Source organism: Rhamphochromis sp. 'chilingali', assembly GCF_963969265.1.
Source record: "Rhamphochromis sp. 'chilingali' genome assembly, chromosome: 3".
NCBI lineage: Eukaryota > Metazoa > Chordata > Actinopteri > Cichliformes > Cichlidae > Rhamphochromis > Rhamphochromis sp. 'chilingali'.
Window position 1 is genome coordinate 15777689 of NC_137931.1, and position 288358 is coordinate 16066046.

Below are 288358 nucleotides of genomic sequence, written 5' to 3' on the forward strand. Positions count from 1 at the left end.
GCTTTGTCCAGCCACTGGTAGGATTTCTGGATATCAGCCACCTCTTCTATCTGCCGGTGGTACATACCGTGCAGGGGCCTGTCCTTCCATGATGGTTCCTCGTCTCCCTCCTCTTTCTTGGGTTTCTGCTGCCTGAGGTATTCACTGAGCACTCGGTCAGTTGGGGCCATCTTCCCAATGTATTCTTGGATGTTCCTTGTCTCATCCTGGACTGTGGTGCTGACACTCACCAGTCCCCGGCCCCCTTCCTTCCGCTTAGCGTACAGCCTCAGGGTGCTGGACTTGGGGTGAAACCCTCCATGCATGGTAAGGAGCTTTCTTGTCTTTATGTCAGTGGCTTCTATCTCCTCCTTTGGCCAGCCTATTACCCCAGCAGGGTACCTGATCACGGGCAGGGCGTACGTGTTGATGGCCCGGATCTTGTTCTTACCATTCAGCTGACTCCTCAGGACTTGCCTGACCCTCTGCAGGTACTTGGTGGTTGCAGCCTTTCTAGCGGCCTCTTCATGGTTCCCATTTGCCTGCGGGATCCCCAGGTACTTGTAACTGTCCTCTATGTCTGCAATGTTGCCTTCTGGTAGTTCAATCCCCTCAGTTCTGACTACCTTCCCTCTCTTTGTTACCATCCGACTACACTTCTCCAGTCCGAACGACATTCCAATGTCATTGCTGTATAGCCTGGTAGTGTGGATCAGTGAATCGATGTCTCGTTCACTCTTGGCATACAGCTTGATGTCATCCATGTACAGGAGGTGGCTGACAACTGCTCCGTTCCGTAGTCGGTATCCGTAGCCAGTCTTGTTAATGATCTCACTGAGGGGGTTCAGGCCTATATATAGATATATATATATCTATATATATATATATATATCTCTATATATATATATATATATCTATATATATATATATCTATATCTATATCTATATATATATACATATATATATAACTAGACTTTATGTATATTATGTAAGGTGTGGATATATAAATATATGTACAACGACTGACAAGAAGTAATATTACATATGAGAAATACTGCACATAAAAACTACCATGGTGTATTGTAGGCTGCAGGTACTTTGTTGTTGAGTCTGACAACGATTGGAAGGAAAGACCTTCTCCTGGTTCTCTCCTGTCTCCTGAATCTCTCCTGGTTGGGGGAGAGTGTGTTTTTTTTGCACAACAAAAGCAGGAGAACAATGGAGCTGAAGGCCTCTCAGCGGGGTGCTAGGAGGTGTTAGGTTCAGGGGAATTTACGCAAATTTTCGCAGGGTTAGTAAATCTAGTAGTAGGGACTTGCACCAGGAAAAAAAAGGGTCAGTAATTCTATTAGAGTACTAATCAGGTGGAACTAGATAATCTTCAATGGCACACCTATGTGCTGCGGCACAGTGGTTGGGAAACACTGCTCTAGTAAATAAGTAGTATACAGTATTTTATTATTTACTCCCAGGAGAGAGTCATTTTTTGCAATTTTTTTGCAATGTAACCACTTGTCATATAACTTGTCATATAACTGTCCTAATGAGGACACACATACAATTTTTCCTTTAGTATTTCGGCATGAACACAAAGCTGAAAACACAAAGAAAGTTGAAAACTAGCCCACAGCAAGTGAATCTCAGGTTAATTAATTAAAATTAAATAAGTATAATATAAATAAAATAAGTATAAGACAACACAGAAAATATAAACAGTCCTGCAGTTTAATATCTTTATTTACTCTCTCTCTCTCTCTCATTCTCATTAAACGATTGAAGAATGAACTGATTGTTTATACAGGTGACTTAAATTATCTAACAGAAAGTGCACAACTATTACTACCAATTTTAAGGCAGAATTCCACACAGAAGTGGTCAAAGTATTTGATACAGTTATTATTTTTGACCCATTATTAGTTTCTCTAATCAAATCATCTAAGAACCATCAGTTAGACAATGGGAAAATAACATCTACAAGAAAAACTTCAATCGAACACTGACTTAATGCTAGTAATATATAAGTAACATTTTACATGAATAAAATATTCTATGTATTATACATTGTTAAGACTCTTTACTGTTATTACATGTTGCCCTTCCCAGAAAAAAAAGGTATTATTGCATTTCTAGAACCATAGTCCTGCAGCAAGACAGTCAGTGTTTCACCAGCATGCAGGTGTTTGTTTGTTTTTTAAAGAAATAATTAGCTTCAGATATTAACACACTGAGGGTCATTTGGAGAGGAGATTACATGTCCATGGATGACACTTACTGACAAGATGACGAAGAGAATGCAAGTGGAAAACATGGTGCTTTACTGTACAGTTGCTCAAGAGTTCATCATTGTCCAATTTGAGGGAAAAAAGTCGATACATACCAAAATTTCCCAATCTATGTTACCATGCTAAATCTAATTTCCCAAAAGGTTCCCCTCCCACCCTACCCCCAAAAATAATAATCTCACCAAAATAAATCAGAAAATACTTTATTTGTTTAATTTAATTGCTTTGTTTCTGAGAGTCAGATTAAATGATAGATATGTCTATTCCAGTGAGTGATTAATATGGCGCAATCACTAGCAAGTAATAGTGACACCAATCAAAAATGTTATTTTTACACTTCATATTGTAAAGGACTGGATTACAAGTTAGTTTGATGTGTAATCGGTGTTATTGCCACTCAGTTATGGCATAGTTGTTACACACCTGCAGCCATGTGATTACTGATTGTCCTTGAAGGTTTAATAGTCTAGAGCATAGGTGTCAAACTCTGGCCCGCGGGCCAAATTTGGCCCACAGCCTAATTACATTTGGCCCGCGAAGCCATACCAAATTACTATTAGAGCTGGCCTACTGGTATTATACAGCTAATATATATATTGTTTAGTATAAAGCTTTGCTTGTTCCATATTCAGTTTTCCAGCAAAACGTGTTTGAGTCCATAAGAAAAGATTCATTCTTATATCTGGAGGAAGATTTTTTTTTTCAATAAATATTAATGTTAGCCCGCGACTTTGTTCCAGTTTTGAATTTTGGCCCACTGTGTATTTGAGTTTGACACCCCTGGTCTAGAGGCTGTTAAGCCTGTCAATTATATCAGCTACCTATGACAGAGTCTGTAAGAGAACTGGCTGAGAGTGTTTGGGGGGTGGGAGTTAGACAGTGTGTGTTGTGTGTATGCGGAAGAAAGGAGCGCAAGTTCGGCAGGAGAGCCCAGGGTTTTTTGTTTTGATTCTAGAGAGAGCGTTTTCCCTGCTTTTTTGGCGTTGGCTACGGCCCACAGTAGCCTGTGTTACTGTTCTTAATAAACAGCCGGTAAACGGAATACCGATCATCTCTGTCTTCTGTCGGAGGGACGCTGCAATAAGGGAATTAAGAAGTAAAATATAAAGTGCCTGTTTGCAATTGTTTTCTTGGTTACTTTTAAACAAAGCAATGGAAGCTATTTCACCATTTACGCTGTCTATGCTAAGCTAAGTTAACTAGCTGCTGGATTTAGCTTCATATTTAGCAATCTCTTTAGGTCAGTCACTTCATGTGACTCTCAGAAACAAATTTCAAATTTCAAGTCAAATTTCTGGGCAGTTTCTTGGGAAATGCTTCATACTAGAGGAGAAGGAGACATTTATACCTGATAGGAATGGAAAAGACTGGGAAATGATGAGTGGTCACTGTCACAAAAACATTTAGATATATTTAATATATAAAATGTATATTTAATGTGTCCAAAAAATTACTAGATTTGCTATATAGCCAACTCTTTTAGATATCAGTACTACAGATTTATATTGGCAAATATCTACTTTTTTTCAGTCTATTATGAGGCGCTAAATACAACAGCGGCATTAAATGCTCCACGGAGAATGTCGTGGAGTAAACAATGTTCCACATAGACTCAATTCTTTAGTGGTTCGCTGTAACCTTGTTAAAAGGATAACTTGTAGTTGTTGGAAAAATATAAAAACATACAAAATACAAATAAAATAAATTTTAAAAATTCTTTAAAATTTTTCCGGAATTGGCCCATAGACACAGCAGTTACTGCAGGTGTCATAATTCTGGCATCCTTCGGTTGCTGGTATCACTAAACACTGATATACACAGAAAAAGAAAAAAACAGATGTGTCTCAGTTTCCTCTCATTAATACAGTTTCTAATAAATTTTCTTTGTTTCACCCGACTTGCACATAGACTTACGTGACGAAAAAACACAGTGTAGCACAGTACAAAGGTGGCTGAGTGTGGCACGGTATACTTGTTGATTTACTGGTTGACAGCACAGTGGCTTTGCCAGTATGTGTCATCACAAACTTGTCTCCCTGTCCAAGCTCTTGTCATGCCTTCGCCGTTTGTGACGCTTTTCGTTGCTTTTGGAACTGCATGGGGGAAAAAAGAAAATGTAAACCCAACAAAAATGATACAAAAAGAGAATTTCGGTGGCATGCATGCATGCAAATTTATCTCAAAAAGGTTCAGCAGTCTTTCCTTAAAACACAGATTATAGTGACTAGTAAATTAGACCCAGTGCTATTAACTATTTGTAATTAGCATGCCAAGGTCACATTTGACATCAAGAAAACATGAATGAATAACATCCACAAACATCTTCCATCACCCAAATCATAATTAGCAGCACATGTTCATCATGCAATAACACTTAGGATGAGACTCTCCATGCTGAAGGGGTCACCTCTGAACTGCTTACCTTTGGGATATCAGCTTCTGAGAGGTTAGGAAGGGGAGCTTAGGGGTGGGATGAAATGAGAAAGGCAGGCAGGAAATTCTATGTTAGTCTGCTCAGTGGGAAATCTACAAGGGCAGGACTGCTCCTAAACAAACATACTAGCTTGTCAGCTTCTTGGAAAAAGTCAGTATTCCTGAATAATAAACACCTGTGCTTGCTGCTTTCACAACCTTAAGATCAGAAGCCTACTTATGATCTGGATCAACATCCAGTATTATCTCTCTGTTGTATGGGAGATCTGGAAGTCTTAATAATGCAAATATGTGGCTAACCTTTTAGCACTTTGTTCCTTTTTAGCACTCTCAGCAGGGTTCACACTCTTCCACACATTCCCAAAGGACCCTTTGGACATCTCATCAGTGATGTTTACTGTGGCTGGGTCACTCCTTCAAACAAGCAGAGAAAAGGACATTATTTCATTGGTTTTCACTAAAGTAGCACAAGCACTTAAACCACACATACGTCTGAGCTAGAGCTAAGAATGAACTCACAAATATCCGCATGTGTGAGTTTTGGTTGACAGACAAAACAGCTTAGGTAAAACACAAAACACAGAATAGAATTAAATATCCGAAAGACTTACTTGTAGTGTCCCTCAAGTGGCACTTGTACAATGCCTTCCTCCTCTGCAATAATGCTGTGTTCCTCCTGTGGGAAGAGAAAAATCTATTGCAGTGGCAGAAATTTGAAGATCATCCAAGTCCTCTAAATAGTGCTCTCATACTGCACCTCTTGTGCAGCATCTTCTAGTTTCTTCTTCTTCCACTCTGGCATCAGGTCATCCAGCCAGCTCAGCTCTCTCTTGGTGAAAATGAAGTCCAGCAATTTACGAATAAACACTAGGGCCAAGACCTGGAACAAGAGAAACAGACTGACGTCAAGCCATCATATTCATTAGGTGCACAAACACTCGTGCATATACAAGCACACTTGGGTTACCATCATGGGGAAAACAATGGCAGCTTTAGAGGTCTTGATGACCCAGAGGAGGACCAAGCAGCTTAGCTGGATGATAGTAAAAAGGTGGACCTTCCTCAAAGGGACGTGACGAAGGTAGATGAAGTCTGGCTGATGTTTGGCAGGCATGCCAAACAGCTTCAGACGGTCAAAGAACTGCAGAGATACAAAGAAAAAATTAGAATTTTCCTTCAAAGCTTTTCTGGATTATTTCTTCCAACAGAAAATACCATGGTCACCTCACCTGAATACCTCTGAGTGAGGAAGCCCCCATGTAAAGAAAGACGCCATATAACACAGGCATGGGAATAAACTGCGTAGAGACAGAAAAGCATTTCCAGTATGAGTAAAAACTTAGAACTGTTAAAGTCTTTCCTGTTAGATGGTGAACTTATTCATCCATGTCAGCAGTTACAGAAAACATTTCTCCTGTTTTGTTTGCTAGACATTATTATCTGTAGTTTAGAAGGTAGAGCAGCTCATCAACTAATCAGAAGGTTGGTGGTTTGATCCCTGGCTGCTCCAGTCTGATATTTTTTTGTACTTTGCAACTGTGGCTACATTTCTATAAGAGCATGCTAGAGAAATGTAACCATGCAATCATATGGTTGTAATTCCTTACCAAGTATGATGTGATTTCATTCTAACTTAACCATTGTTTTGTAGACATAACTTGTGTCACTCTAAACACAACTGTTCACATAAGTGATTGGATAAATGCCCTTTTTTTGATAATAAAGCAAACACTGAGTTGAGCTAAATGCCCCCTTGCCAAGGTTGGCTGTCCACTCAGTCTGATATGAAAGTAACCACTGATTAATAATCAGATATGAAAGTAACCACTGATTCTGTCATGGTCTGCGTAGTACACAGATCATACAGTATATTGAGGAATGTGATGACTCAAACACAGACCCACAGAGGCAAGCTGGAGTAAACAAAAACAAAAGCAAGCAATTTATTTAGCCTGGTGGTCAAAGCACAAAATAAAGGTAAGACATAAAATACAAAAGGAAACCAAAAACTCTTGCTAAGAGAAAGCTAGGCGACCCAAGGGGAAGTTGACTGATGCTCTGACAATACACAAAGGGAGACTGAGACAACATATACACAAGCAGGTGATTAGAAAAAGTAGAGACAACACAAAAAATAAACATGGAGAGATGACAAACTTAAAGGAGATAAAAAAAGGACAATACACGGAGAGATGACTAAAGTGAACAGAAAGGGATTGTTAAGGACACGAGTTTCAGACGCTATTTACTTGAAGTAGGTAGTTTGTTTTAGGCTGGTCACTGTCCACTTGTCTAATTTCCTCAAATATTTTTTTATGGACACACTAGAGATGCAACTAGTTTTCTTCTAAAATATTTTTGGGAGTCCCTTTGTTAATGCAAACAAATAGTCAAATGGTGAAATGTTTCATAGGCTCAACAAAATTATACAACATTATGCGTTCTTGTAACAGGTTGCTAGTAGCAAAGTGCCTAAAAATATTATTTAAAATAGGTCCTTTGATAAATTATCTGTTATTTTTTTATATATATTGTTAAGAGTATTAAGAACTGAAGAAATAAAAAGTCTTTTTGAGATCCAGAAATCTCTGATAAGTATAGGTATAAGTATAGGTGTTTATCCCCTACCTTCAGCACGGAGGTCATGAAGACGGAACAACCCATCAGAGTAAAGATCATGAGGCCAGTGAAGCGCTGCTCTCGGATTCCCAAGAACTTGGGCTGCTCTCCAGGGGCCGAGCACTCTGACTCCAGCTTCAGGCTATTCACGTGGGAGATGGAGAGCACAGTGGCAGCCACGAACCATGGCAAGCCCATTACTGAGCACACACCAAGCATCACCCCCACCACAAACAGGTCCAGGTGATAGCCACAGCCTTTCTGTAGGGTTGGATCAAGGAAAGTGTGATTTAGATATTTAGATTTAGCTTACTTACCCACTTCAGGAAAAGCAAAGATTTGAAAACTAAAAAACAGCACACTGGGGCTTGTAGGAATTAATTGTATTGACCACATTTAAAATCACTTTCACACACCAATGTGAACATATCCAATGAAATACCTTTAGTTTGTGTTCCTTCCTGTTGATGATGACGGCTGTGATCTGCTGGTCCATAAAGATGAGAATGGTGCAGAGCAGAGCAGGGATGGAGGTGATAATTGTGGTCCACCAGGGGTTGGGCCCCACAGGGTTGATAATCCAGCCACGATCATCCCTGGTTGGCTAAGGGTAATGGCAAAAAGAACATTTAAAAATAATAATAATCATGAAGAATTTGAAATGTTTTAATAAATCAAAATACATATTTCCTCTTTATTTCTAAATTTCTCTTCTAAGTCATTATTATTAGACTATTATTACATTTAATTAGGAAGCTTTGATGTTCACTGCTAATATAAATTAGATATTTTCTGCATGTTTTTACACTAGTTTCCTATTTGGCCAGGATCGGTGTCATTATTGGTAACATACCGGATCCTACACAGGTTTCACAGGTAGTCCAATCCCTCGGATGGCACACCAATACCAATTGTCGGAAGGTTTATTGTATCTCCCAGCACAGTCTCAAGAGAATGGATGAGATTCCAGGAGACTGGAGTTAGTCTAGGAGAGCTGGACAGGGCTGTAGAATTGGAGGTGCTCCTTTTTGCAAGGAGGAATAGGAACAGGTGTATGTCCTCATATCTGCCCCTCATATTTGAGGTCCCTCAGGAGACAATCCTCGTACCAATTCTGATTTCACTTTTTATCTTATGTTACCCCTGGGTCATCTACTGAACAGTTTCAAGGACATCTTGTACCTTTGCTATGCTAATGATGCACAGCTGTACTTTTCCATTCAGCCCGCTAACATAGCTGTCGAATCTAAATCTAAACATTCTTATACTGTTTTATACATGTTTTCCTGTGTCTTTACTCCTCAGCCACACTGAAGCTAATGGGGGATCAGTGCTCTCTGTATCTCTGCAAGATTTGCGCAAAAATTGCATGCTTAAATGTTATGAAACACAGAAAAAATGTCCAATACAATGTCCAATTTTGATGTAAACAGCAGCTTGTGTGAGATTCATGTGGACTTACTTTGAACTTGTTGGGAACCTGTAACTTAGGTGAGGGGATACCCAGGGCATAATCTACTAACACCATAGTGAGGATGGTAATGAAGACTGCAAAGTCACTGATGATGGCCCGCACCTAAAGGAAACAAGACACACAATCTTTAGACAGAAGTATGTTACAAAAACTAAGATCTGCATACAGTACAACATACTGTGCTAACTAGATGCTGTTTATGCTGTTTTTGGAACATGTGGTCTCTATCGCTTTATCTAGAATGAGAAACATTACTTCTTGTCTATATATTTTAAAGGGTCTCATTATAATGGCTCAAGTTCTGTTTTGACAGTCAGTAAGGCTTGTTTTCTTACATTAAATTAATTAATTAACTCCATCACTACAGAGTTCAGATCTTTCATCTAATTTTTGACCTCAATCCACATGAAGTTGCAACGCGCGTTTGTGTACATAAGATTTTCTGGAGGAGGACAGACTCTTAAAGATGTTGAAGAAGCAAGCTCCTTTAAGCAATTACTTTGGTGTTCCTCCACCTCCAAAGAAATGTCAGAAGGAGTCCGAACCACAAAAGAAGTGCAGGAGGTGAGCTGGCTTCAAACAAATGATGAACGCACAGAGATGTGGTGCAGAATATGCATATGTAAAAATCCCACTCTAGCAGACAAAAACAGTGCCTTTTATATGTACGCGAACGAGCGTTGCAACTTCTTATCTGGTGCGCGTCTTTTATTTTGACAGCAAATGCGCACCTGCGGGCCACTTATGTGCACCCCTGTCTATCCAGACTACAGTGCAGCACTTATCACCACAAGGTGGCGCCAGGACAGTACAGATGAGTGTGGCAGCATCAGGCCACACATGCACATCATCGCATTGATGAATCATAGAAACTGAACATAGGTTCTCCACAAATACTGTGTCCTAACACAACCAACTGATGTCAGCATAAGTTACCAAATACAGACATTTAAAATAAATTGGATAAAACATATGTACCTTGGTTGGAAAGTACCGGCTTGTCTTGAACTCCTTGAGAAAAGCAGACATAAGGACAGTGGAGAAGAACAGGACCACACACCAGAACAGGACGTCAGGGATGTACGGGCCATGGGGACCACAGGCGCTCCCCTCAAACTCCCCATGTAACATCTCGCACTCCTACTGACCCCAGAGGACACAGTGATGATGATGATGATGATGATGATGATGGCGGTGATGGTGAGAAACAGGGTGTGAGCAGGAGAAGGAGGAAAGCAGGGATAATGATGCCAATAAAAAATGATTAGAGTTACAGTGGGGATAATGGCAATGATGGATGTCAGTGTCATTAATGAATTAGAAAATTCTGACTACCAAAAGTCAGACACATTCACTGCTCATTTTCTTTACTATCCCTGTAGTGCATGATTCATCACTTGCATACAGCAGAGGCCTCACCTGACTGCCACATCTAACATGTGTAGGAGTGGTGCAGCGCGCTGCCACCAGCGTGATCGATAAGTGACATCATCCCTTACACTGCATCTGCACCCTCATTTTGCACAGCTAGATACCATAAAATACTGCCCACATGATCCTAATCCCTGCCTAGTCTTATTATGTTTATGTAACAAAGTAAGGGCTGAGTACAACACAACATGTGTGGTGTTATGTTTCATTGCTGAATGAACAGTTTCTTTCTAGGTCCGGCCTTTCTTCTCCTCTGCATCAGGCATTATTTTAGACATATACATATATATGTATGTATGCAAGTGTTTTGCTATAATTTTTATTCTTACCGTGACCTCCAGCATGGTCCAGTTGACCTGCGAAGCAGTGATGTTTCTCTCGTCCCAGAAGTGCAGAGTCTCATTGCTGGGGTCCCTAGGTTCCACACAAGAACATCTATAGGAGGAGGATAAATAGATTCAATTTTCTTGAGTAAACACAACAGGCCAAGATAAATATACTCTATCTGCAGTTCATTAGCGGTGGCTGTGTATTTTGTGTATTTGTATTTAATATGTTCTGGCGCCACCTAGCAGAGAAGGCCATGATTTCTTCTTAAAGAAAAAAAGAGCCTTTCTAGACCTTAAAGTCAACTAAAGGATTGAATGAAATTAATCTTTAGTCGCTTTTATATGACGTAGCAAAGCAAATGTAGAATACGACATTAATATCAATGTACAGCTTAAAATGGCTGAGATGTAACTGTACACATCCAAGCATACACAAATTATCTCCTATTGCCCAGCCCTCCACCACTGACCCTTTGACCTAATATAAAACGCATCAAACCCGTTGAATTTTTTAAGTAAATGTGGTCATAAGTTACAAAATGAATATCATTCTCTATTAAAAGACCTGAAACTAGAAACCAGGAAAAGTGTTTACAGGTATCATAAATTCATTTAGAATTAGATGTTTTCTTTGTACAGACTTCTACATATCTTAATGACCTTGTAGTACCATATCACCCCATTAGAGCACTTCACTCTCACACTGCAGGCTTACTTGTTGTTCCTAGAGTATTTAAAAGTAGAATGGGAGGCAGAGCCTTCAGTTTTCAGGCCCCTCTTCTGTGGAACCAGCTTCCAGTTTGGATTCGGGAGACAGACACTATCTCTACTTTCAAGATTAGGCTTCAAACTTTCCTTTTTGCTAAAGCATATAGTTAGGGCTGGACCAGGTGACCCTGAATCCTCCCTTAGTTATGCTGCAATAGGTGTAGGCTGCTGGGGGATTCCCATGATGCATTGAGTATTTCTTCTTCAGTCACATTTCTCACTCACTATGTGTTAATAGACGTCTCTGCACCAAATCATACTTGTCATTAATCTCTGTCTCTCTTCCACAGCATGTCTTTATCATGTCTTCCTTCTCTCACCCCAACCGATTACAGCAGATGGCTGCCCCTCCCTGAGCCTGGTTCTGCTGGAGGTTTCTTCCTGTTAAAAGGGAGTTTTAACAGAAAAAGTGCTTGCTCATGATTGTTGGGTTTTTCTCTATATGTATTATTGTAGGATCTACCTTACAATCTGAAGTTACTTGAGGTGACCGTTGTTGTGATTTAGGGCTGTATAAATAAAATAAAACTGAAACTGAAAAGTGAAGCCATTTCAATTTCAAATGAAATTGAAATGGCTTCACTTTTCATACCTGGATCCTGGTTCATCTTTTAAATGATTCATCACATTAAATAAACTGTCTTCTAAGTCTAAAACTTGGTGAGATTGGTTCCTTGGATTTGTTATTTTTTTGTGATTGTTAGTGTTACACTAGAGTTTCTCAAAGTTAAAATGCTTAAGCCTCACTGAATGCTTGTTTCACTCATAATATGTCGTAAAAACACTGTGTGGAGTTGTTGGTAACATTTTTCTGAGCTTAACTCATTCTGCTGGCATTTATCGAAACTAAATGTCAGCCTACCCTGCTGTCCACTACACCAGAATAGAAACTCACAGAAGGAGCTTTTGGCTTGACATAGCCACTAGCCAGCTTAAAGCACGATGATCCATCCTGACACACACTCAACATGGGATTATTCATCATAAAGCACAATCCATGTCTGAAAAAAATGAACAGCATGCCCGATACAGTGCTGTACCATCTGCCGTTTCTTGACACAGCAAAAGACTTGAGCACATGTGCTGAGTTAAGCATACCGTGCATGAGCTGTAACTAAAATGTACGTACGAGTACAACGTGAGTTTCTGAAGGTTGTTGTTCTTGTTGATGGGGTAATGCACCCCCAGGTGAAGTAGCTTCTCCAGGGCCTCATAGATGAAGATAATGCAGATCAGTGCAGCAAAAGCTTCCTCGGTGAAGCGTGTGATGTAACAGACAAGCGAGCTGGCATCCGTGGCTACCAGCAGCAGACAGAAGAAGGCTGTCCACAGGCCAATACAGGTCCTCAGGGAGAGGTAGGAGAGGCCGTATTCCCTGACGGACACAAAAAACACAGAAAAACATAGCAGTGGCAGAAAAGCAGGATACATAATTCAATATGACATTTCAACTGAAGCATAAAACACACACACCTATCAAATAAACAGAAACATTAGTGTATAAAAGAAGCACAAAGGTGTAGTGAATAGCCTACTTGCAGAACTTAAAGAGGATCTTCTCAAAGACAAGAACAGGCCCTGTGCTGCCCAGGATGGTGAGAGGCTGCCCAGCAAAAAGAGAGTAGGCTATTCCAGTCATGGAAGCCCCGAATAAGGATTCAATAGCACTCTGGAAACACACGCAATAATGCTCTGATTCATTTAGTCAAACACATGTTGTATTTGGAGTATTCTAGTTTAAATCAGCATTTACTATCATATAAGCTATAACGCTAACTTTATCCTGTTCACACATGCAAGGAGCCAACAGGAAGTCAGACAACATAAGTGAGGCTTGCCTGGGGAAAAAAAGCCAAAGAGCTTTGTCAGTGCCTGTGTCCAATAAAAACCTTTGCTACACAGAAGCATCAGTAAAGTCATCTTTAGAAACTGTTTTGAAACTGCTTTGGATATGTGTTAAAAATACATCTCACTGCATATAAAGAACATCTGTAGCTGTGCGCTTTTGGCCGGAAGCACCAATAAACTGGTCATTTATCCAATCTGACTATGGGCTACCAGCACATAGCTGGAGATGCATGAATGTGATCTGGAGGATCCAACTGTCTCTCAAAGTAATATCATTTTTGTCATAAAACTAAATAAAGGAGGACATGTGAGCTTTGACCTGGTGATGGTGCTTAAAGAAAATTTTTGATGAGATCAAATCCTTCAATTTCCTTCATTCATCTACTGGTTTCAAAGGCTTTGAGTTTGATGCGGTGTGCAGATGATTGTGTATATTCTTCTTGAATGTAAAGAGATGCTTTTGGGGCGTGTTTATTAAGGCTTGAGGAAAAAAATAACAATGATCTTACCACACGCCCCTCTGTAGCCTCACCCAAGAGTCCTCCAAAGGTGATCACAGGGGACATGCAGGCGCAGTAGAGGAAGAGAAATGAGGCTAGACACTGCAGACTGACAGCGTCTGTGTAGTCAGAAAGGTAGTGAGGAGCCTTTCTTTTGACATCCAAGATCAACCCACCACAAAACCTGTGGAGAAAAAGGGATTTTATGAAAGAGCTGCACATACGCATAAAGGTAACAAAGAGCAACTTATCTTACATCTTATTGTAAGATATTGTAAGATTCATAAGAACATCAACATGCCTTTAAACAAGTTATTTTCAGGGCACCAACACTAAAATTACTGTACCTCCGTGCATCCATATGAGTGATTGTGTTGACTCATGGCTCTATCTTTGTATACTTTCAATCACAATGAGCAGGCTCTACTGCTGCTGTGGACTGGGATGGTGGGGAACAATCTGGAAGTGGTTGGTGTGGCAAGCGCGCAAGTTGGTGGGCTGTTGTTCTTATTTCAGGCTAAGCAGCCAGATAGCTGAGCCTGGGTTTCCAGCCAATCTTAGTTGGCATAAGAGTCTGTACCGCAGTATACCGCAGCTAAGCAGACGTACATCACTCACTCTTCTGCCGCTAAACCCTTCCTGGGTGCTGCACTCTCACTTTATTCTTTCAAGCTTGGGTTAAAAAAAATTCCTGATGGCAATAAATTGAATCATTTGTTACCATCAGGGATTTTTTCTGGGGCGATAACAAGATGATATTCTTCATTTTTAATCCCTTCTTTAAATCTCATCTAATCTCAAAAACAGTTTTGAAGGCATATGAAAGTAAAAACGAAATTTATATTTTGAGATCTCATGCTTATATTATTAGGTGTTCATTGCTGAGACTTCAGAGAGCATTAAAAAACTATTAATAAAATAAGGTAAATAAATAAAGCATGGGGCCCTTGGCGGCTTGATTGCTGAAACTGGCTTTAGTTAGATGAAACATCATCCCTCTGGTGAGGAAGGAGTCCAAGGTATTGGCTACGTACAGTCGGCCTCTCCAGGATTCAGTGTCTATATGTTAGTCTTATCCCCAGGGGATGAGAGGTATGCTTCCCTGAATTCTTGCATCAGTGCTTATACGTCAAACGACTGTACAGATGGAAGGTGTCCCATCTGATTTGACCTACAAGGATGTGACTGGGAGGATTGGCCTGCCCAACCTGAACCCAAATGGCCTTTTGTTGTTGGATTTCTACTAAACATAAGGGTTTCCAAAAGTGCACCAACACACTCTAAGACAAAATTGTAAGATGGTCACATCCAGAAAGGACTACAGAAAGATGGACACATCTAGGAAGGACTGCAGAAAGATGGACACATCCAGGAATAATTACAGAAAGATGGACACATCCAGGACGGAGTGCAGAAAGGTGCAGGAAGCTTCCAATCTTCTTAAACAGCAGATGAAGATTTTTCTTTTGGTGGTGGTGGTCAAAGTCACAGCACACTATTTGTATGAGCTGATAATGAATTAGAACCTAAACAAAAGGTCTCAGTGTGGAATTGATGTATGAGGAATAATAGGCAAGTAGGGCACTGCCTCTTAAGAGAACTAAATTTACAGTTTGAGGGCTGGAAGGAGGCTCACAGGCAACAGGAAGGTTCCAGGCACAAAAAGGAGTTTTGAGAGATCAGGGCTCTCAAAACACAGCAAATCATGATCTTTCTCTCTGACACTTACTTCCCAGTGCGCTGGAGCTCTGGGCCACCATGCCCTCCGTGCTCCCCAGACTCTCCAAGATCTGTCACTCCGTTGGGAACTGGGGGAATCTTCCGCTTTTCCTGTGTGTTTAAGATCACTGTCAGTCAGCTGTCTGCTGCCCACATCACTATAACTCTTAGTTGGAATCAAATCTCCACCAAATAGCCTGCATTTGGTACAATATAATTTTAAAAAGTCAAATAATTAAATTTTTATGGATCATATTCTGAGCTCATCAGTATAACAATCTAATTGCTCAGTGGTCTGTCATTAATCCACTGCAGGAGCCTAATGATAAAAGAGAAATGGAAAACAATACCTGAAACAACATCTGTATTTTTTCAAAATGTTTCTTCTGTATGACTAAAAATTTCCCTTCAAGATTGCCTCTCTCTTTTCAGAGTAGACCAGAATAACTAATGGAGGGAAATAACTAATGCTTTGGAGAGGATTGAGAACAGAACCCTGGGGAGTCGCATCAAAGCACAGAGTACAACGCAGTAGAGATTAGAGGAGAACACAGATGTTTAAAAATTCTTGTCAGGCAGTAGGTCACAGAAGGGACTCACGGATATTTGTGAAAAAAAAATCATTATGTGTACACAGACTTTAAAACTCTGCATAGGTGCTCGGATTAAAGTCCCAAAAAACTGTCATTTTTACTCACTGTTTACCTGGGAGGGCACATTTTTAGGGGGCTCTATTCTGATGGAGGGGTCCCACTCTCCTGGGGGTAACACTGTCACCTGATCCAGAAACTCGTCAATGCCTGCCACCAAGTCATTCCTGTCTTTGGCCTTGTAAGCAACATCATGGAAAATCTGCGGAGAGGCAGATTAAATATAACCTAATGAAATGTAAACTCATATAGCATACCAGCCATACAGTCAGCAAATTATTATTTATAACCTAACTTCATTCACAACAACAGCATCCAAAGTGAATCTACAGAGGAATAAGACACATTCATGCTCCAATTTCTGTTGTCTAATGTTTATTTTTTTATCCAAAGAATATATGAAAAACAGTATCATTCTTGCTTGCACTGGCACGAAAGCAAATCATAGTGACACATTCAATCCATTTCCATATATGATGTAGGTTAACATCTCTGCCTTCTGTTTTCATGCATCCCAAAGGACTGCTGCCAACAGAGAAGGGGAAAAAAAGAGATAACATCTGGCTCAGATGATGGCATGTAACATTAGCTCATAGCTATACTGTGGGAAATCTCCTGTCAAGGTTTTCATGTCATACTTTACTGATTCCCAAAGGCTTTTTGTTGTTGATGTTTTTCCTTGCTTTTTTGACATAAGTCAAAGGTCAGGCTCAGATATAGAAAAGCAACCCTGAAGTGGGTAGTTGGGCTTTATTTATTGAAGCTTCTCAACTCCCCAAGCTACACTAATATCACGTATAAGAACAGAAAGCAAATCTCACATTGATTTTTCTAGGTTCAGGATACAAATGTGAGTATTTGACCCAGAATAACTAAGAAACCACCCAAGGATCATGGTATGTGTTAAGGCAGATTTGGAAAAAGACACTTACTCCATTACTGAGAACAACTTTAAGATGCTTTAGTTAACACTTTCCATTCCAATGACTTTAATCTTGACATCTTAAACTTGCAATGCATGATTTTCTAGAATGGATGGATGGATGGATGGATGGATGGATGGATGGATGGATGGATGGATGGATGGATGGATGGATGGATGGATGGATGGATGGATGGATGGATGGATGGATGCTTTTGTAAAATTATCCATGTAAAAAGCTTCTTCTACAGAGTGGTGAGCCTCAGCCCATCAAATATGTGATTCCTTGACTTAAAAGGCATGACAGTATGACAGCTAAAAACAAAAGACAAATGTGTGTATTATAAACATATTTGTAAAATGTTACAAAAAATGTTTGGAATAAAGCTTCCCACAAAATGCTCACAATGCAGTTTAGACGAATTGAAGTTTTAGAACACACAGCCATTTTTCCTCAGTCTGGCTGAACTTACACATTTTTAATGTACATCAGACTCTTCAAAGAATTGTCTGAGACCTGAACCATTATAACCAGACGCTTTTCTTTCCAAGCTCCTTTGACTACGATGACCTGGATGACTGAGAACCTGTTTGATTTGAGAAATTGTTTATATCAATCAAAAATGAGCTAATGTTTTTCATTAGAGAGTAAGATGTTAAAATGTTGTAGTTTATGCAATTTTTGTTTTCTATTTTTTAACTGTAAAAAATAAAAATTGGTTCATGAGATTTGTAAACCATTTCATTCTGTTTTTATTCGCATTTTACATAATATTCCAACTTTTTAGAATTGGAACTATCCTGATTGCAGTTTGCGTTCCTATTCCTACTCTACTGTATTTGATCAACTAAGGAGATAATGTTTATGATAATTAAATTAAACATTACTTCACATATACAAGCAATTCCACTTTAATAGTAAAAACCTATAATCTAGAAAGCTTTTTTGCGTTTTATCTCACTGTGCCTAGAATCACTGCAAGAGTTAAAATATCCTAAAACACAGCATTAAACACCTGCTACTTTCTTCAGATTCTTGCCTCACCTCATCAGTCATCAGTGTAGCAATAGACCGGCCAATTTCATGATACTGTGGACCTTTCCCCAGAGGGCCAAGCAAGATGAAAAGAAACCTGCACAAGACAAAGAACAAAAGGTTTTTGGTAAAAGTCAAATCCTTTTTTAATGAGAAATTCAAAGGTTAACCGGCTCATCTATCCAGCCTTCGCACAGAATAAAGGAAGAAGGAGACAGAGGCAAGTTAAGGGCTTTGCCAACAATTTGTTTATTACCTGGTGGTGATGGGAACTTCAGCCAGGCCATTAAGCAGTACAGCAGGAGCTAGGCGGACAAAGGCCACCACAGGGCGCTCTAGGAATTCCAGCTCCCCTACCAGCACATTGGATGCCTCAGCACCAGGTGGGATTTTCTTCATGAAGTGGAGGTCAATCTGTAAAAGAAAAAGAAAACCACTACATTATTATAAAGTAAAAATGTTTATTGGTCTGCTTTAAAAACACACTGATGTAGATGCAGTCGTACTGAATGTCTTATAAATGAGAATCAACAACACAGCAAGAATCAGGCTTTGAGAAGAAAGAAGTACTCCTGTTAAATTCCACTCAGTTTCCCAGGGTAAGAAGGTTGTGATTTCATATGTAACCCAGGCTTGGTTAAATATACAGCACTACTTATGTGTCCAGCTATCAATGCCCGTAGATAAACAGCAGGATCAGTGGTGGGTCTGGTAGCTAACCTTGCTGAAGTCAACAGTGCTGTTTTCTCGGCTGACGTCCTGTTTGCCCTCATTGTTGGCTGGCTGGGACTGAGGTGAGACTGTTTGCCCTGTCAGGTAGAGCAGGAAACCAACATCAGTTTTCACAGGGGCTCATCCTATCCCAATACCTCTTTCCCACACAAAGACAGAGATTTCCAGGGAGTGACTACAGGGTACAGTTACATTCTCTGAAAAAGGGTTACAGCACTGGTCCCTTTTGTTGTAGGTGCTGAGTCTTTATTGAGGACAAAAGCTTTAGCCCCAGTGATGAAACAAATAATATTGTACCCATTTTCAGAGTGTACCCGGTGAGTTAAAGCGCAATATATAAATTGTTGCTAGACCGTTTAAAGAGAGTTTAAAATAAGGTGCAATCTTTAACTTCCAGTTCAGATTTATGTGCATCAGTTAACCAGTGCTCATTTAAAGCACCTTATTCATTTTGTTTTATTTAAGTCAAAGATTTCACCTTGCAACTGTGGGCGTTAATGAAAACAGTTAAAGAAAAAAGCTAAAAATATGCCTTGCTCAGAATGTCAACTCTTTAAGTGAGTGTGCTATGGTGCTGCTTTTAAAGGAGTTCCAGCAATGAAATGTATATCTGTTCGATACGACACTATAGCTAAGAAACTGTAGCTTTAATATGGAAACTAGTGTGGCTTACAGCTGGCTCCTGGCCTACAACACTCCCATCACCACATTTTGATAAAGCCCACCGATTAATGCGCTATACATTATTTATTTAATCTACAATTAACATATTAATTTGTAACATTTATAATCCAAGTTGTTTCACTGTTTCCAGCCTTTCCGACAAGGGAAGATAACAGCCTGTGGGCTTTGGACTCATTTTTAACAGACAGAAGTAACAATGATATTATGCTGAACTCCTCCTTTAAAGGAATCATTTTAGCATATCATTTATTCAAAAGCAGTGTCCGTGTTTTATTCAGTTGCCAAAAAGGAGCACAAGTGTATTTCCCAGCTTTTATAAAGAAATGTTCAAAGATTTCTTTATAAAAGCTGATCCCCAAAAGCAGCAAAATAAAGACTAGTGAGCATTTACTGCAGTTAGTCATTACTGACTATTTTTTAGAGTTGCTCTACAAGTTCTTATGGTTTCTGTTTAACAAACATATTGATGACAGTGACAAGGAGGGGAGAGTATTATAGAAACTTTTGTGATTCTTCAGTTCAATTAAGTCTATTCCCAGATGTGGAAAAACTCACAAAACCGCAACAACATAAACATTTCAACTCTTTATATTGCTTCACTTTGAAGCCTCAACAGTAGAAAAGCTGGAAGAACATTTTGACAGTGAGCCTTGGACAGGGAGAAAACTGCTTGAACTGAAGAATGCTGAGCTTTTCTTTTCTTTTTTGTCATGATTATTAACCAGCCATATCCAACCAATCACAATGTTACTCTCCTATCCTTAGCACGTTCTTTTTATACTACTACTGTCTACAGACTTTCTAATCAGCCTACAGGATATCTTGTTGCCCGTGCAGATTTTCTGATCTGTGTCTTCCAGTGAGATGGGGCAGTAGCCTTGTGCAACTGCCTAAAGGACACTAAGACATGTGGTTTTGTTTTCACCAAAGACCATGTCTGGAGTCATGTGATCAAAGCCCCTGCAGGAACTCAAAGGTGAAGAAGGAGTGGACAAGCATAACACACAAGAAACACGCTGCCTACAAGCCCTATAAGAAAAGGCCTTTCTGGGTGAAGTGCTCGTCAGGAGTGTTTTTTCAGGTGAACATTTAGGAGATTTTAAAGTGTGATAACAGAGGCCATTTACTGGGTAAGTTAAATATACGCATGCACACATGCATGCAAAATACAGCAGACAGGAAGAAAGACATACACAAACATGGAGAAACACAAACAAGAGGAGAAAATGAGATATCAAACAGCAGTAAAACAGCATGTCGAGATGGATAATTATTGGATCGTCATGCAAAGGATAATAGCATTAAACAGAAACATACTGCATATATTTGTTTACAACATCAACACGTGAGTAGCTGAGGACATTACAGAGTACAGAAAAGCTTGCAGTCTCATCTACAGACAGGTGTATGTGTGGGTGTCCTGTACATGTTCTGTGCTCACCATTCTTGTCCATGGAGTGAGGCTCAGACTGCTTCTTGCCAATATCAGCAAAGGAGCGTACAATAGGGATGCGGTTGGCCAGTTTTTTGTGGTTTTGGTGATGGTGTTGTTTGAGAAGAGCCTCACGGATCTTTCTCCTGGCATCTTCACCTACAGGGCCAGATGCCTCATACTGATCCAGAACCATGTCTAGGGAAGAAAACACACACACAAACGCCATTGTGTTTAACGCAATACCACTTAAAATGGTTGAATTCACAAAGGCTGCTGGTGTCCAGTGCTGTGTGGCAGCCAGCAATACTAAGCTGATTATTCCAACAAAAAATGACCTGATTTAATCGCACCAAACCAGGTTACATACAATAGATTTGTGCAGCAGAACAGTTTTTACCACAATCAGATAAAGCATTCAGTTTGAAGACCTCTAAATCTAAAACGCAGTTTGAAGCAGATCAAATGGTCCTCTGTATTGTCCTTGTGGATGAACTTCTTCTGGCATATTATGGTGCATGCTAACCTGGACTCCACCCCAATAAAACCCATTAAATCAGTGATTTTAATAATTAAGAGACCCTAACCTTAATATACAAAAACAGGAAATGATGCAAAGATCACAAATTAATAAGCAGTTGCAAAATAAAATGTATAAAAGCCAATGGCAAATAGAAATTAAAATTATTTGCTTGAGTATAGGTTTAGAACTGAGAGTTGGATCAGTAAGCAGACTACAGTGAGGAGTTGTACCATGAAGGCCTGCTAAAAAAGAGTGTAATTGCTACACAACAACTTAAACTCAATTGGAGGTCATATCATGGTTATACAGCAACCTGTCATCTGGTTGGTTAAAAAGATGACAATCCATTTCCTAATCTTATCAATGTAGGAAAAATCCTAAAATTCCATTCAGTTTTATTTATACAGCGTCAATTCACAACGACAACAGCACTTTGTTGTTGTGGTAGACCCCACAATAATACATACATTAAGCCAACAATAATATGACCCCCTATGAGCAAGCACTTTGGCAACAGTAGGAAGGAAAAACTCCCTAATAAAAAGAAACCTCCGGCAGAACCAGGCTCAGGGAGGGGCGGCCATCTGCCAGGACCAAAACAGAGTAGTGCTGCTGGTATAAATATCCCAAAGAGAATGAGATCAACAGATCATCAAAACGTCAAACCACTGAATGAACATTATATTACAACATATGGCATCTACAGCAGTATAAGCTACAATTAAAATTAAGGAAAGTTTCTTCATCCTTCATCCTGAGTAACCTCTGAACTGTGATGTGTTTGGTTACTGTAGATTTAAAGGTGCTGGTCAATGTGAAATGGAACGTGCCAGCTAGTCAAGTATTGTACAGTATAAATACTTCTTCATTCTGTTTGCGCACAATGTGGGTAAACTGTTAGAGTGAGGATCAAGTCAAGCAGGCGGTTTCTATTGAGATGATTTAATGAATTTGCAGCTCAGTGCACCGCTCTCTCTGTTGATATGAATCAATGGAGCTCACTCAATAGTCTCTTTCTTGGTTTCATTTTTTTTTTTAAACAATCATTCAAAGAAGACAATATTTATTTAATTACACTTTGGATCTCTCTGCTTTAGCAAATGAACAGACTACACTGGTGTTCACAATTAACAGCTAAAATAAAAAAAATACATGTGATATGCTGTGAACAGTTGGGTTATGATCTTAGATTTAAATTATGTAATAGAGTTTCGCTAGCAGAGGTAAAATGGTAGTAAGTTTCAGAGAGGTGTGGAGCAACAAAAGCTTTGGCACACAATTCTGAAACAAGGGACAGTCAGAAGAGCAAGTGAGGCTAAGCCTAGAGCATGTGGAGCATCTGGATCAGGAAAGGGTGGATTTGGTACTTAATCATGGATAGTGGCAGTGGCTGACATCAAGACATTCTATTGGTGGATGGAAAAGGCTAGCATGAAGCACAGCACAGAAGCAGAAGTCTGTGCAGGCATAGTAGCAGGAAGTAATATGCAAGCTGGGACAGCATATACTGAGAGGCATAACCAAGTCACTGGGATATTGTACAGGAACATCTTTGCTGCATATGGATTAGAAATCCCCATGTCCCAATGGGACATGCCATCAAAAGTGGCTGAGAACACCAGCACAAAGTTCCTGTGGGACTTCTAGTTCCAGACAGGAACCAGCAACCAGACACAGAGGTGGCTGTCAAGGAGCAGAAGAGGGCAACTGTGTGGAAATCCCAACTGACAAGCAACATCAGAAAGAAGGAACATGAGAAAACTGTTGTACCAGAGACTGACAAAGTGTGGTCCAAAAATAGAGCTTGACACTGGGAGAGTGGCTCGATTATATTAAGTACTTGAGCAAAGAAGCTTTCAAGAGAAACACCACGAAGAGCTTCACAACAAAAGCCAACATAAAAACAAAAAGTTAACCAAACACGAGTCTAAAGATGAGGTTTTAGCTGGGGGTTGTTTTTTTTTATTATGTAGATTTTGAACAAATGTGCCTGCTGCATGTTTTTGTGCCATGAAGGTCGCATAAACCCTTTTAAAAATCACTTCATCTAGTGTTTACCTGCAATCTCTTCCAGTGAGTTTGCCCTCATATCCAGCATCACAGTGCCATTCATGATGCAGCTGCGAAGTTCAAAGAGACTGTGTAGAGACAGAGTGGCTACATAGGGTTTACTCCACCGCTCACCACCATCCTCAACGTCTTCCTCAAACTTAAGCCACCTGCAACCAAAAGAAAACACACAAAAAAATTCCTCGATTTTTCCTTGTATTTTCCTTTTAGTTTTGATGTGTACATTATGTTTTATCACATTGCTAACTCATAGTCCTCTGGCCACATCAATTTAATAAGCTTTTATTTAGATAGAAACAATTCAAAGTCTCAAGCACAACAGGGGAGAAAAAATACAAAGGCATACCTTGCTGTCTCCTTCCATTCAGCATCCTCACCCTCCCTGAGGCAGATTTCGTCCAGCTCAGTGAACAGGGCGTGGGGGATGTGTTCCTCATCGCCATCCTCAGTCCCCAACAGAAACTGCACCCTCTGAGCTGGTGTGTCTGCTGCAGCAAGTTTGATAGGTGGAAGACAAGCACAGAAAAGAAGAAAAAAGCCAAAGAAATTAAGAATTTGAATACCACTGGAAGACATGGATTAGAAGCACATAACCCAGGTTCTGTAAAAATGTGTAATCTAAATCAGCATTTTAGAACCAAAACCTACTGTGTGATGGGGATTCTCTTCCATCCTCAGCTGTGGAATCCCTCTCTTTGGACCTCTTCCTGTGTCTGTGTCCATGGTGACGATGTCGTCGGTGCGACCTCCTGCCTAGAGGAACGTGAACCCCAATGTATAGAGTGCGGTGACCTAGAGAAAAGATGGAAAAAGATGAAGATTAGCTGTGTCATTGATCTAAAATTTTACAGACCTAATCGGTGAGTCACTCACCAGTGACTCATACGCAGGAATACTGCCAATGTGGGATGTGGCAAGATTAAGAAGTAGCTCAGTAAAAGCCCAAAATGTCACAAGTTTAATTCTTAGAGACAAACTTTTATTTATCAGGAAATGTCCTGATTATTTCAGTGAATGTTTTTAATTATTCATGTAAAATCTGTTATCTTTTCAAAATCAAAATGCAAAATAAAACAGCTGGGTTGCATTGTGCAGTCTTACATTACTCTATAACTGCCTAACCAAACACTTTTACCATCTGGGTAAACTAATTATTATATATTATATATTATATTATATTTAAACGTGGCAGAAATTTTATTAATGTTGTTAGATCCCTGGCACAACTGGGGGTACGTACATCCTGTGGAAATAAAGCTAAGTATCATTAGCATGATAACTGTGACAGAGGTCACCCATACAGATAAATAAAACAAAAGACCTGGTGTAGAATACAAAGAAAATGGGACTGAGCAACAATCCTTGTGGTACTCCAGTGAAAAGAAAACATCCTTTAGCCTTTAGCCACCGTATTTTGAGTCATTTGCTGTAAACTTTGTGGAAAACTTGTAAATATTATTTTACCTAAACCTTTTTCTACAGGTGAACACGTTGCTACATGTGTTAGGACAGCAGCTGAATGAGTACATTGGTTAAATATACCAATGCACATCATCTAATTCAACTTATAGACCTTTCATTCCCAAGTAGAAGTAAATCACATATAGAATTGCAGTGTTGAGTTTAGACTTTAGCCTATTTTTATGCATATAAAAAGAACCCATACTGGCATATTTTTAACTGTCACAAATGCTGGTTTAATAAAGAAAATTATATTATTATATCATATTTCAAAAACGGGTCTAGAAAAAAATAATAAAAACAAGCTATCATAGCTTGTAGCTTGTACATAAATAAAAATAACAATGCTCAACTTGCCCAGTAATATAGAGAAGTAAATGCCATTGTCTGTTAGGTTAAAAACCACAAAGACATTATTTAACGAACTACTACCTCTAGGGTCTTTGGTCATCTTTGCACAAGTTGAAATGATTTTGACATTATAATATCTTTGTAATTACTTACTTTCATCAAATAAATACAGAACAGATAATGAAAGGGAGATTGTGAAAGGATATTGTACAATGTAGCACAAAGGCCTTTTTCTAATGTCCATGTGTATGTACGCGCGCATCCGCAGGGTCAGTGAGAAGATAATGCGAGCTGACTTTCTCCTCTTTTATTGCAATCGAGCTGCCTGGCCACTGCTGCCTTCCTGCCGGCTCTCAGCTCTGTGTCCGGACACAGACAATACTTCTACACACGCTGTTCTCTTTATTTGGCTTCACCACCGTATGAGGCGCCACATTGTCCGGCATAATGTGACACCACATGGATATACCCCATGAAATTTGATGCTAGGGAGCCACAAAATAGGGTGCGTCAAAGGAGCATCACTTTAAGTCATTTTTTTCTCACCAGAAAGATGACACAAGGGAAAGTGGTTGGTTATACTGTTTTCATCAACCCATCAAAGGCACTAGCACTTTTGTACAAATTTACATGTCTACTTTACTGAAAAAACAACACTCTTGCTGGCATTCACCTTTAGAGGAAAAGATCAAACCCATTTTGCATACCACTGTAAAAAAGGTTATTTCATTCATAAATAATTTATCATTAGCAACCATTAAATATATCACTTTGTTTGTAACAGTATACATGCTGAATTAAAGTGAAAGTATGCATTTGAAATTAGTGTTCATGTGAAAACTGTGTGCATTTCAACACAACATTTCAACTGTACAAGTACAAGTATTTTAAATCCTCAGGATATGTGTATTTTTTAATATAGGAGGAAAGATTATTTATTATTATATTTGCAATGTACAGTTGAAGTGTGAATACACTTCCTATACATATCTGATTGATTATCAGAAAAACTCGGTACTGTATATTTTCGGTACTGTATATTGTATATTTTGTCAGATAAAAATATCCCAGTGATTGCCTTGAATTGTTTTCACTTGCTTGGATACATGCCTAATCTCATCACAGCATACTAATCAGATTTAAGCAATGAAAAGACAAAAGATGAATCATCTAGGAGCACAGTAACATCAGATCATTTCAGAGTACACACCCTGCACCAATAGGAATCCAGAGAAAAAATTAGATCTCAGAGGATGCAATGAGAAAATGAACGACAGGTCAGAATAGATTTGTAGTTTGGAGGCTATCTTCTTAACAGAGCATGTACCGTTGCCGATGCAAACTGTTCTCAGCATTGACTGAATTATGCATGTCAGAAGCCGAGGAGAGAATGACTGTGCATATGCAGGAAATTTCATATATGAACAGACAGGACCTAGGCAGCTGAGGAACACATAACAGGAAAGCAAGAGAGCTTTAGAGTTCATGAGCAAGTCTCACAAGTGAAGGACTTTACAAAAATAGCACTTGTCCTCCAGGCCTAAACTACTGCTGATGTCATAGGATGTTTCTTTTCCTTTTCTTCTGTTGCCACATCTCACTGGCTTTCAGTCAGCCTCAGCCTGAATTCACTCAGCTGTGTGACATGCTGTGTTTTAGCGTCCACATCCTCAAGTCCATGGGTGTGTATTCATGTATGTGTAGGATTACGTGACTACTGACAAAAGTAATTCTGATTGGCTTTTGCTGGGTTTTGCAGTCTTATCATACAACTGCCTTGGCCTCTGAAGAAGCAGTACAGTTTATGTTCTCAGTTTATTCATGTCATGTGTGGCAACCTCTTGTACTTGTTGACATTGCAAAGTTTTCTTTGATTAGAGATAGTCTTTATATATATCTCAGTTTTTGATGCCAACTGGAGACTATTTAAAATAGCTAAAATAGCTGATTATTTCAAATATATTCATATTCAAAATTCTGTAAAATATACATTTACAGAATATATTCCTAATGTCAGTAACTTCCTAAAGCAGCTGCTTGCTATAATTTCATATCAAATGTTAATCAAACATGAAACAAGTATTTCTGGGAACTCCTTTCAGTGTTGCTCCAAATATTATGCAATATAGAATATTGCAGAGTAAAGTCAACAAGACTAAAGTCAGCATGCAGCTAATAATAGTAAACATGCTAAGTGTGACAAGGGTGCGGTAACATCAATGCAATAAAACCTAAATCATGTGTGTGGGGTTGCCCAGCTAGCAGTTGTATGGATGTCCCCAACAGAAACACTCTTAAAAAAGGTGCGTGACCTAGCCTTTGGTATTCTCCTGGTGTAATGTGCATGCAGGTACACAGGAGGCTGCAGTCCCTGGCACTCCAGTGTGGCAACCACTGGAGGGACACATGATTCCTTCTGTAAGAAGGATCCCAGGAAGGAGTTTGTTGCTTTTCCTAAACCCTTTAGTTCTGGTTACATTTTTAAGCTCAGACACTGCAAAGTGAAGCCACGTCTGGCTCTCATCAGCAAAAAACAGGAGATGAAAAGTTAAAAGCTCCAGTGTGGGACAGCTATAGGTAGACTCCCTATCCTTAAACACGAAGGCAGGCATAGGATACAGAAACATCGGATTTTATCTAGACAGCAATAGGAGTGTTTCGAGTGAAAGTTCCTTTAAGTAAAGACATTCTAAAGGCTCAAAAGGCAGCTCTAAAAGTGCCTCTAAAACTGTCAGTAAATCGCACAAGGGAAAAACAGGCTTGGCAGGAGGCCTCAGCTAGTGGCCTCCCTTCATAAACCTCCTTATCTGAGAATTCTGACCAATTGGTGCAGAACCAAAGCCAACATGACAGGCTGAAATTGCAGCCAAATACATTTTAATACATGTTATCTAGCAAATCCTGAAGGAAGCATAACAGCTTTGGAACTGAGCACTATCTGAACACCATATCTAAGATACACACCATAAAGTGAACATGTGGAAAGAGCTGTTGCACTCTGAATGGTCTCAATGACCCACAGAAGAAGAACAGACTCATTCAAATTCAAGTTTTCACATGCCAGGCCCTGAGAACTAACTGCATTGGATGTGGTTGAAAAAGCTGCCTATGTCTCTGTGACGCTAAGTCCCTCAACCCTCTTGGGATTGAGTCACAAAGGCAGTGGCCACTGCTGGTTGTGGAGCAGACAGGCTCATTGCTTCTCATTGACCCAACAGGCCATGGATGGTCATCCATGACCTGTTGGGTCAATGAGAAGCAATTAAAATCAGAGACAGTCACTGCTCCCTGAGGTTGAAAGGGAGAAACACATGTAGCAGCACATTCAGCCATGGGTGAGGTGAGATTTTGTGTCCTCGCCCTCGTTTCTTATAGAAAATAATTCATTGCATGATGCAAACAGATTTACGGACGCCTTACCAAACTTGTCCCACAGCTGGTAAACTATTTTGGGATTGAGTCACCACTCCCTGTAGAGTAGAGAACCTCTGGAGAGCAAATCCGCTCCAGTGTTCAACACACCAGGAACATGCGTCACACTTAATGAGAGGAGTTGTTTGCTGCTCTACATAATCAGGCTGTGAGCCAACTTGTGTAATGTCACCGAGAGAAAGCCTCCCTGACAGTTTATATACACCACTGCTGTTGCATTGACGTCCTTAACAAGACATTACAATTTTCAGAAGCAGCAAGAAATAGCTCAAAGCCAGAAAAACTGTCCTCCACATATTTGTTTGAAGGAGCAACTTCAAACAAGTGCCATTATGGTCCTTCTCTTGAAAATACCCCCCTACCCAGTCAATGAAGCACCTGTTGTCAGAGTTTTCCTCATAACAACCACATCCAAGTGGTCACCAACAGCGAACACTTCTGGGTCTCCCCACTCACAGAGACCTATCAGGCATACATCTGAGAAGACATCTCACATCCAGCTGCAGGTGAGATACCCAGTGCTGAAAGTCCTCCATCCTCAACAGCTCCTGAGCGATGACAGAGATTACTGAGGACATCAGCTTATCAAAAGACCATGTTTCCCTTGTGAAAAAGGGGAAGGTGGTGGTGAAATTTCTCCTTGACTTTGAACAGTTATATCATCCTGATTTTGAATTTAATGTCAGCAAACATGTCTCAAAAATGTTGGGACCGGGCAACAAAAGATTACAAAAAGTAAGCGGTGATAAAGAAATAACCGGAGGAACATTTTGCACCTAATTAAGTTAACTGAGCTTCTCTTAAGTAAAAGTGGAAGAGATTTACCACTCTATAAAAATCTAGAGCTTTCAGAATAATGCTCATTAACAGCAAAGGCTGTGACTATGTCACCATATAGAGCATATCATATACTCAAGAGATTCTGAGACTCTAGAGAAGTCTCTGTGTGTAAGGGACACTAATAAGTCAATATTGAATGCTCATGATCTTCTCAACCTAAAGCGGCACTGCATTAAACCCAGCCATGATTATGTCATGGAAATATCTACATAGACTCAAGATCACTTCTAGAAATTGCTGTTCATGAAAACAGTCCACCATGTTATCCACAAGCTTTGTTATCCAAAGAAGAAGTAACATGTGAACAGAAACGTCACCGCTCTTCTCTGGTGTAGTCAAGATCTTTTTCAGGAAAGGCCTCACATATTTCAGAGGGATAATGCTAAACCGCACGCTGTACCTTTTACAACAGCGTAGCTTCATTGTTGAAGAGCCCAGGATTTGAATTGCCTGCCTGCAGTCCGGACCTTTCAAAAATATGACAGAAGACCCACGACTGTTGAGCAGCTAGAGTCCTAGAATGTCAGACAGGAATGAGATAACATTCCTCCTCAAAAGGTCCAACTGATGATCTCTTTAGTTCCCAAATGTTTACGACTCTTGTTGAAAGAATATTTTTGTAACATGTTGCTGCAAACAAATTCAAATTTAAATTCAAAACAAGCTCATATTATTCTTTTCATATTTTCATATTTTTTTTATTTACATTTCACACAACATTCCAATTTTTTAGAATAGGGGTCATACTTAACACATTAAGGGAATACTTTCTATTGAGATATTGTTCAATTTTGTATTTGAATTGGATCTATTAACAGTGATGTAATACACATAATTAACTCTCCTAGAACTAATCTAGTAGGAGGAGTTATGCAGTGACATAACTTCAGAGGATCTTCTTTTCCTGCTTTTTGAAGAGTCTGTGTTACCACAGCAACAGACAAGAATAAAGTAATTATGGAAACCATCATCCAGAGATGCGGGTCCTTGAGATGAAAGTACTGCCTCACTGACAGAGTGTCAGAATAAAAGACTGACATTTCTGCCAGCTACCTAGATCCACGTTGCCTGGTAACAAAAATTCTGTGGATGCTGACGGGGAACCAATTCTGCTTCAGTAATAACTCATCTTTTGAGTGTACCAAAGCTTTCTATTGTTTGACTATTGCACAGAAAACTCTTTAATGCTCTCGGTATGAATGTACATTTATTTTCACCATTTGCCTCCTAACAGGCCTTTGTCTTGTATGCTGCTTTCTAAAATTATTTCATGTACCCACATTATTTTGCCTATTTTCACCTAGTTTAGATTGTCTTTGGTCATCTTACTAAACATGTAAATACATCAGGGTTGTTTTGGGTTTTTTTTTATTACACTTGTATTGCAAAATTACAGGTTTAGCACGTTAGTATGAGTAATGTTCACTACCTTTAATCAATCAAGGCTTTATTCGCCACGTGCAGGTTGGCCTGCAGTGAAATAGGACCCCCCCCCCCCAACCTTACACACACGACACAGACATCACATGGGGATACAGGTCGGAGATTGGTAGCGTTACAGAAAAAAAAAACACTGAAATATACACTACAATGGGAAAGTACAAGAGGAAAAAAAAGAGACCTCTACTCATGCTGGGCTCCTGGGAGGACAGCATGAGAACAGGAAACAAAAAAAACAGCCGGTTCCGCTTTCTTAATTCTTCGATAAGTCAGGGCCAAGCCAGCTCCGATCAGCCAGAACCCTGTTACCATGGTTCCGAATAGGTAGATATCTTCAGCACTCAGGTTCACCCAAGCCCAAACTTCTCGTTGAGAAAGGGGTGTCCATTGCATTTAGGGACCAATTGATCAAATCCATAATTCCTCTTTTAGGTTTTAGAGAACAGACTGTGAGAGAGTGTTCCAGGGAAAAGTAATACAAAAAAACACGAGACTAGACAAGGACATAAGAGGCTAAGCAGGGAAGCTAAGGGAAAGGCGGAGAGGAGAAAAGTGCGACCGCCTTCGTCAAGAGCAAGAGCAGAAGAAAAATGTCAAATAATAAAGGTAATAAATTCAAAAATAGATATGGGGACAGTTGTATTACTAAAACTGGTGAGTCAACATTCAATTCTCTCATTGTTGTTAACATAGTCAGGTTAGTCTTTGTCTTAACATGCGATGCTACTTAGCACTATAAAGTTAATGACTTTTAAACATATCATAACAGAGAGCCTGTTCCAGATCCTCTTGGACTAAACCCAAGGTTTGGTCTGCTTACATTATATGATTGTCATGGAGTACTGATCTTTTTGCATTTTTAAGATGTTTTCTTATTTGCTGATATTTCCCTGTGGATTTATTAAGGTTTTTCTTTTTAAACAAAAATTAAGTCCACTTTTACAAAAAGGAAACCCTTTTGTAACCCTTTGAACTTTGTTGTCTATTCAGGATGCTGTTTGGTGCAGAAATTGCACCTCTGTCTCTTTTATGTCATCTGAAATGCTGATGCAAGCAGATGTGCAGAGAAAAGACCTTGTGCTCTTTGATGCAGCAGCACTCACATCAAAATCCAACATCCATTTGCAATGACTTAGACAGGTGGACTGATATTATATACGGCTTTTCTGGTGTTCCTAGGCTCTGCTATGATTAACACTGCTATGTTGTAGCTTTTATATATTACATTGATATTATATAACACATGAAAATGATAGATAGTGTTATGGAAAATGTTGGTGTGAGCAGTTGTTGAGTCACCTGGGAATAAACATTTGAATATTTTGGCCTCTGTTGTATCAAGCAAATGTTCAGTATCACTTAGTGATGTTACCTTCTAGTTCTTCCTTCTCAAAATTGGTGGTGAGCATGGAGCGTGTGCCCCCGCGGTCCACTATTGCCTCTTCATCAGTTCTCTACAGGAGACACACAGAGGCAAAGGTGATTACTCAGCATTAAAAAAATAAGAACCAACAATTTGTATGTAGCATGCACATTTTTAATATTATCTTCCTACAAATTCACAGGTGTAGCACTTCCCTGTTGCCCTAAATGCAACAATTCTCTGCCTCCCCTGCTATCAGCCTAGTGAGACGATGTGTCTTGAAATAAACACACAGGAAAACTCAGCATTAAGGCTGACATCCAGTCACTGTTACCATGGCAACAACAGACAGCCAATTGCAATTTAGAAGGAGCACATTCATCTATGGAATGCCAGAGTACACCATTTTCAGTTACACCTTTAAGAAGATCGCCTTATTGTGTGTACGCTTTAAATCATGTAAACGCTAACCCACCCACACCTTCCCCAAGCCCAGTTTCTTGGGAACTGGAGCAAGAGCACACACTCAGTGTAGAGTGGAAGAAACAAGGCCTGGTGATAATGGACACAGAGTAGTGCTTTTCTGGTAACACCCTTCTATAAATAGCTCTGACCTTGACAAATAAAAAAACACACTTTTGAGTGTTCACTGTGCTTTTAATATTCACTGAAAACACTGAAATATGAATGTGGTGTTTTTAACATATGCTCTGGAGACAGAAAAAAAGGAGACAACTTCTGTGGCTTCTAGTAGTAGAAAAGTGGTCGTAGCGATAAATTCTCTATCTCCTTGTCACTTTCTCTTATACCTCTGACTCTGCGTCTTATCACTCTCTCTCTTTTTATTAGGAGTCTTGTCTTTAGCTCCTAGATCATATGTGTTTTACTAGATGTTCCCTATGAATGTGCAAATCATCGAATTATTCAGTATCAACAAGCATTTTGGTAGTCTTCACACAATAGTATTTGACCAAAAAAATAAACTTAGCACAAAAAGTAGAGAAATTTGTGTTCGGTCTATTTTTCTTTGTTAGGGCCCTCAGGCTGTTGTGGCTTCTGCATGCCACTGACGCCCCTGTTTGCTAAATAAATAAACGGCCAATATACCTTGTTGCTTCAGACTTCAATCATCTAATTCAATACACTACACCAAAAAAAAGGACAATAGCATGATTTGTACAGTTTGTACAGGGCTAAAAATTCATCTGTTCTCATGTCTTTCATTGATGCCTCTAAGGCTTTTGATCGAGTGAACCACAGAAAACTTTTTGATAAAATGAAGAGACGGGGAGTTCCTCAGTACATCGTGAGGATTCTCTCTTACTGGTACGCTCATCAGAACATGCAGGTTAAATGGGGAAGCAGTATTTCTGCCCCCTTTGGTGTCAGCAATGGTGTTAGACAGGGTGGGATTTTGTCTCCAATTTTATTTAATTTGTATGTTGATGATTTGTCCATACAACTGAGAGCCTGTAACACTGGGTGTATATTAGGTAAAGCACTGATAAATCATCTTATGTATGCAGATGACCTGGTTGTTTTTAGTCCAAGCAGTGCTGGGTTACAGGATCTTCTTAATGTCTGTACTGAATATGGTGTGCAATATGACATTGAGTACAATGCTGCTAAAAGTGCTGTTTTGATATGTAGAACCAAGCAGGATAAACAGCTAAATTTCCCTTTGTTTAAACTGGCACAAAAAACTCTTGAAGTTCACAAAAAGGTGAAATACCTCGGTCACTTTATTACTGAGCAAATGAATGATGATGATGACATATACAGACAACGGTGTAAGCTCTATGTGCAGGCAAATACTATTGCACGCAAATTCAGCTTTTGTTCACTTCCAGTTAAAGTGGCTTTGTTTAAAGCGTATTGCACACCGCTATATACTGCCCCCTTGTGGTCATCCTACAAACAATGTAGCATGCAGAAGCTGCATGTTGCATATAATGATGCGATGAGAATCCTTTGCAGGATACCTAGAAGTGGTAGTGCCAGCCAGATGTTTGTAGCTGTGGGTGTTTGGACTTTTAAAGCACTTTTAAGGAAGCTAATGTTCAATTTTAGAGAACGACTGGATGGTTCGAGTAACAGTATAATTTTAGCACTCACAGATCCGACACTGAGTGGTTCCCGTTACTCATCCAGTCTCAGAAAGCACTGGTTAAAGTGTTTGTGTATTTATTGATTTATTTTAAGTAATTGTGTTTTATGTATATTATGGTTTTATATTTTTTTACAAATGTTTTAGATACTTATTTATATACATATATATATTTAATGGTTTATACCTTGTGTTGGGGGGGGAGTGTTGTGTGTGTGTGTGTTTTTTGTCTTGTTTTTATGGACATGAAGTCTGCCAATAAAGATTGAATTGAATAAGTTGTTGACAGAGAAAATTTGAAGTTTTTCATGGACATTTCAAAATGGCAGCAATGCTGCCCATTGGCTCCAAAATATCTCACCATGTTGACCATTATATGGTTAGAATATCTTTGCAGACTGTGACGCAGGAAGGCAGTTTTTACACCCTGTTTAAGGTCAAGGAAAAACTTTTAATGAATTAGACATGGAAAAAACTATGAATATGTGAAGCATATATTTGAAGTTACTGAACTGGAGACAGGGCTGGAGAGTTAAGTTAATCATTTAGACTAAGACAGTTACTTTTTGTCATTTTAAGTCTGAAATTTCATGTTAACTTATATATGCAAAGGAGGCGCTTTGAGACCCTCAAAGCGCCTTACAATTCTACTTTATAATTCCCCTCTGGCCATCACCAGTAGGTGGTAGGTGAAGTGTCTTGCCCAAGGACAAAATGGCCGAGAGTGTCCAAGCTGGGGCTCGAAATGGCAACCTTCTGATTACAAGGCGAACTGCCAACTCTTGAGCCACCATCGCTCTAAATAACAATAATAATTATTATTATTTGGTGTAAAAAAAAAAAGTTTATACAAATCATTTTATAGATTTTTCCATAGCATTACGTTTGAATTTAACAGTTCAATCTTTCAAATAACGGACAAATATTTGTGAAATTATGATACATTTGTGAATGTATTTTAACAATCTAAATATGCATATGTACAGACAGATACATTTAAAAAAAACAAGAAAATTATGTTTTATTACATTTACAGTGATTTTACGTTGATTTACATTTGAAATGTTAAATCACAGTCTATTTATGTGAATTTAATGATATTCTAGAAGAACAGTACAAAACTGTAAAATACACAGTAAAATACTTTTATATTACAATTTTTTTTACAGTGTGGCAGATGGTAAATGATAATCTGACATTTCCTCAGTGTCTCCATTTTGTCACTATTTATACCTATGCATCCAGAATCAACCCTCTACAGACTCCATGTACTGCACCTCAATCTACAGTCACACATATGAGTCACTCAAGACAAAGTGTGTATATGTCAAGGAGCGAAAAAGTACAGAAACACTAATAAACTGATATAATCCCTGTCCTTTTCTTTCTTGGTAGAAGCTGCAGTGAAGATCTGAATGTTTGTAACAGTTCTGGTGTCATGCTTTGCCAAAAGGTGGATCCAAAGAGCAAACCCAGGCAACACTTGGCAAGTTTAAAGAAGTCATAGTTAAGAAGTGAATGGTTTACTGATAGAGAGCAGTTGGCAGGGAGATTTAGCAGCACTACAGGTTTGCATATGGGAGCCCTGTCAAAGAAGAGATAAAGAATTACCAGGAGTCGAAGAGGAGAATATGGTCCACCCGTGATAGTCATTAGTTTTATTAGTTATTAGTATAGTTAAGAGTGAATGGAAACTTAGAGATTGTTTGTGGGCAGTTGGTGGATATCCAAGTTTGGTTAATTATGGAATTAATAATGACGACCATGATCTGTCAGAGAAATCTTGCAAACTCAGGCCATGTATACTCCATATTTGATTACTAGACAGGTGTACGGAGAGCTTCTTCAATGGAGAAACTCCACTCAGGATGGACTCAGAGGAGCCAGAACAACTACTCTACATGACACTTAATAGCAAAGAATATTAAGAAAAACAAGATCTTTCTCGACTCTTCCTCACAGTAAATCTGTAGTACTGCAAAGGTCACTTAACTGGTTTATTTGACAGGGTGACTCCAAAACTTTGTTCTGGGTTTGTGCACCCTAATTTAAAGTAGAGATGGACCGATCCGATATTACGTATCGGTATCGGTCCGATACTGACCTAAATTACTGGATCGGATATCGGAGAAAAATAAAAAATGTAATCCGATCCATTAAATATCACGAAAGCACCTCACAAAACTTGCAACACGCCGTAACTCACCTCAGAACGTTAGCACTTCGGAGCAGTATGCATCACGTGATAGAGCGGCTGTGGCATGCGGGACCTGTCGGTGGTCTGGATAGCATTTGGAGCTTCGCTAGCAACCCGGCATTTCATCTCCGACAAAGTTATCCCGAGAGAAGTAAAGCAAGTGTGTAAGTCCATCTCTGAATGTTTGTAAAGCATTCCTGCGTTAAGCTTAACAAACGACTGCCTCTTCTTGCTGCTACTTCAATCATGAAACTGCTTAATGATCAGCTGATCAGCTTTTCTGTCGCGAGTCCGTCTCTCTTGTTTGTTTTTGGCCCACTTTGCACCAGAAAGAGGAAACCAGTGGATAAACAACAGCAGCACGTTTAAGCTTGATAAGCTGTTGTTAGAATTTATTTAATATTACTTTCTACTCGAGGATCTTTTTCTACTGTAGTTGACGGCTGGTAACTGTGCAGGGGCGGATCTAGCAAAGTTTAGCCAGGGGGGCCGATAGGACATTAACAGGGAAAAGGGGGCACAAAGACATACTTTTCTTTCTTATTCTCATTTAAAATGTCTAGCTTTTAATAAATAATTATCTGACACCCAAAGTTTTAATTTGATGTAAAATGAATAGAAGTCAATTACTGTATATAGTGACTATTAAGTCTAATATATATACCCTAGTAAGCTATAGTATTTTTTCCTTTGGGAAGGTACCATCTGTGCAGTCTGCAATTTTGTTGAAGAAAGATGTTGAAGCTATTTAATATTTCTTGAAAAAGAATTGATTTCTGTGCATTTTTTTTCACACTGCATCAAATTAAGGTTGATTACGTCGATTAAGCATCATGAGGTGGAGCGTGAAGGGTGGTTCCCTATTTTTTATTTATTTATTTTTGTTGTTGCTGGGAGTTGGAACCCTATTAGTTAGGTTGCTTAATATTTACGCTAAGTACTCTTTAAAATACCAGAATAGGGAGGATGGTGTAGGTTTAAGTTTATTAGATTGATCAGTATTGCTGAACTATGAAATATTTTTTTTTGCATACAGGTATAACAGAATAGCTTTAGTGTAGTTGTTGTTTTAAACTTGAGTATGAACTTATACAAAATGCAGCAAGATATTAAAAAAAAAACAGTTTTGTTGATTAAAAAACACTATATCGGATTCATATCGGTATCGGCAGATATCCAAATTTATGATATCGGTATCGGTATCGGACATAAAAAAGTGGTATCGTGCCATCTCTAATTTAAAGTCATTTGACAGATTCACCACAAGATCAGCCTGCAATTAGGCATGTTAAGTGTTAAAGACAGTGCAATTAGAAAAAGACTAAATAATTATCCGGTTGTTCAGTGATGACGCGACGAATCCTACTTCCGGGTCTAAAGTAGTCTGCGTTTAATATGGCTTTTGTGTTGTTAACATGTTTAATGTTATGTATTTTCTTCTATTTGATCTCAAAAAGCTCCTAAAACAGTCAGTGATCACTGTTGACCTCCCTCGGCTTTTATTACCGCTAATCATTTATTTAAGCTCAGTTTTTAAAACCTTACGATGTAACTACAGCCCAGCCCATGCAGCAGTATATGAATGACTAACCTCGTATTGTGGATGGATTATCTCAGTTGTTCTCCTGGCTGAAGTTTGGTCCTTTTACAGCATCCTGCCATGCGATTACATTTGTTCCTGACCACCGAGAACACTCACATTAACTTTTATCGAGTGGAAAAAAAGTTAGCTTGTTTATATTATGCTAACATAGCTGTGTCGCTAGCGGTCACGTAGCACATCATTATATACCAGCTAGCCCAACTTCAGTAACCCTACAAACGTCACTGCTGTTTAGTTTTCTGTCTTCATTTATGCTGGAAGTGATAGCAGAGCTGTACGTTTTAATTTGTTTCCAAAACCCCACAGTCAGGACATGCTATATTGTATTTAGATAGAAGCTAGCGAGCTAACTCCCTGCTAACTTCTAACTCCATTAAATGTCATAAATTCCGTTTTCATGGATGCCTGGATGTTAAACTCAATTGTTACACCTGGTAGAGCAGAACGCTGATCATTTTATTAAAGATGAAAGACTTTAGACAGTTTTTCAACTCTCAGTAATCCCATAGTGATCGTTTGATATATGGACCTGCAGCGGAGTTTAGACCCAGACACGGCTAGTGACGTCAGACTGAACAACCGGATAGCTCGTTTCGAAAGGTTACCATGAGAAAGCCCCTCCTCTCTAAAAATGGCATGGCTTAAAATTGTAAAGGTGTGCCTGGACAAACCTTCTGACTGATTTTTGGAATAATGCCCTTTGGAAAGATCACCTTTCACTAACTGAGTTGAACTTGAGCTCACCGTAAACTAAAGTATTATAGAGGCAAAATGTCAATTTTTTTTCTGGCGCATGTATTTTGTTGGAGTATGTTTATTTACTTCTTTTCTCCCATTCCTCTGAACTGTTTTGTTTTTCAACACAGGAAGCGTTGAGGAGTTTGTGCATCTATATTAATTACCTATTACTGAAAACCAGAGAGAAATATAATAACTAGAAACAATGAGTTCCACCCTACTGTCCTGACTGCTTCACTCCTGTATTTTCTCTCATTTCCACACAGAATAAATGATGTAATAAACAATATCAAATGAGGACTTTTGTTTTTTTCTGTCCCAAACAAAGCTTTACTCTGTTTAATATAACAGCTGAGCCAGAATCTCCTGCCTGCAGGTCCCTGCTTCTATTTTTGGACAACGGTATTTCTGGCGTATGTTACTGACCCCAGACCAGCACACACAGCTACATCCCAGCTCACCAATCTGGGTTGAGATTAATCTGCCAGCAGGATAAAGCCTTGTCTTTGACCATGGGATCAGTGATTGAGGGCCCTGCACTGTGGGTAGAATTAAATCAGCTGGTTCTCAGTTAATGCGCTGGTCAGTGACAGAGGCTTCAGGGGGAACAGGGGCAGGACTCACGTGATCAAGACTCTAGAAGAGATGGAGGAGGGGTAGATATGGTATGATGAACAGAGACACTTGAATTTAACCTGAACAGATAGTATATCTATAGCTGTTCACCTTGTAGCTTTTTTTCCCTTTACAGCTTATTAGTTTTATTGTAGTTTTAGATGCACTAGTTATTATATGTGAAAGAAATAGTATGAACAAATTGTACTGGATATGCGGCACATATGCACAAAGCAGTGTTAAAATAGGAAGAAACAGCAGCACACAGGAGGAAAGATGAAAAAACCATCAGGCCTGGACACAAAGAGAGCATGAGAGGGGGTTTTGATGCCTCACAGTGTGAAGTCTTCATGTGCAAGCATGTGCGCAGTGATGTTAAGCCAAGCGTTACAACCTTCAGGAGGAAGGTTTGACATTGTACTTCATCTGTTTTGATTCAATCTACAGTATGTTCTGTAGATGTACAGCAAAAAAAAAACCCTCATTCCCTCACAAGCATAGATGTTCTTGTCCAAAAATATTCTTTCTCAGTTATGTTTGTGGTTTAGTTTCTCATGCTGTGATATATTTATCTTTATTTTTGTTCTATATTAAGGCCGGAGGTTGCTAGAACGTCTATGTTCAACTACAATATGTAGATATCTATGCTATGCTCAAAACATGCATTCACAATAAAAGCTTCATTAAGAAATGAAGAAATGTCTTCTTTTAGTACATCAGGACTTCATTAGTCAAAAGATATAGACCAAAAACAAATATCCATTACAGAGGACATAAATGAATAGGCTGGTTCTCAGGAGGTTATAGTATATCAAGTGGACAACTAGTAGAAAGTCAGGGTCTGCAGCACCAAATCATTAATGGTACGATCACACTATGGAAAACAGTGTTTGAAGACCCACGGCACAATGGGGTCTTCAAACGCTTCAAACAATGGGGGTCTTATTGCCACTTTGTTCAATAAACTTGTGATCTTGTAGCCTTTGAAATGGTTTATTTATGGTGGGAAGAAGGTGTGTGACCAACTCTGATGCAGAAGCACAGTGATCAAATTACAATAAGACAGTCTACTATCAGTGTTCATTAATTTACGATTGATCCACGTCAATTTGGCAATTATATGCAATGTGTGATAAATCCATGAAAACCACAAATCTGTTACTGTCTACATTCAGTGCCCAGCCAGAACCTCATAGATTTGACCCAGAAATTGAGAAATTCCTCCACAAATAGTGGCATAGTTGATGTAGGATGGAAATCTAATAGTAAAATGGCTCTGCAACCTTGCAACTGATGAGTTGAACTCCAGACTAACTCGGGTTGATATCAATGTGTTGGCCATCTGTTTGCATTAGACAGCAGTTCCCCAGTCTGTCTGAAATTGACTGCAGTCGGTCTGAGTTGCATTGCAATTGTTTGGATAGAAGCTTGTTTCCCCCACCAAGTGACCTGTACAACTTTAATGGAGAGAGAATCAGATTATCAGCAAAAACTAATTACATAATTGTTATAAATTGATTTGCATGACACTGAATGAAATAAGTATTTGATCCCCAAGCGAAAAATCACTTAGCACTTGGTGGAGAAACTATTGGTGGCAAGCACAGCAGTAAAACGTTTCTTATAGTTGGTCAACAGGTTTGCTCACGTCTCAGGAGGGATTTTGGTCCACTTCTCTGTAAAGAAGAGCAGGCCAAAATCGCCAAAATCCAGAGGTAATTAAAACACACAGAAACACTACATTGCTCTTGCTGTTGTCTTGTAACTGATACTTGTGGCCAGGATTCGTTAGGGGGGGTCGGATGGGTTTCCCTCTCTCCGGTCAACACGTTCCTGCCTCTGCTAAATGTTTATTCCCAGTGGGGATAAAAGTTTATGCAAGTTTATTATCTGGAAACAGTGTACAGTTTCACAAATTATATCCTGCTTGTGGCCACAGTAGATTGTGGTTTAGAAAAAAACATTATAAAGTTGCACTTTAATACATAAATAGGCAGCTTATTTTAGCGGACACTGTGTAAAATATCAGTAAAGACAGATGACGGATGATACAATGATATGAAAATCTCATAAATCTGTGTTTTATTTACAACAGAAAACAGAAAAGTGAATGGTTATACAGAAAATGAATCTTTTAAAGCATTAGCTCCTTCTTGAATTTAATGGCAGCAATATGTCTCAAAACAAATTAGGACAGAGTCATGTCCTAATGTAATGTAAATTAGTACAAACCTGTGAGTGTGCACGCAAGAATGTTTGTGTTCCCAGAACCTTTGCTCATTCAATTGGGTTGAAGACAAGTTTCATCCTTGGATTTATGTCTTTATTTTTAATTTTTTTTTTTTCTCTGGGATTAGGACCCAATCTAATGCTAGCAATGGAGCTAGCACATAACTAGCTCATTTGGCAGATTGACAAAGAGAGAGAGAGACCACAAATTTGAGCTGTAGAATTTGAGGAGAGTACATGAATTTATTTTATTCTGGGAGCTATGAAGAATAAAGACTTTCTAACATATTGCTGGTTAAAAGTGTTTGTTTAGAGACGTTGATGGGTGCTACTACCTCCCATTATACTTTGGATAATGGGAGGTAGCAGCACCCTTTAGGAACCATAGCCTGCAGTCAGAGAGTGAAGCGCTCTGTTAGGATTATAAGGTGATAAAGCATGAGGTTAGAGCTGGATCACATGACCCTGAATCCTCCCTTAGTTATGCTGCAAAAGGTCTAGGTTGCTGGGGGATTCCCATGATGCACTGAGTGTTTATGTGTTTCTACACCACTCTGTATTTAATTTTAATTTTAAGTTTGTCCTGTCTTCTTCCCCCAGTCGGCGGTAGCAGATGGCCGCCTTTACCTGAGTCTGGTTCTGCCAGAGGATTTTTCCTGTTAAAATTGAGTTCTTCCTTCCCACTGTTGCCAAAGTGCTTGCTCAAAGGAGGTCATCTGACTGTTGGGAGATTTTCTATGTTTTCTCTGTAGTATTGTCTTTACCTTATAATATAAAGCACCCTGAGTCAACTGTTGTTGTGATCTAGCGTTACAAAAATAAAACTGCATTGAATTGAAGGTAGTATGAGGGTCTTTAAGATTAGGTTGGACCTGATTACAACAGGGAGCCAGAGAAGAAAAGCTAATAAGGGTTTCAGTCCCATTTAGTACTCTCGCTGCAACGTTCTGGATCAGCTGAAGGCGTATTAGATCGTTTTTAGCAAGAAATTCGAGGTCATCCAGGCCTATAGTCTGTCATGTCTTTTAGATGTGCCTGTAGTTTAGTTGATTTGTATCATCCTGTTTCATTGATGAATAAAGTTGGGTGTCAGCAATGAAAATGTAGGCATTGATTTTTTAATAATAGTATAACTAAGAGAAGTATGAATAATGTGAAAGTATTGGTCCCAACACATAACTCTGTTTGCCTAAATCTTGTGTGTGGAAAAAGGTTTCCATTTACATGCACAAATTGAAATCAGTCAGATAGATAAGAATCAGACTACTGCAACAAACATCCTTGAAATACTAACAGTGTGTTTTACTCTCTCAGCTACATCGAATGCTGCACTGAGGTCTAGCGGGATAAGCACAGAAGATGATTAATAACCTTTACTAATACTGTTTCTGTGCTATGGTGCACTCTAAATCCTGACTAAAACTCTTCAAGTAAACCATTTCTTCGCAAAAAAATGGAATCTTTTAAGAATTTTTGAAATAAGTCCTAGCATAAAGTCAAACAAACAAAACAATATTCCTTTCACATTCACCTACTGAGTGATACCAACTAAAACTTCAGCTTTAATCGTCAATAAGGCATTTAGTGTTTGTGTATCTTTGCTATGAGTCTAAAAGATAACCCAGCCAACACTAAAATGTGACCTGTTTGAACTCAAAGGATGCTAACTGAACATCCTGCTTCAAAAACACAACTCTTACAATTGTGCTTTCCCACATTTTACTGTTTCAGCTAAACATTTCCTCTTACCCATTTTTGGTGTAATACGTTCAAAAGTAAGACATAATCACATTGCAGTTAGAGTTATGCCATACCTGCGAAACAAAGTTTCTTAAGTTATCTGCACAACAGGTGGCTAGCGGATTTTTCTCTTAGCAGCTAATCTACAAACAGCTGATTAAAGTTCTTGTGCAGGAAGGAGGAAAATATCAGAGTTTAGGTTTGGACATTTCATTTCATTTTCATTCCATAAAAGAAGAAGAGTGCAAACTACATCCAGAAACAACTGCATTATAGTGCTAACACAACATTGGCTCTTTGTAAGCATCTGAACAGACGGCATGCTAACACAAGGCTAGCAAAAAACCCAGAGTGATGTTAAAGCAGAGTAAATGGTAATGTCACCCAACAGCCAAAAGCCTGACCTCCAATAGGCAGTAATCAGGCTTATAGCATTGTAACTTCCATTTCTACATGTGCATGTTTCTAAAGTAGAATAACTGTATCAATCGTCAACTCTCCTAGTTGGTTTTCAATTTTGCTTTTTGTTGTCAGTTTTGTGTTCATACGTAACACTAAAAGAAGGAACATATGTGTCCTCATTACGACAGGCATTAGTTTCAGTGTGTGAGACTATAGCTATAATATGAATCAGTGCTCTTAATTGATAACGTTGTGATTTTAATTATTTTATAGATGAATACTAATTTTATTTGAATCATAAACCCTGGACTTGTGTTATCTCAAATGTGTTTCTCTGCACAAATTCGATGAAAATGCAATCACCTTTTTATATATAAAGAAGTTAAGCTGGGATGTGGCTAACATTTTTCAATGTTGAAATTCAGCCATGTTTTTATTGAAGCCACTTTTAAAAGAAAAGTCAATTGTGAAAGCTACAGCAAAAAAAAAAAAAAATCCTCAGGATGACAAGCATCTAATTTCACCACACTGGAAAGATGAAAATTACTTTCAAGGAAATCCTTTAAATGTTCACAATACAGTACCTCCTGCATTTAGAATTTTAACAGTTTGCTTAATTAAAATAAAAGCAAATTTTTTCATCCTCACATTGTAAACTGTGTACCAGCACACAGAAATGAAAATATAGAGTGAAACAGGAATAAAATCATCAAATGCAACATAGCTGATACTCCAATCACAATATCTTTGAGGGTTTAACTAGTTACAAAACAACAAAGAAGATATCTTTAAATGTCAGTGTTAGATATGTCTGGGAGCTTATATTCCACATTCTTGGCCAGAATAAATCAGATCCTATTGATTCTCACAAGCTCATTTCCAGGAATCTGTGTACACTACCACATCACTCTCTGGAAAGTAGTATGTGACCTCATTACTGAATTCTTCAGGGATCTTTCCTGATATGTTCACAACAGTAGAGATGATTTACATTAATTTACCTTATGATCTAGGACAAGAGGAGTACTAAAAATCATATTAGCCAGCTGGGAGCACGAACTGGCTGTTAATGTAAATCTGCTTTAGTCGACTTTCCACATGTGTTGTGAAATAGAGTGATTGTATAGGTGGTAGCTAGCCAAGACAGATTATCAGTGGCTGCACAAGCACTGCGATTGGCCAACAGCTTCTGTTGTCATGGTTTTCATCCCTACAGATGGCCATAGTTACTGTGGCAATGACAGCAGGCTCAGCATCAGCAGCCTTCCTTGGAAAAATATGCAAGGAATACTTGGAACATTCCTGCTTTCTAGCTTGCTGTAAACACAGGGGTTCCAGGGGCATTAGGTGTGGATGAGGCTGAGACTTAAGCTGTTTGGATTTGAGCTAGCAGTGGTAAAAGCATTCAGCATTCTGTAAACACACACACAAAGACAGAGGCAACTCTATATATCTGACATAGTACTCCAGCTAAAACAAATCCAGCATTCCTGGCTTTTGTTCACCCATTTCTCTATCAGAGATTACTAGGGTCAGTACAGCAGGTTTAAGCTCCTGTCTTTCCCCTGAATGGCAGCCACATCTGTCAGCCTCCTCAGGACCTTTTGCGTGCACATCAGCACAACCGGTCCTTTCTGCACCACAGGAACCAAACATGCTATTAACTATACATGCAGTAGGAAAAATACAAACCTTAGTCCAGCTATTGTTTTTAAGTTACTGGTTATCTTCAATATTATAACAACAGGGTATACAAATCAAAAGTCAACTAACTCAGTGAGAGCTAACTGCTTGAATTGCAAGTAATGCTTTGAATAAACTCAGAAACAACATCAAAGAAGCCTACCTGATAAATAAATCCTTTATTGAGGTCCACTGAGAGCATGATGCACCTCTTGAAACGTTGGGGCAGGATGCCCGCTAACTCTCCTTGTGCTTGCGGCAATAGTAAGATAAGAGGCTAAGGCTAAGGGCCTGAGCCCCACTCAGCTCAGGATGACTATGACTGTTGTAAGAGGACTCAGAGAGAATAACAGAGGCAGACAGCTTGTTTGTCTGTGCATCTCAGTCAAACCCTCGCCTCTCTTCTCAGCCACTCTTTTCAGCTGCTCTTCCCATGCTTTAAAAAGGCAGCAACCTTATTCCAAAAAGCTCAGCGAACACAACTTAAAAACAAAAGCAGAGACTTCAGCACCGCGCCAGCTCTCCCTGTGCCTCTTCCACTGCCTCCAACGCCTTTCATCCAGGGTAACATCAAATGTTTCTGACAAGCGTCCATCCGCCAATCCCCCCAGAGAGATTAGCGCTCTGACATCACCAGTGCTGTGCTGTGCAGAGTTCTACTGCTGAGCATCCAAGCTCTGTTGTTCTATTACCTAAATCATAGGTCGCAAGGGCTCTAAAAACACTATCCTCAGAAAGGAGCTTCACACAGTTACGGGTCAACACATACATCTAGCAGAGGACGTAAGAGGCAGGGTGGAGCGTTGCAGTTTCATTATGCACAGTAGTGTATGTATGACCTACCTGAGGCAAAGAAGCTGCTCTCTGGCTCTAGTGCATTGTCAGCAAAACTGTGATCTGCTAAAAGCAGATCCTAAAGGAACAAGCAAATATTCCTGCTGCGCTGCCGGAGACCACTGTGAAATTACAGTAGTGCTGCCTTTGTGGTTTGTGTCAGCTGATACTTCTGAAGGATTTCATTAACAGAAAAAGCACTTATCATTGAAACATTTATAAGTGAAGATCAGACAGCCATATTACAATTATAGTATGCAATCTAATTTTCCATAAGCCTGCCTCTCCTCATCCATCCATCTGTCTCTCATCTTGCTTTGATGTAGTTACTTATCTAAGGTGGAAAAAAAAATTTCTTGTTTGTTTGTTTGTTTTGTTTTTGCTTTGTTTTATTATTTGCTTCGAGCCCTGTGTACAGGAGCTGCATGCAAAGAGATCTTTTGTTAAAAGGGTTGGCGTAATAAGCAAATGCTTCAGCCAATACCTTTTGATTAGCCTTGTCTCATGCTTTCTTGCTTTGTGGTAGATCTTTGTTCTGTCTTCACTGAGATATTTGAATGCTAATCAATAAAATCAAAATCAAATCAAAATCATCTTCTCCAACCAGCTCTGCATCCTCTTCTTCTGCCTACCTCCATGCTCTCATCATCCTCCTCTCCACTGACACTGCTATAATTAACCATGGAAAGGAGTGCAGCCAGTCTGGGCTGCTAGCTGAGGTGGGGAGGCTTCCTCCCTGCCTGCCAGTTTTGCACAGTTAGATCACTAAGTCGAGCACAGATTTCACACAGATAACAACATTCTCAATAGAACAAACCCCGGCAACTCCAGCAAGCTTCCTCCATCTGTTCTCACTGATCTTCTCCAGCTTAAACTGGACAAATTGGCAGAAAGCCTGCTGTTATGTCAGGGTTGTACAGCAATTAGAGCTGTGCAGTCAAGTTCACATCCAAAACAAAATAATGGTCATTTGAATTGGAGTCAAGTTGATAATAGGTAAAGGAAAATAAATATATTTATCTATAAAGAAACAGATAAATGTGCAAAGACAACAACAATGATACATCTCTGCTTTACAATACTGTCAACCAGTACTGGCCAATCACAGATACCATCTCGTTTTTTATTTAACAATTAAGCCAAATAAAGAAGCAGTGTGTGAAAACTTCAGCAGACACAGTTGCAACATTCAATGAATTTCATTCACTTCTAATCCCCACTTGGTTTAAATACCTGGAACTCTCCACCTTTTGGTTTTACGACTGAAGTCTCTTGGATGCGAGGTAATATGTCCTCGAAAAAAACTTAAAGAAGTCCAGTCACCTTCTTGTCAAGCTTTTACGAATACGGGACGAATATGGGACCTGGATTATTAAAAACCTACATAGACAATCTGGGTGGTTGTACTTTAGGAGGTAGAGCAGCTCAATTACTAAATGGAAGTTTGGTGGTTTGAAAAAGGTGCATGTATAAATGAATGAATCAAGCAAGTTGGAGTGCTCAAGTACAGCAGAAAGGTGCTATATAAGAACCAGTCCATTTACCATTCAGTCATCTCTTCACCACTGGGCTTGACAACTGGTATAAGGAGTTTGTGCTGATGTTTTGTGTTTGGCACTGTTTATTATAGCCAAATATCTCCACTTTGGCCTTCACTGTCCAAAAAATATTGTTTGGGCTGAAGTCGCATGTCTTGTGATGTGTTCAGATAGAGCTTTGCGCACCGAAGATGCGGTCACGCACTTTTTCTAAATCTTTTTCTAACTGTACCGTTGTGAACATTTCATATGTGAGTCCCCAACTGAGGCCTTTAAATTCTGAGATGTAGCTTTTGGGTTTTTTGCCAATCGCTGAGGATTCGATGGTATGACATGAATTCGCTAGGCTGTCCACGCCTGGGAGTATAAGCAAGTGTACTGCATGTTTTCCAGTTGTGCATAACCTTTCTCACTGTAGACTGATTGCCCTTGAATTGTTTGGAAATGACCATATAATTATTTCTATATCATTACATTGTTTCTCTGTCAATGTGGTTCAAAGTCCTTAGCACTGTCTGCCACACATGTAGCAGTGTACTGTCATGGTCCAGCCTCCGTGTCTGCATCCTCGTCTGATCCAGCCTCCATGTCTGCATCCTCGTCTGATCCAGCCTCCGTGTCTGCATCCTCGTCTGGTCCAGCCTCCGGGTCATCATCCTCACCTGCAGCAGCAGCCTCATCATCATCCCCGCCTGCAGCAGCAGCCTCGTCAGCATCAGCATCGTCCGTGCCTGCAGCGTCAGCCTCATCCGCGCCTGCAGCGTCAGCATCAGCTTTGTCCAGGCCTGGGCTAGCTTCAGCTTCATTGGCTTCCGCAGCTGCCACGCTTCCGCCCGGTCCTGCCTCGCCCGGTCCTGCCTCACCCGGTCCTGCCTCGCCCGGTCCTGCCTCGCCCAGTCCTGCCTCTGTGTCTTCATCCGCACCCGCAGCAGCAGTTTCATCCTCATACTCGCCTGCAGCAGCAGCTTCAGCTTCACCCGCTTCGCTTGGTCCAGCCTCTGCTTCAGCTTCACCCGCTTAGCCTGGTCCAGCCTCTGCTTCAGATTCACCCATTTCACCTGGTCCAGCCTCTGCTTCAGCTTCACCAGCTTCGCCTGGTCCAGCCTCTGCTTCAGCTTCACCCGCTTCGCCTGGTCCAGCCTCTGCTTCAGCTTCATCCGCTTCGCTTGGTCCAGCTTCAGCTTCGCCTGGTCCAGCTTCGGCTTCACCTCCGCCTGGTCCAGCTTCCGCTTCAGCTTCAACTTCGCCTTCGGCCTCCGGCCTGCCTTCATCTGCCTCGCCGCCGTTGCCGTCCGCACGGTCGACCCCCTGAACTGTTTGCCCCTTGCCACCATTGCCGTCCGCACGGTCGGCCCCCTTAATTATTGATGGACTCTACGCACGTTTTGTTTTTGGACTCGGTCCCTCCGTCCTGGACCTCCCACCGCCCACCCTGGTTCGGTGGTCTGTTTATGTTTTGGGGCTGTCGGGAGCCAGCCCTTGAGGGGGGGGGGGTACTGTCATGGTCCTGGGTTGGTGACCCAGCGCTTTAAGTTTATTATTATCATTTTCTAGTTTATTCTGATTTTATATTAGTTCTTTGGGTTTGTTCGTCGTGTTTATTATCCCTACCTGTGTCTTCCCTCTGTGCTCTGTTCGGATCCCCGCGTTTGTGTTGTAAAATAGTCTGTGTGTTTCCTGTTTTACTTTGTAGGTCTGTGTCTCATTATGTCCATGAGTCCAAGCTGTGTGCCTACCTGTTCCTCGTTTCCTAATGTGCCTGCCAGTGTATTTTAGTCCTTGTCAGTTAGTTCTTGTTGTCGCGTCGTTAACGGCGGTTCCCCTCTCGTGCTGTGTTTTCTCTCGTGAGTTATATTCTTGGATTTCCGAGTTTAGTTTGTTATTGTTTTGTATTCCTTCCAAGCCTGCATTAAAGCAGAGTTTTTGAGTTCACGTTTTTCCTCTAAGTCCTGCATTTTGGGTCCAATTCCTGCCTGCCACACTGCATTCTTGCACCATATAGAAATAGAATATTGACAACATTGTTACATTTGGCTATGGTAAATATAATAGCTGAAGCTATTTAGATTAGCTTAGGTTAGCTTAGCATAAAATCAGATATTGTCTTCAAAACCAGAAATATTAGCACATTACTGTTCTTACACACTGGCTTTTATACATATTAAAGGTAATGTTTTAATTAGTCGGATATAGCATTATGCTAGCACTTTGGTCATTTACAAGGCTTAATGTTAAACTAAGCTAACTATACATTGAGCTATCCATCCATTTTTTTTTTACTTTTGTTTTTTTTTTTTAATTGGGGTCACAGACTTAACTAACAATTATGTATTGATTCAGGTAAAAAAAAAAACATTTAAAAGTATTTCTAGTTGCCCTTTTGGTTTATTGAAGCTGGCTACAAAGAAAGTTTCAATTTTTATATTCTAAGTTAGGCTAAACACATTCTGCTCAATTTAATTTCCAGACACTAGAGTTAGATATTCTCATATCTAAGTGTCATTAGGAATGCTTCTGCTAAACTAAAACTAAAGAAACTAAACTAAAGGAATTAAACTGAAACTATTATCTTTTTGAAATTCCTAAAAGATACGCAAAGTGTTTGAGCCACCCTGATGCCACACCAAAGACTACTTAAAAGGCCAAGTTATGCCAACAACAGTTTATAGCGGCCATCTGCTGGTCGCAGCAGATGGCCGCCGCTCCATGAGCCTGGTTCTGCAAGAGGTTTCTTCCTGTTAAAGAGTTTTTCCTTCCCACCGTTGCCAAAGTGCTTACTGTTGGGTTTTTCTCTGTATGTATCATTGTAGGGTCTACCTTAGAATATAAAATGCCTTAAGGCGACTGTTTTGGTGATTTGTCGCTGTGTAAATAAAATTGAACTGAACGGAATTAAAGATGACTGATGCCTCCTGTCAAAAGCAGCATTGTATATAAGGACATTATTAGTTAAAGAATTTTTAAAATAGCCTCTATGATTTAATAAATTTGCTCTGAAATTAAGTTTTGAGTTATTCAAACACTAAGATTTGAGCTTTATCTATTTCTAATGTTACCAAAGTTTTACTTTCCATGTGAAATTATTGTATATACGTGTGAATGATAAATTTGATTTATCTTCCATTCTATCGCAGAGTTTAATTTAGTTACTGTTGTCATTACTTAATAAAACAGGGTTCTAATATTTGTATTTATTCACAATATCTTGTAATGTGAAAGTCATCAAAGTGCCCCTGTCAGTTTAGACAGGGGCACTTTGTACTTAGTCTTGTCCTCAGTTTGGCTCTTGGCCCACAGTTGCATAAACAATATTTTGTCAGAGCAAATAGCATGCACATATCAACCTATCCTCCATGGTTTTTCTTCTCATACTCCTATATTTGGCTCATACTCTCAAAGGCATTTCACAGATATAAAGCCTTCACATAGATTATCTGTTATTATTTATTTTTGTTAACCTATTGTAGATGCCAAATGCAGGTGACGTGTGATTATTGCAACCTAAAATAGTCAACATCTGTTTAGCAAGCAATCTAATTGAAGATCTGAACCAAATACAGCTGCTATATTATTGCAGATTAACAGCTTTTTAACAGCAAAGAATGTGAGAACACCATCTGAGGCATCAGTAAATCTATCTGATCATTTACTTTTAATTACTTCCTATTGTTCTGAGAAGCACAATAGTACCAGTAAAGCAATGCAGGCCTGCATTCAATTTTATAATATCTACTCATTCATTCATTCTGCCTTAGTAAGACAGATTCGTTTGCAGTGTTGAGCTATTTTTTTTACAGTTTCTTATGCAGATGAGGGCTTCCCTCCACCCCCACAAAAAACACAATATTTGCGGTCTCTAACATTTGTTTTTTGTGAAGCTTTAGATTTCCTATAATTTTCAGTCTTAAGTTGGAAGTCTACTCAACACTTTGCACTGTCACCTCATGGCAAGAACAACACAGTTTGGATGATCTCCCCGAGCATGTGCGGGTTTTCTCTAGTTTTCTTCTCACCGTTGCTTGTGGTGTAGATGTGAGATCAATACAGGACTTAAAATACAGAGAATAGAGTGGTGTATGCATGTATGCATAACAGTGGCTTATAGTATATAGGGTTTAAAATCTTTTTCTAAAACTCTTTACCATTTATTTCAACTGCAAACTCTACACATACACCAAACACAAAATCAACATTAGTACACCCAGCTAACGTTTTGGTGTTGATTGATCATCACTATCCATTCAAGATAGCTGAAATAAAAAATAACAGTGAAACTTGTGCAGATATCCAGCATGTTACCTGGCCACCTGCTTGATGTCATTCAATAACTTTTTAGTACTAGGAGGCTTTTTTATCCAAATTTTTGCATGTGATTATTTTTTCATTAAGACTAAAACAAAGCAAACAAGAAATACTTACAAAGGGGGAAACAATATATTAGACAGTTGTGTAAATCTATTCCCTGCAAGCTAGAATTGTACCCAGCAGTTTTTTCGCTGCTAACACTACTACTACTTTTTCCTACTGAGCTATACAGCCATCCCACACCAGACTGACTCTATAACCTTACAGTACCTGCCTCTTATCAGAAACCAACTGATGACTGAGGGGTTGGAGCAGTCCACTGACCATGCAAAACAATAAGAAAGTCATATAGTTTGCATTATTCTGTGTTACTCACCACTTCTTTAGTTTCTTGGGAACTTTGTTCCTGCAATTAAAAAATATATATCAGGAAATCACTTAATGGGACAAAAGCAAGACACGCAAGAACATTACTGTCAGCCAAAATGGTCTGTGAAAAACATACCTTAGCACGTAAACTTTGAGTGTAACAACTCAAAGGCAGCAGACATTGAAAACCAATAATGCATTTGAATGCAGCGCTTGCTGTTGTAAATTAAACATACTCCCATGCATGACCCTGGAAACCTGGTAACACAGTAGAACGGTACACAATTGCACTGGTTTTTTATAGCCACGTCGTTTGCTGAGAAGTCCCTGAGATTCTCACTATATTAACACCTCACATACTCATACACATCCTGATGAAACCATGACAACACTTGCTATGAGCTATGTAGGAGGAGGGATGGGGAAACAGCAATGAGCTACAATGACAGGGAAACGACTCCACTGCAATGGCACTGCGGGGAAACGGAACATCCCATCCCATACCACATCAGCCCCATCAGGCTTCACTGTACACCATAAGCTGCGGAAAACTAAGTCCTCATGTAACACAGCTACAAATAGAACAAACAATGAGAGTATTGATTTGCCTCTATTTGGTGCTTTTTTTTAAATGGTGAGCACAAAGCAGCATATTTCATATCTCCTCTGGCACTGACAGTGCTTCCAAGGCAGCTGACATTTTTTTTCTCCACACAGTCTCACCTGAATGCTAATGAGGAGAGGCTGACCGCAGAACCAGGCTGTGCCTTCAAGTGTCTCAGTGTGTTGCATGTGTTTGTTTGTGTGTAACTCTGCCATTGGGTTTGTTAATTTGCTATACTACAGATGCATGTATTCCTCAGTCAATTTTTTTTGTGCTGCATCTCTCTGTCTATAACTGTATTGACAGTAACACCTACACATGAGATAGAATATGATTACTGCACATAAATTCCTGCATGATACAGTCAATTTGCCGAATATGATATTTTCAAGTCATAAAAATCCAGTCTCTCCTGTCTCTGTCTCCTCACTGCTAGGATCAAACACTTTATGCTCATCTCACTGTATCATCTTGAGATGATGTGTACTTAAAGCAACAGCTTGGCAGTAGATTTTCATATAGATAAGAAAACTGGGTCGAGGGGGTAGCCAGCCCATATGATTTCTACACAAGAAGCAAAGAACCCATGAAATACAACTAGCCTCATCACAAATGCCTCCTGTGTGAAGGCGTTTGGATATGAAGGATGTGAACATCTTCTACTCGGATATACATGCAGTGCACAAGGGAACTGCATCCCCTATATATGATGCGCAACATCCATGTTAGTCGTGATATAGTCATGCGTCATATAGCCGGCAAAGCGTCCGAATATTGGTCATTTTGAAGCACGATTATAATGAAAATGAATCATTCATTTATCACGTGCTTGCGCCTGTCTTATTCCAAAGGGGTAAACACTGAGCACCAACAGTACATTATGATTTCAACAAGATTATCAGTTAAATTTTAAAGAACTGAACACAAATACTGCAAGTACGTGAATATTTAGCCTTACCGTTGGCAAGAGCGGCTCCATTTGAGCTCCTTGATCCGTGATGTCCATCTTTTCTTCTCCTTGGCTTCACAACAGGCAAGTCGTGATGCGCTACTCCGCTTCTGTCAAATGCGTCTCGAAAACGAGGATGGCTTTTTGTTGTAGCTGATTTGATGTCTCTTTTCTCCCTCGTATTCACCGGGTGGGTTTGATCAAATGGAGGTAGCAAAGCATTGCCGTCCTGCCCTACATAATTTACGCACGAAAGAGGGAGGTAGTGCTTCCCATTACACGCGCTCACCCCGGGACGCGGCGGTGATGAGCACACAGGCGAGTGAGCATACAGGGATTCATTTGTGAATACATATTTATAGTCATTTGTAGTCGTTAAGACACGCATAACTATGTTCGGCCAAACAGTCTATTGTTTCAATTGGATCTGTGAAAAAAACATTCAATGTATTTCAGTAGGGTGCAGTTTAAATACTGTACTGTACTGCGTGCGTTATTAATATCTAGTTTAACCGCGACAGCAATCAATACAGCAATGGAGCAATGTCTGCTTGTTTGGTGTTACCCATGTGGATTTTCTCAACCACTGCGCCATACACAGGCCCCCTCCACACTGAAAACAGCCGCAGCCATTGTCATTATTTTCTTCTCATTTCAGATATAAACATATAAAGCATAATATTACGTCAAATGCCCATTACCACTATCCAGAACGTCTTACACACCGGCTACAGAAATGCTCCGGTCATTCCATCATTATTTCTAGCTGCAGCACGCCATGCTGTGCCTGTGCCGGAGTTCACGTTTGACCAGGATGCCGCTGCAGTGAAGTTTATACCGGGGTGCCCTCCTCTGGTGGCCATAGAAAACCGTTGCAATTAGATTTAGCCTATATTCATAATGCAACTGTTTAATCTCACTTAAGAGTAACACAAGACAATAGCATGAACGTCAGTACTTAAGTACTTACCTAAGTAATCAATATTTAAGTTGATGGTGGCATTTAATGATGATCAGGCTACAGTGAACTGCTTTCTAAGGCCAAACCCATCAACTCTTGGATTCCTTGTCAAACTTTTGCTTGAAGCAGGGGGGAAATTGCCCCCGCCTTTTTATTTTAAGTTTTGCAACTCTTTGAACTACAAGTAAGCAAGCCTGCAGTCTGAGACTGAAATCTATTATTTGGGATATTATGAGTTCTTTAGGCTATGATGGAGTTTGATCATGCATAAATATGGCAGAAAATGAAATAAATTCTATAGGCTGATATAGGTTGAATAAGGAATATGTGGAACTCTCTTCCCCCAGATATAATAAACAGCGGTTCTGTCCAAGTCTGCATATTCACTGTAAACTGATTGTTTGTTTATTTTATCTTCTACTATGTTTTTAATTCTACTAAGCGTCCTTGGGTGTCTTGAAAGGTGGTTTTAAATAAACTGTATTAATATGGAAAACTTTGAGTTTCATCGTAAAAGGTCAGGTCTACCAAGCTGGTTTTGTTTATAGTAAATGATTAAATAAAAATAATAATTTAAGAAGAAAAAAAACAATGAAAGAAAGACGACATATTCATTTTTTTCTCGTATTCAATGATCCTTCCAAATAAGGGGCATATTACTTTTATCTTACCGTTATCTTAACATATGATCGCGTGATGAATAAATAGTAATAGTGAATAGTGAGTATATTTGTCATTACACAGATTATGCATTCAATGCCGAAAAAACTTATTAGGACTTAACATGTCTGAATTTTGACATAACGCCTTAATGGGAACATTAAAATAAGTATGTTTGCACTTTAAGGCATTTTAAGACAAGGTACTGCTATTTGGTCTTTTTTAAAAACGCTACGTTTATGAATTATTGACAGTTTTTGTTCTTTGCCGTAAAGCGGTGTTACCAGAACAGGCCAAACAGAACTTCTTAGATGAGATTCTGTGGTTTAAATATGGATCCTTTTTATTAGTATTAAACTCGCACTCAGTCATTCAAAAAAGAAAAGACAAATAAAGTCTGGGAGCCCAGGATCAATCCAGCTGCCATCAACACCTGCTAGGTGGGAGAGAAGTAAAGATGCTGCTGCTGATTCGGATCCGGATCCGCCCAGTCAGGCGTCACGGCACCGACAAGATGGCCGAGAGTACGGGACGAAAATGAGGGAGGAAACAAAAACACTGGTGACACTATCCTTGCTGTGGATGCCAGACCTGTAGAGCAGCGGGTGACGAGTTAGTGCAAAGATATAAGCTGGGTTGCTTAGAGTTTCTGTTCTGTGGGTGACATTTGCCGTATGCAGACGAATTGTAGTCCAAGCTGAGGGAACGTTTGGCAGGTCGTCTGCGTTGGCCAGGGAGCTAACCCGCTAATCATGTTAGCTAGCTGACGACACCGTTAGCTAGAGAATACGCTTTGAGAAAGTGACATCAGGTTAAATTTGAAATACACAGTCGTCGCTGCTACTTTATTACAGATATCATTTTTTCGCAAACGGTATTACTTCTACGAGTGAGAAAATTAATTTAACACACTAGCCTTCTGGTTAGTAAGCTAACATTGCGGATTTCTTCAGAGTTAGCGTTAGCAAACGTTGGTTAGCGTGCTCAGCTGTTTTGGGTGTCTTAGGTTGTTCGGATACAGAAAAAGTGCATTAGTTCGTGTGCAGGAAGGACATTTTATTGTCCTGTTTGAGAGTAACCGGGGGTATTCTGAGCAGATCTGGGTAGCTAGGTGTGCTGCAGGAGCGCTGTGGGGCATTAACGGCACCACAGCCGGGACTGTAAACACAAGTGAAACCGATCAGACCTCAGCCCTGCACTACAGAACCAGTCAGCATCACCATGGCCCATTCTCCCGTTCAGGGTAACCTGCCGGGGATGCAGGTAAGTTAAATGTCTGTGGAGTCTGTCCGCAATACGTAGTCGAGATGACTGTCAGAACAGAATTTAAATCGTTTGCCTCCCTGCTGTGAGTTTGTACTCCCACTCGGCTCAGTGAAGTGAAGCGTTTAAGTAGTCTGGTACATCGCGTCAATTCGCCTCATGCTCTGGGCAGAATAAATCGGAGGTACATATTCTCTAAAAGCTACCAAAACACATAGACTTGCGTGTGCCGAGGGTAAGTTAATTAACCTTTCTGCTCCATGTGTTTTCATTGTTAGTATCACTGACAACAAGTCTACTATTTAATGACACATATTTTGAATTGCAAGAGGTAAAATTCGGATATTTCAGTCATGACTTGAAGGAAATATTGAGCTCTCACGTGCCGTTGTGCAGAGACGTGCAAGCTGGAACTTTGTTCCTGCATCTCACGTATCCTTACTGCGCCTGTAGAGCTTGTGTTGGGCAGATGACTAGAGCAGATAACTGTTCCTAATGTAAACTGCCTCACGCACCAGATTATGCTGTCTTTGCAGGCTTGTTAGTAAACACAAGATGCATATCAGAAGTAGAGAAGCTTTTGGGATTAGCCAACGGCTACCTCAGTTAATACATAGTAACTCATACTGAAAGTATACAAAGGTTAGGTTTATGTTATATGAGTCTGCACAACACTAAAGCACGCTAAATCATCGTTGTTGCCTGCCAGTCCACAATTTGGAGAAATTGTAACACATTTTACTCGCAGAGTCAATGGTTTTTTCCTTGGAAAATTGGATTTAAAGGCACCCTTTGACAGAAGGGTTCCTCCTTGTTTAAACCAGTGGCTTCATTTTTTAGTAATCTCAAAATGGACACATTGACCCTGCCTTTGCTCAGAGAGGTCAAAAAAAGAAGTTGTTTTTGTTGGTGCCTAGTCCTGTGTTTCCCACATAACAGCCTCTTGAGAATTCAGTAATTTTAGTTCACTTCCTGTGGTGTTAAAGGTTTTTTCATACCCCACTCAGATACACTCAGTGTTACTATCCACCGGCCCCACCGATACAGTTTTCAGTGAATTCACTAAGCACACTTTCAGTTTTTCCATCATAAGCACTCCAGAGTGTTAAGCTTTTCTGTGTGACTGCTCAAACGATTTAAAATCAGGCAAAAGCAGTTACTCAGTGTTAAACAGGCAGCATGTAAAACTTGTCAAAGGAAATAAGACGTACAAGAGCTGTGTATGATATCACAAAAATACCTGTACAAATTTTTACATGAGATAAATATGTCATATGGTGATATCATTAATATAGTAATGCTATGCGTTTACATTCCCTACTGTGGTCTTGTCTGAGAACCATGTGTCAGTCTCTGACAGCGGGTTAGTACCTAAAAAGGAGCTACTTAAACTGTCTCTAACAAAGCACAGCACTTTGTAAAATATGTAAGAACAGTGTTACCACAAAAGCTGGAAATGACAAATGTGTTTCACCACGTGAGGCAGAAACAGTGTTAAGTGCGACCAGGCTATGAAGGAGGAGATGCTAGCAGGACTTTAAGTATTTAAGATACAACATTCTAGATAGAAAGTATTTTTAAAGTATTACAAAAATTTTCTTGTATCATGAGCTATATCACACCCTCTACCACCTACACATACAACTGCTTGAGCTGCTCAATCATGGCAACCCATGTCAAGAAGCTCCCAATGCACATTTTTTGTGCTGATGTTGAACTTACTGAGTCAGCAGAGTGTTAGTAACTAAGCCTCAGCACTTGGCGACCCTGCTGTGCAATATTACATGCTCTGTCACTTTGTCAATCCGTTGCTGTGGTTCCTAAAGGCTTACATCTTTTAATATTAGCTCTTAGAAATTTCTTCGTGCCTAGATATTTCACTGTAACTAATGTGTTAATCACACTCAAATTCATTGAGCTCTTTAGAACAGCCCATTCTCTCACAACCGTTTGTAAAGGCAGGCTGCTTGGCTAGGTGCTTGATTTGTATACACCCGTGCATATGTGACTGAAAACATTTGAATTCAGAATGGTGTGGCCCAATACTTTTGTCTGTATAGTGTATGTATCTGTATGCTTATATACTGTATATGATATATGAGTAATGACATGAATGTATGATTCATGTTAAGTAGCCCTGATCTCCAAGTCCCCTTGAAAGCCTCATACGGGTTGATTGACTTAATCTTAGATGTTTTTACTGCAGTCAGACTTAAGTCCTCAGCGTATTAAGATTTTTAATGTGTGTTTATACATGCTGCCTCAGGCCTAGAGAGTCCAAAGCAGAGCTACAACGTTTCATTTACTAATAATCATGAGAACAGTAACTCAGCCTTTTTGAAAGTTTAATTTGGTCATTGTTTTTCTCTTCTATATGTTGTTTTTTTTTTTTTTTTTTTTGGGGGGGGGGGGGGGGGGGGGTGTCTTTTGTTTGTTTGCTTGTTTTGTTTCAAAAAAATTAATGAAGAAAATGATGAGCGCACAGTAAACCCCAAAGGGGTAGCTCGACTAAAATGTTGCCTTCCGTTTACATTTTGGGTTTTTGTTTTTTGTTTGTTTGTTTGTTTGTTTGTTTGTTTGTTTTTAATGCTTTCTTAACCTGCATGCTGTCCAATTTTTACACTTTTCCCTTTCATTCTCCTGTGTCTTTCTTTTTGTGTACACAAACAAAAGGTGTTGCAATGAGTGAATTAATGTGTCCTGTAAGAATGGCACCCTGCTGGTGTTTCCTGTTTGTTCCCCAAGGCTGATTTCTTTTTAAACATTCCTTTCTTTTATGTTTTTTTGTTTGTTTGTTTTGTGTTTTGCTTTTTCAATCCATCTTCCCTTTCCGCCTTTGTTTTGTTTCCCCTGCCTGTCAAACATCAGAATGCTAGAGTGGACCCAGAGGAGCTGTTCACCAAGCTTGAGCGCATTGGCAAGGGTTCATTTGGTGAGGTATTCAAAGGCATCGACAACCGTACACAGAAGGTCGTGGCGATCAAGATCATAGATCTAGAGGAAGCAGAGGACGAGATCGAAGACATCCAGCAAGAGATCACTGTGCTGAGCCAGTGCGACAGCCCCTTTATCACCAAGTACTATGGCTCATACCTGAAGGTGATGTTTGTTTCTCACACAAAAGCAAGGTTGCAATCAGCAGCATACTTTCAGGTTCATACGTATTTATAAACATTTGGTCTAATTTTGGCTCTTTACACCACCGCAGTGGATTTGACATCAAACAGTCAAGATCTGATTTAATTGTAGACTTAGCTTTAGTATTCTGTTTTCAGAGAATCAAAGATGACTGTGCATGCTGGCAAAACATTTAATATTTGTATACAATTATGGTAAGAAGTGTACATATGCTTGTCACAGGCATAAATGTCATGATATTTTGTGGGGGGGTTTATTTCTTTTTGTGGGTTTTGCCAGGGTGGAATGATTATACAACATACAGCTTTAATGTGCACAAGTCAAATCTAAATCCATTTTGGATTTTCTCATCACTTGGCGTCAAAACTGTACATGGAGGTTTATACTTACACTCTCTTTAATCATTTAATTCAGTGATTTAAAACCAGTTTAATTAATGGTCCTGAAGGTTTTATAGTGTATTTTAACTTGATATGGTCAAGGCCTGTTGACGTCTTGTTAGTGAAAATGATTGACTACTGGTAATTTGTCTTTGCCAGCATCAAAAGGATTTGTTTGACAACACTCATTAGATTGACCAGTTCTGATAAGAAAAAATGTCTTGAAAAATTCAAGGAACTCTGTGAGGATCTTAATAAGAAGGATAATTGTAGATTTACACAAGTTGGGAGGTCTCTTGGAGCCATTTCTAAACAACTGCAGATTCAGAAACCATCAGCTGAAACTACACAAGTACAAGTTATTCAGATGTTTTCACCAGTTTGATCTTGAGGAATACTCAAAAAGTCAGCTCCAGATGAGAGGAAATTGGTTAGCATGTTCAGGGATGACATAAAGACCAAGTCTGTTAAGAAAACTCCTGGAACACCAGCCTCACTGCCCACAGTGAAGCGAGTTTGACACCGCCATGGTCTGAGAGGTTGCAGATCAAGAAAAAAGGCCCTGCTCCAAAATCGACATCTTTTGGTTTGACTGAAATTTAGTCGTCCACATGGACAAACAATTACCTTCCGGAGATATGTTTTTTGTGTTCGTCTCAGACAAGAAAAAGATTGAGCTGCTTGTCTACAATGAAAAGAGGTATAATTAGAGGAGTGGAGATGAGGCTTTCAAACCTAAAGCCTCTGTACCAGCTGTCAAGCATGGTAACAGTACCATCGTGCTAAGGCTGTTTTGCTGCCAGTTCTGCTGGTACATCGCACAAGATGGATTAAATAATGAAGCATGAAGACATCAAAGCTTTTCTGCGAAAGCATCTAGTTGAGGTGCAGCTTGCTAAGAGACATTTAACCAAATATTAGCAGGGTATAGCACCAGTTATTAAAAGTGGTTTTAAATGATTTTAAGAGAGTGTATATACCGTTGAGCCTTCATGTGTACTTTTGACCCTGCTTTGGTCGTCTTGTTTCTTTTAAAGCCATTAAATCTGTATGCTGTACAATCAGTCCAGCCTGGGAAAAGAACGATACAAACAAATCATTAAAAGCCCCAAATTACAGCGATATTTATTCCCGTGCTTGGTGTCAGAGGTGTGGACTCGAGTCATTAATTTTATGACTTTAGACTTGACTTGAAAAAATGTTCTAAGACTTGTGACTTGACTTGGACTTTTACACCAATGACCTGGGACTTGAATTGGACTTGAACCGGTTTACTTGAAGAGACTTGATATTTCACCCCAAATATAAAATGTAACACGCATATTATATAGAAAGTGTGCACCATTAATTCAATTCATTTATTCAAACCACACTCCGTACGTATATGTGCGTGAGCTGTAGCACAGCCAATCAAATTAACCAGATTTTTTTTTTTTTTTTTAAAGAAAAAAAAACCCTCGAAAATGCTGCAAGGAGTTATTTTTTTCAGGTACATAAACTATAAAGTAGTCAACAAAAAACCGAAATGCAATATGCAAAACATCCAAGCAGAGAATCACAGACAGAGATGGAACAACTTCCAACTTTGTCCAACAGTTGAAGTTGCATAAAGAACAGTAGGTGGTCCTTCTCTTTTGCTATGATGAGATAGCTGACTTCATCTAACTAGCAAATGTTGTCCAGGCTCCATTGGTGATACAGTTTTTTTTAATGTGTATGATATTTTTGTCATGCGATTTTAAAGCCGGCCCTACAAGTGCATCCAAGAATAACATGCAGCTTATCTCAGAACTGTCGTTGAAAATTATTATTGGAGCTAAGTTTAATTGAGCTGCATTTTAAAGAGATGCAATTTCACAATTTGTGTATATTTTCTAAGTTCACTATTTTGTCATGTGTTGAGAAAAACACAGATTTAAAAATCACATGGTCTAATATTTACATTTAGCATATAACTGCAACATGCTTTTTTTTTTAAGACTCGAAAGGACTTGAAATTCAAAGTTTCAGACTTGTGACTTTACTCGGACTTTTACACCAGTGACTTGAGACTCGACTCTGACTTGCCTGACATTACTTGAGACTTGACTTGTGACTTGAGGATAAAGACTTGAGACTTACTTGAGACTTGCAAAACAATGACTTGGTCCCACATAAGCATTTGACCACCATTATTACTGGAATGAGAATTCTGGAATCTGGAACACATGAGATGCTCTGCCAGGCCTTTACTGAGGTCGACTTTAGTTACTTCTTACATGTGTGTCTGTGCAACTTAAGTACCTGATTACATGTATTCCAAGTTACTCCTGCATTAACACAAGATGTTTAGTCGAACTTGACATTGAGCAAATTTGATGAGATATACAATGAACTTCCTTCTGCTGCCCACGTTTCCAACAAATAATCCAAAATTTAATGGGGATTAGCCTAAAAATGACTCAAGACACCCACCAGAGATGTGTTTTTAGTTGCATTTGTATGTGTGCGCATGACAACGGGGATTCTAAGGCTACATCAACACGTACTCAGGTATTTTTGAAAACGCAGATTTTTCTATGCGTTTGCACCTTTCGTCCACATGTAAACTGCGTTTTCGGTCACTGAAAACAGATTTTTAAAAACTCCTGCCAGCGTGGATATTTTCTAAAACTCAATTTTTGCATTTACGTGTGGACGAGGAAAACAGAGAAAACACAGCGTCAAAGGTGTGCGCCTTTTTTCACGTCACACTGTGTGCCACGTTATTGTTTTGGTGAAATTAATTTATACATTGGCGGACTTTAGACAAAATACTGTTACTGTTAATTTTACTCACTGCAGTGTTTAAATGCTTACATATACACACACAGTTACTGTTCCTCCATACATAGGACTCAGTTCTATGCACCATCTTTGTTTACTCTTTCCCACCCAGGCTTCTAGACTTCTGATTGGCCAACATTTCTACACTGTTAGGAATATATCACCATGGCGTGTTCCTAGCAGTGTTTTCCTTCTTTTTTGCGTTTACGTGTGGACGGGATTTTTTTCTCTGTTCTCAAAAATACCCGTATGTGTGGAGTATCACATTATGGTCCGAATCTAAATATCACTGCAAACTAGCTGAAGCTATAAATGCAGTGGTGTGTTCTCTGGATCCTGTAACATACTTGTCACTATGCAAAAAGTAAACTAAACTTAAAAAAGCAACTGTATATCTTTCACCCACAAATATGCCAAAGTACTCAATGTCTTCTCTTTTCATTCTTCCTGTTTACCATTCCAGGACACAAAGCTATGGATCATTATGGAATATTTAGGTGGCGGTTCAGCATTAGATTTGGTAAGTGGTTCTCTCAACCCAGTACAATAGTTGTCAAAAGAAAACCTCTGACACTCTTTCCTTTATATAGTATTGACAGTGTTTGTTCACATCTCAAGCCCAATGTGTATATGGGTCAAAATGTTGTATGTTGTCCATAGAAAATTTCTGTAAATTTGTGTTAATGAGACTGAACAACATTTTATCAGCGCTTCGAGCTTAGAAGCAGTAAAATGAGTCTGTCCTTTTTACAGGAACTGCTGGGATTGATGGCACACTACATAATTCAAAATGTACATCTACTGAAACAGCATTGTATTGCAATAGTAGTAAACAACACAAGTGTCACTATCACTGTTTATCACTGTACACAAAACCTGTATTGTCTTCACTTTTAGGACCATTTGGTATCCCCCAGGTCACACTGACTGAGGATGTATTTGGGGTTTTAAAACCTAGTCTGACATAGAACTATTAACAGTTATTGTCTTCATCTCAGTTTCAAACAGTAGAGAAAACATGTATGTTTACTGATTGCAATTAGTCTCTGTTCGAATACAATTAACAAATATGAACTCTAAAGTCCTCTGACAGCTAAAACTTTTGGTCATGTTGAGGGTGAAAGACTTCCCTGTGCTCAGATTATAATAATGTAACCATAATTGTGTGTTTGTATCTGTGACATGTCTGTATAGACACGTCAACCTGACCCAAGACCATGTAAAGGATATAAATGTACTGGCTATAGTAGTATGTGTGCTCAGTCGTTATTTCTGGTTTTTACATGTTTCTCACAGAAAATGAGCAGTCATCTCCGTGAAGACAACTCTGCTGAAACCCACAGCTCATAGTTTTTGTTTGCTTGTTTGGTTTTTTTTCCAAAGATGGAGCCTGGAGCTCTGGATGAGACCCAGATCGCCACGATCCTAAGAGAGATCCTCAAGGGCCTGGAGTACCTGCACTCTGAGAAAAAGATCCACAGGGATATCAAAGGTAGCCAACTGACTTTGAGTGCTATAATTAGAGGACACATGTTTCAGCTGTTTAGGCTTCAGGGAGTGAACACAAATATCATGGTTTTGACACCCACTTAGTTTCTTTCATTATGATGTTGTTCACTTGAGATGAACATTGCAGCAGTTCTCTGAAAGCTATCTGACCGTTCCCTCTTTATTATAGAAATTGGTGATGTAGATAAATGGCATTAAGAGAATTGTCTGAAACAGTAGCAAGGCTGGATCACATCAGCTATCCTTCTTGTTCCTTTTGCAGCTGCCAACGTTCTGCTGTCTGAGCAAGGAGAAGTAAAGTTGGCTGATTTTGGTGTTGCCGGGCAGCTCACAGACACCCAGATCAAACGCAACACTTTTGTGGGCACCCCCTTTTGGATGGCCCCTGAGGTCATCAAACAGTCGGCCTATGATTCCAAGGTGAGTTCAGAGCCAGTTACATAGTGTACACAGCTACGTTGACTTACATTCCTCTGGCAATCTTTCAGGCTACACTCTGCTGTAAATGTAAACTTCAAAGTTTTCACGATGCTAAAATGACACAAAAAAGAAAACTGTGAATAACTTGTACATAGAGCTGTCTAAAAGCTTTCCTCGACAGCAATTGAAAACATGGTCAGTATAAATCCATTACATATATTTTTTAACAGACGCTATGAAAGACCGGTGACAATGAAAATAGCATCTTTACCAGTCATGTGGTTGTAATAGTGTTAGAGTTATGTCAGCTTAGGCTGATGCACACAGCGTAGGAAGAGCAGCCTGCAGCAGCACATGTGCTTTCAGCTGCTTTCAAAGTGACAGCTACCATGTCGAACTGGTGCCCACTTCATTGAGATTGTGCTGCATTTCATGTCCACTTTCTGCAGCAGGTGAACAGTATCTGAAAGTCATCTCCTTAAGAAATGGAATAACAGTCCTGCAAACTGGTCCTTCGTTTCATCCATTAACTGTTTGTGGAAATGGGTGTTAAGTAATTAATTATTATTGTTGTTGGTTGACTGCTCTGTGCATTTCTTAAAAGGATGGTAAATGCCACATAGAACAGGAGTAACTTTCTGAAGTGGGCGCTGGCTCCCTATGAGCAGCAGAGGAAAGATGTGAGTTACCAGAGTGACTTGTGACCAAAAGGACATCAGTAATGGTTCGTCCAGCCGGCACATATAAACTCGCAAGAAGAGTCTTGGTTGTCTGTAATTAGTCTTTTAGTGGATAACAAAGTACATGTGTGGCCTTAAAATGAACTTTTTTTAGTTGTTTTTTTCTTTTTTCTTTTTTTTCGCTTTTTTTTTTTTTCTTTTTTTTTTCTTTTTTTACCATTGTACCATATAGGTCATTGTTATCCTTAATGAGAAACTTGTTTTACATGGAAATGCTTCCATCAGCATCTGCATCATTTTAAAATCATTTGGTACATTTGGGTTAAATCTTAGCCTGGTGCGACTCTGTCAAGCACTGTGGTCGACTATCCACTGAGCTTTAACCTCCTAAGACCCGAACTCTTCCATAGCATGCATTTTTTATTTCTCTTTGCTATTTGGGCTGATTGGGACCTGATGATGGTAAAATTGAAGAATTGTCTTTTTTTTTTTTTAAACCAGATTTTTGTTTCTTTTTTTTTTTTTTCCTCGCCTGTCCCATTTGGTTCTTTAGCCATCAGAATTGTTGTCTGAAGACCAACAAGGATACCCAATGGATTTACTTTGCCAAATGGATCATCGTGGCATTGCCGTATTGGTCCATTTGGTCGATCTTTGTTTTTATTATTTATTATATTTTATTTTCAGATGTTACAAACGGGACAGACATGAGTGAGAGATAGGAAAGGGAGAAAGAAAGAGGAAGGAAAGGAAAAACAGAAGGGGAGAGGGACAGTGAGAAAGGGGGGGAGAAAAAAAATAAAAATCTCCTGGATCACCTGTTGAGAGAAGAATAGAAAACAAGCAAAAAAAGACAAAAAAAAAAACAAAGCAACATACTAAACACAACACCATCGCATTAATCTAGCTAAGTGTAAACAGCAGTAAATACTAAATATTCAATGTTGTTGTGCAGCACGCAGGACAGATGTGCTTCGAAGTAGCAGCCAAGAAAGGTGTAATTTGGGTCTACGAGCAGTGAACACCCGTGTGCATACCTGTGTGGATCAGCGCGCTTGTATTCCAAAGGTTTCTCCATGTAACGATCTGCTAGGGAGTGTGGGGGGGCCACAGCCCCGTCCTCCAGGGTGTGAAGCAGGTATGGAGGAGATCAAAACTCCAGACATCCAGAGGCCCCCAGAACACAAGAGACCATGGAAGACCAACAGAGGGGCAGCCGCGCCACTGTTCCAGTAAGAGCTGAGGAGAGTCCCAGATGAGGGCTCGCCCAGCAGCCGCGGAGCAGAAGCCAGGGGGAGTTGCAGTGACGCGCCCGTGAGCTCCGCCGGCCGCCAGCTGTGCCTGAGTGACCGAGCCCCAGGCCGAGAGGCCGGGGGCACCCCACCCCCGAAGGGGCCCGAGCGAGCCCCAGGCTCCAGGCCCCGATAAGCGGCCGCCAAGGAGTGAGCCGGTGTGTACCTGGACGCCCACCCCCAGACACAAAGAACCACCAACGCACCGACACCTGAGGGAGTCCGCCACCGGCAGGGGAAGTGGTGGTAGGTGGAGATAGGCCTCCAAACCTTGGAGGGCCTGAGGTGTCCCCAGAGAGGTGGCGTCTGATACCCAGCCTGACATATAGACACAGACATACAGGCACACACAGACACAAACATCCATTCCCCCCCTCATGCTCTCATATGCACTCACTCCACACTCAACCAACGTGGAGACAGACATAAAGAGACGCTGTACACACGATCACACTCCCCAAGCGTACTCTACAAACCGGGTCTAGGTACCCTTGCCCCTGGAGGGGGGAACTGCACCCAGATTTAGTTGTTATTTTCACTACTTGACCACAAATGATCTTTTTCTTTATCTAGCTTTGTGGAATTTAGTTATTTTTAGTTGTTTTTAGCTTCTTTGTCACAAAGTAAAGGATGTCCACAGCTCCACAGTCATCGGTCAGTCACTCCAAGGTATAACGAGAACTCTTACATTTAGTTTATCTTATATTTATCTTCTGTGTGTTCCAGGCTGATATCTGGTCTCTGGGCATCACTGCTATTGAGTTGGCAAAGGGTGAGCCGCCCCATTCAGATCTCCATCCAATGAAGGTTTTATTCCTCATCCCAAAGAACAATCCGCCCACACTGGAGGGCAACTACAGTAAACCACTCAAGGAATTTGTCGAGGCCTGCCTCAACAAAGAGCCTAGTTTTGTAAGTAATATTAAGTTTTGTTTTGCTGTCTGTACAGAGTTTTCAGACTGCATCACATGCTCATCTCAAAGCTTTGTTTTTACAGAGACCAACTGCCAAAGAGCTGCTGAAGCATAAGCTGATCGTCCGTCATGCGAAGAAGACGTCCTACCTGACCGAACTGGTGGACAAGTACAAAAGGTGGAAGGCAGAGCAGTCTAGAACCACAGAATCCAGTTCCGACGAGTCCGACTCGTAAGTCCAAAATGTCTTTAACTGTGAAGTGAATTTTCATTAACGAAAAAATGCATTCATCTCTGTGCTGCTTTGTTCTGATGAGCTGGAAGCACTTAACATGCATGACTTTATCACTCATCCTGATAAATGTCCAAAATCCTCTTTAATATCTGTCCAATCAGAGAGCAGGATGGCCAGGCCTCAGGTGGGAACGACTTTGGTAGTGATGATTGGATCTTCACCATCCGAGAGAAGGACCCCAAGAAGCTGCAGAATGGGGATGGCCAGTCAGGAACAACAGATCAGGTCAGCCATGAATGGATTTTTGTTTAGTTTTTAAAATTTTTTAATTTGACACTTTATCCATCTGGCTCCTTAGCCAGCTCCATTTTCCTACTTTGACGTAGTGTATCTGCAGCTTATGCGCACTTTACTGTGATAAAAAGTTGTGATGTTATTTGGGGAAATTGAGAATTTTTTGTTTTTTAATCCCCTGTAAGTGCACTTCTTTATTTTCTTTTAACACAGAAAAAAGACATTCCAAAGAGGCCTTATTCACAGAGCCTGGCCACTGTTATCTCTCCTGCATTATCTGAGGTAAGCAGCTTCATGTGGACGATCAGCTGAGTAGTTGTTCTCCTCCACAGCCATCACTTCTCACTTGGTCTGACTCGTGTAGCTGTGGTGGATTTCTGCAAACTATAGACGAGACTTGTTTTTCACACTGAATATTTTGGGAACTGTAATTTGTGTGTGACTCATTCTTTCGCTCACATAGTTTTTGGTGTTGTCCAAATGAACTTTGCTGCGTTTCCATGGTTTTCAAGCAGGGCTTCCATTGAGTAATTTCCCTTTGTCTGTTTCACTCATCTAAACATTCAAATTAATTGACTAAACTCAATCAAACAAGCAGTTTTATTTTGTTTTTACATTTTGAGTGACTGCGTTTTCAGAACATATGTGGTATATAAAGATAAACAACATGTCACCACTTCTTCCTGTTGTGCAAAATTAATGCTCAACCGTTTCTAGCTCCTTAGATGTGTAGTTTTGTATTGTGTCTTTGTGTCATTAGATTAACAAAGTGTGTGGCTCCTTCCCTGTGTTCTACCTCCCAGCTGAAGGCACGACAGGAACAGGTGAACGGGAACCCCTTGGTCCTGGATGAGCTGAAAGAGGCTATCCTGCTGGCTGAGGAGGCCTACCCTGGCATCTCTGATTCATTGGTTGCTCACATGGTGCACAGGCTCCAGAGGTAACAGCTTCCCTCAGATTTAGTGCTCAGAAGTCAGTAACTATACAAAGCAGAAGATGCCATTAATCTGTTTTATACTTGTCTCTTCTTTCTTCCAGTTTCTCCACAAGCAAGACATCCACTTCCTCCACTTAGTGATTGGTTCTGTCCCAGCCCTGCTCTCCCAAGCCCCTACCCCCCCATCCAACACCGCAGCCAGATCAGAGGGTTCAAAGTCAGGGGTGATGTCATTCAATACCAGCTGACCACATGTGACCTCTTTGTGTAGGGCGGGGTGCTAACCTGGCCTATAAAAATGACTGAACTCCAAATCAGAGGAAAAGAAGGAACCTCTGGAGAGCTTCTTTTATTCAGTAATAAGGAGAAGTTAAGGGAGCAGCAAGACCTGCTGGAAAGGCTTTGATGGGACAAACTCAGTCAGAGTGATGTCAGCGATGCTGGGCTCTGTGTACAGGAGACTTCTCCAGCCTCACACAGCAGAGTCCACAAGGAGCCAAAAAAATCTCCCCAAAATCCACAACAAGACTTCAGCCGCCCTACCCCTCCCCCACTCCCAAAGTAGGAATCATATCCTCCCCAAACCTCTGAAAGCATGCTTGATGAACCTGCAGGGTTATTATCTTAGTGTGCAAGCTGTGCGTGCGTGCGCGTGTACCTGTGACTGCGTGTTCATGTGTTCTCTCACGCAAGTAAGACTCCCTGCTTAGGCAAATTGCAGCATTCATAAGGAAACCTCAGGTAAAGTGCTTTAAGTGGAATTTGTCCTCCAATGGCGCGGGGGGTGGGGGGCCATGCTGTACATGAATACAAGTTGTCATTGCGGGAATTGAATCACTGTGTACAAAATGGTCATGCGCATTTTGTAGATACTGATAATGTTTAAAAGCAGATATTTAAAGTTACTCCAACAGTAAGAACAGAAAATGCCTTGCCTTTACAGATACACACAAATCTGTGTTCTGGCATTACATCAGTTTTCTTTGACTTATCAGTGAGTGAGATTCATCAGTGTTTTGGGGTTTTTGGGGTTTTTTTTCCAAAGTGACTTGGTTTCAATCTCACATTTCAATCACCTGCTGAATCAAACTAACTTTGTTACTAAGCTGACTTTGTTTAGTGGCAGAAGAATTTCCTTTGTTTCTTTAGTCAGGAGGAAAACTGCTACCTGTACTTACGTTTAGACAATTAAAGTCAGTTTTGAAATTTTGTAGGTCAAGATGAAGTTAGGACAATTACAAAGAGGAACCTTTAGGGGTGATCGAATGCTGATATGTGAAGTATTATTATTCCTCGGCTTGTAATTTCTCCTTAGCAGTGTTTAGAAACTCATCGTGGAGATGAGGAAAAAATGGCAAGGCCCCAAGAAGGCAATCAATCCACAAAAAACTTTGCTCATGGCCAAATTAAACTATTGATCAGCACAAGCCAAGCTGCAGAATCCAATGCCATCTTTATTATCCTCACACATTTCTGTTCTCACCTCCACACCGTGCTATAGAAGTGCCATGTCTTCTTTTATGCTTTCACCAGATCTTTGTAGTATGATTTGCACCTTTTTTTTTTCTAGTTTTCAGATCAGTTTTTTTGCACTTTGAAAGTGTGTCAAGTATTTAAAGAAACCTGTAAAAAAAAAAACAAAAATTTGCTAATAGCCATGTTTTACTATATATGTTTACTTAAGAGTTCCAGAATTTACTACTGTGCTAATGCAGCAATAATGTTGGTGAGTTGCATCAAGACGCACTTGTCAACACAGGGACTGAAAGAAATTAAGAAATATGTGATATTTTTATAACTGCAAAGAGTTAAGTATGGAAATATGGAATGCTTTATGGATATCAGCACCTGCCTCTGGCAACAACAAAAAAAATATGCTACGAAAATAACAAAATGTGTACATTTGGTCTCCTTTATCATAGCTGACAGTTTATAATACTGTATATAATCTTTGCTTGTGTCATTTGAGAATCCCCAAGTTAAATTTAAGCTCCTTATAAGCTTTCAAAGTGACATGAGAAATAAAGATCTAATCTAACTGAGAACATAATGGCCACATTTACTTTTCAGGAGTTGTGTTTGTAGACTGGAAACTCCTTCAACACCATTCAGGAATTTAGTTACTCCACTTCCCCTACCATTGTGCCACATTCACAAGTGTTTCTAAAGGACGCTAAAGCAATTCCCCAGCATGGTAAAGTATACATTTGCTTGTTGTTTGTTTTTAGGTAGGAAAGAAAAAGTCCTGTTCTTATTCAAAATTCCCAGAACACAGAAGGGGAGCTTCTGGCAGTTTAGGATAGTAACTGCCTCAAAGTCACAGTGACTGGAGCACATTGGTCGACAGCTACAGTGAAAGATAATTAAAACTGCAGTAGAGACACTACACAACATGAACCTGTTAATACAACATGAACCTGTTAATGCAACAATAGGTTTGTTCTTGATCACCAGATCTGGCAAGTGCATCTACTAGGAGGCTGAGGCAGTATTTTATTTACTGACATTAAATGTCAGTGAGACCAGAGAAATGGCAAACTGAGCTATATTTACTACAGTCAGTGTCCTCTTTTTAAAGCTAAATAATTAGCACCAAGTAATTACCCAGATATGATATAAACCATTTCTAATATATAGTTCATGAGTATGATTTATTGTAATCACAATAACTTGTATGTTTTTTTGTGGTAAGTACTTTGGGCAAGAATGGTGAATACTACCTTCTTGCACTGAAAGACAAATCCACCCAGTCATCAAACTAGCTGCAATCATTTGTATTTGAAGGCATATTCAGTTACAGAATTGTAAGAACGTAGACACTGATTTTAAATGATGTCATTGCATATGTGGAAGAAACCACCGCTGACATAGATGTTTAGTGTCAGAGCATTGGAGCATTGAATAGCCATAACATGACAGTGTTCTTCAAGCCCAAAATTAATTCAGACTTTCAATAACGAAGATTTCTTACTGAGGAAGCTGTGTGTGGTGCCAGATTATCTCCTGTTAATATCGTTTATGTATAAAATACCAACAGCATATTACAATACATACATCACTGCACTTTGAAATAAATACAAATATTGGGATGATTTCTTTGTAATTATGCATGTGTAAAAACATGAAAGACAAAATTAGTTGAAGATAATAAAGCTCAGTGCAAAAGAAATCATGTCAAATTTACAACAGTTCAACTATAGATGACAAACCTATGAATGGTTTTTAATTATATGAGCTGATATGTGGATAATCAGCTTCTGTGCTATTCAGTGCCATTTCACTCGGGTCACTCTAGCTGCTACGTCCATGTCCAACTGTGAGCTGATTTCTCTGACAAATTGACCAAAATGGCACAGGCACTCTGAGACATGAAAGACAAAATCCAGCAGAAGAAAGGGGAAAGCCATAGTGAGGGAGTTGCTTTAGATCTTTGTCTGTTTGGTGCACTCGTCATCAGAGCTGGAATCAGAACTCCTCCTGTCCTCTTTGTGGCTCTCAGCTGAGCCTTTCCTGGGCATGTCGAAGTTTTTCCTCTTCTCCTTCTCTTCAGGCTCCATTTCATCAAACTGGGCCTCTATCTTGGTTGGGTCAGTGTAAGTGTAAAAATAGGCCATGATGGCAAAGATGATACACACCAACACCAGCAAGGAGGCGAAGAGAATGTACTCGGCCCACTGGTGAAGAGAAACACAAAAAAGTGTTCATTTGGAGCTTGGTATAAAGGGTGAGAGACTGCATCACCAGTCATAGGTTGTTCTGAAATTCTTCACTGCACTTCTGGTGTACCTTATTGAACTCAACCTGTGTTGTTCTTGTCCATGAAACGCAAGTACAGCAACTTACAGACACTCACCTGATCATTTAGCGTTGCAGCCTCAGCAACAATAAGCACAATGATGTTACCTACGGCAACGGTTAACAGCCAGCCAGCCTGCAGCACAGACTTCATGTTGCTGGGTGCCTGGATAGCAAAAAGCAGTATCCCAAATTATAAGTAACATCAAGAATGACATCATCAGTCCTCAGGTTACATGTTGCATTCTCTAGGCAGCTGGCACAGACCTTATTATCAAATGAGAAAAGTTAAGGAGAGCACCCTCTACCTGTGAGTAGGAGAACTCGAGGCCTGTCACAGAGAAGACGACCTCTCCTGTAGTCATGAGGAAATACTGAATGATCTGCCAGGCCATGTGCACAGAGTTAGGCTTCATGTCCATCACTGCCTTGATGTTCTCTGAGCACTGGAGCATACAGAGAGGTATGCATGTCTTAGCTGCTTCCAACAAACACTGAAACCATGATGTGACTCAGGGTGGATTTACATGTTACCATTTCTCCAAATGTGAAAGTGGATGGGATGATCAATGTATAAGAGCTGCCAAAGCCCAGCTCCTGAGTGTAGACGCAGCTTTCTCTATTATCCTTGATCATGAACTCAGCTCTGCCATATTAAAGAAAACCACCAGTCAAAACAGTATAGTATAGTATAACCATATAGAACTTTCATATGAATGAGAACTCAGTCTTACTTTCCATGTGAAACACTGAGATATTCTGACATGTTGCTGGTAAAGTTGAACACCTTGTCACGCACGGTTACATTCAAATCTGAGCCAAAACCATTCAGAACTCTGCGGAAGGACAGTTCAAAAACAGAAAAGATCCAATTATAAACAAAAGAATTTAATACCAAGGCCTAACTCATCATACACGATAAAACAGTGGGAATGAAAACTCTGTTTTAACAGGAAGAAACCTCCGGCAGTAATGTAAAATGTATGAGTAACTTTAAAAAAACAAAAAGAACAAAACACTTGCCTTATAGCATTTTCACCCTTTTCTGGCTTTGAAGTCATGTCATCGAACTGGAGAAAAAGAATATTTTAGCATCTCACATGCACTGTATCGTTTTCATCTCAGCTGTCTCAACGTACATGTAAGTTTTTACAAATATGTTATTCTTCCATCAACAAAATGCTTCATTCCTCCATGCTTTTACCTTGAAAGTCTACATGTTAAGTAAAGGCTGCAAGAGTTTTAATCTGAAAAATCTTTAGGAATTATACCAAGGAGATTGGAGAGAAAAAAGGCCAAGTTCATGCTCCCAATATTAAGAATTTTACAGTAAAAATTTCCCAGCTTTGCTTCAGAGTTGGCCAGGTGTTTTTACATGTTTTTACCTTTTCAAACCCAAGCTTGGATCCCTGAATGATAGCAATGGTATTCCGAGTGCCATTAGCCAAATTGATGGTATTTTGTTGCCCAGACTCCAGAACCAGTGTAAACTGGTTATGAAAGGTCAGATAATCCTCATTAGCCTGTAGGTGAAAACAATTGCCAATATCAGAAAATTTTTCAAACTTGCATCTGACCAAAGTGTCTGGGAATAGTTTCTTGTGTTGGCTAGTATACCCCAAGACCTTTCAAGGAAATCGTTTTGTTATCAGCTTGAATCTGTAGATCCCTGTTAACCATGTTGATGAACTTCACTTGGCTTTCAGTACTTGATGGGAAGTCAGGCAGGGTTTTCTAAAAGAACAATGGAATTTTGCATCATACGATGCATGTTTAATAAGTTGCCAAAAGTGTGCTTGGGGGTTTTTTTTTGTGTTACACTCACATCAATCTGTATCTGGAGCAGGGCAGCAGCCACAAACGCGAGAGCAGCTAGGAACATCCCCACTGTTATCCTCCTTAAAGGACTGCAGAACACACACACACACACACACACACACACACACACACACACACACACACACACACACACACACACACACACACACACACACACACACACACACTTGAAATCCTCTTTATATCACTATCCTATATTCAGCCACATGGAACAGTGTTTACAGGATGTCATTTTATAGGAGGCATTTACTTTATTCTATTTGTCTTTTTGAAGGCTTAAAGTAATTGCTTATTTAAAGATTTCTACAGTTTGAACACATTTTATAATTTGGTGATGTGATTTGTTTACAGTCATGTAATCTTCTACAGACCGTTTATGCAACTAATTAAACATTAGTTGTTTTTGTTAGTTTGCTTTGTTTTCTTTTATTACAAAAAAATAAATTATAATTAAATAAAGATAACAAGCTACGATGTAGTACATTAATTAGTTGCTATGTGAACCAATTATTTAAAAGGTTACTGTAAAGAAATAAAGACCCTAAAATATATACATTAACAAAAAATATTAATTGTGCTAATTCATCAAACAACTATTTTCTTACACAGTATAACAATATACATTAACAGAAATTATGAGATGACTAATAGATAGTAAATATGAATTTTGTTTTCATTCTTGAATGTAAAATGGTATCGATTCAACAAAATGAAGACGGAACAAAACACTCACGTGAAGTTAAAGCACTTGGCAATCAGAGGGTAGATCAAAGTGTCCATGACTGGCACCAGAATCAGGATCAAGATAGGATTGACAGTCTGGTGGGAAGAGAGTGATGCTTAAGCCATGTTCACACACACAGTGTGGTTTTGAGCATCGCTTTATATCACAATCATGCATTCAGGACATTATGCTAAACCAGCACCATCATCTAAACCACTGGCTGATTCTGACAGGGATTTGTTGACAATCCCAGACTCTCCCAATGCTGTCAGCTCTTCATGCATGAAAAATACTTAATTTAATCAGGTCAGATGTAATCAAGCCCAGTATCTCACCTGCATCTGATCAGGCTGGATTGTAATCGCTCCCTATTGGGAAAAGAAGAGAAACAGTCTCATTAATATCATCCATTTCTGTGGTTTGAGGTCACAAGGTGTTATACCTGTATTTAACTGTTTTTTTTGCATCAAAACATTAAAACATAACACTTGCAAAGTTGCCGTTCATTGTGGTCGCCTGGAAGGTCCATCTTGAACCCTGTGAAACAAACACAGTTGTCATTTTTTTTCCTGTCACCGGATTTTGCTTCAATCTTTCATTTCAGTTTTACAGCCATCTCAAGGCCATATACCGTATTTTTCAGACCATAAGGCGCACTGTCGATTTTTGAGAAAATTAAAGGGTTTTAAGTCTGCCTTATAGTTCGGAAAATACGGTAAATGTGGGATTTACCTATATTATAAGGTAAAAGTAACTCTTTCACTCAAGACAGTATGTTCCTAACACTGGATTCAGGTGCTAGTTATTCATAGTCTCACGTATGCACACATACCTGCTGGTCAAAGAGAGCCCAGAACATAGGCAGAGGGATGTAGAGGAACAGCACCTTCAATGCCATCTTCACCTGAGCAATCAGGAGTTTCTATGCCAAAAATAAGAAAATGATAAGAAATCTATGGCCATGCTGTTTGTATTTGCATGTGCCTGTGCTCCACTTACATCATATTTCTCCTCAGCCCAGTCCATCCAGTGGTCTCTCTTGGGATACTGAGAAGAACGATGCCTGAAACGGTTTTTGACGGCAAACTACAAACAGCAGAAAGACAATTGCAAAATAATTACTCTAACTGTACAGCAGGAGATTCAAATGGGATTCACTTTTAAGCTAGAAAGACACTGGAACCACCTACCCCGATGCACTTGCAAACTTTCACAATGATGTTGCCCTGCGGGGGGTTCCTAATGTACATGGGACTTCCAACAATGAACACAACTGCAAACACACACACGACACATACAGGAGTTACAAAAGTAACAGGAAATTATAAATGACAATATTGTTTCACCAGTTATCTCTTTTTGGTGCAACTTTCTTAGAAAACACAGTTTATGGTGACTACTAGGTTTTTTTTAGCGGCTTGGTTAGAATTTCTGTAACAAGCACTCAACTACTTAGCTACAATTTGTCAACACTTAATGAAGGATACGCCATCAAAAAGAAGCATTAATTTGCTTATTACAGCAAACAAGAATTTTTTATAATAAAATCCTTACTCAGAGCTACCACCATGAGCGCAGCAGGGACACCGAAGGCCAGCGGATAGCACTCTTGCTGGATGTGAATACCACATGTCTGAGCTGAAGATGTAAGGACACAAAAATCAGTTTGTGACCCAGTGGTATATTTTATTTTCTGTGATCAGTTTGAGTGTTGTGGCTCTACCTCTGAGAATGGGAGTAATCAGAGTGGAGATGAGACTTCCAGCATTAATGGACAGGTAAAAGATGGAGAAAAAGGTGCTTCTCTGTTTCTCCTGTGGGGCACAGCATTATATTGCACACTTATTTCCTTAGATAATTTAGCCATGTCATTAACATTATGGATTAATCTTTGTCCCTGGCCTTGAAGGGTGTAATAAAATTACAGGGGCACTTGTGCTTGCGATCAAGTAGTTAATAAAAAGCTAGCAGGAACAAAAAAACAGATAAACAAAGTGCTGACCGAGTACAGCTGATAACTTTGATAACTGTGTAGCTTTAACTGCTGTGTGCAAAGGGCAGTCAGTGTATGTTGTCATGTATATATTTGGTGTGTGTATAATTACATGTAAAAGTACATCTCTTTGTTGCTGCATTAATTTGTGTGTGGTTTTGGTTGTCGTGTTGTTTTATAATAACATATATGGTCACAGATGTCGAGACTGAGATTCACGTCAAGGTGGCTATGTCCATCTTTTATATACAGTCTGTAATGAATGTGTAAAACTCTTGGACTCTTTGAAAAAAGAGGTGTTTCTGGCGAGTTCCACTCTCTGCAGTAACACATATGCTTGAGCACCGTCTGACCTGATGATCTTCAAACTGGTCCCCTCCAAAAGCAGCCACACAGGGTTTGATGCCTCCTGTTCCCAAGGCAATAAGGAAGAGACCCAGCATGGACAAAGCTCTGGGGGCAAAACAAAGTACAGACAGATGTTCATTTGTCTGACAGTGTGGATCCAGTGCATTTCTATTATGCCAGTCAACTCTGGGTGTGTTTAGCTCACACGTGTAAGGTCATGTTGTCAGGGGTGCCATCCTTGTTAGTATCTGTGATGTCCTGGATAGCACTTATAGCCATGACGACCTGTCCCACTGTATAAACAATGGACAGGTAGACAATCGTCCTACACAGAGGAAAGAGGACAAGGGATGTGTGAGGCACTGAGCAGATGTACAGCATGTACAGATAAAGGTAAGATAGACAAGGATCAAAACTCCAAGGTTAAACACTTTAACCATTTAAACTGAGTCTTCATGCAAATACTGAAACTGAATACAAGCAAATTATAGGTTGGTGTCTTTTCATGTATTGATTTGATTTTATTGAGAAGCTCACTTGAACTTCCCGAGCCATGAGTCTGCCACAATAGCTCCCAGGATGGGCGTTAGGTAGCAAAGAGCCACAAATGTGTGGTAGATGGTGGTGGCAAAGTCTTCGTCCCACTTAAGGAAGTACTTGAAGTACAACACCAGCACGGCTGCAGACAGCAAGAAGAGAGGAAGGCAGGGGGGCACAAAGGAAAAAGTTTATTGAGTTGAAGCTTACTCTATATTCTAAAAAATTCATTAAGTAAAAAAAAAAAATAAATAAAGTAACTATAAGTGTCAAAAATCTAGTGGAAAGTTATACATGCACAGTAGCATAAAAACATCCTTAAACAGCATACAGTAAATACTTGATTAAATCAACTTTCAGGTGAAGAAAAATAACATCAGAACCCAATGAAGCCACTTACCTCGCATCCCATAATAGGAAAATCGCTCACAGAACTCATTAACTACGATGAAAAAGATGCTCAGTGGGTAGCCGAAGATTGTGGCCTGTTAAAGGGGAAAGGAGAAGGTCTGCAGCGTTTAATCTTCACGGATATTGCAAGATCAAAGCACTGTGTATTGTCAGTACAAAAGATGAACTGCGGTGCAACTTGAACTTACACTTCTTTTCTTGGGCTTCTTTATCTTTTCAACTGCAGAAAGAAGTTAACATAAGTCCCATATAACTTATATACTTATGGAAACAAAGTAGAAACCGAATAATCTGTGTGTGTCAGGAAATATTTCTTAAAAAAAAAATAAAGAAATCCCGCTCACATAGCTCTATACTCCAGATTGAGACTCACCTGCCATGGCTGCTGTGCTCTGTGTCGACCTTAGGTCCCAAATTCTCTGACTGAATCTTTGAACAAAAGACAGAGAGAGACTAGTGACTCCTGTCTAGATCCTCGACACTAAGACTAAGTCAACATGACCAGGTCCTTATGTAACCTCCTATCAACGATTCTGCGACGCCCACTGATGCTAGACTGTGAAACCAAGTACCATCTCCCAATTTGCCCTTCTCAGCATCATTGTTATCACAAGTGACTGTGTCAACCCCTAATTATCTGATGACTCAAAGAACTCAGGTGCAATAAGACGCACGGTTAGAACAGCTGATAACAGGGACAATACTGTACAGTGTTTTTCCTTTTTGCTTTCAGGTTCCATTATCACTACTAGTGCTTAGAAACTGCACATTCGGGCATTGCATTCTCGTAAAACCTCATTAGCCCTGTTTAGCTTCACATCAATCAACCACAACATTAAAACAGGCAGGTAAAGTGAATACAGGTGGAGCAAATAACAAGCGATTGTGTCATTATGATGCAGTGACCTGCTGGGAAAGCGTCGTCCAGGCATTCACCCAGCTACACATTTTTGCAGACCAAAGACAACCTGTCAATGTCTGATTGATAATGTGTACAGGTTTTCATCACGATTTCTAAACTGGTGATGGTGTTTGCCACCTAGAGAGGAAATACAGTTGAAAGGTTTCAATCTGCAACAGGTAGACTCTTTGAAGACTCCTTTTTCCTGGGATGGACAGGATTAGAAATGAATAAGAGGCACAGCTTAGGTTTGGAGGATTTGGAGATGAATGAAAGAGCTGCAGAGGACAGATAGTGGTATATCAGGAGATGGATGTTGCAGACTAAGCTGCCAAGAGGAAAAGAAGAAAATCAAAGAGAAAGTTAATAGATACAGTAGAAGAGGGCATGTAGCTTGGTTTGATGTACTGTACAAGAGGATAGAGTAAGATGGAGGCCCAAAAACTGCTGTGGCAGTCCTACACGTTACGTCACCGGGTTAGTTGCAGGTCATAGCTTTAAATTAGTTTATGTTAGCTAACTAGAGACTGAATCAATAACTCAAAGGAAAATAACGACACTAAAACAGAAGATCAGTTTGAGGGAATCACTTATTGGGCTATATTAGCCATACTCTCCACTTTACTGTCTTTAGCAATAAGTAGCTGTAGGTTGTTTGGATAGCAGCCATGGGCAGTGATCCCCTCAAACTATTTAGTTTTACTGTTATTTCTCTCCGAGTTCTCTTGTGTCACCAGTCTATTATAGCCGCAACCAACCACATGAGGTCATTTTAAAACTGAAAACACTTATTTCTTAAATCCATCTTCACAGACAGAGTTACATATAGGTCAGGGATATAAATTAACCTTTGTATGTGTAGAACAGTAAAATTATCAGATAAATAAGATACTGTCATGAATGTTATTCATTCTGTGAATTCTCTTTGGGCTGATGAAGTATCTTAATAATGATTGGATTCTACTGCCATTACATTAGGCACTTGACTTCCTGCTATTTCTTTAAACTAGTTTGCTTTAATGTTGTTTTGTGGGGGAAATCACAGATCCCTGGTTTGTATCTAGCGTCCTTCTGGTAGGTATTTGGTTGCCATTGAGATGCGTGACCTCAGGTCTTCAGTACATGGATGGGCCGGGTGTGCTAGAGCTTACATGTGGAAAGATTGGAGATTCTAAACCTCATTATCCTGCATGTTTTGTGGCAAAAACTCAGACACTTTCGCTCTCTTCGCACACAGCAATTTTTGTCATCATGTGTCTCATTGTTTTTCAGTGCACTTTATTACAGATGCAAAAGTTGGATAGTTTTGTCTTCTCCTGTCAGCTCCAGTATTGTTCAACCACATATACTAATGTGAACAATAGAATAACACTAAAATAAACGTAATAAAAAGGACTAAAAAGTGGACCCTATAAGGAGTCATTAACACGCCTCTTGGCAAAGCAAATGTTTGGTACAGCAAAGCATTCAGACCATGATTCTGCTAGCTAAAACTGCAGGACAGCACGTTTTGTTATATTACAAACCTGCTAAACAATAAATTAGAAGCACAAAGTTACCATTTCTGTATAAAAGTAAAAACAACAAAAAGCATATAGAAAGGACAAAGCCTATAGAAGTATGAATTCCTGCACTTCATTAAAGCAATCACACACAGCATGAAACATTAGCAGGACTCACAGCAGACACATGATGCTCAGCTGCCCAAATCTCTGAATGACACCATGAGGAGTTTGTTCAGCAAACAAATGAGAGGTTGTTTTTGTGGGGGACTTTTTTTTTTGGTGTGGTGGTAGTGTTGTTGAGGGGATGGGGGATAATAGTGATTACAGGTAGGATTAGTTGGCCTTTTACAGGGCAGTGTGGATTTTACCAGAGTCGCATCCTAAATTCACTATGAACTCTTCAATGAGCGTGCCACCAACGGCAGCACAGGCCTCCATTCACTTTCACACTGAAAAACCTGGAAGAAAATTTAAAGGGTGAAGGCATGAAAATAAGAAGTGTCAGTTTCATTGTGTAAGTAATGACCCTATGAAATTCAATTATATTTTATTAGTACCATACTACAACACTTACTTCCACTGCTGTAACAAAATAATTTCACAAATATGGTTAATATATAGTGTTTTCTTATCTAGCCAAAATACAACGGAGTAGAAAAACAGTAGTTTCTCTACAGTAGTAGAGCGATGTTACGTCCCCAAGATAGAAGTATAGGGGTGGGTCTGGAAAGCAACACTGAATAAAGAAACTTTATTCTAAACACAAAGATGGCAACACCGCTATAATATATATATATATATATATATATACACACACACACACATACATACATATATATATATATATATATATCGGTTCGGTACGCATATGTATCGAACAATACAAAATTTTTAATTTATTTTATCAACTTTCCTTCTGACGATGCTGTCTGTGTTGAGCGCTCAGTGGATCTGTGCTCGACAGTGCAGCCTAGGCGGAGTAGTCGAACGCAGATTCACTGAGCGCAGGGCAAGCTAGCGAGACAGAAGTTAAGCTCTCCTTGCAACTGATAAAAATAAACCTGAAAATCAGTTCAAAACAGCGTACTATGTTGCAAAGAGTGAACTACCACTGGCAAAAATTTAGCAGTCTTTGCAAACTTCAAAAAGCAAACGGCCTCGATCTTGGACTGATTCATGTCCTACACAGTTCTTACAAGTTCATAGAAATTTCTGTTCAATTAGACCCAAGTATTTGAGTTGATGATTGTAATTTTTATACAATGTTATAATCTGTTTTTCAACAATTTTTTGATTAATGTTTTGTTTCCGTTACAATATTATACTTTAATGTATAATATTGTAGAGGAAACAAAACGGGAAACAAAACATCAATCAAAAAATTGCTCTCTTTTTTATTCGGGCTACTTAAACTTATTTTGGGCTACAAAAAACTGAAGAGTCCCTGCCCGAAGGGCTACCAGGAATTTTGAAATTTTGCGAGCCCTGATATTTATAATTTTAATAAATGACAAATTAAAAAGGCATGAACATTTTTTTTATCGAAAAAATATCGAACCGTGACACCAAAGTATCGAACCGAACCGAACCGTGAATTTTGTGTATCGTTGCACCCCTAATATATACACACATATATATACATATATATCTTTGTGTCTAGAATAAAGTTGAACCATTGTTGCATTTTTTGCTTCTTTATTCAGTAATAGTCATGATAGGACAAATCACAAGTTGTGACAGCCTTAACATCTTGTTGGCAAATATCTCAGATGTGACCTTTGCAATCAGACAGCAAAAGAGTTCCAGCAACACTGGTGCTAAGTCATGCTCACATCAGATACAGATGGAATTATTTAGGTAATTATTTTCTTAACAGCTGTAAACTTTGATGAAATTTGATATGCTGCAGATACAGGAGTGTGGTATTTCAGCACTGATCTGTTTTTCATACAATAAAAAAAAAAATTAAAGGCAAAGCAAGGAAGTAGGCATTATTATTATTATTATTACATGTTTTATTTATTTGTCTTAAACATATGAATGAATGGATGAATCATAATCTAGTAAAAGTCTTGTGTTTCTTCTTAAATTTGAATTCACAGATAATAAAAAGCGTCATGACAAAGAAACAAAGGGGTAGCTTACAAATTGTTACACTCTTGGCTTGCATTGCATTGTCTTTTTCTCTCATGTCTTTGGCAAGAGGGGATAGACTTGGTAACTGTAAAAAAAAAATATTGCACATAATGTTGTTACAGAAAATAGGTTAAAACATTTTGGTTCATCTGGCTTTATAAATAGTTTCTATAAATGCCCAATGGCCTAAAATAGAGTGAATAATTCTTTGAAAAGATCAAAGATAAACTCTGATGCTTCTGCACTTTACAAAAAAAGCTCCTGCTGTAGCTAGACATGGGGGAAAATGAAGAAAGAATACTGTGCACCATAGGAATGTATGAATGGTTACAGCGGCACTGATGTCTCACTGTCTTAAACACTCTTTTACAAACACACTATGTGAATGAGATCCCCAGAGTTAAAAACAGATCAAGTAGTCAAATGCAAAAACACTTAACTTCCTTGTCTGTAGTTTTAACCCCATGATAGTATCCTTTGGGTTGGGCTCTGGACAGAAGAACAAGATAAGACCATGTTGTAAACTGAAGTACTAATACATGCTTGTTAAGTTACATGTGGTTTAACCCTCTTAGAACACAGAAAATAATAAACAACACATGAAAATGTAGACAGATGATGATATTACAATTGTTGTAAAGGTTTGAAAACCATCTGTATTTAATGGAGTCTCCATAGGAAACAAGAATAATGGGGGGCACACGTGACTTCACTTTACTGGTTGCGGCAGGTGGGTGCCCCTCCCTGAGCTTGGTTTTGTCAGAGGTTTTTCCTTCCCACTGTTTGCTCAGTGGGGTTGGGTTTTTCCTCTGTATTATTTTATGGTCTCTGCTTTACAATATAAAGCACCTTGTAGTGATTTGGCGCTATATAAATAAAACAGAATAACACTGAATTGATTTTTCAGGTTATGACCTGGAAAATTTTGAAATCAGATAAAATAGGAGAAAAAACGGCAACAAATTATGTTTTTAGGTAGTGTTACATTCTTTGAAGGTTTTCAGCTGATCCTTCAGGTAGTTTGAACAGTCATTAGTAGTGATGGAGCAGCAATTTTGATGTCAAACATCTCTGTCAGAATATGGTGGTCGAGCCATGTACTGTAGGTTGGCACTGGTTGGTGTGCCAGTGATGGTGTTGAAGATGCCCATAGAAGCAGACAGATTGCTCCTTGGACCATCGTCCACTGGGTTTATCTGGAAGAAATGGACTGTTAGAAAGCTTAAAATATACTGTTTGGTTTGTTTTATGTTTAAAAGGGGGTGGGGGGTGGAATTAGTGAGGAATGGTCTTTTAAAATTTTCCTTAATCCGTGGACAATCATAAATAAGAGGCTACACATGAAGCTGATTCAAGAGGGCATTACATTTCATCTTTTGGAAGGCAGATTTGGATGTAGATACTATGTCCATGAAGCTGTTAGTCAGTTGCTGTCTATAAATCTTTTACAGTGTAAATAGTTACTTTATTCAATGACACAATCATTATTACCATCCAAGCTGCTCATGACAGCATAAATAAAGGAGATAGGAAACATGGTTAGTAAAGGTTAGAGTAAAAGAACTGCAGCACAGGACAGCACTTTTTGTCATGCAATTAAATATAAAATTACACATTGACAAACACCCTCATAACAAAATATATGTGTAGATAAGTGTAGATGAAGCATGCAGATGTGAATACAAATAAAATCTGACAGACCAGGTGCAACTTGATTCTTCACACGGAACAAAACTTTATAAATAAAATATTTAGTATTTATGAGCCATCACATCTCAGAGCCATCACATGCTGTGATCATTCATCATTCTTCAGTGTTTCCACCTGTTCGTGCATGATGTTCGACAGCTCCCTCGTCAGATTCCTGTAGTTGGCCTTCATCTCATCATGATACTCTTGCTGGTCTTCTTTAATCAGCCGCTCATTAACGCTAAGCGCTTGACCGCAGGCGTCCACAAACTTCCTGAAAAGAGAGGCATGAAAAAACTCAAAGCAAAGCAACAAGCGCAAAATAGTAATATGCAATACAGAAAGACAAGCATCCAACCTCTGTAGCCAAGCTCACTAAGGCACAATGTAATCATAGTAATATTGGGTATGTTATAGTGTGTGGGAAGAAGGTTTTCTGTCAGTACCTAAAGACCTCTTTGAGCTGTTTGACTTTGTTGTCTGGATATTTCTTGGCACTGCTGCTGTCTAGGAAGGCTCTGGCATAAGCAAGAGGACCAGCATTTACCTGGAAAATCAAAATCAAAGACTGTTAATTCTAGATTAAAGGAATAAAATAATTATTGATAAAGTAAAAATGATTATAACCTTATGATTTTGACTCTACCTGAACACTGATGCTGCCTTGGAGCTTGAGCTGCAGGCGTATCATGTCCACTTCAGAGGCCGAGCACAGCTGTCGCAACTCATTCACCTTGGCACTCATCTCATCTATGGCCACTTCTATGGGGCTCAGGTCGGTTTGGTGTTGGTACATGACTGCTATACGCTTCTTTACGTATGGGAAACAGTGGGTGGCTGAGTGAACACAGGATTGGAAGAGAAAAAATATCTGTTGTTAGCAGCAACATAAAAATGTCCTTTGAACACAGAAACAGTAGATTCCACAGTAATGCTGATAACCAGGATACTAAACACTGTAAATGGCCACAGCGGAGTCTCCACTATAGCCAAATCGGTTAGCATAATTATTAATAAGGCACCGTAAGAGCTGAACTTACTGGTACACTAATGAAACAGAACTAAATTCATCTACATAATTTTTTAAGTGATTTGCACTAAAGTGAGACACAGGCAATTGTAATCAACAATAACAGCTGACAATCAGGAAGATATAATTAAACTTTGGTTAATCTACTCTACATTTACAAATAGTTTCCATGATTGTATGACATACTGGTGAGAACAGTCCGCCGTTTACATTGCTCTTCCACCCCGCCCTGCTTTTTGCCTGACATTGTGAACGGTGTTTCAAACACAAAGCGCCAGATGTTGTGACTCTTCTCAAAGTCTGTCCTCCTGTCCTCCAGCTCCTTTTCGTCGAGGTAGGGCGTGACGTGAGTTACCTGGATATAGGCGTACTTTGAGTCCAGATCTTTCGGATTCACCTGTGGATGCAGAAGAAGTTTTTCAACATATTTTATTTGTGTTCAATCCATAATATTTATATAAGCTTACATGAAAATAAATTAGTGTGTTAACCAACCAGTAACGGTATTTCCCAATAGCAGTTGACATATAAAAGGTATATATTAAATTTGATTTCTTCCCAACTGGCTTTGTATGCTCTCATGTTAACATTTTAACAAAGGTATTGGCAGCTACACAACTTCATTTTTTTTTTTGAGGTTACAGGTTATACTGGCAAAAAAAATAACATTCACAAGTCAAGTTAGTGCAAGCTGAAAATAAATCAAAAGGTTAACTTTAAAAAATTGAGATTTTTTTTAGAATTCATATAATTCTTAAGCAAGATGGGTCTAGTCATTTCAGCACTTCAAAAGTAACCCTCAGCATGTGGTATGTGACCCAAAATCAGATTGAGGCTCATCAACAGTTGTCATAGTTATGGGCTTTCAATACAAACATTCACAGTGGTGGAGAGGGGAGGGGGGGTTGCCTTTGGGGCTTAGGTTACCAGGAGATATAGCATAAACAGCAACAAAGTACATTGTAGTGGATGAATAGGTGAAAATGTATTCATGCAGGAGAACGAGGTTTGTCTCCTATGTGAAGCCAAAAATTCAAAAACACATTTAAAAGACTTCATATATCCGGTTGTTAAGTGATGACGCAACGAATCCTACTTCCGGGTCTAAAGTAGTCTGCGTTTAATATGGCTTTTGTGTTGTTAACATGTTTAATGTTATGTATTTTCTTCTATTTGATCTCAAAAAGCTCCTAAAACAGTCAGTGATCACTGTTGACCTCCCTCGGCTTTTATTACCGCTAATCATTTATTTAAGCTCAGTTTTTAACACCTTAGGATGTAACTACAGCCCAGCCCATGCAGCAGTATATGAATGACTAACCTCGTATTATGGATGGATTATCTCAGTTGTTCTCCTGGCTGAAGTTTGGTCCTTTTATAGCATCCTGCCATGCGATTACATTTGTTCGTGACCACCGAGAACACTCACGTTAACTTTTATCGAGTGGAAAAAAGGTTAGCTTGTTTATATTATGCTAACATAGCTGTGTCGCTAGCGGTCACGTAGCACATCATTATATACCAGCTAGCCCAACTTCAGTAACCCTACAAACGTCACTGCTTTTTAGTTTTCTGTCTTCATTTATGCTGGAAGTGATAACAGAGCTGTACGTTTTAATTTGTTTCCCAAACCCCACAGTCAGGACATGCTATATTGTATTTAGATAGAAGCTAGCAAGCTAACTCCCTGCTAACTTCTAACTCCGTTAAATGTCATAAATTCCGTTTTCATGGATGCCTGGATATTTAACTCAGTTGTTACACCTGGTAGAGCAGAACGCTGATCATTTTATTACAGATGAAAGACTTTAGACAGTTTTTCAACTCTCAGTAATGCCACAGTGATCGTTTGATATATGGACCTGCAGCGGAGTTTAGGTCCAGACACGGCTAGTGACGTCAGACTGAACAACCGGATTCATTGTGAATTCTCTGAATGCAATGTGTACGTCAAACCTACAATAACGTTTTCTCAAGATTATTGCACAGTTACTAAGGTCTATCATACTGTCATCCAAACATACAAGAATGTGATCACACCTTGCCAGAGTCCTGAATAATCTTGACATTTTCTTGGCCAAATTTGTCAGAGTATAGCTTCAGGAGCCTCTGGGAAATTTCAGACAGTGGAGTGAACTTTGGCTCCTTGTAGATGTATTCTTTTCCATCCTCATCCTCAAAGAACCCCTGCAAAACGGAAAGATCAAAACTGAAATAAGATGGTTAAAGAAAATATCTGTGCACTAAAGTGGACCTATTGTGCTCATTTCAAGCTCCACATTGTTAGTATTGCACTGTCTCCTTATTGTATGACTTGATGGTGGATTTATTCTTTCAATTACAAGATGTATGAAGCAGTCTGTATTTGTTTAAAGGTGTTAATAATGACATACGTAAATTGAGCACTCAAAGCCAGTGACACAAACATTCATACAGCCCTTTATGTATACATAAACACTGTTTAGCATTGTCATGCTAAATGACGTGCCAATGGACACATTCGGAGAAACTCAGGATTGTAACCAAGGCCCGAGATTGATCCACCAAGCTTCCAGTTGGTAGATGACCTGTCAACCACCTGAGCCACACCAATTCAATTCAGTTTTATTTATACAGCGCCAAATCACAACAACATTCACCTCAAGGCGCTTTGTATTGTAAGGTAGATCCTACAATAATACATACAGAGAAAAACCCAACAATCATATGACCCCCTATGAGCAAGCACTTTGGCGACAGTGGAAAGGAAAAACTCCCTTTTAACAGGAAGAAATCTCCAGCAGAACCAGGCTCTGGGAGGGGCGGGCATAAACACACACACACACACACACACACACACACACACACACATACATACATACAACTAGGGCTGCTCGATTATGGCAAAAATGATAATCACGATTATTTTCACTGAAATTGAGATCACGATTATTTGACGATATTTATTTCGTCCGCCAGAGCTTATATTATTTTTTTACATGCTGTAGTGCCATTTGTGGGAGCATTTCAAGTTGCTATACATCAATACAACTGTTATAGCCCATATTTTAAAAATGTGTATGCATTAAGTCCATAGTAACTACATTAATTGCAAAAAAGTGCAATAAACTACAAAAAAATTGAAAATCGTTTTTGTTTTTACATATATTTCTACTTGGAGAAATTTAAGAGGTTTATCCCTCAAAACTTTAAATACAAAAAAGTTGCAAAAAATAGTTTACAACAACAGGAAATTTATTTTGAGTGTCTTCATAGTTTTATTTTTGGAGATACAGCAATTTTTATATACTGCAGGAAAAACAAAAAAACAATCCTATGATGCAAATTTGCAAAGAATGTGCATGTGCATCAAAATAAACTATTTCCAGCAGTGCAATTCGAGTTCTAAGGCCTACAAGTAAAAAACTACATTTTCCGCAAAAACGACGTCACTTGCGATAGTTCACGTTGACGTCTTTTTCAATGTGGGAAGTGTTAAGAACAGCTGATCGGATCGGCAAAGCGTGTTTCTGGAATATTATGTTTTTGTTCCTGCAAGCTCTTTTTATGCAATTTTTGCAAAGCTTTATGTGGAAGGAAACCGTGACCGAGGACAAGCTGATGGCATAAGAAGTAAGTACAACTCCTCTGGTTTCATATGGAAAAAAATTTATTGTGCTAGCTTAGCGTTCAGGTTCTACAGGGATTTAAAAATAGTTACACAAAACGAGCATGCTGCTCTGACCGGCTTTAAAGGTTTAACAATAACAATGTATTGAATAATGACTTTAAAAAATAATATAAAATAGTGTGCAAATACTGATAACAGTGCAAATGTTTGCAATATAAGAAATAAATGAAAAATGTGAACTTTGCAGTGTTGCTCTGTGGTGCAGCTACGACACCATAGCAAAGTTTACACACTGTGTCTACTTGATCCACGTCTGACTCCGCGAACCCATAATGTTTCCACACCACTGAAGTTTTTTTTACCTCTCTTTTCAACCAACGGCAGTCCACTCCTCTCCAAATAACTTCTGCTTAGCTTTCCGAGCTTCCCTCGGGTCCTCTTAATTGTTGTGACGCGTGTTCGAAATGCAGAGCAGTGCGCTTGATTTGCCACATGGAGCAGCGCGAGAGTAAAGCATGAGGGAGGGGCTAATAATCGGCTCAGTCATTTTTAATGATCGTTGAAAGCCCAGATCGTAATCGTGATTAAAATTCGATTAATTGAGCAGCCCTACATACAACCATCATGGAAGGACAGGCCCCTGCACAGTATGTACCACTGGCAGATAGAGGAGGTGGCTGATACCCAGAAATCCTACCAGTGGCTGGACAAAGCTGGACTGAAAGACAGCACAGAGGCACTAATCATGGCAGCATAGGAACAAGCACTGAGCACAAGATCCATAGAAGCTGGGGTCTATCACACCAGGCAAGACCCCAGGTGCAGGCTGTGTAAAGATGCCCCAGAGACAATCCAGCACATAACAGCAGGGTGCAAGATGCTAGCAGGCAAGGCATACATGGCACAGATGTTCCTGTACACTATATCGGCCACTTGGTTATGACGTTCCGAGTATAACCTGGAAGTCCCGAGGTCAAAATGGGAGATGCCCCCAAGGGTGGTGGAGAATGACCGAGCTAAGATCCTGTGGGACTTCCAGATACAGACGGACATAATGGTGGTGGCTAACCAACCGGACATAGTGGTGGTAGACAAACAGAAGAAGACGGCCGTAGTGATCGATGTAGCGGTTCCGAATGACAGCAATATCAGGAAGAAGGAACACGAGAAGCTTGAGAAATACCAAGGGCTCAGAGAAGAGCTCGAGAAGATGTGGAGGGTGAAGGTAACGGTGGTCCCAGTGGTAATTGGAGCACTAGGTGCAGTGACTCCCAAGCTAGGCGAGTGGCTCCAGCAGAGCCCGGGAACAACATCGGAGATCTCTGTCCAGAAGAGCGCAGTCCTGGGAACAGCTAAGATACTGTGCAGGACCCTCAAGCTCCCAGGCCTCTGGTAGAGGACCGGAGCTTGAAGGATTAACCGCCCATATATATATACATATATACATATGAGCAATAGGTCCACTTTAAGTGATTGTCATTATATACAGAAAGTTATCAAACACAGCAAACATTAGCTGATCACTACCGAGTCAAACAGATACAATCTATTTAATTTAATATATTCATACATGCGTAACAGTTACACTGTGGTTTATTTGTATAAAAGTAATAGTTGGAAAGGCTTCATCAATTAATCAAAAGAAACTTTCAGGGGAAAAATCACAATGGGATCACATATGACTGAAAAAAGGATGAGTTTCTGGATTTGCAAATGAAACAGAAAAGAGATAAAATGATATAAAAGTCACACAACAGCTATTGTTTTGTGACTAAGTAACCATGTTTTATCCACTACTGGTCAAAAAAAATCATGAAGCAACAAAAGCTTAAAAATCTACAGATACTTGATAGTAATTTTACAAATACTCATTAGCCCTTAAACAACGTAAAAAGGCACTGACATAGAGGAGGACTCCTCTATTCACTTACCGCAGCCTTAAAAGGAAAGGGAAAAGAAGAGAAATCTCAATTTAAAAAATAGTAGCGTTCCACTTAGATTCAAAGGTTCAGCTGTATCAGAGAGTGTATGTGTGTATGTGGTACTGTACTGCAAAAAACAATAAGATAAACACCATGCTTTTATGAAAACTGTGGACTGAGTCAAATTTAAGCTGAACTGAAAATTTTAATTATTATCATATTTATTTACTTTTTATTTTGTAAACTTACCTGTCCAAAAAAGGCCACTCTGAAGTATGTGCCAAGCAGTCTCTTGCCAGAATGCATTACTTCCATCACTTTAGTATACGCACGGTGGAGTGTATCATACAGGTGTGCCAGTTTCTGTTTGACAAATTCAAAAACAAATTGCAATAACTGTCACGCAGATGTTTTTATTTACAAACTGTTGTTGTGAATTGGCATTATATAAACAGAACAGAACAATTCACACTTTGTCTATAACTTGTGCTCAGTGTGCAGCTCACCTCAAAGTCTCTGCGCTGTTCATAAATGGGAATGATGAGCCTATAGACATCAGCAATGAGCTCATAACGCTCTGCCTTCCAGAGGCCATCAGCACACTCCTCCAAAAGCTCCATCAGCACCTCCTGAACACAAACAATTATCTTATCTTTAGAAAAGACACTGAGAAGTGGGACTAATGTTACTGCCAAAAAATATTCCTGAAGCCAATGACTAATTTTAAAAGGACATTCTATAGGCTGACATTCAGAAAAGATCGAAACAAAGTCTGACCTCACTGAAGTGAACATCCTGCATCCCAACATCCTCCATCATGGCTGCTTCCTCGTCAATGTTCGGAGTGATGACACGGAAAGCTGAGCAGCCCTGCCTGAACATGCCTGGCATAAAAAAGGTACACAGAGAGGTCCAGTAGAACCATACACTGATCAAGCATAAAACTATCACCACTGACATGTCAACCCTGTCATAGAAATTATATTCCCGGTTGGCTATGGCCATGGATAATGTGCCCTGCCATGATGCAAAAATAGTTCAGGAATGGTTTGAGGTTGGCAAGATCTCAGTCCAAGCGGATCTTGTGGGATGTGCTGGACAAACAAGTCTGATCCATGGAGACCCCACAACTTACAGGATTTTAGAGATTTAACATGCTGTTATGTGCTAGACTGTCTCAGGGGCATCTTTGCACAGCCTGCGCCTGGGGTCTTGCCTGGTGTAATAGGCCGGGCCTCTATGAATCTTGTGCTCAGAGCTTGTTCCCGTGCTGCCATGATTTGTTGTCAACACTCTGTGTTGTCTTTCAGTCCAGCTTTTAGGATTTGGTAGGATTTGTTAGTATCAGCCAGTGGTACATGCCATGCAGGGGCCTGCCCTTCCCTGATGGTTCCTCTCTCCTTCCTGCTCTTCTTTGTTGGGCTTCTGCTGCCCGAGGTATTCACTAAGCACACTATCAGTTGCAGATAAATTCCTGATGTACTCGTGGACCTTTGTTTGTTCTTTCATCCTGGTTGTGACACTCACTAATTATCAGCCACGTTTCTTCCACTTTTGTGTGTGTAGTAAGAGAGAGAGAGACGTGAAGGGTGAAGGCAACAGTAGTCCCAGTGGTAACTAAAGCACTTCCCAGGAACAACATCTGAGTTCTCTGTCAAGAAGAGGGCAGCAAAAACACGGCACAGGACCATAAACTTGAAGGATAACGATGAAGGAATATGACTCACACTGTTTATTTTTTACAATTATTGATGGTTTTAGAGTTGGAGGAATTTGCAGTGTATACAATTTACAATTTCGATTGCAGACATCCCCAGCTCTGACATATAGCTTTTTATCACGTTCCATAAATCTTTCATCTGAAAACAACAAGAGAGTTGATAGGCTTTATTGAGTTTATCAATCAATCTCTCCAGGATAATGTTCCTCTACTGCTGTAATGTTTATCAGAGATTCATTTTATGGCTTCTGTAAATGAGGATCATAAAAACATGTTGGAGTTCAAATAGTTAACTGCCAGGAGACCTTACATTATATCCTCAACTTACCTTTCCTCCAGAGATACTCAGCCACCAGAGCGGCAACATGCACGTAACACATAGCTGCCTGCAGGTGAAAAGCACAGACACAGTCACGAGTCAGAGGCTAACACAACAATGCCTTACTGCAGAAAAAAAGTCAAGGTATTCAATGTGACGTAAAATACCTCTGAAAGATCCCCATTTTTGTTGTGGATGCGAGCCATACTGTCCAACCAGGTTTTACGGAGCTCAGGGGTGCTGGTGTAGGACTTGGCTAAGCTGTATTGGAGATCTACCAGCATTTCCGGGTCATTTTCGTGCTCTTTCATTTGCTCTGTGGCCATCAACACTGTCCTGATGCGTTTTGTTAGGTCCTTCACATCTGAAGGAAACGCCGTGTGCTGCCCAAGCACAACAACAAAGTGAATGTTCAGGATTACATAAAGCAAGAAGCGGGTACTGAAATGTGTTTGCCCCAAAACAGGAGAAAGGCTGAAATGTATCTATTTAGCCACCTAGTAATAGATAGTATTGCTACATGTATGATCTGACCAAGTGTTAATCAACCAGTTTGGGACAGAAATAACTAAAATTATTCAACAGTTCTCCTGGTAATTTATTTTGCCTACCAAACTCTCATTCCTCACCTTGATGGTCTTGTCACTGTTGGCATAGTTGTTGATGATGGAGAGAGACTGCTGGAAGCGCATACCCCCTATGCCGATGACGTCAGCAATCAGCTTACTGACAGCAATTACCACCTGGGTGAATATCAACAAGTAAAGAGAACCTTACATTTAAGACTTCCTGTATAATACAGAGATACATCATTAACATGGTTAGCAGATACATCATAGATATTGTATGTAGATAAGAGACTAGAAAAGATAACTAAACATATAAAATGTCAAATTTAGACAGACACAAATGAAACGCTTACCTGCAGATGTGTTCGTACAAAGGATTTACGACCTGTGTAGTCGAAATTGCTTTTCATAAGAAAGTAGAGAAGGTGGGCAGCATCGCTACGGATGGAGCTCAGCTTGGAGTTACAGCACTTGAGAATTTCGTAGCAGAGAGAGGCACACATGTCGGCCCGGCCATCAAAGAAGGTGCAAGGGAACTAGAGGACATGGAAATGCAGCTGTGGGGTCATTTCAAGTCGATTTGTGGATATCAAAAAATCACAACCACATGGGTTACAACCCAATTCAGTCCCACCATGTTAAGTCAATAAACATGGAGCCAGATATTTCACCTTGTAAATGAAAGTCCTGAGTGAGGTGAAGACCTGTTTGAGAGCAGCCTCAGACTGAGGTATCTGCAGAAAACACAAGTGCACCTGGAAAACCTTCTTCATCAGGGGATTGTGACCGAGATCTGAATTCAGCTGGGTCTGAAAACAGGGAAGGTGAGTTTATTGGCTGAGCAAGATAATAAAGGGTGTCATGTTGGCTGTCTCTGTTAATACCTTGAACCCCATGATGAAAGTGTTGAGTGTGTCCAGCACAGTGAGACAGACCTCTGTAGACACACTGGCCTCTAGAAGGCACTGGCTGCTCACATCTGCTTCCGTACAGGAGTACGCTGCACAGAAAGCACATAAGCTACGTCTCCGATAGGGATAATGTTTTATTAGAGCCATAAAAAAAAGTGCATACCGTTGATTGCTTTATTGATTTAAATCTAAGACCAATAACGATTTGCCATGTGCTTGTATGGCAGACCTGTTGTTGATTTTGTCACCATTACCAACTCCACGAAGGAGTCAGTAAAAGACAAATCCGTTGCCGCCAAGAGCTCGGGAAAGCATGGCTACATTAATTCAGATAAACACAATATTATTTAGGTCCAAAAAATAAATAAAAATAATAATATCCTACTTTAACTACAGCAACATCTGCTTCATGACCACATTTTAGCACAGTACAACTCACCCCAGCTACACACAAAGTACTTTAAGTATACTCTTAAGCAGAGATGGGCATTACTGCGTTACAACGCAGTAATGCAGTAACGCGTTACGAGTAAAGTAAGGGATTACTATTGCAAAAACGGTAATTAGATTACCGTTACTTTACCGTAGGAACGCTGCGTTACTGCATTACTAAAACCGTGATTGTTTTTGCGAGAATGTCTCATGACCATGATGTATGCGAGTGCGACGTTCCTGACAACAGCTGTGTGCAGATCAACAATGGATAATATATCGAGTGCGGAGAGAGTATGAGCGTGCAGTGTTTAAAGCGTGGAAGTACTGACCTTACTTTAAGTTTGATTCCATAAAAAGTGACAAAAACATTAGTGTCCGTTGTGCGTGGGAAGAAAACGTCTTTTTACAGCGAAAAAAAACCCCTAAACTTCCGAGCAAGCACAGAGTGCGCTATGATGTAATGGGAAATTCACAGAGAAACTCGCGGATTCTTCAACTGACCGCTGTGGCACACCTGCACCAGGGTAAACCTCCGCCTACCCTACTCCTGCTTCACAGGTGAAAATAGAGCAAAAGGACCGCTAGTCTTTGATTTTATTTATTTTCTGCTGTGTTTTACTTCCATCTATTTGAAAGAGTGAGTGTAAACACAAAAAATATATATATTTTATGTGCTGGAATGTGCAGAAATTTTTTGCTTGATGCATAAAGTTAAAAGACTAAAACAAGTTTTAAAAAGGGACTTTTCCATTTGATTACATTTTGTATGATGGATTATGTAGAAAAAGTAGAATTGGGCTGAAAGATCTATCGCTTTATCACCTCTTCAGGTTGTAAATCGTGTTTTTAAAAAGTAACTAAGTAATTAATTACTTTTGAAAATAAGTAGAGTAACGGGATTACTTTTTTGGGGAAGTAATCAGTAATTAGTTACTGATTACTTTTTTCAAGTAACTTGACCAACACTGCTCTTAAGTATGTTGAAATTCAACCTGAAAGAAGGAAATAACATTTCATACATACTCTAAGTATATACAGTACATTCTTGCCCAAATGATTACAAATAAAACATCAAAGTGCGCTATTACAAATGACTAGATAAAAATAATACAAATGTGTATATTTTCAGTTGTGTCATTATTACTGAAATTAAATGACGTAAGAAGTTTTAGTTTAATAGTCTTGGTTGTAACCCAGTTAACTCTTAATAAATCAATTTTTTGAAGGTTAGGGGTGTTTTTCTACAAGAACAGTTGTAGTTCGTGTACTTAAAAAGTATAGCCTCATATGCATCATCATGCTATCTCAAAATCTGTTATGTGTGCTTTGCCTTCATACTGATTCTGTCTCGTTAATGATTTACTTTTATATGCTGGTAACCCTACATGTAGGTTTCACCTGAGTATTGGAACATCAAACACTTTGTTTCCGGCATTCCGGCATTATGCCATTCTTCAAATGTTTTTAGAGAATAAAAGCGTTACCTAATGATTCAACAAAATAAAACGACTTCCTCATCTTTTTTGAAGATGGAAAGTTCTTAGAGTTCTGTGTCGTTTGTTTTGGTGAATAATTATCACATCAGTGATCATTTCATTTGTTACCTGTAATACTTTAAATGTATGTGTAGTTTCTGCTCATGTTCAAAACATTTAAGACAGATGTGGGATGATTTTTAGGAATCGTGTACATCTGTACTTGGAAAAAATTCTGACTGAAAACACAAAAAGAACACAAAACATTGCCTTAAGATTAGTTATCAAATTAGCAAACAAGACCTCTAAACTCAAAAAACGTCGATCACAAATTCTTCCTTTTGGTTTTGCCAAATGGTGGGACAGAATTCCAAGACAGATGGAAAAAACCAGATCATTAGTGACATATCTTATCCAGCACCGATTGCAATTCATAGATTATTGTCTATAAAACAAAAAAAGAGAGACGTTGAGCTTGACCTTGACAGTTTAGGTGAAGAGCCATTAGGTGATCATCATGTGCAAGTTTTGCTAAACCAGTACTGTACAAAGTAAATTGTGGCCGGGCAACTAGATGGCTAAGTCGGATAAACTAACAAATATTACTACATTACCAAATTTAGACTAAATTATTGGGTATTTTTATTTATATGTTTATTTGTTTTTTGTTGACATGTGGAAAGCATCCATTTAATCATCCATTTCAGGTGGGCAGGCCTACTGTTGCTAAAGGTGTGAGCATTCTCCAGAGATCCCAGCTGCTGCAGACGGGCGTGGAGGATCCCAGCTCTGTTACGAGACACAGGGAGAGTCAGTGATTTCCTGTCAGGACCTACAGGCCCCGCCTCCTCATGGATCCTGTTGGAAAACGGAGAAGTACTATTAACTTCAAGCTTGAATGACTTACTTACAGCTAAGTCAGAATAAAGACACACAAAAGGGTATAATACTGTTATTTTAAAGCATCACTTACGGAGGGTGTTAATGGTTGTACAAAATAAACCATGGACACATGAAATAAATAAATGTCTAATATGTAATGTGGTTTTAAACTGACAGAGGCAAAAAGAATGTCATGCATTTTGTTAAGCAACCAGCGAATGTAAGATCGCAATCTTACCCAGGGAGGGGCCATAAAACAACTTGCCAGCAATGTTAAAGATCAAAGAACAAATCAAAATCCAACAGTTAAAAGAGTTACAGAAGATTCGCTAAAAGTCTCTGTTTAGATATGAATCACTAATTGCATGGAATGCCGGCAAAATTAGTTTAAGTTCAAGAATTCAGAAATCAGCAGACAGAACAATATTGACTCTACCTGGCGATGAATCTCTTCCCCATGTATCTGAACTGATAAAGGCAGACTCTGCAGGAAAAACACAGGTTTTATTATTCACAAGTTATTACTTCTAGTACCCATTTGACCCCTGCAGAGCTGGATCTGTATCGGAATCTTCAAACAACCCTTGGATTTGTTGCTGCAAACTCGAGATGTTACACCAAATGTCTTAAGAATATGATAAAGGCAGACAGAGTTTGGGTATGGTCTTATTCCCTCTTCAATCCAGGAAAGTTCTTTGTGGTCAAGCTAACTAGCAGATGGCAAAGTCCAGCAGGCTGGTGCAAACAAACATGATCAATTATGGCTCTAAACAAAAAAATCCCAAATGGCAACAAATGAAATTCTAAACTCAAGGCAGAACAGTAGTCCACAAACTGGCGCAAGCATCCCTTTGTCAATATCTTTTAGTGACGCTAGCGAAGTCAATGTTCATTAATTTGCGTACTATGACATCTAAGGCTTGCTAATACAATCTATCTTGTTTATGTTATCTAGAAAAAATATTATTTAGAAAATGTTCAGTCACTCTTACATGTATGTAATAATAAAAAGGTTCTTTCTCTACTTACTGTATCAGTGTGAAGAAGTCCATTAGCTCTGAGGAAGCAGCTTTACTCCAGTAAGTAAATAGGGCCTCTGAGTATGATGAAATTACATGAAATTAGATTATTAGACCATAGCACGTGTCAAAATCACATATGAATCGCATGGTTCCTACCCTCTGACATGTTCTTTAGGATATGCAGAAAACACATAAGCAGGTTTTTGATTTCATCCTGGTCCAGTTTGTCAGAGCGCAGCACAGTGCTGCCCAGGGCTGATGCACACGGATTCTGATGCACAGGAACAAAGTAGAGAAAACTTTTACTTATCAATCTTTGGAGTACTGAAAAAAATCAACCTTTTAAGAGATATAACCCATCACTCAAACAAACCAAACTTTAAAGATGAAAAATGTCAAATACTTTCTTTAAAAACCTGTCTACTACTGCAGACAGTAACAACAACTCCAGGTTTAAAAAGCATAGAAGAAAAGAAGTGAAAAAGCAACAAGGTCTGCCAATCTTACAAATCCCAAATTTGCAAGACTCTGTAATATGAAAAACACTCTGAAGGGGTCACACATGTCAAACAGAATACTTGTAAAGTTAAGTTTTCCTCATGATTTGCATCCACCCTCTGGGCTGGAGCTGCCTTGTTATAATCACTGTCATTGTCCTGCAGTAGGTCAAGCAGGGGAACAGTGAGGAGAGAGAAGTCCACGGTGACCCGCTTGGTTGCATGATTAAGATGAGGTGCGACTTGGTGTTCGGGTTCAAAAGAGAAAGGGAGCACATTGATAGAATGCCTCCTGGTAGATCTCTCCTTTTGGTGGAGTTGGGATGTGATGGAGCACTGGTGGGAGGAGGGTGTGGGTATGAAAATAATAGAAAATAAAGACACATCTCAAGAGACCTTGAAGCTTACAGATGCTGCTTTTGCTTTGTTACTATTATGACTCCAACAGAGTAATGTAGTCTGTGTCGTGAAACAAGGCTTTTATTTCCCCGTCTCTGGATATTTCTGGGAGGTGGGGCAATTTTTATATTATATGTCCAGGTTTAGGACATATAATATAAGGATAAGGATAAGCGGAAGTGAATGGATGGATGGATGGATGTCCAGGTTTAATCTAGTCTACCTGAGTAGTTCTCAAATAGTTATGTTTTTGTTAACCTTGAGAAATGTTTTCTATGTTGCAGACTATATCTTTTTCAAAGTTCAAATAAGGCCAGAATTTCCACTACCAGTAAATATTTTATTCTCCTTATTAATCAACCCTTATTATCAATCCCGATCCTAATCAGGTTAGTCTGACTTTTTAAGAGTGATGTTAACATTCCTCTATGCCACTGACTCATCTTTATTTCATCAAGAAGAAACAACAACAAATGTGCCTAAGGAACTGCCATGTCACAAGTGGTGACCTACCTTTTCCAGAGAGTTGGTCCTGTCACTGCTCTTGCCCAGCAGGCTGTTCCCAGAGTCGGTAGAGACCAGAGAGCCTCTGGAGTCTGCATGGTGAACTGAGCTGGCATTGGTAGTGGAACTTTGAGGAGAGGCTGCAAAGGGACCGTAAAAAAAAAAAAAAGTTTTTCACCAAAAGTAAAACCACAAAAACACATTTTTCATTTGTGATCATGGTGCAAGATCAGTAAACTATGATTAAAGATACAGTTTATTCATTTTAAATGATATTGGAAAATTATTTACAATTTTTATTTTATTTTATTTATTTGAAATTATTTAAATTCGACACATTTTTATTACTCAGTAATGTCCTTATAAGAAGGGAAACACCTGTTCCAGAGATGACCCCAAACACATCTTTGTGGAGAGCATTCTCTATGCAGCTGCCAGGTTTCTGAGGAGTCACCATAGAGGTCTGTACCGGAGAGTCCTCTCGTGGGTTCTGGGACAGAAACTAAAATTACTATTGTGAAGTGCTCTAGTTCTCACTTAAAAACAATAAAGAGAGAAACTGCAGAACTGAGGCATGCATTACAGATGCAAGCTACCATTCAGTTTACAACCACTAGGTGTCAGGCTTACATTTACATTACGATTGTCGAGAGGCAACGACTCTTTGATGTCAAGCCTATAAACATTTTCCTGAAGCAGGCCAAACAGAGGGAGGTAGAGAGTGGCAAGTCTGGCCTGCTGGCTCTGCAACAACAAACCTTGAGTTAAATTATTTAAAGCTGTCAAATTGAAAAATTATTGTGTCACTGGTTAAACTACATCTAACATGTACTTTTATGGAAATGCAGCAGATGGCCAAAGAGAAATATAATGGCCAAGAGCTGCAGAACTTACTTTGGAAGCATAGCGGTCATCAAACGTGTGTTTGATCATCAGTCCCTTGAGCACCTGGATGGCAATCTGACGAATCTCTCTGGACTCCTGAAGTGCACTACTCACCTCCCTGAGCAGCAGTCCCACCAGGAAGTGGTTTCGACAGAAGTCATCAGTCAGCAAGTAGTCCAGCTGGAGATCTGTAGCAGGCATTTATTAGCAGGACAAGGCAAGAGCAAAAAAAGATGCAATGTACAGATGAAGTCAGTGCAAATTGTGGGTTTTTTCTTACCCTGGAACCTCTGTATTCTCCCTTTCCAAAAAGGCATGGGCAGATTTAAAGGTACATAGTGCTCGTGGTTGCAGACCTCCCGCAGGAACTCAAACTTGAATTCATATAAGGTCTATAAGAACCATAAGAGAATGTACATTTTAGGGTTTTATATTAACTTCAACAACCTGTATCAAATCTTTAGAGACATTATGCCTGCTAACCTTGGGGTCTCCAGGAACAAAGCAGTTCAAGTAGTTGTTGATCTGCTTAAATACAAAGCCTCTGTTCATGAAGGTGAAGCAGCGCTGTGTGGAAAAGGGAACAAATATAATGAGCGAAGATTCATAAAAAAAAAAGTCCACTTAGTTTTCTGAAGTTGAATTAACTTATCATTTCAGTCTTTTATAAACAATAAGTAGTAAACAATAAGTAGTAAAAATGTTTTAATGTTTAACCTCAAAACAAAGAAAATTTGAGATATATTTCTACATAAATATAATATATAAACTAAAATAATCAGCTGGTGGCAACCTTAATGAAAATTGCCAGGCTGTGGTTGGCATTGCGAGCTGCATCGAGATTGTCCTTATATTTCTGGGTGATGTGTGGCATGAGCATATTGACCAGAGTCTCTACTGCATGGTAGTAGGATGCAGAAAAGCGCTGGTTCCTGGAGACCTGGACATAGGATGGGAAAAGAAGAAAAAGATTTGGAGGAGTCACGTTTGTAAGAAAATGGCTTAAGGACAAAAGGTTTTAACAACAGATCTACCTTAACCTTCCCGTGCTCTATCAGATAATGAGCCATGGATTTCACCAGACCTTCAAAGAAGTACCAGGAGTGCTGCAACCCAGAACACAGTGTCAGTGAAAGAAAGAAATACGATGAATGTACAAAATGTGAATTATTTTGAAAGTGAATGTTGCATGGAACTAGAAAATGACATCATAAATATGTCAACAAGAATTTATTCATTTATTTTCTCAAATTTCAGTAACAGATGTAAATTTTGGAGAACTCATAGCAACAGAATATAATGTTTGTAGATCTACTATCATGTATTACCTATTTATGTTGTTTAATTTAATTTTAATTTATTTTTTTTACAGGTAAATTGAAAAAAATAATCATTTTACAAAGATTTGTGGATTAGTTTAAAAATATTATTTTCTTTTTCTTTATAAGTCTCCTTTAATTAGCTTCTGCTGATTGCCTTTTGACAGATGAATTACCTTTAGAAGCTTGTTGCTAGTCAGAAAGTCTGTTGATGGTTTGAGAATGGCTGTCATGGCTTTTGCCAGCTCCTCATGAACAGTTTTTACATTGGTGAAAGAATAGGGTTCTGGCTTCAACACAAACTGGGTGCAGAGAAGGGGGCGGGGAGTGTCAGATTCTGAAACAGTGAATATCATCATTGTGATAAAATTCATAAGACAATAAGCACCTTGACATACGATCTCAGGTAATGCTCAAGTCCCTCTTCATGGCACTGTGCTACCACATGAACCATCACCCTACAAAGATAATGAAATAAAAGCAAAACACAGTTCAAAAGTGGCGCTGAAAGGCAGACGTTCTATGTATTTGGGTGTGTGTGTGTGTGTGTGTGTGTGTGTGTGTGTGTGTGTGTGTGTGTGTGTGTGTGTGTCTTGCCTGGTCACATTTACAGCCACATCCTCATGTGTGGTTCTGGTCAGGACACAGAATAGCTGGTTGAGAATGGTGGGCAGAAAGTTTACCATCACGTGACCTTCCATTGCATGGAGACTCTTTAAGAGGGAAGTAAGAAGAAAAAAGTCAATAACTGTGGACTCTTCCTGTCATGATCCCTTAAATGCTAGATGAAAAGATTGTTCAACAGTGTGTGTTCCATTTTCCTCAGGGTATTAGAAGTAAATGGAGCTCTGAATACCTTCAGGTATTTAACAAGCTCTCCCTCCGAAGCTTGTTCTGACATCTCCATGCTTTCGCAGTGGTGAAAGAAGTTATGCAAGTGCTGATCCTAATAGAAACATGTCATATCGATGTTTAGATTTTTTTTATTCTATAAAACCGTTGTGAGTAGGCAGCTAACATTAACTGCATGGATATATGTGCTATTTGTGTACACACCTGAGTGTTAACTGTGGATACAAGATGAGTTGAGACTTTGAAAAGGGGTTTTCCTCCATCCACCCATTTGATCTCCAACCCAGAGTGCTGCAACAAGTACACAACTATTAACTGCACTAGATATTAAGTATAAACTGCAGTACAACAAATAAACACAGTGATGTTCTTTTTGCATATACTGATTTATAATATAATAACGTTTATCACAGATTAATTGACAATAAGCCTTAATTATTATTGTTCCTCCATGGCAAGTACCCATGCTATCAATATACATATATCATATATCAATACATATATCAATCTACATCAATATCTATCTCAAGCAAGATGGATAGCTACTGTATAACCTCTGATTGCAGATGTTTGGGTTTCAACTTGCTAAATTCATCACTTTATTATTCTGAATAGAAGCCTGGGTTTCCCACATTGTCCTTTCACCATTTCCCAGCAGGTTAATTCCTGTCTACATATGCTGCTTGATTTACGGCCTTACCTTGCTAGAGGTAAATAACACTTAGTTGTCAAATAAGGATATGTTTAACAGATCTGTCTTGGTTGTCTTGGTTGATACTAAAATTAGCTTTAGGAAAATACAAACAAAATATATAAAATTAAACAAGACACCAGAAATGAAAGGATGATAGGATGCCACGCTGTTTGATGGAAATGAGACTTGTCAACCTACAGAGTGCTGAATCAAAGAATTATGAAAGAATTATGTGGCAGGCTAGTCCACTACCTATCTATAGTCTACACCATACTACCTACAAAAAAATAAAAGTTCATTTTTGTTGTTGTTGTCTTTTACCTTGTTCACACCATCCTGGGAGCTGAGGTACCCAGCAGGTAGATTGGCAGCCACAGAAAGTTGTTGTTCATTCGTGATAACTCTGCCATCCTTTAGTAGAGGCAGCCATACTTGGCCAACTGAGGGTTAAAAAAAAAAACCCAGCACCATTAACATAGCACCAGTACTGGAATAGAGGCAGCATAAGAATTAAGATTTGAATATTAAATCACTGTGTATCTGAATCAAACTGCTACACACACAAACAGCTTCGTATTCACTGAGGGTTGATGTGACTTAAACTGATGGCCCACCTGGAGTTTCCACCACGTCTTTCTTCTTGCTGTTGCTGTCACAGCTCACATGATAGAAGGTGAAGAGAAGGTGATGCTTCTCATGCAGTTGAGTAGGCAGCTCTATCTTTATCTAGAGAGAGCACAACAACATAGTTTGCTAATACCGAAGAAGCTTTGCAGTTGTAGAGTTCAAATTTGCTCAAGCAACATGAGAGGCAATGAGAAGTATTTTGTTATTTCAAAAACAAAAAGGTTTGAAAAAAAAATTGCTTAATCGTGCAACATATCTGACTCTCTGCTGGTAGTTTGTAGCTATTTTTAATCCATCCATTTACTCTCTTCCACTTATCCATATCAGGGTCGTGGGAGGGACTGAACTCTATCCCAGCTACCACAGGGTAGGTCACCAGTTTGTCACAGGACAACAGATACAGACAGACAATCATTCACACTCACATCCACACCTATGGGCAACAGTATCACCAATTCACCAAACCCTACTAATTGCATGTCTTTGGACTGTAGAAGGAAGCCGGAGTACCCAGGAACCAAATTCCACTCTGATGGTGGAGGCAAACTCAGGACCCTCTTGATATGACATGCAGCCCTATTAAGCCATTGTATCTATTAAACTCTGATTGTGAATAACATGAGCAGAGAAATACCTCGTCATAAAACTCAGGGTTCTGCTGATGGTGGAGGACTGCTGCATATGCCTGCTTAGTAAATAGAGGCCCTCCAGGACAGCCATAGATGCACTGCAGTAGATTCAAAAAGTAGGAGCAAGAAATCATGTGAGGACAGGCGGATATCTTGTCATGCTCATCGTGTGGTTTAATATGTTGTGGTCGTTGGTTTATCAGCTAGTTTGAGCTGTCAAGATGAACAATCCAAAGTCAAGATTGCAAAGCCCTAAGATTAATTCTAAGTCAAGGCAAAGAAACCCAAGTCAAAACAAACTAGTCTGTAGTCAATACAAAGCAGATTTAAGTTAAGACCTAACATTCAACACCAAGTCAAAGAATAAAGGCTTCAAAGCCATACTATTATTAATTATTATGATTAAGATGATGATAATGATGATTATTACATAAGTGTTGCAAGAGAACATTTTGAGATCTGCTTAGTAATTGTTTAAATAGCCAAATGTGATAATATCTGTGCAAGGCTTGTGCATTGTAATTAGCTAATATCTATTTTAGGAAAAGTACCCTCTCTTGGAGAGGACATCAATTAGTCTAAAGTGCACCCGTGAACCCTTGAGTGTTGATGTCTTTTGTCTTCTTGTTTAGAGCTTGCCGGGTGTCTAAATAAAGTGACCTAAGTATATGCCTCTATTACATCTCGTAGTTTTATGTTCTGCCTTGGAAGTATGCTATATAGCATATAAATGCACCTTCAGCGGCTGGGCTTCATCCTCATCAGAATCCTTAAATTCAATGCAAACAGCAATATTTCTTGCCTGAAGAGGGAAGAAACAGATAGAACATAAGAGAAAAGTAAGACACATTTCCACGATATCCCAGGTCACATAGAAGCAATTTACCAGCAAATACTTTTCCTACTTTGCCTCTCTGAGTCTATTTCAGACTGTGAAATAGACTTACCCGCTTGTTACAATAAAAGGAGGGAGAAATCTGTAAAGATCTGAGAGCTCACAATAAATTGAAAGAGAGTAAGAAGGCGCAAGGGAAATAAGATCGGTCGGTTTCCTGTTTGGAGCTGACTTAGTGAAAGTAAATGTAACAATCTTGTATTGATGCACTAATCAGAAGCAGCTGCTGTGCATTATGATAACTATCCAGCTCTGCAGCTTGACTGGAAGAGCTTGAAAGAGATCCCAGTTAGTTTCATAGGCTAAACAGAATATCTGCCAAACAAAACCATTTATTTCCTAAAATGATTTGTCTTAGAAGTTTCTCTTTAAAAGATGAAGCAGTGTTTGTGAGGGTCATGCATCGACCAACAGCTCAAAATCAAAGGTATCTTGTATTATTAGTTATTTTGATGTAGCCTTGTTGTGAGTACCTTAGCAAAGCATTTCTGCCCATCGTACTTGAGGTGTTTTGGATAGACATAAAGGTGGTTTTTATAGATGGTGAATGGTTGGGAACACTTAGCAATACAGGGCACAAACTCCTCCACTTCCAGAAGAGCACTGCTTTGCCCGTTTCCTTCAAAGTTCCCCACAGGGATGTAGGAGGCAGTGACACAATCTACAGGAAGGAATGATAGTCAGAATCCTTGTGGATACAATTTGATAACTGTAAATAGATACTCAGAAGTTATGTTATAAATTTGAAGATTTTACTGGTTAGATCTGGGGGCACACTGTCAACTGTTACATCCAAGTTCCCTAAGAGCACAGGGAGCTTAGCCATTTTCTCTGGTCTGTTGGGAACAAAGAAACAAATAATTTTTTGCAAAACTGTATCAAAACATGTTACAGAGAAACAAGTGACTAGATAAGAGAAAGAACGTACTTTCTGAAGTCGGTAAGCAGTTTGAACATGTCCTCATCTGACAGCTTGCTGCTGTCCTGTCTGTAAAGAGCTGAGAATCGTGCACTTTTGTCTAAAGTGCCTGATGCATCTTTAAACACAGGCCTGGGGAGATAGACACACCCAAAAAATAAAAATAAGTGAAATTACTGATGAGCACATCTAAGTTCCACAATACTGGTTTAATAACGTGTGTTCCTATAGAAAGTCTTTCCTTTAGTCACACTTTTCACCTGGTTTGGTTGCTGTATTTCAACTATAACTCCCTATTTTCCTCAACTACAACAACATTAGAAACAGGAACAGCGTTATACTAGCAAGTCAAGCCAAAGTTAACAAAATCCACAAATCCTCAAAGCAAAAACAAAACAACCCTCCACCTACCATTAATATTGTACATAAAATATGTATAAACTCATAGCTGGATTACATTTTTTAAAGAAACCAGACTACTTATCGTCTCCTATTTCCAACCCATGAAGGCATAGCACGAGAGGTGAGCAGTTGTTTGTTATAAGCCCTCTCTCATCACACATTTAGATCAGCACCAGGGACTGTCTTTGATGGTATTATATACACCAGCATCTCACTGAGCGACGGCTTCTGCAACCTGAGATCAAGACTATCATCTAACACTGAATTGAATAGGTAAATTGATGGTTTAAGTATAAGGTGGCTTTATACCTTGCAGCCCAGCCAAATGGCATCCTGTACTGGCCCAGTCGGCCGCAAGCTGTCTTGGCATTCTTTAGCACCTTTTGAGCCATCTACACAAGAAAACAGGGGATTTATTTTGGCAATTACCAGCATAAGACAAGAAAAATACACTTCATATCCTCATCTTCATATAAATGTACCTTAGCAGAGTCAGAGCTCTTCATGTAGGGTTCAGTGCAATGGGCGATCCCTCCCTGTAGGACCTTCTCAATCCTGGCCACTAGGAAGATTTCTGGATGGGGGCAGGTGACTGAGAATATACCCTGTTTGGGATACCGGACAGCCCCCTCTGGGAGCCCACTAGCTAACCTGTGTTCCAAAACACTATCATTACTGCTGCCACTGATTTGCTGGTTGGATCCACTACCATGACTGGATGTCATCTGTCGAACCAAAGGGTGGTTGAGATCCACATGGAAGTTGGCCGAGATCTTTCTGTTGTTCTGGACGTCAAAGAGGGACAGGATCACATAGAACGGCTCCACCTTTGACGATAGAGGACAGGAGGGAAAATGTTTTGAGACAGAGATGCAGTGTAAGAAAAAAGTAAAAAGAAAGCTGCAATTTAACCCTGGAGAACCCATGGGGTCAAATTTGAACCCATGGCTTCCCTAGTAAACCAATGGGGTCGGATCTGACCCCATGGGTTCTCCAGGGTTAAGGGATAGTCATTCTCCTAATGCACTTCTGATTTTCCATTAAGACTAAATGTACCATTGAGGTAATTTATCTTCCCTTTCACTCTTTCCACCAAGCTTTTCCATTACACAACACCATTTGTGTGTGTGTGCATGCATTCAGAGCAGCTCAAGAGCTAATGGCTGTATTGTCCCAGCTGAGCGTTGAGTGTTAGAGTCAGAGACAGAGACCTTGGAGTGACGACAGGAAACCAGCCTCAGACTGGTGCTAATGCATGGTAGGAGGCCAAAGCTGGTTTCCATGGTAGAGAACACTGCGGGGTTTTGATGGGGGCCAGCCAAGTGGGTCATCTGAATTGTCTGTGATCTTCTTAAGTGATTTAAACCTCACCATCATTTGCCAAAGGATATTTGTCTGTTAAGCTGAAAGTTTGTGTGCAAATACAGACACATCCAGCAGCTGCATTTGACTGCTGGGTTTTCACTGATACATACATTAGTTGTTGGCCTTTCATCATTCTCAGCAACACAGCCCTGCAGGTTAAACAACAGGTCATGACAGCTGACCAGGACTCTTTTCCCAAACTTCTCTTCAAACTGTTGCACATTAGGCTCAATGGCAGAAAAGTCTAGTTTCTGTGGAAATAAGAGTTGCTGTCAGAAGGCTTAAATTATCTGCTGCCACAACAAAAATATCAGTCACAGCGATGCTACTGAGAAATCAGACAATACCTGAGTGTCAGGGTCCAGAGTGAACAGCTTGAGGCGAGCTTCACTTCTCATCTTAGATTCAATATCTCTGGCAGTCTGTGAAAAACAAAGCAAAATAAGAATGCATTTCCAATTATAAAGTAGTAACAAACAAATTATGTTGTCCATTTTAGACATCTGGAGATCTTGAAGATGTGGCATCAGTTGAGTATTCTCTTGATACTGTATGTCTTTTCTCTTTTGCTTCACTCCCAAGCTTGCCTTGGGTCCAGTTTTGGATCTTCCTTCTTACTATTACCAAGTGCTTTCTCATAGAGGGTTGTTGTGGTTTTCTCACCAATATTGCAGACTCTTAGTGAAATATCACTAAATGCACAGTGTAGCAATGTTCTGCATCTACTTCCCCATTATATCGTCTTTTGAAACCCCAACCGGTCGCAGCAGATGGCCGCCCCTCCCTGAGCCTGGTTCTGCCGGAGGTTTCTTCCTGTTAAAAGGGAGTTTTTCCTTCCCACTGTTGCCAAAGTGCTTGCTCATAGGGGGTCATATGATTGTTGGGTTTTTCTCTGTATCTATGAAGCGCCTTGAGGCGACTTATGTTGTGATTTGGCGCTATATAAATAAAATTGAATTGAATTGAATTGAATTGAAAACTATCATCGTAACGAATATCATACCTAATTCCTTAGTGATTATTAAAGTATTCCGATTCTGATCATTTATCCTTCCAAAAGATTTTTAATTTAACTGACATTGGCTAAATACATTTTATACAGCATATACAGTACCTAACAACACAGTGCTTTTAAATTAGGGGCAATGCAAAAACCTGTAAAGGCAATGCTAAGACATTACTTAATGTAAAACTGCTTTGCCTTCTGTGTTAGCAAACCATTAGGATTTATTTGAAGTTGTGTTTCAGGGTATCTCCATCTGAATCGGGAATCACAATGAGGTCTGGGTAGCTCCCACTATGTTGTTGTTCACATAAAACTAAGGCAAAGAAATCCCCACAGATCTCAGAATTCTGAGATTAAAGTCAGCCCAGAAACACCAAGTGGCTACAACCAACAGCGAAGATCAAAAAGCAGTAAACACCTGCGTACCGATCCCCAAACATTCAGGAAGATCTCCATCAATGCCCAGGGCCCCCACCGTGACTCAACAAAAGGGCAGGCAGCACCGGCAGCCATAAAGAGGAGCTCATAGCATATGCTATAGTGTCACAAGTGCTAGAGTCTCAAGTGTGATCCCAGACTACTAAATCCCATTTTTAGAGATCTAGCACATTATATTGGATGTTTCCTTGGTAAGCACAAAGAGGAAAATGTGGAGGCCTGGATCCTTGAAACAGCTGGCCTAATGGTCAGGCCATAGTTACAATACAGACAGGCTCCAAGTGATCTCTCAAACATCAAAAATTCAGTATACATCCACAGTATGAGGACTGGTACTGTACATGCCAACCATTAATATTATTTCTGATGGACTAACAAGATACCTGAAAGGTTTCTTGAAAATCTCCAGTGGAAAGTTCTGTTTTTCCATGTTCCTCATCTGCTGGAGAGATCAACATAAGGTCTGTTAGCTGTGGCTGCTGCATAAAACATAGTAATGCATTGGTCTCTTGTATTCAGAAGGATAACTGAAAGGAAGTAAAAACATGGGTTATAAAGTTAAAGAAGTACATTTCAGCAAATCGAAGAATCCCACAGGTGCAGCAAGCTTCAAAAAATATAATCAGATGAAAACAAATGCAATTACAAACACAAGGCAGGCAGACAATAAAACATATAAATAATTCCGACAAAGTGTTAAAAAATACATACCATCATTCAGATCGCCATTTTTTTTCTCCTGCATGGCCTGTTCAAAGCTGCTGTGGAGAATCTTGTTGAGGGTAGTGATCCACTCCTCCATCTCTGCTTCACTGTCTGCAGCCAGCAGAAATGTGCTCTTATCCTGCATCTTCAACTCAAAGGCAAATCGACGCACTTTACTGTTCTAAAAGAGAAGAAACACAAACACAGCTTCTGTAAAAGTGGTTTTAATCTTTTTGTTTCCAGTGGACAGCTAACAGAATGCTAACTTTCCTTTTGCTGCATTCAGTTTAACCACCATCACTACCACCACCACAGCTCACCATTACCTGAACAACTCCCATGCATGAGTCAAGGAAGATGGTTCCTTTGGGATCTTTGGAGGTGTTCTCATCCTTGTAGAAGTTGAGGTTGTAAGACCCATCCCCCAGCTGAGCCAGATGGAAGTACCTCCTCTTGAAGGACTATGATGACAATAAAGAATGTTAACATTCCTAATGGACTAATTTTCTCTAAAAAATACTAAAGAACGGAGAGAGAGCATGGGAAAGCTTGTGGGTAAACTGAAAAAGTAAGCAAAGTTTTGAGCTATCACACACAAAGACTAATCTGAGTTCCATATGTTCACAGGAGAAAAAAGGATGCAGGGAAAAGTAGTTCGGTAGGGTTACTGAACCGTCATTATGCACTGAGTATTTTTTTCTTCAGTCGCTTTTCTCACGCACTGCGTGACTATACACCTCTCTGTATTGGATCATCACTTATTATTCATCTCTGGCTCTCTTCCACAACATGTCTTTGTCCTGTCTTGCCCCCCCGGACCCCAACTGGTCGCTGCAGATAGCTGTCCCTTGCTGAGCCTGCTGGACGTTTCTTCCTGTTAAAAGGGAGTTTTTGCTTCCCACTGTCGCCAAAGCGCTTGCTCAGAGGGGCTCATATGATTGTTGGGGTTTTCTCTGTTATATTTGTATTTTGTAGGGTCTTCCTTACAATTTAAAGTGCTTTGATATATATAAAATGTGATTTTTTTATATACAAAAACATCATGGCTGGATCTTAAGACAAAATGTTTTTTGATCTTCCACTTGACGTTTTTGTTCCTTAACCCTCAGAATCATTTAAGAAATTCCAAATGACCGTTTTACTGCGTCCCACCTCAACCTGGTTTTCAATAAATTGCATGCTCAAAAATGTTTTGTCTCACTTCCATTTCTTCTTGTTGCACGTTGAAGCTCTACTATATCCAACCATTCAAAATATAAATTTTTGTCATTTTTCAAGTGGTCTTAAACTTCTAATCCGGACTGTATATATAAACAAAGAAAATGTAAATTTCTGTCATTTTCAGTCTGCTGTACTCACCCGCATTGTAACAGTGATTGCACCGTTGACGTTGCCTTTAAAAAGCCAGCCATGCTTAGACACTCCTCCTTTCTGAGATCTCAGAGAGGCTGTGTCCTGGAGGAGGAGATTAAGGGGAAAATAAAAAAATTGTCTGGTGTTGCTATCCTTGTGGGGATATCTCATTGACATAACCATCAAAAATGTATGCCTAACTCTAACCCTTACCCTAATCCTAACCATAACCCAATCGTAACCCTGACACTAAAACCACATTTTGTCATGGTCCTGAGTCTGATGACTCAGTGTTTTGTGTTTCCTTATATTATTCTATGTTCTTGTTTATTCTGGTTATGTCTTTTGTTAAGGTTTGCCATTTGCTAGGTTTCTGTTCTGTGCCTACCTGCTCCCACTTCTCTGTGTTCCCTCTGTCTATCCATGGTGTCACAGTGTCTGCTCGTGAATCTGTCTGTTAAGTTCAGTGTCTTGTCTGGTTCTGTGTCTGTCAGTTTCCTGTTTTATTCTGAAGGTCTCTGTCTCATGTGAGTGTTCTCAGCTTTACATCTGTGTCTAGCCGTGATTTCTCCCAGGTGTGTTCCCCTCCTGTCTTCTATCCCATGATAACTCCTGAGAGTATTTAAGCCCTGTGTGTTCTGCTGCCTGTTGCTGGTTTGTCTGTGTTGCTTTCCCGAGTCTCCAGGTGTCTTTGTTCTGGGTTCAGGTTAGTTTTCCCAGTTTAAGTGCTCTTAGGTTTTGTTTTGTGCCTGCTACATTCTGGTTTGTGTGTCCATCCTTATTAATAAAGCTCACTCGCATCTGAAGCTGCCTGCATCTTGGGTCCTCTATTAAAACTCACACGGCTTGCCCTGCTAGCCGTGACAGCACAAACCAGCCAACATGGACCCAGCGGCATTCAACCAGAAGACCTTTGCCGTGACATTATTTACTCCGTGGAGAAACTCTTTCAACTGTGGCTCAATCATGAGGGAAAGGAGTTTCATCACGCTGTGGAAACAAGGCTACAGCGATTCATTTCCAGGATCCCCTGACTACTGGATGCGCTTCACCCGCTCGTACGGAATTTCATCATCAATACGCTAAACCTTCACCCAGCCACAACTGCTTCGCTGCCCGGCCCACCGGAGGATGTTCTGCCCGGCTCAGCAGCAGCCGCTAGCTCAGTCTCCAGTGTCACCTGCTCAGCAGCTGTGCCTGCTGGTTCTGATCAGTCTCTGCACCTGTTGGTTCTGTGTTGGCCACCGCTGAGGGTCCGAGGCGCCCGTTCAGCAGTCTACCTCTGCAGGAGGGTCCAAGGCGCCTGTCGGGCAGTCCGTCTCCGCAGGAGGGTCCGAGGGGCCCGTTGGACAGTCTGTCTCCGCAGGAGGGTCCGAGGAGCCCGTTCGGCCGTCCGTCATCGCTAGAGGGCCCGAGGAGCCGCTTCAGCCGTCCGCCATCGCTGAAGGGTCAGAGGAATTGCTTCAGCACCTTGTGTCCGCTGACGGCTCTGCTGTGCGGTCAGCCCCCTGAACTGCTCGTCCTCCGGGTCGGCCTCCTGAACTGTTTATGAACTTCTCCCTGTGCTCCAGTGTTTTTGTGGATGTTTTGTTTTTGGACTGATGCCTTCAACCCCGTGGGGACCTGAATTTTAGTCCCCACAAGGGCTGTTGGTCCCCACCAGTATAGTAAGAACCTGTACACACATTAAGATAAACAGTGCTGTTGTGCGCCTATTAAGGTCCAAAGTTGAAATCGTTGTTAAAGTGTCATAATTATTGGGAAGAGATGTGCCTTTGAATGCTACAAACAGTGTGGATCTAGAGCAGTAAAGACATTTAGCTTGTAAAAGAGTACTGAAACTAAACAAATACAATGTTTAGTAATAAATTAAAAGCTAAGTGCGCTCTGTTACACTTCCTTGTATTTGAGTTTCTTTGAAGAGCGTTTGGTCAGTCCTAAAGGAAGAATGCAAAGTCACACTTATAAGCTCTGTATCTTACAGGAGCAGAAGTGGATCACAAAGAAACTATGGGAACAAGCAGCTGAAGACGAGTCTGGAATTAGTCATCTTACCTCATCTTTTTCCACATCTTCATCCACCTCAAACACATGAGCCACCAGTTTTTCAGGTCTCAATACCTTACTGAAAAGTTTGGGAAAAGATAATTCAGCCTTGGCTCACTTAATTCAATTTCATGTTAAACCATCTCACAAACATATGTAAGAACTCTTACATATGTTTGGGGCAAATTCTTGGACCGGCGCAAGACGGACGAAAGCGAAAGCATTTGCCAAGAATGTTTTCATTAATCAAGGGCAGGGATAGCTCAGTAGGTAGAGTGGTGGCCCCATGATCGGAAGGTCGGGGGTTCGACTCCACTGAACGGCTACCCTGAGGTACCCCTGAGCAAGGTGCCGTTCCCTACACACTGCTCCCCGGGCGCTGCACTGGTGGCTGCCCACTGCTTCACTGGGTGAATGGGTTAAATGCAGAGGAACTATTTCCCTATGGGGACTAACACGCACACTTTACACTTTACTTTACTTTACAACTCTGAGACTATTAAGTTTGAAGTTAAACACTCAATGAATGTTTAACTCTTTAGTTTAACTGAACTATACTAACCTTTATCCCCACAGCACATTGATAACCTCACCACCACTTCAGCCACATCTTGTAAGGTAATTCTTCTAGCAAGATGTTGATGAAATCGGCAGCTGTTTCTCTACTCTAGCTCAAACACCAGTGGCTCTGGGGAACTAGAACTATAAACAGTGCCAAAACCAGCTTGCTGTTACTCTGCAATGTCTTAACCATGACATACATCTGTAATACTCATTTCTTTTGTGAAGTAAAGGTTCATCCAAGGGCACATATGCATTGTGGTATTTTCTTTTTGTTATGATGCCATTGGGCAACAGCTATCCAAGAATAGTTCTACTTTTCCTTGGTAGGAAAACATCGAAAGTGTTCTATTTTTACTGTGCAGCTTAGAACCACCAAAAGAGAATCCAGCGTTTGATTGAAATAGCCATTCCCAAATCTCATAGGGCCACCCAATCTTAAATCTTCACTCTAACCAAAATACAAGAAAGAAATGTATATCCTAAATATTTTATTCAACCTCGACCGGTTGCAGGTATTTCCCATTTTATTTAAATATAAATAAATGATTTTTTTTTTTTATAAATATGTAACTTCAATTTCAAACTGAAATTCTGTTATTACAGAATAATGTAATGTGCCACCAGGAGGCACCAGTTCACACTTTGGGACTTGTACACAAAGGGCAGTGCCACTGAACACAGTGAGATTTACAATATGTTGTGGAGGCTTTTAGAACCATAGGGCAAGCAGTACAGTAAGAATATATATGCAAATCAAATCAAATCAAATCACTTTTATTGTCACATCACATGTGCAGGCACACTGGCACAGCACATGCGAGTGAAATTCTTGTGTGCGAGCCCCACAAGCAACAGAGATGTGCAAACACAACAACACAAACGAGCAAAATACAAGAATGGCCAACCTGAAACTAATAAATATATGTACAATATATAATAGTGTATTCATTTCTGGATGTGTATACTAAATATTTTCCTACGTGTGTGTGTGTGTGTGTGTGTGTGTGTGTGTGTGTGTGTGTGTATACACATTTTTACAAATTAAATAGTAAATAGTAAAAAAAAAATAATAATAATAATAATAATAATAATAATAAAATATATAAAATATACAGAGTTGAATATGTGCAAAACAAGTGGCACACACACACAAAGTGTGATGAGCTAAACAAATTTTGCTAATCTGCTATTTGTATATAGATGATTTGTTCTAACAGCAGTGTGCTTAAGACAAATCAGACTTATAAAGGCAACATGCTTTTACAAGACTTGCTGAGAATGATAAAAACAGATGTGGTGGAGTGCCCTTCTACCAGCAACACTTACATACTGTCTTTATTAATTTCACTGTAGTGTTTGAAACAGAGTCAGTAACACTATCATTGGCTACATGAATGCAGCATTGATAGACTGTTGAGAGCGTGCAGTCTGATGGACCTGTTAGCAGAAGCCTTCCAGCATACTCACTTCGGAAGCTGGCGGAAGTCTCCAGCATACTCCTCATACTTGTAGTTGACCACGTGCCAGTCAGACTTGTAGGTCGTGATACACTGCAGGTACATGAAGTAAAGAGGTGGTGAGGGGTCTCTTTAACAAAGCATATACAGATGTGTAATTAGATTTATTAAAAAAATAATCTAGGAAAAGTATGGAGATGTTTAACAACATTACAAAAATTATTTTTAATTGGGAATAGATGGCCCTGTTGATGCAGGAGCGTCAGCAGATGCACGCTTTGTTCACTCTTCTGTTATTTACTAACTAAATATTATCTCTAGTTTACTAAATGTCTTACTTTACTATTTATAAATGGAATATCTTTGATTTTGGGCCATTCAATGATTAAAAGGAGTCAGTATAGTAATCACCTGGTTCCTCTCCCCTCATCACTTCTTGTGTATCTTCCTTTGTCCTGTCTTGGGTCGTCTGTATTGCTACGTGTTCTTGTAGCAAAGTATTACTTGTATTGTTATTCCAATGATTTCCGAACTTGGACTTGCTGGTTTGTCCTCATTTTATTCCTGGACTTTGTACACCCATTGCTAATCAGCATTAAAAGTTTATTTATGACTGCCTATGAGTCCTACATTTGGATCCTCAAAACTAATTCACCCCTACCTCTGGCTACATTTATGAAACAATACTGAGATATGGTATTTCTAAATATCACATTATAGTTTGCATCCAAATAACATCTGACCTCTGTTTACTGCATTACAAACTTTTAAAGTACAGCTATTCCCCTAAAAGTAACCCAGCGAGGTATCTGCCTTGGTGGAAGAAGATCCCTCCTTTATACTTTAACACAGATTACAACCAATCAGTCACACAACAAGTGTTGTGTGACTGATTGGTTGTAATCTGTGTTCCACAGCCAATCTGTGGCTGGGTTGTGGGGAATTAAATACTTATTTCACTCAACGACATTTTGTTTCTTTTCAAATGAGCAAACCTAGAATTTTAGCAGAGAATCAAATCATTCAAAGTAAACTTAAAGAATGAATCCTTTCAGAGCACTTGAATGTTTTAATTAAAACACTGTTATACAAGTTTATAGTTAATATGCAGAAAAAGAACATGATTCAATAAAAAAAACAGCTATTCAAGATAACAAAGCATAAAAGAACATGTTTTTGAGGTAAAGAGCAGTTTAAACATAGCTTTATTATTTCAATGTGTGCTCATCAGTTCTGTGTTCACAAAATGTGAGGGAAAAGGGGGTCATTAAAATGTAGAATAACAAATTATGAAACAAAACATCCCATGTGTAAGGAGCACAGCTGCTCCAGATGTACTTATGATTTCACTCTTGGCTGCAGCTGTGGGGGAATATCACCTATCAGGCTCTATCAGGCTGCACCCAAACCAATCTCAACACACAGCTCTTCTGAAACTACATGAACCACCAATGAACTATAGGCTCCATCTGTGGCCAATCTACTGGACTGTTAGCAAGCATGTAAGGGCGGGGAACATGAATGGAAGTTCATCTGAAGGGGAGCAGAAAAAAATTCCAGCACACATGGTATGACTTGTTTCTAGTGGTCAGATAACATTTGTCTTTTTCACTTAGATTTGACTGAAATATAATTAGCTCTCTCGTTGCCAACCTGCCACAAACAAATCAGAGTATGTCCCTGCATGGATTTGTATCTGAAAATACAAGCCCCCTTTGATGAGTCTTCAAAGAGTGAAATCCAGATACACAATCTGGATGCCTACTTTTGGCTGAAAGGTGAAATCATGGTGGTGCGGTTGAGTGATAAATAACGGACAAAGCAGGCTTGCATCCAGATATGTATTAGTTTTACCTCTTGGACAAACAGTGAGTGAGCTTCTTTCTCTGCAGTCTCTGGCACAGTGGAAAACAGAGTCCGGCCCTGGCGCTGCAGGGTGGAGATCTGAGGGGAGACACAGAAGGCAGGCCTGAAAATGAGGTTGGCACAGCATATCTAGGTTTAGGTTTTTATAAGACCAAAAATTCACTTTACTCTTGTTTGAACTATTGAACTATTGATCCCTATTGGGGGCTTCTCTTTGTACTCTTTTTCAAAAGAAGGTAGGCAACATTCCGGCCTCCTTAGAGCCAAGAAGGTTCACTGCTGTGCTCAGTTACCCTACAGCATAGTGGCAGCTACTTCCTATGCCTCTGTGATTTTTTTATTTCATATGGATGATCGTATTATACTTCATTGTGGCTCCACTGTGTATTGGTTTACACATTTCCCTAACAAGTGAGCATCCCCGGTTTGATCCACAGAGGAGACACAAATCCCTCAGGTTGATCTGATATCCTTGTGTTGGTGTTGTTCCCAGATCATCATACTAAATGCTGTTCCAGGATCAACATTGCAAGTGACCAATCAGAATTTTGTGACGTCATAGTTTTGCGACTTCGGGAAAAACTGGCGTAAAACAAAAAACTGTACTTAAGCTGCGTGAAACCGCCTCTGTCCGCCGATCAACAGACCCTGACCCTAACCCTAACCGTAACCCTTTAATAAACAGTAAGCAGAATTGATATTGTCCTTGCAACATTGGAATTTCATAAATGCACGAATGGCTTGGAATAACGTCACAACAATGTGATTGGTCACTTGCAATGTTGAACCTGGAACAACATTTTCATGATGGTCTGGGAACAACACCAACACGAGGATATCAGATCATCCAATCCCTCAGGGGGGCTGTGTCAGGAAGGGCATCCGGTGTAAAAGAGTGCCAAATGAAATGTGCTGAGCTAGCCATTATGCTGACCCCTTGTGAATAAGGGAGCAGCTGAAAGTAGCTTGGTAAACTTGGACAATATTAAAAATGCATTTTAATAATGAAGTGAAAGGAATCATAATGATTACTCAGAGAAATCCTCTGCTACAGAGGATTTATGGCAGCCAAACGTTACTCCAACCTAATTCATCTTTGCCAGCCTTATTAGAGTGAGACATCCAGACACAGATGACGAGTGATAATCCAAAGCAAAGGAGCAAAAAGCACCTCAGGCCAGAAAAAGACTGGCAAGACTTTCAAGCTACTGGAGGTTGTGCTACCACTTAGTCTTCTGTTTTTCTGCTCAAACCACAAAGATGAGTATGCAGCTGTGGCACAATGACCTAGTTTCTTCATTCCTCCATTAGCAAGCATGTCTGACCAGCTCACGTTCACATCAGCCATCAAATGTATGCCAATAGATAAACTGGGCTCACTTGAATCTTCCTGTGTGTAATCCTGCATAAAGGTCCAATATAGTTCTTATATTTATAATGTGGAAAATTCAGATTATTCAGACTGATATTTCAACTGTTCAGCTTCATTTCCTCTATGACTCTACTCTCTCTCTATGGATTTATTAATGGATTATATATGATTTGGAAAGACAATACAGTATATTAATACAGAGAAATATTATAAATATAGTTCCCAAAATATCCATCTGCTGCTGTAACATCCATAATGTATAGACAAGCATAAAGGACAAGTTGCTCTTTAAAGGTGGCTAAATTTACATTTTTGACTGTGAGCAGGAACTGCTGGCAGCCAGTTAACATCATTCCTTTCACAGTCATTAAAACAGGGCTTTGATGACTTCCACCAGACCAAAGGAGTGTGTTCCCACAGCACTAATGCAGGAGGACAGACAAAATTTAAATACTTATAGGGCATAGAGATCACAGAGGCCAGAGTGGTAAAGGGTAAGAAGAGAGTCTCCTGAGGTCAACCTTCTTCTTTGGAAACTGAAGGTACCAGTAAGGTGACAGTTGGAGATCTGCAAAACTGCCCATGAAAGTACCATTTTCACGTAATCCCATTTAATTTTGTTGTTTTTAAAATACAGGCATTACCGTATTCTGCTCGTATGTGCATGCAGAGATACAGACCAGCATTCTTAGCAGGCTGATAAATGTGAACGTGGGCGTGTGCTCATATGTGTTAATCTGTGCAGCACGTGCCCATGCTACACCCACATGTCTGGCTAGCTCCCTCCCTTCTCTATGGGCCCAGTGATGTAAAACATATGGCAGGTTAGATGGACATACTGGGCGAGACCATGAAAACACACACACACACACATTCACTAATCACTATACACCAGAGGTGGGACCAAGTCATTGTCTTGCAAGTCTCAAGTAAGTCTCAAGTCTTTATCCTCAAGTCTCAAGTCAAGTCTCAAGTAATGTCAGGCAAGTCAGAGTCGAGTCTCAAGTCACTGGTGTAAAAGTCCGAGTCAAGTCACAAGTCTGAAACTTTGAATTTCAAGTCCTTTCGAGTCTTTAAAAAAAAAAACGAAAAAATAATGTTGCAGTTATGCTAAATGTAAATATTAGACCATGTAATTTTAAAATCTGTGTTTTTCTCAACACATGACAAAATAGTGAACTTAGAAAATATACACAAATTGTGAAATTGCACCTCTTTAAAATGCAGCTCAATTAAACCTAGCTCCAAGAATAATTTTCACCGACAGTTCTGAGATACGCTGCATGTTATTCTTGGATGCGGTTGTAGGACCGGCTTTAAAATCGCATGACAAAAATATCATACACATTAAAAAAAACTGTATCACCAACGTAGCCTGGACAACATTTGCTAGTTAGATGAAGTCAGCTATCTCATCTTAGCATATTTATTTCAATTCAATTCAATCTTTTTTTTTTTTTTATAAATTTTATTTTCAGTCACAGCAGCATGTTAACAACAAAACATTGAACATACAGTAGTTTGCTGTTCAGTATTTACAATACCCCAAAAGATAACAGAAATAGAGAAGGAAAAAACAAACAAACAAACCAAAGAAACCCCTACAAAACAACAAAAAACAAACAAACAACAACAAACAAATAGAAAAATAAAATGTATAAGGGACATTCAGTGTACAGTTAGCTATGATAGCGATATAGAGATATGGTATCTGGTCATGATAAGGTGGTCATTTTAAATGTTTCCATGTACATCAAGAATGGCTGCCATGCCCTAAGAAATTTGGTGGTTGAACCTGCCAGTGTATATCTCATCTTTTCTAAATGTAAAAACCTCATGAGCTCCGCAAGCCACTGTTCATGTGTGGGAGGAGCTTCCTGCTTCCATCTTAAAAGTATAAGGCGCCTTGCGATAAGTGAAGCAAAGGCAATAGAATTCGAATAGCATTTTGGCAAAGTGATGTCTTGAGGTATCACCCCAAAGATAGCCGTTAGAGCAGAAGGCTCATATTTAACGTTATACATCTCTGACAGAGTGTTAAATATAGACACCCAATAGGTATGAAGATTGGGGCATGTCCAAAAGGTATGAAGGAGCGAACCTGTTTCTGCTTTACATCTGTTACACAGAGGGTCAGCTCCTGGATAGAACTTGGCTAACTTTTCCTTGGAGATATGTAATCGGTGTAGGACCTTAAATTGAAGGAGCCCATGCCTGGCACATATCGAAGAAGAGTGTACCCTCTGGAGAAAAGATTGCCAGAGCTCATCTGTTATAGTCATCCCAAGGTCTTTCTCCCACTGTGCTTTAAGGATGAAGAGAGAAGGAGATTGAAAATCTAATAGTATAGCATAGATTTCTTTAATCGCCCCTCTCTTATGAACGTTTATATTAATAATTTTATCCAAAGAAGTTTCCTCAGGTAGTTCCGGAAATGAAGGAAATCGACTCTTTACAAAGTGACGAATTTGTAAATAGCGGAAAAAATGTTGCCGAGGAACATTAAACTGCTTCAGGAGCTGCGTGAATGAGGCAAAAATCCCATCTACAAAAAGGTCTTTGATATTTCTAAGGCCATTACTTTCCCATATTTTAAAGGCAGAGTCCATCATGGAGGGTGGGAACATATGGTTTGAGCAGATAGGTGCTTTAATTGACATTAAGTGTAACCCCAACCTTTTCCTACATTGCACCCAGATTCTGAGCGAGTCATACAACAAAGGGTTACGTTTATAGGTGTATAGTTCTAATGGGAGAGCTGAACTCAACAAAGCTGATAAGCAAATTTTGCCACAATTGGATGACTCAATTTGGAGCCAAGCTGGAGTCTCTGTAGTAACATTACTCATCCAGTACAGCATATTACGAATATTTGCTGCCCAATAATAAGACTGAAAGTTTGGCAAGGCTAATCCACCCATTGGCCTAGTCCTCTGCATGAAATCTTTACGAATTCGTGGACTTTTGCCATTCCAAATAAATGCAGAGATATGCTTATTCAGTGTTATAAAATACTTATTGGGTAAGTAGCATGGGATACATTGAAATAAGTAAAGGAACTTGGGAAGTATGTTCATTTTGATAGAATTGACGCGGCCAATTAATGACAGTGGTAAATTGTTCCACCTCTGAAGATCTGTCTCAGTATTTTTAAGCAGCGGGACAAAGTTTCTTTCATAAAGATCTTTGTATGAGTGGGTAACCTTAACCCCCAGATAGGTCACATACCCTGATTTAACGCTAAATTGAAAACCTGAAAATGAAATCTTTCTGGCTATAGAGTTGACACAGAGAAGTTCACTTTTATGCAGACTTAACTTGTAACCTGAAATATTACCAAAACATTAAAAAATGGCAAGAGCACGGGGAAGAGAGCATAAAGGCTCTGACATATACAGCAGGAGGTCGTCAGCATATAAGGATATTTTGTGCTCCTGGTCACCTCTGAAGATGCCCTTAATGCAACTGTCAGCTCGCAGTTTAATCGCCAGTGGTTCAATTGATAATGCAAAAAGAAGAGGGGATAAGGGACAACCTTGTCTCGTACCACGGAGAAGTGGGAAATAAGAAGAGAATAACGAATTTGTTCTAACACGTGCCATAGGTGAGGAGTAAAGTAACTGAATCCATGAAATGAAATTAGGGCCAAATCCAAATTTATGCAGAGTATAAAACAGATAATCCCACTCCACCCGGTCAAATGCCTTCTCAGCATCGAGTAATAAGGCAATTTCAGGGGTTGTAGTTGACTTGGTGTGTAATATGTTCAAAAACCTGCGCAGGTTGAAAAAACCATGCCTACCCTTCACGAAACCTGTCTGATCTGGAGAAATTAACAATGGTAGATGTTGCTCTAGCCTGAGAGCAAGTGTTTTTGACAGTATTTTTAAATCTACATTTAAGAGTGATATAGGACGATATGATGAACACTCTAATGGATCTTTATAATTCAATTCAATCTTAATTGGCAGACTTCATGTCCATAAAAACAAGACAAAAACAAAACAAAACAAAAAAAAAACACACACACACAACACTCCCCCCCCCCCCCCCCCCCCAACACAAGGTATACACCATTAAATATATATATGTATATAAATAAGTATCTAAAACATTTGTAAAAACATAAAACCATAATATACATAAAACACAATTACTTAAAATAAATCAATAAATACACAAACACTTTAACCAGTGCTTTCTGAGACTGGATGAGTAACGGGAACCACTCACTGTCGGATCTGTGAGTGCTAAAATTATACTGTTACTCGAACCATCCAGTCGTTCTCTAAAATTGAACATTAGCTTCCTTAAAAGTGCTTTAAAAGTCCAAACACCCACAGCTACAAACATCTGGCTGGCACTACCACTTCTAGGTATCCTGCAAAGGATTCTCATCGCATCATTATATGCAACATGCAGCTTCTGCATGCTACATTGTTTGTAGGATGACCACAAGGGGGCAGTATATAGCGGTGTGCAATACGCTTTAAACAAAGCCACTTTAACTGGAAGTGAACAAAAGCTGAATTTGCGTGCAATAGTATTTGCCTGCACATAGAGCTTACACCGTTGTCTGTATATGTCATCATCATCATTCATTTGCTCAGTAATAAAGTGACCGAGGTATTTCACCTTTTTGTGAACTTCAAGAGTTTTTTGTGCCAGTTTAAACAAAGGGAAATTTAGCTGTTTATCCTGCTTGGTTCTACATATCAAAACAGCACTTTTAGCAGCATTGTACTCAATGTCATATTGCACACCATATTCAGTACAGACATTAAGAAGATCCTGTAACCCAGCACTGCTTGGACTAAAAACAACCAGGTCATCTGCATACATGAGATGATTTATCTGCTTTACCTAATATACACCCAGTGTTACAGGCTCTCAGTTGTATGGACAAATCATCAACATACAAATTAAATAAAATTGGAGACAAAATCCCACCCCGTCTAACACCATTGCTGACACCAAAGGGGGCAGAAATACTGCTTCCCCATTTAACCTGCATGTTCTGATGAGCGTACCAGTAAGAGAGAATCCTCACGATGTACTGAGGAACTCCCCATCTCTTCATTTTATCAAAAAGTTTTCTGTGGTTCACTCGATCAAAAGCCTTAGAGGCATCAATGAAAGACATGAGAACAGATGAATTTTTAGCCCTGTACAAACTGACTATTTCCTTGAGTGCATATATGCACATGTCAGTGCCGTGCTTTGAAGCCAAACTGATTATCCAGAGAAGAGATGAACACACTAACTCTGTCAAACAAGATTCTTTCTAACACCTTAGATAAAATACTGGCTAGTGCAATTGGCCTGTAATTATCCAAGCAGCTCACTTTTGCAGCTTTGTCCTTCATAACTGGTACCAGTAAAATACACAGCATTGAGTCTGGTAATATGCCATGAATCATAAACCCAGTGAAACAGAGTGCTAAAAGAGGAGCTAGCCTTACACTAGCATGTTTTAAATGTTCTGCAGTGATGTGATCCAAACCAGAGGATTTATTATCAGACAACCTATGAATGGCTTCATATACTTCATGTGTCCTTACACTTATTGTGTCATTACTCATGTCAAGATTGTCCTCATATGGTTCACTTTTTATACAGTTAAACAACGCACTGTAATGCTGTCTCCATAACGCTGCAATGTTATCTGCCCCAGAAACACCTTCAACAGTTGATGGTAGAGATGGTTTACAGTTATTAAGAGCTTTCACCTCTTTCCAAAAATCTGCCGTATTATTACACAGCATTTTCCTGGCCAAAGAATCTGCTCTTAGCATTTGCTCATTTTTAGTTATAAAGCGAACAGCGTACTTATATCTGGCATTCGCACATTTTTTCTGTTCAAATTCTGGGCCTTGTTTAGGTCTTCCAGCCATGGCCCAACATTTATAAGCTATGCGAGCTTCATCATGGTACATGGATACATGTTCTTTCCAGCCAGGTCTGATGTTAGGTTTCTTATGCTTATATTGTTTATCAAGCAGTGTGCCACTTTTATACAGAGCAGTCACTATATCATCATACATGGAGCAGAGTAAATGTTTATGCACAGCATTCTTACAGTTGACATCTTTGCACAAAATAGCTTCTTTATTTATATGCATATTAATAATCATACGGTTCTTGGAGTGAGTGCATACACTCATGAAGTTTAGTAACTTCCGGTCACTGCAACAAGTCCAGGTACAGTTTACCGACGGATGGGTGCAGGACCTTGAAATGCACCGTGTAGAACGAAAGACCATCGTACGTATCATAAGTTTACCAATCTCACAAATCGTCGTCATAAATACACATTCCTTAACCGTTTATTAATATAACCTTTGAGCTCAACGGTAATTAATTAGTAGTGGAAATAATTTCTGGTTCATCACAGAAATGTAGCAGTGACAACAATACTGTATGCTGTAATCGCACTGGACAATTAGTGATACAAAACAACTGTTTTATCCTGTGAATAAACGTATATGTTTTTGTCAATGTACCATAATAACATAAGCGAAACGCAATATTGTGTCAGGACAATTCACTATTTATGCACAATAAATAAAGGAGCATAGCGCCACAATTTCTGTTCAGCGCCAGACTTGCTTGTAACCTATATCACCAATTATGTTATGAAAATGACGTATTAACTACTAAAAAACACTGACCTTCGTGTAAATGCTTGGAGCAGACTAACCTGTGAGCTGGAGTGTTCTGGGACGTTATATTTGATCTTTGAATGGCTGCAATCCAGGCCATCCGTCGCGTCTTTGTTACTTCGGAAACATGGCTCGAACAATTTCTCTTCAACGACGTAATCCGATAACAACCGATCTCTTTACCCGTCGGCTTCCCGTGGCTGTCATGCGACCGGCTATTGCAGTTAATAATACAACAGCTTCTTGACATTTTTGTGTTTCTTTTTATCGCTGTATAACTGATTTTAATTGAAAGCCTGCGTGCGCTAGTACCGCTTGCCACGAGTTCCCAGAATCCTTTGCGGTTCTACCCGTGAATGACGTCACATTTTCAATCTCTATATAATATGCATGTTAAATTTTATATTTGGGGTAAAATATCAAGTCTTTTCAAGTAAACCGGTTCAAGTCCAATTCAAGTCCCAAGTCATTGGTGTAAAAGTCCAAGTCAAGTCACAAGTCTTAGAACATTTTTTCAAGTCAAGTCTAAAGTCATAAAATTAATGACTCGAGTCTGACTCGAGTCCAAGTCATGTGACTCGAGTCCACACCTCTGCTATACACTGCAGACGGCCTTGTAATGAAACCCACCCATCATCTACTGATTACGAAAGAGTCCAGAGGGGAGTTGTAGACTGTAGATTTCCCACCACATACTATTGTTGCTATGAATTTTTAATTAATTTATATTTTTTTACTGTATGTGGCATTGACATGAGACAGTGAGCCTGTACAAAACTGCTCATAAAATGTCTTTTTCATGTAATTAATTACTATACATTTTACCCAAATTTATTCAAATAGGAAGAAATGGTGTCTCTGTTAGAGATTCATTTTAGCCATGGATTAAGCCACATTAATCCAGCAGGAGAGTATATGTGGGTTTGAGTCCAGCACAGTAGTGTGCCCCATGGTTGTGTTTGTTTTCATCTCTTCTTTGTTGGTTTGGTGTTTTTGTCAAATTTATTGTGCAGTAAGAAAAGAATAAAGTTTGGTTTATTGCCAAGGAGACTGATTGACAAGTGGCAATTATTTGAGCATGACTTGTTCCAAAAGTGGGAACAGGCCAATCTAACATCAATCTCAGCACTACTGTGATGTCATGTTGATGCATTCTTTAAGCTCTTTTGAATGGAAGCAGCAGATGTAGATGCTGTACAGACAGTGTACACAATACAGTAAAAATCCAATGTATGACACATACTTGTTTATACATACTTACTATACTTCTTTGTACTTGGTTTACCAGCTCACAGTTATGGATTCTCTACATTTCCCTAAAAGGTAGTGCAGCATGGCTTTCAGAACTCTCACTTTTCTTACCTGGAAGTCGTCTGTGGGGAACTGCAGCATGTCTCTGAGAACATCACTGATGATCTCAGTTTTCCTCTGTAGGAGCACATTCTCATAATCCAGAGGCTCAATGATCTTTGGCTTTACCTGAAGGAACAGATGACTGAATTAATCCAGCTCTTCACATTTTTGTCGTAGTCATTTACAGCATAAGCGCACAACCTTAATGGCAGTCTTTTACTGTAGAGTTGTCAAGGGTATTATTATTGCACGGGTTGTGAGATAAGTTACAAAAGGAAATCTGTCACAGTGCATGGACAACAAGTTGCCATTGTCCTTTCACAGCATTACTGATTGAAAGCTACAGATGTAGAAACAGAAACAGAGATGGCAGTGAATGTGGGTTACGGTAGGAGACACTGGTGTGTGTGTGTGTGTGTGTGTGTGTGTGTGTGTGTGTGTGTGTGTGTGTGTGTGTGTGTGTGTGTGTGTGTGTGTGTGTGTGTGTGTGTGTGTGTGTGTGTGTCACTGTACCAGTCACAGTGGGCTGAGCTCAGATTTAAAACCTCAACAGGAGGAAGATACACCCTGACCAGGAGTTTTAACTTAGAAGTAGACCATGCTGTATTGTCACTGCAGACATCAGCTGTAACATACCACAGAAAAGACCCAAGGGGTTCCCCCCCACATGTCCTCCCTCACAAAGTCTGATGTTCACCAGTGATACACGCCATCTCTGTGGATGTGGATATTAGACTAAACCAAGACACAGTTCTGTGTTTACAGAACCAGTTAATTACAAGGAAATAGCTGTTCTGAACAGCTACATTTCTCTACACATTAAGGCCAAAAATGTATTTGAGTGCCCTTTTGCAGTTTCAGCCCTTGTAGCTAGATTAAGTAGCTATACTATGTTTTCTGTGTGGGAACTGAAGCTTAAAACTATAGGTTTGCCTTTGTTTTTAAACTCCATTTTACTAGGATACCTGCCAAGTATTGTGAAGTAAAACATGAGAATGAAGAAAAGAAGGGGTTTTCCAAGCAAAGTCACTAACAGACACCTCAGTGAAAAAAAGTTATGCCTTGTGTGCAAAAAAGAAGAAAAGGCTAAGTTTGCAGATTTAACACAAATTCTAACATCAATGTATGAACATACTCACTGTAATAAAGCTAAAGTGCTGATGTTTCGCATATGCAGAGTATTTACTACTTTGCCACCTCCATCAAACCACACTTCAGTCTTTTAAACCTGCTCTTTCACTCTTGTTGCTATCCTTAATGTCACAGATCACACACCAACACTCATCTCCACCCACTCCACCCTTGCCGCACTCTCTCCTTCACCTCTGTTCTTAATGGTCATAATTCAGTTCAGCACAATGTTATTTAAATAGCACCAAGTAACAGCACCTAGTTTTTTTGGATTTACTTAAAAAAAGATGTTAAGTAGATCCACCCAACTGTGTTAGCTCCAAAATCACTGATAAAGTTATCAACCTGACCATCAACCAGACCAACGCAAGTCACACACAGCCTTTGTGACCGAAGCCATTGGCCTCTTGCCATCTGGGCCCCAACAATAAGACCTCTATCAAGAGTTTTCCTCTTACCCTCTTGACACAAAATTAGACACAACTGTCTGCTCAGAGCACGACTGGATGTTAAGTGCTAAATTGTAAAATGCAGTTTACCAGTGTGGAAGGATCTGCATTTGTCATTTTTCGACTGATTCATTCAGAATTTTTTTTATCCATCCGTATTTGACAAAAACACTGACTGCCCAGCATAGCTATGCACCTGCTTTAGTATGGATTAAACTAGTATTGACAGTAGTTAGGAACTGATTCAACATCATTTCAGTTCCTAAACTGCTCAGTTGAGTGTTGACCTGTCACTAATAGCTGTAAAACTAAACTGAGATTTCTGGTTTCAAAGTGACCACTAGAAGTACACATGATTCAAACTATTTGGATAAGCCTCTGAATCCAGTGAATACATTAGAAAAATAAACAAATGTCTGCTCACAGAATTACATTTACATTCATCCAACCAATACTTTTGATGATACAGTGCAAATAGCTCTTAGTCCCTTGGATCTATAAGAGCATGACAAGCAAAAAAACTTCAGTTCAAATTTCCAACTGAATGTTTGCCAGTGAGATCGAAGATAACAGCAAGCGGCTGTGAACTGTGTGACTTTCAAGTAATTCATTCCCAGGCTATGGTGCTTTTTACTATTTTCTTCAACAAATGAGCTCTCTATCAACTCTGCATTTAACTTCTCAAACTCACTAAGGCACAGGAACAGTTCATGAAAAAAAGGACTCACAAGTGCTTCATATCCTAAAAAAGATTGACATTCAACCCTCTGGAGAGGTGTGACCTACTATTTCCAATTTCCTTCAAATGCCTTTAAAAAGATCTTCAAAGTAGCTGTTAAAAAGAATCTATGCACTAAAAGGTAACAATCACATCTCTTCCATTTAGCAAGAAATTTCCAGATTTAAAAAAAACAACTTGTGATTTATTTCTGAAATATGGCATAAGTACAACTCACCGTTGCCCCCTGTGACCCTGCCTCCACCTCTGCCTCAATCTCAGCCAGGCTCTTGTACTGCTGTGGAGACTCTATCACCATCTCCTTTCTGGGTGTTTTTCCTGCCCGTCCCTGCATGGCGATCAGTCTTGTCTGTGCCTATAGCCAGATGGACGATTCTGTCACTGGGCTACTGCCTTTAGTCTGTGAGAGTGTTGCCAGGGTCCAGTGACATTCCCTCTATACTCAGTCGCAACCGTCAAGCTTCTCTCTCCCGTTCTCTATTCCAGTCTGTGAGGGTGGGAGGGGCTCACAGCTGTGTGTGTATGCGTGTGTGTGTGTGTGCATTTGTATGTACAGTATGTGATTTGTGTGAGTAGGAGGGGAATATAATCACATCCCCATTAAACATTCGGAAGAGGCACAAATACTCGCCGGCCCCACCTACTACTAAGCTGAAAACTGAACCCACCTAAAAAGGTAGGAAAAAAGATGCAATAACTCAGATATACTATACTTACTTTCATTTCGAACACACTTAAAAGGCTAACTCTTTAAAATAAGGTGTAGTAAATACCTAAACACTCATCTCAAAAGACAATGCTATCAAAATGCATTGTACAGCAAACCATTACTTTATAGACCTTACCATTTACTCTAAATTGTTTGTCCTTCTTATACTGTAGTGCACTTCAATAATACTGAGGTCATTGAGGTTCATATTTGAAATGCCAGAAAATAAAGTTGGCTTGTCATTTGTTTGGTTGATCAACACCTCAAAGGAGGCATCTGAATTACTTTGTTCATGATGTGAACACATAAAAGCTACAAGCTTTAGTTTTACAGATGGATCCTACATTGGTTCCAAAACACTAAAGCTACTGTTGATATGAAAACATGGCCAATGGTCACAGTTACAGTATTTCAACAGTCTGCATTGAGAAAGTTCTACTCCCCGTTGCTGTTTTGCTCTGCTTTGAACTGTTCTTGTGCTGTATCCACTGCAGCAGGCACCCACAGCAGGGTCTACTAAAAACACACTTCCCCCTTATCCGGGTCTCAGATACAGCACACGCTCTCCTGCTGCTTCAGGAACACTTTGAGTTGCCTCTTGCTTATCCATACAGTCATCACTCTCTCTGAGGACAACCACTTGCCTTTAATCTTTAAGCAACAGAGGCGCCTCAGCTCAGCTCCGTTTTCCATCGAAGGCTGTGTTTCAGAAAGATGACATTTAAAGTTTTCAGTGAGGAATTACTTGTGCTAAATTTATGCAAATCCTTTATTTTGGAGGCTTTCTTTTCTCCATTAAGCTATAATTCACACAACTCCAAAACACACTGCCGTTTATGAGCCATGGAGTCTTACTGAGTCACACACACACAGTTAATAACTCATCCAATTATCTCCATGAGGTGTAAATTTATGGCTCCCTAGTGCACACAGACTGTAAGAGGGGGAGGTGGGACATCACAGCGTGGAGATGACATGCTATGGGTCAGAATGACTTCAAAGGCCATCATTGCTCCACTGCAGTTTCAGATCCATCGCTCCTAATAAAATGTAGCACACAGGCAGGCAAGCGTGTGTGAGTTGTGTGAGCGTGTGAGACTTTTTTGTGCCGCAGTTTCCTTTGATCATTTGCACAACTTCTTTTAACTGTACAAGCTTCAAAGAGACTTGCTGAAATGTAGCATGCAGAGAAATTATTTCCTCTAAAAACAACGGAAAAGTGCACCATTTATTATTCAATAAGGTGTGGTGCAGAAGAGCTTCATTATGGTCCAGCAAAACCATCAGTAAAAGAGCAAGTAACTGCTGGAAGGATTTTAGTCAAATGTGGTTCATACACTGGTTTATATCAATTAGGGTGGTTGTGCAGAAATATAGGGAGGGTAACTTTCAATTCAATTTTATGTATACAGCGCCACATCACAAAAACAGTCGCCTCAAGGTGCTTCATAGATACAGAGAAAAACCCAACAATCATATGACCCCTTATGAGCAAGCACTTTGGCAACAGTGGGAAGGAAAAACTCCCTTTTAACAGGAAGAAACCTCCGGCAGAACCAGGCTCAGGGAGGGGTGGCCATCTGTTGCGACCGGTTGGGGAGAGAGAAGGAAGACAGGATAAAAGACATGCTGTGGAAGAGAGACAGAGATTAATAACAAGTATGACTCAATGCAGAGAGGTCTATTAACACATAGTGAGTGAGAAAGGTGACTGAAGAAGAAATACTCAATGCATCATAGGAATCCCCCAGCAGCCTACACCTACTGCAGCATAACTAAGGGAGGATTCAGGGTCACCTGATCCAGCCCTAACTATAAGCTTTAGCGAAAAGGAAAGTGTGAAACCTAATCTTAAAAGCAGAGATAGTGTCTGTCTCCCGAATCCAAACCGGAAGCTGGTTCCACAGAAGAGGGGCCTGAAAACTGAAGGCTCTGCCTCCCATTCTACTTTTAAATACACTACGAACAACTTGGGCTGTAAAGAGTTTTTCTAAACTTTTATTACACCTGCCAGACAGCTTTCAATGAATCCTGTCGTTAAGTCTGACGTCACTAGCTGTGTCTGGGCCTAAACTCCGCTGCAGGTCCATATATCAAACGATCACTATGGCATTTCTGAGAGTTGAAAAACTGTCTTTCATCTTTAATAATGATCAGTGTTCTGCTCTACCAGGTGTAACAATTGAGTTTAACATCCAGGCATCCATGAAAACGGAATTTATGACATTTAACGGCGTTAGAAGTTAGCAGGAAGTTAGCTCGCTAGCTTCTATCTAAACACAATATAGCATGCCCTGACTGCGGAGTTTTGGAAACAAATTAAAACGTACAGCTCTGTTATCACTTCCAACATAAATGAAGACAGAAAACAGCAGTGACGTTTGCAGGGTTACTGAAGTTGGACTAGCTGGTATATAATGATGTGCTACGTGATCGCTAGCGACACAGCTATGTTAGCATAATATAAACAAGCTAACTTTTTTTCCACTCGATAAAAGTTAACGTGAGTATTCTCGTGGTCAGGTACAAATGTAATCGCATGGCAGGATGCTGTAAAAGGACCAAACTTCAGCCAGGAGAACAACTGAGATAATCCATCCACAATACGAGGTTAGTCATTCATATACTGCTGCATGGGCTGGGCTGTAGTTACATCCTAAGGTTTTAAAAACTGATCTTAAATAAATGATTAGCGGTAATAAAAGCCGAGGGAGGTCAACAGTGATCACTGACTGTTTTAGGAGCTTTTTGAGATTAAATAGAAGAAAATACAAAACATTAAACATGTTAACAACACAAAAGCCATATTAAACACAGACTACTTTAGGCCCAGAAGTAGGATTTGTCACGTCATCACTTAACGACCGGATACACCAATTTTTGCACACGTAGTAATTTTCCCCAATACCACCAGGGAGAAGACTGGTGACATTCTGGTATGACGCTGCTAAGCTAGCTGCATTGTTTCTTGTGAGGCTGCTCCTGTAAGTTTATGGGAACCGTATGTTTGAAGTCACTTGCACTCCCACTGAAGAAATGCTAAGAATATTTAACATCTACTTTACCGTAACTCAAAAAGATGTGAACAAGGGTCTGGTTAACGGCTGGTTTGTTGTAAGCAAGCATTGAGCTGCCTCAAATCCTAAAAACTTACCACCATAAATTGGACACATTTATAATACTAAACTTGAATATTTGAGTTTATTTATAAACTACTGATATTTCTATTACCAAATGCTAGCATGTCAACACTCTAAACAAGGACTTGGCAAGCTTGACTATGAAAACAGAAACTTTATGAACTGAGTGGGAACAAAACTTTTGGCTTACAATGCTTTGCAAGTTATTTTCATTCACGTATGAAGACACAATGAAATATCTATGAAGACAGACAAACAGAAAGACAGTCGCAGTGGAAAGTAGGTAGGTTCCTACCACAAAAGCTGCAGAAACTGTAATATAGAGTGACCTGAAAGCCCACCTAGCAGGCGACTTTTTAAAAAGCAGCTGTACTGATAACAAAAAGACAAAAAGAGGTAGCAAAACAGGCAATGCATGTGAAAGCCTTTAAAATAAACAATATATTGAAAACACTGGATTCTGATGTTTCCCTTTAAACCTCAAAGCTTAGGTGAAGTAAAATGGGCAAAACAACTGTCTTCAACAGGAGAGTTTGAGGTAAAACATTTACTGTACACTGAATCTAATGCATGTTAGAGACTTGGCTGTCCTTTGGTCTTATGCACTGCTGACTGCTGTGTCCCTGTCATCCTACGGAGGCTGCAGTGACGGTGACGCCAGCTCAGTATAATAATCAGCCCCTTGTCAATAGACTGGCTGCACTGAGGTCATTCTGCTTCATTCACCCACATCTCTGGAGCACTCTCATACACTTCCACAGGGTATCACGGATACCATAACAGTCACACCACAAGTGACTTTGGCTCTGAATGTGTGTTTGAAGGGATTGCAAATCAGTTTATAGGCCCATCTCCGTAAGAGCCTGTAAAAAAAAAAAAAAAATCATAGAAAAAGCAGAGGAGGAGGAAGTGGAGTGGGATAGTCTCCACTTGCTTTTATTCAGCTTGAACCAATTACGACATGTGAGCCTTTCACAAAGTTCCTGAGGGGAATATATATACACGCACACACATGTGCATGTGCACACACACAAACATATACATATAAAGACACAGCACATCACAAGAGTCTGTGGAGTATTGCATAAGGCCAGATTGACATAATGTTTGAGAGCTACAGTTAGCCTGGGGAGTCAAAGTGTGAGGGTGTTGACTGAAAAGAAGTGAAACTTCCCCTTCAGACTGATCTTATATGTCATACACAGATTTAAAACACATTTTGCCACTGTCTATAACAGTCAACAACAATTCAGAATGAGGTTAAATTAAACTAGTAGCTGAGTTTCATTCAGTCTTCAATCTGTAACCTAATAAGATAAGTGGGTAATAATAAGATGCTGGGTATTCTGCATCACACGAAAACTAAAGCTGGGCTTAATGTGACTCAATGTTTGTGCAGTTATGTTTTGTTTGCTTTTCTTTAAGTGGCACTGTGCATTATTGGTCTTGTCTGTCCAGAGGACATTGTGCAAACTTGCAAAACTATTTCAGGTCCTAGGTCTGGGACCCAGTGTTCTGAGTTTTTTGGAATTTGAATTCTCTTTTACTATAAGGTATTCTCTGTTTGGTTTTTAGTTATTTTTTATATTTTGATTCTATTATTTATATATATTAGATTTCCTTTGTATTTTGAGTCTTCAGTTCTTAGTTCCAGCTTCTGTTTGTATTTATTGATTTTTTTATTGAGTCGTCTTCTAATTGAACATAAATATTGACTATACTAATTGAGTTAGCATGATAAATGAGTCTGAGATGTAGCTCTTAGGTGTCCTTTCAGTCAATTCACTTGTTACAACACATAGTATGGCATATAATGCCTCCGCATGTTGTGGCTGAAGACAAATCTGTTCAAGCTTGTAATGCAGATGATCTGCAATGACTAACCAGAGTTCGTCTGCTAGTCAAACCTCAGATACAGGAGGAACAATGCGGTTTTCGTCCTAGTCGCGAAACACTGGACCAGCTCTTTATCCTCTCAAGGATACTTGAGGGCACATGGGAGTTTGCCCAACCAGTCTACATGTGTTTTGTGGACTTGGAGAAGGCATTCAACCGTGTCCCTTGGGGTGTCCTGTGGGAAATGCTACGGGAGTATGGGGTGTCTGGCCCATTGCTACGGGCCATTCAATCCCTATACAACCGTTGCAAGAGCTTGGTTCGCATTGCCAGCAATAAGTCGGACTCGTTCCCGGTGGGTGATGGGCTCTGCCAGGGCTGCTCTTTGTCACCAATTCTGTTCATAATTTTTATGGACAGGATTTCTAGGCGCAGCCAAGTGGCGGAGGGCTATGACTTCAGTGGCCTCAGAAACTGATCTCTGCTTTTCGCGGATGATGTGGTTCTGTTGGCTTCATCGGGTGATGGCCTCCAGCTCACACTGGAACGGTTCACAGCTGAGTATGAAGTAGCGGGAATGAGGATCAGCACCTCCAAATCTGAGGCCATGGTTCTCAGCCGGAAAAGGGTGGAGTGTCCACTCCGGGTCGGGGATGAGTTCCTGCCACAAGTGGAGGAGTTCAAGTATCTCGGGGTCTTGTTCGCAAGTGATGGGAGAAGGGAGTCGGAGATCGACAGATGGATTGGTTCTGCGGCCGCAGTGATGCAGACCCTGCACCGGTCCGTCATGGTGAAGAGAGAGCTGAGTGTAAAAGCGAAGCTCTCAATTTACCGGTCGATCTACGTCCCTACCCTCACCTATGGCCACGAGCTGTGGGTAGTGACCGAAAGAACGAGATTGCGGACATAAGCGGCAGAAATGAGCTTCCTCCGAAGGGTGGCTGGCCTCTCCCTTAGAGATAGGGTGAGAAGTTCAGCAATCCGGGAGGTTTAGAGTAGAGCCGCTGCTCCTCCACATCGAAAGGAGCCAGCTGAGGTGGTTCGGGCATCTGACAAGGATGCCTCCTGGGCACCTTCTGGGTGAGGTGTTCCGAGCATGTCCCACCGGGAGGAGGCCCCGGGGCAGATCCAGGACACGCTGGAGAGATTATATCTCTCGGCTGGCCTGGGAACACCTTGGTGTTCCCCTGGATAAGCTAGAGGAGGTGGCTAGGGAGACAGAGGTCTGGGCTTCTCTGCTTAGGCTGCTGCCCCCGCGACCCGGCCTCGGATAAAGCGGAAGAAAATGGATGGATGGATGGATGGATGGATCTGCAATGACACCTGGGACCTGCCTGCACATATACACCCCTGTCATCACAGTCATCTGTCAGTTCTTGCCCTCTTAAAACACCTCTGCCAAGTTGAACTAGATAGTTCTGTTGTCTGCTGACTTGAAGTTAGGCTAACACCAACTTCGGGGCGGTTAAGCTATGCTCAGTATGTAGGCTACCCCAGCTTTATCCAAGTCCCAAGGACAGAAGTATTCAGTCAATGCTCCTGCAACTAGCTGGGGTGATCACATGAAGATCCGTGGTTTTCAAAGGATACACTGGAGAGCCTGGCTACCAGTGTTGGTCAAGTTACTTGAAAAAAGTAATCAGTAACTAATTACTGTTACTTTACTGATTACTTATTTTCAAAAGTAATTAATTACTTAGTTACTTAGTTACTTTTTAAAAACACGATTTACAACCTGAAGAGGTGATAAAGTGATAGATCTTTCAGCCCAATTCTACTTTTTCTACATAATCCATCATACAAAATGTAATCAAATGGAAAAGTCTCTTTTTTTTAAACTTGTTTTATCAGTTTTAATCTTTTAACTTTATACATCAAGCAAAAATTTTATTATATGCAACATTCTCTGACTTGAATAAATTAGTTTAACATTTAAACCTATTTTCTGCACATTCCAGCACATAAAATAAAATATTTTTTGTGTTTACACTCACTCTTTCAAATAGATGCAAGTAAAACACAGCAGAAAATAAATAAAGTCAAAGACTCAGCAGTGCTGTTGCTCTATTTTCACCTGTAAAGCAGGACTACAGTAGGCGGAGGTTTACCCTGGTGCAGGTGTGCCGCGGTCAGTTGAAGAATCCGCGACTTTCTCTGTGAGTTTCCCATTACGTCATGGCGCACCCGGTGCTTGCTTGGAAGTTTAGGGGTTTTTTTCGCTGTAAAAAGAAGTTTTCTTCCCACGCACAATGGACGCTAATGTTTTTGTCACTTTTTATGGAATCAAACTCAAAGTAAGGTCAGTACTTCCACGCTTTAAACGCTGCACGCTCATACTCTCTCCCACAATCGATATGTGATCCATTGTTGATCTGCAGACAGCTGTTGTCACTAACGGCGCACTCGCTTACGTCACTGTCGTGAGACATTCTCGCAAAAAATCACGGTTTTAGTAACGCAGCGTTCCTACGGGAAAGTAACGGTAATCTAATTACCGTTTTTGCAATAGTAAACCCTTACTTTACTCGTTACTTGAAAAAAGTAATCAGATTACAGTAACGCGCCCATCTTTGCTGGCTACCACAGCATTCTGCAGCACCACGCAATGGTGGTCCCTCTGGTATGCGCTTAGTTGGTCAGGGGTTCATCCTACAGCAAAACAATAACCCAAAACATAAGTCTGAGCTATGCCAGAATTACCTCAGGAAAAAAGAACAAGATGGTAAGCTTAAAAACAGTCTCCAGACTTAAACCCCATCGAGATGGTTTGGAATGAACTGGACAGAAGAGTAAAAGCAAAGCAACCTACAAGTGCCACACATTTATGGGAACCTCTGCAACACATACGGGAAGAACTTTCTGGAGAATATTTGACTTCTGTTATAGAAAGACTGCATTGGTGGTATGTTTTGGGTCATTATCATGCTGGACGACACATCAATGACCCATCTTCAGTGTCCTAGTTGAGGAACGGAAGTTCTCGCCCAAGATTTCACAGTAAATGGCCGCATCCACTGGCCTCTCAATGCAGTGATGTCGTCCTTAATCCTTAGTACCGGTACTTAGTAATGTTATAGTTTTGGGCTAATGCACCACCTTTCTCATGATCATCAAATGATGGCTATTTTGATTCCATTCCCATTTTCAAATAATTGCACCAACAGCTGTGTTCTTTTCATCACACTTTTTTTCTGATGGTCTTGTAGCCAAATTCCAGAATTCCAGCCTTGTGCTTGTCTATAATCTTGTCCCTGACATCCTTTGAGAGCTCTTTGGTAATGTGAGTTTTTTTTTCAGGGTTTTGGTTGATATTCTGTTCCTGTCCAATAAAATGAAACTATCATAAAAAATAGACTGCTTATTCCTTTGTAAGTGAGCAAACTTAAAATTCAGCAGATCAAACATTTTTCACCCAACTACACTGGACAGATTATTTACTGGCCAGTTATTAACCAGTTAGTAAACATTAATTATTGTGTTGTTATTAGTTACTGATAAATAAGTATTAAGTGCAGTTAATGATCAATTTGCTTTTTATTTGATGATGGTTAATATGCTGACTGTGTTACTGACTTCTTGGAAAATATACCTAAACACAAGACTAATATTTAGTGGTAGTTACCAGTGTGCTGGTGGGAATCCACAGTTGAGATCCCCTTAGACTTGATGTTTCCACTTGCTCCTCCAGAACCACCAGCTCCACCTCCCCCTTGATGTAGCCACAATTTCTCTCAAGGATGGAACGCAGCACCTCCAAGAGAACCACGCTGGTGGTGCATCCCATGGTGCTCCCAGATGCTCACAGGTACCATGCAGGAAAAGCTGAATTTTTGCGAGACACAGATACAGCAGCCCCAACTTTGTCTGTCAAACTTGACCTCTTTCCCACAAAGTCCTGTTGCAGATGAACTGACAGGTATCAGATGATCCCCTGTAGCTTACAAGGATTCCCAATCATTCCATTTGAAACACATTCACCATTTTGAAAAGCAAATCCAGCAAATCTCAGCCTAAGGGTCAGGCTGCTGAGTGGCATCCTTCTGTTTGCTGCTCAGTGGGGATGAACGGCATGAGGCTGCTGAGCTGCTCTTTCAGTCAGAGCAGGGCGTTGACTAACAGCCTCCTCTTCCTTCTGCTGGGGGATGAGGATGCTCAGTTGCTCTTTCCTTCTCCCTCTCTCTCCCCTTTCTCTTTCCCCCTTTTGTCAACCTCGTATCTCACTCATTCTTGTCACTACCCCGCCCCACCCACTCCTTCTCGCTCTCTCAGCAGCCCCCCACCCCCAACCTACAGTCATGCAGCTTAGTCATTTATCTGACTCTGCATGCTTTGTCAACAGTACAAGCAGACTACTACTAACAAAAATGCAAACACAGACTCACCCACACATAAATCACCTCCTGCAAACAACGTTTTACTCTTCCTCTTTCCCCCTCTCGCTTGATATTCTTTTCCCCACTGACACTGGAATTACAGCAGATGCAGTAATCTTTGATGTCATTTAGTCTTAAAAGGAATGACTTAACTTCCCTTGATCTTGTGTGGCAGTCACATGGTCACTAACACAAGCCTGGTATTACTTTTACTGTTATTTACTGGTCGCTGTCCTACTGCGTCATAGAAAAAGCTATAAAATATACAGGTGTGTTTATTTACAGCAATTTAAATGTATATTCTTCATCTTCTCTGTGGTTGCTGGTATAAATATTTGATCAGTGATTGACATACTCACCTACTTTTAAGTGGATGATGTAGCACAATGGGTAACACCTGGGTAACGCATCTGATTCTGATAGGAGATATACATAATTGTCAGGATGTCACAGTCTCCTGTGGAGACATGGGTTCGAATCCCACTTCTGACACAAATTATTTATGGCAGCTGGATAGTGTAGTAGTAAGAGTACACACCTTTGAAGCGGGAGTCACAAGTTTGAATTCTGCCCAGTATCTAGTAAGATACTGAATGAAGTTATTTAAATAAGTTCACGTGTACTGCAATCATTTTTTTTTCTATTAAACTAGTGTATGCATGAGGATAATTGTAAAAATACACACATACAGTTAAGACTTTTCAGAGAATCTCATATAGTAATGTCAGTTACTGGAACCTCAACTTTATTCCTACAAAAGGAGTTTCTAGGTCTACTGTACACCTTGGAAATCTTAGGATCTCACAAGCCAGCGTTGTCCTGGTAATGATCTACCTTCAAGTAAAGGTAAAGGCTAATTTATACCATTGAGGCCTCATCTCAAAAACTGACATAGAAGTAACTCTGTCTGTGAAGCTGGATTTAAGAAATAAGTACTTAAAGTTTTAAAAACGTGTTTAGCACCATCTTCTGTCAGTATGGAACCTTACGTCACCGATTGGTTGGTCACTGTCAATAGACTTAAACTAGCAACAGAACCAATAACTCAGGGGAATATAAAGAGAGTAAACTAAAAAAATCTGTTTAAGGGGACCACTTTTGTGCTGCAACAATAACTTTTATGTTAAAATCAAGGCTATACTGTCTACTTTCTGAAGCAGTAAGTGGTTGTACGTTGTTTAGCTAACTGCACTGACACAAGAAAATCCACCTGTTAGCCATAATGTTTGTGTTTGTAAAGCACTTTAAAAATAAGGGCTATGTGGAGAAGAGTCTGTTTGAGTCAGGTGAAAGCTGGTTCAACCCACTGTTACAGCCAGAGGCAGCACAAATGTGACCCCCTTAAACTGATTTTTAGTTTTAGTGTCCCTTTTTTCCCTAAATAAATAACTGCTGTAACAGCAGTTATTGTAGTTATTGGTTGTCTTATTAGTAAGATTTCCATTAGTTTATGTTAGTTATGTCAGTTTTTGAGAGCCGGCCTCAATGGTGTAATCAGCCTTTATACATTTACTGTTTCATTTCTACTTCAAGCACAGTGAGGGGATCGTTGTTCCACTGCTTTATAATCCTGCTATATAAATACATTCAGACTGAATTGAAAACTGTCAGCTGTGGTGGAAAATAACATCTATGAGCATGAAATTCTATAAAGCTATAGAGCAAAAACTAAACAAAATAATGAACTGAAAAACGATAAAATGGTCTTTAGACCTGCACAGCAGAGCTCCACAGTTGACATTAATTCTCTATTCTGCAGGATATTTTTGCTACTAAATTCTCAAATCACTTGCAACAGGCATTCTGTTTTCACTTTTGAAAGCTCCCTTTAGAAGTAAGGACAATAACCTGCATGTATATATTCATTTGAGTTTCCCTTTCAATAAATACAAATACTTTTTGATCTTTTTCCATGTGTTGTAAAGCAGACTGCAAAACAAAAATAGGAAAATCGCCCTCAGTCAGCAAAGCAAACATTATGCTTTTCTCATGTGCACATCCTTGAATAAGTCTTTATTCTAAAGTAACTTGAAACCTGTAATGCCAGGAGACATGGACCAATGCTGCCTCCCAGAGGCTGATACTAACAGTGCAACAACCCCGATAACTTGCTGGAAAAAGCCAGGAGACACTTCTAACCTGAATATATTCTGAAAAAGCTTTCTATGAAACAAAACAAAACAACAAAAAAGCTCCAGATATATGGTCACTAAAAGCTTTGCCCAAACACTGTAACACTGCCCAGTGTGAGCAAGCAAACGAATGGTTTCACTAATGTGGTTTGATTTGATTTAATCAGTTCAATTACACACAGCATCTCTTAACCATCTAGGATGAAAAGAGGAATGGAATTTTTCCATTTTAATGGGGTAAGACTATAGGCTGACAGGCAAAATCAGGAAGATAATATGGTAAATACGGTACAAAATAATAAGGATATTATATGATTATCCATCCATGATATGGCTCTTGTTAAATGAATACAAACAATAAAACACAGGTACTTTTAAGTTAGTTGAGGTTATGGGGAGAGGGACCCTATAGGGGTCCAAGCAGGGCTGGACTGGGACAAAAAAATCAGCCTAGGCATTTTGACTACAGACCGGCCCACCAGGTATTATAGGAAAAACCATAAAGCTCTTTGCTTAGGCTGCTGCCCCCGCGACCCAGCCTCGGATAAAGCGGATGAAGATGGATGGATGGATGGATGGATGGACCATAAAGCCTTTGAATGAAAACAAACGTCGTTGTGACAGTGATGTACACTGTCTTGTTGGTATATATGTATCACTCTAAAACTTAAACCTACACTCCCTATTCTGGTATTCTAAACAGTACTTAGCCAAAACCCAAAGACTGCTTGGTCGAGTTAACCTCCTAAACTATCTACAACACATGGTGGAAACCTGACATTAAGACAGAGAAGACTAGAGGTAAAACATGACCATTACTGAATATTAAAAATAATAAATGACAGATTTAGTGATGTTTTCATGAACTATTTATTTACCACATCAATTAACATCATGGCAGGGCAAAATATTTTTTCTAACAAAAAAACTAACTAACAAAATAACTAAAAACTGATATTTGCTAGACGTTTTAAATGAGAATAAGAAAGAAAAGTATTTCTTTGTGCCCCCTTTCCCTGTTAATGCCCTACCTGCCGTCCTGGCAAAACTTTGCTAGAGCCGCCCCTACACAGTTACCAGATGTCAGCTAAGTAAAAAAGGATACTGGTGTTATTTGTCTCTCAAACAGTTCATAACTTCCCTTCAACTAATTCATGTCACCTAAAAGGTAAACCTGTTTCTCCATCACCTGTTCAGCTCTGATGATTCAGTAAGGACATCTCCTGGTTTCATCTTCATGTTTCCCAGATATCCAAACCGATATCAAGACCAGCAGCTTTTACAGCTGTGGCTCCAGCAAACATCAGCTGATACTAGAAAGTAATATTAAATCAATTCTAACAACAGCTGATCAAGCTTAAACGTGCTGCTGCCACTGGTTTCCTCTTTCTGGTGCAAAGTGGGCGATAAACAAACAAGACAGACGGGACTTGTGACAGAAAAGCCAATCAGCTGATCATTGATCAGTTTCGTGATTGAAGTAGCAGCAGCTGCCTCCCCTTTCCCTCATCCACCTGCTGGCCTCCACCACTTTCTAATTTTACTGAATCTGTGGAAGCTCCGCCATAGCCACCACCAAACAATTGAGTTATTTTTACACATCTGCCAGCATCTGGCCAATCCGCCACCTTTCATTGTTTACACCGTTACGGGGAAAAAACAGAACAACAAAAAAAATCAGCGCATAAAAACGAAAAATTACCATCGGCCCACCAGACAGATTCCCAGTATGCCCAATGACCAGTCCAGCTATGGGTCCAAGGACAGTCTCATTGAAATGTGAAGGGCTCAGATCATGTTCCCATTGTTCTTTGAGTGTTACTGTGCTTCCTCTCTTCATCTCAGGCACAGAGGCCATAAGTTTCATCATGGACCTAAATTTAGGCTAAAAGTAATGAATGCACTCCACTGTGATTTGGGTATTGAGTGCCTGCAGGTATTGACAGAGTGAAACAGGGTCCACATGAACCCTGCAGAAGAACGTTTTTATTTCAAAAAAAAAAAAAAACCAAACATGTTCGGATAGACTTTTAGTAGCTTTAAAATTAGCACACTGTTGCTGTTTTTTGTTTCAATCTAAGTAGGCTTCAAGTTTTCTAATTGTATCGCTTTTTGTCCAACTTTCACATGTCAGGATCCTCAAGCAACCAAAGAGGCCATGAATGTTGTCCACACCAAAAACCTATTTTTGCACATGCTCCACAGAACTGGATATGCAATTGTGTCATCTGGGTCAGATAAAATATTTTCTGGTCACTGCCCATTTTTTGCAGACACAAGTGACTACACAGCTGATTGAAATAGCCACTGGGTTTTTTTTTCATGATGGTTATTTGAAAGTATTTATAGACAGTGGAATACCGAGAGTGTAGCCTGATGTGTTTCACCGAATCATGGCTGCACCAGGACATTCCCGATGAGAATGCTTCCGTGGAAGGCTTCCACACTGTTCGGGCGGACAGGGACAGCATCGCTAGCGGTAAGCGTAAAGGAGGTGGGCTTGCTGTTTTAGTTAACAACCGGTGGTGTAACCCTGCCAACATAACAATCAAAGAAAGGATTTGTTGCCCGGACACTGAACTGTGTGCTGTTGGACTCAGGCCGTATTATTTACCCAGGGAATTCTCTCACGTCATCTTGGTGGCTGTCTATGTTCCCCCCTCTGCTAACCCCACAGCTGCATGTGACACTATCCACTCTGCCATAGCTCGGCTACAGACTCAGCACCCGAGTGCCTTTATTGTGATCTCGGGTGACTTCAACCATGTATCACTGGACAATACACTACCAACATTCAAACAATATGTGGACTGTCCCACCAGGGGAGAGAAAACTTTAGACTTACTGTATGCTAACGTCAAGGATGCATACAGCTCCTCCTCCCTCCCCCCACTTGGTAGGTCAGATCATAACCTGATTCACCTCACCCCCCGCTATGTGCCAATTGTGAGGAGGGAACCTGTGACCACCAGGACTGTTAGGAGGTGGTCAGAGGAGGCAATAGCGGAACTACAGGGCTGTTTCGAGGTGACCGACTGGGAAACACTCTGTGAGCCTCACGCCGAGGACATCAATGGGCTTACTGAGTGTATCACAGGCTACATAACTTTCTGCACCGACTCCATTGTTCCAGCTCAGACTGTTCATTGTTACCCAAATAACAAGCCGTGGGTGACTAAGGACATCAAAGCCCTCCTCAACAACAAGAAGAGGGCTTTCAGAGGGGGCAACAAAGAGGAGGTGAGGAAGATCCAGGTGTTACTAAAGGACAAGATCAGAGAGGCTAAGGACAATTACAGGAGGAAGCTGGAGTGGAAACTCCAGCAGAACAGCATGAGAGAGGTGTGGAGGGGCATGAAGACCATCACTGGATTCAGGCCAACCAACAGCAGGGGAGCTGAGGGAGGTGAGAATAGAGCCGACGAGTTGAATCTGTTTTTCAATAGATTCGACACCACAGTGTCTGCTCCCACCCCCACAACCTCACCTGCAGTCAGCCTGGAATCCAGAGCCACACCACTGTGCCAGCCTCTCTCTTCACATGTTGCCTCCTGTGAGATTCCTGACACCCCTCCCCCACCCATCACCTTCACTCAATACCAGGTTGAGATGCAAATGAGGAGACTTCACTCAGGCAAGTCTGCTGGACCAGACGGAGTGAGTCCCCTTGTCCTCAAGACCTGTGCCCCCCAGCTGTGTGGAGTCTTTCATAAACTGTTTATGCTGAGTCTGAGTCTGCAGAGGGTCCCGGTGATGTGGAAGACATCATGCCTCGTCCCTGTACCAAAGACGCCTCGTCCCAGTGGCCCCCAGGATTACAGGCCCGTGGCACTGACCTCCCACATCATGAAGACCCTGGAAAGGCTCATCCTGGACCAGCTGCGACCCATAGTAAGACCACATCTGGATCCCCTTCAGTTCGCTTATCAGCCTCGTCTCGGAACAGAGGACGCCATCATCTACCTGCTCAATCGTGTCTACACCCATCTGGACCAGCCGGCGAGCACTGTGAGGGTCATGTTTTTTGACTTTTCCAGTGCTTTCAACACCATCAGGCCGACCCTCCTGGGTGATAAGTTAGCAGCGATGCAGGTGGATGCTTCTCTGGTGTCCTGGATTGTTGATTACCTGACAGGAAGACCACAATATGTACGTCTCCCACAGTGTGTGTCTGACAAGGTGATTAGCAACACAGGGGCACCACAGGGGACTGTCCTCTCCCCCTTCCTCTTCACCCTCTACACCACAGACTTCAGCCACTGCACAGAGACCTGCCATCTTCAGAAGTTTTCTGATGACTCTGCGGTGGTTGGATGCATCAGCAGGGATGATGAGACAGAGTACCGGGCTGTGGTCGACTCCTTTGTCACGTGGTGTGAGCAGAATCATCTGCAGCTCAACGTGGCAAAGACCAAGGAACTGATCGTGGACTTCAGGAAGACCAGGAAACACTTGACCCCTGTTTCAATCCAGGGGGTCAGTGTTGACATTGTGGAGGACTATAAATACCTTGGAGTACACATTGACAATAAACTGGACTGGGCTAAAAACACCACAGCACTTTACAGGAAGGGCCAGAGTCGTCTCTATTTTTTGAGGCGACTGAGGTCCTTCAACATCTGCCAGAAAATGCTGAGGATTTTCTATGAGTCTGTTGTGGCCAGTGCGATCCTCTATGCTGTTGCATGCTGGGGGAGCAGGCTGAGGGTCGCAGATGCCAACAGACTTAATAAACTGATCCGTAAGGCCAGCAATGTTGTGGGGATGGAGCTGGACTCCCTCAAGGTGGTGTCGGAGAGGCGGATGCTGTCCAAGATAAAGACAATGTTGGATAACACCTCCCACCCACTCCATGACATGTTGGTCAGTCACAGGAGCTCGTTCAGTGAGAGACTGAGATTACCGAAAAGCACCACTGAACGACACAGGAAATCATTCCTGCCTGTGGCCATCTCCCTGTACAACGCATCCACTTAACACACTGTTTGCTGCTACAGCTACACATGTTTCTTTTCCAACTATTTATTTATAAGTGACTTATGTATGTATGTATGTATATATATGTATATATTGTACTATTCTTAGTTAGCGTATTGTCTGTCTTGTCTTAATGTTGGTTTAAAATGGAGCACTGTAACAAAAAATAATTTCCCCCAGGGATCAATAAAGTATTCTGATTCTGATTCTGATTAATGAACATCAGTGTCAGTATGCCAGAGTTAGCCAAAAGTCTACGTGTCACGCTTGACCTGGCAGGTCAGACAAAAACAATAAATAAGAAATTTAACAACAACATCAAACAATTTATAACGATCCAGTTCAGACAACAAATACATAAAATTACATGAAATATCATACTTATAAAGTGTAACTATTTACAATTTTACATATAAAAGATAAAACTATACATGAGTAATTATCATGTTTAGCTCTACAATGTGTTTTATGGCTTTGCCAATCACGATGGCAGGAAAATCTGGCTAAACAAAGAAGAAATCTTAATTTGGGATTATCTTAGTCTTGTTTCATTTGTTCACAGAATAATTAAGATTTGTTGAGCTCTGCAAAAGACTCTTCAGTTGAAATGCAATAAATGCTTCCTGCAAAATCTGAGGCAAAAAAACCTCCAATGAACAAAACAGCAACGTCAAAACACACAAAACATTTTGCAACAAGTTGAAGCCTCTCCTATACACTCACTTAAATTACAGCTGCAGGCTATGCAGCAGAAATAAAAACACGGCAAAAACATGCAGAGACAATCCAAAAAACATGACGTGGCGTTCAAACAAGAAGCAGCTTCTTCATTTGTGAGCCTGCGGGCATTAAAAGGATCAGTGGCCTGTCTGGTTTGGTTTGGTTGGCAAAATGTCAAAATCATGTCATGATGTTGGAATTTCAGATTACAGTGATGTTGACTTTTGTTGTTTTCTTACAACGAATAAAAAAGAAATAATGTTTCTCCTGCAGTCTCCTCTACACCAGACTGACCACGGTGTTTACTTCACTGTAAGGGTGGTAATGACACAGAGCATGAGGCAGCCTAAATAAAGAAAGCATGGAAACCACATGGTTTGAAAAGGCTTAGGCTCAGCGATCAGTCATAGCAACTCAGGACCACAAAAACCAGCAGACAACCAAACGGCCGGCACCATCACAGCCCCTGTATCATGTCACAGATATAGGTCAGCAGTGCTAAAGCATCTGCAAATCTGCAGCTTATCTCTGCCAGTTTTTTAATGCTCTAATCAGACCAAATCCTCTGGAGTGGAATTGACTCTTAAGTGGTTCCACGGTTCCACCGAAAATGGGAGGTGATATTAAGGTATCAGGATGCACATTATATGGTTAGTGTCTCTCACTTTCACACATTTACAGGGGCCACGAGGTTATTCAGGCTCATTAACAAAGAACCTAAAATATTAAAAGAAAAAGACAGAATTTAACTGGGCATGAGTATGAAGAAGTGGGTAAAGGCAAGGCAGGGAAATGGCAGAATGATGTATAAAATGTCTAAGTAAACATTTCCCACAGTTGGAAGTCATTATTAAAATGCCATAGGCTGTCCTTAGCTCCTTAGCTCTACTGCTTGGCCTCCACTTTGTTTACACTACAGCGTGTGTACGAGCACTTGTTCCAAGAACTGGCCTCACTCTTGAATTTAGACGATTTATTGCATCTGCGGGTATTCATAATTGATGACCCCGCGGGTGCTTAATGTGACACCACATTACGGAAGAGAAAGAGGGCAAGTTTAAAAATAGCCATCATCTCATCCATTATTAAACACAACCCAGAGATTTGATTCAGTATCCATTATGCCACTCCACACACTGGCCTAAGACAGAATTAATAGTCTACTGTGACATAACAGAAATGAAGACTAACACTACATAATGGATTGTTTTATGTAAGTTGAAGAGCTGTATGTACAGCAGCCCATGCCCATCTACCAAACACTTCCTGTGTTTTTCTCAATCCTGTATCCTTGTTGATTAAACCACCAAGCAACCACAGTCCAACACCAGCCAACCTCATTTTTGCTGGACCAGAGTTTTTAACTTAAATTAACAACTGAAAAGATATCTTTCAGGCTTCTGCTAACTATTTTCACTAATCCTATTTTTACCTGTGAAAAATCGTAGAAGGATATTACTAAATTTAGATATATACATGTATGTAGTTATTCATCTTAACTTTTATTTAATATTTCAATTTGCAAAGAGAGAAACAGAAAACAAGATATAAGGGCTTGACAGAAGTCTAAATGATAAGTCAGTTAGCTTAATATAATAAATTAAAGCAAGGGGGAGGTAAAGGTAGTAAACTCAGCCTACCAATATCTTTGAAGCTTAACATTTAAAATATGACAAAAATAAATATGACTTAAATATTAATCTAATCCGTGCTTTAAAAACAAAAGATTATATGGCTTAAGGGGTTATGTGTTGGACAGTCCTTGATTGGATGCACTGTTTTCTGAGTCTGACGATGACAAGAATTTATGACATGACAGTCATGCAACAATTTGTGAGCTTTACAGGCACCGGTGGATCACATTACTCTTAAACAGAGCTGTTTTATTTCTCCTTGTTTCCACTCTTTACATAGACATAGTTGCATGTGAAAACCCCACTGCAGTATTTTTAACTATCCTGATGAGCTGGTCAGGAATGATACATTTTTTATTTGTTTGTTTTACTATTACATGTGCCACAGAGCACACAAGTGCAGAATAATCTTCCTTCATACTGTAAATATGAGAGTGGAGAGAGTGGACAGCTTCAAATACCTCGGAGTTCACATCACGCAGGACCTGTCATGGTCCTGTCACATCAACACCGTGGTGAAAAAGGCCCGTCAGCGTCTCTACCACCTCAGACGCTTGAGAGACTTCCAACTGCCCTCCAAGGTGCTCAGGAACTTTTACTCCTGCACCATAGAGAGCATCCTGACGGGAAACATCTTAACCTGGTTCGGGAACAGCACCATGCAGGACAGACGAGCTCTACAGAGGGTTGTGTGGTCAGCTGAGCGCACCATCCGCTCCGAGCTCCCTGACCTGCACTCAATCTACAGCAGGCGGTGCTGGACCAAGGCCAGGAAGATCGTGAAGGACCTCAGCCATCCCAACAACAGACTGTTCTCTCTGTTGAGGTCAGGAAAGCGATTCCGCTCCCTGAAGACCAACACAGAGAGACTGAGGAGGAGCTTCTTCCCGCAGGCGATACGGTCTCTCAATCACACCACCACACAGTACTGACCCACACATACAGTTCTTACACACACACTGGACATTCTGGACATTGTTTTCACTTCATCACTTAAATCACTTTAAGCATATTTGCACTGCACAAGACATAATGTGGATTGCACAACACTGGACACTACATTCTTCATTTCCAGTTAATACTTGTACAGCTGCTGTTATTGTGTATAGATTTATTTATATTTCTTCATACATTCTTATATAGTTCTATATTGTGTATTTTGTTGTACAGTTATTTTATTTTCAACTTTAATTTATATATTTTATCTTATTCTTTCCCAATTAAATTTACCCTTCATTAGGGCTGCTCAATTAATCGAATTTTAATCACGATTACGATCTGGGCTTTCAACGATCATTAAAAATGACAGAGCCGATTATTAGCCCCTCCCTAATTTATCCGCGACACCTTAAAGGCCGGTCCGTGAAAATATTGTCGGGCATAAACCGGTCCGTGGCGCAAAAAAGGTTGGAGACCGCTGATTAAGAGGACCCGAGGGAAGCTCGGAAAGCTAAGCAGAAGTTATTTGGAGAGGAGAGTGACTGCTGTTGGTTGAAAAGAGAGGTAAAAAAAAAAAAAACTTCAGTGGTGTTGCACACTATTTTATATTAGTTTCTAAAGTCATTGTTAACCCTTTAAATCCGGTCAGAGCAGCATGCTCCGTTTTGTGTAACTATTTTTAAATCCCTGTAGAACCCGTAAGCTAGCGCAATAATTTGTTTTGCATATGAAACCGGAGGAGTTGTACTTACATCTTATGCCATCAGCTTGTCCTCGGTCACGGTTTCGTTCCACATAAAGCTTTGCAAAAATTGCATAAAAAGCGCTTGCAGGAACAAAAACATAATATTCCAGAAACACGCTTTGCTGATCCGATCAGCTGTTCGTAACACTTCCCACAGTGAAACAGACGTCAGCCGAACGATCGCATGTCCGCCATTTCCTGCCCGAAACCGGAAGTGACGTCATTTTCGCGGAAAATGTAGTTTTTTACTTGTAGGCCTTAAAAGCCTATACTGGTCATGTTTAACTTTTCTGAATAGTTTCTGGGATGCTTAGAACTCAAATTGCACTGCTGGAAATAGTTTATTTTGATGCACATGCTGTTTTCTTTGCAAATTTGCATCATAGGATTGTTTTTTTTGTTTTTCCTGCAATATATAAAAATTGGTGTATCTCCAAAATAAAACTATGAAGACACTCAAACTAAATTTCCTGTTGTTGTAAACTATTTTTTGCAACTTTTTTGTATTTAAAGTTTTGAGGGATAAGCCTCTTAAATTTCTCCAAGTAGAAATATATGTAAAAAAACGATATAAATTTTTTTGTAGTTTATTGCACTTTTTTGCAATTAATGTAGTTACTATGGACTTAATGCATACATATTATTAAAATATGGGCTATAACAGTTATTTAGCAACTTGAAATGCTCCCACAAATGGCACTACAACATGTAAAAAAAATAATATAAGCTCTGGCGGACTTGGTTCTATAGTAGGTCTTAAAGGGTTAAATAAATATCGTCAAATAATCGCGATCTCAATTTCAGTGAAAATAATCGTGATTATCATTTTTGCCATAATCGAGCAGCCCTACCCTTCATTCTAATTTGTGTTGTACAGTTATTTCATTTTTAACCTTAATTTATATTTTATTCCTTCCTAGTTAAATTTACCCTTTTTAATTTTTCATATTTATTTCCTATCTTATTCATAGCCTTTTCCTTTTTGGTTTTCTTTAGGTCACGAGCAGTTGTCCAAGCATTTCACTACATATCCATATCGTACTGTGTATGACTGTGTACGTGACAAATAACAATTTGAATTTGAATTTGAAATAAGACAGGCATATTTTGTTACCTTTGTCATTGTGTGGCCGTTTGGTCATTGTCTAGTTAAAAGATGAAACTGTGCGGGTCAGATGACAGAATGTGTATGGATGGGTGTGTTTAGCCTTCATTATGTTAGAGCTGGTGTATATTTCAGTTACCTGGCAACCTCTTCGGGAAAACAGTAGGTCGTGGCGAGTGTAAAGTATATGCACCAGAAATTGGCAGTTTGAACATAATGTTTTTGATACAGTAAAACACGCCATTCTTTAGAAGTACTGCCTTTGAGCAAGGCACTGAACTTTGCACCAAACAAATTCTCCTCTGTAGCAAGAACGAAGCAAACTACTCCAAAGGTACACTGCATGATACACAGTGGGTCAAATATGTTCATTCACTTGCCTTGGTAAGAGCCTTTCTCTTACCATCAACACTGACGTCCTGACAGCCTCGGAGACGCTCTGCCTCAGCTCTGCGGCGGTTCCCGGTTTGTTGAGACCCCGGGTAAACTTCCTCGCCTCCAGTGGCGCAGCAGCCATAGTATAGCCCACCTTTCATCAGACAGACAGGTCCCGCGACGAGCACACGGTGTGCGAGGTTGTTTACAAGCTGTCGCTGCAAAACGTAGATACTCTGCGCTCCGGGATGTCCGACTTGCCTAAGCGCAGAATCGTGCAGTTTTATTCTGTCGTCATGCTTTTCGTAAACTTAACGCTAGCGGACAGTGTAGCCCAGGATACCTGGCGACTGCGTCCCCAGTCAACAGCGACCAGAGAGCAACATCCAAAATCCTGCGGCGTCTCGTCCCGGCAGCCGAGGTCCCTTTCGCAAACAGACACGCCTCCTTTAGTCATTAGGACAGAGCTTTTTCAGCCATCATGTGCCTATCTGGCCAAGTTCTGTGACTCCATAGTGTAATTGTTTCCTCATACGATAGTGAAAGCTGCTGTCAGGTGGTTCGATTCCAGTGGGAAATACATATGGCCTGTGGACTTGAGTCAGGAAGGAAATTTGTAAAACTACAAAATTAAACACGACGAGCTACCCGCTGTGAAAAGGGAGCCTCGGAAATCAGAGCCCTTGAGTTGAGCTGTGGCCCATATTAACTACCCTTGAAACGGGAAACGTTCTAATGTTTTTCCGTGGTATAGATGATGTGAGGTTTAAGTGTGTTCTGTCTCTTTCCAATATTAAAAGCTTCAGTGTTTTCCATTGCAATTAGGGTTATTTGTTTTATATATTCATAAAAGGACTATATAGGAAAATATATATAGGAAAACTTGATTTTTGAGATTAGATGAGGGAAAACCACACACCGGTTAGTCATAGGCACGGGCTAACGTTGCCACCTGCTGGAATAATTACAGTGTACTTTAACACTTATAATGTTTTATTCACTACACAGAGGCAGTAAAGTAACACTAATGATTGAATAACAAACGATGCCTTAAATGACAATTGGAAAATTCTAAGTATAAGTAGGTAAATGCAGGAATAGTACATTATATATTAACGCTCGATCAATGACTAATAAAACGTTCTTGCTGAACGATTTTATTCTTTCCAAGAAACTGGACTTCTTATTTCTAATTGAAACCTGGCAGCGCGATGGTGACTTTTCATCCTTCATCGAACTTTCCCCGAGTGGGTACTCCTTCATCAGCCAGCCTCGGACGTTGGGTCGAGGAGGAGGTGTCGCTGCGGTGTTTGTCGGACATTTGTCATCCTTTGAACTACAGCTGGTTAGAATTGGAAATAAAGATCCGTTTTACTGCGCTGTAGTGTGTGGCCTAAACAGTATGTTTTAAAGGAGTTCAGTGACTTTTTATCCTCGACTTTGAAGCATAGTCGGGGATTTTAATATATACTCTGACCTCTTTGCCAGAGGTTTCCTTAGCGTCATGGATTCTTTTCATTTTACTCAGGATGTGTCTGGTCCCACACACACCAAAGGACACACACTGGACCTTGTTTTTACTTTAGGTTTAAACATTGATTTTATTTGTACTGAGGACATTTTTATTTCGGACCATCGTTGTATTCTTTTTAACCTGTCTTTTCATCTGTCTCTCTCTCCTATTCGACATGTGGTTAGCTCTCGCATCTTAAATTCCTCCACTGCTGTTAAATTTTCCGATGCCTTTAATTTAGTTTTATCTCCTTATAACGATGTTCATTTTGTAACAAATCTTTTTAATAATCATTGTCTTTCTATTTTAGACGTGGTTTGTCCTGTCAAAACTAGACTAGCTCAGGTTTCAAAATCGTCTCCCTGGATTAATGACAGCATTCGCTCCTTGAAGCGTTGCTGCCGTAAGGTTGAGCGTTTATGGAGGAAAACGCTTTTGCATGTCAAGCTCCTTCATTTAAAGATAAGATAAGATAAGATAAGATAACCTTTATTAGTCCCACACGTGGGAAATTTGTTTTGTCACAGCAGGAAGTGGACAGTGCAAAAGTTATGAGGCAAAAATTAGAATACAATAAGAATAAATACAGTACACAACTGTACAGAATAGAATAAAATAAAATACTATATACAGTAGAATAAAATAAAATAAATATACAATAAGATAAAAATAGAATACAAATACAAATACTATATACAACTGAGTAAAAATACAACGATGACAGAAAGGATTATTGCACTTAGTATTATTGCATATGTATGGATGTGTGTGCTTGATCAGTTAAAGTCTTTATTATGGAGTCTGACAGCAGTGGGGAGGAAAGACCTGCGAAATCTCTCCGTCCCACACCGTGGGTGCCGCAGTCTCCCACTGAAGGAGCTGCTCAGTGCTGTCACAGTCTGCTGCATGGGGTGGGAGATGTTGTCCATCAGGGATGACAGCTTAGCCGCCTTTTAGTCTCTTTTAGACCTTTTAGTCTCTTTTAACACTTCAGTTCGAGATGCGAGGGCTGCCTATTTCTCAGACTTAGTGTCTAAGAGCAGGTAACCCCAAGGTACTATTCAACACCATTAGTGATATTGTTGCTCCTGCTCCACCTGCTGTCCCAATTATATCAAATGAAGATTGTGAAAAATTTCTTTCTTTCTTCGTTGAAAAAGTCAGTAACGTGAGGAACAATATCTCTCCTTCTGTGTCTCTCTTGTCTGCTCCAACTCAAGCTAGGCCTGTAATTTTAGAAAGATTTTTACCTGTGTCCTTACCAGAGCTGGTCAAGTTAGTTAATTCGTCCTGCTCTCTTGATATTTTACCTAGATCTTTGTTTAAAAATGTCTTTCAGTCTATTGGTCCCTGTGTGCTCACAATTATCAATACCTCACTGGTTTCTGGTCAGGTCCCTGTTTATTGTAAGAATGCTGTTATTCACCCACTGTTAAAAAAAAACTAAGCTTCTCTTCTTAGTAGCTACAGACCAATTTCAAAATTACCGTTCATTGCTAAGATTTTAGAAAAGGTTGTGGCTAAGCAGCTTATAGCTGTTCTAGATGAATACAGCATTCTGGATAAATTCCAATCTGGCTTTCGTAGAGGTCACTCTACTTAAACTACACTTCTTAGAGTCTCCAACGACATTTTGATGAGATGTGATGCAGGAGAATGCTCCGTTCTGTTGATGTTGGACCTGACTTCTACCTTTGATACTGTGGAACATCATATTCTGCTAGATAGGCTGAGACACTGGGTGGGTATATCAGGGGCTGCTTTGGACTGGTTTGAATCCTATTTGCATGAATGATCCTTTTCTGTGGCTACCTGTAAGTACAGTTCCTCTTCTACTTTTCTTGCCTATGGTGTGCCGCAAGGTTCAGTTTTGGGGCCTTTATTGTTCTTGCTGTATTTACTTCCTCTTCAACACTTATTGAGATTTCGTATCACTGCTATGCAGATGATATTCAGTTATATATCTCCTTTAAGCCCCATGATGTTTCCAAGCTACAGATTTTGCATAAGTGCATTAGAGGTTGGATGGCTGGAAACTGTCTTCAACTAAATGAGGAGAAGACTGAAGTCCTTGTTTGTGCTCCTAAAAATTTTGTACCTAGTGTTATGGAAAACTTGGGTCCAACTTGCTACATTTGCCAAACCGTCTATCAGGAACCTTGGTGTTATTATTGACTCAGCTCTGACTTTGGATGCCCATGTAAAATCTCTGGTTCGCTCCTGTTTTTATCACTTGAGAAACATTGCTAAGCTGAGTCCCATTGTATCGCGCTCCGAATTGGAAGTTGCCATTCATGCATTTGTTTCATCTCGTCTGGATTATTGTAATTCTTTGTTTACTTGTTTATGTAATGCCTCTTTGGAGCATCTGCAAGTTGTTCAGAATGCTGCTGCAGAGCTTCTGACCAAGTCCTCCAAGTACTCCCATGTCACACCCCTGCTGATTCAGCTGCACTGGCTCCCCGTTAAATTCAGAATCCACTTTAAGGTTTTGACCTTGACTTTCAGGGCTCTGCATAGACAAGCACCAACATATATAAGTGAACTTTTACATCCATACATTCCCAGCAGGTCCCTGAGGTCATGTGACCAGGGCTTGCTGGTTGTCCAACACACGAGGCTGAAAACAAGAGGCGACAAAGCTTTTGTAACTGGCCCCCGGATTGTGGAACTCTCTCCCTTTGAGCCTGAGATCTGTGGACTCCGTGGTCGCTTTTAAAAAACAGCTAAACACTCATCTTTTTAAACTTGCTTTTGGTTGATTTTTATTTTTAGGTTTTAGTTTCTGTGAAGCACTTTGTGATTTTTATCTTGAGAGGTGCTATATAAATAAAATTTTACTTTACTTTTACGTTATATTTGAGCATGTTTGATTGTTATCATCTTTTAACAAACAGCAGTTATTTATTTGTTTTTATCAATACCTATCGCTTTGTACTATAACCGTGTTATAACGTTGGCGTATAACATTGGCGACTATTTTTCGAGGTATAAGATGTTAACGTCAGGCCGGTGTTTACAGTAATTAACGTTTCGACAGAATATAACATCGATAGCCTGAATGCAGCACATGATTCAGGGTGTTGTATCCATAGTCTGCAGCACAGTGGCGCTGGCTCACCCCTCCCGCGGTGGAATTCTGTCCTCCACCCCCAACACCAACCCACAGCAACCTGATACCGGAGACGAGCGGTCCAGACAAGCCTGCAAACGAGGCGTTCCCAGCCGCCCTGTTCAGAACGAGAGATATCCATCTCCTCCCGCCGCCATCTGTCAGCGCCGGAGGAGTAGTCGCGGTGTACCGCACACCAGAAAAGCTCAGTATAGGCGCCACTGATTTATGAATTTTGTTTTCTTCTGCAAGGAAGCGCGAGAAATGAGACGGGACAGAGAAGTAACTGGCTTGGAATTAAGCTAGCGTCGGTTAGCAGTCAGCTTGCGACCTATCCGGGCTAAGTGGCTAATCTTTAAATGCCGAATTTATAGCTGTAAGTGTCGACGACTGGACATTTTTATAAAGGGTTAAAGCTGAGAATGGTTTGAAATCTAGACGAAAGAACTGAGTGCCTGATTTTTCGTGGTATTTACCCTCTTTGCCTAAGTTTTGTAGTACCAGACAGTAACCCCTGGCAGCTAGCATGTTAGCTAGCAGATATGGACGTTCCTCGCTGGCTAGTTGTGGATGGCAGATCCGCCAAACAAGTTAGCCGCTCGGCTCGTCTGTCCAGGCTGTGCTGGGGTCGGAAACGGGACTAACTTAACTTTCATTTGCACTTAACGATCGTGAACAAATCACCGACCCCAACCTAACAGCGTTACTTTTTTGCACAATTGCTCGATGTATTATTCCATGTCCGTGAGAGTAGTTCAAGTTATGACGTGAGGGAGAGGGTCTGAAAACAAAGTGGGAACTACAGAAGAAGTAAAAAGAAAACTCGGTGGACCTCTAACTACGAGACCAAAGTCAGTCAAGACTGTCATGGCTGTGGGCCGAATCACGATAAAGTCGCTGGCTGAATTTGGAATTTGCTTGGCGATTTTCCTGACTTCAGTGGCTGGTGAGTGTGTTACGGGTAAATTGATTTTTGGTTTGAGAGAAAATGTGCTCCTCATTAATATTTAATGCTTTCCTGTTGGTTTCTGCTTCTTTCTATACCTTCGCCATGGTGCAGATGTTTGAATATAAAACGATTTTCGTTTTTTGTTAATTGTATTTATTTATTTGTGTGTGTGTGTGTGTTTTGGCTGTGGTTAAAAAAATCCGAAAGACATTTGTTGCTCCCTGTGTTTGTGTGCGTCTGCCTCATCTGTTTGTTTTTTCTTCCCCCGCATCTTGTCTGGTTAGGTCTTTTCTGGAGTCTTCTATATCACTCATATCATTGAATGTAATAAAACATCATAGATATCTTCTCTTAAACACAGCAGCAAATTCACCCCTTGCTTATTTTAATCATTGGGTGTACAAAAGTGCTTAGAAAAACACTGCCAAACATACTGCAGCCATTGTCTGCCAAGTTGTGCCCCCTGTTCAAGACTTTGGGCTGAAGCCAGGCTTCTGTGAGACCTTGAGTGTGATAAGATAGTAGCAGAGCTGCACAGAGATAGTGGAGCAGTGTATGCAGGGAAAGGAGGAGAGAAGAGGGAGCAGGTGGAATGTGTGGGAAGGTATTTTAAAAGATGGGTGCTTTTGGTGAAGTTCAAGATTGTGCTCAGGCTCTGGCACCATGTTTGAAAATAGGGGGGTTTGTGTTGCCTGGTTTGCCCATCCCAGTGCGTGGGTGTGAATGTGTGTGCTTCTTAATAATGTATTATTATTTCTGTGAGTGTGTGTTATTGCCTAGGCTCCTCCATCCATTCATAGACAGGTTATTATCAGAAACCCACATTTAAAACTGCTGTTGCATAGGAAAGTATAAGAATGCATTTAGCAAAATTGGAATACACTGTGTGACTGTGTTCATATTTTAAAGCTGCCTGCGGATGGTGCCCTATTTGCATTTAGATGTGTATTTAACAGACAAGGTGGTTTTATAACATGACATTGAAGTCTGCTTTTTTAACCTATTGTGAGACCTATTGACTCGGGTTTGTACCTATCTAGTGGAGAAAAAGCATGATTCAATAGACAAACATTTCTTGAAGAGGGAGCCTTTCAGGTTGTGGCTAAAATCATTTACAGAGGTGCTTTAAAAAAAGAAGACAAACAAAAAGCAAAATGTAAATTGTGGTGATGTCATTTGATATTTAATTAATACTTTACCTTCATGAGTGTGGCTTACTTGCGCCGACTGTCAGAAGATTGACATATTACTTCAGTAATCAACACAAGGGCAATTAATTGACGCTTATGTGTGTATGTGTGGTGTAAACGACCAATAAATCCAAATCGTTGGACTGTGCAAAATTAATTAGGACAGCAGTCAGAGAGAAAGAAGACAAACTGCTTGCTCTCTATGCTGTTGCTTTATGAATGCAAAGCAGACACATCCCGGTGCACCGATCTTGAGGTCATCCTTGGAACGATAAAGATGAGAAGCAGCACAGGGCTGTATATCTGGCAGAAGTGTTAGTCATCTCTCTGACTAAACGTCTTGCTTTTTTTTTTTTTTTTTTTTTTTTTTTTTTTTTTTTCTTCCTCCTCCTGTTGTCCCCTTTTCATGACTTTTCTGTTACCTCTGTTCATGTCTGAATTCCCTCTGCTGCCATGTGTTTAACCTGTTTGCAGCTTGGCCTGGGTCGTCCTTTCGCTGACTGTCCATGGTGACTCGTCAGTATGTGGATGTGGGTGTAGGTGTATACCTGCTGCTCCAATATGTCATGTAGAAACCGTTTCAAACATGGCAGAAACTTGCACACCATACCTGCAGTGCGACCACAGGCTTTCTTTGTAACAGGGCTTTTATTTACAGAGAATTCTTTCCAAGTAAGGCCTAAGTTGTAGCATATTCATGCTGAAAACCTGTGTGACAATTTAAAAATATAAAAATTTTTCACCACAGCCAAAAACTTAGTCTTCTACCAGGTAAGCTGGAGATTTGGGGGTCCAAAGAGGATTATAGTAGCACCAATATACTATAGAATAAAAGGCCTGCTCATTTGCTCCGCTTGCCCAAACCTAAAGACATTGTCTCGAGGGCCCCATACTGTGGCGTTGACAGACCTACTGTTCCCTAGCCTGGTCGCCCCTCTCTAGCCTTGCAAGGCCACGGCAGGTCTCTTGAATCTGTCAGCTTGGCCACATCAGTGGCTCAACAGAAAGTGAAGTTAGTGGCTCAAGATTACAGACTCCTGTTGGACTGTGGTGTGGTTGTTAGATGTGCGTCCTGGCCCACATTGTAGGCCATGGAATTCTTTTAGCCAGGTGTAAACTGCTGTGGATCCTTTGATTTGCTCATTCTTTTAAAATGCAAGTTTGGTTGGAAAACATGTAGAAGAGGATGGATCAGAATTATTTAAATATCACTCTCAATAAAATTTGAGGAATTTGTCTTGGTGGCAGAGAGGTGGCGAAGATGGCACAGAGAGTACTTTCCCTGAGTTACAGGCTGCACCTATCAAATATTTTTAGGACAGTTAAATGTTCTCAAAAATAGTTTCTGCTTATCTTTTGTTCGTTGAAAGCTTTTTGGGAGAATTAGTAATCCAAATAGTGGCTTATTATGATGCACACTAATATAATCAAACCAAGCTTTAGGAATGATTTAACTGTCTTTACTCAGTGTCAGCAGTGTGAAAAAATTACCCAAAGCCCACAAGCTCAAATTACCAAGCTGTGTCCACTTTGGCCCTCACCCTACACTGCTGAGTGTGCATTAAGCTCTCAGGATGTGATGCCGTACATCCTGAGAAGCAGAAGGATAGTAAACAGGAGGACAGTCACTCATGAAATGCTAAAATATCAGCCACGTAGAAGCAGAAATAATATTTACATAACTGGAACAGTGCAAATTAAAAGCTTAGGCTGGAGAAAAGCACTGGCCTCACTTTGATTCCATGATATTTTGGTTGGTCCTCGTCATTATTTTTTAAGATGTGATACTGACTGCAGATAGAAACAGACCAATGGATGCTGGAATGGGCAGGAGGTGGGAGGTCATTTGATCTCTAATACAGCCAGCGTTGTACTCTATTAGCTGAAAAAAATCAATGTGTCTCTCTTCCAGTACCACTGGTTTAAGTTCTGGGCGGAGGTAAAAGCAGCAAGAGATACAATAGAGCAGTGTTTAACATGCTTCCGATTTGGCAAAAAGGAGAAATTAGCGGATGCTTTAGAAAACAAAAGGTGCAACCTTGAGATGGTAACTCAGAGTGACAGCCTATGATTAGTACGAGGCATTTTCCTTGACCAGTGCAGACAATACATCTAGAGTGTGCAAAAAGTGTTGTTCAGTGTGTGGATTAACAGTTCTGCTTGGGTTCGTGCGTACTTACATGAACAGAAGGTTTAAAAAGAAGGCAATCTGTTAACTGCCACTTATGTGGAATTTGCTGCAAATGTGTATCCTCCTCTTTGTAGGTTTTAAATCCTCAGACGTCAGTATTCCTCATGTCCACATTGACTTACAGTGATAGCTGCAACAGAATGAAGTGCAGTTATTATGTTCCTTAAAATTAGGGCTGCTCGATTATGGCAAAAATGATAATCACGATTATTTTCACTGAAATTGAGATCACGATTATTTGACGATATTTATTTAACCCTTTAAGACCTACTATAGAACCAAGTCCACCAGAGCTTATATTATTTTTTTACATGTTGTAGTGCCATTTGTGGGAGCATTTCAAGTTGCTATACATCAATACAACTGTTATAGCCCATATTTTAATAATATGTATGCATTAAGTCCATAGTAATTACATAAATTGCAAAAAAGTGCAATAAACTACAAAAAAATTGAAAATCGTTTTTGGTTTTTTTTACATATATTTCTACTTGGAGAAATTTAAGAGGTTTATCCCTCAAAACTTTAAATACAATAAAGTTGCAAAAAATAGTTTCCCACCACAGGAAATTTATTTTGAGTGTCTTCATAGTTTTATTTCGGAGATACAGCAATTTTTATATACTGCAGGAAAAACAAAAAACAATCCTATGATGCAAATTTGCAAAGAAAACAGCAGGTGCATCATTTCACTGTGGGAAGTGTTACGAACAGCTGATAGGAACGGCAAAGCGTGTTTCTGGAATATTATGTTTTTGTTCCTGCAAGCGCTTTTTATGCAATTTTTGCAAAGCTATATGTGGAACGAAACCGTGACCGAGGACAAGCTGATGGCATAAGATGTAAGTTTCATATGCAAAAAAAATTATTGCGCTAGCTTACATGGTTCCGGTTCTACAGGGATTTAAAAATAGTTATGCAAAACGGAGCATGCTGCTTTGACCGGCTTTAAAGGGTTAACAATGACTTTAAAAAATAATATAAAATAGTGTGCAACACCACTGAAGTTTTTTTTTAACCTCTCTTTTCAACCAAAAGGCAGTCACTCTCTCCTCTCCAAATAACTTCTGCTTAGCTTTCCGAGTTTCCCTCGGGTCCTCTTAATCAGCGGTCTCCAACCTTTTTTGCGCCACGGACCGGTTTATGCCCGACAATATTTTCACGGACCGGCCTTTAAGGTGTCGCGGATAAATTAGGGAGGGGCTAATAATCGGCTCAGTCATTTTTAATGATCGTTGAAAGCCCAGATCGTAATCGTGATTAAAATTCGATTAATTGAGCAGCCCTACTTAAAATTAACATTTGGTAGGAAGTTAGACCAGATGTGCATTTAACAAAAGTAAGGGAAAAAGGCAGCAGAAATGAAGCAGGCCAGGTGATCAGATAAAGCACCTGATATTGGATTAATATTGGAATTCAGCTGGTAGTAATGTTTTAAAACCTGTATAAAATCTTGATTTTGTTCACCTTGACTTTTTATTTTTATATGAAATATCACACTTTCCAAAGCATGGTTGCTGTATTATTGATGGCAGAGTTTAACAGTATTAATTAACCTGATGGATAATTGAAAAAATGTGATTACCTTAATTTTTTTAAGTCGAAAATTCAAAAGTATGAAACATTCTTTACATTTCCAACAAGCATTCAGCATTTTTGTGGGGTAAAAAGTTAATGAAGTTACCTGGCTGGGACTATAGACAAAGCCTGTCACATGATGGCTTAAGTGGTCGTAGTCATTCATGTGCACTGCCTCTTCTTACATGAAAACCCCCCCAGATAATACAAATGACAGCGATGGTATCATAACTTACCTTTATTTACTGTGAGATTGAGTGTTGTTTCCACTTCTTTATTATTTTTTTCGTCTTCCTTTATTTATTTTATTTTTTTCAACTAAAGAGTATGTCTTAAATATATTAGTTGAATTGTTTTCCAACTACTGTTATTGGGTATTATCTTGCTACCTTTAGCCCCTAGGATAACAAAGGACATTAGCTAGTCCTAAGCTATTAGTCACTTGATTTATAGCCAATTATTTGATTTAGGGCTGCTCAATTAATCGAATTTTAATCACGATTACGATCTGGGCTTTCAACGATCATTAAAAAGGACTGAGCCGATTATTAGCCCCTCCCTAATTTATCCGCGACACCTTAAAGGCCGGTCCGTGAAAATATTGTCGGGCATAAACCGGTCCGTGGCGCAAAAAAGGTTGGAGACCGCTGATTAAGAGGACCCGAGGGAAACTCGGAAAGCTAAGCAGAAGTTATTTGGAGAGGAGAGAGTGACTGCCTTTTGGTTGAAAAGAGAGGTTAAAAAAAGCTTCAGTGGTGTTGCACACTATTTTATATTATTTTTTAAAGTCATTGTTAACCCTTTAAAGCCGGTCAAAGCAGCATGCTCCGTTTTGCATAACTATTTTTAAATCCCTGTAGAACCGGAACCATGTAAGCTAGCGCAATAATTTTTTTTGCATATGAAACTTACATCTTATGCCATCAGCTTGTCCTCGGTCACGGTTTCGTTCCACATAAAGCTTTGCAAAAATTGCATAAAAAGCGCTTGCAGGAACAAAAACATAATATTCCAGAAACACGCTTTGCTGATCCGATCAGCTGTTCGTAACACTTCCCACAGTGAAACAGACGTCAGCGTGAACGATCGCATGTCCGCCATTTCCTGCCCGAAACCGGAAGTGACGTCATTTTCGCGGAAAATGTAGTTTTTTACTTGTAGGCCTTAAAAACCTATACTGGTCATGTTAGACTTTTCTGAATAGTTTCTGGGATGCTTAGAACTCAAATTGCACTGCTGGAAATAGTTTATTTTGATGCACATGCTGTTTTCTTAGCAAATTTGCATCATAGGATTGTTTTTTCGTTTTTCCTGCAGTATATAAAAATTGGTGTATCTCCAAAATAAAACTATGAAGACACTCAAAATAAATTTCCTGTTGTTGTAAACTATTTTTTGCAACTTTTTTGTATTTAAAGTTTTGAGGGATAAACCTCTTAAATTTCTCCAAGTAGAAATATATGTAAAAAAAAAACAAAAACGATTTTCAATTTTTTTGTAGTTTATTGCACTTTTTTGCAATTAATGTAATTACTATGGACTTAATGCATACATATTATTAAAATATGGGCTATAACAGTTGTATAGCAACTTGAAATGCTCCCACAAATGGCACTACAACATGTAAAAAAATAATATAAGCTCTGGCGGACTTGGTTCTATAGTAGGTCTTAAAGGGTTAAATAAATATTGTCAAATAATCGAGATCTCAATTTTAGTGAAAATAATCGTGATTATCATTTTTGCCATAATCGAGCAGCCCTAATTTGATTTGTAGAGATAGATTGTAGCATTGGCTGTGGTAGCAGGCCTCTTGATGACAACCTTAGCTTAGCCTAAGGATTCTCTAGAAGTGTGTTATTCAAACATTTTAGTTGTAAGTAGGACACTGGGAATGCTTGTCATCATAGAGGAGGATCAGTTATGCTGTTCCAACTTGAGTAGAGAGGAATCTAGTGTTTTACTTTACTGTGATACTTTCTTTGCTACTTACATTTGGAACATCTCTGCTAGCTACCCAGCGCTAACCAGAGACCACCTCTCTGCAAAACAGTGTTGATAGGAATAATTGATGCCGCTGGGAAAAACAAAAAAAAACTTTTGTAGTTTCTAAACTAGTTTTCACAATACCATTTAGCTGGTACAGCACTGATGCGAATCACAGTAAAGGGCAACTCAGGAAACCAAGAACATATGCATATAACATTCTTTATCAGCCCTGAGTTCAAACCACTTTAAAATACAGTACCAAATATATTTCAAAATGGCAGAAAATATGACTTATTGTAGCTTAAACTAGCGATGACTGTCCGCTCTTTGCATGGTAGCAGCATAATAAATTAACTACCAGAGTCATTGGCTTCCATTCTTTCTGTGACCTAATTGTTTCAGATCTTTTTATTGAGCTGAGATTTTAGTTGTGCAGAACATTACAGCACGTGTTAAATCTTAGAGAACAGGTGAAAAATCCACCATATCAGACAGCCACAGTCCTCTGGTAGAGTGGGTGGATGTGTAGGGGAAATCAACCAGTCAAGCTATTATGTAGCCCGTCAAGCCTGTACTTGTTCATTTATTCAACGAGAAAATATGTGTTATAAACACAGACTAAATTCAGACACAGCCTAAAATGAGAGCTTATCCATAAATCTGAGATTATCCTATACTCGCAAAATGATAATAAACACCTCTTCGGTCTAGTTCTCATCTGTGTTTTCATGAAATATTTGAGAAAGTTTTAAATATAGAAAGAGGGTGGGGGGTTGGGTTTTAGTATAAATACATGGTGGTCTGTAACGAAGGCCTTTAAGCTTTGAGGGGCAGTACAAGCCACAGGATTAGCATAACTGTACCAGACCCAGACAGATACAGACTGAGTGGTGGTTTGGTTTTTTGTTTTTTTTGTTTTTTGGGGGGGGGGGGGCAGTCCCTGAGGCAACAGATGGGACAGATTAAAGCCCACTCTCCTCACCCCACATCTCCAGCATCTTAAAACTCAGCCAGGGGACTTGAAAAATTGGGAGTGTCAGAAAATACCTTAAATTCCTGTCCATCATACTTCAGCAGCAAGCATGCACCCAAATAACAATATAATTTAGAGACACTAGTGTTTTAATGGCTGTCGGCGTGCAGCAGCTTGAGCTCTTGTGACACTGAAAACACCGTGCTCCTGGGCAAAGATAATGCCCCTCTGCATTTTCAGCATATTTGTGTTGTGTTGAGATGTGAAATGAAAACGTAAACACTAGAAGGAAATGAGTGTGTTTTAGTAGTACAGGTGTTGGAATATATTTGTTTGAGTCAGAATCAGCTCTGTTTAAAATTTCTATGTGCAGCATACTTTCAGCTCCACATAAAAAGCAAAGCAAGAGAGCACATCTCGCATCCTGGAGTAGACCGTGATCGCGTGCCAGCAGAGATGATGGTGTGTGCATGATGCACCAAGCACATTTCAGCCTTTAGTCAAAAAGCCCTGCTCTGTTTTTTCCCTCCTTTCCTTTTCCACCCTGTGTCTCTAATCTTGAATGTGTGGAGAAAAAACAGCCAACACATCCATGCACTGGGTGACTTTTAATCAAGTCTCAGACTGCCGTCTCTTGCATTGGTGCTATGGGCCTTGGCAGCACTGAGAGAGGGAGAGAGAGCCAGATTAGATCGCTGTTGTTTTTTTTAGTAGGGGAAGGGGGTAGTCCACAGGAGTGGGAGGGTGCACTGAAGGCCAGCTGGGGGAGGTGGAGAGAGATTAGCAAATAACTGGGCCATGGGTAAACACTCAGCAGTGCCCGCCACCATCCAATGAAGAGGCACAGAGCAGTAAACTACTCTGAAGCCTTCTGATATGACTACCCCCTCTCTCCTCCCCTCTCTCCTCCTCGGTCCACTGGCCTTGCCTGCATCTGACCCACAGCACCCAGGTACAGAGCCTTCCATGACCAATCATAAATGGAGAAGGAAAAAACACAGAACCCAAGTCAAGTAGAGTTGCAGGCAATCCAATGAAAAGTGATTACTGGACTGTTCCCATGGCTCAGACTGCAAATGAGTAAAGCCTGGGTCACTTGGCTTCATTCCATGCTCCACTGTCTTCCTTCTCAGTCTACTTTTGTATATTGAGCTACTAAATTCAATAAATACATTTCAGACAATGAATGTCTTTTCCTGTAAAGATTTAGATGTGAGTAGATGCTAAAGAAGTTGCCGTGTGACCCGTGTTCTCTGTTAATCTTGTGCACGCTTGTTATGTGCAGCCACACAAACAGAATGGAACTATTCAATGTGTTGCAGGTCAGTCAGTGTGGTATAATGATATTTTAGCCAGACAGGCAATCATGTGTTTAGATTGGGTGGGAGTGAAGGGTTTGGGGACTGTGGGCACGTTGCTTGACAGGATGAGGGCTTTTATTTGTTTTTATACCTCAACGCTCTTGTAGATTAAGCTTTATGAAAAGGGTTCATGTCATGACTTTAAATACTAATAGAAGTATTACTAAATAATTTTTGTATGCACTACTATTTTTATTTTATTTCTACCAAGCCAGGCATACAAGAGTGTTTAACTGTTTGTGGGTGTTGTCACAGGCTCTGCACTTCCTTCTGTTGTCCCTTTATGTTTCTCCTCTTTGTACTAGAGTTGTTCTGACTTCCACCATCTATACCAGTCTTATTGCTGAATTTGAGTGCTGACAAATGATAGAAAATGACAAAAGAAAAGATGATTGCTGATTAAATCTATACATGTTTAGCCTTCCCTTCCGCCTTTTTAGAAGTGGCTATTAAATGATAAAAGGGAAAAGGCCAACGAAAATTATAAATGATAAATAAGAGGTTGAAAATACATCATCATATGCATATGGTGTCATGTTTCGGCCGTGTGGCAGGCAGGATGAGGACCCAAATTGCAAACTCACAGACACGGGGGATAAACTCAAAATGCAGCTTTATTGCTGATAAGTGATAAACAATAACGATGATACAAAAAGCAATACAAAACTACACTAAACTGGGAAAAGCTAAAGTAACATATACTGGAAGACACGGGGAGAACCACACACGGCATGAGGGAGAACACGACGCCGAACAGAGGGAGACTCAGACAGAAATACACAGAGGGTAAACGAGGAAAGTGGGCACACACGGGGAACACAGGTGACACTGATAATCATAACGAGACAGGGCGGGGTGAACTGAACATGACATGTAGAGGCACAGAGGTTCCGACAGGAGGAGAGAGAGCACGGGGAAAACACAGACATAACGGGCTGGGGAAACATGAAACAACCACAAAGGGAGACGAGGGCTCATCAATACATAGAGGGCACACAGGGGGGAGAGAGCCATGAAGGGAAAAACACTTAGGGAACAACACAACAGGGCAACTCAGAAAACATGGCCTAAATAAGGAACAAAATACAAAAATACATGAAAACTAAGAATACTGGGCCCACATGGCCCAGGACCATGACACCACCCCCCCCTAAAGGGCTGGCTCCCGACAGCCCAAACCCGAGAAACCAAAACAAAAACAGAAAACAACCCACCCAGGGCGGGAGGCGGGGGACCAGGACGGAGGGACCAGAACGGGAAACAAAATAAACAACAGAAAACACGGGAGCACATGACCATAGTCAAAACAAAGTTCAGGGGGCCGACCCAGAGCCCACAGGCACCAGAGTCCACGGGTCACACGGTCGGGGGGCCGACCAGGCGGGTGGCAGAGCTGGTCCGGAGGCCAGCCGCGCGGAAGCCAGCGGCGGAGGAGACGACGGGGCAGTTCAGGGGGCCGGCCGCGCGGAAGGCGGCGGCGGAGGAGACGACGGGGCAGTTCAGGGGGCCGGCCGCGCGGAAGGCGGCGGCGGAGGAGACGACGGGGCAGTTCAGGGGGCCGGCCGCGCGGAAGGCGGCGGCGGCTCTCCAGTGTCAGGCGCGCTGGCCATGGCCCGGTGGGCACAGGACCAGACGAAGCACAGGCTGAGGCTGGGCCAGACGAAGCACAGGCCGGAGCTGCAGCGGACGAAGGCTCTGAGGCTGCAGCGGACGAAGGCTCTGAGGCTGCAGCGGACGAAGGCTCTGAGGCTGCAGCGGACGAAGGCTCTGAGGCTGCAGCGGACGAAGGCTCTGAGGCTGGACCAGGCGTAGCAGAAGGTGGCTGGATGGGCTCCTCGGGCCCTCCGGCAGACGAGGCGTGAGGCTGAACGGGCTCCTCGGACCCTCCAGCTGACGTGGCATGAGGCTGGTGCGGTTTTCCAGAACCCCCAGCTGACGAGGAAGGAGGCTGAACGGGCCCCTCGGACCCTCCAGCGGAGACAGGAGGCTGAACGGGCCCCTCGGACCCTCCAGCTGACGTGGCATGAGGCTGGTGCGGTTCTCCAGAACCCCCAGCTGACGAGGAAGGTTGCTGAACGGGCCCCTCGGACCCTCCAGCGGAGACAGGAGGCTGAACGGGCCCCTCGGACCCTCCAGCTGACGTGGCATGAGGCTGGTGCGGTTCTCCAGAACCCCCAGCTGACGAGGAAGGTTGCTGAACGGGCCCCTCGGACCCTCCAGCGGAGACAGGAGGCTGAACGGGCCCCTCGGACCCTCCAGCTGACGAGGCTTGAGGCTGAACGGGCCCCTCGGACCCTCCAGCGGAGACAGGTGGCTGAACGGGCTCCTCGGGCCCTCCAGCTGACGAGGCTTGAGGCTGAACAGGCTCCTCGGGCCCTCCAGCAGAGACAGGTGGCTGGATGGGCTCCCCGGGCCCTCCAGTGGAGACAGGTGGCTGAACGGGCCCCTCGGACCCTCCAGCTGACGAGGTAGACGGCGGCGTGGGAGCCGCGGAGTCCTGGATGAGCTCATCCGAGCTCCCAGCAGGGGCTGATGCAGAGCCAGAGAGATTTGAGACCCCTGGCTGAACGTGAAGCTGACCAGCGGACCGTACTGCTATCGGGGACTGGGCTACAGGAGCTACTGGGGCCTGCGCTACAGGCGGCACTGGAGCTACTGGGGCCTGCGCTACAGGCGGCACTGGAGCTACTGGGGCCTGCGCTACAGGCGGCACTGGAGCTACTGGGGCCTGCGCTACAGGCGGCACTGGAGCTACTGGGGCCTGCGCTACAGGCGGCACTGGAGCTACTGGGGCCTGCGCTACAGGCGGCACTGGAGCTACTGGGGCCTGCGCTACAGGCGGCACTGGAGCTACTGGGGCCTGCGCTACAGGCGGCACTGGAGCTACTGGGGCCTGCGCTACAGGCGGCACTGGAGCTACTGGGGCCTGCGCTACAGGCGGCACTGGAGCTACTGGGGACTGCGCTACAGGCGGCACTGGAGCTACTGGGGACTGCGCTACAGGCGGCACTGGAGCTACTGGGGACTGCGCTACAGGCGGCACTGGAGCTACTGGGGACTGCGCTACAGGCGGCACTGGAGCTACTGGGGACTGCACCGGGGGTGACACTGGAGCTACTGGGGACTGCACCGGGGGTGACACTGGAGCTACTGGGGACTGCACCGGGGGTGACACTGGAGCTACTGGAGACTGAACCGGGGGTGACACTGGAGCTACTGGAGACTGAACCGGGGGTGACACTGGAGCTACTGGAGACTGAACCGGGGGTGACACTGGAGCTACTGGAGACTGAACTGGGGGTGACACTGGAGACCCCGGTGACACTGGTGTACTGGGGTGAAGGCAGCGAGGATGCAGTCTCTCTCTTAAGGGAGGATCGAATGATTTAGCGATAAATCTTGACGGGAAAAGATGCCGATGCTGAAAATACCAGGCAGCGGGGGCTTCCAGGAGGGTAGCCGACTGAGCTGTGAAGGGCTGCGAGGGGGCTAACTGAACTGAGGGTGGCTGCGAGGGAGCTAACTGAACTGAGGGTGGCTGCGAGGGAGCTAACTGAACTGAGGGTGGCTGCGAGGGAGCTAACTGAACTGAGGGTGGCTGCGAGGGAGCTAACTGAACTGAGGGTGGCTGCGAGGGAGCTAACTGAACTGAGGGTGGCTGCGAGGGAGCTAACTGAACTGAGGGTGGCTGCGAGGGTGCTAACTGAACTGAGGGTGGCTGCGCAGGCGATAAGCAGCTCGCTTTGACCTCCGCCACACAAGACACAGCTCCTGAATGAATAGTCATAATGTCTGGAAAAGACACAGCGTCCTCACTCACCACAGCAGGTGAATTAGGAGTCCGAATGTCCGGCTGTGGGGTGGTGCGACGGCGGCGTGAACGCCGTTCCTTCTTGACTGCAGCTCCCGATGAACCAGACAACGGCGCTTCATGCGCGCCGGGCGGCGTCGCAGAGGCTGGTGAACTGGGTGCTGATGGAGCGGTAGATGAGAGTTCCTGGAAGCTCAGGGGACCCCCGAGAGCCAGGCGGGTTCCCCGGAAGATCTCCTCATAGTCAGGAGCTAGCCACGGCTTCCACCGGAGCTCTTCATCCAGTTGATCGCATGCTGCACGCTGCCGCTCCTCCAGGTCGAAATCCATGACCTCCCCCGCATCCTCGTGTGGCTCGTTGGAGGGCGAAACATGCCGTAGCGCGGGGCGACGGCGACGCGAACGCCGCTTCCTCTTTGAGGTGGTCGTGGATGAAACTTCGATTTCTGTGGCGACCGGCTCCTCGTCTTCTGACCACATCCGTGCCAGATAGGAAGCGGAGGACGGGTAGGTCGGTCGAGGCGGTGAGGGTGAACGACTGAGCTGCGACAGCGAAGTGGAAACCGGCGAGTGGAGGGACGGCGCCAGCGTAGAGGAGTGTGGTGCCGTGGCGAACCTCAGTGTGCCGACTTGTATGCTCACAGCAGGCGGAGGGGAGGCTGCGCGGCCACGGGGCTGTGGTGACGCAGTCCGCACACCGGACCGCTGATGCTGCCGAGGGCTGGCTGGGAGGATGGTGCGGAGGAAGTCCGAGATCAGGGGGGGTAGCGCCTCCCATAACCAGGGAAAAACCGTGACGCTTGTCCCCAACGAGGAAAGTAACTCCTCCCTCTCCTCCTCACTAGAGCTTCGGCTCCACTGGTAGCATAACGACTCCACCGCTTGTATTACGTCTCTGCCAGGAGTCGCTGGGTCCATATCGTGGTCGTGTTCTTCTGTCATGTTTCGGCCGTGTGGCAGGCAGGATGAGGACCCAAATTGCAAACTCACAGACACGGGGGATAAACTCAAAATGCAGCTTTATTGCTGATAAGTGATAAACAATAACGATGATACAAAAAGCAATACAAAACTACACTAAACTGGGAAAAGCTAAAGTAACATATACTGGAAGACACGGGGAGAACCACACACGGCATGAGGGAGAACACGACGCCGAACAGAGGGAGACTCAGACAGAAATACACAGAGGGTAAACGAGGAAAGTGGGCACACACGGGGAACACAGGTGACACTGATAATCATAACGAGACAGGGCGGGGTGAACTGAACATGACATGTAGAGGCACAGAGGTTCCGACAGGAGGAGAGAGAGCACGGGGAAAACACAGACATAACGGGCTGGGGAAACATGAAACAACCACAAAGGGAGACGAGGGCTCATCAATACATAGAGGGCACACAGGGGGGAGAGAGCCATGAAGGGAAAAACACTTAGGGAACAACACAACAGGGCAACTCAGAAAACATGGCCTAAATAAGGAACAAAATACAAAAATACATGAAAACTAAGAATACTGGGCCCACATGGCCCAGGACCATGACATATGGTGGACAGCAATCTTGTATTTATAAACAAAAGTGGTGTGAGATATGAGTAAAAGACAGTGAAGAGGTGCAATAATAGCTGTTGTTTTCAAATTAAATTACGGTCAGAGGAGTCCCAGTGAGAAGCTGGGAGGTTCTCTGCTATCCATGTGTTCACAATACTGGGTATGGCATGACTACACAGCCCATACTAATCAGTTTTGTCAAAAGATTTCACAATGGTTATGTTTCAGTCATGCCGTACTCTCGAAAAGAAAGCCTGTAGCATAAAAATACACTGCTTAAATGTGGGTGACCTACGGTTTAATACTGTTTCTGAGCACATCCTTTGCAGGATGTGATGATGAAGCACTGGAGCTGCTGCCTTCCTCCTAACATGCTGCTCTTGGTACTTTCTGCTGCAACATGTGGATAAATTCAACGCTTCAAATAGCTACCAAAGTTAGTCGTGGGGGCTGTGCTGCAATTGAACAATCATGCTTGAAGTGGAGGTTTTGGCAAAAAGTTTGCTGACTCACCGTTGGAACAAATGTTGGGCAGGATCATTTCTTTTGCCATGAACAGTAGAACAGTCTTTTATAGAAGTTATTTTGAAGTGTTTTGTATTGATGATCCTTTCTAAAAAAGTATTTTAAATAGTATACCTGATTTCCAAGTTCTTGGTCAGAAAAAGTGTTTGTCTGTCTCTTTCAATATCAAAACACCTTGGAATTGCAAAATGTTTTCAACAGGGAGAAAATGTAAGAAACGCACAAAAGCTCTATTCAGACACTGAGATTTCACCGACGTTATTCAATAAGAAAAAATGTGACTAGAGAGATCAGTTATTTTTCAAATCTTCAAAGTAAAGAAAAATGAAAATACAGCTGCATCAGAAGACTTTCTGTGCCCATTGTCAACCGTGCAGCATTTATTTGTCATATTTTAGCTTGGTGGAATAGAAACAATATGAAGCCGTATGTATGATAAGATGTTAGTGTGTGTACTATTTAGTAATCAGAATGCAACACCCTGCTAGAATTTTACCGGCTAACCCCGGCAGAGCCGTCAGCCATTTCCTCATGAAAATGAAAATTCTTCAACATAGTTATAACTGAGTTTGAACTCCTTTCCCGCTTTACAAAGCATGCAACCCACAGAACAGAAGGCAGTGAGGAGCCCACAGGTTGAGGGTCGCCGAGGCCCACAGTAGACCAGGGTTGATAGCTTTATCAGATGATGGGAGCAGCGGAGGAGAGTTGGCTTCATGCCCAGCAGAGCTACCACTCCATCATGTCACCCTCTGCCCACACAAGCTAGCTTGACCTTGGACTGAGCACAGCCACTTTCCTTTGTCCGCCCCTTTAAACAGTTTTCAGCCCCCCACACCCTCAGATGCAGGAAAGGGAGGAGCTGGGAGTAAAGGAAACTAAGTAGCATATTATGTCTCCCTTATCTGAAATTACCCACGGAAGCATCCTGTGCACACATTTCTTGCTGGCATAGCACACAGTTTTCCAGACATTCACTGCACACGAAAAAAGGAGAACGGACACTTTCTGACTTCTTACACAAAAATCAACAATATTACATTAGATTCAAGGTTTATTCTGATTTTATGTAATACGACCTATAAAATTGTTTTATTATTTAGGAACAAGGTTGGAACTTAACCATGCACACTGAGCTGCTTAAACTCTGGTCTTCTAGACACTGCTGTTATTACTCATCTTTTTATTGATGTTTTTTAATTGGTGCCATTTGGAACCCTTTAGCTCCAATCCTCACATACTCCTCTGTATGGGAATGTGTTATGTCCTTCAGGCTAGAGTTGAAATTGGTATTTGTATTAATCTTCTGCTTGAGAGAACCAGTTGTCTTTGTGGGAAGACTTTATATATGTATGTGTGTGTGTATGTGTATATATATATATATATATATATATATATATATATATATATTCGATAATTTTTTATATATTCGGTTCGATACTTTTTCGATACAAAAAAATGTTCATGCCTTTTTAATTTGTCATTTATTAAAATTATAAATATATATTTTAACTCAAAAGTACAGTTTTTTTTTTTTTCCTCAGATATTTTTATCAAAGTTTCTGCATCCATTTTTACAAAAGACAAATTGAACAATATGCCGTCAGTTTTTAAATTTAACCCTAACCCTAACCCTTGTGCACGTTTTTTTATTTTGACAGCGAATGCGCACCTGTGGACCACTTATGTGCAGCCCTGGTTATTTAGCTCGTCATATCGCAGCCACAGAAATTCTTTTGTCCATGAAACCATAAAGCTGCACTTTTTGCCTTATAGTCTGATTCATCATAACTTTTCTGTTTTGTGGTAAGCTTTTCTTTGGCTGTCACTTCTTCACCCTGACCTGTCTTATTTGGCTCAGCTGAACTAAAATATATATCCTGCTGCTTTTACACACGCACTCACATTAACGCTCAGCGATTCTCTGCACGATTAACCTCTCACATGTTTAAGCTTGCTGCCGGAGATTTCACTTGTCATGTTTGCGTAGTAAGCTAACGATTAATAAGACGATGTCAGAGGAATTGGTGCACAAATTATCATCACTCACCAATCAGTGCTGTCGCTCTCTATACACAGTTCACGTGATTGCAAAGTGAAAGCAAAAAACAAGCACAAATTCAATTGGATTTCATTATGTCACATATTGACAGTGGCTCACCGATGCCAATGACATAATTGCCCAGCTACATTTCCGAAAGAATGCAAAAGCATTGACATATATTTTTCCTTCCTGCGATAGCCCGACGGGCAGGGCAGAGAGAGATTTTGGTAGCCCGACTGGAAAAATCGCTAGCCCGTATTGCGAGCCCTGTATCTGATTGAGGAATCACTCATCTTTGGAAAAGAGAGTTTATTACAGAGAAATGGCTCTTTCAAAAAATAAAAGCTATACTATACGCTTCTTCTGGGCTATATTCTCAGCAGCATATTAAACATATCAGGTCCCCATGAGGAGAATCATGTGCTAAAGGCTGTCTAAATGACTCTGGTAAAGTTTGTAGCATGCTTGCTTGTTGTTTTTGTCTGCTTCCACTTGTCTTTGCACTAGGATGATGTCGGCGTAAATGTGCAGTCATATTCGTTGTGTTCCCACTAGTGCTTTCAGGTTAATCTCGTTGAAATGACCTTAACGCCACAACACGGCAAATCTCCGTTAACGAGCTACCCCTGATCGCCCCGTGCATGGGGCTAGACGGCCAACACGTTAACGAGCTAACTGCGCTAACACACTAATTCCCACCCGTGTAATTGAGCATTGCGTGGCACATCCAACATACTTTAGTCCATGACGCGCTTACCTTCAGGGTCATACATCGCATGAAAACCAAAATAATTCCAAACGCCAGATCTGAATGAGGGTGGGGGAGGTTCAATTTGCCATGTTGCAAGGAGAGCTTAACTTCTGTCTCGCTAGCTTGCCCTGCACTCTTCCTTCTGACGATGCTGTCTGTGTTGAGCGCTCAGTGGATCTGCGCTCGACAGTGCAGCCTAGGTGGAGTAGTCGAACGCAGATTCACGAACGCTCAACACAGACAGCATCGTCAGAAGGAAAGTTGATAAAATAAATTTCAAATTTTGTATTGTTCGATACATATGCATACCGAACCGAAAGCACTGTATCGAACGGTTCAATATCGATACGAATATCGTTGCACCCCTAAAATATATATATTTGGATCTTTCCAGTGCCTACCTCTATAGCTCCTATAACACACACGTAAACACACACAAAAATATCTCTCTCTCTAAATGTATATAAAATAATAATTTTCTTTTTTCTTTTCTTTTACATAACATACATCTTTGCTCTCTCTCTTCACAGCGGCGCAGGGTGAGGTGAGGGAATGTGCCTTCACAGACCAGCAGCAGCAATGGGAGGTGGAACGAGTGGCGGGGGATGAAGGCCGGGTCTCCCCAGAGAATACCACTATCCGATGTGCCAAAGGCAGACACTGTTTTGGGCTGTGGGAGAAAACTCCTCCAGGAGAAGTGCGCCTGGTGAAGCAAGGTATTTTCACTGTGACAATGTTTGTTTGTTAGATTGTGAAAAGTCGCCAAAAAGCTTAGAACCTTTCTGGCTCAAACAATCTTTGTGACTGCAACAAATATGCTGTCACTAGTGGGAAAACCAGGTGCTAGTTATTTTCCCAATCCTTGATCAATCTTAGTATATGTCAGTTGAATTTTTAATCATTCCAGGTTCTCGGCATGAAACTGTGTAATTATTAAAGTAGTGGGCTGACAGAAAATTAATATCATCAGTTTTTAATTACTCAGTAAAATTGTTGTGTATAGGTCTGTGTGGAAAGTACTCCATACGTTGTGGCTTAGCAACAGTTCAGCTCATAATACACCTACAACTTGATTTTTAGCATCATATAGCATCATATAAGTACGCGTGGATCTGCCAGGCTAGAGGAAAGCAGGAAAACCACAGAGGAGATTCACTAATGTAGTGGATGCATAAAAAAACACATGCTGTCCTGCTTTACTCATGCAGGTGAGGAGAGCATATGTTGTTTGTGAGTTTTAAATGCTGACTTGCTACAAGGGTTTGGTACAGCAGGAAGCTTTATATGTTTAATTTAGTTTTTATGCCTAATTCCCTTCCTGACACAGTCACAACGAGTTGTTGGAATCAAACCAGCAACTCTTCACTTGGTGGGCAAATGTATAAGTCACTACAATATGGAGCCATTGACTACATTTAGGGCCACAAAAACCAGAAGACAAAACATCTGTGTTCGATATGCTTTAAATGCGGAGAAGAATGAATTCATCGTTGACATATAAAGCTGTCGCTTGGATGTTCAGAAAGGTTACATCCTCAAACAACACATAAAGGAAGACAGAAGGGTGGGTCGAATACAAGCCTGAGAGACTTGTATTTATATTGTCTTATTTGTCACAGTATTTTTTAGTATTCAATGTCATGCAGTGCCCAATATTTTCATTTGCATTTTAAAGACATTTTCTCCATAAATTGTTTCAAAAACCCATAAATTGGGACACAATTTTAACCAGAATGCAGTAAGAAAAATTACAAATCCTCCATTTTTGTTTTTTCAGTCATCATCAACTGTTCAAATCATTTGCTCAAGATGTAAATAAAAATGTTAATGGTTCATACGCAGAAATCTTCTTGTTGGAGGCCCTTTAAAAGTCGTAATCTGCTGCTTTCCTTTACATTATATTAAATTAAATAATTGGGGGTGTTTGTCTGTTTGAGAGACAAATGTTTGAATCTTTATCTGTTTTGTGACATATTAGACTGAAATATTATTTAAGAAAAAGTGAAATAAAAGGCTCCTTACGCATATTTCATTTGTGTCTCAATCTTGGCTGGAAAAATTCTTTGTGACAGAAGCTGACCTCTACCACACTACTTGAAAATTCATATGAATGTTTCAAGTTATCTGAAAGAGTTGAAAAGAGCTGTAAGCTCAATTTTTACATTGAAATGGTTTCCTAGAATAGACTCAAAAAGAGCTATTTTGAATGTCCACTTCAGCACTCCTTTGTACATACACATTGTCAAATGCCTTCATCCAAGGGCATAGTCAAAAGTATATAGTATGAAATAGACACAGAACTTTGTTATCTGTTTCATAAAATCACAGTTTTTCTTTTATCTATAATCATGTTTTTAAGATGCTTTTTATTTAGTGAAACAGTGAAAGCCCCTTACTAGCTCTGATTGGTTTAGTCCACAATAGGGGCAAAATGTGTCTGTTGTTGACCACAGGGAAGGTTGCAGATTTTTTTTTTTTTTTTCTTTTTTTTTGCTACCCAAACATTTGGTCGCACAGGTCCAACCAAATTTTTTTTTTTAGTCGCACCACTGAAAAATTTGGTCGCATTTGTGACCAAATTGGTCGCACTCTAGAGCCCTGAAATTAGTTTTTACTTTCACTATATCTGACCCAATTGTGCTGTCACATTCAATAACTGTTATTTTAAAACTGAGGGGTTAATACGTTTTTTGGGCAGGGTTTCTCCAACATTTTTTTTTTTTTTTTTACCCTTCTTCAGGTTGCTGGACTCACCTAGGCGACAACCAGGCATGCCGAGATGACCGCTGTGTGGTTACCAACTTGCCTCCACAGATACAGAATGGGACTTACCACTTCTGCTGCTGTGGCAGTGACATGTGCAATGTGAACTTCACAGAGGACTTCCCGCTGCCAAGCCCCACCACTGCGCAACCCATACGTAAGAACACTCTCTTACCCCCGTTACCTTTTAGCCTCACGCCCAGCCACCTGTGAGAGATTACAGAAGATAAAATTGAATACTAAACATGCTGTCAGTGTTGTGAATTTCAAGCCAAAGGTCTTGTCTTCCTCTAGCCAGTGAATGCAAATTAGTTGACCTAAAGTCAGATCTGATCCAAATTTATGGTTTTATTAATTGTTACATTGACTTTTTTTAGTCCTAGATAGACAAAAAAGGGCTGCCATAGCTACACCTACTTATTGCTCTCTCTAGCCCCCTTTGCTAGTCTGCTATATCATTTAGCAACAGGGACTTTGAGATGACCTTTCCAATTGTCACCAGTTAGAAAACCTTGACAACGGTGGATCAGAAAGATGAAGAACTGGATACAACAAATGACATTATAGTATTGTCCACATCCACTCTTAGGAGCCGTGTAGATTATAACCCCTAAAGGACCATGACAGTGGTTGATAGGGGATTCGGTTTAAGTCGTGACTGAATACTGTGAAAGGTGTCAGACAAAGCAAACAGATAAATTGTTAATTGTTAATTCTTCTCAAGGTTGACCCGTGAATGAAAGAGCATGAGGTGGGGGCGGTGGCAACAGCAGCTTGTCATCTCCCTTGCCTACACACAAACACGCTTCCTACCATCCATGTCGTCTCTCTGCATTCCACGGATTACATGGCGTCTGCTTTATCCGTCTGTCTGTGGGTGTGCCGGTGACTGTTCAACTGTGTAGACAGATGACAAAGAAAAGAAATTGTAGGGGAAAAAATTGATGCTGCTGGAAACTCAAGTTTGTGTTGTATTGTAACTCTAAATCCTGTTTCCGTTTTCAGTACGGTGTTATTTCTCGGCATGTCTGGGCAGACGTACTCTTGTGTTGTTAGAAGTAGGAAATGGTTTGAATCAGTTGGCTGTCTGAATGATCTTAGGCCAAGATTCAAGAGTGACATTAAGGTCTAGGTAAGAGGCACTGAGACGAGTTAGAAAACAGGCGATTGGCTTAACGCCTATTCGTGTAGTGAAGAAACTTGTAGGTACAGAAATTTAAGTAAAGCTTCGGAATTCATCATTTTATTTAAAATTACTGAAGTTAGAAGTTTACAGAGAATGTACGCATTTATTGATACAGGAGGTCCCAATTCAGGGTTTAGTTGTATGCCATGTGTGTGTTTCTCAAGCTCAGGTCTTCTATCAGGCCTGGGAGTTTGAGGGTTCACAAATTTGCTGTTTCCTGGACTGCACTGTTTTTTTGTTTTTTTTTTTTGGATGATGTGATGGAATCTGCTGAAGTCACTCTTTCAGTTTAGGGGTTACAGCTGCTAATGCTGCTATTATCACAGGCACCACTTTGCCCTTTGGCTTCCACTTCTGCTCCAGTTTTTTCTCAAGTTCCTGGTACTTCTCTGTTTTTCTGTCTGCTGGGATTGTCACATCTATGATAACTGCAGTCTTGTGCTGATAACCACTACTCTGTCTGGTTGGATGGCCAGCAACTGCTTGTCTGGAACTAGGGCTGCTCAATTAATCGAATTTTAATCACGATTACGATCTGGGCTTTCAACGATCATTAAAAATGACTGAGCCGATTATTAGCCCCTCCCTAATTTATCCGCGACACCTTAAAGGCCGGTCCGTGAAAATATTGTCGGGCATAAACCGTCCGTGGCGCAAAAAAGGTTGGAGACCGCTGATTAAGAGGACCCGAGGGAAGCTCGGAAAGCTAAGCAGAAGTTATTTGGAGAGGAGAGAGTGACTGCCGTTGGTTGAAAAGAGAGTTTAAAAAAAAAAAACTTCAGTGGTGTTGCACACTATTTTATATTATTTTTTTAAAGTCATTGTTAACCCTTTAAAGCCGGTCAGAGCAGCACGCTCCGTTTTGCGTAACTATTTTTAAATCCCTGTAGAACCTGAACCGTGTAAGCTAGCGCAATAATTTGTTTTGCATATGAAACCGGAGGAGTTGTACTTACATCTGATGCCATCAGCTTGTCCTCGGTCACGGTTTCGTTCCACATATAGCTTTGCAAAAATTGCATAAAAAGCGCTTGCAGGAACAAAAACATAATATTCCAGAAACACGCTTTGCCGATCCATCAGCTGTTCGTAAGACTTCCCACAGTGAAATGATGCACCTGCTGTTTTCTTTGCAAATTTGCATCATAGGATTGTTTTTTGTTTTTCCTGCAGTATATAAAAATTGCTGTATCTCCAAAATAAAACTATGAAGACACTCAAAATAAATTTCCTGTTGTTGTAAACTATTTTTTGCAACTTTATTGTATTTAAAGTTTTGAGGGATAAGCCTCTTAAATTTCTCCAAGTAGAAATATATGTAAACAAAACAAAAGCGATTTTCAATTTTTTTTGTAGTTTATTGCACTTTTTTGCAATTTATGTAATTACTATGGACTTAATGCATACATATTATTAAAATATGGGCTATAACAGTTGTATTGATGTATAGCAACTTGAAATGCTCCCACAAATGGCACTACAGCATGTAAAAAAATAATATAAGCTCTGGTGGACTTGGTTCTATAGTAGGTCTTAAAGGGTTAAATAAATATCGTCAAATAATCGTGATCTCAATTTCAGTGAAAATAATCGTGATTATCATTTTTGCCATAATCGAGCAGCCCTATCTGGAACTTGAAGAAGTCCACACAGGACCTTAGCCCTGTTGTTTTCAACCACCTTCGGCAGCGTCTCCCATCAGGACTAGGGATGTCTAATCCATTTGGCAGCACAGAAGTTCCTCTACACTAGGGCTGCTCGATTATGGCAAAAATGATAATCACGATTATTTTCACTGAAATTGAGATCTCGATTATTTGACGATATTTATTTAACAATAACAATGTATTGAAAAATGGTTTTAAAGATTGTCAAAAAATAATATAACATAGTGTGCAAATACTGATAACAGTACAAATGTTTGCAATATAAAAAATAAATGAAAAATGTAAACATCTATGTTTAGTGAACGTTGCAGTGTTGCTCTGTGGTGCAGCTACGACACTGTAGCAAAGTTTACACACTGTGTCTACTTGATCCACGTCTGACTCCGCGAACCCATAATGTTTCCACACCACTGAAGTTTTTTTTACCTCTCTTTTCAACCAACGGCAGTCACTCTCCTCTCCAAATAACTCCTGCTTAGCTTTCCGAGCTTCCCTCGGGTCCTCTTAACTGTTGTGACGCGTGTTCGAAATGCAGAGAGTTGCGCTCGATTTGCCACACGGAGCAGTAAAGCATGAGCGAGGGGCTAATAATCGACTCAGTCATTTTTAATGATCGTTGAAAGCCCAGATCGGAATCGCGATTAAAATTCGATTAATTGAGCAGCCCTACTCTACACTATCCCAGCTTCTTGGTTGTGCCTGTACAATGTCCCAGCTTGCATCTTACATCCTGTTACAAAGTATTCAACTGTCTCCAGTTCAGTACTTTTCACTGGCTGTAACTTGTCATGTTGGCTGTGAAAGACCTGTCTCTATGGATCTGGTGCTTAGGGCATATTCATGTGCTGCCATAATCAGAACCTCCGCGGCGTCCTCTAGATGGGCCTTTATTAGCTAGTTGTAGGTTTTCTTGATGTCAGCTACTTCCTTTGTCAATGGTACATGATAGCTCCTCCTCCTTTTCTTCATCACCATCTGTCTTCTCTGCCTGAGCCATTCTTGGAGGAGCTCATATTGTGGACCCATGTTCTTGATGTATTTGTGTGTTTCTTCCTGGATTGTAGCTCTGGCAATAATTCTCATCCTTCTTGTTTCTGCCGCTGGACTTTGGGTAGAAGCCTCTATATTGTGAGGAGATTTTATGTTTTGACATCAGTAGTATTGGGTCTCCTCCTGTGGCCAGCATATTATTCTAGCTGGGTATCTGATCTGGTAGCATATGTATCGATAGCTCAGATCTTATTCCTACCACTGAGCTGGGTTCTCAGCACTCATCTTACCTTCTGAATGTATTTTGGCTGTGGCTGCAATACAGGAGCAGGGACAGTGCATCACCTTTGTATATCGGCACTTTTTAATTTAGTTACTAAAATGAAATAGATTTAGACGTAGAAGAGAAAAATTGGAAAGACTGCAAAAATTATTCATTCACCTGCGGCTGGAGATACATTTTTAAGTTATCTATACACTCCTATGTATGTCACATTCTCCCGGACAAGGTATTTCAACAACTCCTGGAGAAACCTCGTTCAAACTTCGTCCAAATATTCACTCAATGGTGAGATGATTTAGAATTTAGTTATGTCTTGTTGAACTTCTGACCACTAAGTAAATAAAAGTTATAATTCTAATAACATGATTTCTGACTTTCCACTATGTGGGTTAGGGTTAGGGGCAGGGCTCGCAAAATTTCAAAGTCCCTGGTAGCCCTTCGGGCAGGGACTCTTCAGTTTTTGGTAGCCCAAAATAAATTTAAGTAGCCCGAATAAAAAACAGAGCAATTTTTTGATTGATGTTTTGTTTCCGTTATAATATTATACATTAAAGTATATTATTATAACGGAAACAAAACATTAATCAAAAAATTGTTGAAACACAAATTACAACATTGTATAAAAATTACAATCATCAACTCAAATACTTGGTTCTAATTGAACAGAAATTTCTATGAACTTGTAAGAACTGTGTAGAACATGAATCAGTCTGTGTCAGATCCTGAATTTCCACTGAAGTCACGGGTAAGAGGCAAGTGGAACCAAGATCTAGGACATTTGCTTTTTGAAGTTTTCAAAGGCTGCTAAATTTTGCCAGTGGTAGTTCACTCTTTGCAACATAGTACGCTGTTCTAAACAGATTTTCCAGGTTTATTTTTAGTATGTTATTTGCAGTTGGTGTTTGTTCCGGTAAAGATATTGCAGACTGAGCAATAATGCATTTCTTGCATTTCTCATGGGTTCTAATGGGGGCCTTTCTTAAAATTACATGTCCCAGTAACAAAGGCGCTTGTCGACTCAGAAATCGAGAGAAAACCAACAACACACCCGGCAGAACATTATGTTATTTACACGGGTGCACATAAGTGGTCTGCAGGTGCGCATTTGCTGTCAAAATAAAAGACGCGCACCAGATAAGAAGTTGCAACGCGTGTTTGCGTCCATATAAAAAGCACTGTTTTTGTCCACTAGAGTGGGATTTTCACGGCACATTCTGCACCAAATCTCTGTGCGTTCATCATTTGTTTGAAGCCAGCTCACCTCCTGCAACCACTTTTCCGAGAATACGTGCTTCTTTTGTGGTTCGGACTACTTCTGACATTTGTTTGGAGGTGGAGGAAAACCAAAGTAATTGCTTAAAGGAGCTTGCTTCTTCGACATCTTTAAGAGTTCTAAACAAATGTCTGTCCTCTTCCAGAAAATCGTATGTACGCAAACACGCGTTGCACCTTCTTATCTTGTGCGCGTTTTTTATTTTGACAGCGAATGCGCACCTGCGGACCACTTATGTGCAGCCCTGGTTATTTAGCTCGTCATATCGCAGCCACAGAAATTCTTTTGTCCATGAAACCATAAAGCTGCACTTTCTTTTTGCCTTATAGTCTGATTTGTCATAACTTTTCCATTTTGTGGTAAGCTTTTCTTTGGCTGTCACTTCTTCACCCTGACCTGTCTTATTTGGCTCAGCTGAACTAAAATATATATCCTGCTGCTTTTACACACGCACTCACATAACCCTCAGCGATTCTCTGCGTGATCAACCTCTCACATGTTTAAGCTTGCTGCCGGAGATTTCACTTGTCATGTTTGTGTAGTAAGCTAACGATTAATAAGACGATGTCAGAGGAATTGGTGCACAAATTATCATCACTCACCAATCAGTGCTGTCGCTCTCTATACACAGTTCACGTGATTGCAAAGTGAAAGCAAAAAAACAAGCACAAATTCAATTGGATTTCAATATGTCACATATTGACAGTGGCTCACCGATGCCAATGACATAATTACCCAGCTACATTTCTGAAAGAATGCAAAAGCATTGACATATATTTTTCCTTCCTGCGATAGCCCGACGGGCAGGGCAGAGAGAGATTTTGGTAGCCCGACTGGAAAAATCGCTAGCCCGTATTGCGAGCCCTGTATCTGATTGAGGAATCACTCATCTTTGGAAAAGAGAGTTTATTACAGATTTTGCGAGCCCTGGTTAGGGGTATTTGCTAATTTTCATTTCTCCAGTGTGAGAATTTACCCCTTTTCTGACCAAATAGTGAACTACTTTAAAACTACTTTAATTCGTCAACATCAAAATCACATCAAAATCTTAAGATGCGCTTTAATTAGCGACTACAGCTGTCACATAAGTTTCAATGGTGAAATATAAATTTCCTTTTTTTTTTTTTTTTAAAGCTTAATGCAAATGCTCCTGTATTTCAGTTTTGCCTCTTTGATGTTCTTAAGGCAGCAGAGCTGGCACTGTCTGGGATGGTTGGGAGATTCTAACAGTCTTTTGGTATGTTCTGTCACATGACTTCCTGTAAAACACTCTTGTTAATTATGAACTCTGTGACCTTGGCATTTCAGCCGAGCCTAGTCAACCCCCCACGTGTGCGCACTAGAGTGTGTACATCCATGCTCATTGTAGTATGTCAGTCAGAGTTGCCCTTAGGGTCTGGAAGCCATCAATTATTTATAAAATACGTGTGTTTCATGACATATCCATTGTGTTGACTTTTGTAACAGATGCAAGAAAGTGTGTTTGTGGACTCTCCACTGTTTGTGCACAGTAGTAGTATATGTGAGGGTGCGAGTGTTAAAATATTTAATATCTGCTTGTCTCCACCTCAGCTAACTGCTTTTATCTGTTATGGTAAGCAAAAACAGCCGACCATCTGCCTACTATTCTCTCTTTTTTTACATATTTTCTTTTTCTCTTTAACATTCACTTCCCACACATCCTCTGTTTCTCTCTTCATAAACTGCTCCCTGGGCCATTCATGTTTGTTTTATTTGAGCTCTTCTTTTCTTTACGGCACACCCAAACATTTTCAGACACAAATACTTAAAATTGCATTCAGATAGTTGTGTGCGGTGGGTGACTTGCTATTTGGGAAGGAAGAAAAATTGCAACGTACTTTTTTAGTATGTTTAAAATCTGCTTGTTTTGTAGACCACTTTAGAGCGAGAGTTACTGCTTTTACCAAAGCAGCAGTAATTGTTTTTATTTAGCCAAAGTATTATACTAAGATCATCAAACATTGCTTTGAAATTCTTGCCATTTTTTATAGTGTTATTTTTTTCCCCATTAATAAACTCAAAAAACGATTGACTGTACCTTTTAATGCAAAGTTGTGTGAAATGTTATTCTAGGAACAATGTTAAACACAGCTAAACACTGTGTTAGCTGGCTCGACAAAACCTAAACCCTCAGTTAGAGGTGATGTGCGTCATGACAGTGGTTATCAGTTTTCTCTGTTAAGCCGGTCAGTCTACTTCTGGCTCCAGGTGCACTAGCATAAAAATAGATGTAAGCATAAAAATCTTTCCTATAAGTGCCAGCTACTCCAATCAGGGTTATTATCAGATGATGAGGATAAAATGGTATTAAAAATCTATTGAACAGCATAGAAAATATACCAGTTTGCAGCATTTTTATAAGTAGGATGAGATGTTAATGCTGCAGAAAATCGTTAATCTGTATATTTATCGCACAAGTTATTTATTTTATGCTGCATGCGGTGATGGCTGCATGCTAGAGCAGGCATCACCTTGTACATGTATCCCTAGCAGAAAGCTGGCTGCAAATCAAAGGATCAATGAAAAATATTTGATCTCCTGCTGAATTTGCAGTCATTGAGTAAAAAGTAAGTTACGTATTTGATCCTGAAGCAAAACATGATTTTAGTATGCGGCAGAGACTACTTGGCCCACTCCTCTTTACAGAAACTCTTGAAATTCTATAATTTACCATGGTGAAAAAAAGCCAACTTTATGACACAGGAGATTCTGAGTTTAACACCACTAACCTGCTAATCTCCATTTGTTGTGCACCCCTACCTCCCTTTTGGTTTCCAATTGCATCATCAGTCATCACCAATATAATTTAAGCATTAATGGGCCCCTTTATATTCTTCTGTTCATAGAATACAAAGAAAGAAGAAATTAAACAAACAGCCAAACATTACACCACAGAGCAAACACAATAAATAATTATACTATGAAAAGTTTTGTAATGCAGCAATCCAGTAAGTCCTTAACAGGCTGCTTGTTCTGCCTTTATGCAGTGTACGTTTTTCCCTTTTGCCATCAACAACTCCCTCATTAGCATTATCCGAGATGTGAAATGTAGTTAAGAGCACAGCTAGTCACTGGTCTCGTTATTTTGATGTATTTCTGCTTTCCTCTCATCATCTTTAATCTGTCTTCTGTCACAGCTTTTAAAACAATATTCAGCTACCTGTCTTGCTAACGTAACCCAGCATGTGGTGCAGCATTGTCATTTTGTAAATGTGTGTTATAGAGTTGCAAAGGGTTTATCTTTAATATTATGATTACATCTGTGAGTAAGGCTACGTCCTTCCGTCTGTCCGTTTTCTCTCCCTTTTGGCCTCCCGACCACACTGAGACGGCGTTTTCGCTCATGGAAAACGCAGCGTTTTGAAAATGCTCTCGAAAACATACATTTGAAAACTGTGCTTTCGCATCGCAGTGTAGACAGCGAAAACGGAGAATTTCTAAAACATTGACGCATGTTAGTCATGTGATGCAGTCATGTGACCAATTAAACTAAGATAGCGGAGGGCAATTTTGACAGCCCTATTAAAGATTAATATCAGTCTGTACATGCTACAGATAGCTTTTCCTCAAATTCTTTAATTCTCACTTGCTTTTGCAACTTTGTACTTTTGTGTTACTCGCAGCAACAACTCCACCTCATTGTTAGTCTATTTAAAAAAACTCTGTGCTTTTCCTCGATATTTTGCCATGACATTTCAAAGAGCCGGAAAGTAAATAAGTGGCAGACCGAAATGAGGCAGGTTGAATCTTCTTACTGGCCGAAAACACTTACTGGAACGTAAGCGTTTTTGGCCATTTCAATGTGGACGCGCAACTCTGTGAAAACGACCAAAAACGGTAGTGTGGACGTGCAGCGTTTTCAAATCTATCCGGGCTAGTGTGGGCGTAACCTCGGAAGAGGAAAAACAATGTTTTTCACAGTGCTCCAGACAGCAATTAATAAAATAGCCTCTGTGGGACTCCACCAGTATAGGGGTATTTGGAAAAACAATCCTGTTGTACATGAAATTATAATAGTGAATGCATTTCCTTAAATTATACATCCATTTTTAGTACAAGCTGTGTTTTCTTACCTGTATTTTGGCACGCTGCTTCAGCACAAGAGCAGAAAAGAAGAAAAAACCCTGCTGGAATATGTGTTGCACCACTGTTCAGCTTGGTGCGTAAATGTGTGTCCTTGTGCCCGTATGTGATAGAAGCAATTATCTGTACAAGTACAGATAACAATCATCGATGGAAACAGGATTTAAAAATAATTGATAGTAAAACAAACTTTCCAGTATATCTTACTACTACTGGTTGTGTATGGCGTTATTTTTGTGCCACTATTCTGAGCGCACGTAAAAAAAAATTGAGCACATGTTAAAAAAAAATTTTGCAGGTGCAAGTGTTGCATTTTGAGGAGAAATTTATTTTGAGCAAAGAAAAGCTAAATTTGAGTGAACAAAATTCATTGCTGAAAATGTATTTCAGTGTTTGCTATTATCCATACACACACACACAATAGCAGCCCCGCTTGCTCAGTTTTTGCATTTGCGCTCGCTCGCAATGTGTTACTTGCGCTCTCAACATTTCTGCCCGTGCACGTTCAACTCTTTCTCTACACGTTATATTTGTGCTACAAAACCAGCCAATCACAGACTTCGTGCAAAAAAATCTGATTGGCTGTTTTGGTCTCCAATCAGCTCGAAATGATGAAATGCAATATCCCAGAATCCATTTCGTCCAAAACTCAAATGAGGCAGTGGCGGAGGAACACAGAGTGGCGGAGTTTGAAATATTACTCCTTCTGGGTCACAAAATAAACTTTTAAGATATTTTCATGCGAGAATGGTGCTGTGTAAACTTCAAATATCTGCTCGATTTATCAAGACATCACATATTTGCATAAGTGCTCTAATGTTTTCAGAGATGCTTGCTCATAGGGGGTCATATGATTATTGGGTTTTTCTCTGTATTATTGTAGGATCTACCTGACAATACAAAGCGCCTTGAGGTGACTGTTGTTGTGATTTGGTGTGGTATAAATAAAATTTAAATAAAATTTAACTGAATGTAATTACAGTTTAGAATTACAGTAGAGATTCAATTCAATTTTATTTATATAGCGCCAAATCACAACATAAGTCGCCTCAAGGCGCTTCATAAAGAGATAAAACCCTAAGCTATGCCGTGGTAAAAAGGAAAAAAAAAAACCTGTGAAAATGTCCAGTTATGTTGTTTTAATCACCTGATTTAAATAAAATCTTCTTAATGGTAATGGTTTGTATTTTTATCTGATGATGCTCGTGAAGATTTACACCCTTTTTATAGGCATAAATGAATCAATACTGTTGTATTGCACATCTCTTGTGCTCCATTGCATCAGACTGTACCTTTTAGAACTGGTAGCTGGGTGTAGCTGTAGTACATTTCTTTCCTCTGACTCTTATTTAGAAATCAAAGGCCAGAGAGTGGCTTTGACCATTAACCCCCAGCCTCAGGCCCAAATATAACAGAAAGGTCACAGTTTGATTTTTACTTTTATTTACAATGTTTTCATCTGCTTGTAGATCCTCCCACACTGGGCTACAAAGAGACGGTAATTATCGCCCTGGCAACAGTCTCCGTGCTGGCTGTGGTAGCTGCAGCAGCCTTCTTTGGTTACCGCATGATGCATGGTGAGTTGCCATGACGCCAAGGTGTGAGGAAGAGAATTCATTATTCAAGGCTTTTTAAATGTTTTTTGGTAGAATTTGATGAACTAAATCAGAGCTGTTGTTTTGCTTAAATAATAATAATGGATTGGATTTATATAGTGCTTTTCAAGGCACCCAAAGCGCTTTACAATACCACTATTCATTCACTCTCACATTCATACACATAAATGTGTCTATATATTTGTGTTTTTTGTATCCTGTGTATTATAGGAAATGGCAAACAAGGCCTTCACAATCTGAATATGATGGAAGCTGCGGGTTCGGAAAGTTCTCTGGACCTGGACAATCTCAAACTGCTGGAGGTCAGTGCGCACATCAGACTCCTTGTCCTCTTTTGTGGCTGCAGGAGCTGTGACTTGGAATATATTTAGTTTGGAGCTGCGCAGTCATCTTTCATAAGTTGAATCAGTTTGTTTTCTGGCCCAGGAAAGAGCCAGAGTATTTAGTGTAGCGGTGGGATGTGCCAGCTCAACATGATCAAATGAGCCAATAGGAAGAAAATACAGCCATGACTGAATTGTTGTCCAGCTATTTAAATACTCTAGATTTAGTAAGATTACTGCCATGGTTTCACACAGCACATTATTCTTAGTTTTTAATTGGTACAATAGGGATGTATGTGAAAATAGTAAAGTAAATCCCTCTTCTTCTTTTTTTCTCCTCCAAATCCTGAGGCCTTTATACTGGTGTTTTTTTTTTTTGTTTTTTCTTTAAAGAGATGATGTTGCTTCTCCAGCATCTCTGCACAAGGTAGTGTGTTTTTGAGAGTACAGAGACTCTAAGCTAGAAAGAGAAAGGAGAAAACAAAAATGCACTCAAAATACATCAAGGATTCTGGTTATGTTTGTCATTTCAATGTGACTTTTATCATCTGATCACAACAGGAGGCATTCAGTGACAGGGGCAGGCATACAAAAATAGAAATGTGCTTACACTGTCACAGGATCCTGAAATCCTGATACTAAAGAGGGAGAGCTCATAATGTGATAGGAAGTCGGCAGAGTTTGGATGCAGCCACGTTAGCAATATAAACAAAGGACTGGAATACAAATTAATGCTGGATCTGATTAAAGTAAGTCCAGGGAGACAGCAGGATGGCAGCAAAATTTCAAAATCACAGTTTCACTTATTAAAATGTTTCCATTTAATGTCATCATCATAGTTCAGTTTCCTACAAACTCAATTTCTGCAATATGCTGAAATTTCCAAAGCAACACGGGCTATTTTTTGGTTGTTTACAACCTGATTCCTCAAATGAAATTCTGGCATTTTTCAGCCTGACTCTCAGTCTGTGACTCATGCTGAGTGCACTATCCCACTGTGGTGTATGGCAAGCATGAGCTTTCCTTTTAAAGCTAGGATTGGTTATCAACCTGCCAGTTTGTCCTTAGTAGTATTCACCATTTATTTCAAAGAGGTAAACACTTAAATATTCTGAAAAAATATGTGTAGTTGTGTCAGTAACTACTAATTGACCTAAAACATTCAGTTTTCGGCTGTCGGGGATCCCGAAGGTTCAAACTGACTTTTTAGGAGAAGAAATAAAACATTCAATCTTACATTTTAGTACATAAAGTATATTCTTTAAAAGACATAAGCAAACTCTTTACTTTTAGTCACCTTATCACAAAATGATAGTAAATAGATCCAAGAGTCACAGCAGTTGATTGTCCCACAAAAAAGAAGCGAGTGTGTGTGTGTGTGTGTTAGTATATGTTAGGCCAGTTAAAATGAACAACAGCTAGAAAATACAATTTCCGTTGTGTACTTTCATGAGAGAAATAAGATATGAACATAATGACCCAACGACACTGGTGCAGGCATGTTTTTCTCCTCTTTCTGACATCTGTTCAGTGGGTTTAAATTCAGAGTCAGTGAGAGAGAGAGTGACATTTTGTTCAGGCAGGAGTTGAATTCAGAACACTGTCCTTGCAGTTTATCAAACGCAGGCACATGTTCCTTCACGTTAAACTGAAGGCTGGAAAGCCAGCAAACCTTACTCAGACAAAACAGGGTCCATTGTTTCCCGCAGTAGATTTTATAACCAGGCACGAATGTTTGGAGATGAAAATTGCCCAGAAATAAATGCCCTGGTAAATTCAGTTCTTAACCTCTTGCTGATGACTTTTTAGCCAGACTGTTTGGGGCTTAATGGCTTGCTGTTTTTTCAGCTCTCTAATTGAATAATTTGGCTGTTTAACTCTGCTGTTTGCCTGTAATTTACTTTCTTTCCTATCTGTCTTCTTCCCTGCCTGTCTGGGTTTGTTGTCGTACCTACCTCTGTTACCGTTTCTGTTTTTGGCTCTTTCGTGTTTGCAAAAAGTCTTTTCTGTGTGCTAGTGTTTCTGTAATAGGACTCAAACCAACTCAGACATAATTACCGCTTCATTCAGATATTCTCTTACTAGACAAACAAGTACCAAAGGTCTAGAATGTCAAAGAAGTTTGCTGTCACCACCTCTTTCAGCTGATTGGGCGTGGCAGATATGGAGCTGTGTACTGCGGCTCTCTGGATGAGCGGCCTGTCGCCGTAAAGGTGTTTACTGCAGCCAACAGACAGAACTTCCTCAACGAATGCTCTATCTACCGGCTGCCGCTGCTAGAGCATGATAACATTTCTCGGTTCGTGGCAGCCGATGAGCGGACGGGCCCAGAGGGACGCACAGAGTACCTGCTGGTCATGGACTACTACCCACATGTGAGTACAGGGGAAGCAGTACCCATGTAAGTGTTATACATGAAGCATGTGTGTTCAGCATACAGAGTGTTTTCTTTTTCTTTTTACCTGCTGTTCCTTGAACTATTTGTTAAGCTTTGAGTAATGGAGGATTGACAACGCCTGTTTAATTTAATACTACAGAATTCTGGGAGAAGCAAACACAGCTGGTGCAGCAAATCAAACTCATGGCGTTTTAATAAGGAAGTCAGTCAATAATTACAGCAACTGTAATACGATTTCATGCTGCATCCAGCATCAATAATTCTCCTCACACTAGCTCAGCCAATTAAAGGGCATTCTCCAGCTAGAAAGGTAACATAAACACTGGCTGTTTATAGTGCCTCCATAACATCTGGACATATTAAAGCAGGTTCACTGAGAGAAAATTGTGGACACACACTTGATAATTTGAATGTGTTTCCTGTCAGTGTTTCACAGTTAAGGCCACCTTTGTTTTGCCAATAGGAAGATAGTAATTTGAAGTAGCAGCATGAGAAGATGATTAAAACCTCTTCAGTCTATGTAAAATCTCCCACAACCAACATCTAACATGTCTTTATTGCAAACAAAAATGGCTAACTTATCCTGTTTTTTCAGTGTCATTATTGGAAGTGTGCTTCCAGCCATTCTCAAAATGTAGCAGAGAAGAGAAAAAATGTTGAGTAGGTTAAAAAGAGGCACATAAAAAGAACCTTAACACTGACTGCTGAAAGCTACTCTTAGGAACTCAACTTCAATTTTAATGTGTACTTAGCAAAAAGCTCAATATGCTTGTTGTCCAAACCTTGAGCTAATTACTAGTCAGCTGACTTGCAGTCCAGCCTATAAAAGGAACCTCTAATTTATGATAACCATTAGTCCTAATACACATTGTCATGGAAACACAGTGCAGTCCAGGACAGGAGACTGGGACACATAATGCATTCAAGTAAATGATAATATAATCAATTTAAAATGAACAGATGTAATGTAATTTTCTGTAGTAACGGATGCACAAATTGCCTTGTGATTGATTGTGAGAGAAAAAAATTAAATGTGTGTGTGTTGGGAGGGAGGGGGCGGGGGGGGTTGTTTGGTGCACTAGGCCCAGCCAAGACTGATGGAGATAATTGAAGCAGGAAATTAATAATATCCAATATAATTTCCACTAACCAGTTTTCATAGAGTTGTTGCTGATACCTATCATAAGATGTCATAACTTTATGCCAGATTTTTTTCATCTAAATCATAAATGACTTTTCTACTGCAGAACAATAAAATCACTGCAGTTGCCTCAAAACTCGACGGAAGTGCAGTGATAAGATGTTTGGTTCAGTTACACTGTGAAACTCTGCATCCTACACCATCTTAATTTCTTTGTCCTCTATATTCTTGTCCTCCATGTGGTTCTCAGGGCTCTCTCAGTCGCTACCTGAACATCCAGACCAACGATTGGGTGGGCAGCTGCCGACTGGCTCACTCTGTCACCCGCGGCCTGGCCTACCTGCACACCGAGCTCTTTAAAGGAGGTGAGCTACACAGAGAGATTTAGAGTTAATTACTACCAAGACTGCCGCTTTCTCCTGTTACTGAAGCACAAACACATTTAAAGAATTGTCGTGGGAAATGGGAAAGTATCTTTGTTTTTAGCCCAGTTAGTTTGTTGCTGTGTTTTGTTTTGTTTTTTTAAAGAAATGCTTTGGATAGCCTGTGTTTCTCTTTCTCCGCTCTGTTCCTAGTACTTTCAGCTGTCTTACTTGCGGCACACTGCAGCTGCACGTGGGTCAATTTGTCTTAGAGTGCTGTATATCCCTGCATTTTGAAAAACACACGTACACACTTAGCACACGCCCAGCCATGGGTATTTATAGACTGGCCTCAAGCTAGCCTCAGAGAGAGGGGAAAAGGGAGACAAACAAGAGAGGAGAGATAGGAATTGAGGTAATATGCGAATATCCCTGTAGCGTAGAGCTCGCTGGAGCCAGAGTCTCAAGTCACCAAACCTCAGACTGATTGGCTACACTTGGCCCTCCTTTTTTTCTTTTTTAAGAAATGGCATGGGAAAGAAGGTACACTAATACTTTTTGTGAGTAAGAGAGACTGTAAGCCCAACTTGCAGCACAAACAAGATAAACTTGTATTATTTTGCAAAGGAAAAAAGACAGAGGGGGCTAAAGTCACAGGCAACAGGGACAGAGGGAGTTGGTGTTTGTTAGCTCTGTGCAGCAGCTAACAGCAGAATCTCTTGCCCCCCCGCCCCCCCATTGGTCCTGCACATCAATAGCAGGCAGCACATAGCTGTGGTGACTTCCACAGCTTGCAGCAGTCTTCAGTGCACCCTCTGCTGGACAGAAGGATACTGCAAGTGGAGGCCATTGATATGATCTTAATCCCATTGTTGTAGATTAGATTAGAGGATTTAGTTGTCTGTTAATAGTGCAGCTTGTTTTGAACAGTGAGTAATGAGGGAAATCTGAATCTATGCATATATGAAGCCTTTTTTAATCAATTATCATTCATTAGCAAATCCCACAAAACCTGCTTGAGTGTGCTGTCTGAGAGGTTTTGGGAGTACTGTACATGCTAACATCCTTAATGAAAAAGAAATTAGCCTAAATTTTGCAATTCTCCCTTCAAGACTTGTATAAGCCAGCGGTTTCACACAGGGACCTGAACAGCCGAAACATCCTCGTCAAAGCCGATGGCACGTGTGTCATTATCGACTTTGGCCTTTCCATGAAGCTGACAGGGAACAGAGCAGCACGGCACGGGGAAGAGGAAAACGCCGCTATAAGTGAGGTGAGTGTTCAGGAGGAAGCAGAGGATGCACCTGTATTGATGAGTGTAGTCTACTAGAAAGACAGCAGCAGAGGCAGGCAGTCAGGGTTAAGCACGTCTCTGTATTTGCCTACTAAAACGGGAGTAGACAGCAAACAGCAAAGAATAGACTGCATCTTACAAGCATCAAGTTCAGATGAAATAAAATGGCATGGCTACTGAACTAAACACGGAGAGGCTATAGGCTACAGGAGATTATGTTTCTATAGAAAACAGTCAATGTGGTTTCTGGCATATATGCATTCATTTAGTTTAGCACTTTGTCAGCAAAGATATAGCCTGCTGATATTTTGTCAAAGCTGAGATTATGAGATCTAATAATGTGATCCAACTACATCCACAGCAAACAAAACCCACCTGTGTCGGTGTTACAGTATTTCTGGACAGTTTAACAGTTCCACCACACCCCCACTTACACCTTCTTTGTCTTCCAGGTGGGGACTATCCGTTACATGGCCCCCGAGGTGCTTGAGGGCGCGGTGAACCTGAGGGACTGTGAGGCAGCACTAAAGCAGGTGGACATGTATGCCCTAGGCCTAGTCTACTGGGAGACCTTCATGAGATGTACTGACCTTTTCCCTGGTGAGTTATATCTGCTTTGTGTTAAGTCATTCCTACTGTGGGACTGCAACTTAAGAATAGAACAGAATAGCCATTTATTGTCATTCTGCATGTACAACGAAATTATGTGTGCTGCACACCAACTGTGCAGGAGTAAAATATAAATAGTAAGACAGCAGGAATAAATAGCAAACAGACAAAATGTATACAAAATAAGAAAAAGGCACACATTAAATATAGAAAAGACTGTAAAGCTACTTGTGTTATGCTCAGGAAAGGAAGCACCAGGTGAAAGGTGCATTTTTAACAAACTTAATGGGTATTTCTGATATGTCATAGACATCTAAAACGAGGCTTTTCTCTTCCTGTCCCTGCTTATCCCTAGGAGAGTCTGTGCCAGAGTACCAGATGGCCTTCCAGGCGGAAGCAGGGAACCACCCAACATTTGAGGACATGCAAGTTCTGGTATCCAGGGAGAAGCAAAGGCCTAAATTCCCTGAGGCCTGGAAAGAGAACAGTCTGGTGCGTATGTATGTAGGGAATAGGGCTAAAATGAGAATGCTTTGAGAATACTGCCACATTGTAACAGGATAGCAAAACAATTCCGCAAACAAAAAAGCTTAGAAATAGTCTGTTTTGGAGCTTGGCTATATAGCAAAATATTTTTTTCCCCATCAATCTTTTCCAAAGATGTTTACCCTGGCTTTATTTGTTCAGAAGCTAATTTTTCTGTAGCTCCAAAATCCTGTTTATGTGTGAGGGAAAAACTAGTAATGTTTACAAAAATACTTGCGTACATGTGGATGGTGAAGATGATGAAGTTGTGTAGAAAGGCAGGACGAGTTTGGAAGCGATCCAATCAGAAGTAATCTCAGTAAGGTCAGACACGCACAATTTGATCTGCTCCCAACAAACAGGCTGGGAGGATGGCCTCAGCCCATGAAAATGCAACAAAATGCCAGTGCTCAGAAGGAGAGAAGAGTAGACGTATTGATATCAAGGACAATTTGTGAAGCTAATCTCACCGGTAAAAACACTAAAAATCAACTGATAACTTTAGATTTAGTCTTATGATATCTCTTAGTCTTATGATACTTAGTTCACTAAAATTTTAAGAACTTAGAAGTTTTAGTGAAAAGAATGAATAAAACAAAATCAAAATTTGCAGTCGAAATGACCACTGTTTCCAGAAACCTAGCTCTGGGTTTGGTTCAATTGGACATACACTTGATTACATAGTCCAAAGCAAACCACCAAACCCCCCAATTGTTTATAATTTCTCTGTGTGTGTTGCAGGTGGAGAGTTCATTTTCTAAAGTTACTCCAGCTTAGGGGATAAATGACAAAATGCAGAAAGTGTTTCTATTACAAGCACTGCAGTGTTGATATTGTTGATACTAGTCATGTAGTTAATAGCCATAATATGCTGTGTTTTCCAGGCGGTTCGATCTCTGAAAGAGACAATGGAGGACTGCTGGGACCAGGACGCAGAGGCTCGTCTCACAGCTCAGTGCGCTGAGGAGCGTCTGGCGGAGCTGCTCCTCATATGGGACCGCTCAAAGTCTGTCAGCCCTACACTCAACCCCATGTCCACTACACTGCACAACGAGAGGTATGTTTCAACAAAGCCACATCCTGTCATTGTATTCATTGTTTCAAATGATCTTGCTGAGGTTTTCAACACTGTTTCTTTGATCCAGAAATCGCATGACGCCAAAGTCTGGCCCGTACACAGACCATTCGTCTACGTACATTGAAGAGCATGAAGGTGTAGCCAAGAACACGCAGGTGGATGCAACTAGTTCTTTGACTGGTAGAGTTGGGGTTGGGACCGGAGAGAGGAACAGGAATTCCATCAACCAGGAGCGTCAGCAGCAAGCAAACGCCCGTCTGCCCAGCCCAGAAAGCAGCACCACCAGCATGGGCATGAGAGGTAGCCCTTCAGCCTCTACTACGACTACCACTATCATCTCTGAGTCAGAGGGACTCGCAGGGGCCACCACAGTGCCCGTGTGCCTACATCTTACCCAAGAAGACCTGGAAACCACAAAGCTGGACCCTAAAGAAGTAGACAAAAACCTGAAGGAGAGCTCGGATGAGAACTTAATGGAGCACTCCCAGAAGCAGTTCTGCTCACCAGACCCACTTAGTCCTGGCAGTTCCAGCCTGCTTTATCCACTTATAAAGATGGCGAGTGAGGTCTCCGGTACATCAGACACTGCTGCCACAATGCCCCCTACCATCTTTCCCTTGCCCAAGCAGCAAAACTTGCCCAAGAGACCATCCAGTCTGCCCCTGCGCAACAAGCCTGTCAAGAAGGAATCCTCCTCCTCTTCACTAAGGTTTAAGTTTGGGCGCTCAGGAAAGTCCAACCTGCGCCAGGTGGAGGGAACAAAGATGAACATTAGTACAGTTACGGGCACAAATTCGGCTGGAGAGGTTCACCGAGGCACAGGCACAAACAACTTACCTGTTCGACGGGATACACATGCCAATGCAGCCATTAACGGCACCGTCAATGGTCACATCAGTGCTGGGATCTCATCCATAGTAACAGGTGGAGCGACAGGTTTTGGAGGCTCCAACATAACTCACAATGGATCTGGAGCTCTGAGGTCAGATGACAGCCGGCTGTCCCTCGGCGTCATCACAGCGAGCCCCGATGAACACGAGCCTCTTTTGAGCCAAGAACGAGAGCAGCCTGATCAAAGAGACGCGTCCACGAATGTGACCGCTCTCCGCTCGGCCCGACCCAACACCAACAACAACAACAGCAACACGGGGCATGGCCAGGGGGATGGCGACAGCGGCGGAGAAAGTGATGAAGGCGAGCCAGAGGGAAGCAGTGAGGGGACAAGCAGGGAAACTACGGTGCCCCCAGGAGAAAGCTCACTGTCGGGCACTGTTGCAACAGACCCCCAGGGGGAAGCTCCAGTCACCATGAGAGGAGAGGCCCTGCTCAGGCAGCCCAGAGCCCGTAGGCCAGAGAGACCTAACTCTCTGGATCTGTCCTTCACAACACAGGACCTGGCCTCACTAGGTGAAAATCATTTGCAAGTATTCTGTAGTTGTATTGGCCCATTGGATCATACTGCAGTTTAATTGTCTAAAAACAACTCTTAAATTTCTCAGAGGGTTCAGTAATTTCCAAACAGAGCAGGTCTCTGTTGTTTATATTAAATATTACTGAACATGGAGAAATGGTACATCTCCATGAGGGGCTGTTTTCAGTGGCAGCTAATCCAATTTGTTGCTAAACTGACTATTTTTGGAAGCACAAAGGTGTGTGTGTGTGTGTGTGTGTGTGTGTGTGTGTCTGTCTATTAGGGCTGCCACAAACGATTATTTTGATAGTCGACTAGTCACCGATTATTTATGCGATTAGTCGACTAATCAGATCATCATCCACTGGACATAAAACTACAGCTTATTGCACCAGCAGCATCTGCTCTTATATAACTATCATTAGCTTACAGCTTTAAGCTTTTAAGGTGCTAACTAAAAATAAAGACAAGATGATAGTTTATTCAATTTTAATGAAATTTGCAGATTGTTTCGGTAAAGTTTAATAAACTCCTTGCTATCTAAAATATAACAGGACACCGGAGTATATTCTCCAGCATCTCACACTTCTGATAATCAGCTGTCTGCTTGACGTTTATTCAGCTGTGTAAAAACTATAACTTTAATCTCAGCCAAACCGATTTACTCAGGAACAAATAAAATACTAAAAAAAAGCCAAACAATAACATTTTTAATTTATCTAAGTGACTCATATATATTTAACCTGAGTCGCGAAAGACGGTGGTGGGTTTGAAAACAATTTGCCGGGAGTCCGGTGTTCTCACGGCGCTAGTGACCTAGCCCCCGGCTAGCTATCGAGCTAGTGGGTAACAGACGTCTCCGAAAACGTCGGAGCGCTTTTGAAAATATGTGGTGTCCTGATAAACTGAGCAGATATTTGAGGTTTACACAGCTACATTCTCGCCTGAAAATATGTTAAACGTTTATTTTGTGACCCAGAAAGAATAATAAGAGTAATATTAAAACTAACTAGCTACCGCCATTGTTGGAAACTAAGCTGGGCCGCGCTATGAATTCTGGGACACAGCTGCTTCTTCTTCTTCGGGGTTTAACGGCAGCTGGCATCCTTGTACATGCTGTGCTGCCATCTTCTGTTTCAGTCCGTTATTACACTCTTAAATCCTGCTATTATTCCTGCGTCTTTTGCGATCTTACAAAGCTTCAAACGACACGTCGACTATTAAATCAGTCGTCGACGATTTTGATAGTCGACGTAATCGTGACTAGTCGACAAATCGTGGCAGCCCTAGTGTCTATATATATTTCGGGCTTTGAACCACACATATTGTAGATACATTCAGTGTTAATTTGACTGCAGATAAAACGAATTGGCAAGAAGCCCCAGAGTATCACTAGACTAAATCTAATAATCACATTTGACAAACTGGAACCTACAAATGTTTGGCATATTTCATTTAATAAAGTACTTCAAACAGCCCTCTGTTGCTAAATTGTATTATAACTAATTGTAATCCATCCGTTATTAACTATACACATGAAAGTCAATTTGCTCATAACAGATGTCTGCAATATATAATGGAAGCATGAAGTTTGAAAGACATAATGTTTACTAGGCACAGAGAGTGTTGTTGCATTATGGGAAATGTAGGGTCCAAAGCTTTTTGTAGGTTACACAGTCAAAATTGCTGCTTCTGCTGCTTTGATTTTGGTCATTCTTCTTTTTTCTTCTTCTTCTTTTTTGTGCTCCAGTTATTGGATTTATTATCAGTAGTTTTTTATCTATTTAAATAATAATAATAATAATAATAATAATAATGTTGGAAAAAAGAGGCTTGTGAAATGTAGAAATCAATAGTTTAAACTGAATTGTTGGTCAAAATAAGAAACATTATATTTTATTCTTTGTTTCATTTAGAATATTTTAGAAATTAAATGTCTAATCCAGCAATTCAGTTAATAATCAGTGGTTAATAGAAAAGAAGGTCCTTATCAAAATGTGTAGTTTTTCATGGTCTCTTTAATGATTTTCATGCACAAAGGTGTTGCTACATTGCTCATTAATCATTGTTCCACCCTGTTTTCCAGGAGATGGTTTAGTCCAGCCAGATGGAGCGTTGGGGACCGGAGATAAGATCAAGAAGCGCGTCAAAACCCCTTATTCTCTGAAAAAGTGGCGACCCACCACATGGGTCATCTCTACAGATACCCGGGGGCCAGAAGTTAACAACAATGGCTCTACCCGAGGTCAAAGTCACAGTCAGAACCGGCCCAAGTCCAGTTCAGCCATCTACCTGCGGGGGGGCAGCTTGGCCAGCGAACCCAGTGACACGCATGTGTAAACTTGGACCCTCTAACAGGCCCGACAACACTATCTAGAGAGCACTTATTATTTTATTTTGTGTGGAGCTCTCTGCTCTGAATCAGCACGAGGAAGCTATGGAATATGTCACAAACCAACAATAGAGTCTGATCATGTACAGTAATTAGGTCTGTCCCGCTCCTGTGTGTCCTTCTGATGGCATTGCTTTAAATGGAATCCAGCTATGCAGCATTTTCATTGGCTTCTGTTTCTGCATTGTTTGTTTTGTGTTTTTTAAATCTTGGTTTGAAGTTTCATAGTGGTACATTAATTCTTTTTTTTTTTTTTATTTGTGCACTTTGAATGAATTTGAAATCAGTGTTTCCTAAACGTGTCTGTTGCGACCAAGACGAAGATTGGTCTCTAAACTTAAACAGGCGATGAAAAAACAATCAACACTCGAGCGCTCGGTTACTCCCCCTTTGCTCTATCGAGTAAAGTGAGAGTGGGCTCTGTAAACAAATTAATGGTCTTAAAAGACAAAGCAACTTTTTAAACATTTTCCTTGTATGCAATACCAATTGTTGTCTCATGACTTTGTATCCTCTTTTTGTATCATACCTTCTAATTGTGCAATAGGATGTAGCTTTTAGATGCTTTCAGTGTTTTTATTGCTTCAATTTTTTTATCCTGTTGTTATTTTGATATGTTAATCTCTGTTGCACTTATGAATAGTCACAGTCGTTTTGTAAACAATCCATCGCACACTATTGTAACCCTCGCTCCCCCCAACCTGACTCACGAGGAGAAAATAGCTGACAATCCTCCTCTTTGGACTATCTTTATGGGAACGCTAACACAAAAGAATCAGTCCCAGCTGACTTAAAAGTGGGCTGACGTGGAACTTGTCTGCTTGCACAATTACACCAGTAACAAATCTCATTCTGGGGTCTTACAATCACTGGAGCTGAACTTACAGAGGCATCTGTTACAGTGGCTGACTGGAGTCACTGTACCACTATCATTTGACCTCAGTATGGACTCTGCATTTAGCTGTCTGTCTGCAAGACATGAAATATTACAAACCCCAGATTCTGCTGTTCAAACACAAATCAAAAACTGAAGAAAAAAAACACACTGAAGCACGCTGGATATTACTTTTTTGTTTCTTGTCGTCTCATCCCCTGACGGTGGAGTGAGTGATGTGTGTGTGTTGCGTGAATGTGCACGTGTTATTTACTCGCGCTGTACAGGCGTGCTGAAATGTCGACATACTCATTCTGTATTTTCAGCGCTGCTTCAGCGCATATGAAAAGATCTCATTTATGTTTTTGTAATCTGTAGTTTGTATCAAAAAAACAATCCTTACATGTATCGCATTAATATTTGCATCATTTTTATGGTATTGTGTTTTGCATTCAATGGACATTGCCTTTGATTCCATTGCTATGCATCTGCTTGGTACAGTTTCTGTAAACATTTTCAAGTCAATATGGAAGAAGAAAAACCCCTCAATAAATGTATGAAATAATTGTTGGGTATATACATTTAATCTGTGTTTGGGTTCATGCCTTTGGTGCCCCTGAGGTGTTGTCAGCATTATTCAGAAGAAAAACATTTGTGGACGATGTGCAAGGTTAGAACCTGCTGTGAAATAGCTATTTTATTTATTTAACACCATATTTACCACTTTTATGCTATGAAAACAAGAATTTTTTTTCAAAATAACTATATTGTATAGTCTTTTCTGGTCTTGGTCACACAATTTTTAAACATTTTGTTTGTGCAAAATTAATGTGGTACAATGTTGGTCACTGCCACTGGTAAATCTGCTGATAGCTGTCACTGAGGCCAATATTGACAAAAAAAAGGTGATTACTTATTGTTTTCTTTTGCTTTTGTTTGTTTTTTTGTTTTTCGTCAGGAAGGACATCGGCGTTATAATCTTCCAACTCAAACATCGCTGTGGTGGCCTCTTGTGAATAAGGAAAGAGTCTAAAGTGTTTTAAGACGCTTAACAGAACAACAGTGGCAGCACCAAAGGACTAAGCTACACTAATACAGCCGCATGATGAAACACTTGGCTGTCTTGGACGTAAATCAATGGAATCATTCAAACAGAAATAATATCGGTTGGGGTTTTTTTGTTTTTGTTTTGCTTTTGTCTTTTTTGCACCCCTGTCGACCAACCCTCTTAATTCTCAGTGATTAATCAACACTAGGTAGTCATATCCTCTCGCGCTTGTTTACTTCACCTCTGTTCTCCGCTGTCTGCTCCACGCGCCCTAGCAACTGCAGCATCAGCACGAGCAGCTCAGCGTTGGTAAGCTACGTCAGAGCACTACTTCTTCTGCGCCAAGTCAGCCGGGAGCAGCCAGGACGTACCGGAAGTCGATCACATTACATTCAAAATAAAGTGCCACAAACCTACGCTTTTTCGTGTTTTTTTATTATTATTTTGTATCATCATAACTAAGAAATTCAAAGTGGAAAACGGCTAATATAATCGTTTATTTGTAAAAATGATACTATAAAAATTATGGTTATCTGCTTTATACAACTTTCTAATGATTTCATTAGTTGAGCAACGAAATTAAGATGCAATCCTCAGTGCAAAAGAATAATACAAAACTACAATAAAGTTGTGTGTGTGTGTGTGTGTGTGTGTGTATACAAAAACGAAAAACACAATTATTTCCGTATTGCACTTATAATAATAATAATAATAATAATGGATTGCATTTATATAGCGCTTTTCGAGGCCCTCAAAGCGCTTTACAATTCCACTATTCATTCACTCTCACATTCAAACACTGGTGGAGGCAAAGCTACAGGTGTAGCCACAGCTGCCCTGGGGCAGACTGACAGAAGCGAGGCTGTCATATCGCGCCATCGGCCCCACTTGTCCTCATTTGCCGGTGTTGATGTAAATACCAAAGATGACTGTTGTCGTGATCATATATATTAAAGTGAAAGTACCAAATGATCATGATTACGTGGACCTGACAGCGTGCAGATTTGATTTAGAGGATAACAACCGGAAGTATCGGTTACACCGGCTGACTTCACACTGCACTGGTCCCTCTCCCGTTGTGTGAGCGGAGGCTAGCCCAGCATCACCGCCTTCTTCTTTCTATCCTTTCTGAATGTGTTATTCCTGTCTTGTTTTTTGTTGTTGTTGTTGTTTGTTTGTTTAGTTTTTTTTCCAGCTCATCACAAACTCCACAGACGAGGCACCCTCGCTCTGTTTTTAACAGTTATTTTCTTCGAACACAAAGCGTTTGGCTAGACGCTTAAAGCTGTCGCGTTGCTTCAGCCGGGAGAGAAAAACATCCATCCCCGACGTCTCGAGGAGGCAGGGTGCGAACACAGCAACGCCCATTTTGACACAAGCGGTATCGCTGCTGTCCTCACGAAGGCCGTGTTTCTATTTTTTCCCTCTTTTTCGGTGTCTGCCTTTGATATCTGAGTCTACCTTCCTTACTTGTAATCTTCACCCTGGTCATTCTGCCCTGCCTTTTCTCATCGCATCTGTAGCATCTTCGAGTAGTGGCAACAGGGTCCGGGGCTGCCGAAGAGCTCCCATGCCCCTTTGCATGCAGCGCACCGAGACTGCATTTTGCAGGTGAGTCTGATTTTACATACACAAGGTCAGAAATTTGGATGCTGTTCCTGAGCATGGATTATAGCACCAGCGTGGAATATGTTTTTGTATGTGTGAGGAGGGGTGGCGTGCTTCCCACCAAACACAATCGGCCTACATTTCACCGTGCAGGCTTTTGTATGGAGATGAACGTGCAGGGAGCATTTATTTTTCGTATTAAGATCCTCTCATCTAAGGGATATTTCATCCCCTAATATGTCAAGTTAGCATGGAGGATAGATAGTAATAAAACAGGCAATGTTCAACATTTACAATTAAAACCACATCTATTCTCTTAGTGGTTCGGATCATGTTCTTAGGCCAAAAAATGTTCTGCTGTTCATGTTGTTCTGACAACAACATAACAGAAGGTTGAGCCACTCTTCTATTATTTCTGCTACTACTACTGCTGCTACCAGTGTTACTATTGCTGGTAGCGTACACCGTGCAGGTGATTTGTGGGCAGCCGCTGAGGCAGGAAAAAGCTGCCATCAAAATAAAGTGGTGGGAGCATTTCACTGGCAGACTGCTGATGCTGAAAACCCCGCTTAGTCACACACACAACCAAGTTCTCTTGTGTGTTAATAATGATCAGAACCCCCCCCCCCCCCCCCCCCCCACACACACACACACACACACACACACACACACACACACACACACACACACACCACCGACGTTTCCTAGCAACAGCTATATGCACTGGTCAAGGCCCCTGCCGAATTTAGCTCAAGGACACACACACACTACCAGTCAGAGCTGTGTGTTTGCATTTATGGATTCATGTTCTATTCATTTCAACATTATAAGAGAAGATGAATGAGTTGATTCTTTGTTATCCATTAAAACTGTCTGCAGTGTGTGTTTGCACTGTTGCACTGCCGTTCTGCTGTCATAGCAGATGAGGGAGAATTCTGATGTTGAACTGTACTTTTTGGTATTTAAACTTTGTAAATAATCATGATCTCAATATTGAAAATGTGATTCATTAGAATGCAAAGAATTCTCTGTTCTCAGAGAATGCATAGACTCAGAATTACATAAAAGAAGCTGTTGTTAATGCTATATCAACAACCCTACAGTGAGATGGACAGAATCACTATAAGTGGCGTTATATACAAGGTTGTAATATACTGTGTATACCAAATTTTTGCCTATACACAATCCTAGAGGTTTTGTGCAATTCACTGATGGTGCTGGTACCCTGGATGCAAGAACCCATGGGTGTCAGTGAATCACTGCAAAACCTCAACCTGCAGCCAGGGTCAGTTGGGTACGCTCCCCTGCTCTCATTTAAGGTGTCTTAATGCCATTAACCAGGGGGTCGTGTGAGCCTGGCATAGCTGCTCTGCCCAGCATGGGATGGATTAACATCAATCTGGCCACACACAGACACACACACACACACACACACACACACACACACACACACACACACACACACACACACACACACACACACACAGACTCCCTGACACAAAAGTAAATACACACAGACCTAGACAGACATTGCGAGCTTATCCCATTGGCCAGCTGTATGTCTGGTGATTTGTTGATGTGTTTACATCAAACGTCTTTACATCTCTAGATCTACTCAAACTCATTTTCTGTTTTCCCTTCAGACTGCATCTGTGGCCTTAACCTTCTAGATTTCTCCTCTGATTGTCCTCGACGCCTCCGGCATTCCCCCCTTCTCTCCCTCTGAGCAGTCTGCTCCCTCATTCTTCTCTCGGTTTCCCGCCATCGCGTCCAGCTGTGGCCCTCACAGGGCACGCTCGCTGGCTCTCACCTGACAGGTCCCTGGCCTCAGGACGACAGCCAGCAACAACACATTCCCTACATGAGGGACAAAGCGACGCAGGTGAGTATAGCGTCTCTTTGTGTAGTAATAATTGTGAGATACACAAAGTTTGCATTTTGTTTATATGCGTAGGCCATAATACATAGTAAAAGTATTATTACTGTTACTGGAAGAGGAAAGAACCCAAAGTGATGACTGACATAAGGAAGAAAAATTAACAATCTTAAAAATAAATTGTAGGAATTTTATGTTGCCCTTTTTCAGGCTTATTGGGCAACAGCTTAAGATGCGTTTCAGTCATCCTCTTCCCAGGCACAGCAGGTATATGTGGGTGGTTTCTGCAAGACTGCAGGAAGAGAGGTTGGTTAGGTTTGGGAGGACATTATAGACTGACTGGATAAACTTGATCTAGGGTGGCTCAGCCTTCCATAGTTTTAACCACAAGATATTCCAGTTCATTAACTGCTCCCATAAATTCCACATTCTTTGCTGCCGTGTCCCAACCATCCTACTGCATTGGGTTTCCTCTACCCCTGCTTGGGTCAGTTCCTGGACCTACTGGCTTCTTTCCCTTCCTTGGGCCTTGCCCTATTGAGGTTCCAGAGCTCTCCACTTCCTGCCTGTCCTTACCTCTTATGCCAACCAAGGAGACTCTGGTGTTACTGGAGTCTCTATACAGCATCATCTCTGTTGTTTGGGTTTGACTGAAAACCATGAATTCTTCTGATAGTCTGCTCAAGAGGAGTCACATCTTATTCTTCCTCCCATATAAAGCTGCCTCTGTGTAATTCACAGTCCTGCAAAAGTGTCTATCTGCGTACACGCTTCAGTTCGGACAGTAAGCGGACAGATATATGCTTCCGTGCAGTCCTCTAAAATCCCAGCTGAACATAACTGTGTGTCTGGCAAATGCTGATTGGTTCACCGGTGGGTGGAACAGGGCAAACAGCTGAACAGAAGAGAACAGAAGAACCATGAAAAATATATATTTTTTAAAATAGAGAATGAAAAGCAGAAACAGTGTTTGCAGTATTTTTCACTTCAGCACTTTGTATGTTATGACTGCACTCTTTTCTGCAGCTGGCTGACAAACCAGCAGCAGCATAAGCAAGAGTGGTGCACAAACCGGTTTTACCAGACACTTTATACACTGCCTTGATAACAGAGCTCTCCACAGGTAGACAGGCCATCCCAGACTGCTAACAGACTGTCAGCGTGCTACCCTTGCTGAACCACAAATCCACTTTAGGCTACAAGGAAGGGCCAACCACCTACTAGCAATCGTGCTCCCAAACCCATAATGGCCAGTGTGACATTGTAAACCAGCAGTGTGGCAGGATGCCATGCCAGTAAATCCAGCCCTTGAACTTTACTGCCAACACTTTACTGATTTGTCCAACAATATAAGCCAGGTTTTCAGCTCTCTTGTGTTTCATGAGTTATGGTTGTGTCACTCGGTTTGCTGTTGGAAGACCTTCCCCAGGCTCTTAACTGGCTTCTCAGTTATAACATAAAAAACATGTTCTGCACCCATCCTATAAGTCAGTTCTATAAATGGGGAGTTGGTGTTGTCTGTTTAAATAATCCCTATATATTTGATTAAGAACTGTCAAATGTTTTTTGGTTTCAGCTGTATTTTTTTTTTCCTGTTTAGCAGTTTTAAGCTTGTGTGTTTGAGCTTTAGTTCTGAACAGTGTATGTGTGGATCTGTGTGTGTCAGACTCCCAGGGCCTGGGCAGATGAGAGGAGGAGGGGCTCACACAAACGCTCGGCCTCCTGTGGGAGCACCGACCAGCTCAAGGAGGTCACTATCTTACCTGATTACAGGCCCAAATAAACAACAAATTACAATACGGGTCCTGGAGCATACTGAATCCCTTGTTTCTCAGCATGCCACCACTGATGTCTGTATGTGCTCTCTTCAGATCGCCAAATTGCGTCAGCAGCTACAGCGCAGCAAACGCAGCAGCCGCCATCGGAGGGACAAAGAGCGCAAGGCCCCTTTCAATGGCAGCCACACCATTATCCAATCGCAGGTGACTAATAGAGACAGCATGCAGGTTGGAGGAAGACTGTGTTGGGTACCCGATCTGGGTTTTTGAGGACGTCCCACTTTCTCGATGTCCTTATTTAGCTCCAGTGTGTGTGTGATGTAGACGTATGTACACATTTAGTGGCCACTCATGTCATTCTACTGTATGCAACAGAGATGGCAGTAGGGCCACTCACACGTTCCCTGTGGAGTCTGTTGCAATTCAGCTGTCCTGTATTCTGGATGTCCTGGAAGAAAATGAATGACTGGCTCAGATATAGTGCATTTATGCTATAGCAAACGTTAGTTCTGATAAATTATCTCCACATTTGTTTCTTTCTATGGCATTGACCGTTTAAAGCAGAGGTCCCCAACCTGTTTTGCGCCACGGACCGGTTTGTGCCCGGCAATATTTTCACGGAATGGCCTTTAAGGTGTCGCGGATAAATACAACAAAGTAAAACTAGTACCGGTACCGAAAAAAAGAAGATTTATTCATAACACACGTGAAAAGACCCAGGAAAACCGAGTTAATGAAAAAAACGATAACAAAATAACACTAAAAACCCTGAAAACCATACATTTCACACCCGAGTCTCACTCTCACGGTCTGGTACCAAATGACTCACACACTGGTACCGGTCCATGGCCCGGGGGTTGGGGACCGCTGGTTTAAAGTCACTAAACCCCCAGATGACGTTTGTAATAAATTCGGTTTGTCTGTGTTTTTGCAGTCGCCTATGCCTAAGACCATTCTGATACCCATCCCTATATCCAAGTCGTCGGCCCCTCGTTTCCGCAACAGCGTGGAGGGCCTTAACCAGGAGATCGAACGCATCATCATCCGTGACACCCCCGAGAAGGATGAGACTATTGTTGTGAGTTTCAATGAGTTAACGTGCTCCCAGTGTGTTAAATGTCGTGTCCTTCCCTAAAAAAAAACTAATCTCAGATTGGTTTCTTTTTTAAAGATTGGAGATATAATTGTGATTTTGTGTGTGTGTGTGTTCGTGCAACAGCCACAAGATGTCCCCGATGGGCACCGTGCACCCCCTCCTGTCCCCCTACAGCGAAGTAGCAGTACCCGCAGCATCGACACGCAGACTCCCTCTGGCGGGGGCCTGAGCAGTAACCATAGCAACTGCAGTAGCCGTCCCGACTCCATCTCACCCTCCTACCTCACCGTCCTCAACGACACGTGTGGAGGCAGCCCATACGAGGACAAAGGTGACCAACGCACGCATACATACAAGAGTCAAAACCAGACACATAGCGGTGCCTTTGTGAGCTCGACGTGTCGCTAACCCACCTTCTTGCTTATTCTCAGAGCTGGGACCTTGCTCCCCGCTGCCCAAATACGCCGCCTCTCCTAGACCCAACAACAGCTACATGTTCAAGAGAGAACCTCCAGAGGGCTGTGAGAAGGTCAAAGTGTCTGAGGAGTCAATGTGAGTGGAAAAGGAGGTGTTCAGCGTCCTTCCAGTTGGTGTCCCATAAAATCACATAGAACAACCAAAATCGACATCAAATATGCCAAGTACTGTTTGTGTGTGTGTGAGCGAACCTTAATTTATCTCTCCACAGTTACATTGTTGTCCAAACGCCATTAAAGGTGTCTAAGTGTTTTTCTAAGTGTGTCAAGAGTTTTGCAAAATCATGATGAACTTGTATAAAAACAAGAGGTTAACATGTAGGCTAAATATGACTCTGCATGTGTTTCCAGGCCCAAGCCTCTGCAGGAGATCCCTCCCTTTCTGTGTCCTGACCGCAACAAGGTCAACTTCATTCCTAACAGCGGCTCTGCCTTCTGCCTCGTCAGCATCCTCAAGCCCTTACTCCCCGCCCCGGACCTCAACTTTCGCTCCGGCGTGGGCCTGCAAAGCCTATCCCCATCCCTTGTGCCTCTGTCCACCCAGCCCTGCCTCCTGGAGGAGCCGGAGAGTTTCTGATGCCCCCCCTGCAGCCTTCCAGTCCGCACACACCCCTTCCTTTCCTCTAAAACAGCCTCCCCCCACCAACATAATCCAAAAACATTTGAGGAAATGGCCCTTCTGCTCTAAAAAACTGCCTTCAGCATGCCAGCTAAGCTCTCTCTGATGTCCTTATCTTGTTCAAAAAGCGCTTCCCACTGCCTCTCCTCATCAGACAACTACAATGTGAGAGTCCTGCAGGCCTGAGCAGACCTCTGCAGCTAACATTTCATCGCTTTCTTCTACCTTAGTGCTGGTTATTGTTCCTGTTTTTTTGGGAGGAAAAGGGAGGAAGGACAGACTTTTTTATTTCATCGTATTATACCATGGCGCCTTTCCACGGACATATCTTTTTTTCTATCTGTAGTTATTTCTCTTGATATGAAATATGCCTTCCATGATAACAAAAAAAGGCTGCTGGTTTCCTTAGTGACCAAGAGTTTGACCACAGAGGCTAATTTTGGTGCTGCCAGAAAATATAGTAGCAAAACTTCAAGAGATGGGGAAAAAGACGAGTTCAAAATGTGCCTGATATTTTTCACTGATTTCCCTGAGTCATCATAGTGCTCTGATGATGTTGATGTTTAGATGAGACATCTTTGCACTATCGTGGCCATATATTCATAGAGAAAGGCTGAACCATCTTCAAAACAAGCAAACAATGAGACGGTGCATAATTCACACCTTGAAACAAGTAAATACTTTATTTGGACCACCTTGTAAACCAAATCCAGACATCTGTTTTGTACTTTTATTAGCTGTTTGCCACAAAAGTTAGCTAAAACTGGGACAAAGCAGTGCCTTTGTTACGCTAACTGGTAGCAGTGAACTGGTCCCCTGCTGGGCAGCTTGTATCTTTGAGGAACACAGGCCAGGGCTAAGCGTGCAGCATGTTCAGCCTCCTTCCCAAGTCTCCCTCTTTTTACTCCGCCGTATTTGTTCCTTCTTTTTCCAGCTCTTTATCCCCTTTTTTCTCTCACTTTCACCGTAATGCTAATTTCCTTCTGACTTGCTCAGCTTGTGTTCAAATGTGTCCAGTAGGGCCCCTCTTCCCTGCAGGACAGGCTCCCTTCTGACGTGCAGGGCTGAGAGTACGGAGATGTTGGTGAACCTGAGTATTACACAGCAGACTGGTCGATGGGGGGGCGTACAAATTAGAACCCACTTTACTGTGTAGATTCGGTCTACAAACTGACGGGCAGCAATTTGAAGTGAAAGATTAGAGACTAGTGGTGAAGGTAGTAGAGCATTAATGAGCTATTTAGACAGATAGTTCCCTCAGAAATTTGTAGAGACTAAAGATAAAGGTAAAAGATAGATTGTAATATTAAAAAATAATATCAGAGTTGAATGTAGTGTAAAAATAAACAACCGTGGTTGGATCTGATGTAACTGTAGACAGTAAAACCCGGATGTAGCAGGAGTGCATCCTGAATGTTGTACTTTCTGACTTTAGAGTGAGCATAGTTTTAAAAAACAGACTTGCTGTTCTGTTCAGCAACACCTGAAAATGGGGACTGAGCCTTTAAAGCAGGGGTGGGGAACTCCAGGCTTTGAGGGCTGGTGTCCTGCAGGTTTTAGATATCACCCTGGGTCAACACCCCTGAATCAAATGATTAGTTCATTACCAGGCGAGGAGGTAATTTAGCCATTTAAATCAGCTGTGTTGGATCAAGGACACACCTAAAAACTGTAGGACACCAGCCCCTGAGGCCTGGAGTTCCCCAAACCTGCTTTAAAGTAATCAAGTGTTTACTGAGCTCATGGAGCGAGATAGTTGAGGGTGATTTTCCCTGAGATTTCTGTCTTAAGATTACTGTTTTAAGGCACTTCCATGTCAGTTTCACTGCATCTGTTTTTATACTGTCTGCAGCTGCACATCTGATTGGCGCACAAAAGTATAGTCTGTGATTTAAATTCAGCGAGCAACATGAAAGATCATTGTATGAAGACAACTGTATTCTTGTGCAGTTTATGGGTCACCAGCCTCTCCCTGCCTCGGCCCATCCTCTTGTATTCTTGTATATGTCTACTACTCGACTGTGCCTGCTATGGTAGGATAGGAATGTACCGGGTTTGTAAATATAGAGGCACGATGTGTTTGTATTTATCGGCTGAAAAAGATATGTATCAGAATGAGTCACAAGTGTACGACTCCCCTACTCCCCCCTCCTATTCCCTCACCAAGTACTGTGAATTCCTACATGTCTCATTATTGTGAATAATAATAATGTATTTATTTATCAGATAGGAGTGTAATTGGGTCTTAAGAGTTTTAATCCTGAAGAGATTTCATCATCATCCATCTCAGGTTGTAGTGCACAGAAAACAAGATAGACTTCTCAGTGCGCACTAACAAGTTTACTGAACCGAGAGCAAACCAACAGCTGCTGTTTATGTAGCCTCACACAGTGGAGATCCTGAATTACTTAAATATGTAGCAGAGCTGAAGTAGACAGAAGCATTGTTCAGTGACCTGGTCCAGAATAATAGGTAGTCCTAAAAAATGATTATGTAACAAAAAACATGTTTAAACTATGAAGAAAATGCTGACAAACAATCACACCTACATATTCCCTTTTGTCTTTTTCAGATGTGTTTACAGGAACAAAAAGATTTGTATATGTGAAAATACAGATTTATTCCCCACTTTTAGTCGAATTGGAGTGAGGCACGACACAGCAAAAAGTCGACACGTCAGTTTTTTGTTTGCTTGTCCCGTTTATTGGAAACAACTGCCAAGTTAAATTCTTTTGAGTGAAATAAAAAGGAATAGTTAAATAAAGCATCTGTGATTGACTTGAGAAATACATTCTTTTACCTAAAGTGAGGAAATCAAGAGTCAGTAGAGTGTGTGTGTGTATGTATATATATATGTGTATATGTATATATATATACATACATACACACACACACACACATATATATATATATATATATATATATACACATATATATATATATATATATATATATACACATAGTTATAGTGTCAGGCTTCCTTCTTGCTTTCTTGTCCCCTTGCCTCAATTGCTGAGTAGTAGTGAGGTTTGTTTGTATTCCCAAAAGCTGAGATAATAATGTGCAGCTGGTATTAAGTCATTTTTGTGAGTTGCTCAACTTCGAGACACACAGTCTTATTACTTTAGCTCAACTGAGTGTGGTTATACAGGCACACAAATATCGTAACTAAGGATTTGGTTTCAGTCTGTGCATGTGGAGAGAATATTTACATGATAACTCGTTTTCATCAAATCGGTTTTAGAAACACAGCTCTGCACATTTTTTCACTAAACTTATAAATACTCAGAAATGCAGGTTTCTGCAGTTTTTCGCACTCGAAGTACAATCACTAAATCTACAGCAAGTGAAGGATCCATGTTTTTTAAATATGTGACATGGTAACAGCTCTCCAGTGTTGATTCCTCCATATAAACCATATATATCTGTGTATCTTCAAAATACACACCACACAAAGTTAAAATAGTCAGTTACAGTGTTACTTGATAGTGTTGCTTTTCTTCCATCTTTACAGTACGCTGCACAACAAAAACTCCGTTTCTCCAACCAGTAATAGTGCTGTCATTTGTAAATCAGTACATTTTTATGTACCAATAACAATAAAAATCCCATGGCCAAAATTTCCTTCAAAAGTACAGAATAAATCCTTCACAGATTTTTCTTGGCCCTGGATTTGTGATTGTTAAACAACAGATGAGACTATTTCAAACATACATTTTGACCCAGTTTGAGTGAAATCACAGATGAAGATGGACAGATAGAAGACTCTGTGCCTGCACTCTAACTCCAGCTGATTAAGCATACAATGCAGGCCAGTTATTACAGAGCTCTATCAATAAAGTAAATCAAAGTAATGCAGACGCGAAGATTCAGAGTTTCTCCAGTGATGGTGATACACTGTGTTCCTGGTGCAGCTGGAAATACACTATATAAAATAGTGTAAAACATGTAATATATCCTATGATGAGACATTTTGAGTCCCTGACAGTGACCCACAGAAAAAAACCCTTCAAAGTAAACCTGAAACCCAAAACATGAGGTTTGCTGTGTACATCACTTCACAGGTAGTGTTAACAGTCTTCACTGACAATGTTTCCTGTTTAAAATACCATCTTTTACTCATATGCGTCTTTCTCACTGTTCGTGTTTGTTTACTTGAATGATGACATGGAACATTGCAAAGAATCCTTGGGGAGAGAAGATGCACGCACATACACACAAGCACATATTCAGGCATTGAGCAGCTCGTCTGCAGATCGTCCGATGGCATCAGGGTTGGAAAGAGGGTCGAGGTCTGCAAACAGGTTGAACCAGGCAGACATGTCTTTGGATCCCCCAGGGGTAGCTGCATATACACACACACATATTTATACATTTTATAAGTTTACTGCACAGCAGCCACACCTGGATCAGCAATATATTTAGCAAATATCAACTAATTAAAGTTACAGTACAGTCTCTTAACTGGCAGTTATGTGAGAATGCATCCAAGGCCACGGATGCATAAGATGCGTAACAAGGAACACAAATTACTTCCTCCAGGGAGTATTTTTAAGTAGTGTACTTTCTGAGGAATGAGGAAGAGCTTACCATTACCTGCAAATTTGGGAGCTGGCTGAGCTGATTGGTTTGGACTTTGAGGAACCTGCAGGGGTGGAGCTTGGAACATAGGAGGGGTTGCCCAACCTAAAAGGTAAACAGCCATTGTGAAGAATCCAGTAGCACAATCAGTTATCAGATAGTATGCTGCAGTAAGCAACATGTGGCTCACCTGTGGAACTCAAACTGTGATCCAGCAGCTGGGAGGGCAGAAAGCCTGTGGGGCTAGGGGGGTTAGAGGGTGGACGTGCTGCTGTTGCACCACTCTGTGCTCCTTGGCTGGTTGTGGGGACACTGGGAGAGGTAAACATCCCAAAAGCATCCTGCCATTCTTTGCTGAACTCATCACTAGCTCCTGAACCAGGGCTAAGAAGGTCTTTGAGGAAGGCCATGTCCCCTGGTTCACCGTCCTCCTGTGGCTGACGGCCAGTGTGCAGACTCCCATCTAGAGGGAAGGGGGAAGAACAGGAAAGTTATTAAACCAGAGACAAAACACATCCGAAACGAACAAAGTCAGATGAGGTCTGACCATGAAAAAGAGGACTAAAATTAGAACAGAAGGTTAAGACTTCAGTTCAGCTACTTGTTGAGTAACAACATGCAATGAGGGAAACGCAGCTATGTATCCGTCCTCTATAAAATGAGTCCGAAAATAAAGAGATGAATTGGTCCCAATTGCTTAATGTTAATCACACATTTAGAAAAGACTGATAGTGGAAGCAAAAAGACTGAACCCACAAGTTGAAACCTCAGTAGGAGTGAATTTCTGATGACACCAAGCAAAGTCAAGTAGGACGCCGACACTTAGTGAAGCAGGTTGAAGTTAGAATGAGAGGAAAAAGACAGCCAACCAGTTTACCGGTGGCAGGCAGCTGTGAGAGGCCAAACTCGAGGTTTCCAAAGCCCTGAGGCTGGTGTAGGGCATTTGCTGGGGCTGTGGGCTGTGGCATGTCACAGGCCATAAGCATCAGGTCATCATCAGAGCTTCTTGACAGTCCACTGAGGTTTTGCAGGGCTGGTGTGGATGTGATAGCAATTTGGTGAGCTGAGATCAAACGATCATAAAGCCAATAGACATCCATTCCACAATCAGCAGCAGCAATTCATGCATGCATGTTGTATTTGCACGAGTGCCAGCTACAGAACACAGTTAAACAAGCAGACAGTCACTTACCGCAGTCATCAGTCTGCCTCTGCCCATCACTACTGAGTGGGAGGTCTGGAAAATAAAACAATTCATTAGTAATGTGTAATTTGCTATTGACGATATTTTTCTTCCTCGATTTTATAGGTATGCTTGGATGCTTCGAGTGTAGCTGGTGCAGACTGCCTTTTAGCCGACAGGTGGCAGTACATACCTGCATCGGTGGCACTTCCTGACAGGTTGTCATCATCCAAGGAAAGCAGACTAAGAAACGAAAGAGAGAAAAGGGTAAATAACGATAAAAAGTGTCTTATAGGATGCTTTTGCTATTTATAGCAATGCAGTGGCCTTGATTTGATTTGGAGACGCTTTTAGAAACCACTTGGGTAAACACTGCTCCAAGTCCTGATCGTACAAAAGGATTTCATGAGACACTTTTCAATTCAGATTTGTCCCATCATGTTCTCATACCTTTCTGTGTTGCTCTGCAGTGCTGCCTTCTCTTTCTCCTCTTGTTTTTTAGAGTCTGAGATTTGCTCCAGGGGATCCCGCAGATCCTGAGGGAAGTACAAACAGTGGTACATTTCAATCTATGGAAAACTTTAGATTCAAGTACTTTGAACCACTACAGTTTGGTGTTTAAGTAGAAGCAAAGGGCAACATTCTGAAATACCTTGAGTGTGGTAAACTGGTATGGTACATGTCCCTGGAAGGCCTTGTGGATTTCTGACATGGCCTGAGCAGTTTTCTCCCAGAACTGCAGCAGGGTGGTCTAACAGCACAGAGAAAGCCCAATCACTGAAAACATTAATTTTAGGAGTCCCTAAACACATCAGTCTTATTACAGGTTAGCTTGATCTCTCTTCAACAAACAAGAGCCTAAACTTAACTTATGACTTTTAGGCTCTGTGAATGGTACTCATGGTCACTGATTAGTGGTCTTTGATCAATGAGCTTTGATCAATAGTTGTTGATTAATGGTCATGAGAATTTGCATATTAATGATCAAGGAACTGACCTCCAAGCCCATTGTTCTTTCAGTGGTCCTAGTTTCAGCCATAAAGCAAATGTACTGTTTATAAGATTGGGGAAACCTACAGTCAGCTAAGACTGAAGAAGTCACTTGGATGAGTGACGAAACGTTTCTCTGACTGAAAACGCTACGTCCAGATGAACAGAATCAACTTTTAGGGCCTGAGTGTTTTTACACAGCGCAAAAAAAAAAAAAGATTAGATTACAGTGGGTGAAATAATTATTCACCACTTACTAGATTTGTAAGTTTGCTCACTTACAATGGAAAAAGTCAGTTTTAGCTTTTGCCAGCTTGCTCCTACAAGAGGTAAAGACCCTACAATAATACAAAGAAACCCCAACAATCAGACAGCTTCCTATGAGCGAGCACTATTGCAACAACGGGAAGGAAAAACTCCCTTTTAACAGGATGAAACCTTTGGCAGAACCAGGCTCAGGTAAGACCGGCCATCTGCCACGACTGGTTGGAATTTAGTCGCTTTAAAAAAAATTTAAAAAAAAAAGCTCAAGAAACATTTGGGACAGAGTTAATCGTCAGTACTCGTACTAGACTTCATTACATTTAGAAGTGTTCCTCACATTTTGTCCACCGCATTAACAAAGTGGGGAAGCCATTCCTAGAAATGATAAAAACTTGTACCTGGTAGGTACAGAGGGAGTGGGAGAGCATATTGCAGCGGCTTGCTCCCAGCATGTCCACCTTCTGACACACATCGTTCTTCAGCTTTTCAAACTGGCTCTTTGTCCCTCTTACCTGGGCCTGGACCTGTGGACAAAAAGACATCTGCATTATATACACATACATACACAGAGTACTGCAAAAGAAAACCAACCCGAACAAATGGGCCACATCATGCCTTGCGAAACTTTTCCAGCTGTTTGTAGGTGTCTGGGTCGAGCTCTTGGGAGATATCTTTCATCCAGAGCAGAGCTCCTCTGTACTCTGTGCGAGCCTTCTCCATGCAGGTTACTGTCAAAAGTGTGTCCGAAATGGCACGCCGCCGGAACGTCTCCACTTCCTGGTGCAAACGGTGCAGTGACGGACAAAGTGCCATCCTGAAGAAAAAAGACAGGAAACAGTTCGTGTTTGTGTACTCGCATTTTTATAGCGCATAATCACTAGTGCCAGTGTTCTCTCCTGCTGCTAACCTCTGTTTGGCAGAGGCACACAGAGCCTTGCTAGTGGCATCCATCATGTTTCCAGCCTTTGTGCGATCGTGCTCGGCTTGGAATCGCAGGAACAGGCCGAGCTCATTCTCCTCTTGAGACAAGCCTGAAGAAAGAGAAACGAAGACAGCTGCACAATGAAATCGCAGGACTTTCATAAATGAGTGACTAATGCAGTTTGATAGATTCTCATAAACCTGCAGCACTAACACTGCTAAAGAATAAAGCTGCACACTCAAAAAAACTTTAGATAATTTTTTCAATCAGCTCTCCCTAGTTTTTAGCAGGAATTACTCGAGTGCTATATGTGCTACATCATGTGCTTCACACTTCAACTTACGAAATGTGACAGCAGCTCACACTGAATGATGGAAAATGCCCTTCATTTACTTACACTATTAAATTCTGGAAAGCTGCACGCATCAACAAAATGTTCACCCATAATGGTTAGTTGTATGTCTCCGGAGTGCTCTGATATAGCAACGCCTGGAATTCCTACCTCATTGAGAAGCTGACTCAGAATCTGACTCACGTGTGATCCTGTCCTGATACTTCTCGATCACCTTCAGCAGCTCTGTGCACGTAGACTGAACGGAGCGGAAGAACTGCAGAGACAAACAGGAACGATCTTGAGATCTTTTCTTAAAACATCTCCTTTTGATTAACCTTTTTGCTTTTTTTTTTTTTGGAAAGTCAAGTTTTGTTCTTTAACAGTGCGACGTTTGCTCCTCTTCACTGCTGACAATCACAAAACAGAACAGATTTTTATGGCCCTTTCCATCTGTTGTCAGTGAGCTGCCTCTTCTCCCGCCTGGTAGACAACAGCAGTGACTACATGTGTCATAGCAACACATATTCTGAGGCCATTTTAGTGCTGCTGTCTGACAGAAAGGAAAGGGTCACCTTGATCTCTAGAGTCTGCTGAAGAATAGTAAGTAGTAGTTTAAAAAATAAATAAATAAAATAGTAGCACTACAGTATAGAAAGTACATGTACACTCTATTTGTATTACTAGAGCTATTTTATAATATACTGCAACACTGAACATTGGTTCTTTAACTTGTTAGTTACTGTCTTGGAGCAACTGTGTCCACATAATTTCCTCTGGGTTTAATAAATTATTCCGATTCTTTGTCTTATTCTTAGCAGAGAGACGGGCTCACTGAAGATTGTGAGACAGCAGAAGTTGTGGGTGTGCTGAACATGTGTAGTTACTCTTTAACTGTAGAGTAAACAGTCATTAACTTTAATCTGGACCTCAGCGGTGGCCAAACATATCAGCATACAGGTGACTTCTCCTGCACAACGCCTCTAAGTAAAACGAGCATTACTAACCAAGCTTTGCACTTACTGTGATTTTCTAGAACATAAACACAATGACACAGAACAATATATACAAAATTCATTAATCATGAATTCCATTCTTCTATATGCAATATAACAATGTGCTGCTCCGTAAATATGACGGGAGGTTTTATTTTGATAGATTACGTGTCACAAATCAATACTAGCAGAAAGAGCAATCTGAAGACGCACAGAGGTACCTTTTGTCTGTCTCACAGGGGGATGAATTTCTTCTGTTCTCCTGAGAGCAGAAGAACAGAAGAAAGATAATCTCGTACCAGAGCAAAACAAAGGCCTTTAGGGCAGAACCTGCACGACTAAATAACAGCCGTGTTTCAGCAAACCCAGAGAAGTGCTCTTCTTTGACGAGAAGTAAAAGAGCACACTGTACCCCATCCAGCTGTTGTTGCAAAAGTCTCATGAATAATTAGCACTCATGTAAGTGGACAGGGAAAAGATCTCTGTAAGCAATGGACACCAGGAAACAATGCACTGTAGGTAAGAGCTTTTCGGTTGTTATTTTGATATGTGTGATTCCTTTTATTTTCCTCTCAGCAGCAAAACAGCAGGCAACAGAGTTTACGACAGTTTAAAGATGCATTCATTATTTTGATATTCAGATTACTGCTGACTACTGAGTGATCAAGGCCACAGTTGCTTTAGAGACCTTTGAAATGTTCTCCACTCACCTACAAGACTGTGAACACTAAACAGTTATTTTATCTCTAAGAAGAGATATCCAATACTGTCTGCCTTCTAATGAACCGCATTTCACTTATTCTAGCTGTTGTCTTGTGAAAAAGGTGAGCGATTTAAAAAACAAAAACAACAACAACAACAACAGGTAGGTGGAAGAGTTTGTGATCTGTACTAAACTTGCAGATGCAGTTTTCTCCAGGAGCAAATGGACGTGAAGCCACTGGGGCAAATGCTGGTTCAGTGCCGTGCTTTTAACTCAAGCAGGGAGTTTAGCACTCCTGTGGTTACTCAACTGAAACCAAATCCTTCCCTTGGGAAAAGGACAAAATCCTTAGGAAGTTAGCCTGAGTACTATACAGCAGAGAACTTTTTTTATTTAGACAAGAAAATATTCTTGTCTTGTCTAAATAAAAAAAGACAAGAATATTTTCTTGTCTTCAAACTTTTTCTAAAATATCAATGTATTATGTGAAAACAGAATGAATGTTTTGTGCTTTCTTTGTGAGTTAGCAGGACTTTGTAGGGGGTTTTATTTTGAAAGGTTTTGAAAAGAACAGGATGAAAATCGCAAGTTCATCGCTGTATCTTAAACAGCTGGCTTGCTCACTGCTGAATGGGGCAAGGTTGTTTCCTGGCATAGATTCCCGGCCTCCCAGGGAAAAGAATGGAGGTCGACACCTGCGCCTCACAAGCCACAAGTTAGAATTAGGGTTAACTGTAACCCCATTAATACATATACTATATGTATTCATTTATCCTCTCCCAATTACATCTGTCATCCACCCATCTGCCCTCCACAATCCCAATGTCTCCTGACCTAAAACAGCTAAGTTAGGATAAGTTATGGCTATCTGTGGAAGACAGAAGAGTCGAACAAGATCAAACCAATATGACGGAAAATAAAGGAAAAACAAACATCCTGTAGTTCCTGTGCTTAAAGCCATTCCTCAAAACTTCAAGTTTGTGAGCTGCTTTTTTCCTACTCTGGAAGCTGTTATTTAATTTTAAAAACTGTATTTTCTCAACAGAATTTCTTTTTCTTGAACAGCCCCAGGCTCTTTTGAATAAATTCCTCATTTTCCTTCAAATTTTGGGCAATGAATATCATCTTGTGTGTCGCCAAATATTAAAACACTCTTAAGCCTGTTCTTCCCCACCTCGAGCTTAGCATCCAGGTCAGCATCCGAGGCCACCACATACTCATCCTCCTTCTTGCCTGTGGCTTTGATGAGGACCTGTTTGGTCTTCCAAAATTTCTTCTGCATACGGGCCATCACTGAGCTGTCCTCGCCAAGCAGAGCCCGGCCACCACTCAGCATGTCTCCGGCAAACCTGGAGCCAAGGACATGACGTTGTCAGCAACATTTTTTACCAGGCTCTCTCTCTGTGTGTGTGTGTGTGTGTGTGTGTGTGTGTGTGTGTGTGTGTGTGTGTGTATAAATTGCATATAATGCTCACAATAATAACAAATTTTCACCTACCCGTCCATAGTAGATAACCACTGTTCTAAAAGTATACAAAACAACAGTTTAGACAGATGGAGAGAATAGTAGCATAAAGCATAAATTAATCATTTTAGGTTTCTGTCTAGGTGAAGATTCCTCAACGCAAAAATACATAAGCAGACAGCAGATATGATAGGGGGGAAAGGGTTTTGTACAAAAGTGAATAAAATCCATCTATTCAACGTTTAACACATCATTGAGTAATAAAAGATATTCCTGCAGTTTAGCTTCCTGTATGACTTCGATGTACACACAAACACAAAAAAGCAGTAAACATGCCTGAAGCCTGAGCTGACATATAATCAAGTTACAAACGCTTATGTGGGTTTATTTTGGCCCAAACGCCTCGGTGCTGAGGGCTAAAGAAGCTAATCTAAAATGCCTCGAATATGGAGCAGGGATCAGACACCTGCGACTTCAAGGAGTCAGGGAGAACTGAGACAGCTGGATATCGAGCATTACATTTCAGCAAAATAGAGCTCTCTGACACGTAAACCCCCCCCCCCCCCTAACCAGGTGTCGTTCGGACATTTATCTACACAGAGTACAATTATGAAAGGGTAAACACGTAAACGAAGTAAACGAACTAAGGAACCGCAAAGGAGCTTGTGTGCTAGCAGCAGTTTAGCTAGTAGCAGGTTTGATGGTTAAAGCTGCGAAACGTCTTGAGACCATCTAACTGAGCGACCGTGCGTTTTACTGAAAGTCTTTCATTGTATGGCCTCATCCTCTGTAAGGTGAAAACAGTGTTACCTTTATTTACTTTCTCTCCAGCACTCTGTGCATGTATTCAGCTCAGCTAGCCTCCTCTGACGATAGCCATCACCATCTGAGTAACAGAAACAGGATATGGTTAAGCAGCTGCAGCGATGTATGAACACTAGAAGCCGCTGTTAGACAGCTGAATTCAAAGATCGTCTGTTGACAGGATAACCTACCAGAGGATAATCGGTTCTTTCCTCCGATACGTAAAGATGGACGTGATTTGGACGTGATTGGCGTGATAAATAAATATATAGCATGTTAAATCTATATGTGTTCTACGTGATAATGTCAAAAGAAACTAGAGATTCTGATGGTCGTGATACTGGCTATATGAGTCAGTCTATAAATAGTGAATGTAACTAAAATTCAAAATGAATGTAGATATAATTATTTATTATAAATGAATGAGTCCCTTAGGAACTTCAGCACCAATATGTTGGAAAGCTTATCTGGTCATATCAGTTGGTTTCAGTCGTCAAGTTGTTAAGAAAGTTATGTTAGGCATATTAATCAAGGAGGAGTTGGAGCTCCTTTTTTCATCACACCTCCACTGACAAACCAGTTGGAGGAAATAGTCAACAGGTTGACTTTGGCTCTTGAGAAATATGAGGAAGTTTATAATGTGTTAAACAGTTTTAAAAGGTAGTTTATTAATATAAACCTTGAGGTTGTCCAACTGATGTTGTGTAGGCATTTTGCTAATTGAAATGAACTGAACGATCTTCTCTGCAGACCTGATTGCCCATTGTCCTTCTTCGCGGCTGAGCAAAACCAAACAGTGACTGGTGTGCAGGACAGACTGGATGATGGTGGTGTAGAAGATGACCAGCAGCTACTTCCACTGACAGTTCTGATCTGTCAAATGTTTCTTTAACTTGAGTAACTGGAAGACTAGTCAGGGTTGAGGGGAAGATGAATCAGTACAGTGACATCCTTGATATCCTGCTCCAGAGCACACACACACTTTATAAACTGTTATATATAAATACTGTATAGTTAAATGAAGGTGAGGAGACAACATTTTAGGAGAAAGATTTAATTTATAATCTGTTTGGATAACACTGAAACGAGGACGAGCTGTAAGAACATTTGTGTAAAACGAATCAGGAAAGCAAAGAACAAAGCCAAGATATTTGTCCAACACTTTGAAGTCCTTGATTTAAGTCCTGAATATTGTCTTTGTGTCTGTCTGTCCAATGTGTGCTGAATCTTTATGCCTCTGCCTGTTGGGCTGAGTATCTGTAGGTGTACAACTTGTTATCTGCGCCTCCACTCAGCATCAGCTGCAAACAGAAACAGAGAGAGGACACTGTGAGAACATCGCTGTTTCCATCTATCAACTGTTGGTGTGCAAATATCGTACACATCGTACCCCGCTTTCTGTCCAGTCCACACAAAATACTTTGTCTTCATGGGCCGCCAGGTCATACAGAGGAGCCTTACAGCTGGGAGACAACAGAGAAATTTTTTAAATATGTAAAGAGTAGAAAATATTTCTGTTAAAGAAGTAATCAGAACAATAAATACTTGGGTCAAGTACAGATGCCTGAAAATTCTACTTAAGTACAGTAACTAAGTATTTGTACTTCAATACTTCCACCTCTGGTCATGTCCCATTAGAAATATGTTCCTTGTGACTAGAGCGGAGCCCTTAACAGTAGTACCAATTATGAGCTTCACTTACCTTCTGGTATCCCAAAGTTTGACTAGGTTGTCAAGGGAACCCGAGACCAACTGGTGCGCATGTGATGGTGCCCACTTGACAGCGGTAACCCAGCCAGTGTGAGAGGTCAGCGACAGCAGAACAAGAGACCCATCTGAAAGAAGAGTTGTAAAGATGACAAGAGTGACAAACAACAATACAAGTCGAAACATAGATGTCTGTGACATTTAGAACAGTCGTACCTTTGGTGCGAGGGTCCCACAGTCGGATGTGTCTATCGGTGCTACCTGAGGCCAGCCGTCGACACAAAGGTGAGTAGGAAATACAGTTAAACACTTTGCTGCCCGTCTGTGAAAAGAAAAACAGTGAAACTGGTAAATACTGGAAAACTGAGAATATGATAACAAAAGGTAAACTTGGTGGTTGATAAATATGCTATTTCAAACTATTTGAGATGTTAACCGAGTTTTGAATTAGTCTGCAACCCTAATTTTTCTTAGGATTGGGACATGCATTGCATACATCCACTACACACAGGCATATAGCAGTAATACGTAGTGTATGTCACTGGTTTGATTTCCTCTATTATAGGCATTTTAAATCACTCATACACTGAAGAAACAAGTCAAATTGTGGCTCTGAGTCTTTTTTATCATTTATACCTGTGTTTCACCCTCTGTGACATAGCTAATAGAATAAAAGCCTGTAAATGGTAAATGGCCTGTATTTGTATAGCACTTTACTTAGTCCCTATAGACCCCAAAGCACTTCATACTACATTCAGTCATCCACGCATTCACACACATGTGATGGCAAGCTACATTGTAGGTGGCTACAATGTAGCTTGCCATCACATGTGTGTGAATGCGTGCGCCAGGGCAGCTGTGGAGCTGCCCTGGCGCACTGACAGAGGCGAGGCTGTCGGAGACTGGCGCCACCTGACCCTTTGACCACCATCAGTAGGCAACGGGTGAAGTATCTTGCCCAAGGACACAACGACCGAGACTGTCGGAGCCGGTGCTCAAACCGGCAACCTTCCGATTACAAGACGAACTGCCAACTGTAGGATGATGCTCATTAATCTGTCACATGAAACAACCAAAAGTGTTTATTATCGCTAATTCAGTCACTTTCTATTTTTCTCACCAACGTAGTTTTCATCCCTCCAGTATCGACGTCCCATATGCGGATGGTGTGGTCCCAAGACGCACTACAAACCTCCTCACTGTCACACCACAGGACAGATGACACTGCCTCGCTGTGTCCCGATAATGTCATCAAGGGAGTCTGTGCCCAAGAAAACAAAAACTCATTTTGCAATGACTTAGTGGGCTTATTCTCCAGTCAATCATACTCTGGTTGTGCACTCACCCTGGTAAGGCCAAGCTGCTGAGTCTTCTGTTTTTTCCTTGGTCTGTCAGCCGGCTCCTCGATCTCATCCTGCTCATCTGTAGGCACTGACAGCACAGGAAATATAGTTTATAGCAGCATCACAACAATACCTTTTTTAACAATAAAGAGGCCTTGAATCATTCTGGGATCATACCTGCTGACCAGATCTTCAACATTTTGTCCCAGGAGCCACTGCAGAACTGAAAGTGTTTACCACAAACATCCAAAGTCATTAATCGCAGCACTCTTTGTTGTCTTTTAAGTTTTTGTCTTGCCCTCTCCAACCTTACCTTCGTTCCTGTGGGGTCTACAGAAATGGTGTCAACACTCCCCGCGTGTCCACGACAGCAATGTCTGGCTTTCACCTTGTTTCTCTCCGAGTTCCACTCCCACAGTAACACGGTTTGGTCCAGAGAGGCCGTCAGAAGCAGAGAGGTCAGACCCTCTACACAGAAAACATCCACAAAGAGGACTTAATAAAGCCTTTGACTATTAACATAGCAGTACATGTCTGTTTCATTTTGTCCCACTTACCTCTTTTGACCCAGGCTACGTCTTTGACCACATCTGTATGTCCAGCCACAGTCATCGCAGGCTTGCCCTCAGTAGACCAAATTCTGGCAGTCTTGTCGTATGACCCTGTTAGGATCCTGCAGGGGAAAAAATAAGGGTCATTCCATTTCAAATCATTATGAGCCTTCTGCTCAAACATCTTCAGTTTCACTAAAGATTTTATGGATATTATATATAAAAAAAATGTTGCTGTGAAATTTTATGTTCATATAGAAGCTTCGAGCTTCTGGTTCTTTGCCATGTACAAGAACTGAACTGAAAAAGAAGCCAATGTCTAAAGACAAATTAGACAAGACTTTCAGAAAGCCTGCAGCACTATTTTAAAAGGAATAGAAAGTCTGGCTCCTTGAAAGTAAAAGATAAAGAATAGGGGGTGGTTTAAGACTTTTGTTTAGCTAATGAACAACCAAGAAGACGAAAAAAGAAAATATGAACACATCACAACAAACTTTTTGCTGATCTAATTTCCCAATTAATAAAAAGCACACTGATGGTCTGCTCTTAACCATCTTACCATTCAGCATCAGCATCTACAGAGCTAATCCAGTCATCATGCATCATACACTCCTCGGGTTCTGGGGCCGTGATCCGCTCCACGTATTCTATCTCCACAACTTCTTCCTGGAACATGGGCAAACAGAGTAAAACATCTGGTTAATGTTGTTTTACTCATGTGGATGCTTGTGACTCGCTTTATACAATATATCCATACGAGTTTAAGCACTATAGCAGGCCATACCGTCGATATACCCTCTGTCGCCATGTGAGTTGACAGTGAGGTTCGCAGGAACTGACCCCTGACCAGGAAGTCAAAGTCCACTTTACTGTGAGAAGCTGTTAAGAGAACCAAATAAATTATCTGAGATTTTTAGAAGTACAGTCTGTGATAAGGACTACATTTGACATACACATACACAAACATATAGCACAACCATTTAAAAATACTACTAAAACTAAATCTACAGAACAATCAGGTGCCACAATAAGATGCCACACACAGTATTTGTGCCAGTGCAAAAAATAGTTTGTCTGCTACAAGAAAGTGGAGAACACCACAGGCCTAAACCCTGCAGGCCTAACAGCAGGAGGTGCATCACTCAGTCTGTTCTTCATCTGGAGACACTCGTTCTCTCTTTCTCTCTCCCGCAGCCGTCATTCCGAAAATGTTCACCTCTTCCTAAATAACCAAATCCCATGTGTTGCCAAATAATTTTTTATTGGTCAATATGGTACACTTTTACACTAATACAAAAGGGGTGGCATTTTTTCCTGATCTTTTTTTGTGCTGTCCTTAGAAAACAAACTTTTTACCATTTCATCCCACATTAAATGTGACAATAGTAGAAAAAAGCATCACATGTATTTTTATGATTGTAGCTCCGGATTTAGTGGCCTATCAATAAAATTTAAAAACTGGTGTATAGTTTGAAGCCTGAACTTTCAACACAAGTTGAATGGAGATTAAACGTGGCTGCAGCTTGTTGCTATGGCATCTTAAATCGGTCAGGTGATTTGGAGATGAGGCGTGTCCATAGACCCCAGAGTGTAACAATCAATGCATGTGTGAAATCTAAAAATGCCCATGGCATTGATTCAAAATGTACTCTGGCACAATCGTAAGCATCAGTTGCTTACAAGAATATTTTAGGGCATGCCAGCCCATCGATCTGCCATGCGGTGCCACCACGTGCCACTCCATGTAGATCCGCCCCTGTGATTGAGGATTAGGATTATAATGCTATTTATTCTGTGTTTACAGCTCTGCAGCTGGAGGCTGAATTGTAAAGAAGGTGGGGAATAGTTTGTGTGCCTATGATAAAGTGAGCTTACCATTTTTAGCTTCCAGCAGCTTGTTGATTACATTGCTGAGATCCTGCACTTCGGATGCAGCTGGGATGGAGAACGGGACATCATCTACAACGTACCTACAGAGATAGACATATTTTAGCTGCTGCCGGAGTCTACATAACTTCACATTGTTAGCATTAGCATTTTAAAAAAAACATCGCTACGAACTAGCCACGATCAGAACTACAGATAAAAAAAAAATTTGCTAGAGGAAAAGACAGAACACCCCACAATGAGATGATACTGTTTACTCTAAATTACAGCTAGCAAGTTAGCTAGCTCGCTTGCTTGTTTGTCATTTTCTGTTGAGTTTTTTCTTTCTTTCTTTTAAACCTCACCTTTTGTCTTCTGTGAAGAATCTTGCCTGTATCTGAGACATTTTTAGCTAAGTGTTTATTTTGCCAACCACGAGCTCTAGAATATTAAAATACAAGGAATCCTCATAACACGCTTCTCGTGCAGTTTTGCCATGTGGTACGAAACAAACCACTGCAAAACGAAAAGCAGAAGCTCTGAGATCGTCTAGTGACGCCTGGCCAGTATGCGAACTTCCGCTTCTCCCAAGCACCCAAGTTTGGTCACTCGGGAGTCCGGACTGACTTCCTTAGGATGGCAGAACTCAACGGTAATGTATTTAATGATAAATCCTCTACGAACCAGTTATTACGATGATTAGATGAACATCAATGTAAAATGTTTGTATTAATGACCTAAAAGATCTAGAGACTGCTTTTTACATTCATCGATGTGAGATAGCATTTGTCAGTATACACGGTGGAATTTAATAGAAATAATATTTTTATTTACATTGGGTGAACAAAATAACCAATACCAAAGTTTCCTCATAACTTCTGATAGCTTATCAGCACTTTTAATCATTAAAAACGAAGGTTAGCTTCACCTGACAATACAGTGTATTAGCATATGAGTATAAACACGAGTCCAAAGCATCAGGTCTGAGTATATCGCCTTTATATGTAATGAGAGCTTCAAAGGGTTTAAATGTTTTTGCCTAATTAAAAATGTAAATTCTTTACTAAAGCAAAAGTACAAACTCCGAAATGTACTCAAAGAAAGAAAGTAAAAATGAGCTCCAAGGAGGAAATTTTTTATAACCATTTTTGTACAAAGGTAACCTTATACTATATAAATGTAATAATAAAAATAATATTAGAACATGAAAATATAAATATTATTGTTATTTAAATTTTGATTCAAATTAATGTATTCAGTTTGAGAACATTTTATACCTATTTTCTATTGCCTACTTATAGGGTGACTTTGCCTCCACACCAACAGTAAAATAAGAAAAGTCAGGGATTACGGTGGGATTCAACAGGTGGGGGGAGTATTGGGGCCACATTAAGAAAAGAATATATTGTTCATCATTTTGAGAGTACAGTAAAAATTTCGAGATTAAGTCGAACATCTATTTTGAGAAAAAAAAGTTGACATGTGATTACAATTACAATTCATTGTTTAGATAGCTTAGTGAAACAAATTGATCAGCTGTCTTTTGATACATCATCTTCATTGCATGAGGGTGTAATCATCAATAACCTTGCATTAAGAGCCATTGGTTGTTTTCCACCTAACCAGATCCAGCTTTCTACACCATCTTCTTAATGTCTTTATACTGATCACCACACTGTGTCTATGAGCTAAAAGAGAAATCATTTACTTTCTTGTTACTTAAACTGATTCTGAAGTATGGTTTGTCTTGAAACAACTGTAATCTCCACATTTTGATATTTCCTCAAAATACACTTTCAACTTTAATCTCAATATTTGGACTTTATTCTCAGAATGAACAACAATATTATTTTTCTTAATGTGGCCTTAACCCTCTACTGCACACATTTTGATGGTACATGCTGAAAATGATCCGAGTCATTTTGGACCGTTTTAGTGCCAAAATAAATAATTTGAAATTTCAGACAACCCCTCTCCAATAGTGCCAGACATCAACAGAGAAAATTATTAACTCATAAATAATTACACAACTGTTAAAAAAAATAATTTTGCTTTCTAAGTATTCAAAAAATGTCAACCAATTTTTAAACAAATAACTAAGTATGGCTTGATACAGCCTTAGGTTCGAATATTAATTCTCACGTTGTGAGATTTTGCTGTCATTCCGTGACAGTGTGTGAAACTTTTCTTAACAGTTCTTCTGTGCTGTAAAACAAAGGTGCACATTACACTTTATACACATGCATCTTGCCTTATTTGAGTCAATACAGTTTTACTTGTATTCTGCCAAATCACAACAGAAATTGCCTGAAGGTGGTTTATATTCTAATGTATGAACCTACAACAATACAGAGAAAACTCTGACAATTAAATGGCCCCCTAAAATCAAGCACTTGGCTACAGTAGGAATGAAAAACTCCCTTGTAACAGGATGAAACCTCCGGGAGATCCAGACTCAGGGAAGGGCGACCATCTGCAGCGACCGGTTGGCTTGCCCTCTCTTATTGCTTCATTTTTTGAATTCATAAAGCAAGGACTAATATTTTCAAATTCTGTTTTCTTAATTTACTGATTAGGTACTGCTTGAATTTGCTTGTCCTTAAATGGAACCATTTGGTCATCCACACAATCTTGTATCTTTGCACTCATGTTATTTTCTTTATTTAGAGTGCAAGTCATTTTAAATATAATCACTAGAGCAAACTCCTCACATCATGCAGTCCTATGACTATGTCAGAATGAGGTGGGGCATCCTACCCTCACATGTTATAGGACCAAAATTTGACACTTTTCCAAACACTTTGATTCAAGTTCAAATGTACTGGGCATGAGGCTTAAAAAAAAAACCCCCAAAACATATACTATATCTTTTTCCATCTTTGAGTGAAGTTACTCTTTTCTCTCCCAGGGAAACCCAGCAGCTGTACCTTTAGCTAGCAGACACACTGTGTTCACACAGTTTGCTGACATTTGTTTAGCTGATAAAAATGTTGAATTTGAAATTACATGCTACTTAGAAAAACCTCACTTATAACACTATAGATAATACCACTGAACCTAAAGTAACAAATCTGTTTTGAAAATATAAGTAGAAAGTGTTGTGGAAAAATATAGGGATTGAAAGTAGTCAGAAAAATAAATACTCATACTATTGCAGACAGCTAAATCTAGCTAGTATAATAAGTGAAGTGTTTGTACTTAATTACTTCCCACCCCTGCTGGATGCATTTATTTGTACATTAAAAAAAAACAAACACACACACACACAGCATTTGAGCAAAAGGTTTTATTTCACCAGGCTTTGTTTATCACAAGAGAACTGGGAAATCTGTACTGAACTCATGACAAAACTAGATCTCTTCATGAATAAAACAAATGCTTGTCTACAGAGGCTTCTGGTAGATTAAGCTTAAACATCTTTGAAAAAAAAAAAAAACAAAAAACAAAACTTTTATTGTACAGTCTCTTTATGACCAGAGAAAAGAATGAGATCTAATGATTACTCTGATGTTTACTTCGAACTTATTTTCAGATGTCCACAGACAGGCACTCAATACTGTAGTCCTCAGAAAATATAATTGAATAATAAAAATAAAAGACAAAAATCTATTTACACTCTCCTCTTTTCAATCTTCTTCCTGCTCCTCCTTTACCTTCTTTTTCTTTTTTTTCTTCTTCTCTGTTGTCTAGAGAGAGAGACAGAGAGAGAGAGAGAGAGAGAGTTCGATCATTAAAGGGGAGGAAGAAAAAAAGGGATAATTTTAAAACTTTAGCTTCCATCTTACCTCAGTAACTGCTACCACCTCTTCTTCCTTTGGTTCTTCCATTTCCTCCTCTGCTTTCTTATCCTTCTTTTTCTTCTTTTTCTTCGGGGTCTCCTCTGCTGCCGCTGATGTTTCTGCTTGTTCTTCTTCTAAACACAGAGCCAGAACACTATCAGCATCACAGATCCAAATGCACAGGAGGCAGAGGATTGATTCCAAACTCACTCACCTTCTATTACCAACTCCCGTTTTGCCTTTTTGAGTTTGACTGCTGATGTCGTGGGCTCTGTGGCATCCTCTTCTTCTACCTCTTCAAACTTCCTCTTCTTCGATGTGGACGGAATCGTAGAATCACCTGACGGATCATAAATTCTCACTTCACTGTGAAGGAAAAGTAGTAGGAGGCATTAACCACCATACATGTGTAGATGTGGAAATATGCAAAATATGCTGCAAGTGACAACTAACCTCTTGTGCTGGTATTTCTCTACCTTTGCCATTGCTTTGCCTGTTCCACTGATTCTTCGGATCTGAAAAGAAAATGTGGATTCAATGACTAAAGGAGGGGGAAAAAATAACAAAAACAGGGATTTTACCAGGATAACAGATTCAGAAGAAATACAAAAATCCATTACATATAGTACTTTTCTACCTGGACACTCAAAAGTGCTATATTGGAGCAAGATACTACTTGCATTTAGCATCTTGCTCAAGGACTGGGGATACTGGAGTAGCCAGACATGGAATGGCGAACTGTCTGATTAGTAGATGACCTGCTCCACCTCCTGAGGTACAGCCACATTTGTGAACATGAGCCAGAACTGCTGTTGTGTTCTTAGGGCTAATGTTCAGACTAAAGCAAAACGAGAAACTCTCCAGTGATCAGACAAATCAAATTTGCAATTCTTTCTAGAAAATAGGGATATCCAGTCCTGTGAACTATAGGGGCGAGAGGCCATGTGGCTTCTTATCAGCAGTCAGTTCAAAAGCCTCTGATAGTACAGGGATGCATTGATGGTTATGCAACTGTCACATCTGGAGAGGCACCATCAATACTGAAAGGTATACACTGGATTTAGAGCAACACAGGATTACCATCCAGAGTAGAACCCTTGCATAGTTAAACCAGACAAAACTAAATGGCATAAGGCATCTATTACATGGTTTCACAGTAGAACAGGTTGGGTACTGGTCTGACCCAGACCTTTGACCACTGGAATCCATTGACACATTACAACGAAGACAAGAAAAGGATGACATTCATCTTCCCAGTTCCCAGACATTTAAGGACTGCTATAACAAAATGGGGTGCTATGCTGTGTTAATTATTAAACAGCTTTGTCCCATCATTCAACACTACCTTTTTTGCTGCTTAAAAATGGTAAGTTTTGGATTTTAAACTGCTAAGACCCAAACTCTTCCATGACATGCATTTTTAATTTCTCTTTGATATTTGGACATATTGGGACCTAATGAATGTAAAAACAAAGAATTACCAGATTTTTATTTTTGCCCATTTTTTGTTCCACATATGAGGACATAGCTGTGGGCGGTATAAACAGTATACAGTAGAAACAATATAAATTTGACCAACGGTAGACATTTTGACTATACCGCGATAGCGCATGGTGACGGTCTCATCAAGCGGTGCCTGTTTTGGTCGAAAACATTGCAGCGGCTGCGAACAATATCTGCAAATTATGCCGGGCGACAGTAACAGCAAAGAGACAAAGCACTTTTGGGATATGGGAAAAGCCAAAAACTGCACTTCCTCCACTTCCGTACCATTGATTCATTAATGCAGAATTTTCTCGCAGCTGCTCTATTCCCATGTTGTTGCAATATATTAATGATTAATCTCTCAGTCAGAACATGGCATATCATGTTTAGGTGGAAACTAGTGAGCAAACTTCCTGCTAACTTCTAACGCCGTTGAATTTAATAAATTCTGTTTTCATGGATGCCTGGATGTTAAACTTAATTGTTAAACCTGGTAAAGCCGCAACGCTGATTATTTTATTAAAAATTAAAGAATTTAGACAGTTTTTAACTCTCAGTGATGCTGTAGTGTTTGACTGACTTTGGGACCTGAAGGAGGAGTTTTGGACCCAGATTACTCCACGAGGCTCCTGACTACGGCAGCCGTAAGGCTCCGGTAATCCATCAAGCTGTACGCCTTCATAGCTTACCAAAGTCGTATTAAATTATTTTTTTTTGACAGATTTCTGCGCAGCGTTTACCACATAAAATCAGTTAGAGGTCAGTAAGCACAACCAGAATTCATACATAAGGCACACTGTCAATTTTTGAGAAAATTAAAGGATCCTAAGCGTGCCTTATAGTGTGTAAAATACGTTATACAGAATATTGCGATATACATGTCACATGCTTCAAATTATACCGTGATATTGATTTTAGGCCATATTGCCCAGCTCTATGAGGACATTTGTTTTAAATTTCGATACAACAGTGGCAGTATACTGTCCTTGTAAGTGGATATCAGGCCCTTGTAGAGCAAGATTTAGTATTTTGGTCAGACAACCCAAAATGTGATGTCCACATATGTGGACGTCAGGGCCAAGGATGTTAAATAGCATCCCAACTTTTCTGGAATAGGGGTTGTAGCTGTACTTACCCCCTTATCTTCCAACTGACGTAGTCTGGCCTCCAGCTTTGCACGGTTCTCTGCACCCATTTCTGCATTTGTGTCTTCTCCGAGAGCATCATAGCGAATAGCCAGGGCTGCTTTAGCTGCCAGCATCCTGGAAATCTGCATTGGCATTACAGAAAACCAAAGCCTGAGTTGACAGCTTCACATTGTGGCCACCAACCATTATTCAGTCACATATCACACTCTAAGAACATACCTTGCCCTTGTTCTTAGCAGTTGTCTGGCCCACTAGAGAAGCATGGTATATGAGACCATACTTGGGTGTGTCTTTGCGCGTCTTCAGGGCTCTAAAAAGAGCCTTCTCTGCTCCAAGGATCTGGACTGTGGAGGCTGGATGCTTTGCCAGATTCAGAAGGGAACCTGGATCGCACAATGAATGAAACAAAGAACTGTAGCTATGGCGCTCTTCAAAGACCTGACTACTAGTGCTTTCACTGCCAGCTCAGATGAGGTAGTGACTTAAAACCATCAGTCATGTTCAGGAAAGTGACTTAGTGTCATCATCATCACTGCTAGGCCAGTTTTCACAAATGACATTTCCCCCCCATTCACCTGCATGTGAGATGAGACGGGCGCCAACCAGCTCCCCCACCATTACAGTGAGGTTGGGAGCGATTGCCATCATTCTGTTCTTCAGGTAGTCGTAGAGCTGAGCCCGGTATTCTGAAATCTCTACCACCTATGGGAGAAAAAAAAAAATAAAGAAAACATTCAAAAACAAATTCATGAATGCAGGGTACCAGTCACAAAAGGCAAAGACGCACAGAAAACCCTGTGTTTGCAACAGACAACAGTCATTGCCATCACAGTCACTGTAGCAAACAGTGAGCACACACACCTGATCACATAGGTGCCTGATGTTGCCAATGTCCTCCTCTGACACTTCTGTTCCCATGGAGATTTCAGCAGCCAGTTTAACCTCTGCCTCGATCTCCTCTGGGAGGATATCTGATAGATCAGAGCTGGCGACGTTTGTGCGATCACCTGCAGACACAAACATATGGCAGTTACTCAGGAATGTCACCACATGGAAGTTAAACCAATGCACGCAAGTCTTAGAGCAACAATACGCTGACTTTAAACAAGCTCAGAGCACTGTGGTTTACTCAGCCTGACAGGAAACCATAAAATTTTAAAGGATTGAAAGAGGCTCTGAATAAAATTAAAAGGTGCTAATGAATTTGAATGTGGAAATTGTAGGATGCTGTGTTTTTGCTGGCTTTACTCAAAATATTTAGGATATCTAGATATGCTTCTCTGACTGTGTTGTGCAAAAGCAGGATGGTCCTTACCTATCTTGCGGACACTCTTGCAGTAGGCTAAGTTGTCTGTGATCACTTTTCCCAGCTCAGGGAAATGCCAGCCATACCACTCTCTGCAACGCATTATGTAATTATTAAGTTCTTTGTCGAGGTCATCCAGAAGAGCTAGAAGCAAGGACGAAAACACAGTACAGCTGATGTTAACTGCTCAAATGATAATTTTTAGAGCAAAAATATCAATAATTGACATTTTTATTATCCCAAAAAGAAAAATCTAGATGTTTTCTTTGTTTGCAATGATAACAAACTGAAGGTTTTTGGACATTCTGAAAATAATTTAAACTGCTGATGGTTCTCTTGCACTACTGTCTGACATGTTGCAGGCACAACAACAGACATAACTGTGTAATACAACACTTACAAATAGCCTGCACAATCATTGTGTCCACCTTGTCAGGACTGAACTTCAGCTTGTAGCGGGATAAACTGCAACCAGATGAGAACACGAGTTAATTCAAATTTCTAGATTAATGAAGGGATTTTCAATAAGCTAGAGGATTGCTGCCTCAGTGGTAGTGACGAATGCTGAGAAAAATCTACACAAATATTTCAGACAGCAAATGTAATCATAGGCAGCAGTTGGATTCATATAACATAATATATGCACCACTAACCTGTGAGCCAACCCTAAAGACATAGCACTCATCTCCCTGGGAGGAAGTCCAGTGATGAGGCTCTCCATCTGACCCCTGATGCATCTCATCAGTTCAGCCACAGCAGGGCTGTGGACACAGCTCAGGTCCAGTTTTTCCTGAAGACCAGAAGTCATTAGAAACACAACGTTCGATAACAATGCTGTCTTTTAGGCTGACAGAAATATCAGTGACTTACTTTGATAACGCCACCGAGTTTTGCATCACTAATAGCCAGCTGCTCATGAGCTTCCTTGGCAACAACTTTCTTCAAGACCTTCTTCAGACTCTTGCCAAGTTTTCCCTCAACAAGGGCAGTTGCAGCTAAAAAGTGGAAATAGAGACTAAAATAAAGCTTAGCTGTGCTAAGCGCTTGCACAAAACACAAAAAGTGTCAACTCTCATATGTATGAGGAGGAATTGGTCTCAGCGGTAGTGACGACTGAGCAATACCTCATGTTTAATCAGACACAGCTTTGCATCACAGACTAATCTCAGGTGAACATTAGGGCTCAAATTTCTCATTACCTGCTAAAGCCTCTGTTGTGTCCTGGAACTTCTCAAAATGCTTCAGCTTAACGCTGGTAGGACAAAAGGAAATATATGGAAGTTACATTTCATCTACGATTTATAGTAATAAGTCCATTGTTATATTTCAGGCATAAAGAGTGCCGCCAGGTGGTAAAATGTAACATCAGCACTTACATTTTATTGGCTTTTTCGGGAGTTTCAAACTCCTTATACAGGCTGTCGACCTGCTGCAGTTTGGATTCATTGAGAACCTTAAAACACAATACACAGACATTAGTTAAAAGAAATATGTAAAGCAGTGAGATGGCTTACATCGTTAAGAATGTAACTTAAAGTAATGGTTGATGGACGCATTTGAACAACCTACAATTCTAAAATGCATGTGGAGTCAGCACCACCTCAGTGTGCACACGTGGTTGCAGGCCCTTCACAGTACAAGCTTGATGTTCACTTATGACTTAGCCAAGCTCGTGCGCAAACAAAACACCTTTAAATAAAAATGTAATCCATATCCACAAGTACAACGAAGAGATTGCTTTTTTCATACCGTAAATAACACGTTTATGACACCTACCGACTCTCAGTGAACTAGCTGGATGGCTAATCCGGGCTAACGCAAATTGCCCCTGTGCTAAAGTCGCCCATTTTAAAAAGATTGCAAACAATAGTCGAATACTTACTTTGAATATTGCATATCCAGCTGCGGTTTCAAACAACACGAGCATTTTGGCAACGCCTTAGTGCAGTTATTGCGCACACCTCTGGAGCCTTCACGTTTCCACCTCGATCACCACGCTGCTGCTCTCACTCTGAAACACACGCGGCGTGGACAGGGCACCAGGAAACTATTGGGTTGCCAGGTTCGTTCACATCGGTCGCTATCCCCCGAGCTTAACATTAAAAAGACAATTTAGGGTTTATTTATAGATAAGCGGAAGAAAATGTTTCTACGGATGGGTGTATCGCGGTGTATCTAATGCACCGTATTGTCAATACGTTTTCTTTACCTTAGAATATGTTTCTGCTTCTATTGTGGAAAAAATACACTTTGAAATACGTTTAATTACGCACACGGCATACAGGTTAATAAAATCGAGCGAGCGGCCACTTAGCTTATGACGCTTACAAGATTTATGTGTTGCTCTTTAGACAATGCAGTGCATTTATAATATCTACCAGGCGGCTTTTCACCAAAAATGGCAACCCAAGAGAATTTGTTACATTAAACCTCGCGAGAAGTTGTAGCCAACTACTGGTAAAATCAAAATTGCAGTCTAAGTCTCAAGTATAATTTTTTTTTACCACAAAACTTTTTATACATATTAAAATACTTAACGTAAGTATGTATAGACATATATTTATTCGTTTTCGTCTGTGTTGGTTTATGGTCTTCCTTCTTTGGCGGATGTGACGAAACCATAGTTCGCTCAAAGTAAATACATGCGCCTATGAGGGCAACGCGTTGAGGAGAAGTTTCTCTAGAACTACCTTCATTCTCAGCGTGAAGAAAGATTTTGGCCTGGCGGTATGAACGAGTCGGCAAATTATCCTCCGCCCGACTTTGGCTCTCCTCCTTCCAATTCCTTCCAGTCGTTCCAGCAGCAGCAGTCGCACTCGAGTAGCTTCCATCCCACCATGTGGAGCTGGAGCGAAACGCCTACCGAACACACCTGGGGCTGCGACAGTAGTGTTGGCAGGCACCACGGGTCAGCGGCGAGTTATGGGTTCTCATCAAACCGTGGAAACCACGGACCTACACATACATACAGTGAGTGGAATATACAGTAGTTTCCCTATTGAAGATGGGTTCCTTCATGTTACTGTCGCCCTAAAGTGCACATGAAGGACCACATAATGTAAAGACTGACTTACACCATGGGGTTCTGCTCTAACAAAAAAGTCATAGATTTAGCAGTTATGTTGCAGTTAAGGAATAAGTGTTTAAAGCTTTATAGCATGTGTGAATGCAGCAAGTGGCGTCAGTGGGTTATTTGGTGTTAAAACACTTGAATTAGTTTCATAAAAGCCAACTAGTGACAGAACGGATACATCCGTGGAAGACAAGGAAAAATAAACTAAAAACAAAACCACATCCCCACAATAACTTTGATAGCAGATGTGTAGTTTAAGATACATGCAGTGCGCCTTTAGTCGCCATAAAGGACATGTCCGTGTGTCTTTTTTTTAAAGAAAGGTGTGTTTGAATTTCTTGCGTGTGTTTTCAGGTCAAAACTTTAGTCATGAATGGGATCGAGGTGGACATCAAAGCTACCGAGCTCCCAGCCATCATGGAAAAAAGGTGACATTTCTGAGAACTTTGTATTTATATTTAACCCTTGTATGGTGTTCGGGTCTGTGAGACCCGTGTTCAGTTTTTTTCAAAAGAAAAATTAAACAATTTTTTTTTCACGTGTAAATGTGTTGTGTCTTTCCACTCACTCCACTTGATTATAACTGATTTATTTATAACATTTTATATAAAAGAAAAACGAGAAGCACATTAATTCATAAATGTGATCTAACAAAGGTAAAGGGAAAAAATTAACCATGTTTGCTGTTCATATGTCTTGTAATTGGGATGAAGTAAACATCTGTTGAGTAATTTAACATAAAATTGTTTGATAGTGTTAATTTGGAAAGCCAAAACTCTAGCGGGTCCACCAGACCCATGAACACTGGCTGAGTAACAAAAATACGAACACCACACAAGGGTTAAAGTGAATGGAACGTTGTTGGGAACTTTGAGCTTTTCACCCCTTGCAGAAAAACAGGAAAGAACCAGAGTATTCCCATTTTTGTGACACCTGCGACCGGGGCTTCAAAAACCAGGAAAAGTACAATGAGCATGTTTCTCAGCATGTCAAGGTATTTCACTCTAGGCTACTTACTAGATATATATTAGTGCTGTTCACATTGATATTCTTTACTTTTTACTGAGAGCTCCAATTGAATCCACTTTTAGTGTTCTGTGGCTGACTGCAGCTTCATGGCCCATGAAAAACTTGTCAGCATACACTGGAAAAATGTAAGTGGAAGAAGATGATGTAAAGTGATTAGCTTGTAGTAGTTCCCCTTTTCTAATGTGAATACTCTGTGTTGACAGAACCATGCACCAGGAACTAAAAGAATCAAACTGGACACACCAGAGGAGATTACTAAATGGAGAGAGGAAAGACGCAAGTTAGTTAGAAACTGTGGCAGTCATGAACTTTTGATGCAATTTTGCCATTAGTTAAGCCACATATGCATACTTCCCATGTCCAGTCATTAATTTGTCTTTACTGGTTTACTAGAAACTATCCAACACTTGTGAATATTGAGAAGAAGAAAAAAGTCCTGGAGGTGCGGGAGGAAACGGGAGCTGTCCTGGAAACAGCTCAGTTTGGGTAAATGTTTACATTTGAATGTATAAATTATGGATTTTGGTGTGCATCTCTTTTATTTTCTATTTTGATATACATTTTTTTAATTTGAAATGAAGTCTGTCTTACCAAAAAGTTAACTTGCATAAGCAATGATGTATTTATTTTCAGACGAATGAGAGGAAGAGGCAGAGGTCGTGGTTGGAAAAACAGAGGACTCCAAGGGCGACATCTGAGACGGCCACACTCATCGGACTGCATTGTTACAGAGAAGCCTAAACCACTCACCCACCCATGCAGGGACGGGGATCCACTCGGAGCATTAGCCACTAGTGACCATGGTGAGTTAATTGATCAAAGTTCAATCAAGCCTGTGCACAATCACCTACATAGAGGACAAGATCAAAAAGCTTTCACTGGTTATCCTCTGGTTATTCTTTGATTGAAATACACAGACACCCCTATATGGCCTGTATTTATATAGCGCTTTACTAGTCCCTAAGGGCCCCAAAGCGCTTTACATATCCAGTCATCCACCCATTCACACACACATTCACACACTGGTGATGGCAAGCTACATTGTAGCCACAGCCACCCTGGGGCGCACTGACAGAGGCGATAGTATATAGTGATAGTGATATATATATAGTGCTCTGTTTTTCATTGGCTCCAAGATTCTGACAGAGATGAGTCCAGGACCAGTGGCTTGGTTGTGGCCCCTAAGAAGATGAGCTCAGCTCTGGGATCCCTAGTAGCAAACTACGGATCAATGACCGAAAGTGATGATGAACCAGGTGAGCACATAGTGTTTGCTGGATAATAGTCCAAAATCTTCACCATGCAAGAAAAATGCTAATGATTCTGTCTTGTTGAATTGTTTTTATTTTGTTGTTAATTTACACTTTTTACTACCTCACCTATGTCGCTTTTTCCACTACCACCTACTTTACTCATCTACTCTGTTTCAGTCTTTTTACATTACCACCTCAATTTGGGTGGGGTTGTTATAGCAGCGCAACCCTAAAGTTCCTTGACATGAAGCACAAACGTAAATGGACTTTTCTACCCTCTCTTGGGTGCAGTCTGATGACATTTCATTTTCGGCTCAACTCTGCTCACTTCAAACCCCGGCCCAATAAGTGCTAAAAAAGTACCTGATACGGTACCACTGCCTACCGGAAAATCCTAAAAACCAAGCTGACTAGAATGGAGCCTTGCTTGCACGAATGCAGACTGTATTCTTTTGGATCCAATACATGTAAATTTGTCAGTGGGCACGTGCAAGAGTAATATACTTATAGAGTTTTTTTTATGTGTGTGTGTGTGTGTGTGTGTGTGTGTGTGTGTGTGTGTGTGTGTGTGTGTGTGTGTGTGTGTGTGTGTGTGTTAGGGGTGCAACGATACACAAAATTCACAGTTCGGTTCATTTCGATACTTTGGTGTCTATGTCAATGTTCTAATTTTTCATGTGTCTGAGCGAACACACAAACTCCCTGAGCGGTCCCTTGGACCACTGTGAGCAACAGCAGACGTGTCCACTGTGGTCACGCCAGCATCTAATCCATCCAAGTTACATGGTTTATTAAAATAATCAAATTACAGCATTTACATTTATGTTAGACTACTTTTAATTAACTGCTTTAGCCCACTTACTATGAAAATTTTAAAAATCTTGTTCATGACCTGTGCAGTATGTTAACACTATTGGAAGTAAAAATAACTTGAACTCCAATTTTGAAAGTGCAACTTTATTTATTTATTTATTTATTTATTTATTTATTTATTTATCATAAAGCTCTGACTTGTATTATGAGTACGAGTCTGTGGTCTGGAAGAGAGTTCTGTAACTCTGTCTGCAAAATACAGTATATAATGACCAATGTTGGGCAAATAATTATATAGTTATTTCTACAAAAAAGTTACTGAGTTTTGCAAACAAATTTTTTTGCAGCTGTTTACCTATAAATGCTGCCAAGGCATTTTTTTTAAACAAACATTTCAAAATATTAACAGAACAATCAGGTGTTCTGCATCAAATTTGATGCCACACAAATTATTTGTGCCACTCCAAAAAATAATTTCTGTCCACTATGAGTTAAAGGAGAACAACAGCCTGATACCTGCAGGCCTGACAACAGGAAATGTATCATTCCTGTAACACCTGTAACATTTAGCAGTCGCCTCATTGTTCTGACACACACGACAAAACTGTTGACTACACTACACACTAACTACACAAGATTTGCGCTAAACATCGCAAATCTCTCACATCTCAAAACACTCCTAAGACTTCCTCCCGTGTCTTAATAACTAAATGCCATGTTGCCATATAATTTTTTTTGATTGATTGACATGGTACATTTTTCGACCAATGGGAAAGGCTGGGGGCTGGGGGTTGGTTTTGTTTTTGCTCAAACGCCGAGAGTGTTTCGATGGTTTTCTTTATAAAACGTTGTCTTTACCGTTTCTTCCCACATTGAATATAAACAACGATAGTATTCAGGGGAAAAAAACAAAACAAACATTTCATATATTTTTATCATAACTCTGGTTTTACGTGGCCTATTAACACAATTTAAAAACTGGTATAAAGTCCACACTTTTTCCGTCAATTGGTCCATCTGTCCTGCTCACATCTCCAAGATGGGCCAAGATGTGAACGGTCTGCTACAGAACTTGCTCTGTCTTAAAACTCCTTTATAAGCAGCAAAGCGAACTTTAAGGTGCACACTTCTAGCTGTATGTGATGGCAAAAAACCTGGGCTCAGATAAGAGAGCTCTTATCACTCCTACTTCCTCCCTGTCAAAACCTTCTGGTAAGAAAAGAGTGATGGAAACTGACACAGCGGAAAGCATTATTACGACGCTCAAGATGGCTATCGAAGAGCAAGGCGCTAACATCAAGAAGAGTATTGGCGACCTTAAGGTTACTATTAACTTTATCCACCTTTATTTCAGTACGAGAGACTTTTCCTTTTAGCTCCCTGAGATCTTCTGAGATAAAGCAGAAGAGAAAATTCAAACACTGGAAAACAAGGTGTTGGAGTTGTCTCGGTATAAACGAAGATGGAACCTGCGACTTCATGGGCTACCCGAAGAAGAAGGAGAAAACGTACGCAGTAAGGTTATTGAAATTTGCCAAAACATGGATCCTGACCACCGTGAAAAGTTCCCGGAGGTACTTGATTCAGTCCACAGGATCGGTCAACGACGTGAGTCCTCTTCTGCGCCACTGCCCCACGCCATAATCCTGCAATTAACAATGAGACACTTTCGAGACATCATCTGGAAGGCGGCGAAGCGATTTGACTACCTGAAGACAAGGAAGCTCCATTTCAAAGAAGATCTCTCTCCCGAGTACCGAGAGGCGCAACCAGCTATGGCCACAGGTGGAGAAAGCACGTAAGGAAGGGAAAATTGCCTAGTGCTTTTGTGAACAGAAAAGAAATTCACTGAAATCTCTTCGAGTCCTATTTGTGGATATACCTCAAGGTCTCTTTTCCTTATTGTTCTAAAGACTTATAGTATGCTGTTGCTGTTAAAATGTTTTGTGAAGCACTTTTTTAGACAGAGTAGTTCTGCTCTCTCTGAAGCTGACACACTCTTCTCAGGGTAAAAAGTTAATTTAGTTTGCAAAATTTCATCTTTGTCCTTTATTTCTTTTAATGCTCGAGGACTGTTGCGACTTTCATCTGTAAATAAAGCCGCGGCCGGCTGAGTTGGTTGTGTCCCTGTGACGCGCCTCCAATAATCCATAATGAGTCGTACTTGTACTTTGCGCATTTATTTTAAGAACAAAACAAAAACAAACATTTGCGCTTTCAATCAATTTACAACTAGCGCATGGATTAACTGGTGTGCCAAAAAATGACGGTCAACAGAAAAGTTTGCCCACAAACCACTCACCCAACACACCTGCTGCGAACACCGACATCAGGTAAATAGACTGTGACCACACCCACATACCATCACCTGAGACGCAGGTAAAACTATACACCTGTGCCACCAAAACAAAAAGGAAAAACATAAACATTGACTCTGGCTCTTACAAGGACTAAGGGACAATACCAAAAGGAAAGCTCTGTTTTTATATGCTAAAAGTTTGAATACTGACTTTTGTCTCTTACAAGAATCCCATGCTGAACTAAGGATGCTAACTTCTGGAAATCCCAATGGAGCGAAGATTTATGGAAGTCTCATGGCACAAACCATTCAGCGGGAACTCTGATTTTGAAGCATAAATTTAATGGAAAAATTATATCTTCAGAAACTGATCCAAAAGGATATTTTATTTTGCTGGTTGTGTGTTTTTCTTTTTTCTTTTTCTTTTTTTTCTTTTAATGATCAGACCCTCTTACTAGGTAACATTTACGGCTATAATAACAAACAGGAGAATATTGACCTAATACTTGTAGTAAATGGAAAAAAATGAATCTTTAATTTGCTAATCTAAAGATTATATTAGGAGGAGACTGGAACCATTCACTCAATAACATGATAGATAGATTGCCAAGTAAAAGTTAGGAAAGTAGTAATTATATGTTGGATTTTATTAATGAAAGAGACCTAATTGATATCTGGAGATTCAAAAATCAAACCATTAAGGAATTTTCATGGAAAAATAGATCAGGTTCATTACAGTCTCGTATTGATTATTGGCTAATTTCTGATCCTTTATCTGAATATGTTTCTACATCAAAAATGTTGCCAACACCCTTGACAGCTCATAGAACAATTTTTTTTGGAGATATGTTTGTATGCCAGTAATCCGTCTAAAAGAGTGAATTCATATTGGAAATTAAATAATTCTCTTCTACTGAATGATTCTTTGGTAAAGGAAATTAAAACAAAAATAGATCAGTATTAGAACAAGGCATGTGTTGAAAATGCTTTTTGTAAAAATTGGGAGCTCATGAAATTTGAATTGAGGTCCCTTTTAATGAAAAGAGGAGCTGAAATAGTTAAAAATAGAAGAGAGAAAAAAAGAGTCGGAAATAATTTCATTTACAAGGCAAAAGGTGCCTTTGTGCGGTCAAGAAGGAAATGGCTTGAAGAGGGAGAACAAAACTCTAGCTAGTTTTTCAAATTAGAAAAACATCACAATACTCTTGGCAGCATGACTAAACTTTGTTCAGATGGGGTCATCACACAAGATCCTCAAGTGATTTCCAAGACTTGTGAACTTTTATAAAAATTTATATAAATCTAATTTTTCTACAGAAGCCATGGAAAAATTCTATAATTCCTTATTATATTAATATTAAATATTAAAAAAAATTAGTGACAATAATAAAACTATGTGTGATGCCCCATCACAACACTAGATATTGAAGGTGCTATTAATAAAATGAAACTTAATAAGAGTCCAGGGAATGACGGTTTGACTTCTGAATTTTACAAATTATTTTCAAAGGACTTATTGAAAGCATTGATAATGGAAAGCTCCCTCCTTCCTTGACTCAGGGACTGATTACTTTGATTCCTAAACCTCATAAAGACGCCCTTTTGATAGAAAATTGGAGACCTATTTCACTCCTGAATAATGATTATAAAATAATTGCTATGTGTTTGGCTAAAAAATTAAAATGTGCACTTAATTGATGAAACAGTCTGGTTTTATGACTGGCAGACACATAACTAACAATATAAGACTGGTAATTGATATTTTGGATCATTCAGATTTAATCACAGATAATAGTTTCTTTTCTTTTTTTCCTTTCTTTTTTTTTTTATTTTTATAAAGCTTTCGACTCCATTGAACATGAATTCATGTTCAGAGCACTTGATATTTTTGGTTTTGGAAATATGTTTAAAAAATCAATTCAAACTTTGAGCTATTTGCATCTGCATATAATCAAACATATCAAAGATTTGATAATAACCGTGGGATCCGTCAAGGTTGTCCATTTTCTGCATATCTTTTCCTTCTTCCTATGCAGTTACTCTGTATTCATTTTAAGAACAGCAGTGTAATGGGTCTCTCTGTTGCTGGCAGAACATTATCTATTACTCAACTAGTAGATGACACAACACTTTTTTTTTTTTTTTTAAAGGATAAATATTAAGTTGATGAAGCTCTCAAAGTTCTCAATAATTTCTCAATAGCCTCTGGTTTAAGACCACTCAACATTACAAAATGTGAACTTCTCCCTGTTAAATTCTGCACAGATACAATTGTATCAGGTGTTCCTGTTAAAAATAAGGTTAAATATCTTGGTATTACCATTCAAAAAGACTAAGATGCTAGATTATCTGAAAATTTCGACCCTCTTATAACTGCAATACAACAAAGATTTAATCTTTGGCTTCAAAGAGATTTATCCATTACTGGAAGATCGTTAGTAGCCAAAGTTGAAGGCCTCTCCAGACTTATATATGCAGATATGGTACCTGATGTTTCAAAAGAATTATGCACAAAAATTGATAAAATATTATTTAACTTCATTTGGAAAAAGAGAATACATTATATTAAAAAAATGTAATGATAAACAAGTTGTGTTCTGGTGGCCTAAATTCTTTAGATTTCACTTCCTTAAATGTGTCTTTTAAAATCAAATGGATCAAACTCTTTTTAAAAAATCCCATTTCAATTTGGAATTTTATTACCAACCATATCTTTAACTCACTTGGAGGAATGCACTTTCTGCTAAAATGCAATTACAATATCTCTAAATTACCGATTAAACTCTCCAACTTTCAGTCAACTCCTATCTCTTGGTTAATGATATACTCTCACAACCTTTCTCCCCATAAAGATCTCATTTGGAATAATCAGGATATTAAATTTAAGAACAAATCAATATATATTCAGAAATGGGTGGATAGGAAAATTTTACTTGTTAGTCAATTACTGAATGATAATTGTCAATTATCAATTAATTTTATAAACACCAAAATTGATCCCTCATGTAAACTGAAGTTTCAACATATTCTATTTGGCCTCTCACATACTGATAAAATAACTCCAGGAAAAACATATATTATCAATCTTCTGATTATTTTTGCCAAATTTCACATACAAAATTTTCTCAACAGCGCCCAAACATATTTGCTTTTAAAACCCTGTTTTCCAATTATCTAGAGAATCTAAAGAACAGCACTAACTCCAAAGGCCATGCCAGTAGTGCACAATTGCGCACACGCAGATTAGAGGGAACATTGGGTGTCACGGTTAGATATTTTTTTCGATACATTTATTTTGTTATTATATTATTTTTTGCATCTGATGGCGAAATCACTCATCTGTGGAAAAGAGTTTTACAGAGAAATGGCTCTTTCCAAAAGAAAAGCAATTTTGTAGACAGCATTAAAAGTAGCAATTGCCCTGTCTATCCCCTTTGCCCTCTTAGAATCATGTTCTAACGGGTGTCTAAATGACTCGCCGTTTGTAGCATGCGTGCTTGGTGTTGTTGTTGGTGTTGTTTTTGTCTGCTTCCACTTGTCTTTGCACTAGTGTGATGTCGGCGTAAATGTGTAATCATATTTGTTGCGTTCCGACCGATGTAATTGAGCATTGCTTGTTACATCCGACATACTGTTGTACTTTTTTCCACAACAGGCTTAAGTAGGGTCATACTTCACATGAAAACCAAAATGGTTCCAAACGCCAGATCTGAATGACGGTGGATGAGGTTCAGTTTTGGGTAGCGTTGAGGAGTTGCCATGCAAACTTGGCTGAATGCATATGGGCAGCACTCAGTTGATCTGCGCCCGACAATGCACCCTAGACAGAGTAATCAAATGCAGATCCACTGAGCCCTCAACACAGACGGCATCGTCAGAAGAATATTTGATCAAATAAATTAAAAATTTTGTATCGTTCCATACGTTCAATACATATGCGTACTGAACTGAAGGCACTGTATCGAACAGTTCAATACAGATACGTGTGTGTGTGTGTGTGTGTGTGTGTGTGTCCTGAGTCACAATAACTTGCCCTAGTTTTCATCAGATTCAACATTAAACATGTACTTTAATTTTATCTCGGAGTAGCTCTGTTGTTGTTTGGTTTTATTATGTAGTTTATAACAAAGCTTAGTGGGGATAGGTTAATTGGTTAATCCAAATTGTCACTAGGTGTGAATGTGAGTGCGAATGGTTGTCTGTCTCTGTGTTGGCCCTGCGACAGACTGGCGACCTGTCCAGGGTGTCCCCCGCCTCTCGCCCTATGACAGCTGGGATAGGCTCCAGCGCCCCCCGCGACCCTGAAAAGGATAAGCGGACGCGAATGGATGGATGGATATATAACAAAGTGTAACTTATGTCCAGTGTTTCTACTAACGCTTGTGCTTTTGCGTTTTAGCCACACCCATTCAGAGAGGTAAGGAGCTGGTGCAAGAGAACCAGGACCTTCTAAACTTAATACCACCCAACCCTCAGGAGAGGGCACCTGCCAGGGGTAGAGGGGCTTTTTTACAGAATGCAGAGAGACAGAAAACAGTTCAGACAGATTCCAGACTTCACATGCCCAACAGCAAAGGGGAAAGAGCGGGACGAGGAAGACTACCACAGTCACATCGCCCCACTTTGCTTGAGATGGTATGGAAGTCATTTGACACTGCGTGCGTATTTATATGATTTTGATTTAGTAAAAAAGGACACGCTGTTTAAAGCTATACTATTTAGATGTGTTATTTAGTCCAACTCTTGTTTGTCTCTTTGTTTAGTTACTGGCTCCAGATATCCGACACGAGAGGAATGTCCTCCTGCAGTGTGTACGCTACATTGTCAGAAACCACTTCTTTGGGCTGGAGAGCAGATGTCACAACCAGGAGAAAACTGGAAACAAGGGCACAGCAGCTGTTACAAACGGAGAGCATGAAGGAAGATGGGAAGAATCATCAGAGAAAATCCAAGTTGCGTCCCCATTTGCCTTCTTGATTAGTAGTGAGGGACATTCAGCAGTCCTGGATCTTGGCAGTACGGAGGGTTTAGTTACTAGTGAAGTTTCTGCAGTTAAGCAAGCTCCTTGTATACTGAATCACCAAGGGTCTACACGAGAACCTAATGAACCTACTGTGGAGTCTTTAGGAAGTGTTGGTGATTATACAGGTGATTTCATCCCAAATACTGAGGAGACAACAGCCAGTGATGTAAACCATCCGGATGTGTCCTCGAAGGATGGGATCACATGTATCTCAAATATGTATGATGATGAAATATGGGAGACCCCCAGTGTTCAAGTGTGAAAGACCCAAAATAGTTGGTCTTATTTTGTCCTAAACATCAAACTGAGATTCCAAATATGAATGAAGAATTTCTGTGGACAGGAATGATTTTTTTTTATTTATTTTTTTTATGAGTTTATTATGTAAAGACAGACTGTCTTGTAAAATAAATCACGTGATTTGTAGTGATGAATTCTGAATCTTTATCTTTTCAGTGTTTGACTATCAATAAAAGGAGTGAACTGAAACGTGTGGTAAAGTACATTCACACTACCACGAGAGAAAATATACCTAGTGTTTGACTTGCAGTAAATTCGCACCACGGCTGGAAAGTGTGTTAGAGTTGACCCACTGTCTATTGAATTCAATGACATGAAAGTCAGGCAGGTTTACAAGTTTTGTTTGGTTTTTTTTGTTTGTTTTTTTACCAGTCTTTTCTTCTTCTTTTTTTTAATGGTTGAATAGATGATGGTACATCTATAGTTTAAATTTGTGCTTTTTTTCCCATTTAAACTGATTGTTTGAACTTGGTTTTGTATTTCAACTCTCCCCTTTAATGCACTAATTGTTTTAGCAGACAGCTTTCCAGTTTCAAACTATTTAACTTCAAAGGTCAGTTATCTTATTCCAATGACAGATTACTATTGGTTTAAATTAGAGATGGACCATCCGATATTACGTATCGGTCCGATACTGACCTAAATTACTGGATCGGATATCGGAGAAAAATAAAAAATGTAATCCGATCCATTAAATATCACGAAAGCACCTCACAAAACTTGCAACACGCCGTAACTCACCTCAGAACGTTAGCACGTCGGAGCAGTATGCATCACTGATAGAGCGGCTGTGGCATGCGGGACCTGTCGGTGGTCTGGATAGCATGTGGAGCTTCGCTAGCAACCCGGCATTTCATCTCCGACAAAGTTATCCCGAGAGAAGTAAAGCAAGTGTGTAAGTCCATCTCTGAATGTTTGTAAAGCATTCCTGCTTTAAGCTTAACAAGCGACTGCCTCTCCTGCTGCTACTTCAATCATGAAACTGCTTAACGATCAGCTGATCAGCTTTTCTGTCGCGAGTCCGTGTCTCTAGTTTGCTTTTGGCCCACTTTGCACCAGAAAGAGGAAACCAGCGGCTGAACAACAGCAGCACGTTTAAGCTTGATCAGCTGTTGTTAGAATTTATTTAATATTACTTTCTACTCGAGGATCTTTTTCTACTGTAGTTGACGGCTGGTAACTGTGCAGGGGCGGATCTAGCAAAGTTTAGCCAGGGGGGCCGATAGGACATTAACAGGGAAAAGGGGGCACAAAGACATACTTTTCTTTCTTATTCTCATTTAAAATGTCTAGCTTTTAATAAATAATTATCTGACACCCAAAGTTTTAATTTGATGTAAAATGAATAGAAGTCAATTACTGTATATAGTAACTATTAAGTCTAATATATATACCCTAGTAAGCTATAGTACTTTTTCCTTTGGGAAGGTACCATCTGTGCAGTCTGCAATTTTGTTGAAGAAAGATGTTGAATCTATTTAATATTTCTTGAAAAATAATTGATTTCTGTGCATTTTTTTTCACACTGCATCAAATTAAGGTTGATTACGTCAATTAAGCATCATGAGGTGGAGCGTGAAGGGTGGTTCCCTATTTTTTATTTATTTATTTTTGTTGTTGCTGGGAGTTGGAACCCTATTAGTTAGGTTGCTTAATATTTATGCTAAGTACTCTTTAAAATACCAGAATAGGGAGGATGGTGCAGGTTTAAGTTTATTAGATTGATCAGTATTGCTGAACTATGAAATTTATTTTTTTTTTGCATACAGGTATAACAGAATAGCTTTAGTGTAGTTGTTGTTTTAAACTTGAGTATGAACTTATACAAAATGCAGCAAGATATTTAAAAAACAGTTTTGTTGATTAAAAAACACTATATCGGATTCATATCGGTATCGGCAGATATCCAAATTTATGATATCGGTATCGGTATCGGACATAAAAAAGTGGTATCGTGCCATCTCTAGTTTAAATGAGTGTGTATAGGAGTCAGTCACAGTGATCTACCCACAGGGTGTTCCCATCTATACATGGTGCACGTCTGTAATGTTTCATCCCTGGCAGAGCTTCCAAACAGTATTCCAGTGTTCCAAACAGCAGTGTTTCTGCTTCGTGCCCTACTCAACTGCTCTATGCACAGTAGGACTGATTAGTTTTTTTCCATCTCATAAATTTGCCTCTCCATCATGTTTGCAGATGTAGCTTGCATCTGTTTTCAGCAGTTTTTTCTGATGCCTCCACTGCACTCACCACCACACAGCATCAAGACCATTTATTAACTAGTTGAGAATTTAAGAGCTTAATAGACATGTTTGGAACAGGGCAGACTAATCTAGCTCCATTATAGATATGAATGTAACATATTAAAAGCCAATCTACAAATTTAATAGAAAATATTCTACAATAACATAAAACCTGCTACAGAGAATTTTTTTTACAGAAAAACCCGCAGGAACAGATTTGATCAATGCTTCCCAAAAAACAGCAGCAGGTCTATAACTTGATCGAGCATCACAGCCCTGACCCGAGATATTCAGCACAGATACTGTAAGACAACTACTCATGGATGCTGCAAATTCCAAGACATGAAATTTAAGGCCACTGTGTATATGAGTTAAACAAAGCAACAAGAGCAACTAGAAGTAACTGCAACACTACTGCTCAACAGAGACTCACAAAACTACTAACCACCAGGTGTCCTGATTTCACAGTAACAAAAGTGTGGCAACATATTAAAACTATGTGTTATTAAACTATGTTATGTGTAAAACAATAAAACAGTTTGATTAGACTAATATTGGACTGCGGTCAAGTAAGTCGTCATTTGTAAGTCACGGTCAAGCCAGCACCCTGTAATCTGCCACATCAATTTTCTTGCACTTAGCCTTATCAGCAATATCTCTGTGAAGGTTCTCAGTCATACAGGTCATCGTAGTCTAAGGAGCTTGGAAAGAAAAGCATCTGGACTTCTTTGAGTTGCAGTATGACAGTCGGTGTCGTAAACCACCACCTCTGTTCAAAGATGGTTGCTCACAGTGGACGTAAATGGACGTAAATTGCTACATATACACCAGTGTGTGAATGTGTGTGTGAATGGGTGGATGACTGGATATGTAAAGCGCTTTGGGGTCCTTAGGGACTAGTAAAGCGCTATATAAATACAGGCCATTTACCATATTTCAAATACGAGGGTTTCTACAGACAAAAACATGGCTGCACCATGGGCTCCCCCGTGTCACCTATTGTAGCCAACCTTTACATGGAAGAAGTGGAAAGAAAGGCTCTTGGCTCTTTTAAAGGGAGAGTACCCAGCCACTGGTAAAGATATGTAGACGACACCTGGGTCAAAATCAAAACACAAGAAGTGGAATCCTTCACTGCGCACATTAACGCCCTGGATAAAAACATCAAGTTCACCAGGGAAGACACAAAGGATAACTGTTTGCCTTCCCTGGACTGCGCGTGCACATTGAAGAGAAAGGCAAACTCAACATCGAAGTTTACCGGAAGCCCACACATACGGACCAGTACCTCCTCTTTGACTCCCATCACCCTCTGGAACACAAACTTGGGGTAATCAGGACCCTACACCACCAGGCAGAACATGTTCCCTCTAAGCCTGAAGGGAAAAAGGAGGAACACACACATGTAAAGGAAGCACTCAAAACGTGCGGCTATCCTAAATGGGCGTTTATAAAGTCAGCAAAGATACACAGGAAAGAAGATCAGACACCAGCGAGGGAGGATAAGAAAGACAGACGCAACAACATTGTCATCCCCTATGTAGCTAGTGTATCAGAGAAACTCAGGAGGGTTCTCTCCAAGCACGACATCCCAGTGCATTTCAGACCCAGCAACACACTCAGACAAAAACTGTTTCACCCGAAAGACAAAACTCCTAAACACAAACTTAGCAACGTGGTGTATGCTGTACAGTGCAGCGAGGAATGCCCGGACCTCTACATCAGAGAGACCAAACAGCCATGGCACAACATAGAAGAGCCACCACAGGACAAGACTCAGCTGTCCATCTGCATCTAAAGGACAAAGGTCACTCTTTCGAGGATGCCAATGTTCACATTTTGGACAGAGAGGACAGATGGTTTGAAAGAGGAGTGAAAGAAACCATTTACGTCTACTGTGAGCGACCATCTTTGAACAGAGGCGGTGGTTTACGACACCAACTGTCTGCCATCTATAATCCAGTTTTGAGATCACTCTCATCCTGGGCCATCTGACCTCAGGAAATCACATGATAGGGTGGGGCCAGGTTTCACAATGAGCTCACCTGAAACCCCAGCTGATTGTGACCCACACCCGCTTTCACACCTTGGCTCATGTGATTAGGTAGAGGATCATCAGGGGGTCCTTTGTCCCTCTTTGGGAGGAAATTCCCACTGGGTTTAAATCTGGGACTCTCCACCATTTGACCCTTAGAACTGAAGAAGCTTCTCGGATGAGAGGTGAAACGTCTTCATGCAACTCAAAGAAGTCCAGACGCTGTTCTTTCCAAGCTCCTTAGACTAGCCTTATCAGCAGCGCCATTCTATTTTTTCATTGCCACACAAATGTCTACATTTTCAGCTTAGACTGAACATGTGTATTTGTTATTCTATTCAAAATCAAACATTTTAGTAGCAACTATTATATTAAAATGTGGCAGATGATTACACAAACCTGTAAATGCTGTAGGAGTAGGTCACAGATAAAAGGTATTCATTTGTAAATTTGACTTTTGGCCTCACAGAGATAAAATGTGACAGGATATTTGTATGTAAACTATAATGTGATATTTAGAATCCACATATATTAGTATATAATCTCCTAAATCTTGCCAAGACAAACAATGGCAGTAAGGAACATAGCTCTAAATAACATTATGATCTTTTTGACCCTCACTATATGAGAAGTCAAATGGACAGGTCGGAGGTCAAATGTGGCATTAAATCTTTAAGTGGTACATTCTTATGGCGACTGTGGCTCAGGGGGTTGGGAAGTGTGTCTGTAACCGGAAGGTCGCCGGTTTGATCCCCGGGCTCTCTGTCCTGGTCGTTGTGTCCTTGGGCAAGACACTTTACCCTACTGGTGTTGGCCAGAGGGGCTGATGGTGCAATATGACAGCCTTGCTTCTGTCAGTCTGCCCCAGGGCAGCTGTGGCTACAACCTTAGCTTGCCTCCACCAGTGTGTGAATGCGAGAGTGAATGAATAGTGGCGTTGTAAAGCACTTTGGGTGCCTTGAAAAGCGCTATATAAATCCATTATTATTATGTTGACAATACACACCACACTTGTAAGAATCAAAGTTAAAATTATAAGACTTTTTATAAAGTGTTTCTCTCTGAGAGCAGTTAAGATTATAGAGAGGAAGCTAAAGACAGATATGTCTGTGAAGGTTCTCAGTCATCCAGGTCATCGTAGTCAAAGGAGCTTGCAAAGAAAAGCGTCTGGACTTCTTTAAGTTGCTTGAAGACGTTTCACCTCTCATCCGAGAAGCTTCTTCAGTTCTAAGGTCAAATGGTGGAGAGTCCCAGATATAAACCTAGTGGGAGTAACCCCCCACAGAGGGACAAAAGGACCCCCTGATGATCCTCTAATCGCCTGAGCCAAGGTGTGAAACTGGGTGTGGGTCCCAATCAGCCAGAGTTTCGGGTGTGTTCATTGTGAAACCGAGCCAAGGTGTTAAACTGGGTGTGGGTCCCAATCAGCCAGAGTTTCGGGTGTGTTCATTGTGAAACAATGGCTGTCCGAGTCTTCTATCAAAAGTTACAGCTATTTATATGAAGTTGTACAAAAACGCTTTCTTTCGCCAAGACAGTGCGTTTCTCACTGTTACATGCATTTGAATGGGGAACTCGCCCGAAACAAAGTATAGGTTTTCATTATGTAAATAACCTGAAAATCTTAGCTCACACAGCTTTAAAACCTGTTTGCCCAGAACGGGGATATTGAAGTCTATAAGATAAAGCCATGAACATGTGTCCCAGTCTTCTATCAAAAGTTACAGCTATTTATATGAAGTTGTACAAAAACGCTTTCTTTCGCCAAGACAGTGCGTTTCTCACTGTTACATGCATTTGAATGGGGAACTCGCCTGAAACAAAGTATACAAAGTATAGGTTTTCATTATGTGAATAACTTGAAAATCTTAGCTCACACAGCTTTAAAACCTGTTTGCTCAGAACGGGGATATTGAAGTCTATGAGATGAAGCCATGTGTGTCCGAGTCTTCTATCAAAAGTTACAGCTATTTATATGAAGTTGTACAAAAACGCTTTCTTTCGCCAAGACAGTGCGTTTCTCACTGTTACATGCATTTGAATGGGGAACTCGCCCGAAACAAAGTATAGGTTTTCATTATGTGAATAACTTTAAAATCTTAGCTCAAACAGCTGCAAAACCTGTTTTCCCAGCACGGGGATATTGAAGTCTATAAGATAAAGCCATAAACATGTGTGTCTGAGTCTTCTATCAAAAGTTACAGCTATTTATATGAAGTTGTACAAAAACGCTTTCTTTCGCCAAGACAGTGCGTTTCTTACGATTACATGCATTTGAATGGGGAACTCGCCCGAAACAAAGTATAGGTTTTCATTATGTGAATAACTTGAAAATCTTAGCTCAAACAGCTGCAAACCCTGTTTGCCCAGAACGGGGATATTGAAGTCTATAAGATAAAGCCATAAACATGTGTGTCCCAGTCTTCTATCAAAAGTTACAGATATTTATATGAAGTTGTACAAAAACGCTTTCTTTCGCCAAGACAGTGCGTTTCTCACTGTTACATGCATTTGAATGGGGAACTCGCCCGAAACAAAGTATAGGTTTTCATTATGTCTCTGGTGTAATGTGGATTGCCTGAGACAACAGCACAGGGCCTCGTGAAATGTGGATGGTATTGGCCAGCACCACTGGCCCTGGTGTAATGGGGATGGCATCAGCCAGTAGCACAGGCCCTGGTGCAATGTGAATGGCCTCATCCAACACCACTTGCCCTGGTGCAATGTGGATGGCATCAGCCAGCAACACACTCCCTTGTGTATTGTGGATGGTCTCAGACAGCACCAAAGGCCCTGGTGAAATGTAGATGGCCTCAGCCAGCAACATACGCCTTGGTTAAATGTAGCACAGGCCCTGTTGTAATGTGGATGGCCTCATCTAACAACACTGGCCCTGGTGAAATGTGGATGGTAATGGCCAGCACCACAGAGCCTGGTGTAATGTGGATGGCCTAAGCCAACAACACTGGCCCTGGTGAAATGTGGATGGTATTGGCAAGCACCAGAGGCCCTGGTGTAATGTAGATGGCATCTGCCAGTAGCACAGCCCCTTGAGTATTGTGAATGGCATCAGCATGCAACACCACAGGCCCTGGTGAAATGTAGGTGGCCTCAGCCAGTACCACAGGCCCTAGTATAATGTGGATGGCACCAGTCAGCAACGCAGGCTCTGGTGAAATATAGATGGCCTCAGAAAGCAGCACAGGCCCTGGTGTGGTGAAGATGGTCTCACAGGGAGCACAGGCCCTGGTGCAATGTGAATGGCCTCAGCCAGCAACACAGGCCCTGGTGTAATGTGAATGTCCTCATCCAACACCACTGGCCCCGGTGCAATGTGGATGGCATCAGCCAGTAGCAGAGGCCCTTGTGGATGGCAACAGCCAGCAACACACTCCCGTGTGTATTGTGGATGGCAACAGCCAGCAACACACTCCCTTGTGTATTGTGGATGGTATAGGCCAGCACCAAAGGCCCTGGTTAAATGTAGTTAGCCTCAGCCAGTAGCACAAGCCCTTTTGTAATGTGGATGGCCTCATCTAACAAGACTGGCCCTGGTGAAATATGGATGGTAATGGCCAGCACCACAGATCCTGGTGTAATGTGGATGGCCTCAGCCAACAGCAAAAGCCCTGGTGTAATGGGGATGATGGCCTCACAGGAAGCACTTTCCCTGGTGTAATGTGGATAGCCTCAGCCAACACCACTGGCCCTGGTGAAATGTGGATGATATCGGGGAGGACCAAAGGCCCTGCTGTAATGTGGATGGTTTCAGCCAACAGCACAGGCCCTGTTGTGGTGAAGATGGCCTCACAGGAAGCACTGTCCCTGGTGAAATGTGGATAGTATTGGCCAGCACCACAGGCCCTAGTGTAATGTAGAGGGCATCAGCCAGTCGCACAGGCCCTTGAGTATTGTGAATGGCATCAGGCAGCAACACCACTGGCCCTTGTGAAATGTGGATGGTTTCGGACAGCAACACAGGCCCTTGGGTAATGTGGATGGTATCAGCCAGCAGCACAGACCCTGGTCTGGTGAAGATGTCCTCAGCCAACAGCACAGGCCCTGGTGGGGTGAAGATAGCCTCACAGGGAACACTGGCCTTGGTGAAATGTAGATGGCCTCAGCCATGAACATATGCCTTGGTGAAATGTAGGTGGACTCAGCCAGTAGCAACACAGGCCCTGGTGAAATATGGACGGTATTGGTAATAACCACACCCTGGTGTGGTGAAGATGGCCTCACAGGGTGCACTGGCCATGGTGAAATGGCCTAAGTCGGCAACATAGGCCCTGGTGAAATGTGGCTGGCCTAATCTAACAACACTGGCCGTGGTGAAATGTGGATGGTAATGGCCAGCACCAGAGACCCTGGTGTAATGTGGATGGCCTTAGCTAACAACACTGGCCCTGGTGAAATGTGGATGGCATCAGCCAGGAGCACAGACCCTTTTCTGGTGAAGATGGCATCAGCCAGGAGCACAGACCCTTTTCTGGTGAAGATGGCATCAGCCAGGAGCACAGACCCTTTTCTGGTGAAGATGGCATCAGCCAACAGCACAGGCCCTGGTGTGGTGAAGATGGCCTCACAGGGAGTACTGGCCGTGGTGAAATGTAGATGGCATCAGCAACTCTAAGAGGCACTGGTGTATTGTGTGGCGCCAGTGTCCGGCAGCCTCGCCTCTGTCAGTGCGCCCCAGGGTGGCTGTGGCTACATTGTAGCTTACCATCACCAGTGTGTGAATGTGTGTGTGAATGGGTGGATGACAGGTTGTGTAAAGCGCTTTGGGGTCCTTAGGGACTAGAAAAGCGCTATACAAATACAGGCCATTTACCATTGTGGATGGCATCAGCCAGCAAGACAGGCCCTTGTGTATTGTTGATGCATCAGCCCGCAACAGAGGTCCTTTTTAAATGAAGTTGGCCGCATCTAGCAACACAGGCCCTGGTGAAATGTAGATGGCTTCAGTCAGTAGCACAGGCCCTAGTGTGGTGAAGATGGTCTCACAGGGAGCACTGGCCTTGGTGAAATGTGGATGGAATCAGCAACCAGCAGAGGCCCTTGTGTATTGTAGTTTGCCTCAGCCAGCATCACAGGCCCTGGTAAAATGTAGATGGCCTCACCCAGCAAAACACGCCCTGGTGAAATATAGCTGGCCTAAGCCAGTATCACAGGCCCTGGTGTAATGTGGATGGAATTGGCCAGTAGCAAAGGCCCTGGTGTAATTTTGATGGCATCAGCCAGCAACGCAGGCTCTAGTGAAATGTAGATGGTATCAGCAAGAAGCACAGGCCCTGGTGTGGTGAAGATGACCTCACAGGGAGCAGTGGCCCTTGTGTAATGTGGATGGCATCAGCCAGTGGCACAGGTCTTTGTGTATTGTGGATGGCATCAGCCACCAACACAGGACCTGGTGAAATGTAGTTGGCCTCAGCTAGTAGCACTGACCCTTGTGTATTGTGGATGGCCTCAGCCACCAACACAAAACCTGGTTGAAATGTGGATAGTTTCGGCCAGCACACAGGGCCCTGTTGTAATGTGGATGGCATTAGCCAGCAACGCAGGCCCTGGTGAAATGGAGATGGTATCAGCAAGCAGCAAAGGCCCTGGTGTGGTGAAGGTGGCCTCACAGGGAGAACTGGCCTTTGTGTATTGTTGATGGCATCAGCCACCGACACAGGACCTGGTGAAATGTAGTTGGCCTTGGCCATAAAAACAGGCGCTGGTCAAATGTAGATGCCCTCAGCCAGCAACATACGCCCTTGTGAAATGTAGTTGGCCTCAGCCAGTAGCACAGGTCGTGTTGTAATGTGCATGGCTTCATCTAACAACACAGACCCTGTTATAATGTGGATGGCCTGATCTAACAACACTAGCTGTGGTGAAATATGAATGGCATTGGTAAGCACCATACACCCTGGTGTAATGTGGATGGCTCTAGCTAACACTACTGGCCGTGGTGAAATGTGCATGATATTGGCGCATGTAACAGTGAGAACTCAGACAAACATATTTATGGGTTTATCGGGCGAGTTCAATTCAAATGCATGTAACAGTGAGAAACGCACTGTCTTGGCGAAATAAAGCGTTTTTGTACAACTTCATATAAATAGCTGTAACTTTTGATAGAAGACTCAGACACACATATTTATGGCTTTATCTCATACAATTCAATATCCCCGTGCTGGGCAAACAGGTTTTACAGCTGTTTGAGCTAATATTTTCAGGTTATTCACATAATGAAAACCTATACTTTGTTTCGGGCGAGTTCCCCATTCAAAATGCATGTAACAGTGAGAAACGCACTGTCTTGGCGAAATAAAGCGTTTTTGTACAACTTCATATAAATAGCTGTAACTTTTTGATAGAAGACTCGGACACACATGTTTATGGCTTTATCTTATAGAACTCAATGTCCCCGCGCTGGGAAAACGGGTTTTAAAGCTGTGTGAGCTAAGATTTTAAAGTTATTCACATAATGAAAACCTATACTTTGTTTCGGGCGAGTTCCCCATTCAAATGCATGTAACAGTGAGAAACGCACTGTGTTGGCGAAAGAAAGCGTTTTTGTACAACTTCATATAAATAGCTGTAACTTTTTGATAGAAGACTCGGACACACATGTTTATGGCTTTATCTTATAGAACTCAATGTCCCCGTGCTGGGAAAACGGGTTTTAAAGCTGTGTGAGCTAAGATTTTAAAGTTATTCACATAATGAAAACTTATACTTTGTTTCGGGCGAGTTCCCCATTCAAATGCATGTAACAGTGAGAAACTCACTGTGTTGGCGAAAGAAAGCGTTTTTGTACAACTTCATATAAATAGCTGTAACTTTTGATAGAAGACTCGGACACACATGTTTATGGCTTTATCTTATAGAACTCAATATCCCCGTGCTGGGAAAACGGGTTTTAAAGCTGTGTGAGCTAAGATTTTCAAGTTATTCACATAATGAAAACCTATACTTTGTTTCGGGCGAGTTCCCCATTCAAATGCATGTAACAGTGAGAAACGCACTGTCATGGCAAAAGAAAGCGTTTTTGTACAACTTCATATAAATAGCTGTAACTTTTGATAGAAGACTCGGACACACATGTTTATGGCTTTATCTTATAGACTTCAATATCCCCGTTTTGGGCAAACAGGTTTTAAAGCTGTGTGAGCTAAGATTGTCAAGTTAATCACATAATGAAAACCTATACTTTGTTTCGGGCGAGTTCCCCATTCAAAATGCATGTAACAGTGAGAAACGCACTGTCTTGGCGAAATAAAGCGTTTTTGTACAACTTCATATAAATAGCTGTAACTTTTTGATAGAAGACTCGGACACACATGTTTATGGCTTTATCTTATAGAACTCAATGTCCCCGCGCTGGGAAAACGGGTTTTAAAGCTGTGTGAGCTAAGATTTTCAAGTTATTCACATAATGAAAACCTATACTTTGTTTCGGGCGAGTTCCCCATTCAAATGCATGTAACAGTGAGAAACGCACTGTGTTGGCGAAAGAAAGCGTTTTTGTACAACTTCATATAAATAGCTGTAACTTTTTGATAGAAGACTCGGACACACATGTTTATGGCTTTATCTTATAGAACTCAATGTCCCCGTGCTGGGAAAACGGGTTTTAAAGCTGTGTGAGCTAAGATTTTCAAGTTATTCACATAATGAAAACCTATACTTTGTTTCGGGCGAGTTCCCCATTCAAATGCATGTAACAGTGAGAAACGCACTGTCATGGCAAAAGAAAGCGTTTTTGTACAACTTCATATAAATAGCTGTAACTTTTGATAGAAGACTCGGACACACATGTTTATGGCTTTATCTTATAGACTTCAATATCCCCGTTTTGGGCAAACAGGTTTTAAAGCTGTGTGAGCTAAGATTGTCAAGTTAATCACATAATGAAAACCTATACTTTGTTTCGGGCGAGTTCCCCATTCAAATGCATGTAACAGTAAGAAACGGACTGTGCTGGCGAAAGAAAGCGTTTTTGTACAACTTCATATAAATAGCTGTAACTTTTGATAAAAGACTCGGATACACATGTTTATGGCTTTATCTTATAGAACTCAATGTCCCCGCGCTGGGAAAACGGGTTTTGCAGCTGTTTGAGCTAAGATTTCCAAGTTATTCACATAATGAAAACCTATACTTTGTTTCGGGCGAGTTCCCCATTCAAAATGCATGTAACAGTGAGAAACGCACTGTCTTGGTGAAATAAAGCGTTTTTGTACAACTTCATATAAATAGCTGTAACTTTTTGATAGAAGACTCGGACACACATGTTTATGGCTTTATCTTATAGAACTCAATGTCCCCGCGCTGGGAAAACGGGTTTTAAAGCTGTGTGAGCTAAGATTTTAAAGTTATTCACATAATGAAAACCTATACTTTGTTTCGGGCGAGTTCCCCATTCAAATGCATGTAACAGTGAGAAACGCACTGTGTTGGCGAAAGAAAGCGTTTTTGTACAACTTCATATAAATAGCTGTAACTTTTTGATAGAAGACTCGGACACACATGTTTATGGCTTTATCTTATAGAACTCAATGTCCCCGTGCTGGGAAAACGGGTTTTAAAGCTGTGTGAGCTAAGATTTTAAAGTTATTCACATAATGAAAACTTATACTTTGTTTCGGGCGAGTTCCCCATTCAAATGCATGTAACAGTGAGAAACGCACTGTCATGGCAAAAGAAAGCGTTTTTGTACAACTTCATATAAATAGCTGTAACTTTTGATAGAAGACTCGGACACACATGTTTATGGCTTTATCTTATAGACTTCAATATCCCCATTTTGGGCAAACAGGTTTTAAAGCTGTGTGAGCTAAGATTGTCAAGTTATTCACATAATGAAAACCTATACTTTGTTTCAGGCGAGTTCCCCATTCAAATGCATGTAACAGTGAGAAACGCACTGTCTTGGCGAAAGAAAGCGTTTTTGTACAACTTCATATAAATAGCTGTAACTTTTGATAGAAGACTCTGACACACATGCACTGTAAACCCCAACAGTCTACCTGACTTATAAAGTTTCTGGATATAACAATTGAAACTCCTCACATAGTTAAAACAACTTAAAACTTTTCTGTTCGGTTAACGATTCAAACAGTTATAATTGTACATGGCTTAGAAGTTAAGAGTAAATACTGCTTTCTTAATTATGATTTTTGAGTAAATGTTTTTTTTCCGAGCTCCGCATGTCATGACGTCATGACCTTTTCTCTCTAACCTGAACGACGTTGACAGAAAATTCTGTTCAATATGGCTGCCCTTCTCGAGCGACTGGAGAACACATTTGGAGAAACTTGTAAGTAAAACGGAACCTTCGTTATGTTTATTTTTTTCCATAAAAAAGCAAGTATATTAATATGTTGCAGCCAATAACTTGTTTTCGAATGCGCTGTTGTGTTAAAAGCACAGACCCAGGTGGTGAATAGTTGTTCGCGCTCTTTTTCAAACATAGATTATGTCGTCAGTTTTACAGTTTTAACCGATTAAAACAGTTTTACGAAGAATCACACAAAGAAAGGGTCTTAGTGATATTTCAACGACCCCTTGCCAACGCAAGAAAGTTGGCGTTTTTACAACAGCAGCCTCATTGTTCGGCAGGTTTTTTTTTTTCTTCTCATTAGCATCATTCAAAAGTGACTTAGCTAGCAGTGGCAACTTCTATCTAAAACAATTGAAATATAGCAAGGTGTTGTATATTTAGTGTGCTAATAAGGTTTTCAATATTTTTATTTTTTCTTCCAAGGCTGAAGACCGAAGACCAAAAGACAGAAGAAAAAAAATTCAGACTGCAATTAATTTCAGGTGGAGACAGTAAACACAGGTGAGTTGAAAGATCTATTGAAGAGTCCTTTCTTCATGGCCATTAAACATTTTTAGGTTAAAAGACCTGTGTCATGAATCGCTGTGCGGCAGGCAGGAGTTGGACCCAAAATGCAGGACTCAGACTCAGGGGATGAACTCAAAATCACATCTTTAATTGCTGGTCACAGAAAACGAGCATACAAAACTAAACTGGGAAAATATAAACTCACACCTTGCAGAGAGGCACAGGAGGAAACACACAGCTTGAGGGACGACGCAGCACTGACTCAGAGAAACACAGGGTTTAAATACAAAGTGAAGTAACGAGGGGAATGAGACACAGAAGGAGAGCACAGCTGGGAGAAATCAGAACTGACGAGACAAGGGAGCAAAGTAGGATACACTCACATGAGACACAGACCTTCAAAGTAGAACAGGAATTAGCACAGATGCAAACTAGACTAGGGGAGACAGAGCAACTAAGAAACACAGAGGGCAGCTACCAAATACTCAGAACTAAACAGAATACAAGAACACCAAACTAAGACACTACACTAAAGAACAAGCTGGGACAACAAAGAGAACTAAGAACATAATACAAAAAACTCAGAGGCACAAGAAACTCAAAACACTGGGTCACTGACCCAGGACCGTGACAACCTGTTTTTTAAAAAAAAAATCATGCCCTGGCTTTGTCACACCGAATCAAATAAATTCAAATTCAAATTCAAATTTTATTTGTCACGTACACAGTCATACACAGTACGATATGTAGTGAAATGCTTGGACAACTGCTCGTGACCTAAAGAAAACAAAAAAGGAAAAGGCTATGAATAAGATAGGAAATAAATATGAAAAATTAAAAAGGGTAAATTTAACTAGGAAGGAATAAAATATAAATTAAGGTTAAAAATGAAATAACTGTACAACACAAATTAGAATGAAGGGTAAATTTAACTGGGAGAATAAGATAAAATATATAAATTAAAGTTGAAAATAAAATAACTGTACAACAAAATACACAATATAGAACTATATAAGAATGTATGAAGAAATATAAATAAATATATACACAATAACAGCAGCATATACACAATAACAGCAGCGTGATTTAAGTAATGAAGTGAAACAATGTCCAGAATGTCCAGTGTGTGTAAGAACTGTATGTGTGGGTCAGTACTGTGTGGTGGTGTGATTGAGAGACCGTATCGCCTGCGGGAAGAAGCTCCTCCTCAGTCTCTCTGTGTTGGTCTTCAGGGAGCGGAATCGCTTTCCTGACCTCAACAGAGAGAACAGTCTGTTGTTGGGATGGCTGAGGTCCTTCACGATCTTCCTGGCCTTGGTCCAGCACCGCCTGCTGTAGATTGAGTGCAGGTCAGGGAGCTCGGAGCGGATGGTGCGCTCAGCTGACCGCACAACCCTCTGTAGAGCTCGTCTGTCCTGCACGGTGCTGTTCCCGAACCAGGTTAAGATGTTTCCCGTCAGGATGCTCTCTATGGTGCAGGAGTAAAAGTTCCTGAGCACCTTGGAGGGCAGTTGGAAGTCTCTCAAGCGTCTGAGGTGGTAGAGACGCTGACGGGCCTTTTTCACCACGGTGTTGATGTGACAGGACCATGACAGGTCCTGCGTGATGTGAACTCCGAGGTATTTGAAGCTGTCCACTCTCTCCACTGGGCACTCGTTGATGACAGGGGTCTGGTAGTTCCTCTCATGTTGAAAAGATCTATTTTCATGGCTCCCCCCATTACCATTTCCTTGTACTTCTTTCTACCAGTCTATTTTATTTTGTGACATTAACATCTTAAATGTACCCCTAATTATTAATAGCTGTGTTAGTATTTATAATGCTTTTTTTTTTTTTTATCATGTGCAGCTCTACCAAGGGTCAGTGGCACAGTTCACCTTTTGTGGTAAGTTATAACACTTCATATGTGGTCACATAAGTAAGTTGTTTCATCAGTTGTTCAGTTCTTATAAAATGTTGTATAATTGTACCAAATCACTGAGGATACATCCAATGTGTAAATCACAATCAACAATTTTACTGTGATATTCGCTCGTGTTTAGAGAATCTCCATTAGCTTTGTTACTGAGTTTCCATTTTTGTAGGGCCAAATTTGTATTAAAAATTAATATTTTCATATGATGTGAAATGACTCAATCATTTCTAATTTTTAGAAGAAACCATTCATTAAGTCCCTTAAGGTGAAGATTTCATATATTGATAATGATAAAATTAACACAAATTAAAAGTTTCACTGATAAACACACAATTTTTCCTTGCTTTGAACCCCATGTTCTATATAGATTACAGCTCTGATCTGGAGAACACTATTTTAAAATACTGTGTAGGGTTTTTGTCAAATGATTAAGAAACAGACTCTCTGTCACAAGAGACAGAAAGGTTGTATCTTAAAAGAAAAGTCTCCAAAATTTAGTAGAGTCTGATGTCATGCAGTTTCATAAACATGTATTCTCCCCAAAGAATGACACCTGAAAACTTTGCGTTAAATGAACTTTTCTTTTCCCTTTTTAGGAGGCGCCTGATATCAACGTGAAACGCACTGCAGTACTTCGTGCCCTTCCTGTATACCTGTGGGAGGAGGACCCAAAATTCTTTTAGACATGTAATGTAAGTGTATTTTTGCATTACTTAAATTCTGCCAGTAAGATAAAATGCTATGGATTTCTTTAAATACAATTTAATACCCTAGCAGCTAACAAATTGTACAAACAAAATACCCTCTCTTTAGAAAACCCTCACACACAAACACACACAGGTCAGGAGCAGGGCACAGGCATATCACAGCACTATGGCTATGCTGCAGGTGGCCCAAAAGCCAGGCTGAAGTCAAGATTTAGTTTCTTTTTGAGATAAAGTCATGAAATAAAAAATTACTTTTTTTTTTTTAGAAAAATAACAAAAATACAAATTATGTAATGCAAAAAGCTAACACGTTAATGTACATTTTTCAAAAAAAGTAGAGTACCCTAACTCGTTACAAAGTAACCTACTACACTGCTGAATGTTTTGCTAGATTACAGGTCATGCTTGTCACATTCTCTCAAACCAACCTTACTTATTTAATTGGGGCAATCATGGCTCAAGAGCTGGCAGTTTGTCTTGTAATCAGAAGGTTGCCGGTTCGAGCCCTGGCTCCGACAGTCTCGGTCGTTGTGTCCTTGGGCAAGACACTTCACCCGTTGCCTACTGGTGGTGGTCAGAGGGCCCGGTGGCACCAGTGTCCGGCAGCCTCGCCTCTGTCAGTGCGCCCCAGGGTGGCTGTGGCTGCAATGTAGCTGCCATCACCAGTGTGTGAATGTGTCTGGATGACTGAATGTGTAAAGCGCTATACAAATACAGGCCATTTACCATTGATACTGTGTCTATTCCAGGCGGACGCATTGGATGAGTCGACCCTCATTGACACTCCAGTTGCCCTTCTCACTGTGGTTACCGACTAGGGCTGGGTATCGTCACTGATTTCTAGAATCGATTCAATTCCGATTCACAAGGTCCCGAATCGATTCGATCCACGATTCGATTCGATTTAAATCTGGGAAATTTTGACAGTCAGAAATATTATAATTCAGATCAGTACATTTACATATTTTTGTATCAATAAAAAGGAAGCTGACACAAGCAAGACTTTATCACAGGTGTGAGCATCACAGCAGATGCCTTTGTGTCAAAGTAGCTGAAGATAAAACACAGAAATACATGAAGGTGAGTTTCCTGGCCTGGGATTTTATAAAAATATTCTGCAGTACATCAAAAACGAAAGAAAACCATTAATCAACATATGAACATTACCTCTGAAGTTACAGCGGTTTTATTAGAGACACGGCGTTTTGCATTTTGAATAATTTTAAAAAGTTTAAATTTGTTCAGTATTGAACAGCAGAAATTAGGTTTTCTTTTCGGAAGTAAGTAAAAGGGAAAAAAACAGCGGCCGACAGCGCTGTAAACAACAGTAGACTTGTGCGTAACAAGCAAGCGAATAATGCAGAAAACAGACAGACAGAGAGAGACAGAGAGAGGGAGGGAGAGAGAGAGGGAGAGAGAGAGGGAGAGAGAGCTGTGCATCGCGGTGGAAGCAAAACAGGAAAAGTCAGAGTGAATTCATGACGATGTTTATGTGAAGCGTAGTTTGGATCTTCTTTTGCTGCTGGTTCGGTCAATATTGTTTGGAGAGACATCAAACTAACAGCTTTAGAATCGGCGCATAAAGGGCGTGAACACAAAGCGCGGACCGCCGACAGATCAGAATCCGAGCGTGAGAAAGGCGACATCTCACTGATTCTGATCTGCGGGTTTTGTCTTTGTGCAGAATCCGTGTACCTGCTCTCATTTACTGTCTTAGCTGTTTGGTGGTTCTTGAAATTTTGTGAGATGTCACCAGAGATTCTGGCATTTCGGGCAAAATAAATTTATATTAAAAAATCGATTCAGGATTTTAATGAATCGATTTTACGTTATCCAAGCCAGAATCGATTTTAATCGATGAATCGATTATAAAAACCCACCCCTATTACCGACGGCGCTTCCCAGTCCAGTCCATTTTACTTCCTCAAGCATGGCTGTTGTGGTGAAAGGCGACTAGGTGATGCGTGATATTCCCAGATTTGCAGATGCATTTGCTTTATTGTTTGGCTTGATCTATGCTCTGCATTTAGACTACCCCAGGAAGCTGGTTCACACATTTGCCTTTGTCCAAAATATCTTCATGGGGCTTGATGACGGCAAACCCCTGAAACCCCTGCCTACATGCTCTTAAGGAATGTAAGGCAATGTTTGTTAGGACATGCATCTCTGTTACTGAGCACTTTGTTTGAAGCACTTTAAGTTTACTACAGGCTTTGGGTGGATTTAACTCCATCAGTTTACCTAATTTTCCTATACTTGACTGCCTTATCTGGTTATTTGGAAGCTGATCGTCTTTGTACCCATTTTTAAAAATTGTTTTTCATTTCTATTTTTAAAAAAAGTGATTAGTATTTGACTTTTTGTTTTGCATTTTTGTGTATTTTGAGAAAGATGCAATTAGGACTGATGTCGTCCTTTGTGATTTTATAAAAAGATAAATGTTCTACACAGAATTTATAATGCTCACTTTATGGTGCTGATGTCCATGTTAGTTGTTTTATAAAAACATTTTTTTTTTCTTTTTAATGTATTCATTCATTTGTTGGTTTAATTAATTAATTAATTTATTTATTTATTTATTAATTTATTTATTATTATTTAAATATGAAAATATGATTTAAAAAGGAAAATGTCATGTTATATTTATTTTATTATTAATTTATGTTAAGACAATTTTTTTTTGTGATGTTTTTAAATTTTCATGAAAAAATGTTAAATAAACAAAATGTAAAGTAACTGAATTTCTGTACTTTTTTTTTTAGTAGTCTACACTCAAACATTGAAACATAAATATGTTTTAATTAATAATCAGATAATTTGAGTTTAGGTTGTAATATAATTGCATTGTGTTGCATCAAAATAATAAACTACAAGAAACACAAAAATATTGAAATTAAAGTATACAGTCTTTGAGTAAAGCTCAATTAATAAAATATAAAATATAATTTTCAACTTTTAGGTTAACAATAAATACAAATTTTGAGTACCCCATACTTAGAAGATGTGAGTTTGTGTACTTAAATCTTTTGAGGTAATCAGTTTCCACAAAAGTTTTAAGTTCAGTCAACTTGTTCGGGTTTACAGTGTGTTTATGGCTTCATCTCATAGACTTCAATATCCCCGTGCTGGGCAAACAGGGTTTGCAGCTGTTTGAGCTAAGATTTTCAAGTTATTCACATAATGAAAACCTATACATTGTTTCGGGCGAGTTCCCCATTCAAATGCATGTAACAGTGAGAAACGCACTGTCTTGGCGAAAGAAAGCGTTTTTGTACAACTTCATATAAATAGCTGTAACTTTTGATAGAAGACTGGGACACACATGTTTATGGCTTTATCTTATAGACTTCAATATCCCCGTGCTGGGCAAAGAGCATGTAACAGTGAGAAACGCACTGTCTTGTGTGAAGATTATGAGTAAAACATATGTTATTTTATGATCCTAGTCAAGGTAGTTGAGTTAGGTTAACAGCTGTAGAACATATATTATCCTTTAGTTTAGATGGTATGCTGTGTATGTAGTCTAGTTCTCATTATACTCTTGAGTTAACAGAACATACTCACATATTAGTTTATTAGTTAAATGTGCATCACTCTGTATCCTTGATCTGCTGAGAATGTCTCACACTGTGGGTTCTTGACATGTTTTATTGCTGAATCATGAAGAGAGAGGAGACTCTGTGTCTAGGTTAGAAGAGATAAGTCACATTCTATACCCCCACCTTTGTAGAAAGACAGGGAGGCAAGGTCAGGAACCAGTCTCGCTAAGAAGTAGAAAAACATGTGAAGATGTAGTTTTTATGACTAGGTGGGGGCTGTCAGAAGCTATAAAAGTCTGTGAATGTTGCCACCATTTTGAGAGACATGTGCCTGACCCTCTGGCAGCATCTCTCCCGTCCGGAGGTTTTAATGCTCTTTGTGTTGAATTGTATGGAAATAAATGATTGTTGATTGAGCATTTATACACCGAGTATTGTCCTTCCTTCAGCCCAAAGATTCAAAGAATTGGGAGATTTCAACAACTTGGTGCCTGGCGACCCGGATCTTTGGCGTGCTGAGGAGGTGCAGATTTGGCCTTTGGTGAGATCGTGGGGCGAGGCGAACGGAAGACCGGTCTAACAGCAAAAAGGTAAGCACAGCCTGTTGTATTATACCAAATGTGCATATTGGGCTTTCCAAATTAATCTGTTCGCTGAGTCACATGTATTTTCACATTAAATTTGACGGTGTCTGGTTTTTGGCGCGAGATACTAACAACATAAGTTGAGGCTGAATTCCAGTGTGTTAAATAAACTGCTTCTACCGAGAAACTAATAAGACACTACGTTGAGCTAGTTGCAGTTAAACTGCTTCTACCGAGAAACTAATAACATACTACGTTGAGCTAGTTGCAGCCCACTTTACCTTCCACATTTAATTTTGTCTAAGACTGGCTTCTGTAGCAATAATACATTAGAATTTCTTCTGGAGACGCGGCCATAAGTCCAGTACATTGAGTAGAGGTTTTGAAGTTGGTTATGACGTCGGTTTGAGTCTTTGTTGAGGCGGCCATGAAATTAGTATAGAAATAAGGAAAAGCAGCTGCTGGCTTACGGTGCGGTTGAACGCTGGCAACGTGTGAAAGCGAAACACGTCCGTAGGTTTTGGTTTAAGATACGGCCGTGTTCCGGTGGTGCGGCCGTGAGTACAGCAGCGATTGGTGATGATTTCAGTACATTGAATAGAGGTTTGACGGTGATTTGTGGTGTCGGTTTTTGCCTCGAGGGCTGCGGTCATAAACAATAAGTAAAATTTTACTTGCCATGAAATAAAGGTAAAGCAGAACCTGGCTTATGGTGTCGGTTTTGAGCCTCGGGGACGAGTGTCACTTTTATGATGCGATTTTGCCCCGTGGTGGCGGTCATAGGCGCAGAGAAAAGGGTATTTTGGTCTATGGTGCAGTTGTGCTTTAAAGATTTCTAACAGTTGAGCTCAGAAGTTTCTGTGTAAAGTTCCGCTGAGGAAAAGTGCTGTGTGTGAAAGGCGCGCTCTGAGTGGGTGTGTGAAGCTGCGAAGCACGCTCTGGGTGCTGTTTTGTGTGTAAGGCGCGCTCTGGGTGCTGTTTTGTGTGTAAGGTGCGCTCTGGGTGCTGTTTTGAGTGTGAGTGAGGCGCGCTCTGAGTGTGTTTTCTGTGAGTGTGAAGCGTGAAGCACAGTGACAGTGACGGTTGATGTGTTTGAATAGGAGGACACTAGAGCAAAGACACATTTTAGGATCAAAGGTTGATGTCTAGTGTACCTGTGGAAAATAATTTTGTCCTAGGTGTGGCGACCCTCCTGTTCGTGGACGCGCGGGCAGGCCCGGCGGCGTCCGGATGCCGAGGTGGTGACTTGGGGAGGTGAGGACCCCCGCATAGCTACAGAATAACACTGGAACGACCGTGTAACCACGGGTTCACATTTATTCTGGACTAGAACAAGACACATTTTGCGAACAAAGGTTGAGTCTAGATTAGTAAAAAGAAAAAGGTTGAATTCCTCGTTTCAGTGGTTGAAATTGTTGTGTGCCTGTCCCCTGACGAGTGTGAAATTAAATAAAGAGGGAATTCGGAGCCACATAGAGATAGACGGGCATAATTGCGTGTATTACTCTGTGGTGTAAGCATTTAAAAAACCAAAAAAACCCCCCAAAAAAACAGAGAGTGTGAGAAGTGTGTGGTGGTGTGAATATGTCGGGTTTTAAATCTGACATAGAAAGAGGAGAAATGCAGGGTGAGTGGAAAACTTTTGAAGAACAGAGAAAGGAGTTGTTGCGGGCGCTGAAGGTCATGCGACCTGGCAGCGCGCCCGAGAAAAAATCAGAGGTTGTAGCTCTAGCAACAAAAGTCAAAGAGTTGTGTGATAAGGAAGGAGTGAGAGGAGAATCAAGAGGTTCGTTGGCAAAAGTGCTTCTGGGAATAGCACAGAAGCTCCAGGAGGAAGAGCAGGAGATTAGTAAACAGTTAGAGGAGGCCTCTATTTGGACAAGGCGGAGGATTAAAAAATAGTTGCAGGAGGTGCAGGAGGAGAAAGCCCACGTAACGAGGTGGGCTGTGACATGCCAGGGGGTGGAGCACTGGATGAGGGAGAGAAGGGAGGAGCCTGAGAAGCTGATGCTGCCGGCTTCTCCGGTGAAGTCATTGCTCACTGGCTTTCCCTCTCCCTATCAGACCCCCGCCCCCCTCTATCCTGTGCTGAGGGTAGAGCAGGGCTGTCTCTCTGGTGAGGATGGCCAAGTGTTAGAAGTTACAGGAGGCTATGTAGATTGTGAAATATCTAAAGAGCCCAAACGGCCAACTCCAATACTGAAGAGTGGAACAATAAAGCAAAGTTCGACTTTTGTTAATGAGGAGGGAGCCAGCGGCGGAGCACAGGCACCACCTATGAAAGAGTCACCCCAACAACAGGAAGAGAGTGATGAAGACAGGGCTGTGCGGCTGGTTGAATCTGTTATATTGACTTTAGAGCAACGTTATCAAATTTCTGATGATGAGGTAGGAAGTGGAGCAGTTGTTGCACCACAGGTTGGGAAAGGTGAGGTGTGCGGCCCTTATGGGGACGCATACGAGGGATGGTTATCTGGCACCCTTGATGATAATGCGCAAGTGGGTGGCTGTGCCAAGCAGAGAATCGAAGCAGGGCTGGAGCTAGGAGGGGCCTTTCAAAATAGAGTAGCTAGAGAAAAGGCAGGGAGAGGCAGAGGAGTTAGGCCCAAACCCGGAAACGTACCACACCCCATGGTGCGCCGGAGTCAAGAAGAGAGGGACAGTCTCTCTCTGCACGGGGAGTTCCCCCTGGTGGTGACCGCTGGGGGTCACATGAAATACAAGCCATACGGAGTGGGAGATGTTAATGCATTGACTGAATTATTACCTCCTATTACAGACGGAGGTGCGGGGTGGTTGAGGGAGTTTGATAGAGCAACAACAGGTGTTCAGTTGGCTCTGGGTGATTTCAGAGCCGTGGTGGCCAGATGTGTCAAAGGCACAGCTCTGGATGACATAGAGAAGCTAGCAGGCACTGCATTGTTGGTTGATAGCACCCCATTTTGTCGTGCTGTGAATGAAATATCAAATGCATTACGTGAAAAGTACCCCACTCCAAATGCTGCTAAGATTTTGAAGCTGTTGTGGAAGCCTGATCAAACTCCAAAGGAGTACATAGGCTAAAGCTACGTGGGCCCTTAGCACTGGTCAGCATCCTGGTAGAGAGGGGATGCAACAATTGTGGTTTAGAGAAGCTGTGTTAAAAGGTGTGCCCGAACAGGTCAGAGTGGCCATGACAGATAACCCCGACATGGAGGGGGCGGAGTCTCACGTGTGGGAGAAACAGCTTTCTGCATCGCCTGCAGAAAGCTCATGATGAGGTTATGGCTAAAAGTGAGGATACAGATAACATGAAAGAGCAATTGTTGAAATTACAGCTGGGTGAAATGAGGGGTAAGGCAAATGATAAGAAAAAGGAGGAAAAAATAGCAAAAGTAATGGTGGCTCAAGGTTACCAGCAAATGGGGACAGATGTTGATCCTAATGTATTGCCAGTAGACACGCAGGGATCTGCGCGAGGCATAAATTGGGGTGGCCGTGGGGTCGGTAGAGGAAATTGGGGTTCACGTGGTGGTCAACGGGGAGGAGGCGGCGGCATGGGCAGACAAAGGGGTGCGCTTAGAGGAGGTCCATATGTGCCAGGGACTGCGTGTTACAACTGTGGTCAGACTGGACATTGGGCTCGAGAGTGCCCTGACCCGCCTCAGCAGTACAACATGCCACGTCCGGCCACAAGGGGACGCGGGCGTTGGACGGCCCCCAACTCACAGATGGCTCCTCCAGGGCAGTATTCAGTGGAATACTGGCAGCAGGAACAATACTGACACACCCCACAGAGAGGCCTGGGCATAGGGGGAGGGGCAGACCCCCTGGTGCCACTGAGGGTTCAAGGACGTAACCTGCCCTTTTTAGTGGACACAGGAGCAACATACTCCACCATTCGTACTGCTCCTGAAGACATTCCACTGTCAGACACCAGAATCAGTGTGATCGGCTTCTCTGGGGTACCTATGACCCTGCCAGTAACCGCCCCTCTAAAGACTGAGCTAGGACGTCAGTCCTTAACACATTCATACATGGTTTCCTCACAAGTTCCAGTTAATTTATTGGGCAGGGACCTGCTCATTAAGCTTGGAGCTACTATCATGTGTGGAGCTGATGGATTAACAGTGACTTTGAAAGATGGCACACGGCTGTCCTGTTTGCAATCAGGAATAAGGGGACAGTGGCTGTTATCTGAGGATTGTGAACGCACAGCGCAGATTTACTGGGCGAGACTGAACACATCAGATGGAATTCTGGCACAGTACCAACTCTGGCGTCCCTGGATAATGTCCATGTCTGTCTATTCACCCCCGCGTGACCCCTACCACGTGACCTTGTTTTACGATCGCGAGCATACTGAGTGGTTTGAGGATCTGTTTAATGAGTGTTTAGATGAGAAAGCTTGGGAGCTTAACTCTGAGGACATTTATGTTGGTCCAGCTGGAGTGGCAGCGTTTGTGGCGCTCTCTGGAGATCAAATGAGTTGGTATAGAATGGGAGATGAAGCGGTTCCCCATGTGTCTTTGGCAGTACATGAGGGTCATCAAGCAAAAGATTTAGGCCCAATGGTGAGAACAGCCACAAGGGCCACAGATTGGCAGCAAACACAGCTCACTGATGTCTCATACTCACCCAGTTGTAAAACGTATCGAATTTCTGTGACAGCTACTGATCAGAGTGTTTTAGAACATAAACATCTGAAGCGAACACATGGCAGGGAGAAATCAGATCACGAGGAAGCTGTTAAAGGCCTAGCAGAACTCCCTGACACTTTGTGGTCTAAAGGTCCCACTGATGTGGGTTTAACATTTTGTTCACCTGTTACATTTGAGTTAAAAGATGACACTCCTATTTGGCGTTCACAATACAGACACAGTCCAGAGGCGGAGAATGGGATTGCAGAAACAATTTCAGGGCTCCTGCAGGTGGGTGTGCTGGAGTCGTCTTCCTCTGCATGGAATACTCTAATCCTCCCAGTTGAAAAATCAGGCATGGGCAAGTATCGCATGGCACATGACCTTAGGGCAATAAACGCTGTCCTTAAGACACCAACAGTACCTGTACCAAATCCCTACACTGCTTTGACTAATTTATCTCCAGATCAGAGGTGGTTCACATGCATAGATTTGGCAAATGCTTTCTTTTGTCTCCCTCTGCATCCATCTTTGAGAGATATTTTTTCATTTACTTACAGGGGTCAGCAACTGCGTTACACTCGGTTGCCTCAGGGCTTTGCCCTTTCACCTGGGATTTTCAATCAGGTACTTAAAAATGCTCTTTCTCCATGTGTATTACCTGAAGGATGCACACTGATCCAGTATGTGGATGATTTGCTGATTGCTGCTGAAACAGCTGATGCTTGCTTTCAAGCAACGATGACGGTGCTCCGTCAGCTGGCTAAAACAGGCTTCAAAGTAAGTAGAGACAAACTTCAACTTGTCAGAACTGAAGTTACATTTTTAGGTCGGGTGGTGGCGATGCAGACGGTGGGCATGTTGGCATCCCAGAGGGAAACAATTATGTCACACCCACAGCCATGTACTGTTAAAGAAATGTTGTCATTTCTTGGGCTTACAGGTTACAGTAGACACTACATTTCTGACTATGTGGGCAAAACCAAACCTCTGCGGGAGTTGGTGAAAGAACACGGCATGAGAGACCTCACAGCTAGTCTGAACTGGACCACTGAGGCTGAAATGCGGTTCATTGAACTAAAACAGGCCCTGTCTCGTGCAGTAGATTTGGCAATCCCCGATTATAACTCTGATTTCTTTGTTGATGTTTCTGAAACAAATGGAGTGGTTAATGGTGTGTTGTTTCAGAAAAAAGGGGGAAAGAGACGAGTGCTGATGTATATCAGCATTGGCCTGGACAATATGGAAAAAAGACACCCCACGTGCACACAACATGCAGCAGGGGTGACAAAAATAATTCAGAAAGTGGCTCACGTTGTGAGAGGGCACCCACTGAAAGTGCTAACAACACACAGTGTGGTGGCCTATGTGAATTCACAGGCATTTACAATGACCCCACTGAGACAACAGAGACTGACTAAAATTCTGGAGTCTCCAAACTTGACCTTCACACATGAAAGGATTAACATGGCAGATCAGATGGGAGGGGGGACACCTCATGACTGTGCACAAATAGTAGAGGTTGAGGAGAAAGTAAGGTCTGATTTGAGAGCAGAACCAGTGAATGAGGCAGATGATTATTTCACAGACGGATGTTGTTTTAGGGATCCGAGTGAAGGATTGAAAACAGGTTATGCAGTGGTGAAAGGAGTCGGAAACCAGCTGCATGTGGAGAAATCAGGAACACTGGAAGGGCATCCAGTGTGTGGATGCTCTGACCGGCTGGCCAGAGGCGTGGCCAACACGCAGAGAGGATAGTAAAACAGTGATCAAATGTCTGGTGAATTATTATGTCCCCTGGCATGGATTCCCAGAGAAGGTAAGATCAGATAATGGCACTCATTTTAAAAATCGAGATCTCGCTGAGGTGGAATGTATGTTGGGGTTGCAACATAGATATGGTACAGTTTACCATCCACAATCTCAGGGAAAAGTGGAGAGAATGAACCAAAATCTTAAAAACAAATTGGCAAAAATCTGTGCACAGACAAACATGAATTGGGTTGACACTCTTCCTATAGCCCTAATGAGTGTAAGGTGCGCCATTAATCAGCGCACCGGGTTCACTCCATATGAACTGATGACAGGAAGACAATTTCCAGGCCCTGCAGCAGGTGTAAGAGAATTAAGAGAGGAGGTAAATGTGTCTGAACATCTGAAACAGTTTAAAGCACTAAAAGCTCTTGTCTCTAGTTTTACTACGCAGGTGGGAGACCCAACCGGAAAGGAGGTGACCACGCCAGAGGCGAAGTGGGTGTGACTGAAGGTGTATAAGCGGAAGTGGGATGAGCCGAGGTGGACGGGACCTTTCGAGGTGACCACTCGAACCTCTCACGCGGTCCAGCTGAAGGGGAAAGGTGACACCTGGTATCACTGGAGCCAGTGCGCGGCAGCAGAGGAGCCCAGGCGGTCCAAGAGGCTTTTGGGGAAAAAGGAGGACACGTCGGTCCCCACAAAAAACACAGATCTTAGCAAAAAAGGGGCAGAATAATCCCCTGATCTGTGCAACGACCAAAGGGTGGTCTACCCCGGAGGTTGAAGAAAGAAGTCAAGAATCACCCGACTGGAAGAGATAGATAGCGGCAACAATAATAAAAATAGAAGCGCCTTAGCTAGAAGCCCTAGTCTAGCATTTTTAGGTATTATTGAAAATGGGGGTGGGAAAAGTAAATGAGAAAATAAAGCTTTGGGAAAACTGGGGGGTAATGGGAGTGTTAACTATAATCATTATTGGTGTACTAACGATTGTTTTTCTGCTATGTGAATTGCCCAGCTTCAGAACTCATCCAACACCTCTTCCTCTAGCGGACCCTGAGATGACCAGAGCTGAGCGCGACGTAGGTGAGAGATCGGATCCTTGTTTGTCGCACTTCGGAGGCATAGAGGTGGATTACGTTAGAGGATCCACTGCTGTAGTGGATCCTTCACTTTTGATCTCTGCTCCGTGATAAAATGTGGGGATGATAGAGCTAGTTGGCGGGGGTATGAAGTTTGGATATGTCATGACCTGCAAAAAACTGGTGCTTGTATTATAGGTCATCCCACCATCTTGGGGCGTTACCCGTGTCCGGTGTGGGATATGGTGACAGCCTACACCGCCCCAGGGTGGGACTCACCGGGCCGATGGAGGCATAGGTTTGCAATCCAGCGTGATTATAGTCACAGTCAAAATCCAATTACAATGTCTATTGGTGGGTGGCGGGTTACACCTCAGCGAAACAGGAAAGCCGATAAAGTGTTCTATGTAATGTTAGGCGTAGACGTTTCTGGGAGGGACCCGATGGGCGTGATAAAGATAAATTTTATAGATCCACCCAGTAATGTATCCAGCAACAATACTGCACCTGTGAGAGCCCCCACTTCTGGTTCTAAGGTAACAAAAGTGGATTATACGAAATGGAAACCCCGACAGCTGATGTCCCGTGCCACAGGGTATGTGGACAGCAACCTGTGGTTGGATTGGCTGATTGCAAATGCAAAAGAGCAAAATGTGTCTGATTGTGTGGTGTGCACTACAGCTCGCCCCCACTTATTTACTGAACCAGCACCTCTGTATCCAGAGGATCAGTGGGGTTTTGATTGCATGCTCCGACTTACTCGGAGAGCTGTATCTTCAGGAAAATGTGCTCCGTTGTCTGCCTTATTTCCTCCCATAGATAATGACACCATCCCCGGACCATTCACACCCCGGAAAGCTAACTACATTTGTTTTAATTTTATGGCAGATGATCCTGGAGAACAGGAGTATGACGCTGGAAGGATCCCGGCTGACTGGTGTACAATGACGTATCCAGGGAGAGGGGATGCCTCGCGTGCGGGCGCCACGACAGTTGGGACTTGGGCTCGAGCTGGTTTGTACTATTATTGTGGAGGTGGGAGTCTGCATGTGCGAATACCAAAAGAAGCGTTTGGTGTTTGTGCCATGGTCAGACTAGGAGCGCCTCTGCTGATAATAGGGGAGAAAGTTAAACCCGTGGTGACAAATGGTAATGCGTGACTCACAATTAGGCGCAGACGTCAGGTACTGTCTAAAGGATCTTCTTGGTCGTTTGATCTAACTGCTAATTCACCCACGTATATAGATTCTATTGGTGTTCCGCGCGGCGTCCCCAATGAGTATAAATTAGTAGATCAGATAGCAGCCGGTTTTGAAAACATCCCAGTGATTTCTGCCTTCTTTCCCGTCACCCCCAACAAAAACGTGGATAGAATTAACTATGTGCATTATAACGTTCTCCGGCTGGCAAATCTGACACGTGATGCGATTGAGGGGTTAGCAGAGCAATTAGGTCCCACCTCTTTAATGGCAGTGCAGAACCGGATGGCTCTGGACATGGTTCTGGCGGAAAAAGGGGGGGTTTGTGCAATGTTCGGACAAATGTGTTGTACGTTTATTCCCAATAATACTGCTCCAGATGGCTCGATAACCAAGGCACTGGAGGGGCTGCGGACTTTGGCCCATAATATGCATGAACACTCAGGTATTGAGAACCCGCTGGAGGAATGGATGACTTCTGTTTTTGGGCAATGGAAAGGTTTTGTTATGTCAATCATGGTCTCACTGTCTGTTTTTACTGCAGTCTTAACAACATGTGGTTGCTGTTTCATCCCTTGCCTCAGAGCACTGGTAATCCGTCTCATTGACAGGGCCATAGCCTCGGGGCCGGAGGGCCCGGGGGTCATGATGCCTCTGTTGAAAGATGGGTCTGAGGATGGGGGAGAACTGGACCTTGCGACCCTGGAGTGCGTGTTGTAAGTGATCTCTTTGAGAAAAGAGATCAAAGGAGGAATTGTGAAGATTATGAGTAAAACATATGTTATTTTATGATCCTAGTCAAGGTAGTTGAATTAGGTTAACAGCTGTAGAACATATATTATCCTTTAGTTTAGATGGTATGCTGTGTATGTAGTCTAGTTCTCATTATACTCTTGAGTTAACAGAACATATTCACATATTAGTTTATTAGTTAAATGTGCATCACTCTGTATCCTTGATCTGCTGAGAATGTCTCACACTGTGGGTTCTTGACATGTTTTATTGCTGAATCATGAAGAGAGAGGAGACTCTGTGTCTAGGTTAGAAGACACATTCTATACCCCCACCTTTGTAGAAAGACAGGGAGGCAAGGTCAGGAACCAGTCTCTGTGAATGTTGCCACCATTTTGAGAGACATGTGCCTGACCCTCTGGCAGCATCTCTCCCGTCCGGACGTTTTAATGCTCTTTGTGTTGAATTGTATGGAAATAAATGATTGTTGATTGAGCATTTATACACCGAGTATTGTCCTTCCTTCAGCCCAAAGATTCAAAGAATTGGGAGATTTCAACACTTGTACAAAAACGCTTTCTTTCGCCAACTTCATATAAATAGCTGTAACTTTTGATAGAAGACTCGGACACACATGTTTATGGCTTTATCTTATAGACTTCAATATCCCCGTGCTGGGCAAACAGGGTTTGCAGTTGTTTGAGCTAAGATTTTCAAGTTATTCACATAATGAAAACCTATACTTTGTTTCGGGCGAGTTCCCCATTCAAATGATTGTAACAGTGAGAAACGCACTGTCTTGGCGAAAGAAAGCGGTTTTGTACAACTTCATATAAATAGCTGTAACTTTTGATAGAAGACTCGGACACACATGTTTATGGCTTTATCTTATAGACTTCAATATCCCCGTGCTGGGCCAACAGGTTTTGCAGCTGTTTGAGCTAAGATTTTCAAGTTATTCACATAATGAAAACCTATACTTTGTTTCGGGCGAGTTCCCCATTCAAATGCATGTAACAGTGAGAAACGCACTGTCTTGGCGAAAGAAAGCGTTTTTGTACAACTTCATGAAGCTAGCTGTAACTTTTGATAGACGAGTCAGACTCACATATTTATCGCTTTATCTTATAGACTTCAATATCCCCGTGCTGGGCAAACAGGTTTGCAGCTGTTTGAGCTAAGATTTTCAAGTTATTCACATAATGAAAACCTATACATTGTTTCGGGCGAGTTCCTCATTCAAATGCATGTAACAGTGAGAAACGCACTGTCTTGGCGAAAGAAAGCGTTTTTGTACAACTTCATATAAATATCTGTAACTTTTGATAGAAGACTCGGACACACATGTTTATGGCTTTATCTTATAGACTTCAATATCCCCGTGCTGGGCCAACAGGTTTTGCAGCTGTTTGAGCTAAGGTTTTCAAGTTATTCACATAATGAAAACCTATACTTTGTTTCGGGCGAGTTCCCCATTCAAATGCATGTAACAGTGAGAAACGCACTGTCTTGGCGAAAGAAAGCGTTTTTGTACAACTTCATATAAATATCTGTAACTTTTGATAGAAGACTCAGACACACATGTTTATGGCTTTATCTTATAGACTTCAATATCCCCGTTCTGGGCAAACAGGTTTTAAAGCTGTGTGAGCTAAGATTTCCAAGTTATTCACATAATGAAAACCTATACTTTGTTTCAGGCGAGTTCCCCATTCAAATGCATGTAACAGTGAGAAACGCACTGTCTTGGCGAAAGAAAGCGTTTTTGTACAACTTCATATAAATAGCTGTAACTTTTGATAGAAGACTCGGACACACATGTTTATGGCTTTATCTTATAGACTTCAATATCCCCGTGCTGGGCCAACAGGTTTTGCAGCTGTTTGAGCTAAGATTTTCAAGTTATTCACATAATGAAAACCTATACTTTGTTTCGGGCGAGTTCCCCATTCAAATGCATGTAACAGTGAGAAAAGCACTGTCTTGGCGAAAGAAAGCGTTTTTATACAACTTCATATAAATAGCTGTAACGTTTGATAGAAGACTCGGACACACATGTTTATGGCTTTATCTTATAGACTTCAATATCCCTGTGCTGGGCAAACAGGGTTTGCAGCTGTTTGAGCTAAGATTTTCAAGTTATTCACATAATGAAAACCTATACTTTGTTTCGGGCAAGATCCCCATTAAAATGCATGTAACAGTGAGAAATGCCTGTCTTGGCGAAAGAAAGCGTTTTTGTACAACTTCATATAAATAGCTGTAACTTTTGATAGACGAGTCAGACTCACATATTTATCGCTTTATCTTATAGACTTCAATATCCCCGTGCTGGGCAAACAGGTTTTGCAGCTGTTTGAGCTAAGATTTTCAAGTTATTCACATAATGAAAACCTACACTTTGTTTCGGGCGAGTTCCCCATTCAAATGCATGTAACAGTGAGAAATGCACTGTCTTGGCGAAAGAAAGCGTTTTTGTACAACTTCATATAAATAGCTGTAACTTTTGATAGAAGACTCGGACACACATGTTTATGGCTTTATCTTATAGACTTCAATATCCCCGTGCTGGGCAAACAGGTTTTGCAGCTGTTTGAGCTAAGATTTTCAAGTTATTCACATAATGAAAACCTATACTTTGTTTCGGGTGAGTTCCCCATTCAAATGCATGTAACAGTGAGAAACGCACTGTCTTGGCGAACGAAAGCGTTTTTGTACAACTTCATGAAGCTAGCTGTAACTTTTGATAGACGACTCAGACTCACATATTTATCGCTTTATCTTATAGACTTCAATATCCCCGTTCTGGGCAAACAGGTTTTAAAGCTGTGTGAGCTAAGATTTTAAAGTTATTCACATAATGAAAACCTATACTTTGTTTCGGGCGAGTTCCCCATTCAAATGCATGTAACAGTGAGAAACGCACTGTCTTGGCGAAAGAAAGCGTTTTTGTACAACTTCATGAAGTTAGCTGTAACTTTTGATAGACGAGTCAGACTCACATATTTATCGCTTTATCGTATAGACTTCAATATCCCCGTGCTGGGCAAACAGGTTTTGCAGCTGTTTGAGCTAAGATTTTCAAGTTATTCACATAATGAAAACCTATACTTTGTTTCGGGCGAGTTCCCCATTCAAATGCATGTAACATTGAGAAACGCACTGCCTTGGCGAAAGAAAGCGTTTTTGTACAACTTCATATAAATCGCTGTAACTTTTGATAGAAGACTGGGACACACATGTTTATGGCTTTATCTTATAGACTTCAATATCCCCGTTCTGGGCAAACAGGTTTTAAAGCTGTGTGAGCTAAGATTTTAAAGTTATTCACATAATGAAAACCTATACTTTGTTTCGGGCGAGTTCCCCATTCAAATGCATGTAACATTGAGAAACGCACTGTCTTGGCGAAAGAAAGCGTTTTTGTACAACTTCATATAAATAGCTGTAACTTTTGATAGAAGACTCGGACACACATGTTTATGGCTTTATCTTATAGACTTCAATATCCCCGTTCTGGGCAAACAGGTTTTTAAGCTGTGTGAGCTAAGATTTTCAAGTTATTCACATAATGAAAACCTATACTTTGTTTCAGGCGAGTTCCCCATTCAAATGCATGTAACAGTGAGAAACGCACTGTCTTGGCGAAAGAAAGCGTTTTTGTACAACTTCATATAAATAGCTGTAACTTTTGATAGAAGACTCGGACACACATGTTTATGGCTTTATCTTATAGACTTCAATATCCCCGTTCTGGGCAAACAGGTTTGCAGCTGTGTGAGCTAAGATTTTCAAGTTATTCACATAATGAAAACCTATACTTTGTTTCGGGCGAGTTCCCCATTCAAATGCATGTAACAGTGAGAAACGCACTGTCTTGGCGAAAGAAAGCGTTTTTGTACAACTTCATATAAATAGCTGTAACTTTTGATAGAACACTCGGACACACATGTTTATGGCTTTATCTTATAGACTTCAATATCCCCGTTCTGGGCAAACAGGTTTTAAAGCTGTGTGAGCTAAGATTTCCAAGTTATTCACATAATGAAAACCTATACTTTGTTTCGGGCGAGTTCCCCATTCAAATGCATGTAACAGTGAGAAACGCACTGTCTTGGCGAAAGAAAGCGTTTTTGTACAACTTCATATAAATAGCTGTAACTTTTGATAAAAGACTCAGACAAACATGTTTATGGCTTTATCTTATAGAGCTCAATATCCCCGTTCTGGGCAAACATGTTTTAAAGCTGTGTGAGCTAAGATTTTCATTTTTTCTTTTTTCTTTTTTCTTTTTTTTTTGGCCTGTCCCTTTTGGCTCTTTTGCCATCAGAATTGTTGTCTAAAGGCAAAGAAATATGCCCAACGGATTTACTTTACCAAATTGACCATCCCAGCCTTGCCGTAATGGTCCATTTGATTCACCTTTTATTGTTTATTTTATTTTCACTTACTGAATACGGGACAGACTTTACTGGGGGAAAGAAGGGGAGAAAGAAAGAGGGAAAGGGAAAAAGCTGAGAAGAGGGACGGGGGAGAAGGGCAAAAAACAAAAACCAACAGAATGAGCAGAAAAAAAAAAGAAATAAAAAATGCATATATCAATCCCCTGGATCACCTGCTGAGAAAGAAAAAAGAAAACAAGCAGAAGAGAACAAGTGTAATAGAATAAGCAGCATCACAATGATATATGGGAATATGACAGTAAATACTAAATATTAAACATTATTGTGCAGCACATAAGATCAACAGAACACAGTGTGCTTTGAGGTAGGAGCCAAAAAGGGTGTAGTTTGTGGGTGTGATCACCCGTGTGTACACCTGTGAGCATGGACGCGCTTGTTTTTTTTTAAAAGGTTCCTTCATGTAATGATCTGCTAGAGGGTGTGGGGGGGCCACAGCCCGTCCTCCAGGGCATGAAGTAGGTATGGAGGAGATCAAAACTCCAGACATCCAGAGGCCCCCAGAACACAAGAGACCAAGGAAGACCAACAGAGGGGCAGCCGCGCCACTATCCCAGAATGAGCTGAGGAGAGTCCCAGATGAGTGAGCTTTTCAAGATTTTCAAGTTATTCACATAATGAAAACCTATACTTTGTTTCGGGCGAGTTCCCCATTCAAATGCATGTAACAGTGAGAAAAGCACTGTCTTGGCGAAAGAAAGCGTTTTTGTACAACTTCATATAAATAGCTGTAACTTTTGATAGAAGACTCGGACACACATGGCTTCATCTCATAGACTTCAATATCCCCGTGCTGGGCAAACAGGGTTTGCAGCTGTTTGAGCTAAGATTTTCAAGTTATTCACATAATGAAAACCTATACTTTGTTTCGGGCGAGTTCCCCATTCAAATGCATGTAACAGTGAGAAACGCACCGTCTTGGCGAACGAAAGCGTTTTTGTACAACTTCATATAAATAGCTGTAACTTTTGATAGAAGACTCGGACACACATGTTTATGGCTTTATCTTATAGACTTCAATATCCCCGTGCTGGGCAAACAGGGTTTGCAGCTGTTTGAGCTAAGATTTTCAAGTTATTCACATAATGAAAACCTATACTTTGTTTCGGGCAAGATCCCCATTCAAATGCATGTAACGGGCAGAAACGCACTGTCTTGACGAAAGAAAGCGTTTTTGTACAACTTCATATAAATAGCTGTAACTTTTGATAGAAGCCTCAGACACACATATTTATGGCTTTATCTTATAGACATCAATATCCCCGTGGTAGGCAAACAGGTTTTGCACCTGTTTGAGCTAAGATTTTTAAGTTATTCACATAATGAAAACCTATACTTTGTTTCGGGCGAGTTCCCCATTCAAATGAATTGAAATAGCAAGAAACGCACTGTCTTGACGAAATACAGCCTTTTTGTACAACTTCAGATAAGTAGCTGTAACTTTTGATAGACGACTCAGACTCACATATTTATGGCTTTATCTTATAGAATTCAATATCCCCGTGCTGGGCAAACAGGTTTTAAAGATGTTTGAGCTAAGATTTTCAAGTTATTCACATAATGAAAACCTAAACTTTTCTTCGGGCGAGGTCCCCTTTCAAATACATGTAACAGTGAGAAACGCACTGTCTTGGCGAAAGAAAGCATTTCTTTACAACTTCATATAAATAGATGCAACTTTTGATAGATGACGCAGAGTCACATATTTATGGCTTTATCTTAAAGACTTCAATATCGCCGTGCTGGGCAAACAGGTTTTGCAGCTGCTTGAGCTAAGATTTTCAAGTTATACACATAATGAAAACCTATACTTTGTTTCGGGCGAAACAGTATACCGTAATTGTCGGGCTATAAGCCGCTACTTTTTGCACAAGCTTTGAACCCTGCGGCTTTTAGTCAGGTGCGGCTTTTCTATGGATTTTCCATGATTTTTGTCATATCGTAAGACGATTTGTTTTGTTTGTTCCGCTGTTGTACGGCACTACGTTGCCTGGCGGAAGGATCGGGGTTCAAGAGTGGTATGTTAGTCACATGTCCGTCCGCCAGGCAACATAGTGCCGTATGAAGTAGCGCGAAAAACAAACTTCAAAGTAGCGCTACGCATTCAGCGGGAGTTGTGGATGACGAGCGGCGATAAACTTGCGAAAAGCAAGTTATGCCCAACTCCACCGGTGGATTCTGACAGCGTGGAAAAGTGCGAAAACATCCACGATCACCAACGGATTTTGAAGGGCTGGACTGCTGCATGATGGAGAGGAGGACACCGCCACGGCCCTTCTGAGGGTGTTCGACTCTGACACTGACAACGAGGATTTCTTTGGTTTTGAAAGTGACAACGAAGGAGAGAAGCGGAGAGTGGATGACGAAGCCATCCTGAGCCTGTTCGTTTCCGACATTGGAGAAGAGGACTTTGGTGGTTTTAGAGCGCAGGAAGAAGAGAAAGATGGTGAATGACTGACTTTTCTTCTTGTTAAAGCCGTGTCACTGCACCTGAGCCTAAAAGGTAGTCCGAATCTATTTTCTGGTGTGCTGTAGGTTACTGTTATGTACTACATGTGCAAATATGTACCCATAACTTGTTTTTCAAAATATTAATAAAAGGGGTGTGTCCCCAAACAGCCGTCTCTTTCCTGACAATTCCCTTTGTGCATATTCTCTTACATATGATGAGTCAACATTGAAACACCTGCGGCTTTTAGTCAGGTGCGGCTAATGTATGTACAAAACAGGATTTTCCCCTGATTTTAGCTTGTGCGGCTAATATTCAGGTGCGCTTTGTAGTCCGGGAAATACGGTATA

The 288358-nt window shown here is 40.8% G+C and overlaps 11 protein-coding genes and 1 long non-coding RNA gene across 18 annotated transcripts; 6 read left to right on the plus strand and 6 right to left on the minus strand.

Moving 5' to 3' along the window:
• Window positions 1-2443: 2443 nt before the first annotated feature.
• LOC308393263 (sodium-driven chloride bicarbonate exchanger-like) lies at window positions 2444-54512 on the minus strand. Of its 2 annotated transcripts, XM_080876904.1 has the most exons (27): window positions 54241-54511; window positions 52686-52715; window positions 32328-32409; window positions 24080-24223; window positions 23778-23919; window positions 23420-23580; window positions 20848-21036; window positions 18711-18799; window positions 18247-18404; window positions 18000-18087; window positions 16088-16234; window positions 15393-15493; window positions 13673-13847; window positions 12851-12984; window positions 12445-12690; window positions 10548-10653; window positions 9766-9927; window positions 8776-8889; window positions 7756-7917; window positions 7323-7574; window positions 5924-5992; window positions 5662-5835; window positions 5452-5574; window positions 5306-5370; window positions 4995-5108; window positions 4684-4721; window positions 2444-4354 (listed from the first exon to the last, which is right to left on the minus strand). In XM_080876904.1, the coding sequence occupies exons 1-26, from the start codon at window positions 54286-54288 to the stop codon at window positions 4709-4711; spliced, it is 3288 nt and encodes a 1095-aa protein (XP_080733030.1). In that variant the 5' UTR covers window positions 54289-54511; the 3' UTR covers window positions 2444-4354; window positions 4684-4708. The 2 variants fall into 2 exon arrangements, with proteins under 2 accessions (XP_080733030.1, XP_080733029.1); XM_080876903.1 differs by lacking the exon at window positions 4684-4721 and having other exon boundaries at window positions 54241-54512.
• Window positions 54513-56343: 1831 nt separating this feature from the next.
• On the plus strand, window positions 56344-71728 carry stk24b (serine/threonine kinase 24b). The gene is made up of 11 exons (XM_080876787.1): window positions 56344-57115; window positions 59984-60214; window positions 63902-63958; window positions 64822-64930; window positions 65210-65367; window positions 68066-68251; window positions 68337-68485; window positions 68650-68773; window positions 68996-69064; window positions 69586-69722; window positions 69821-71728. Exons 1-11 carry the CDS (start codon window positions 57074-57076, stop codon window positions 69855-69857), a joined length of 1299 nt encoding a protein of 432 aa, XP_080732913.1. The 5' UTR covers window positions 56344-57073; the 3' UTR covers window positions 69858-71728.
• Window positions 71263-79826, minus strand: slc15a1b (solute carrier family 15 member 1b). The gene is made up of 23 exons (XM_080876785.1): window positions 79740-79826; window positions 79555-79586; window positions 79356-79440; window positions 78956-79097; window positions 78624-78743; window positions 78424-78523; window positions 77801-77891; window positions 77632-77715; window positions 77268-77350; window positions 77077-77163; window positions 76910-76999; window positions 76566-76614; window positions 76413-76441; window positions 76087-76172; window positions 75340-75421; window positions 75132-75248; window positions 74900-75037; window positions 74538-74584; window positions 74249-74350; window positions 74049-74160; window positions 73823-73960; window positions 73573-73680; window positions 71263-73393 (listed from the first exon to the last, which is right to left on the minus strand). The coding sequence occupies exons 1-23, from the start codon at window positions 79744-79746 to the stop codon at window positions 73142-73144; spliced, it is 2181 nt and encodes a 726-aa protein (XP_080732911.1). The 5' UTR covers window positions 79747-79826; the 3' UTR covers window positions 71263-73141.
• Window positions 79827-83592: 3766 nt separating this feature from the next.
• LOC308393546 (dedicator of cytokinesis protein 9-like) lies at window positions 83593-140418 on the minus strand. The gene is made up of 52 exons (XM_080877401.1): window positions 139928-140418; window positions 128311-128427; window positions 118903-118992; window positions 117059-117141; window positions 115037-115106; window positions 112988-113083; window positions 111955-112089; window positions 111635-111809; window positions 111307-111362; window positions 109827-109901; window positions 109590-109730; window positions 108597-108941; window positions 108424-108506; window positions 107722-107844; window positions 107550-107629; window positions 107267-107454; window positions 106635-106700; window positions 105904-105996; window positions 105257-105368; window positions 104964-105082; window positions 104153-104239; window positions 103953-104042; window positions 103694-103809; window positions 103485-103554; window positions 103273-103398; window positions 102812-102883; window positions 102571-102717; window positions 102261-102344; window positions 102058-102169; window positions 101787-101965; window positions 101523-101636; window positions 101271-101382; window positions 100902-101032; window positions 99649-99763; window positions 99500-99566; window positions 98907-98954; window positions 98310-98446; window positions 95652-95767; window positions 95439-95576; window positions 95121-95303; window positions 94828-94941; window positions 94366-94581; window positions 94208-94265; window positions 92937-93043; window positions 92666-92788; window positions 92409-92522; window positions 88668-88814; window positions 86814-87024; window positions 86244-86434; window positions 86044-86144; window positions 85733-85871; window positions 83593-85104 (listed from the first exon to the last, which is right to left on the minus strand). The coding sequence occupies exons 1-52, from the start codon at window positions 140087-140089 to the stop codon at window positions 84970-84972; spliced, it is 6309 nt and encodes a 2102-aa protein (XP_080733527.1). The 5' UTR covers window positions 140090-140418; the 3' UTR covers window positions 83593-84969.
• Window positions 140419-157994: 17576 nt separating this feature from the next.
• LOC308393492 (bone morphogenetic protein receptor type-2-like) lies at window positions 157995-202924 on the plus strand. The gene is made up of 13 exons (XM_080877291.1): window positions 157995-158876; window positions 177376-177561; window positions 179586-179765; window positions 190581-190688; window positions 190938-191029; window positions 193195-193425; window positions 194840-194954; window positions 196064-196224; window positions 196698-196845; window positions 197210-197346; window positions 198264-198436; window positions 198525-199864; window positions 201955-202924. The coding sequence occupies exons 1-13, from the start codon at window positions 158798-158800 to the stop codon at window positions 202206-202208; spliced, it is 3204 nt and encodes a 1067-aa protein (XP_080733417.1). The 5' UTR covers window positions 157995-158797; the 3' UTR covers window positions 202209-202924.
• Window positions 202925-205255: 2331 nt separating this feature from the next.
• Window positions 205256-214964, plus strand: fam117ba (family with sequence similarity 117 member Ba). Its single transcript, XM_080877642.1, has 9 exons — window positions 205256-205528; window positions 205706-205793; window positions 207434-207672; window positions 209333-209416; window positions 209538-209648; window positions 210379-210522; window positions 210664-210871; window positions 210972-211092; window positions 211368-214964. The coding sequence occupies exons 3-9, from the start codon at window positions 207652-207654 to the stop codon at window positions 211591-211593; spliced, it is 915 nt and encodes a 304-aa protein (XP_080733768.1). The 5' UTR covers window positions 205256-205528; window positions 205706-205793; window positions 207434-207651; the 3' UTR covers window positions 211594-214964.
• Window positions 214585-224004, minus strand: ical1 (islet cell autoantigen 1-like). 4 transcript variants are annotated; one of them, XM_080877636.1, is made up of 15 exons: window positions 223880-224000; window positions 223103-223122; window positions 222779-222953; window positions 220111-220183; window positions 219561-219684; window positions 219269-219467; window positions 219052-219177; window positions 218052-218150; window positions 217850-217935; window positions 217593-217642; window positions 217409-217453; window positions 217094-217249; window positions 216407-216679; window positions 216226-216321; window positions 214586-215980 (listed from the first exon to the last, which is right to left on the minus strand). In XM_080877636.1, the coding sequence occupies exons 2-15, from the start codon at window positions 223108-223110 to the stop codon at window positions 215865-215867; spliced, it is 1626 nt and encodes a 541-aa protein (XP_080733762.1). In that variant the 5' UTR covers window positions 223111-223122; window positions 223880-224000; the 3' UTR covers window positions 214586-215864. The 4 variants fall into 4 exon arrangements, with proteins under 4 accessions (XP_080733764.1, XP_080733762.1, XP_080733761.1 ...); XM_080877635.1 differs by having other exon boundaries at window positions 214587-215980; window positions 223103-223127; window positions 223880-224004; XM_080877637.1 differs by having other exon boundaries at window positions 214589-215980; window positions 216232-216321; window positions 223103-223127; window positions 223880-224004.
• Window positions 224005-224911: 907 nt separating this feature from the next.
• On the minus strand, window positions 224912-229883 carry wdr12 (WD repeat domain 12). Its single transcript, XM_080877641.1, has 13 exons — window positions 229706-229883; window positions 229350-229444; window positions 228259-228353; window positions 228034-228140; window positions 227481-227596; window positions 227237-227391; window positions 227101-227146; window positions 226926-227011; window positions 226701-226841; window positions 225797-225902; window positions 225576-225708; window positions 225264-225336; window positions 224912-225174 (listed from the first exon to the last, which is right to left on the minus strand). The coding sequence occupies exons 1-13, from the start codon at window positions 229744-229746 to the stop codon at window positions 225103-225105; spliced, it is 1266 nt and encodes a 421-aa protein (XP_080733767.1). The 5' UTR covers window positions 229747-229883; the 3' UTR covers window positions 224912-225102.
• Window positions 229884-232742: 2859 nt separating this feature from the next.
• Window positions 232743-239095, minus strand: nop58 (NOP58 ribonucleoprotein homolog (yeast)). 2 transcript variants are annotated; one of them, XM_080877640.1, is made up of 15 exons: window positions 238941-239095; window positions 238435-238511; window positions 238258-238310; window positions 237929-238053; window positions 237712-237848; window positions 237459-237523; window positions 237068-237202; window positions 236614-236759; window positions 236328-236454; window positions 235972-236135; window positions 235740-235874; window positions 233573-233634; window positions 233334-233485; window positions 233126-233250; window positions 232743-233026 (listed from the first exon to the last, which is right to left on the minus strand). In XM_080877640.1, exons 1-15 carry the CDS (start codon window positions 238983-238985, stop codon window positions 232967-232969), a joined length of 1608 nt encoding a protein of 535 aa, XP_080733766.1. In that variant the 5' UTR covers window positions 238986-239095; the 3' UTR covers window positions 232743-232966. The 2 variants fall into 2 exon arrangements, with proteins under 2 accessions (XP_080733766.1, XP_080733765.1); XM_080877639.1 differs by having other exon boundaries at window positions 233126-233253.
• A 483-nt stretch (window positions 239096-239578) lies between these two features.
• nufip1 (nuclear FMR1 interacting protein 1) lies at window positions 239579-251047 on the plus strand. The gene is made up of 10 exons (XM_080877634.1): window positions 239579-240028; window positions 240486-240559; window positions 241024-241125; window positions 241223-241285; window positions 241364-241440; window positions 241554-241646; window positions 241794-241963; window positions 242297-242416; window positions 249925-250160; window positions 250289-251047. The coding sequence occupies exons 1-10, from the start codon at window positions 239788-239790 to the stop codon at window positions 250808-250810; spliced, it is 1698 nt and encodes a 565-aa protein (XP_080733760.1). The 5' UTR covers window positions 239579-239787; the 3' UTR covers window positions 250811-251047.
• A 13476-nt stretch (window positions 251048-264523) lies between these two features.
• LOC308394017 lies at window positions 264524-267575 on the plus strand. Its single transcript, XR_013971078.1, has 3 exons — window positions 264524-264961; window positions 266816-266852; window positions 267479-267575. It is a non-coding gene; the product is annotated as an uncharacterized lncRNA (long non-coding RNA).
• Window positions 267576-271472: 3897 nt separating this feature from the next.
• LOC308394635 (uncharacterized protein) lies at window positions 271473-281621 on the plus strand. 2 transcript variants are annotated; one of them, XM_080879041.1, is made up of 3 exons: window positions 271473-271718; window positions 277936-279172; window positions 279367-281621. In XM_080879041.1, exons 2-3 carry the CDS (start codon window positions 278983-278985, stop codon window positions 280326-280328), a joined length of 1152 nt encoding a protein of 383 aa, XP_080735167.1. In that variant the 5' UTR covers window positions 271473-271718; window positions 277936-278982; the 3' UTR covers window positions 280329-281621. The 2 variants fall into 2 exon arrangements, with proteins under 2 accessions (XP_080735167.1, XP_080735168.1); XM_080879042.1 differs by having other exon boundaries at window positions 278525-279172.
• The last annotated feature ends 6737 nt before the right edge of the window (window positions 281622-288358 follow it).

Coding starts and splice junctions, on each gene's coding strand:
- LOC308393263 (XM_080876903.1), bottom strand. CDS start 54,288: ATGGACATCACGGATCAAGGAGCTCAAATGGAGCCGCTCTTGCCAACG. Junction 23,920..24,079: donor AAGAGAATCCCCATCACACA/GTAGGTTTTGGT, acceptor AACTTGCTGCAG/CAGACACACCAGCTCAGAGG. Junction 10,654..12,444: donor CAGAAACTCACGTTGTACTC/GTACGTACATTT, acceptor CTCCTCCTATAG/ATGTTCTTGTGTGGAACCTA.
- stk24b (XM_080876787.1), top strand. CDS start 57,074: ATGGCCCATTCTCCCGTTCAGGGTAACCTGCCGGGGATGCAG. Junction 64,931..65,209: donor GATCCACAGGGATATCAAAG/GTAGCCAACTGA, acceptor TTCCTTTTGCAG/CTGCCAACGTTCTGCTGTCT. Junction 68,486..68,649: donor AGTTCCGACGAGTCCGACTC/GTAAGTCCAAAA, acceptor CTGTCCAATCAG/AGAGCAGGATGGCCAGGCCT.
- slc15a1b (XM_080876785.1), bottom strand. Junction 78,524..78,623: donor GACAACATGACCTTACACGT/GTGAGCTAAACA, acceptor TTTTGCCCCCAG/AGCTTTGTCCATGCTGGGTC. Junction 74,585..74,899: donor CCAAGCTTGGGTTTGAAAAG/GTAAAAACATGT, acceptor CTTTTTCTCCAG/TTCGATGACATGACTTCAAA.
- LOC308393546 (XM_080877401.1), bottom strand. CDS start 140,089: ATGGGATGCACCACCAGCGTGGTTCTCTTGGAGGTGCTGCGTTCCATC. Junction 103,399..103,484: donor ACCTGAGATCGTATGTCAAG/GTGCTTATTGTC, acceptor CTCTGCACCCAG/TTTGTGTTGAAGCCAGAACC. Junction 92,523..92,665: donor AACAGCGCAGAGACTTTGAG/GTGAGCTGCACA, acceptor TTTGTCAAACAG/AAACTGGCACACCTGTATGA.
- LOC308393492 (XM_080877291.1), top strand. CDS start 158,798: ATGGCTGTGGGCCGAATCACGATAAAGTCGCTGGCTGAATTTGGAATT. Junction 191,030..193,194: donor ACAATCTCAAACTGCTGGAG/GTCAGTGCGCAC, acceptor CACCTCTTTCAG/CTGATTGGGCGTGGCAGATA. Junction 193,426..194,839: donor TCATGGACTACTACCCACAT/GTGAGTACAGGG, acceptor TGTGGTTCTCAG/GGCTCTCTCAGTCGCTACCT.
- fam117ba (XM_080877642.1), top strand. CDS start 207,652: ATGAGGGACAAAGCGACGCAG. Junction 207,673..209,332: donor TGAGGGACAAAGCGACGCAG/GTGAGTATAGCG, acceptor TGTGTGTGTCAG/ACTCCCAGGGCCTGGGCAGA. Junction 209,417..209,537: donor GCACCGACCAGCTCAAGGAG/GTCACTATCTTA, acceptor TGCTCTCTTCAG/ATCGCCAAATTGCGTCAGCA.
- ical1 (XM_080877636.1), bottom strand. Junction 217,643..217,849: donor CTGCAGAGCAACACAGAAAG/GTATGAGAACAT, acceptor TTCGTTTCTTAG/TCTGCTTTCCTTGGATGATG. Junction 215,981..216,225: donor TCCCAAATTTGCAGGTAATG/GTAAGCTCTTCC, acceptor GTGTATATGCAG/CTACCCCTGGGGGATCCAAA.
- wdr12 (XM_080877641.1), bottom strand. CDS start 229,746: ATGTCTCAGATACAGGCAAGATTCTTCACAGAAGACAAAAG. Junction 227,392..227,480: donor CGTAGCCTGGGTCAAAAGAG/GTAAGTGGGACA, acceptor TTTTCTGTGTAG/AGGGTCTGACCTCTCTGCTT. Junction 225,175..225,263: donor TGGACTGGACAGAAAGCGGG/GTACGATGTGTA, acceptor TTCTGTTTGCAG/CTGATGCTGAGTGGAGGCGC.
- nop58 (XM_080877639.1), bottom strand. CDS start 238,985: ATGCTCGTGTTGTTTGAAACCGCAGCTGGATATGCAATATTCAAA. Junction 237,524..237,711: donor TCTTTAGGGTTGGCTCACAG/GTTAGTGGTGCA, acceptor ATCTGGTTGCAG/TTTATCCCGCTACAAGCTGA. Junction 237,203..237,458: donor AATGATTGTGCAGGCTATTT/GTAAGTGTTGTA, acceptor CCTTGCTTCTAG/CTCTTCTGGATGACCTCGAC.
- nufip1 (XM_080877634.1), top strand. CDS start 239,788: ATGAACGAGTCGGCAAATTATCCTCCGCCCGACTTTGGCTCTCCTCCT. Junction 240,560..241,023: donor CCAGCCATCATGGAAAAAAG/GTGACATTTCTG, acceptor CACCCCTTGCAG/AAAAACAGGAAAGAACCAGA. Junction 241,441..241,553: donor TGGAGAGAGGAAAGACGCAA/GTTAGTTAGAAA, acceptor CTGGTTTACTAG/AAACTATCCAACACTTGTGA.
- LOC308394635 (XM_080879041.1), top strand. CDS start 278,983: ATGGGGGTGGGAAAAGTAAATGAGAAAATAAAGCTTTGGGAAAACTGG. Junction 279,173..279,366: donor CAGAGCTGAGCGCGACGTAG/GTGAGAGATCGG, acceptor CTTGTATTATAG/GTCATCCCACCATCTTGGGG.